This window comes from Armigeres subalbatus, chromosome 1 (genome assembly GCF_024139115.2).
Source record: "Armigeres subalbatus isolate Guangzhou_Male chromosome 1, GZ_Asu_2, whole genome shotgun sequence".
Classification (NCBI taxonomy): domain Eukaryota; kingdom Metazoa; phylum Arthropoda; class Insecta; order Diptera; family Culicidae; genus Armigeres; species Armigeres subalbatus.
The window spans coordinates 17370001-17658358 of NC_085139.1; the positions used below are offsets into that span (position 1 = coordinate 17370001).

Genomic DNA, 288358 nt, shown 5'->3' on the forward strand with positions numbered 1-288358 from the left:
GCGCGCCACAGCACATATCTAAGGGCAAGCCAGAGTAAACGCGACGAGCGATGCGACGCGACGTGACTCACGTAAAAGAATAACAATCATTATCAACAAGCTGTCAAATTGCACTGTCGCGTCGCATCGCACGTCGCGTTTATTCTGGCTTGCCCCTAAGGCCCTAAGCCACCTTTGATAACATGCGCACGTTTTTAATGACAATCAATTAATTCCAAAGTGCATAGCCCAACTCCCAATAGATCATCCAATACTTTATAAAAAAAACATTTAATCATCGTATAATGTTCTGTGGAATTGATTTTTAACATATCAACTGCCTTTGTTGCAATTTTGAGCTCAATCGAGCATACCGAACCAATTTTTGGAACGAAAGAGTGACGGAGGTGCATTTCCCTATGCATTTTTGCTAAAACCACCATATGAACTTCAAATGCACCAGCTTATGCAACAAGCGATTGAGCTGAAATTTTCAGAGATTGATTTTCTTATCCAATGGTACAATCCTGGGGGGTGCCCGAAGAATTCGACAACTTTTTTTCCCCCCATACAAGGCTGGGCCACTCTACTGTACATTGCATACAGCTACGTAGTTCAACGTCACCTTTGCGTACAACCCGATTGGACTGCACCTTTGAGTTTTTCAATCTGGAATGCGTTTAGGAAGTTCTGCATCCGATTCACGATTCATTGAAAATTGGTCATATGAATCGTCATAACGTTATCCAGTACATTCACGAGGTAACTACAAAACTAGTAAAATTCATTTCCTTAGAGTTGAATGGAAAGCAAATTTCGATTAAAGCAGATATTGCCTCACGAAAGGGTAGAATACTCGGAATCAATACACAATTTATCAAGCAAGGTCAAATTGTCGTTCGTACATTGGTTATGTGCGAAAGATTCGACAGGAACACGGCTGAGAACATCATGGAAGAAGTTTTGAAAGCGCTGTCTACATTCGGCGTCGAATTGGCCCGAGTGTATAGTATTACTACTGACAATGGCAGCAATATGCTGAAAGCATATAATAGCAAAGCATAACATATATATAACAAAGCATATAAAGCAAAACTTCTCCGGAACTGCCAGCAGCTTAACGATAACATCATGGATGAATGTGAGGATATCGATGCCAATCAAAGTTACTGGGATACTGTACAAGACGACATAACGGACATTGATGACGAACTCTCAGAAAGGTAAGTTTGAATATATTTGAATATATTGTAGAATATTTGTAGCGATGGTCTAATATATTTGACTTATTGCTTATACTTGAAAATTTAACGTAAACTCTTCAACTGATACATCCGATTCCGAGATGCACTGGAACGATGAATTTCAACTGCAAGAGATCCAAGATGAACTTCCAGTAATAGAAAAGGCAAGTCACTTAGGAATAAGGTGCGCGGCACATACAGTACAACTTTCAGTGTTAGATGTTTTGAGAAAGGATTCGCTTGCCAAATTCCTGAAGAAAATCCGGAAGCTTGTGACAATTTTGAAAGCCCAGCCGTATGGCAACTCATTCAAGCTTGACAAATCGAGGAAACTTCCGTTTCTTGATGGTGACACGCTCTGGGGCTCATCTCACTTGATGGTTGATTGTCTTCTACAGCAGCAGGATTTCATCAACAGCTTGCTTTCAGCGGATTGGAAAAAACAATATGGTACCTGTTTTTGGAAACGTGTGGACCAATTTGTCGATGCAACCACACCTCTGTATGTTTTGACTAAACACATTCAGGAAGAAACGCTCACATGTGGGTCATTCTATTTATATTGAAAAGAATGTTGTCTGGAGCTAGAAGAATCCACGGAAACCCTTGCGAAACAATTACTGGAAGCACTAATCCAACGTAAACCAATGTGGTTCAACAATGCTACTTTCTACGCTGCATTATATGTAGATCTCAGGTTGAATGAGTTTGATGCACCTGTTCTCACCGCAGAGCAAAAAGAAGAGGCAATTGTAAGTATTGATTGTTGTATTATTGTTCATAGATTTTTAAATATCTAAATACTTTGCAGAAGCATCTGTTGGCTACATGGCAATCGCTACAGGCTATTAATGGGAAGAAAACAATGTCCGAAGACCTTGATCCATCCAGTCCTTCAACCTCAAAAAGCGCACCTCTGAAACGTGTCCAACAACTTCTTTTAGTGAGCCGTCAGTCGAAGCCATCTGACATAACTGAAATGGAAAAAAAGATTAGAGGTATCTCGCTAGAACCGGCTTTGCCTCTGGATTGTGATGTCATTGAGTGGTGGGAGAAGCAGTATAACAAAGATGAGGGCCTTGTTCAGCTTGTACTGTACTGCAACTCCCGTGCACTCAAGTTTTTGTTGAGCGATCTTTCAACGGTTTGGGGCAAATTTTGTCAAAGTTCCGATTATCTATTGGATCGTTGTCATTGCAGCAGATTTTGTTCCTGAAAGCCTGAGATCTGAAAGCTAACAAGGATATGATTAAAACAGTTTACTTTGATTTTAAATATTTGTGACAAGCAAACTGTAGCAGTCGAATGCGATGTCATCTACCTATTTTCGATTTAAATATTGATTTCAATAAATAAATTTGAAAGCCTGATTATTTGGTGTTGCGAGTTTTTGCTAATTGGGAAAAAACAGCTTATGAAATTATATAATATAATACGTTAATGTAAGAGCCCAGCAGAATTGATACGTTTGCGTACCTTTTGGCAGTTTTCCCATGGGACGTACGCAAACGTATCTATTCCACTGAGCTCTGTACTCGGATTTCAATCAGTACAATACAACGCCAACTGCGTCCACCGCGTCTTCGCAAAAACAAATCATTTCAGTTTGTTTGAACAAAATCAGTTGTTGGTAGTTGTTGATAGAACTTTATTCTTGATGGGATCTTTGTAAACTGACGAAGCTTTTAACGCATTTTAGTTTTTTTTAACGATAGCCTTTGGATTGAATGAAATATTGAGTTAACCTTACAAGAATTCGATGAAAAATCGTATTTTGAAAGTTGTAGCAAAAGGAATTGACGGCATGTATCCGTGTAAAAAGCGACCCCACTTCAAGATTATATTGTGATATTCGGTTAGCCTTGCTGGAGACTGTATATTGAAAGTTATGCGACCACAAGACCGGCAAGTTTTTACCTTTGTCTGTTGAGCATATCATACTCACTAGTTGATGAATCTACGGCAACTGACGGAAGTTTAAGAAACCGTTTGATAAGATCGTATACTGGGGTCACTTTTTACGCGGGTTTATACGTGGATTTTAGGGTTTACGTGGTTTTTAGGAGCCGCGCGTTTCTAAAGATGTTTGCAATTCACGTCGTTTTTTGTACGGTTTTGATTCACGCGGGATAAATCCCCCGCGACAAAAAACAACTTCAGTGTACAATATTGCGTACGGGAGAATCGACTTACACGATCTTCCGATTTACTAAAGTATGGAACATAACGGTACAATATCGGTAACACGTACAATATCACTTCTTTTTCACATTTTCGACGCAAATTGTAGGTTTAAGGTCGGCAATCAAAGCCGAGAGTTTATCAATAAAAGCCGAGAACGAATAAACTGGTGATGCTATAATAAATTTCGCCCTATCGCTACCTTATTAGTTGTTCACGTTTCGATTCTTGATTGAATTCCCAGTTCCGGCAAGCTACTTATAATTAAATTACCATGATTTTCTAGAACTTTGAACATTTTCAATGACAGAAGTACCTATACCAATAATATTTGCATAGACTGCTGCGTTTTTACATGATCATCAAAACAAGAAAACACAAGCTTCCTTTTAGTTCATTTTTCACACTTGGTTCTTAGTACTCAAAACTCATTGAGGACCACAATAAGTATATGCCACTATTTTTCCTCAACGCTTTGTGCCAGCAACACGCATTTCTTGCTGAGTAAAAACACAGTGAGGACACATTGTGGAATAGAATGGAAGAAATGAGTAATAACCACAACACACTCTCTCAGGTCAATAATGAGGAGTGCGAGAGAGACACACATTTCATCTACACTGAGGAGTATTCCAGCCCTGTTTCGATAAGGTACCCCGGGGCAAGTGGGACCTAAAAAAACGCTAGTTCAGCTAAATCGCTAAAGCATACATAGAAAACAGGGTATTTCATGACATTAACCACGGATACATCATTATATGCTTCCGTTTTTGAAGTGTAGGCATGTTGTAAGCTATTTATTCAGTTACAAAAATATTGTTAGTGACTTAAATAAATTTACTTGTGGGAACCACTTACCCCTTCAAACGGGGCAAGTGGGACCTATTCTGCTCTATACTATCGAACGAAACTAATTTTAAGAATGTAGATATAATGTTCATGTAATTTCTGAGTCATAGTATTTCAGGTCATGGATGGAGGTTTATTGCTTGTCGGACTTTTGTTTTTGCGAAAAGAAAGGGATTACAATGTTAGCAAATATAAAAACAAGGCCGGTTTACTGTTTAATTGGCTATTCTCTGGCTTTCCATTAGCTTACTTTCTTGCCAAATGTTTTAGATGGAAGAGATGAGCAAATCTTTGTTCGAATGAATGTTTCTATGTTTAGAATACAAATTATTCCATAAATTAGAACTTCAAAAGGAACGTTTTGCTGTAAATTTGTAGTAGAACGAAATGGCCAATTTATGACTTAAGCACTTTATTTATCTAAAAATCTGATACACTGATGCGATGTTTAAAAATAACAAAACACAAGAAAAAACCTATTGATCTATTGTAGAATAAATAGATTGTTTGCACTGTAAACGGAAAATTTCGCATAATTATAACCATTTTTCCTCGTTTGTCGGGTGAAGATCACTGCGTCCAGATTTTAGGACTATTGTGATATACCCTTTTGCTGTGAAATACGCAAGTTATCTCAGTAACATGTTTGTCACTGAGATACCTTGGTATCGACTGAACTCAAGACCATCTATTATTGATGAATAGAGATCCTGAGTTACAGTATGTGACTCCCCCATTCTGGCGAGACTAGCTTTATGAAGCCAACCACGTCCTTGGGGGATAAGATCCATATGTCAGCAGGCCCTAAAAGGGCTTGCTGAGAACTTTGAACCTACGTTGGGTGAGTGCACTGCAATAGCAGAGGATGTGTTCTGATGTTTCTCTCTCCTCGTCACAGAAGCGGCAATTTGAGGTTTGGATTGCTCCGATCTTTTTTGTAGATGGTATCTGCAGGGTCAGTGTCCAGTTATTAGACCGGTGTAGATGTTGAGATCCCTTTGTTGAGACCTAATAGTTGTTGGGTTTTCTTGGGGTTAATCGTTACGAGCCTGTTGGATTGGTTCGTATGGGGAAGTGCATTCCAGTTTGATGTGATTTGACTGACCATATATTTGTTCAGTTCCATTTTTACAGAGCAGTCTGAGATCCCGCAGAAGGGCTCAGGGCCAATGAACCTTTCATTAGATCCATTCCTGGCTAGCTCATCAGCAATCTCGTTTCCCTCTAGACCCGTATGTCCTGGGATCCAATATAGGTAGACTCGATTGCGTATGGATAAGTTTTTCAAAGCCAGAATGTATTCCCACACTAGCTTTGAGTTACAAGTGAGCGATTCCAAGCAACAGCATCAAAATTTAAGAAAATTTTTAATTCATGATTTTCTATTGAGTTGAAACTTTGCACAGTTTTTCAATTTCATCTAAATCGTCATTTTTCGATATCAAATCTTCATATTGAGTCACGACTAACTTTTCAAAAGGGTGTATGTGAAAATGGTTCAAAAATATTTAAAAAGCTGCACAGCAAAAACGGAATGTTCGATTGTTATGATTTATCAGCAAAGTTAGACAACTAAATGGTTATTCTTCAGAAAATGCGGACAGTAAAAAAAAATTTTTCTTGCCTTTAAGAATATCATTTTTGTCACAAAACTCAAATATCTCAAAACCCTATCTTTTTCGAACGTAATTTTTTAGGAAAACGGTCCATTATATTAGCTATCTACCATAAAAATTTGGTGATGGTAAACTAATAAACAAAAAGTTATGACATTTCAAACATTTCACAATTTTCACATATAGTAAACAAAAAAAATTTCCGTGTATTTTTTTTTTCAAGAATCGCAGTTTGATGCTGATTTTATTGTTAAGGGCCTTGCGTGAGTTAAACAAGTTGTTTGTATGATATTCCATATTTATGTATTCATCGATATTATGTATATTATATGTATAAATATTATATGTATAAATAAATAAAAATGAATTAGTATTATCCTAAGTATTAAATTAAATGTGGCAGTTACACAATGTTGTTATAGAAACTCTAAGAGTTTTGGGTTTGAATTTTGGTATGGGTTATGATATCATGAAAACAGTTTATTAATACTTATTTTTTATTTATTTTTATTCAAATTTTTAAAATATCGAACACTTTTGAATTATTATCAGCACAGTTTGAGTATAGTTTTGCTTTAATTTTATTTTCCGACAATGGAATGAAACAGTGAAATTTTGGGTTCCTTGGATCGTTTTCGCGTTATTAAATTGCTCGCTGAGCTCTGAAGCCTTTATTTCGTACTCTTCAGTAGTAGTAAAACAAAATGATGATTTGGTTAAATCTTTTCTTTTCTACGATTTGCCCAATCAAAAAGTTCTTTCGCAGTTTTAATTGGATGCTCACGTTCTTTGGCTAAACTTGCTCTTGTGGCCATGCGCTTTATTGTTCCTCCAATAGCATCACAAGGATCTTTTTGACTTCTTTATGCTTATCAACGCGTAAAAAGTTAATCATTTTTTCAATGAACAAGTTTACGGATACTGAATCGTGTCTTAAATCTTCGGAAATTATAATAAAACTTAAGTGTTCAATTTGCGTACTTCCATTAAAATAAATAACGAATGGATGAATTGTAGCTTGTTATACGTTCCAGTGATGGGACTGCACTTCATCTTGCAATACAAAGCTGTAATTTTCAGAAAAATCACAAATGACTAAAAATTCACCATTTTGTAATGTATTTTTCGTATTTTTTAAAAAGCTGGATTGTTCTGTTTTAATGAAATCGTGAGGGATTAAACTTTCTAATTTCAAGCAAAAATATGACACAAACTCATCTAAAGGTTTTACAATAGTTTCTATGTCACACCTATCCGTGGTCACCCATTGCTCAAATGATAACTGATCAATATATTTTTCTTCAAACTCAGCGAATAAAGTATTTTCCAATGATGAAGAATCTGGACAATCCGAACAAGATCGTAGATAGCAATTTGATGTTGTATTTTCACACAAAAGACTACCAGTTAACATTTTAATATCCTTTGTTAAATTGATTCTTTTCAAACTATGTAAAATAAGATTAATATTCTCACACACACACATTATGTGTTCCTGAATTGGAAAGAAGCTTACATTGCCTTGGCCGAAGGCTTGCAAATGAGGAAAAACCTATTTTAATATTATCGTGAATTTCCTTGAAGCGTGTGTACGCTTCTTTCAAAGTCGTCATCATTAATCGTTTTTGGATTGCTTGACGCTTTCCATCTTTTTTTACTGATACATAATCTTTTTGACCAGGCATAGCTCGACTTACTTCATCATCTTCAAAATATTGAACTACTATTTCTTTTGTCTCATCTGTTAATGCAGTACTAGACCTAGTATTTTTGGTTGAAAGACAGTTATTCTTCAATTGTTTTGCCTCTTTTACTGTATTTCTATTGGTTTTGAACTCATCAATGGCATCCTGAATAGACCACGAACTTGGCAGCATCGACAAAATCAATAATTTTTCTTTCCTTGTCGTGGCTGCATTCGAGAACCTTTCCTTCATATTTATAATTACCTCATCGTAGTCTGTATTTTCCACATCATCAGGTCCTAATTCCTCAGTTGCTGTCGTTTTCGAACTTCCTGCGCTCTGCTCAACCGATGATATACAGATTGCTCTTTTGTCAACGTTTAGACGGCAGGACGTGCAAATGCGTAAATTTGTATTCAATGTGGACATTGGAGCATAACCAGTCGCTTTCAGTTTATCTATGGTGCTTTCGGTGAGATTTCGTAACTCTTTTGAACACTTTTTCCATCAAACGGCCTACAACAGCTGAGAAAGCGGCTACTCATGTTGTTCGTAATATTTCAATAAACAAAATCACTTTTAAGTTTTTACTGACTAGTTTGGTGTCATTTGCTTGACTGAAGAAAAATTACTATAAGATCTTTAACAACCTTAGTAGTAGTAATTTTTTGCTTTTTCGTGAGCATTGTCATGGTATGTACCTATCATGCATTTGTTGTTGTTGAAGATACCCGTTTCCTCCCGATCATAAAGTCTATTCTCTAAGAGGTATATTTTTTGCAGGTAAACTATAGACGTACACGTGTATATAAATCTTTGATTTTGCAGCTTTTGTCTTAAAAATAACATTTCTGATATGTTTCTATCAACGTTATTATCAACAGGTTTCAACACTATTAAAAGAATTTTTCGCCAGTCACGTGCAATGAAAATTATGACACTATCAATACTTTTGATCACAACACTGGATCGTGTCTAAGTTTCTTATAGATGCTATGAATAATTAAATCAAAATATCATGAAAACAACTTGTTTAAATCACGTCCCTTAACAATAAAATCTGCATCAAACTGCAATTCTCGAAATAACTTACAAAGAAAAAAAAAAAATTTTTTACTAGATGTGAAAATTGTGAAATGTTTGAAATGTCATAACTTTTTTGTTTATTAGTTTACCATCACCAAATTTTTATGGTAGATAGCTAATATAATGGACCGTTTTCCTAAAAAATTACGTTCGAAAAAGATAGGGTTTTGAGATATTTGAGTTTTGTGACAAAATGATATTTTTGAAGGCAAAAAATTTTTTTTACTGTGCACATTTTCTTAAGAATCACCATTTAGTTGTCTAACTTTGCTGAAAAAATCATAACAATCGAACATTCCGTTTTGCTGTGCAGCTTTTAAATATTTTGAACCATTTTCACATACACCCTTTTGAAAAGTTAGTCGTGACTCAATATGAAGATTTGATATCGAAAAATGACGATTTAGATGAAATTGAAAAACTGTGCAGAGTTTCAAATATTTTCGAAATGGTCGCTCAGGATCGATTGACATGCCCCCGTGGAATGCCTCAAGTGTAGTTATTAAGCGACTTAAGTGCCGCTTGGCTGTCAGAGAAAATACATATTTTTGCAAATCTATACTTTCTCCTCAGGCATAATAACACGCATTCTAATATTGCATATAGTTCCGCCTGAAATACTGTGGGCCACTGTCCTAAGTGGACAGAAATTTTTGTTGTAGGGCCATAGATTCCGGATCCTGTCAGATTATTCATTTTCGAACCATCTGTGAAGAAATTTATAGAGCCTGTTGGAACTCCTGGCGGGAAGGAATGAACACATCGTAAGGTAAGTCATAATTGACTACCGTTTCCATCCAGTCACTACAAATTCCTATTGCGGGATTTATGGCAAATTCATTTAATATGCTGAGGTGACCCGTAAGGTCTCCCGACAGCAGTGTTTTTGTTCTCTTTAACCTTAGAGCACTTTTTTCCGCTTCCAGCTTTATGAATTGATCTAACCGGGGCAGGTGAAGCATTGCGTCTAGGGCCAAAGTGGGTGTACTACGAACTGCACCAGTGATGGCTATGCAAGCGGTGCGTTGGATTTTGTTGAGCTTAGCCTGTTCAGTAGCCTCGTTAGTGTTAGGCCACCAGACAAGGGAAGCGTACGTTGTCCTGGGACGGACAATGGTTTTTTTTATCCACATGATCATACTTGGTTTTAGGCCCCATCTTTCACCAAGGGTTTTTGAACAAACCCAAAGTGTATTGAGACCTTTCTGCACAACTGATTGGAGATGAGAGTTCCAATTAAGCTTTGCGTCGAGTATGACACCTAGATATTTTACTTCACTTGAATAAACTAATTGTGTTTGATTCAAGAAAAAGGGTTTCAGTTGTACCTTTCTCCGTTTGGTGAAAGGGATAATGGAAGTTTTTGTAGGATTTATGCCTAGTTGATACTTTTGACACCAGGAAAAAGTGTGATTTAGGGCAGATTGCATTCTTTCCACTATAACACTTTCGAATTTGCCTCGTACAATAATGACAACGTCATCAGCATATCCAACCACTTCGAAGCCTCTTCTCTCTAAGCTGTCTAGAAGCTCATCCACCACCAGTGACCACAACAAAGGAGAAAGCACTCCGCCTTGCGGACAACCCTTGTTGCTTTAACAGTGATGTATGAACCGCTAAGCTCAGAGGAGATTTTCCGATTAGCTAGCATAGCATGTACCCAGGTAACAATGCATGGGTCGAATTTTCTCCTCAACATTGCTGACCCTATAGACGAATAAGAAGCGTTATCGAATGCGCCTCAATATCAAGAAATGCTACAAGAGCAATTTCTTTTGCATTAAGTGTTTTTCGATTTTTGAACTACCGTATGTAGTGCCGAGATCGTAGATTTTCCACTTTGATAAGCGAATTGTTTTTTGACAAAGGCATTGCTTTCATAAATTTGTGATTTATGTACTCGCATAGTACCTTTTCCATAATTTTGAGCATTACAGAGGATAAACTTATCGGCCTGAATGCTTTGGGGTTGGTTTTATCTCTCTTGCCTGCCTTCGGAATGAAGACAGCCCGGATTTGACGCCAATCGTTAGGTATGTGCCCCAAAATCAGACTCGCCTTAAAAATCTCAACCAAGGGTGGAACCAGTGTTTTCTCCTCTTTTTGGATCAACGCTGGAAATATTCCATCCATGCCAGGAGACTTAAATGGCTCGAAATATCTCACAGCCCTCTCAACCCTGGCCCGAGTGAAAGCTTCCTTTGCAACCTTTATTGCGTCTTTTTTAGACCCAGAAACCCATGATTGGATCTCTTGTGGATCTGAGACAGCAATTCCAGTGCCTTGGTCGCCGATGCTCGACTCAGGGATTGAATCAGGGAAGTGGATCTTTAACAATTCGCTCAGTGTATCGCTAGGCTCTACAGTGAGCGAACCATCCGTCTTTTTTTTGGAGTCTGGCCACTACGGGTGTATTCTCTATGCTTTCACACATTAGAATCCACGATTTCCGTTTGGCTGACCTTATTTCTTTGTTGTAGTTCGTCAGGGCCTTTCTGTATAGGCTCCAATCGCCGGTTCGCTTAGCACGATTGAACTCCCTACGCGCAGTTTTCCTAAGCTTCTCAAGAGTTTTATTCCACCATGGAACGTCTCTACTCGAACTAGTTGATTTAGTTGGACAGCTCTCTTGGTAGGCGTTAAGGATTTTGTTTTTAATGGATTTGGACGCATCTTCCAATTGTGTTATGGACTTGATGTGACTTTCTATGATGTACTCTTCGGATCGTAGGATAGCTGAGTAGGATTCCCAATCAGTTTTCTTAGGATCTTTAAACGTTTTTTCCATCGTTAGACCCCTTCCCATTCGAAGATGATGTGTTTATGGTCTGACATTGATATTTCTTCAGAAACATGCCAGTTTTTATTTTATCAGAGATAGACCGACTACATAGAGTCAAGTCCAAAACTTCCTGACGAATGGAGTTTTCAAACGTGGGCTTGTCACCAACATTACAAATGTCAATGTTCTTGGAAGAGAGAAACTGTAACAGGTACTCACCTCTGGTGTTTATATTGGTACTTCCCCATACGGTGTGATGTACATTTGCGTCGCACCCTATGGCGAAGGGGATGTTGTGTCGGTGGCTGTAGGCTACGAACGCAGCTATTTCTGGAGGTGGGATTTCGTCCACGTCACCTGGGAAGTATTCCGAGACCACCAAGATCTCTCTACTCCCTCTGGCGGAAGGTACCTCCATCCTGACCGCTACGATGTCCCTTTTTATGAATTCTGAAATTGGAAAGTATTTACAGTTGTTATGTAATAAAATAGCCGCTCTAGGAGAAAGCTGGCTGTCATCATATACCAACTTACATGAGTGTTGTGGAATACCTTGTATTCTGGATTTATTGACCCATGGCTCTTGAATGAGGGCCACGGTTAAATTCTCTTTGGTGAACCTCCGACATAGCACACCCGTGGCGCTCTCAGCATGGTGGAGGTTCACTTGCAGAACTTTAGTCGCCATTTCCGGGGTTCCCGCTTTTTTCCGGACGACGACTGTCCGGCTTTGGATGTTGCGGATCATCAGGATGTCGTTTGGTATTACAGTCTGGGTTTTCTCGCTTCCTGTAGCAACCTGGCCCGCCAGTTTCGCCTCTGTGGTCAAACTGTCGCTTTTTGCACCCCTTTGCCCTGTTTAGATACCTTTGGTTTGGTACCACTAGAGCAGGGGGTCGCATGTAAGCTTCGAGCTTTTCCTTTAGAGGCGGACAGACTAGCCTTTATGGTGCTTTTGGGGTGAGATTTACTAACCTCGCCCGAACCGGAGGCTTCCTCAGATTTCTCTTGGGTCGGCCTTCCAGTTAGCCGAACCTCGCTTGAACAGGAGGCCTCCTCAGATTGCTCTTGGGTCGGCCTTCCAGTCGGATTGGCGGTAGCGGCAGTCGGTTGATCTGTAATCTTCCTTAGTTGGATTTCACCATATCGGTAGTTGAGGTGTATTTGGACTTCTTCAACTTTTCCATCGACGCACCCTCTACTGTGAAGATCCATTCAACATGAATATCTTTCAGAATGGATCGTTTCACAATACGCCAATTAGTTGTTGTGATGTCATTTTGGCTTTCTATGAGAGCCTTTATTCGGTCGTCATCATAGCTGGAGCTTTGTGGGAAGAATGCTCGGATCATCTCTGGACGTGGAATCGCCACTTCGTCCATTGCCATCAGCTCTGCACCTTCCCAGGGTATCATGGATGGGGATATTCTCTTTAACCACTCAGCAGTCTCTTGATCCTTACAGATTAGAACCATGTAACCGGACTTGTAGATGAGGTTGTTGAATTTGGGTTTTATTGGCTCGTTTCGCTGTTGAACTACTCTGAGCAGGAGTGCTTCTTGTAGAAGGTCTAGCTGGGCTGTAGCGAGTTGGACGGTGGGAAAAACTTTGGGTATTAACCCGACCTTCACGCTTATGGCCCACATCACTGTAGCTGATACCAGCTGTTTTCCTCATGGGTGGGTTTTGTTGTCCAGACACGTTTTTCTGAGGCGCGCGGTTTGAGGACTGTTGGGCGCGCTCTCTCGGATCCAGATGGTGCTTCACCTTTTTTGTTTGGGGTCCTCTGTGGCGGATTTGTTCAGGTCGTTTCTCGAGCGTTTTGAGGAAGTGGGCTCGCTCTCCTTATTCAGGATTATGGACAAGGCCTCATTCCGGTCTTTTCCCTTCTCCCGGAGAGTTCTAAGCTGCTTCCTCTGCGAGCGTGTGAGTGTGGGGATTTTCTTTCTCGGAGCACCCTTGGCTTCCGTAGAACCCTTGTTATCTTCGGATCCTTTGCTACTTGCTAAAGATTTTTGGGGGTTGATGATGATCCTTATACCATCATCTTCGTTATCTTCCATGTCCAACAGGTTGGAGTCGGTCGATGAGGGGGGTTGTAGATCTGGATCAGCTTTGTCGAAACATGTGCTGCTCCGGGAGATAGGCGTTGAGGGGCAGGATATTTCCATCTTCTCCTGCGAACTACTGAGTAGCTGGTCTTCGGTAAGGCCAAGCTGACTCAGAGTATTCTCCACTTCGCTCTCACACGACTGAGAGAGGCAGTCGTCACCTTGAGGGTTGTTTGTAGAATTTGTACTCATTTTGGTCCCACGAGTAGTTAGGGAAATAAATGTCCGCTGCACCAGTGCCCCGCCGTAGTGCAGTAAGGGCTGCTTACTGGGGTGTTCGCCCTGGTGCACCCCAGGCTCCGTTCGCGGTTGAGCATGTTTAGAACCCCTCAACCATTCAGCCCTCGGCACGGGTCGCATGACACCTTGGCATTGGGGTTTATCCATTTTGCTTTACACGATGGCCATGAATAACAGCCATCGCAACCTTCCTCCTTTACCAGGGCTTAGGACCTGTAGCTCAAGTTCTCAATAGTTTCACAATCTTTCGGACATGCAACTACAGCGAACCATCATTGCTAGCGGAGTTAATCATAACCATTACTCTTTTCCATGAGGAAGATAATTTCCAGAAAGTAAAATACACTTTCGATAAATCAACTGTACACTACTTCTTAAAAACGAAACCAACGATATCTACTGCATTTGATTCAGATCCATATGTTAAATGAGTGTCGAAGTTATTTTTCACTAGACAACAATCTAAAGACAGGTAAAATGGCTCTGTCGAAAATGTTGTTCAAATATGTCCCACTTGCCCCATGTATGTTAAAAATCAAGGGAAAGTGAAAATTGCAGATTTTGGCTTTAATCAAAACTTTTGAATCGTTTTTGATGTCACACAATTATTTAATTGCTCATAATATTCACTACCCACATCAATGATGAATTTAGAAACGACTATTTTGTTGGAAATCCATTGAATTTAAATAAAAGTAATAGATTTTGCCAGTAGTTTAAAGTCATGATTAAACAATACCATTAGTATAGTGCCGGAAATGGTTTTGATTCCAAATTTTTTTGTGTCAGGCGAATTCGTTGATAATTCTGCTTCATCTTTCTAGAACATAGTTACCATTAGAAACGTTCACCGATTAATCGGCAGTCATAGTACCCACTTACCCCGTATTTTCACTTGCCCCGGGGTACCTTAATGTCTTTACATGATGGCCTAGTTTATAAGCTTAAACGGAATCTTCCTCCCAGCTATCAAGTTGAAATCATCCAATACTATCTGTCGATAAGGACATCCTAGGTTTCACTAGGTTCAGTAACTGAAAACTGAGAGCTAAGAGCTGAGAGAACATAGTGGAGAAACGATACTGAGGACCGAAACCATGTGTTTTTGAGGAGGAGAATATTTAGAGGAACTGTTCCGTTTTCCATCTTACTGAACATGTATTCATCTCATCGCAAAACTAAGAAAAAACAGCTCCAATCTCGTCGCTTCTTTTTGCTAACACGCATGCTCACTGCTGAAAAAAATCACAAAAATAAGAAACAAATCAAATTTCTTTCCATTTGTTTTTGATGAGATGGAAATGGGAGCTATGAGATGAAATGCCGAACAGTTCCCCTATGACAAATGCAAAAATATCCACTGCCTACCGGGGGAACCGAACCCACGCTTCCCAGTACGCTTGATGGCAGCTTGCTCTACCACTATGCTACGCTAGACTTAGTGCTACCCTCATTAAGTTACCCTAGCGGTAATGTGATAGATACGGTGCAACCCCCTATGGCAATTAGCAGATTAATCACACTCATCTATACTCTCTCTTTTCAAACAACCCCCATCCTGTGGGCCACAACAGTAGGCACGAATTATATGAGTGTGATTTGCACCGGGGGTTGCACTGTAACAGCAAGCGTTTTTCGGGCCAAGGGAGAATCTTTTTTTGTTGTTTATGTTGAGGATCATCTTTCACCCATCAATCTTTTCTCTAGAATAAGCCTTGGAAGATAAACGAAAGTCTTGCCTATTAGATGAAAATCCCTTTTCGTTTCATCACTTTTATCACTCACTCACTTTTCGCTAGAAATATCGCAGAACAATTACAAAATTGTATGGTCGCGCCGGGATTCGAACCCAGAATAGTAACAATAATAGCCGTAGGGATGCGCTTACTCTAGCCACACCACCACGCTATCTGTATGAAAGCATTAAGTTACTTGTTCCACATAAGCTACTACAATTTGCATTGATGATGCCACGAAAAGACTCGAATATGAAAGAAAAATAGCAAATCAACGATTGGCGGCAATCGAAGTGAGCGAAAAATGGTTATCACTCTCCAGGCTGCTTTTCTTTCCCGAAAAGCGATTTCTCCCCGAAAATTTTCGGAGCATCCTGTGCTCTTGAGATTGAGCGAGCATTATGAACCCTGGTACCTATCATATTACCGCTAGAGTAACTTAATGAGGGTAGCACTAAGTTTAGCATAGCATAGTGGTAGAGCACACGTCGAATGAACTCGGAGGTGTGGGTTCGATTCCCACCAGTAGGCAGTGAATATTTTTGCATATTTCATAATTATTCTCCTCTTCAAAAACACACGTTTTCGGTCCTCAGTATCGTCACTTCATATAGTAAAAAGTAGACGAAAGTCGATAATCAAAACTTGCGTTGAGATCTAAGAACTGAGAACTAAGAACTCCAAACTGCGAACTGGAACTTAAAACTAAGAATTAATGTGAAATAAGAGAAGCGAGAAATAAAAATTGTGAATTGAAAAGTGAGAAATTCTTATTTCTTCTTCCTTCTTCCTTTTCGTTCTTTTTTCTTCCAGCCTCCTTCCTCCTTCTTCCTTCTTTCTTCTTCCATCTTACTTCTTCTTTCTTCCTCTCTTCTCCTTCTTCCTTTTCTTTCTTCCTTTTCCTTCTTCCTTTCTTCCTCACCCTACTTGTGGCAGTACCACGAATATTTGAATTATTAATTATTTAAAGTTGTACAAATAGATTAAGTCGAATTGAACTACCCCTTGTTTAGAGACCACTCACGTTGAGGATCATTTTTGAATTCACTCACGTGGAAGATTAGAGTTCATAAGTTCATTAGTTCACTTGTTCATGATCTGCATCATGAAGTAAATGAGTTCACGATTTATTCCTGGCGCCAAAGGTAAAGTCGTTAGCCAAATCAACATGTGTGAGACCTGGGTTCAAGTGTCGTTGACTCCATCTCTGTAAAATAACATTCGGGTTGGGAAGCGAGATGACGGATCTGGCTCTAAAGGTGGGGACGAAATGGTTTTCTGAATAATGAAAGGATTTGTATTCGGTATGATGATTTTTGACCTTTCGCGAAAACAATCAACTTCGTTGTTTTCGCGTAATTTCTGGCGACGAACATCTGAGATCTCGCGCCTTGATCAGAGGATCTTAAAACTTCACTTCGTTCTGGTCTGTGAAAGAGGCGAGAGCGGTCCAAGTTAAGTCCCGCGCCGTGGTTGTAAAGTTCAGGTGTACTAGTGAAAGCGTGAAGAAACCTTTGAGTTTTACCTAATTAGATTTTCTTTCCTAATTTCCCTCAATTAGATAGGCAGAGTAGCTAAAGTGACTAAGTGCGTGCGTGCGACAGTTAAATTAGTGCGTGCGAGTACGTAGAATTGAGATGCGACAGGTAATACTGCTGATATGAGTGTGCTTAATGTGCCAGAGTTAATCCGTCTGTATGACGGCATTTTATATTCCGTGACAGATCTGTGGCAAGAATTCCGAGGCCCTTCACACCACTCTTTTCGTCAACGACCGTTCTCGACCCCGCAGTCCAGCTTCGAGGCATTTTCCCGGCGGTTCACGTGGCCGGCCGAAGAGGGCAGCGAACGTTATTTTCCGCGCCCTAGGCAGGGCTAGATCAACGAGCTGTGGACTAACCGAGAGGAAAAGCCAAGGTAGTCGTTAACCGGAAACAGCTGCAAAAAAAGTATTTCGGAGCCGGATTCGAACCGACGACCCCAGCGTGAAAGTGAGGCGACCGCCGTGACAACTACACACGACAGCTAGAAGTCCACCGATCCCCGCGCAGGAGGCTACGATGGCGTGAAGCACGACGGCAACGATTGAATAAGCGTTAATCGGAGTCCGCAGGAGTTAAACTGCCGCGTGTCGCACACGTGGAGACGGCCAACAGTGAACCGTGAGTACATGCATGTTTCAATAATTCCAAGCGCTTGGTGAAGTTTGACCCTAGCCTGAGTTAAACCGCCAGCGTGGCCACCGTTTCGACAGCCCTACCGCTCGTCTCGTTTATGCGTCGGTAGTCGGCAAAGTTAATTTGCACACCCCCAGTTACCAGTAGCACGAATTCATCGCACAAGCTAGCTAGATAGAGAGAATAAGTAGACTAGGCATATATGAATATTTAGTCGATAAAGAAGAGAAGAATAGAGGAAATGAAATGAAGGAGGAAATGGGTTTTTCTTTATGAATGGTCGATCTGCTTTCAATAAATGTTTAAACTGAAACTAGAAAGTGTTTGAATAGCTAGTCGAATGAGAGAAATCTGATGAGGTGAAGGGAGAAGGTTTTTTCACGTTTCGGTCGTTTTATTTTATTAGTTTAGATCCATTTACTGGGAAGGTTGACCCGATTCCAACCACCGACAGCTTCCCAGTCAACACAAAATCGTATATGATGCCATATAAGATGCTAAAGTGGAGGCGATATACGTACATTTTGTATGGGGAAGTACGTATATGGCCTCCAGTTTAGCATCTTATGTGACATCATATACGATCTTGTGTTGACTGGGTTTTCATTCGGACGAGGTCGTTCGAAGTGTTTTTGAGTCGAGCTCCGGTGATGATAACGGCCGTGAAGGCAATAATTTTGTCGTCGGCGGAAATCATTATTCCGAACACGGATTTTTTTATTAGACGGCTTACAGTCGTAAAGACCCCACGCTCCCCTGCCAGCCAACTCGTTTCCATCCCAGTTACCTGGGAAAACTTGAACCCTTCCATTAAGGGTCTCACTGGTCGGGCAACCCACAATCGCGGTGGATGGTCTCCTTTGGGAGTGGAGCTTAAGCCATTTTTACTTGAACCCGGGAACTTGTGAGGTTGACGGGTTGCATTCTTCCTTTTGGCTTCTTCCTTCTTCTTTCTTTTTCTTCTTAGCCGTGCGGTAAAATGCGCGGCTACAAAGCAAGACCATGCTGAGGGTGGCTGGGTTCGATTCCCAGTGCCGGTCTAGAAAATTTTCGGATTAGAAATTACCTCGACTTTCTTGGGTATAAAAGTATCATCGTGTTAGCCTCATGATATACGAATGCAGAAATGGTAACTTGGCTTTGAAACCTCGCAGTGTATAACTGTGGAAGTGCTAATTGAACACTAAGCTGTGAGGCGGCAATGTCCCAGTGGGGGATCCAATGCCAATGAAGAAAAAGAAAAAGATCTTTGAAAACAATAAATGTTTCTATGATGAAATTATCAATTTTAGGCGAGACGAAGTTCGTCGGGTCTGCTAGTAAATACATAAAAACTGTCAAAATAATTTGACATTGACAATAAAATGACTTAAGAAATATTACGGAACGACCTTTCTGACTGCCTGAAATGAACGTAGTTCCTGCTGAATTAGCTGCGACAGCGTCTTCTTGGACGACATGCTCCGTGTACGGTTGGCAAACTGCATCGAAAGGAATTTCGCAACGATGTCGTCAAAGGCCTGGTTTAGAAGTTTCAACTCTCTTAAGAGTCCCGCCAGCAAACCTAAAAAAATAATGATAATAACAAGCTTAGCAGTCGTTTCTGGTGTGAGTTCTTCCTTTCTGTTGCAATTACTTATCGTAATTGCTGAATGCTTTTTGGATGTTGTTCTTGAACCATTTTTTTTTTTTGACTGTGGATATACAACAGTAAAGCACATGTGAAGATTGGACAAATCAAGCATCCGAAAGATATTCAATTTGCAAAAAAGAGCCAACCGCAGTGGAGGTTGGTACTCGGATTCTGATGGCCTTTCCGCAAACGTGACCTTTAAGTGGTCTTGTTGTGTAGCGGTTATCACGCCTATCTAGAGAGTAGGAGGCTGAGGGCTCGAGTCCCTCCAAGACACGTGGATTTTATTTCGAAAATTTCATATCAATTAGTCCATTTCGAAACATGTGCTGTGCATATGCACAGCCAAGATTTTTAACAAAAAATGGTTTTCGTACGGCTGAGTTGCCGAATAATATGCAATTAATTGTTAATCATATTTTTTATGTTTTGCCTTTCTCGTATACAAAGTATACGTGAAGGCTATATGTTCGCTCCAAAAACAAAGTTTTAATAGAAGGCCCGGAGACCCATGGTGTTATATAAGTACCAACCAACTCAGTTCGACGAATTGAGGTGATGTCTTTGTGTGTGTATTTGTGTATGTATGTGTGTCTGTGTGTGCGTGCGTAAAAATTCTGGCCCATTTTGAAGCCACTTTTCCTCTACCAATTTACTCGCAACAAATTGCATTCGACGGGGAATCCTATCGCATTGTTATTAAAAATTGACCGGATCGGGCTCTGAAGTTATGGCCAAAATATTTTTTAAAGACAAAAACGAGCGTAAAAGTCTAGCTCATTAAGCACTTATCCTTCACAACAAATTGTATTCGACGAAGAATCCTGTCCCATTGTTTCCTATTAAAAATTGTTTGGATCAGACTATGGGCTTAGATGTTATGGCCAAAATACTATTTATTGGGAAAATATTGTGCAAAAAAGTCTACCTCACTTTTTCGGCACTTACCATCAACCAATTTGCTCGAGACAAGTTGCACTCGACACAGATTCCAGTTCCACTGTTTCTTATTGAAATTTTACCGGATCGTACTAGGGGCTCAGAAGTTATGGCTTAAATTCTTGTTTTAAGACAAAAACGAGCGGTAAAGTCTAGCTCATTTTGAAGCCATTATTCTCTACCGATTTACTCGCAACAAATTGCATTCAACGGGGAACCCTGTCCCATTGTTGCCTTTTGAAAATTTGTCGGATCAGAAGCTATGGCCAAAATACTTTTTGCCTCTCTCGTACTAAGTACGAGTAAAGGCTATATTAAGGTAGTTCAAAAAACACTTTTTCACATTTTTTGATGGGCCGCCCTCTTATTCGGTTCTATTCGATGCCCTGATGCTCTGGACAAAATTTCAGCAAAATCGGTCAACGTTTGGGCGGTGCTAAACTCGTTGGAAGTTTATATGCAAAAATGTATGCAGAAACATCCAAAAACAGTGATTTGCAGTTGGACGGCGCAATTTACGATCAAGAATCATGATACTCATTCAGTTCTTGTAGAATTAAAGACAGAATGTTATGCTGAAAACCGCTAGAAGATTAGAGTTTATTAGACAAAGATTTTAGCATTTTACTGGAGTGTTGTAGTGGTGAATTTATTTCTTTTCAAAGGTAAAAGAATCGAAATTTGCTCAAACCCCACTTCAGAGAAATGCTAATAACTTAGCTGGGCAGACTCTAATCCATAGCCGCTATATATTCGCTCCTAAACCAAACTTTTTATAGAAGGCCCTGAGACCCATAGTGTTATATACCAATCGACTTAGTTCGACGACTTAAGGTGACGTCTGTGTGTGTGTATGTGTGTGTATCTGTGCACATAATAGTCTAGCTCACTTTTTTGGCACTAACTTATCTTAATTATTTTGATTATTTTAATCATAACTCTTGTTCAGTTCGAATTCCGTGAACATAATTAAAGCTTTGAAATATTATTCCAACAGCCAGTCACTGCAAATTTTAAAAATCCAAAAATCCATAGCTCGGATGTTGAATTTTAAAACCGTTTGTAAGACAAGTTGTACATACATCGGTGTAAGCGATTTATAGTCGACTTTCTAGAAAAAAAATTGTGTGTGAGTTAGAAGATCTTCTTTAATCAGAACTATTAAAAGTTAGTGTCCGGCGTAATCCACTTCTATCTACCACTACCTTCTCATACGCATGATTAGAGCTAATTTGTAGTTTGAATTATCGTTAAACGAATAAATTCCATCAATAATGAGCATTTGAGGTTTTAAGGGAAATTTGTCAGGTAATCCAATTTTCTACTCTTTTATTCCGATGATGGTAAAGCAGACTCAAATAATAATTTATTAGGATGCAGTTTGTCAAAAATGCTTTCTTCATACGTTTAAACCAGTGATCCCCAAAGTGCGGCCCTTTAAGCCTTTTCCTGCGGCCCGCGAAGGATTTCTGAGAATACACTACATGTGGCCCATTGATAACTATTATACGACGGGAAAAACTTTTTATCATTCCCAATATCCCAATATTTCGTTGTACACGGGAACCTGTGAAGTTCTCATCATTATGATGTTGAAGCTTGATTTAGGTTATGTAGGTCGACAGCAAATATATTTCGATGTTATAACACCGGGTTATGAGAGTAGCAAATTGGTATTTAATCGCAGATTTAAAGGAACTAAATGTTTAACTACAGGTAAAAATAATGTCATACACTACTGTTCCTAATAATAATGTTTTCATTTTTCAAAATAGGAAAGGTTTTAGCAATATTGAATTGAAATATTGCTGGATTTTTACTTCTTGCAAACACATTGACTATGAATTCTGTTGAAAATATCATTCGAATTCTTTTCAGAATCGGAAACAGCTTTTGCTCAGAACCTTCAAACGGCTTCTGTTCATAATCCCAAACGGATACGGATACCAAAGGATACTGCTTCGAGTCCCGATCGGAATTCTGTCCAGAATCACGAATGGGTACTCTTTAGAATTCCAAACGGATTCTGTTTGAAATTCCTGTTTAGAATTGCAAACGAATTCTCTTCAAAATCTCGAACGAATTTTGCTGAGAATCTTGAGTGAATGCTTATTAGAATCTCGAGAGGATCCTGCCAAAAATCATATATGAGATTTTTCCAGAACCATCCGTTGTTACGACAAGTTCATTCATTCATTTATTTAGTCTACATCTAAACAGTTAACACTGAATCAACAATTTGACGCCACAATACACGGTTCGAGTCCGCATCTCTTCAAGTCGTTTTGCACCTGGTCTGCCCATCTCGCTTGCTGCGCTCCACGCCGTCTTGTACCTGCTGGATCGAAAGCGAGCACCATCTTTGCAGGGTTGCTGTCCGGCATTCTTGCAACTTATCCTGCCCATCGTACCCTTCCGGCTTTAGCTACCTTCTGGATACTGGGTTCGCCGTAGAGTTGGGCGAGCTCGTGGTTCATTCTTCACCGCCACACACCGTCTTCTTGCACACCGCCAAAGATGGTCCTTAGCACCCGTCTCTCGAATACTCCGAGTGCTTGCAAGTCCTCCTCGAGCATTGTTCATGTTTCATGTCCGTAGAGGACAACGGCAGCTAAATAAAATTTCCATTTAAAATTAGAAATTTTCCATAAACAATTAGGAAATTGCCAATTAAAAAATCAGGGTATAAGCAATAAATAATTATAAAATTTCCACAAATAAAACAAAATTTCCATAAACTATTAAGAACTTTCCACAAAACAAAAATAAATAAGCACTTTTAAAAGCAAAAATAGCCATTATAAAAGAAGAATTTTCCATAAAGAAATGAAAATGTTCCACGAAAAAAATACAAAATTTCCATAAATGAATCAATATTAGCAATAAACAATTACAAAATTTTCCACAAAAAAAAAATTTTTTTCCATAAAAAAATAAAAAATTTCCACAGAATAATCAATGAAGAGCAATAAAAAAATAAGAAAATTTCCATTAAAAAATACAAGAAAGCAATAAAGCTGATGAAATTTTACATGAACTTTAAATGCTTTTGAAGAAGGGGTCATCTATGGAAAAAAAAGCACAGTTTGATTGCTTTTTTATATTTCTTTATGGAAATTTTCTTATTTTTTTTATTGCTTTTTATTGATCATTTCGTGGAAAATTTTTATTTTGTTATGGAAAAAATATATTTATTTTGTGGAAAATTTTGTTATTTTTTATTGCTAATATTGATTTATTTATGGAAATTTTGTATTTTTTTTTCGTGGAACATTTAATTTTTTATGGAAAATTCTTCTTTTATAATTGCAATTTTTGCTTTTAAAAGTGCTTATTTATTTTTGTTTTGTGGAAAAATTTTAATTGTTTATGGAAATTTTGTTTTATTTGTGGAAATTTTATATTTATTTATTGCTCATACCCTGATTTCTTTATTGGCAATTTTCTATTTTCTTATGGGAATTTTCTAATTGTTTAGGGGGAGTATTTATTTTAGTCAGAGGACAACCGGTCTTATTAGCGTCTTGTACATGACACATTTGGTGCGGTCGCGAATCTTTTTTGACCGCAGTTTCCTCTGGAGCCCGTAGTAGGCCCGACATCCACAGATGATGCGCCTTCGTATTTCACGACTAACATTGTTATCAGCCGTTAGCAAGGATCCGAGGTAGACGAATTCCTCGACCACCTCGAAGGTATCCCCGTCTATCGTAACACTGCTTCCCAGGCAGGCCCTGTCGCGCTCGGTTGCGCCCACAAGCATGTACTTTGTCTTTGACGCATTCACCACCAGTCCAACTTTTGTTGCTTCACGTTTCAGGCGGGTGTACAGTTCTGCCACCTTTGCAAATGTTCGGCCGACAATGTCCATGTCATCCGCGAAACAAGTAAATTGACTGGATCTGTTGAAAATCGTACCCCGGCTGTTACACCCGGCTCTCCGCATGACACCTTCTAGCGCAATGTTGAACAACAGGCACGAAAGTCCATCACCTTGTCTTAGTCCTCGGCGCGATTCAAACGAACTGGAGTGTTCGCCCGAAATCTTCACACAGTTTTGCACACCATCCACCGTTGCTTTGATCAGTCTGGTAAGCTTCCCACATATGTAACACATATTGATATAATTGCGATATAATTTTGCTATAACTAACTGGTCGGGTAGATATAAATATTTACATATGCATATTAATATAATTTTTCCCAAGAACAACCCTACCCACCACTTAAGTGGAGACATTCAAATTAAATCGTTTTTCCAATTTTCTCTTCTCTCTTTCAAGCTTCTTTCTTCAACCACCCCCTGAGTATTCATCTCGCTCTCGCCTTTGTTCTGTTTCCCACTCATTATCCTTCTGTTCACAACCTCCCTCAGCGCTACACAAACCCAAAACAGCCGTCTCTCCCATAATTGTAACGATTTCTTGATTGCCCAAGCACCATACAATTTTCATTCAGGTTACCGCACACCCACACTGCCAGCCAAGCAGCGACGATGATGATGGAAATGCTTACTCGCTTGCCGGAGGAACTGCTCGCTCGACCGACCAGAGCCAGAGATACCATACCATACTGTATACGATCTACGCCAAGAAGCGAGGCACATCCTCGTTGACCACGTGCACCAAAGCGAGAAAGAGAAGGGAGAACAGGACCATTTAAACGAGCCGCTTGATGCTTGCTAATATATCCTCGTCTGCCCCAATTTCTTCCTGTTGCTGATGCCGACCCCTTTTTCCATGGATACGCACAGGGGCGTAGACGTCGTTTTTGTAGGGATAGCAACAAATTGTGGGAAATGCATTCTCAAAGCCCAAATTGTTAATTAGAGAGAATGTAAATAAATTTTGTAATAAACATGTTTCACACAAATGGCCAAGATACGGACTTTTGTGGGTCGTTTCAGTTATAGTGACACATGAAAGTTTCCATAATCAAATAGAAACTGACAAAAATCATCTCAATGCAGCAAATACAATGATGTGAAACTTGACCCAAGGATGTTTGAAACTCATCAAGTTATATGTAAGTAAGAAAACATATTTGGGAGTTTGGGACACATTGAGAATGACCCCCTTCCGACACACCCGTGGATACTTCTAGACCAACATTTGAAAAGGGCGTAACAGCCAAAATTTGATCTCTCCAATATTTTGTCTATGTATATAGCTATGTATGTAGATAAGGAATCCGCAGGAATAAATTTTGGCTGTTACGCCCTTTTCAAATGTTGGTCTAGACTTATCCCGAATCCGTATGAATTGTGTGTAGAGGTAATCACACTCTGTTGATGATGCTTATTCGAGAAATGCTACATGGCGGGGCGTCAATCGGGCAGAGCGAGAGCGCGCACAGCACACATAATAATAATAATAAAATCATGTGTTTGTAATTCTACGCTCCATTAGTGTCGCCGTTTTGTGTTGTTGCGGGAGTCGATTAACATTTAACTGTTTGTGATGAGTATTTGTTTCTCCTCGTTGCTGCTCTGAGTCTGCTGACTGACTCTTCTGACTCGGTCGGAGGGCACTCCGGTAACCGGCCGGGGAGTAGAGCGAAAATCAGAGACAAATGGTTTCAGTTGTAAATTGACATCACTCCGAGCAGTTCGAGCGAGCAGCTACTAAGCGTAGCAACGGGCAAAGCAGGCCGTTCGTTTTATCGTTCGTGATTTCGTGGCCTACTGGGTTTTGAACAGTGGAACACCGTAGCGTTGATACTGCGTTCAACCGTTAATAGCCGATAAATTGACATTGAGTGCTTTCTGGGGTCGTGGAATTGCTTCTGCAGCGTGGAACGAGGCCTCCCCCGTCGTCTCCTGCAAAGAGGCGGTGTGCAGTTGTTGGAATACTTAGCGTTGCTGAAAGTGTATCAAGGAGACGTTCTGTGTGCCATACAGCTTATTCCGAACTAAAGTGAGTGTGCAACGAAGACGACAACGACGAGAGATTCTAATACTGAATCGGTGTACTTTCTCTCCCGCCTGCTCCGTGGCTTCATGACCTAACCGCCCGGCCACACGGTGTGTTTATTTCAATTATATTTCTCGAGTTTTAAAGTTGTGTTATTCTTGTTCATCCTGTGCCGTGTCGTTGCTGCTGCTGCTGCTGCCAAATAGCCTGCTCCGCTACCGCCTACCACGTGCGGTGTTCTTCGCTTTGCTTCTGCTCGCGCGCTCACATCCCGACCAACCATTATCGTCGTCATCATTCTTGGCGTTGCACAGTGAGGTAGACAATTAAAATGCATGTCCAATTTAGTTATGTCAAATATTATAATATCTTTCTTACTGCGTATAGATGGCTCGTAGCCAAGTCGAATTAACCGAATTGTTTCCTTCATTCTTGAATTATGCTCCCATAAATTCAGCAACCAACTAAAGTCTACGATTAAGTTATTAAAAGACACAACCAAATGAGACTAATATTAAACATTAATCGAAAATCAATAAATAAAAAACAAAATATAGAAGTTAGCGATGCAATAAATAAATATAAAATTGTCTAAATCCATGAAACTTTCATAAACATATTTTTTTTTAAACCAAAAAGTATTACCAATTATTTAACTCGTATCGGCTTGAGTGAAGGAAAAGAAAATCAAAATGCTGCCATTTCATCATTTCCATGAATAAATCAATATTAGCATTGAACAATTACAAATCTTTCAACAAAATAAATATTTTTTTCCACGAAAAATAAAAAACTTTCCACAAAATAATCAACAAGGATAAAAAAAAATATAAAAAAGCAATAAAATTGATAAAATTTTCCATGAACTTAAAACGCTTTTAAAGAAGGGGTCATCTATGGAAAAATGCTCAGTTTTATTGCTTTTTTATATTTCTTTATGGAATATTTCTTGGAAAGTTTTTGATTTTTTGTGGAAAAAAATATTTATTTTGTGAAAAAATTTGTAATTGTTTAATACTAATATAGATTTTTTTTAATCTTTCGTTTATTTTGGAGGCTCAATTGCCGTGAAGCGTTACGGAGCCGAAATCAAGTTGAAAATTCATTTCTTAAATATTATACATAATGTTAGTTTTAGGGAACCGAAAGACTCGCGGTTTGGTCGAGGTTAGGTAATACAATAATATAGTAGGAAAGGAAGGGAATTTAGGGTGCTTAAGTAATTACGATACTGATGTTCACATAGTTGACATTCTTGGCGATTCTGCTCGCACGCTCACACGCCATGATCTATGTCCTGATAATCCTCGCCGCAAACACAGAGATTGCTTTCCGAGAGCCCCACTCTGAAAAGATGTGCATTTAAAGTGTAGTGATTGGACAATAGACACATGGTTCGAATGAAGTCTCTTCTTATATTCAATTTTTTAACCATGGACGCTTCGACACCTGCGGGCGAATTGAATACAGCCATCTACCCAACTCCCCATTTGTCCATTTCTGCTGCCAGGTGATCAAGGTTTCCTGACAAACTAATGAGAAAAATTCATCGAAGGTGACTTACCGATCGTAAATATCACCTTGTATCAACTACTGCGCAATCACATTGATGAACGCCGCCTACAAGGTACTCTCCCAAATTTTATGCCGTCGACTAGCACCAATTGCAAGGGAGTTCGTGGGGCAGTACCAGGCGGGTTTTATGGGCGAACGCTCTACCACGGATCAGGTGTTCGCCATTCGCCAAGTACTGCAGAAATGCCGCGAATACAACGTGCCCACACATTCATCGACTTCAAAGCCGCATATGATACAATCGATCGGAACCAGCTATGCCAGCTAATGCACGAACATGGATCTCCGGATAAACTGACACGGTTGATCAAAGCGATGATGGATTTTGAAGAGTTAATACGAAGAGCAGGGATTAACACGAGTGGTACAATTTTCAATAAGTTTGTCCAGCTATTTGGCTTCGCCGACGACATAGATATTATGGCACGTAACTTCGAGAAGATGGAGGAAGCCTACATAAGACTGAAGAGAGAAGCCAAGCGGATCGGACTAGTCATCAACACGTCGAAGACGAAGTACATGATAGGAAGAGGTTCAAAAGAAGACAATGTGAGCCACCCACCGCGAGATTGCATCGGTGGTGACGAAATCGAGGTGGTAGGAGTGAAACATATGCTTTCTGTTCGTTGCCACCAACAAAAGCTTATGCGCCACTCTCCTTAGAGAGGCTGCTGAGGCTTGTTTGTCTCGGCCCGGTTGAGACTCTTAAAACGGGCAAGTTGATACACCCAAAACAATTCTGTGTGACATTCTTTGTATTAAGTATTTTGTATCAAATCTCGCATTCAAACCGATCAGAGAATGTAGCTTATTGCTCATTGCCTTAAGTCGGTTTATTTGGTTCCGATCAATATATCCAAACGAAACTCGTTGGCTCCTCCTAGAACAAGTATATGAATCGTTTACAGCAATACAACTTTAACCCACGCAATCTTCCCGATTCCTTTTAGCTTGATAGCGGAAAAGGATACAAATATGCATGGTGCTTATTCCACTCGTATCACTCATTACTATCCCTGTTACCCTTCCACTTGTCACATCCGCATAGCATGAAACGTGGATTATGATTGCCTTTGGTCGCGTCGTTCCTCATCTGGTAAATAGTTCAGATGGTTAGCGCGTCAGTAAAATGTGCTAAGAGTGAAGGATCCGGGTTCAATTTCTGCCTTTGACCAATTTTTTTTGTATGGTTGCACAGGTTGTCGAAGTATACAGCATTTCACTCCTCGATGGGGGAGTGTAAAATTAGATTCAATGTAGACACTAACACATAACTAGTTCTTATTTTCTCGTGACCGGAGACCTAATGCAAGGGCCTGCCGTTTACTTAATACAATTTGTGCATATGTCGCAAATTATGGCAAACTGAACGCGAAACTAATGCGAGATTGCAATAAAATGTTGCAATCTCTGGTTGGGTGTAGAATTCAAACACACGATCTCACTTCGCTTTGTTCCAAATTTCCAACGTCAACCAAAGAATCGTTCCATAATCTAATCCAAGCACAATCAATGAAAAAATACTACCCGATAAAGGACGGATTCATAATTCGAAATAAATCTCATAAAAATTTCAATTACTTTCAACCAAAGGCAAAATGCTTACAGGCATGCTTGATTTATTGATGCATTCATTTTTTTTTAAATCATCTAATTCTTATGAGCGCTCATCGGATGCACATATAGACCTAATCATAACTATTCCCTTCTGAGCTTCACAAAACTTTAGCTTAATACTAGGTTACTAACCTTAGACTAACCTGATACTAGAGCTCGGGAGGTAGCGGCCATGAACGACGATTCGATGATACCCGTTCGACGATCGTCGCCTTTCTGGGAAACGTCCCTGGTTCGCCTATGCTTAGGCCAAGATGAATACACCACTAGGTGTTCCAATCTGCCAAATTCACGATTCAGCCATCTTGGATTTTAGTATGGGAGAGCCCAAGATGAATACACAGCTAGGTGTTGCAATGTGCTTAGTTTGTGGAAGAGAAGAAGGCGGGGGTGAAAAATTCATTTTCAGTACAAAACGACAACAAACCGGCTGGCTCTCCCATACTAAAATCCAAGATGGCTGAATCGTGAATTTGGCAGATTGGAACACCTAGTGGTGTATTCATCTTGGGAGAGCCAGCCGGTTTGTTTATGTTTTGCACCGAAAATGAATTTTTCACCCCCGCCTTCTTCTCGTCCATAAATTGGGCAGGTTGAAACACCTAGCTGTGTATTCATCTTGGCTTAGGCGTTCGGCGTGAAGTAATCGTCCGTCTTACTCTGGACTCCCCTTAAGCGTTTCGCTGACTGTATCGTGACCGATGGGTGCGGGTCACGACTATCGTGACGGTAGGCCGGTGTAACTTGGTAATGGCTTTGGTTACACTCCTGGCCACTTGGTGGCGTTCCGCTTGCTTTGCGTTTGTAACACTATGTATAATGATTGCGCAATGTGGTAACGGTAATGACGGTTATACCCACGGGATGGCGTAATGACGTGGTCACGCGTTGTGCGACAACTCACAATGTGGCACGCTTGTCTCGACACTTAGGGGAGAGTTGGGAGCTTGGACACCGACCGGACGACTTTCGAGGCGGTCGGAACGAGGGGTTGAACGATCCGTGAAACTGACTCGTCCCGCACAAGGGCCCACGATGAACAGTGGGAAGCTGTTCAATGACAAATTATTTAGTTCTATCAACTCCATCTTTGCGGCCTAGTTCTTACCTAACACGGAGGACACCAGCTTTCACCAGGTGTCGGAAACTCCACGTGTCGCGATTACGGATAACTATCCTTCAACTAGAGAAACAACCTAATTATAGTTTTAACATATCTTCCACTGATTATAGTTTTACCTACTTCGGTTTGTGTTATAAACTTTTACAATTACCGTAGTAAAACTCAAAATAAATTGCACTATTAATTAGGCTTCGCTTTGATTGTAGACCAATAACTATAAACACTCTGCTATGGACTAAAGCCACCGAGATAATGTGGAAATTTCGCATTTCTAAAACTTTAGTCGACCGGAATCCGCACAATAAATCAATATTTAAATATAAATAGGATTTGAGGGAACAGTATCGGTAGTGTTTTCTTATTCATTTTAACATTCGACTTCTCCAAACCTAGCTCACCACATTTACAGAAGGTAGCTATTGTATTTTTTATGCAAAAAAATCAATGTGAAATCGGCAAATGCGTTGTGCGCCTGTTTGAAGTGAGGTATGAGTTTTCTATAAGAAAAAAAGTTAAATGAGATCTAGCGTAACTCAAAGTTTGACCCTAAATGCGAAATCCTCAATAGTTTCATATATCAGAAACAGGTGGAAGATGACTTGCGGACCCTCCGTAGACTGCGTGATTGGCGACGTGTAGCCATGGACCGAGCCGAATGGAGAAGACTCTTATATACCGCACATAAATAATTATAAGTATACTCTGGCAGAGGAAAATAAAGTAGAGATAGCTGTAAAAAGTTCACGAAAAATGTCAAAAAAGACTGAAATGTGAAGATTTAATATTTTTTTACGTGCCTAAATATTACAAAATTATGAACACTACCTTTTTCTCGCTTCTAAACATTGCCCACTGATTGATATGATGTTTTTCACTTATTTTAATAAGCTCGGCCAATCTACCCCAGCCCTAGGCTACAGCTGCGGGTGTCGGGACAACATCGCCTGTGTTGATGGAGGCGCACGATCAGTGATGATGGTGGTGGGACTGTCGGAACAGATATTATCTGTTCGGTAATCCTAACATATACTTTTCTGACATTTCTTATCTGATTTTCTGTACGGGTTTCATGGAGAATTCCCAAACTAATTCCATCCACCGTACTAATTTATGACACAATATGCAGAGAAAATCCTGAATGAACTTCTGGATGACTTCTCAAACAATTTTCCAAAGTTATTTTTATACTTATTCTAGACAACAGTACCGGTTAAACTTCATTTAAAACTGCATACAAAATCCCCGTTTTCATTTACCCTTCTGCTTGTTTATTCCCAATGAGCTAGACTACTAATTGCGTTGCATAAGATCAGCGGGAGAGTAAAAGAGACAACTAGTGGCACGCTGTGCTGATCTGCGCCACCTTATGTCGAATTCGTTTTTAACCTTTTGTCTGTGCTCTAGGGTCAATATGACCCCAGGCCACTTTGAAAGGCTGCCATTTTTAAAGTTTTCAACCGATTATTCTAATTTTTGGTAGCTTGGTTAAACTCACCAAGATCTGTCCCCTAGGTGCAAATTCCCTTGAAAAATCTTGAAAACAAACGCTACAGTGTAGTTTTTAAAAAAAAAACTTACGTTGTCTGTGCTCTGGGGTCAAATTGACCCTAAATTGAAATTGTTATAACTTTTTCATTGTTTGGCCAATTCGGGATTTTTTGGGCTGTTTCGAAAAATAATTTAATCATCTTACAGGTTGACGGTTGACGGGTACCTCACGGGAGGGGTTTTCGTGAAAAGGGGACAAAAACAGTGATTTTTTATGCTTATTTTACTTATACACCCAGGTTTTTTTACACGGTTTGGTTTTGGCTGTTTAAGACCTTCAGCGTCAATAAAGCAATGAGTTAACCCCACGAAAAAATTCACAAAAAATCAAAGAAAAATCAGGCGGTATTTGAAAAGCTGTAAAAGTTCAGGTTAACTGAGTAATTAATGAATTCCAACCGCGTAAAAAAAACCTGGGTGTATCTGAAAATCCTACCCATTTTGAATTGCACCAGAAAAGCACGCGCCTTCCTGCATAACCTTTATGATAAGGTGCAGTTCAAAATGGATAGCATTTTCAATATAAGTAAAATAAGCATAAAAAATCACTGTTTTTGTACCCTTTTTCATGAAAACCCCTGCCCGCGAGGTACCCGCCCACCTATAATCAATTTTTGGTAACCTGAAAGATGATTAAATTATCTTTCGAAAGAGCCCAAAAAATCCAAAATTGGCCGAACAATAAAAAAGTTATAGCAATTTGGGGTCAATTTGACCCCAGAGCACAGACAACGTAAGTTTTTTTGAGCACAGACAGAGGGTTAAAAAGTTCCAACCTAGGTTGGAACCAGTTCCAACCTAAGTGCTGTCAAAGTGTTTTTTTTTATTCGCTGAGGTTGGAACTAGGTTCGCACTAGTTCCAACCCCAAAGCTGACGGGTTCGCACTGTGTTGTTTCACAGTTTCGCACCAGGTTCACCGATACAAACTGCAGTTCAAGTGTCAAAACCATATGGATGGAATAAACAAGCCGGAGGGAAACTGTTTGTGCATTTAATAAAGAATTCGCATCGAAATCCTTTTAACGGGGATTTTTTATTCCCCACGATATTTGTCTACATTTGCATTATATTTAAATTCCCTTAGGAATTTTTCATTAATCCCAGGAGAATTTGTTTAAACGGAAATATTATGGGCCTGCAATAATTCATGTGCAATTCGTTAGAAAATTCTCCCCTTTAATTATTTATTTAAGTAGTTCTTCAAAAAAATCATACGGAAATTTTTCAAAGAATTCTTATAATTCTTCCAGGTATTCCTCATTGAAGTCTTGTATGCATTCCATTGCGAATTCTTCCGGCATTCCTTCATATTTTTTTCAGAAATTCATCTTGAAATTCCCCCAAGAGTTCCTACGAAATTTCTTCCTAGAATTTCTCTAGTAGTTACTCTTTGAAGTTCCTCCATAAATTCCTCTGAAAATCCCTCAAGAGATTTCTCCGGAAATCCCTACACAAATTCCACCTGAAGTCTATCCAGGAATTATTCCGGTAGTCCCTTGAAGAATCCCTTCGGAAGTGGAATTTCTCCGAAAGTTCGTCCTAGAATTCCTCTGAAAGTTCTTCCAGAAATTCCTTCAGAAGTACCGGAATTCCTCCTAGTTCCTTCAGAAATTCCTCCGAAAACTTCTCCGGATTTTTCTCCAGAACTCCTGTAGAAGTTCTTTCAGAAAGAATTCCTGGAGAAACTTCCAGAAAAATTTCTGGAGGGACTTCCGAAGGTACTTCCGGAGGAACATCCGAAGGAATTCCTGGAGCAATTCCTGGAGGAACCTCTGGAATATTTCTTAGAAGAACTTCCGGAAAATTTGCTGGAGGAACTTCCGGAAGTATTCCTGGAGGAACATTCGTAGGATTTCTTGGAGGAACTTCCGGAGGAAGTTTGGAGGAACTTTCGGATTATTTCCTGGAGGAACTTTCGGAGGAATTCCTGGAGGAATTACCACAGGAACAGCCAGAGCAACTTCCGGAGGAATTCGTGGAGGAACTTTCGGACGAATTCCTGGAGGAACTTCCGGAGAAATTTCTGGAGGAGCTTCCAGAGGAATTTCTGAAGGAACTTTCAGAGGAAATTCTGGAGCTTTCGGAGGAATTCCTGATGGTACTTCTAGAGGAATTCCTGAAGGAATTTGAGTAGGGTTTCGTGAATGAATTTCCAAATGATTTACTGAAGGAACTTCCGGAAGAATTTTTGAAAGATTTTCGAGAGGAATTCCTGAAGAAATTTTCAAATGAATTCCTGAAGCAATGTTCCAAGGACTTTCTGAAGCAACTTCCGAAGGTATTTTTGAAGGAACTTCGGAACTTTCCTAACGAACTCCCGAGCTGCGAACGTTACTTCAGGAATAAGAAGAACTTTTGAATGGATTCCTGAAAGAACTTCCGGAGCAATTCCTGAAGAAATTTCCAAAGGAATACATGAAGAAACATCCGGGGGAATTCCGCAAAGCAAATTTGAGTGAATGCCTGCAAGAACTTGCGGAGGAATTCCAAAAGGAAACTTCGAGCAAAAGCATGAATGAACTAGTGAAGGAATTCTTGAATAAGCAGAAAGGAATAGAGAATCCGGGGTAGATATCCATCCAAAAGTAAATTTCGTAATTCGCGAAAACCAGAGCGCGTACTTGATCTAATTCAATGTGGCCCACAAACTGCTAGTGCACTGGTATGGTACTAGTCCGGTATGGTGATCATATGTTTCGAATCAAAACACGATGTCACGCACAAAACACGATGTCACACCATATCCAATGACAGATGGAACTGAAAACGTTTTTCTATTCAGGGTTTGGGTTGGCACTGACTCATGTTTAAAAACGAATTTGACATTAGTAAAGTCTAGCTCTTTGGTTTATTCCGCCCCGTTCTACCCATATGGTTTTGACAGTTGAAGTACAGTTGGTCGGGTCGGGGTTCAGCCAAATCCCACCAAGCGCCAATGAAAAATTACCCATTTTCTTGCACAAGTTTTCGTGTAGCAGATCCAATTGATCACAAATCGTATTGGATATCCTTCCACCCTATAACTGAGGATATCCAACAACAAATGTACGAATGAATTGATATGAAATAATTTACGTTTTCAATCAACGAACAAAGAACTACAAGTCAGTCAACAAGGTGTTTGGTGCGGTTTTGCTGAACCCCGACCAGTTGTATGGGGAAGTGCACCGAATGGACACAATGACGCTGTTTACAATTGATCTGACCCCTTTTCTTAAGCTTATTTAAGGTCAACTTCCCCGAAGAACCCATATTTTAAGCCTCTAAATATTTTAAAAATCGAAAACAACCGAAAAATTGCTGCACGTGTAAACCGGCCTGAAAAATTCACCCGATCTTTGTTCAAAATCGAGCAAATGTAAGGCCAATCTTGAAATACAAAACTTTTTTGATGTTTTTGTTTCAAATTTTTAAAATATTTAGAAGTGTTAAAAAATATGGGAAGAAGGCACGTTGCTGGAACGTCCACGAAAAAAGTTATAACGCTACGAAGATTGAGTGTTCAAACCATATGCAAAAAATCGTTTATTCTGCCAGCACTGCCGTATTACGTAAACCAATAATTTAACTGAGTGTTATTTCAAAATAATTGTACTTATAGGGCTTTAGAGCAAATGGGAGCTATTCGGAATCATTTCACAAAGAAAAAAAATCCGACAAGAAGGAAGATGGGTTTTGCCCTTTGATAACCATAGGTCGTCCGGTAGTGCTGGCAGAAACATTGATTTCTTGCATATGGTTTGAACAATCAATTTTTGAAACGTAATAACATTTTTTGTAGACCTTCCAGCTATGTACCTTCTTCGGCAAAGTCTTTCGGCATCTTCCAGACTATATGCTAACGTATTGAGTCACGTGATTGATGATAAATTGAAGCCGCTAATAAAGAAAATGTAAAAAAGTACGGATATGGATATGCGATTTAATGCAATTTTTGCCAAATATTGTCTGGAGGTTTTGAGCGCAAAATATTTCTATTTTTTAACCAGGCGACTGTATTGATGTTTTCCCTCTAGTCGAGGCTGCGAGAGTATTTGGAGCTACCGATAAAAAGAAATGAGGAGCGCGTAAAAAAATAGATGTTTGATGTGTTTCACTTGAAATTTACAAAAGCTTACATTTCTTATAATAATACTTACAGAGTTATATATGCCAAGATTTTATAGAATAATTGTAAAATAGGTTTTTGGGGGTACAAATGATTATAAGATACTAGTTTAAGATAAGTTTAAGATACTAATAAGCACCGCATCTGACGTGGTGCAAGCTATATGGGTGCATCAAATGTGAGGCGATCACCGAACTAAATGTCAATACTAAATATTTAACCATGTTTCTCCATTCTGGTACCACTGTGCGTCGCCGTCGTTGTACGTCTAATTGAGTGTGTTCTTTACTCTGCCCGCTTGTCGCACGGCTGTTGCTGCTGCCGTCCGCCCTGCTGCCCGTCACTCCTTTGCCGCATATCACTTCGAAACAAATAGATCACCGGTCTTGCAGTAGTCGCAGGAGTCGCAAGAGTGGCTAATGTGTTTGTCATGATGTGACCCAGTTGAGCCATTCGTTGCGCTGCGCTGCGTTCTGGTCACTGCCTCGGTGAGTGCGAGAAGGGGCCGGGCTGGGCTGCTGGTGCTGGTGAATAAGTAATGAGTTTAGGAAATGGATGATTCTCGTCACCGAAATGGGTTCTTGCCGCAAAGATGAACCCACCGCCGCTGCTGCCGTCTGCCGCCATCCGGGACGGGTCGGTATGATTCATCATCACTGCACTTCGCTGTGTGTTTTGATGGTGCTGATTTAATTTATGATGGGACGGAAAGTGTTCTCACCGCAATTTTGGATATTTAGATGAATGAGATTGCTTTGCAAGCTTATTCGCTGTAATTTTGCAATATTTTTTGCTTCAATCACTGTCAATGTTTCTACCAACTAATCCAAGCAAATTTTTCAGGTTTTCTATACTCATAATTGAAATAAATTATCTAATAATGCTTAATTGTTCCTCAAAATAGTCATTTGAAAAACTTTCGTAAAAAGATAAAAAAAAAGACTCGATTACATCTAGATGATTATTATTTCCATAGAAAATATTCCTCCTTACAAGATTTTACAGCGGAAATGCATTAAATGAAAAATTAAGAACCAATTTTCACTATCCAGCAGTCCAGCACTTTCCATATTGCATGGTGCCGTAATTATACAAAGGACTATCATACCAAACTCACGAAGGACTATCCTGCGTTTAACTACTTAACAACTTTAGCATTTCTAACCCCTCGTGAATCGGTGGCAGCCGGCAGGCAACAAGCAAACAAGCAATCATCGGGGATCGGACGGGGAACGTTTAGCGTTCATCCATCCGGCATCCAGTAAGCAAGCGAGCAAGCAAGCAAGCAGCGGTCCATTGATATAGATATTATTGCTGCTTATTATTGCCGTTCGCTGATGCTATTAGTAGCGATGCGATGATGATGGTGTGTGCCCGATATTGCCAGCTCTATTACCTTCCTCCTGCACTGCCTCGCTTATCGCATTGCTTTGCTTTGATGGATCAAGCCGAACCGAACAGGCGCGGTGGCGGGAGCAAGAGCAATATGAAGTGAAGCATTCGGCAGCATAGTTAACGACTTTGTGTGCACTCTCCGGGGCAAGTTAGGTTTATGGGTTTGGGTGGCTGCTGGCGGCGGAGGAGGAAGAGTCGATTTAGTATATTATGGTTATTTCTTGCCTTTCTTCACACATACACACGGTTTCGATAACGACGACGACGGCCGGCCCAGCCCGTCCCGGCAATGAAGGCGATGATTTTCGACGGTGGATTTTGAGTGATCTCTTTGTTGTTCGTTAGGCTGGTTCAGCAAGAGCCACAGTGTTGGCCTATTCGAACAATTCGAACCAACTCGTTTGATTTTTCTATTTTAGTTCATTTAATTTTCGAGATTTTCGGCCAACTGGCCTGTTATATCAAACAACACTCCGGCTATATGATCTGTTCGGCCAAAGGACATTTTTGGTCGCATACGCGTACGTTTAAATGAAATTTTTGTTCATATATTACCACTTGGACGATGGAAAATGAAAGGCTAGAGCTTTTTGCAGAAAGTGTAGGATAACAATGTTTTCGGTCAAATGACCTTTTCAGCCAAACGATATTTTCGACCAGTTCAAAGGCCTCTAGGCCGAAAATGTCATTTGGCCAAACTAACCATTAGGCCGAAAGCCATCTTTTTTTTTTCAACAAAAGAGAAGCCATTTACGCACAACCCAGTGCATGTGCTTAGTAGTTGCCAAATTACCACACGGGAGTGTACTAGAGTGTGGGACTCCCCCAGTAAATCGCAGGTCCGCCGTCGTTTCCCCCAGGAACTGGCTCCCAGCATTACTTTTGGGGGATAGGCAGTACTTACTGTACTATTCTCAGTCATTCGCATTCACACTGTGAGGCTCACTTGGATGCTTGCCTTGACACCCCCTCTGTCAAACCCTGACCCTCACTCTGACACACCATGTGAGGCTTACTTGGACGCTCACTCTGCACTCCTCTGCCATGCCTCTAGATGTTGATAGCGATAGGTACCAACAGTCCTACGCCATAACCCTCATAACTCGGCATTAGCATACTCACACCTATGCGCTCACTCTTCTACCATGCCTCGAGGTGGCGACTGCAGTTGCCACCCGCTCTGACACTCTTACCTCGGCATGTGCAGACAACTCATTCACTTCCCCGCGCAAGTTTTCTCGCTCAAACTAACCAATCACGACTGCTACTTGGAGCGCTAGATTCTCTGAAGGTTGCAGCCGAAACTGCGTTCCCCTTCCCTATACCGCTTGACACATCCTCTGTATAAGGGCATTGTTCTTCTTTCGACGTCGAAATGAGGACAAAGAAACAGTTTCGTCAACATCTGTTAGGTATCAGCACGTGGGTTCACCTACCTTTCAAAAAGTTATCCCACTCGCGCTGCCATCTGGTTACCGAAGCCACCCTGATACGCTCGCGGGCTCCTCTTTTGGCACGTAGCTCAAAGTATTCCTCGTTTTCCCAGATGAGCCACCATACCGGCTATCACGCAGGATGCATCGTGTGATATGCAGATATCACTCTTAGGTACATCAAGCGGTACGTGCTCTCCAGATTTCGTAGGTAACTAGTTACCTTCAGGCTGCGCTTTGATGTGGTCGCAACTTCACCTACATGAATCACTGCATGTTGAGCCGACTCTCTGGTTGTTGACGTAAATTTCCTCCGTCTTATGTTGAGCGAGCTCCAGGCCTTCAGCACTCATCCAATTTGCTGATCGTGCTGATCGTATGTGGTGCGGTAAGATTGACCTCTGTCGGCTGTTCGGCCACATTGAGAGTTGACGTAAAGTCAATGTCAACTTCTCTCCACGAACAGCCTAGATAGCCGTGTGGTGTCGGCAGCTGGTTATCTGGCTAAGAATAACATTACGTATTGCCTGTTCCAGTGGTAAAAGTCCACCATACAGGTGACCCCTAATTCTCGGTGTGATGCGGCTTTATGCTTACCGTGCCTACGAATGAATGTGTTCGCGCCAACGCGAAGTTTTTAACTACCCTTGTTTCACTTTCGACTAGTATTGATTCCCATTGAGAATTTCGCCTCCATCTCCACTACTACCAATCCATCTATTCCCTTACACACCACATCGTTCGGCTTGGTGTTGATGCCAACGAGCGATGGACACGTTAAATGACGCACACACGAAGAAAACCAAACGAGAACCTAGCCACGCCCCAACAGCATCCGATACACGCAAACCTGACGATTATGGCTACGCGTCACCTATAAAAGAGACTTGCATCAAAGATTCAGTTTCATTCAGTTTTCATACATTATATACCGCACAAGAGAAGAAAATATATCGTATAAGTATAGTTGAAAGCGCCTTTCACTCCACCGACAGAAGCCACTCAGCCCTTTTCAAGGCTATAGAGTTAATTACCCCCTACCGTCGAGCTACCGATCGTTCCCTGCCGATTCTTCTACCGAAGGATCCGGCTACCAACCCGGCAGAGGTGTCTGCCCATCGAGTTCGTGAGCAATCAGAATGGTTAGGGGGGTCTAATAAGAACCTAACCGCAAACGGAGCCTGTAAAGCACCAGGGCCCCCTTTACAGTATTTTAGCCCTCGCTGCGCTATCCGGAGCTATGGCGTAGTTGACTTTTTACTTCTCCGAGATAATCGGCTACTCTTATTCAACCTCATCGTGAGGTTAAATAAAATAAGAGTGGGGTTATGAATATGTGTTTTACTTAGTTTTCAACAAATTGTCACCTATATGGATTCGCATTATGCCATTTTTTACAATGTGCTTTGTGTATGTTACCTATATGGATTCGCATTATGCGTTTTTCACAGTGTACTCTGTGTCTCGTCTTTGACGTTCGGCTTTGGCTACTCTTGTTCAATCTCAACGTGAGTGTGGGGTTATGAATATGTGTTTCACTTAGTTTTTCAACATACTTCCACCTATATGGATTCGCATTATGCATTTTTTTTACAATGTACTTTGTGTATGTCACCTATATGGATTAGCATTATGCGCTTTTCACAGTGTACTCTGTGTTTCGTCTTTGACGTTCGGCTTCAGCTACTCTTGTTTAATCTCAACTTGAGGTTGAATAAAGGTGGGGTTATGAAAATGTGTTTTTACTTAGTTTTTTTCAACAAATTGTCACCTATATGGATTCGCATTATGCGTTTTTCACAGTGTACTCTGTGTCTCGTCCTTGACGTTCGGCTTCGGCTACTCTTGTTCAATCTCAACGTGAGGTTAAATAAGAGTGGGGTTATGAATATGTATTTTACGTAGTTTTCAACAAATTGTCACTTATATGGATTCGTATTATGCGTTTTTTTACAATGGACTTTGTGTAGGTCACCTATATGGATTCGCATTATGCGTTTTTTTACAATGTACTTTGTGTATGTTACCTATATGGATTCGCATTATGCGTTTTTCACAGTGTACTCTGTGTCTCGTCCTTGACGTTCGGCTTCGACTACTCTTGTTCAATCTCAACGTGAGGTTAAATAAGAGTGGGGTTATGAGTATGTATTTTACGTAGTTTTCAACAAATTGTCACCTATATGGATTCGCAGTATGCGTTTTTTACAATGTGCTTTGTGTATGTTACCTATATGGATTCGCATTATGCGTTTTTCACAGTGTACTCTATGTCTCGTCTTTGACGTTTGGCTTTGGCTACTTTAGTTCCATCTCAACGTGAGTGTGGGGTTATGAATATGTGTTTTACTTAGTTTTTCAACATACTTCCACCTATATGGATTCGCATTATGCATTTTTTTTTACAATGTACTTTGTGTTTGTCACCTATATGGATTCACATTAAGCGCTTTCACAGTGTACTCTGTGTTTTGTCTTTGACGTTCGGCTTCAGCTACTCTTGTTTAATCTCAACTTGAGGTTGAATAAGGGTGGGGTTATGAAAATGTTTTTTTTACTTAGTTTTTTTTTCAACAAATTGTCACCTATATGTATTCGCATTATGCGTTTTTCACAGTGTACTCTATGTCTCGTCCTTGACGTTCGGCTTCGGCTACTCTTGTTTAAACTCAACGTGAGGTTAAATAAGAGTGGGGTTATGAATATGTGTTTTACTTAGTTTTCAACAAATTGTCACCTATATGGATTCGCATTATGCGTTTTTTACAATGTACTTTGTGTATGTTACCTATATGGATTCGCATTATGCGTTTTTCACAGTGCACTCTGTATTGCGTCTTTGACGTTCGTCCATTGTTACGTGTTTTTGTGACACCTTTCTTTAGTCCCTAGCTGAATGCGTGTGAGTCTACATAATTGGCTTTCCTATAAATGGTTCTATTTTCCTTTCCAACTTCACTTCCTCTTCCTTTCCTCTTTTCACTTCCTTTTCCGTCAGGTAAATGATGAGAAAGGCCAGTAAAGGCGATGGCACAAATCTCCCAAATTGAGGGGAACGTGCCTCCTGAGCCGACGTTCTGATACCTGATACCTGATACCTTCAGGCTGCGCTTTGATGTGATCGCAACTTCACCTACATGAATCACTGCATGTTGAGCCGACTCTGTGGTTGTTGATGGCAATCATCTCCGTTTTATGTTGAGCGTGCTCCAGGCCTTCAGCCACCGTTCTGATCGTATGTGGTGCGGTCAGATTGACCTCTGGAATTGAACCTTCGTAGATCTCCAGCGTTACATCATGGGCGTAGTCGACGATATTGACACCAGGAAGGAACTTGAGTCTCAGAACCCCGCTATACATAAGGTACCATAATACCGGGCCCAGTATTGATCCTTGATGCTCTGACCGGCATCGGTCTCGCATAGTAGTACACGATTCTGGAAGTAGCTTTCCAAGGCCCGGTACAGGCCCACCGGCAGGCTAAGCCGACGTAACGAAAGCCATCTGGCCGAAGACATTCGACCAAATATGTCATAAGATCATTTGGCCGAAAATATAGTTAAGGCGAACAGGCCATTTGATCAAAAATGTTATTTAGCCAAACGTGTCATTTGACCGGAAAGGGTTTCTGTTCTGACAGAAAATGTGGGTTGAACGACCTTTTAATTCAAGGTGGCCTTTTCATTCAAGACCGTCCATCTTACATTAGTATTGTACTGCTGCCACTTTACCATAGAGTCCAGCCTCGCCGTCTTCGTCATATTTCATCCTCTGTTAAAGTTATGCAGATATGAAATGGTTCGGTACGTACTCGTGACTCGAATGGAGCTCCGAACCTCAGTATCGAGGATGATACTACCGCTCAGAAGACGCCTGCTGCTTCCTTTCGGACCACCGATGTAGAACTTGTGACACCTCTCGCACATAAGTTGATCCGCTTTCATGAAATAAAAATTTTTAGAAGAATTTTTTTTTTCGAAGAAAAAAATGTTCAGGAAACCCCCCCCAGACCAATTTTCTGGCTACGCCACTGGATCAACTAAGTGTAACTTCTGAGCCTCTTGACCGATTTGAATCAAATTTGGAATACTTATTCTCTGTCCTAAGGAAACAACTATAGTGATGGTGGGAGGGTCATTAGGAGATTGGAATGAGTATTGTTTAGTTTTTGATAAACTCAAAGTAACTCGTAAGCCCCAAGACCGATTTCAACCAAATTTAAATCAAACATTGTCTTTCGTAAGAAAACGATTTTACTGAAGGTCATTACACGGTCATTTGAAAAGGGGGAGGGTGCGAGGGAGTGGTACTTATAAGTTATTGATGAATTAAATGTAATTTCTTAACCAGTCTGAACACGTAATTCTCTATTCAAAGGAAACTATTATAGAGAGGTTGGAGGAACATTTGGAATGCGGGATGTTATTGAGGTTGATTATTGTTTAGAAAACGACGATTTCAGTAAAGCTTCTAAGCCCTTTAGTCATAATTTAAATTCCCTATTATTCAGTTCATCCGAGGTTTTATGAGAAAATCAATTGCTCAAATTCCTCAAAAATAGCAAATCCTCAACAATAATATTTTCCCGGAAATAACATTTCCCCAAAAACTACTTTAACGAAAATTATAGTTCCCGAAAATGATACTTCCCCGAAACATGAATATGACATTTCCCCAAAAATGACATATCCCTGAAGGAAGGGCCAATGGCGTATAGCCATTTAGCATAACGCGATTTGTCGTAAGGTTATTCGGCATAAAGGGCATTTGGAATAATTATGAACAGCATCAACAACTTGTGATCATTTGATTTTTTTGTGCTAACTTAATTTGGGAGAAGGGTCATTTGGCCGAAACCCACTCGGCCGAAAGCCATTTGGCCGAATGCCACTAGCCCGAACAAACCATTCGGCCGGAAGGGTCGTTTGGCCGAAATGTTCATTTGGCCGAAAGGGTCGTTTGGCCGAATGGGCCATTTAGCCGAAAGGGTCATTTAGCCGAAAGGGTCATTTAGTTGAAAGGGTCATTTGGCTGAAAGGGTCTTTTAGCCGAAAGGGTCGTTTGGCCGAAAAGGTCGTTTGGCCGAATGGGTCATTTGACCGAATAGGTTATTTAGCCGAATAGTGAAAACTGAGAAATTAGGAATGAGAAGAGAGACGTCTCACTTCTCACTTTTCATTTTTCTCTTCTCACTGTAAAATGTGAGAAGCGCGAAATAAGTAGTGAAAGGTCTCACTTCTCACTTCGCACTCCTCATTTCACACTTCTCACTATAAAAACATAGAAGCGCGAAGTGAGTAGTAAGACGTCTCACTACCCACTTCGCACTACTCACTTTACAATGAGAAGAGAATAATGAAGAGTGAGATGTGAGACGTCTCTCTTTTCATTCCTAATTTCTCACTTTTCAAATGAACTATTCGACCAAATGACCTTTTCGGCCAAATGACCTTTTCAGCCAAATGACTCTTCCGGAAAAACGACCCTTTGAGCCAAACGAACGACCCTTTCGGTCATATGACCCTTTCGGCTTAATGACCCTTTCGACCAAATGACCCTTTCGACCAAATGACCCTTTCGGCTAAATGACCCTTTCGACCAAATGACTTTCGGCCTAATGGTCTGTTCAGCCAAATGGAATATTCGGCCAAACAACTTTCGGCCTAGTGACATTCGGCCAAACGGCTTTCGCCCGAATGGGTTTCGCCCAAATGACCCTTCCCCAGAGCCGTAGCGTGGATTCCCGGCGCCCTTGGCGAAATCTTTGCTGGGCGCCCCTCTCTTACTAAGGAAAAATGTGCAATATTTCACATTTCAATAACATTTTGAATCCCACCTTAAAGTTTTATAAATTTTTATTAACGAGATTTTCTTCCCTATGTTGGCTCATCTTGTAAAAAAGTAATATTAAAGAGATTAGTGGATTGAAGATGCTTCATATCTTCTTCTCTTCTTCTATGGCTCTACATTTCAACTGGAGCTTGGCCTGCCTTTCAACTTAGTATTTCATTGCATGAGTATGTATCTTGTGTTGCAAGTACAATGGATACACTATGCCCAGGGTATCGAGAAAGTTTTCAACCCGAAAACATCCTAGGCCGGACCGAGAATCGAACTCGTCATCTCCGGATTGGCAATCCTACGCTTTTGCTCGCAAGGCTGCTGGAGACCCCTTGCTTCATTTAACAAGCCGTATATTAGGCGGTATGTCCCTGGAAAGTTTTCAAATGTTGTAATATTTTTAACTATTTGTAAAATATGGTAAGATATGTTAGGAACTTTGCAGAGTCGTGGGCATTTCTGGATCCTCGTATGGAATCTGTTGGAACATCCAGGCTGGAAGATCAATAAAATTGCTGAAAGTTATTTACTTACAGCTCATAGTATCCTAACGGCTGTTTCTTGCTCTCAATGGAAGTATCTGACGTACTTGCAAGTACATCGCAGGGAAAAGGGATTTGAAAATCGTGACAAATCATATACAAATGTCAAATGGTTGGAACGAGAAAATCCAACTCTAAAGTGGATCAATCGATGATCGAAATCGCTATCGGATTTCGGACCTAGAAAGATCCAACATAAGAATGGGTCTGTCAGTGGTTTGGTGGTACTGAGTCAATAAAATCCAACAACCTGCCTTATGTATTGCGGAAAAATTTTGCTTATCCACAAGAGCTTTGAGAAATGACAACTAAAGTAGTCAATTAAGCAAGGCACATTATCACTGCTTATCGTAATGTCATAATTTGACCATGATGATAGTTTTTCGGACTAAATGAAGTTTTTCTGAATGAAATGAGCAAATTTGTCTAAGCTACACCATGCTTACCCTTACACCTACCCGATATAAGTCATTAGAGCAAAAAGTCTTTTGCAATTTTGGTCAACACCTATGGCAGTAATTGTGCCCAAAAATGGAAACAATCCGATCCACAATTTTTAAATAACTTTTGAATATGAGTTCTCTAGACTTGTAATTCCCTTGTAGTCCCTTGTAACCGATTCCAAAAGGCTCAGAGAAACCGAAATGGCAGTCAAAGCTGAAACCAAATCATTCCAATGTATATTTGAGATAGAAGAAAGATTAGATTTCTTGAAATATCTCCGCCATAGACCTTTGGACTTTGTGGTCGGTTTGTTATTACTTGGTCATGCAACGAAAAAAAAAAGTTCTATTTCTCATACCGTGATTCTTGATTCTGGCGCCCCCTGATGGTGACGCCCTTGGCGGGGGACAAGCCGGCCAACCGCACACTACGGCGCTGGCATTCCCCCTTAGTTTGTTATTTTAATGAGTGGTGCTGGAATTAAGCCACAATGGTGAAATGACTCTGGTTGATAATACAATTAAAAACACATAAACCTTTCGTAGAAAGCATGCATTAGCTGGGTATAAAGCAATTTGCTCCGGTCGAAACAAGCGCGATCTTCAAAAGTTTACATTAGCTATCGGGCAAGTAAGTACAAAGTGCTACGCGTCCATTCGGTCGTCCAAAACGCGATTCTCCTCAGATTGTATATGCCAAAGGGCGTGCATGGTTTTACTTTATTTCCAAACCCATAGATCGCATCACTTACCAAAGTGAATCCATATAAATTATCCTTTGTAACTAAAATGATATCCTATTTCAAGACAATCGTGGAAATGCAGAGTTATACTCGGTCTCTAGTAGCAACGAGAGTCGGACTAACAATCCTTCCCTTCCTATATGGCCGTAAGGACGTGGCTGTTATTGACTTTAGATATTTGAGCTCCCAAAACGTGTGCATTGAGAATGGATAGCTAGTGACAAGCCCCATTTATTGTGTTCTCTCAATTTCGCATGTTCTAGTCAATCACGGAGTAGCAACTACGAATTGTGCGGTCATAATGCTCATACTCATGCTCATCAGTCAGTGGTTCCAAAAGTGAAATCTGGCTTCTTTTAATCTTAAGAAATCACAATTACCCTGATGTCCAATTGGTTTCATAATTTCCCGATTGTAAAAAAACTGCGAATCAAACTTGCAATTCCGAGCAAGGCCGGATACATATAGCTAGTACATAAATAAGTATAAAACTACCATATATAACGCGAAATTTTTATAAACAATTGAGAATCTACCAAGGGACAAAAATTTATCAGTTCTACGGAATTGCAGTTATTTGTAATTATGAAAAAATATTTTCCATAAAGAAATCAAAATTTACTATTAACTTTTAAATTTTGTAGTTATTTATTGCTAATATTGATTTATTTAATGAATCAATATTAGCAATAAATAACTTCTAAAAATTTTCCTCTCAAAATTTAAAACTTTCCTACAAAAACCAATAAAGAACAATATAAAAATTCCTTGGGAAGATATGAGAAAGCAATAAAACTGATCATTTTTTCATAGATTACTCTTCTTTTGAAACATTTATTGTTCATGGGAAATTTAAACAATTTTATTGCTTTTTGCTATTTTTCCCAATGAAAAATTTCTTAGTTTTGTTTGCTCTTCATTGATCTCTTGTAAAAAGTTTTGAGTTTTTTGTGAAAAAAAATTGTTTTGTGGAATATTTTGTAGTTTAATATTGACTTATTTATAGATTTTTTTTCGATGGAAATTTTTTGATTTCCTTAAGGAAAATTCTTCTTTTATAATTGTAATTTGTTCATTTAAAAGAGTTAATATATTTTTGGTTCCCGTAAAATTTTTAAATGTTTATGGAAATTTTATATTCATTTATTGCTTCTAACCTGATTAAATTGTGGGCAATTCCATAAGTTTTGTTAAATAACATATTTTATTATTTATGCAAATTTTATTTTCCAGCCACCGTAAATGTTGTATGCTGAACGAAATTTGTCGAAGAAATGAAAAGTGTTAAATGAAGAGCGGGAAGAAACGACATTTCTGAAAAAACAACTTTGTCGACCAAATAACCTGTTCATCCAAACGAAATACTCGGCCAAATGGCCTTTTCTATCAAACGACCATTTCGACCAAACGGTATTTGCGCCCAAATGACCTGTTTGGCCAACCGTTTTTTTTTTCGACAAAATAACCATTCGGGCTGAACGATATTTTCAACCAGATGGCATTTTTATCTGAATAATTTAAGGTAAAAATTGTTCAATTCCGCCAAATGGCTTTAAGTCGAATGATTTCACTATCTGCGTACGGATGAATAAGATACTGATCTGCAATGTTGCTTGATTGCCGCAAAATCGAAGATCGCTCCGCTGAAACTATGATCGATTCCGAGACTGTAATCACAAGGTTGCAATAAGGGCAATAGAAATTTGTCGAAGAAAACGTTCCACTTTTTTTTTGTGTTTCAATTCCAAAGATCATGAATCAAAGCTGATCCCAGAAACTACCGACAGTTTGCAGTCTTCAGAGTAAGTGAAATTCTAGAGAACACGAATTCGATCGAGATTGTTATACTATCCACTAACGCAGCAAACGCACATCAAAGCGAATAGCGTCATCCCATTATCCTTCCAAGGAACCATCATATAATGCTATTTCTAGTGCATCGGATCCATCGCCAATTTCGCCATTTCAATTCGAAGAATTTTCTTGGATTCCACGGGCCGTCTATCAAGAAGTCAACTACACTCTGTCCACGGAATCCTGTATTTCATGCGTACGGTGGTTCGTCTGTCGCTGAGTTGTTTATCTTATCTTTTCTTCTCAGATCGATTTAACGTAACGACGTTTCTACCTACATCACTTATTTATTGAAGAACCAGTTTTCCAATAATTTAATATCACTCTAATAAAGGAACAAATACATCACTTATTTGAAGTCAAATTCATTACTAACATTGCCCAAACTGCCTAAATATTTAACAGTAAAAGCACATTATCATTACTCTTCGACACAGCTGGTTCCATTTTTTCGACCAGTCTAACTCTAGCTCAAGCCCTCATAAAACCCATTTGATGCACTCGAGTCAATCAGCCAGTGTTTTTGTGTACACACATCGAGAACGTCGTCGCTAAATCCTCGGATCTGATAGATTGGGGGTGCGTTGCCATCGTTGTTGGTTGCGTTGTCGAAGACGGAGGAGGTGTAAGCGCGTGAAGCAGTGGCCCAGACGCGCGGAGGAGCGCGGCGGAGCACAAGTTTTCACATCGTTTGTCGTCGCGCGCGCTCTCCCGGAGTGGGTGATTTTATGATAAATTGGATAATATCTGGTGAACTCTGTTGTGTGTCGATTATCATCATCATCTGCATCAGCGGGCAGCAAGCAGAAGCGAACGCGCGAGCCGCACTGGTTCGGAACAAAACGGTCCATCATCAGTATCGAGCCAGTCAACGGCGAGTGGAGAGTGCTTCCCAAAATCGAGTGCCGTGCCGCCTCTTTCGAGTCGCGTTTTACGACGCCCAGTGATACTTCATTATTTGACCATAGCGGGGCAAGTAGGAAGCAATAATTGCCGAGGGTGTGTGCGGCCGGGGCCGGGCAGTGGTTATCGATTACGGTTATACCTTTTTTATATCACCCCTTGGACATGCGGCGTGGAGAGAAATATTAATTTCGCAACAGTCATTTTTACGTGAGTTTCATTCTTCGGCTTCGACAGGAATTTTATGACCCCAATCATAAACGTGTGTGGCAATTGGCAGAGTGACAACGCGTGGTGCGATATGAATAATTATTAATAACTGTTTCGAGTGAAATCGTGTGAAAACCCCCAAAGGACTACTCTGGCGGATGCTTCGGATTGGATAAATGCTTTCGGAATTTGCAGAGCCATAGACGGTGAAGAAAACGACGCGACGGCCGCTACATCGGGGAGGCACATGTAAGTAAACGACTTCACTCACTGTCGGCGAACCAATTACTTAATTGCCTTAATTAGGAGAACAGCATTTCTTCGGTGGATTTCCATGCGTAAGAGTAAACGGTCTTGAGCGCTGACGATCGCGATCAGGGATGCCAGGTCAACTACAGGCTTTGCACATTTAAAAGTTAAGTGATGATGTATTTTATGGAATTGAGGAATTGTCTGGAAAACCAACATGCCCAACTAATTACATTCATAAAAATATGTTTATGGACGAGAACGACTATAAGTAAGTTGCGCATGATTCGAAGAATGTCGTATAATTCTCGAACAGGACTCTTTGAAATTCTTGCACCCGCTAGCTGCGTGTTCTTTTCTACTTGATATCAATTTCTGACAATGATTATCTTTATGTTCGATACAATTTTAATTCATGTAGTTATCATGAATTGCGTGTCATAAGACCTTCCACTGGTTGTTTACAGTAAGGCTGTTGCCTTTCTAGATAATGTGGATTAGCTAATATATCAATCTGAAGTGCAGTAGTTTGATTGACAGGCAGCTCTTACCGTTTGCTGGCGACTTTTCTCCAAAACTGTTAGTCACGATTTGTAATAATGGTAGAGTATTTAATTTACCAAATGAGCAATCGCATTCTGTAAAACATTGTACTGGTGTTACAATGCTAATTTATTTTGAGTGATTTAGCACTGATCATTAATTACTAGGACGATGCTTTATTCTATAACGTTACGCGCAAAAGTGAATTAAAACGTGGTATTTCCCGGGCAGAAGCCGTGAACAGAATAACAAAACATGATATGGACTTGATTGATATAAGAGATAAAAGAACAGGCAACAATATCAAAAATTTGCACCGAAATATCATTTAGAGGAAGGGGGGGGCAATATGCCCTAGCTAAGCAAACACTGCTTTATTGTCTTATTTGTAACGCTATTCATGGGTATTTTCACATTGTGCAACAGTTAAACAAGATAGCTAGTTGATGCCATTTAAAAATTGTCAAAAATCTCAATCATATTGATAATATTAACATTTCAAAAAAGTGGTGATATTCTGTTGCCGGAAAACTTATGAGGCAAAACGCCTTTAAGCTGGCAGCTCCTAGGGAACAAAGCACCACGCGTCGGCGAATCAGCATTCTGGTATGGATAGTGCGTGGAGACGCAAGTACATTGTGGGTTAATTCTACTAGGGCGTTTTGCCTCGCCAAAATGTTAGATGTTTCTGCAAAATGTGGAAATTTTCGGTTTTTCCGACCTTCCCATACACTATTTTAAAACTTTTTTCGCCTAATCTACATAATTTTAGATCTAGTTTTATTACGGCCATCTTAACGACGGAAAATATGAGGAAAACCACAAAAGGCGTTTTGCATCGGGGGGGCGTTTTGGGGCCTCTTCCCTAAATATCAAGATATGTTATGGATAAGAACAAACTAATGGCGCTTGATATCGATCACTTATTTCAAATAACATAACTTGATATCCTTATGATATTTTAGTGCAAAATATTGATATAGTCGTCTGATCTTTTATATATTATATAAATCATATCCATATCACATTTGGCGATCTAATCAACATTTGATATTCTTGAGCTATTTTCGTCTACTCGGGTTGCGCACTGCAAAAAAAATTGAAGCATCCTTCTTGTGCAGGCCTAATTCTCTATAGGAACAACTAGTAAGGTCGAATTCCATGAGAGATTCTACAGAAATTCCTAAAAACATTTCACCCAAATTCTGGGAGGAATTCTACACGAGTTCTGGTATATCCTATACGAATTCTGGAAGCAGCTCTACATAAGCTGCGGCAAAAATCTACACGAATTCCGTAAGGTATTCAATTCGAATTCGGAGTGGAATTTTTCACCACCAAGTCTACACAAATTCCACGAGAGGTTCTACACAAATTCAGGGAAAAATTCTACACGAATTTAGTCTACACGAGTTCCGGCCAATAAACTACTCGAATTCTTGCAGAAAGCTACACCAATTCCGTGAGGAATTCTACTCGAATTCCGAGAGGAATTCCACACCATCTCCGAATTCCGCGAAGAATTTTAGACTAATTTTCAAATGAATTCTCCACGAACTCTTCCTGGAGGAACCAACGTGAATTATGAGAGGAATTCCAAACGAATTCCGGAAAGATTTTAACATTTATTCCGGGAGAAATTCAACTCTTATTCCAGAAGGAAGTTTACACGAATTCCACGAGGGATTATACAGATATTGCAAAAGAAATTCCGAGAGAAGTTGTTCACGAATTCGCACAGAAATTTACATCAATTCCGTTACTGACAAATTTACGACCGTCGTTTGCGATTATTGGGGATGTTTTTTGGCATTGTATCGGTCCACGGAATACTAATAAAATAGCCATTCTAGTCAAAGCCCAAACCTGATATTCATCGATCACTCCATCACGTGGAGAATCTCACACCGGCTCTTGCTAAAATTATAAAACGAAATTTTATAAATATTTCACTGGGCCTCAAATGCGTCAAAAACAATAGCTGCAGGAAAAAGCGTCACATTTAGACAGACGGAATGTGATTTATCGCATCCCGTGTGCTGATTGTGTTTGTTCGTAAATGGGCTTAACTACAAAATAACTTCAAAATCGTCTCTCTGACCATCACTCTCTTATTAATCGCTTAACTCACTTAAAATCTTCTAAACTAGACCCAAATGAGAGAGAAGATGAATTAAAAAAGACGGAATTAATTATGTGTACATGAGATTGAGAACGAAGACCAATTCGATTTTTATTAAACAAGAACAGAGACAATACCTAACCACTTCAAATACTCGAAATGTGTCACATTTTCAGTGACAATATGACGGATGATTTCATTACCGATTTTTAGTGGAGAATTCATAAATCATCAAAAATCACGTAAATAAAGAAAGAAAAAAAAATACAATTAAATAATACGATACAATTAAGTAATTTAAATGCAGTGTATACAGGTTTTTTGCACTTAATCTAGGATAAGTTGTGACAATCCGATTGTGACTGTCTTGTTGCTATTTCTAGTCAGTTGCTCTGACGAGGTGGTCGCCAGGGATGCCAATGATGAGCAATTTTCCAAATGTTGTTTTTATAAACGTAATATGTTCTCTTTCATTTATGTATTATTTATGACTAGCTTTATGTACCCGGCCTTGCTCGGAATTGCCAGATTGGTTTGCTATTTGATTTCACAATAGGAAAATGTTAAAACCAATTGATCAACAGGGTAATTGTGTTTACCTAATGATACTTCATCATTTTATTAAAAGAAAACTTTTGGAAACATTGACTGATTTCGAAGAAGGGATCAAACCCATTGCCTCATTCCGGGCAAACGCCTATTTCTAAAAAAGGAAAAACATCCATCGATGCCTTATTCCGGGCAAACGCATACTTTAAAAGAAGGGATCACACCCACCATTGCCTTATTCCGAGCGAATGCTAACTTTTAAAAAAGCAATCACATCCATCATCCAGAAGGAATCACATTAATCATTGCTTTTCACTGGGCAAACTATGATTCCGATGAAGGGTAACAATTGACCTTTCCCGTCGAAAATTGAATATCGTTTTATTGTCTCAGTCGATTCTTTGGCTAATTTGAGGTCAACTTTCCCAAAAAACTCACATTTTTTGAAGCATTCAACTATTTTAAAATCGAAAACAAAAACCAAAAAAAAGTGCTACACGTGTAAACCGGCCTAAAAATTCATCCGATGTTCGTTCAAAATCGGGCTAATCTAAAAAAAACAGTCTAGTATGGTCTTCCTTAGACAGAGAACATGGGTTCCAAATTTGGTGGACATCGGTAAATGGGTTCAGAAGTTATACTGAATTGATCGATAACTAAACAATACCTCTCTCTCAGCCCCCTCCTTCTTTTAAAATGACTTACCCACATCCACTAACATCGTTTTCTTAGGATAGACAATATTTGATACAAATTTGGTACATACCTCCCCGTTTTCCAAAGAACATCCCTAACCCCCCCATCGTCGTCTTCTTAAGAAAAAAAATGTGTGTTCCAAATTTGGTTGAAAACGGCCAAGGGGTGCAGAAAGTTCACTGGATTGATCGATAACTTAGCAATACCCCTCCCCACCACACCCTCCCCCTTTTGCAAAGAGCATCCCTAGCCCCCATCATCGTCTCTCTAAGTTAAAGAATGTGTGTTCCAAATTTGGTTGAAATCGGCCAAGGGGTTCAGAAGGTACACTGAGTTGATCGATAACTTAGCAATACCCCTCCCCCCCACACCCTCCCACTTTTCCAAAGAGCATCCCTAACCCCCCTATCGTCGTCTCCTTAAGATAAAAAATGTGTGTTCTAAATTTGGTTGAAATCGGCCAAGGCGTTCAGAAGTTATGCTGGAACATCCATACAAACATATAAACATTGAGTTTTATATATATAAATAAATAATAAATAAGAAGATAGAAGATATAGAAGATATAGAAGATAGATAGAAGATGGATAGATTCTCGTTTCATAGGACTAACAGGAAGAAGCTTATACTAAAGAAAACATGACATTCAGATACACAATTACAATGAAATAATTTATTATGCTCACAACCAACAGTTATGTCAACAGTCAACAGCAATGGCGGCGCCAGAGCTCTGGTAATGGTAGGGCAACAGCATTTTTGGTGTAATTGGTTATATTGATTGAGAGGAGTTGTTCTTTTTGTTCGATGCTAAGAGTATGGATGATATGATTTGCTCCGTCGCGGTTTTGTTTATCATAGGTCATTTCCCTTTGTCCAATTCGATGCCCTTTGGTCGTTTGTGGGAGTCAAGCTGCTAACCGGAGGTGATCTGCTCTTGTTCTTCTTCTTCTTCTTATTGGCATTACATCCCCACACTGGGACAGAGCCGCCTCGCAGCTTAGTGTTCATTAAGCACTTCCACAGTTATTAACTGCGAGGTTTCTAAGCCAGGTTACCATTTTTGCATTCGTATATCATGAGGCTAGCACGATGATATTTTTATGCCCAGGGAAGTCGAGATAATTTCCAATCCGAAAATTGCCTAGACCGGCACCGGGAATCGAACCCAGCCACCCTCAGCATGGTCTTGCTTTGAAGCCGCGCGTCTTACCACACGGCTAAGGAGGGCCCCATCTGCTCTTGTAAGATGTCCTTATAGATTCCTGCATTTTTCAAGAAACAAATGATTGCTGCTTCGCATGCCGGATCATTTGATAATGCATCCCCGATGCTACCGATATGGTGCAATGTTCTGGAAGCCGCATAGAGGGGGCACTCGCTTAGCACATGTTCACTATTTTTGCGTACATGACAGTTGTCGCACATCCGGTGGAACGGACCCTGGCCTGAGAAGTCCTTGCTTAGTTTGGACTGGCCTGTTCGAAGTCGGGACAATACGCGTTGTTCCCTCCAGTTCATTCGATCTTCTCATGCCCATGTCTCGCCTTTCATTTGCCGCAGAAAGTAGGAGCGCTTTCGCCTCCACTCCATTTCCCATGCTTCTTTTACGGTCTTGTTTATTTCGCTTTTGGCGTCGATTCCAGGAATGTTTAGGGTGAGATAAGTACTGCTCCTTCCCAGGTTTGCCAGCTTATCTACTTCCTCGTTGCCATATATCCCGACGTGTATGGGTACCCACAGAAAGTTGCTGTCAGTAACGAGGTCCTGTATGGTCTGGATCCACGGATGCGTTGCTCTGGAGGATTCCAGAGCCAAAAGAATGTTTTCCGAGTCTGACACGATCAGGATGGGCGCAGTGCTTGTTTCGGATGCTGCCTTGAACAAGGGCCGAGTAGACCGAACACTGGTCGTCCAGTCTGAGGTGCACTTGCAGATCTGGGCCGAAGACACCGACCCCAACCGAGCCATTGACTTAAGATCCATCAGAGTACCGGATTTCAGTGTTTTGGTATTTATGTTGAACCCTTTCGCTAAAGACCGCCTGGGCTCAAGTTGGGTTGGTACCTTTCCGCAATTGTGCCTTGTTTGACCAGTCAATTGTTAGAGTCTTGGCCTTCCAGCTTCGCGGCCCTTCTCGGTGGAGTTCAGCCATAGGGGAAGCTTATTACTGGCCACCGCGTTGAGGGCAATGTTTACTTGAGCCTGCATGAAGCAAGCTTGCCCTTCGTCATAACTACGCTCTAAGAAACCCACTGCTCTGCATCCAATTGTCCCCGTTAGTTTGAATCAGAATGGTAAAACAGCGCCTTCAGCACATGCAGCTAAAGCAGGAGTGGATGGAAGGAGCCCAGAGATGGTACGAAAGGCCGTGTTTTAGGCAGAAGAGAGAGTTTTCTCCATTTCTTTAAAAAGGCCTGCAAGTGATGTCTGGTCCATACAGTAGGTGACTATCAATAATGGCGTCCGCCACTTGTCTTCTTATATCCCGGTTACTCCTGGTCCTTTTGTGGGTTATCGCTCGTAGAAAGTTGATGCGGGTCTTACATGCCTCCTCCAAGCCTTACAAGCCTGGTTCTCTCGAAATGAGGTCGAAATGTTAGGTGCCAGTGTCAGTACCTGACTCGTTCGTCCATACAAAAAGTTCCGCAGAAATGCCAGCATGTTTCCAGTGATGCCCCATTTCTTAAGCTTTTTCAAGACCTCCGGAGTCCATGCCCGATTGTAGGCTTTCGCCAGGTCAAGGGATGCAAGCTCTATATGTTCATCATTTTTCAAGGCATCATCCAGGATCTGGCCAAGGGAAGCAAGGTATGTTCCAGTGCCGAAGCCTGGTCGGAAAGCGTGCTGTCTGGGATCCAATCGGTTATTCTCTATCAGGTAAAAATTCAGCGGAATTACGGGAGCCGATGATATGAAACTTCCTATGGAATATCTTGAAGAATTTCTGAAAGTATTGCTACAGGAATTCCTGAAGGAAATTCTTTTAAACTGATTCTTAGACAAATTTTCCAAAGAATTTTCGAAAGAAAATCCTTAAGGAATTTTTAAAGATATTTCTATATTTGTTTGCGTAAAATGTTTGAAGAAATTCCTTCAGGAGAGAGACGAAACTCACGATGGAATCCGAAGGAATGCTTGAAGGTATACCTGAAAGAATTTCTGTGTGATTAGCCGTATTAATAAATTAAAAAAATAACACCTGAATGGTTACTGAAGAAATTTTTCGAAGCAACTCATGAAGTAAATCCCTATAGAATTCTCGAGAATATCCGCATAAGTATGATGATGAATCGAGTGAAATCCCGATATTTTTGTTTTTTTTTGGTCTTAATTCCAGATTCAAAACAGGGTTTTGTTTTACTGCTGTCCGAACTTCCCAGAGAAATTCCTGACAAAATTCTCGAAAGAATTCCATCAGATGTTCCAGAAGAAACTCTAAAGCTATTTGAAAATTCCATTAGGAATTTGTTTGGAAATTCCATTGGAAATTCTTCCGAAGATTATTTTAATAATTCCTTAGGAAATTCTTTCGAAACTTTAGGAAACCTCCCGAAAGGCCTTTGTAAATTTCTCAAGGCATTTCAATGTAAGATTCCTTCCAAAATTCATGCAGGAATTATTCCGGAAATTTTGATGAAAAAATTCATACGGAAAGTTACAGAAGAATGAAATAGGAAATCCTAAAAGAATTTTTGGAGGAGTTTCTAAAGGAAATTTTAAGTGAATAACCTAAAAAATCACTATAATAAAGCAATAAAAAAATTAAGGAAGCTTTAAAGGATTTCCTGTAGATACTTCGTAAGGAATTTCTAAAGAATTTTCACAAGAATGAGCAAAGGAAATAAACGAAGGAATATGTACCTAAAATAATTTTCGAATAAAATTTTGGACGAAGTTCTGAAGAAATTCCTGAAGGAAATTTCGAAGGTATTTCAAGAATTTCTTCCTAGAGTTTCCAAAGGGATTTCTTGAGTCAGTGACAGTGTTCTTAAAATTTATTCCGAAGAAATTCCTAAAGGAATTTCCAAAGGTAATCCTAAATCAATTTCCATAGATGTTGTAGGTAAAATTTTCTAAAAGAAGTATATTTCGATTTTTTTCAATTCTTTCTTTAGATTTTGCAAGGAATACTATGAGGAATATCCAAAGAAATATCTGGATTTGTCTCCAATGCACTTCCGGTGGATTCTCAGAAGAAATCCCAAGACGTTCCAAAAGAGGAGGAATGTCCAAAGAAACTCTTGAAGAAATTTATGAATACAAGTTTGTTTCAAGAATTCCTTCAGAAATTCCACCGGAAAGATCCTTTCGAGAATTCCTTTGCCAATTCTTTTGAGAAATTTTCCGAAATTCTTTTAGAAATTCTCTTGATTATTCTTCTAGAAATTTGTAATTTTCGTTTGAATTTTGTTTGGAATTCCTACGGAAACCTCTTCAGAAATTCATTAAAGAATACATACGGAAATGATTTCAGGAATACCAGATTTTTTTTAGTTGCTCTATGAATTCCTTAGGAATTTGCTTTTGGGATTTCTGATGAAGGAACTCCTTCAATTTTTAAATGATTTTCATCAGCAATTATTCCAGTATCCTCAAACTCTTCCTCAAACAAATTCTTCCAGTAGTTCCTTATTCCTTTCGGGACGGATGGCTCATATATGTCCAGCGTTTTAGATTGGCTTGACTGTGTAAAATCAGTGCAAGAGCTCTGTGAGTATGTGTGTGTTTGCAATCTAACTCTGGCAGTGGTATTATGGATAGAATATTCGTGCAACCATTTTATTTTTATAATTGCAAGAATCTTAGATCCGGAAGCTAGAAGGTGATAGTACTATTGCAGCTCCTATGGCCCATTTCAAGAACGCATGCATTCCGAAGTTATATTCGTGTACAATAAGCCCCGCTTGATTACACCCACATATCAAAATGATATCTAAAGTGTATTCACACTTCCTGAATAAAAATTTAATTCTTTTGATTCTGGCGTGTACTTCTTCTTCTTCTTCTTATTGGCATTACATCCCTAAACTGGGACAGAGCCGCCTCGCAGCTTAGTGTTCATTAAGCACTTCCACAGTTATTAACTGCGAGGTTTCTTAGCCAAGTTACCATTTTGCATTCGTATATCATGAGGCTAACACGATGATACTTTTATGCTCAGGGAAGTCGAGGCAATTTCCAATCCGAAAATTGCCTAGATCGGCACCGGGAATCGAACCCAGCCACCCTCAGCATGGTCTTGCTTTGTAGCCGCGCGTCTTACCGCACGGCTAAGGAGGGCCCCTGGCGTATAATAAGTGATAAAAAGCATATGAGTGACATCACTAAAATTTAGCATGGTGATGTATAGAAAATTAAATTGAAAATTGAAAAAAAATTGTAAACCTTTAAAATTTAAAACTAATTAACTTTTGGTAGTAGAAATTTGATAATCTACTAAATAAGCACCTTTACATTAGACATTTTTGACGTAAACTACGTCTAAGGGGAAGACTCGGATACAGGGTGGCAAGTAAAAATTTCCAAATTCGAGACCGTCACGAAATCATGTAAGATTTCAAATGTTAATAGCTCCGTTATCTTTCAATGGATTTTCGAGATTTTATTATCAATCGAATCGGAAACTCTCCAGCAATTTTTTAAGTCCATTGGAACTATTGATAATCAACGTAAAAACATTGAAAATTCCAATTCTTTACCAACTCAGTCAAATTTCAGATTTTCGTTACGACCGCCGTATGGTGCCGTTGGTTCTTGCGCTCTACTTTTGTGCGGTGTTTCGCACAAAAAGTACAACAATAGAACCAGAGCAATGACCGCGGTCGGAGCAAAAAAGTAGTGTTTATGAAAAAGTGCTACAGATGCTGGACATGTTGATGTAAGCAAGAGGTGATCATTAAAATTGATTATTAGGCAGCACCCCTTTAAAATAACACTGCAAAAGTCACACAACAGACGGAAAAAGGAAAGGCATCATCACCACTGCGGAATAATAAATTTTAAAAAAAATTGTTATATCTAACCATCTTCTTATATATTGAGTTACGCTAATTTTGTTCGAAACACAAATGAATTGGTGTGCGATCAAACATGATTTGCGTAAAAACTACAAATTTCACGCGGCAAAACGTTTACCAAAACGAACCGCGCTGTCTCCTGACCCCATATATCCAACATCCCCAACGGCCGGCGCCGGTATTACTTAAATTTGGGTCACCCGTATGTACACAATGAAGGTAATATTATTCCTAAATATCATCTGTTGGTTCTCTTTGTAATTACATCTGGCCTGGCAGAAACAGAGTAACAACCGTGGCGTCAATCATGCTCATAAGAGTGGTTCAATTTTTGATTTTTTCGCTCCCCTATGCTTAAACGGTGGTATCAGTTGTCTTTATAGAACTTCTTTAATTTTTAGCAGATTTGTATGTAATTTGACTTAGGACGCGCGATTTGAAGTTTTGCAATGTTGCTCATTAATATATAAAAATATATGAGTACGTTGGCAACATAGGTAATTTAGCGAGTGTATAAATCGTTTTGTTGCGAAACAATTTGCTGCTTGCAAGAAAAATATTAAGGAAATATTAAATCGTGGGAAATTCAATTGAGCACGTAAAAGAACTTTATATCAATAATGAGCATTTTTGTACGAAAGTTCGATCAGTTCGCAACAACAACCGTCTTACAGATTAAGAAATATTCTTCGAAGTCTTCGGGTTGATTATATTTAGGGGGAGATCCTCCAGTGCCGGACATAAAAGCCATTTGACAAAAAACTCTAATCCGGATATATGTTTCCTTTTATACCTTTTACATAAAATATGGCCATTGATGATTCATACAAGCTATATTTGATCATTTGAACACGTTTAACGACGATGAATTTTGGAGAAAAATTTCACGGTTCAGAAAAATGTCTCCTAGTACCGGACACTATTGCATCAAATGTTCAAATATTGTTTAAATGTGACTAAGTTCCTGTTACATGAGTAAAGACATCATTCAGAATAATCATATTTTTCACGTGCTTCAAGCTGTAAATATAAAAATTGTTAGTAGAGCTTATTTGACTTTTCAGCTAAATTTTGTACATCCTAATCCAAATTCTCACCTTTTTGAATGTCCTCTTTGTTTCTGCTAATTTCTGTCCTTTCTCAGCAAGAAGAAACAATTGAATTGAAGTAAGTGTAACAAAACAGGTGTAAAAAATAGCTATGAAAAATCTCAATGTCCGAACACCACAATTACATGGCACATCTAACAAATCATCATCATTATTTAAAATATGGCTAATATGGACCATGTACACATAATCAGAATGCATTAGATTGATTTTAACATTGTTGGTTCAAACCTTCTTAAATAACGCGAAACATCGAAATTTTAAACATTTTTATTCAATTTCATATTTTGTACAAAGCTTACATGAAGATCTGATATCTCATGCCGTTAAAAGCCTTTTAAATAGCTTCCTTTTGTACCTAATAAGCTGAAGGAGGGAGCTCTGCAAGTATCGTTTTAAGAAGTGTCCGGTATTGGGAGGTGTCCTGCGCTGGGGGATCTCTCCCTAAATAGTTAATGAGCCGCCTCACGAAACGATCTTTCACATACGGGGCGATTTCCATACAAACTTCAAACTGCTCGTACTTAGTTAAATTACAACCAATTCGGTTGAAAATTAAGCAAATGTTATCGATCAAGCATAGGGGAGCGAAAAAGTCAAAATTTCAATCACTCTAAGCTCTAAGCAAATTAATTATTATCTTATGATCTGCTTTACGTAGTTTACGTCGAGCGGTCGTATCTTGTATATAACCCTTCTGATTTTTATTTTTAAATTATTCTGAAAAGTATAATCCAGTAAACCAAATAGTTTTCAATTAAATATAGTTTTGTATGTATGAGGTGAACCGGTCTAGGGCCGAAAACCTCATTAATAAAGACAATAAAAAGTTTTATATTTAAAAAATGCTTTTTAAATTCTATTTCCTATATATTCCATGTTGAATTTCCATTATCGTCACTCAAACTCTGAACTTTTTTCAGATGTCTCATTGGAGCTTCGACTTCCCGGATAGGCTGTTTCGATAATCGCGCGAACGTTCTACGTCTAACACAAAACACGAACAAACCTGCACTCGTTTTTATTTCGACCGCACAGCACAACAAAATCGATCCGCGTGAACTATCTGCTTACTGAGCAGAAACACGACAAAACAGGCACTCTGTTGTGTCATGTTGTTGTGGACTGTAAAACTTATGCTGGGTGCTCCGGACTAGGGCGCGAAAGCAAAGCAGTCTTCATGCAGCGTATCCGCCAAAGTCTCGTTCATCCGGATGTTGGCTTTACAGGAAAAAATGTCGGAGATCAAGTGTGACTATACCCTGAAGACCCAGATATTCGAAACCTTGGGAAGATTTCGCTTCTGAGAGCATGCAAATGAATCTGAGTTCTATACAACATTGTATAATAATTGTGAACACTCTATGAGGTTTAGTCATCATGAACGTCAAGCCAGTGATCAATTTTCAGAAATACGAAAAGTTCAAGGTACTCCAAAACGTTCTCGAGTTCAGCCCACAGTATCTACCAGATCAACCAAGTCTTTGGCAATATCCTCATAATCGGTATATACCCAATCCGGTTCAATCAACATTTTACTTGAATACAAGTTGTTCAAGGTACTCCAAAATAATCTTGAGTCCAGCCCACGGTACCTAACAGATCAATCAAGGCTTTTTCAATATCCTCATCAACGTCATATACCCAATCTGGTTCAAAACCGTCCACGGTTGCTACTCTGTTATTGCCAGGCCAGATGTAATTACACAGAGAAACAATAGATGAAGTTTGGGACTAACATAATCTTCAATGTGTAAGACCTGATGACCCAAAAGTAAGCAATACCAGCGCCGGCCGTGTCCGAATGCAGGTCAATTAAGGAATAGCTAGGAAATTGTTGACGTGGTACTCGCTTTAATAGAAGCCGACGAGTCATCTGCACTTCCACGAGAAATCACTGGGATGTTGGCTATATGAGGTAGATGGTGTGGCAGGGTTCGTTTTGGTAAACGATCTGCCGTGTATAGCGTGTAGTTTGATTTAAAACAAAAAAATCGTGAAACGCTAAGTATTTTAATTATCGGATGCGAACTAAACTTAACTTACTCACCCGCACAAAGCAGAACAAAATTTCGGTGACCGGCCGATCGTTTTGCTTTCTGCACAAAGCAAAACTAAATTTCGACGACCGGGTAAATGGCCTTACTGGGATGTTTAGCTATTAACAGATAATTTTTTCATGACTTGGTTGATTGAGTAGATCACATGTTATGAATTCCAGGACGTTTTTGAGAACCAAAAAGGACTTGTAATTGGTTGACGATGCATGGATACGTCATTGAGGACTTTGTTGATCGAGTAAATGACATGTTCGAGCTCCAGGACCTTTTCTGAGAACCATAAAAGGCCAGTAGTAGTTCGCAAAAGTTATGAGTGCAATTCTATTGGCTCAACAAACCTGCTGGGATGTTAACCGATGGACGGAGACATCGTTCAGGACTTGGTTGATCGATTTGATTTTTAGTTCTTTCTATGCTAGTTTTGACAGGATTCAGCGAAGAAACAAAATTTATGCGTTAAATCTACGTAAAAAAAATCGTCCTGAAAGGGTTTAGAAATCCCTTCCGAAACTCTACGAATTCCTCGAAATTCTTCTTAGGAATATTTTCATAATTTCACCAAGGAATTATTGAGAAAATTAATAAAAATTCCTCCAAAAATTTAAAAAGAAACTCCTTAAGGCTTTCGAATATCCCCTTAAAAATTCTTTTGGAAATCAGAAATTTATTCAGAAGTTCTTTTAGGAATCATTCAAAAATAACTTCAAGAGTTCCGTCAAAAATTTTATCTTGAAATTCTATTTACATTTCCGTTAGAAACTCTTCCGAAAATACCTTAAGGATTTTCTATTTCATTCTTTAATAAATTTCAGGACAAAACCTTACAACAAAATTTCCGGAATAAATCCTGCAGCAATTTTTAAACGAATTTTGTATGGTTTTAGGGAATATCCGGATGAATTTACAAAGCCCTCTTCAGATGATTTTCCGAAGAAATCCCTGGAGGAATGGCAAAAGCAGTTAATAATGCAATATTTTAAATTAAAATTTTTAAAAATGAAAGAATTTCTGGAGGATTTTCAAAAGAAATTATCGAAGAAAGTCTTGGAGAAATTTCAAACCTTGAAGATTTCGGAAATATTTTGCTAAAGGAGTCGCTAAAATGGTTTCCGAAGGCATTCTTACAGGAATTTTTGAAGGAATTTCCAATAAAATTTTGGAAGAAATACCTATCAGAATTTACAAAGAAATTCGAAGATTTACCAAAGAATTCTTTCTGAACTAACCCTGAAGAAAATCTATGAAATTTAGTTTTTTTTTTCAGAGCAATTTTGGCGTGTGTATATAATAAAATTCCAGGAAAAATATTCGATTTGTTGGGTCGCGTGCCCCATGTCGGAGCGTGTTTGGGGCCACTAAAAAAAGAACAGCCCCACTCAAGCCATAAGTGTCCCGCAAAAAAGAGGAAAGCGGAAGCATGGTACATTATGCTATAGAAATTCCTTCCTACAGGTGTTTCTATGGGTTTTCCGACAAGCTACTTTATAATTTGGTCATCGTTGCATAGGATAAATGATCCTATAGTGAGGAACTAAGCGCGTTCCAACACTATTATCTTCCCCAAAATAATAACAAATCTAATTTCACTTACCGTTGATATGTATCCGAAGGCTCTTCGCTTCTATTTAAATAAGAAAATGCTTTCGTTTGAAAAGAAATCGTAATTAAAAACTAAAATCATAACTCCAATTATTGTTCCAATTTCAATAGTGTTCCAATAGTTGCGTTATTTTTTAACCTTTGTTCCTATAGTTGCGAATCCCATGGTTTTCTTACTGGATATTAAGGTATTTTGAGGATATTTACCAATTTAAAAGAGCTAGCCAAGATGTTTTGTTCCGGTTCGGGTACTGACTGATAAACTAATTGATTTACAATGTGGGTTGCTACGATTGGTATGTTAATTTTGAGTATACCATAATATTGCAACTATAGGAACACCCAAGACTATCGGAGCTTGTACCCTTCCTACATATGATTTTTTTTATTTATGGCATGATCAATGATGAATAACTTCTACGAAGATCGAAAAGAAAAGTACGCAAGGTAGCACACCTCCGATATTACTTCGAGAAATCTGCTAGGGCCTTATGATCAACAATTAATTGATAAGTCAGCTTTCTTTTGTCAAACGTTTTTTGATACATTACCGCCTCGCAGCTGAGCAGGCTTCGGAATTCTCACTCATATGAATAAAACCCAGGATTGATCCAAATGGTGGAGTGAGTAAAATTTTTCCACTTTCTTCTGTGAGCAAGAATTCTCGCACAATATTTTATCCTAATAGAACGAGGGTTGATAAACTCGCAAGCACCGCGGTGCCCCGGCTTTCTGAATAATTTAATTGTTTTCCTCTTAATTATCCTTCTTGCCACTTCTTCAGATAATTTCTACAAGCATATTCACAAAAATGTAGAGCCGCAACGGGATCCGAACCCAGAGCATTTTTAAAATTATTAGAGCGCATCACCACACAAATTGATTGAAAGTGAATAGACGAACTGTTTTATACTCCATATACTTGTTATCGTGGCGAATCGCCAGATGCAGTCAGCTTGGAGCGGAAACTGAGCGGCATATGATTTTCGCGAAACACGCGAAAAAGGATAACTATTTTTTACAGCATCGTTTCTGTTGGAGTTTTTCGCACTGTAATTTCTCCATAAAGTGGATGGTGGAGAAATTTGTTGAGGTGTGGTTGAGTAAGAAATCCGAACCCTGCAGTTTAGTGTTCATCAAAGAACTTCCACAGTCATTAACTGCGAGGTTTCCAAGCAATGTTACCATTTTACAGTCGTATGTCATAAGGCTAACACGATGCTATTTTAATGCCCAGAGAAGTTGATAAAATTTCCAACCCGAAAATTTTCTAGATCGGACCGGGAATTGAAGCCAGTCACCTCCAGCAGGGTTTTTCTCTGTAGCCGTGCATCCTACCGCACGGCTAAGGAAGGCCCCATTCCAATTGTAGTAATGATTTTGATAGGATAGGGTTATAATAGAACGACAGTTTTTTGGGTCTCCCTGAATGTACCTAAATACGAAATTTGATTGAAACTATATATAAAACCCAGATTAATCCACCTAGCATTGGTGGTGCCTTTCTCGCATTTAGTTAAGACACCAACCTTATATGGGGTTTATATGGTCCGATGTACCATTTTCTTCATAACTTTTAAACGCAATGACCGATCGTTATAAAATTCAATAGTGATCAACAAGGCTTTGTCCCCTGTCGAATGAAACTTGTTGCGAGAAAATCGGTTAAGGATTACTATACGAAAAGTTGTCTAATGTTTGTTATAGCTTTTGTGCACACATATACACACACATATACACATACATACACACGGACAGACAGAAATGTGCTCAGTTCGTCAAGCTGAGTCGATTGGTATATAAGACTATGGGTCTCAGAGGCTTCTATAAAAAGTTCGTTTGCGGAGTGAAATGATAGCCTTTCGGTACAACTTTGTTGTACGAGAAAGGCAAAACCATCAGGGCACCCGATTGAAGCGATTTGGATAGGAAGAGTGGAATCGCCAACTTCCTATTGTTAACATCTCGTGGATAAAGGGCGGGCTCTTCTCCCCATCTATTGGGTCAATCTGAAAAACGAGGGCTAGATTGTATTAGTGTATGTACGAACTTTCTTCTGGAAGGAGATTCTTTATTCATCCCGTGGTTTTGCATGAGTGAATCTGCTTATGGAACCACCCCACCCATTTTTGGCCCTTCATACAGGAGTTTGATGAAATACAAACAATAGTATAATCATGATCAAATCGTTTATCAGATATGGCCAGTGCTATCGGCAGGTGCCTTGCTACAATAGATGGTAGTATCATCATCATCATCCCTGAATGTACCTAAATACGTCAACGACAAGTAATACTTGTTGAGTTTAATACACAAGCGTATGGCGCCTGACCCCCATAAAACTCGACCATGGTTTTGAGAGTAATGTGATAGAGAAGCTAAACAATAATGATATACGATGTTCTCATTCACACTCATCTTAACGTAAAGAGTTCTAGAATAACTTTAAATTGCAGATTATTTCCGAATGAATTGTTAGTTCTTTTGTGCGAAATGAATCAACGAAATAAATGATATTTTTTTTACTTATTAGGGTGGTTCAAAAACAGATTTTACTCCTCTAACATATTAAGCAAAGGCTATCAAACCTGAATTACCCTTACCGCGTATGCCAAACTAGATTTTTTCTCCTTGCGATTGACTGTTGATGTTGATGTTCAAAAATCAGAATTTCAGTGAAATATTTTGTTTAAAAACAGTGGTTTTGTGCTGATTGCCTTTCATGCATTTCTGCATACTTTTCCTCAGTAATATGCTTGGGGTTTGTATTGAAGATCAAACAAAAAAATGTATAATAAGCAGCACTGATCGCACCGGCAACCGTCGATGACGGCGACCGATGATCGTTCATTTCCACTTCGCCGCAAGCGTAGAAGACGATTCACCCTCGTATTGATGGGCGTGTGTCTTTCTCCCACCTTTACTCACGGGGATTCATTCGACTCACTCGCGAGCGGCGATCGGCAACCGATTTGCGCCGCGCACGCTTTAAGTACCCACAAACCTCTGCAGCGTCAATTTTCTCTTCTCTAGTATAGGGCAGGCGGGCGGAGCTTCTCAGCACTTTGCATGCCGAGTCTGCGCGATCATCATCGTCGTTCGTCGCCAACAACCAACGGTAGGCGCACCACACCGCGATCAATCTCCACCGACCGGTCGGTCTCAAATGGTGGTAGCAGAGAGGTGGAAAAACTCCACGGCTAATTAGCGCCGCTCGTCGAATGTCAGCCCGAGCCATTTGAACTTTGTCAAATCGTTCATGCATTCTATTAGTGTTGTCCACAAGTAGGTACTTACGGGAAGTGCATAATAGCGGCGCAGAGCCGGATTGTAATTTATCGTTCGTGGGGTGCACATTGAGTAGGACAAAAATAGAAGCTTCAAGGAGGAGAGAATTAGGCAGGTCAAAACGTTATTCCATCGTTTGTTATTCGTTGGCAATACCGAAAGCCACTGGAGCACCAGTTAGTCGAATCAATTTAGTGACAATTGATTGATTGTTTGCGGAAATTGGTATTTATGCTGGCTGGGGCGATATGAGCAGCACGTACATTGGCAGTAGCGCTCCTAAGTGGTTGTAATTTAATCAAACTAATTGAGCGCTGACAGATTGCGGGATGTTACCATAAGTTTTAGCTGCAAGAGAACATGATTTCGATTGCATATTTTTGATCTCTGACTGATGTATTATCAGCATAAATTAGTTTAGAAAACATGGTCACCATGCTTTGCATGTACGGTGAAGTGGTTAACTATGTATCCCATTCTCGATCCTGAATATATTTTAATTTGATATGATTTTAATTAAGGCGATTAATTAATTAGAGGCGATGTAATTATCAAGTAATAACTTCAAGACCATGATTTGCTCTGCTGGGGTGCTTCATTTAAAATCATAAAAATAACAATATTTTTGGGGTTTTGTAACCTGCTCTAACATTGTCTCAGGTTACTGTCGCCCTATTTGGACAGCAATTATTCCTCAACGAATATAACTTGTTGCACCAAAATTAGTTGACAATCAATGGATAATAAATGTTTAAAGTTGTTTCATATTTATTATGAACATGCAAACGAACTGACTGCCATTCAAGCATCACTTTTTTCCAACGTATTTAACAAGAGCAAGCAATCGAGGTCGATGTCGATCACACTATATAATTCTCATCCATTTAATTTGTTCTAAATTTTTAAATAAAAGTCAAAACCTTTCAAATAAACGAATTATTAAAAAAATATCTATAAATCTATAAATACCGTGAATCAATTGACGAATCGATTAACATAGAAATATTTTAGATTTACTATTAGATACATTGTAGAGGCTGATAAATTACAAATTACAATTGCAATTGCAATTTTATTAAATGCATTGTGTTGGATAATTAATTCATTTTCTTTGCGAACCACTGTATCAATACGCACTAGATGCGAATTGGTCAATGGCCAGTGGTTTGTTTCTCATCGTTGCCACACGATAGCCTCTCTCGACCAAAGGCCTACAGAGATGATGCTCGCAGCATCCCGGTAGTAGGTAGATGTAGGGAGTAGTTAGTTCTATCTCGACCGCCGGTGATACCGATCGTCGGCAGTGCGCCGCGTGTTATATCAATAATAAATACAGTCCACTCTAAAGCAATAAACGGTTGTAGTTTGTACGAAGTGCGTCAATAAATTTATTCATTTGTGACCGTATCACATCGGTGGTTTCGCGCTTGATCCGAAAGGTTGATTCGCGGGTGCTTTCGCTGAAGTGCGAACCGGGAGTATCCCACATTTTGGTCCTGGCGATCCGGATTTGCCAGACCCGTGAAGAACCTTTGTTCGGATAATCGCGCGTCGCTTGGGTTCGATAGGTCATCGAACAAGTGTATAATAGACCAGTGCGGTCTGATTGTTCGTCACTGTAATGGCGCAGTGAATAATAGGCGCAAGTTCAATCAATCGTTTTGACCGGCTTGGTAAACGCCGGATAATAAAGTGACTGGCTCGGGCTAGTGCTTCTCCGCGGATGAAAAGTGTTTCGGTTTCGGAAAGAACAACGACAATCCGTTGAATAATCGCGGGAGAAAACGATTAAACACACGCTGTGGGAAGTGCTTAGTGATTTGCTGGCGTAGTGAAGATTCCTGTTGGCAGGGTTTCGTTGCTGCACAAGTGGTGCAGTTACCAACGTTTGGTGCGTCGAAGGATTTCGGTCATCTGCTGTATGCGTCACCATCGAGTTTCGATTCCCTAGGACACCAGGAGTAGGTCATCGCCGGAAAGCAAGCTAAGTACAGTGTGTGTGTGAGAGAGAAATTGTGTGGTCGAGGTGGATTGGATCGGTTTGTGCATTGTGCCGGCCATTCCTGAAGCTCTACGAACGGTAGAGAAAAATTTCAGCTCTGATTGAGATTTATTTGCATTGTACTCATCAGTAGCATTCTGTGGAGAAGGTGTTTGAGATTCTCCGGTTTGTTGATTTATTGCCTTGGGTGCACTTTGAGATTGCATAAATTTGATTTTACAATTTGGCCTGTCAATTGTCAATCGTTCGGTCGCTTGAGGTCTCGGGAGTGAATAGTGGTTTGTGATCCACAGTGTTTGGTCAGTGATTCTGCAAAGATGCCGGTACCGGATCTGAGACAGCTGGTGAAGCAGGAGCGCCATGCTAGGATTTCGCTCGATAATATAGAGGAGTTTCTGTTGTCGTACCAAGAAGATCGTGATAGAGGTGCCGTGGATCTCAGAGTGAAAAGTTGGACGAAATTTATGAGAAATACTGTGAAGTGAGAGTTAGTATAGAGGTGTTAACCGATGACCTGGATGTTGGTGAAGGACCATCTGGCGACGGCGAAGAGGATGCTTCGAGACTATCTGCCATGGCCGAAGCTCGCCAAAGAGAGAATGAGGAGATTTTCAAAGAATTTGAAAACAAGTATTTTCGTCTGAAGCAGGCGCTTCTTTCGAAGGTTAGTATACCTACCGAAGTAGGTGTTGAGCGGAAACCGGAAGTGTCCCAGTCGTCACGGACACGATTTCCGGAATTGAAGCTTCCAACGTTCTCTGGAAGATTGTCGGAATGGATTAACTTTCGTGACAATTTCACTTCTTTGATTCACGACAACGCCCAACTCAGTACGATAGATAAGTTCAACTATCTGCGTGCTTCCCTGAAGGATGAGGCTCTTCTTCAGGTAAACCAGATCCAGGTCACTAGTTCCAACTACACTATCGCTTGGGGAGTTCTGGAGTCAAAGTTCGAGAATCACAAACTAATCGCACAGGAACATTTGAAAGCACTGTTCGCTGTTGCTCCGATGAAGGCTGAGAGTTTTCAAGCACTTAATCATATCTTGATGACGTTCAAGATAAATCTTCAACAGTTGGAGAAACTGGGTGAAGACACCGAGCAATGGAGTACACTGTTAGCTTTCATGCTATCCCAGAAGCTGGACGATGATACTCTTCGCCAATGGGAAACGCATCATAGCTCCAAGAATATTCCATCGTACAAGGCGATGGTGGAGTTCCTAGAGAACCATTGTGCTATTCTACAATCAACATCGTCACGTAAGAGTAGTGAGTTCAAGAAATCGTACAAAACCCCAGTTGTTCATGCTGCTGTATCGACTGGAAGTTGCATAGTGTGCAATGGTGGATCACATTCCGTGGAACAGTGTACGAGTTTCGGGAAAATGAAAGTTGTGGACAGAAAAATGCTTGCCAGGAAACTTGGATTGTGCCTGAATTGTTTACATTCCGGGCATTTCGTTGCGGAGTGTTCGAGGTCTACATGTCGTAAATACGGACAACGTCATCATACGATGCTCCATCCGTATGTCAACCTTGCAGGTCAAGGGCAGAATGTGAATCAGTCATCCTCCCAGAAGAACAACAGAGGACCTCAAGCCGCGAACAGTCAGTTTCAGCAATCGAATCAGGCCCAAACCCGGAACAACTCTCAACACCTACAGACTACACCAATCCCAAGTACATCTTCGCAAAATGCACGTCCGCCACCTCCCACCAATCCTTCCACTGTACACCACACTGCTACACCATCCAAAACACACCACCACTCAAAAACTGCACTACTGTCAACTGCTATTGTGAAGCTCGGTGATCGTCACGGAAATACCGTTCTTGCACGCGCTTTGTTGGACAGTGGGTCTCAAATATCTCTAATAACAGAGAACCTGTCTCAACGTTTAAATTTCCGTCGACTTCGTGAGAATTTGCCTGTTAAAGGAGTGGGTGGTTCTCTATCTGTTGCTAAACAATCAGTACTAGCAACAATACTGTCCTGCAACTCTGAGTATAAGTCTTGCGAGGTACAGTTCTATGTACTGTCGAAGATCAGGTCAAGCCTGCCGCAACAGCACATCGATACTTCGTCGTGGAATCTGCCTACAGGAGTTTGCCTGGTGGATCCGACTTCCAATGAGCCTGGAGCTATCAATGTCATCTTGGGTGTCACAGTTGCTTACGATCAGCTGCTAAGTGCACAGCTGAAGCTCTCCAACTCTGGACCGATTCTATGTGATACCGAACTTGGGTGGATTGTTGCAGGGGAGCTACCTGAAACCGCTTGCGTCAGCTACAGTACAGTAGCTTCAGTAGCTTCAGGACCGATTCTACGTGATACCGAACTTGGGTGGATTGTGGCAGGGAGAGCTACCTGAAACCGCTTGCGTCAGCTACAGTACAGTAGCTACAGTAGCTTCAGTAACGTCTTCAGTCGTCTTCAGTAACCACGGAGCAAGTTTTTGAAGAACTCTCGAAGTTTTGGGAATTGGAATCCTGTCCCACGAAGAGCTGCTCATCCATCGAGGAATCTGCTTGTGAAGCCATTTTCGAGGAAACAACTGCAAGAAGCCCTGATGGGAAGTTTCAAGTTCAGTTACAGAAGAAAAAACACGTTCTGGAGAAGTTGGAGAGCTCGAGGACGATAGCGAAAAAACGCTTCATCTCTATGGAGAGACGGCTGGATGCCAATTTGCAATTGAAAGCTATGTACACGGCATTCATGCATGAGTACGTTCAGATGGGACACATGAAAGAGGTACAGACGGACGACGAGGACTCGACTCCGGAATACTTCATTCCCCATCACTGTGTGCTGAAACCAGACAGCACCACAACCAAACTTAGGGTGGTTTTTGATGCATCTTGTCCAACGGATACGGGTGTGTCCTTGAACGATGTATTGATGGTTGGGCCGGTCGTTCAAGATGATCTGCGAAGCATCTTACTGCGGTTCCGGATGCATAGGTACGCGGTCGTTGGAGACGCAGAAAAAATGTACCGAATGGTATGGCAGCAAGCATCGGATCAGTTGCTGCACAAGATTTTCTGGAGGGATTCAAGTCAGGAGCCACTAAAAACGTATAAGCTCACCACAGTCACCTACGGCACATCATCTGCGCCTTATCTTGCTACTAGGTGCCTGAACAAGTGCGCGGACGAGGGTGCGGAGCGCTATCCTGCAGCTGCAGCTGTCGTTAAAAAGTGTTTTTATGTAGATGATATGCTGGCAGGATCACACACAATAGAAGAAGGGAAGCAGCTATGCAAAGACGTGCTAGAGCTTCTGAAAGAGTATGGGTTCAACCTCAGAAAGTGGAATACAAACAATCCTGCGATTTTGGCTGAAATTCCTCCCGATCTAAGAGACGAGCGCGAAGTTCTTGATCTGGACGAAAAGGCTACCGTGAAGACACTGGGTCTCACATGGGAACCGGCAGCAGATAAGTTTTGGATCAAGGTTCCCTACTGGAAGCCTGAAGGGCATGTTACCCATCGGATTGTGTTGTCCGAAATAGCACGCCTGTTCGACCCTTACGGACTAGTGGGCCCTGTAATAGTACAAGGAAAAATATTCCTACAAGATCTTTGAAATGCTAAATACACGAGGAAGGAACTGCTGGGCGACGATCTTCATTCACGTTGGTTAGAGTTTAGAATCAATCTATCGGATTTAGACACGGTGTCAGTTCCACGGTGGATTAGCTTTGGTAAAGACGTGATCACTTGTGGATTCCGCGGGTTCAGCGATGCTAGCGACAAGACCTACTGAGCTGTTGTCTACTTACGCTGCGTGAACTTGGACGGAAGAATAACGGCCAATTTGATGCTGGCCAAGTCAAAGTTCGGACCATTGGAAGACCTTAGCCGCAGGAAGAAAAAACAATCCACACCTCGCCTGGAATTGTCAGCTGCGTTACTGTTGGCTAATCTGTACGAGACGGCAAAGGCAGTTTGCAGATTTCAGCGCCTGCTTTCTTTTGGACGGATTCATCGATCGTCAAGTATTGGATCTCGTCACACCCATCGAGGTGGCAAGTCTTCGTAAGCAATCGTGTGTCGGAGATTCAGCATGCCACGAAAGGTGGCGTCTGGAATCACGTGCCGGGGATTGAAAATCCGGCCGATATCATATCGCGAGGAGCCACACCAGCGCAGCTAGTGAGTAATGCCCTATGGTGGCATGGACTGGATTGGCTTAGAAAGGATGTTAGCAATTGGCCTAAAAATATATTGGTCCCCGAGCAGCAGTTCGACTCGGTAACTCTGGAGGAGAGGCCACTTGTGTCCGCAGCTCTTCAAGCTCTTCCTCCAAGTAATGTATTTACACTTCGTTCTTCTTTGTAGAACCTTGTTCGACTGACCGCCTGGATACGTCGATTTTCTACCAATTGTCAACAAGGAAACAGCCAGCAACGGAGAACTGGATCACTGAGTGCTGATGAACACAACTCGGCGCTGCTAGCGTTAGTGAAGCTAGCCCAATCGGAATGCTTTCCCTTAGAATTGGCGGATATTGTAGCTAAAAATGAAGTAAGACCAACTTCAAAACTACACAAGCTTCACCCTGTTATGATTGATGGGATAATCTGTGTTGGTGGCCGGCTCGGAAATGCTCCGATCTCACCAGGTCGCAGACATCCAATGATCTTGGATAGCCATCACCCGTTAACTAAACTAATTCTGATTGATTATCATCATCGACTACTTCATGGAGGACCTCTATTGATGATAGCGTGCGTTCGTGAAAGATTTTGGCCGCTGAGTGTCCGGAATCTCGCCAGGAGGGTCCTACACGAGTGCATTAGGTGCTTCAGAGCAAGGCCACGCGTGCATGAGCAGTTGATGGGAGACCTTCCGCTCGAACGAGTGTCACCAGCGCCTGCATTCCAGCGAGTTGGCATAGATTATTGCGGTCCGTTCGAGCTTCAACCGGCAACTCGGAAAGGGGCACCGATCAAGTGCTACCTTTGTCTATTCGTATGTTTAGCCTGCAAGGCCGTGCATATAGAGGTCGTTATGGATCTCACCAGCGATGCTTTCATAGCCGCACTCAGGAGGTTCACCGCAAGACGCGGAAGGCCAGTCCTGATACTTTGCGACAACGCTACCAACTTTGTTGGAGCGCGAAGACAATTGTACGAGCTACACAACATTTTTCGGCAAGATCAGTTCCAGGATCGAGTTTCAACGGAAGCGGCTCTAGACTCAATTGAGTTTAAGTTCATTCCCGCCAGATCTCCCAATTTCGGCGGCTTGTGGGAAGCCGCAGTGAAGTCGGTGAAAGGACATATGCGGAGAGTGATCGGAAACAGAATGCTGAAGTGCGATGAAATGCAAACGGTTGTCGCACAGATTGAAGCTTGCCTTAATTCGAGGCCGTTAACTCCAATGAGCAACGATCCCACGGATTTGGAGGTTTTAACGCCGGGGCACTTCCTCATCCAGCGACCGCTCACTGCAGTGCCTGAACCAAATCTCAGTGAGCTTCCAGAGAATATGGTCAGCAGATGGCAACGGGTTCAGCAATACAGCCAGGTGATCTGGAAACGTTGGTCGACGGATTATTTATCAAGTCTACAGAGTCGTAATAGATGGACGAGAAGCAGGGACAACCTCACTGTTGGTACAATGGTACTGTTAAAAGAAGACAACGTTCCACCGCTGAAATGGAGGTTGGGACGAGTCACGGAGGTTCATCCAGGTGCTGACGGGAACGTGAGAGTCGTCACGGTCCGTACGAAAGATGGATCATATCGCAGAGCAGTGTCGAAGATTTGTATTCTTCCTATTCGAGATGGCCAACCGGCCGCAGAAGGACAGTAGGTCCTGAACAAATAAGTATGATCGCCCCCGTTGGGGCACTTTGGCATCTTGCGGTGTTACCCGCCGCTATCGCCAGGGGGCTAACCCCAAGTTACGTATATTCTCTTCTGTGTCGTTAGAAACAAACTGATCTGCTCTCCTTCGATAGTCGCTGTCTGCTGCACGTATGCTTGGACAACCCAACATTCATCCGTCTACAACAAACCAGAATAAGTATTTTCTGCCCTCATTTAGGGCAACCGTTGGCAATCTTGTGACTAGCTAGTCACCCCTGTCGAGGGGGCCGATAACTGAGTTACGTTTCTACATGTTAAAATGCATACACTAAAGTTTTTTTTAGTCGCTCCATGTACCGCGTAAAAAAAACCGCGCAAAAAAACCGCGTTATTTCAAAAAACGACGTAAAAAAACCGCGCTATTTTAAAAAACGACGTAAAAAACCTATTGGGGACTTAGAAAATTTTATATGTTGGTGCCTACTGGGGACTTAGAAGATTTTTTTATGCCGGTGCCTACTGGGGACTTAGAAAATTTTAAATTGGGACTTATAATGGACGGGGCTTCTTCCTATTTGTTTGCTAGGTGTTGTTTGTAGGTCATAGTACGCTAGTATGGATCGTTATATGGTACATGGTTTTTGAGATATGAAACCAAGAATGTGTTCCGATCTATGCTCAAGCACATCCAAGAATCTCCTGAGATAAGGCCTTGAGATCTATGAAATAAGGCCTTGAGATCTATAAAGATCTGTCCTCTTGTTTCAAATATGGTGCTTGCTCTGTGTGACTCAAAGAACAGATTGTGTTCAAAGCCTAAGTTATTGGTCATCCAAATAAATTCCGAAACAAGGCCTTTAGATCTACACGCGTAACCAAAGATCTGTCCGTCTGTTTCAAATATGGTACATGCTCTACGTGACTCATAGAATAGATTGTATTCAAAGCATAAGTTATGGTCATCCAAAAAAATTCCGAAGTAAGGCCTTTGGATCTATACGCGTAACCAAAGATCCGTCCGCCGGTTGCAAATATGGTACATGCTCTGTGTGACTCATAGAACAGATTGTGTTCAAAGCCAAAGTTATTGGTCATCCAAAAAAACCCGAAGCAAGGCCTTTAGATCTACTCGCGTAACCAAAGATCTGTTCGCCTGTTTCAAATATGGTACATGCTCTACGTGACTCATAGAATAGATTGTGTTCAAAGCCTAAGTTATTGATCATCAAAAAAAAAATCCGAAGTAAGGCCTTTAGATCTACACGCGTAACCAAAGATCTGTCCGCCTGTTTCAAATACGGTGCATGCTCTGTGTGACCCATAGAATAGATTGTGTTCAAAGCATAAGTTCTTGGTCATCCTGAAAATTTCCGAAGCAAGGCCTTTAGATCTACACGCGTAGTCAAAGATCTCTCCGACTGTTTCAAATATGGTGCATGCTCTGTGTGACCCATAGAATAGATTGTGTTCAAAGCATAAGTTCTTGGTCATCCTGAAAATTTCCGATGTAAGGCCTTTAGATCTACACATGTAACCAAAGATTTAACCACCTATTTCAAATATGCTACATGCTATATGTGACTCATAAGATAGATTGTAATCAAAGCATAAGTTCTTGGTCATCCAAGAGATCCTTGAAGTAAGGCCTTTAGATCTACATGCGTAACCAAAGATCTATCAGCCTGTTTTAAATATGGTACATGCTCTTCGTGGTTCATAAAATAGACTGTGTTCAAAGCATAAGTTCTTTATTATTATTATTATCTTTATTAATGAGGTTTTCGGCCCTGGACCGGTTCGCCTGGTATAAAGCATAAGTTCTTCTTCTTCTTCTTATTGGCATTACATCCCCACACTGGGACAGAGCCGCCTCGCAGCTTAGTGTTCATTAAGCACTTCCACAGTTATCAACTGCGAGGTTTCTAAGCCAAGTTACCATTTTTGCATTCGTATATCATGAGGCTAACACGATGATACTTTTATGCCCAGGGAAGTCGAGACAATTTCCAATCCGAAAATTGTCTAGACCGGCACCGGGAATCGAACCCAGCCGTGCGCGTCTTACCGCACAGCTAAGGAGGGCATAAGTTCTTGGTCGTCAAAAAACTTCCAAAGTAAGTCCTTTACATTTACACGAGTAACCAAAGATCTATCGGCTTCTTTCAAATATGGTACATGCTCTGTGTGGTTCATAGAATAGACTGTGTTCAAAGCATAAGTTATTGGCCATCCAATAAAGTACCGATGTAAGGCCTTGACATCTACATGCGTAACCAAAGATCTATCGGCATGTTTAATATATGGTACATGCTCTTAGTGGTGTAGTATTAGCTTTATTATTAGCATTAGCATTAGTATTGAGCAATTCGGACAAATTCGTAGGTGGTACAAGCCTGGACTATTGTATAGGAGTAGCACTTTCACATTCATCCGTTACCACATATATTGATTTGGGGCTAATCACTACCTCTTATATGGAAGCAATGCACTCTCCAATAGTCGAGATCTGTCTTGGCCACGTCCTTGCGAATGCTGAGGAAGGGGATGGATGGTATGTTGAACACCTACTTAAGAAAGATGCAGCGACGACCTCCCATGTGTGTCACTTGCGGTTTTTGGAATTGTTAATGTGGAAGATTATAACAGTAGGAATCGTTTTGGTAAAACGTGAAACACAGAAACAGCTAAGATAGAAATACAGTCGGAAACGAAAGAACCTGGAAATGCACCCATGTCGTCCTGCTTATAAGGCAGAAGCGGTAGCCACTAGGCCACTCGTCTTTTTGTGGTTCACAAAGTATTGTATGTACACAAAATCCTTCTACATTCAGTTCGGTCAGTAGATGCACGTCGCCAGCCTTACAGTTCACGGAGGGTCGTCAAATTATCTTCAACTGATCGATTTATCTTGCTCGCTGCGTACCTCGCCTTCTTGTCCCCATAGTGATAGGCGATATTCAAAGGCGCGATCTGGTGGTGACCGATTCATGAGAGAATGTGCAGGTTGAGGATCAAAGACCGGTTCTTCAGCTTAAGCATAATCACCGTTTAGCCTACACACCGGAATTCTGCCCATACCCTGAGGGAAGTTAAGGATGCCATCAGAAAGCTAAAGACCAATAAAGCAGCTGGTAAGGATGGTGTCGCAGCTGAGCTCATCAAAATGGGTTCCAGAATCCAGAGATCCAAAGGTCTTACTTCGGAAAATTTTGGATGACCAAGAACTTAGGCTTTGAACTCAATCTATTATATGAGTCGCGCAGAGCATGTACCATATTTGAAACAGGCTGATAGATCTTTGGTTACGCGTATATATCTAAAGGCCTTACTACAGGATTTTTTTTGATGACCCATGACTCTCGTACTTCGGAAAAGTTTGAATGACCAATAACTTAGGCTTTGAACACAATCTATTCTATGAGTCACACAGAGCATGTACCATATTTGCAACCGGCGGACGGATCTTTGTTTACGCGTATAGATCCAAAGGCATTACTTCGGATTTTTTATGGATGACCATGAACTTATGTTTTGAATACAATCTATTCTATGAGTCACGTAGAGCATGTACCATATTTGAAACAGGCTGATAGATCTTTGGTTACGCGTATAGATCTAAAGGCCTTACTTCGGAATTTTTTTGGATGACCCAGAACTTATGCTCTGAACACAATCTATTCTATGAGTCACGTAGAGCATGTACCATATTTGAAACAGGCGGACAGATCTTTGGTTACGCGTGTAGATCTAAAGGCCTTGCTTCGGGATTTATTTGGATGACCAATAACTTAGGCTTTGAACACAATCTGTTCTATGAGTCACACAGAGCATGTACCATATTTGCAACCGGCGGACGGATCTTTGGTTACGCGTATATATCCAAAGGCCTTGTTTCGGAATTTTTTTGTATGACCTTGAACTTATGCTTTGAACACAATCTATTCTATGAGTCACGTAGAGCATGTACCATATTTGAAACAGGCGGACAGATCTTTGGTTACGCGTGTAGATCTAAAGGCCTTGTTTCGGAATTTTTTTGGATGACCAAGAACTTAGGCTTTGAACACAATCTTTTCTATGAGTCACTCAGAGCATGTACCTTATTTGAAACAGGCGGACAGATCTTTGGTTACGCGTGTAGATCTAAAGGCCTTGTTTCGGAATTTTTTTGGATGACCAATAACTTAGGCTTTGAACACAATCTGTTCTATGAGTCACACAGAGCAAGCACCATATTTGAAACAAGAGGACAGATCTTTATAGATCTCAAGGCCTTATTTCATAGATCTCAAGGCCTTATTTCAGGAGATTCTTGGATGAGCTTGAGCATAGATAGGAACACATTCTTGGTTTCATATCTCAAAAACCATGTACCATATCACGATCCATACTAGCGTACTATGACCTACAAACAACACCTAGCAAACAAATAGGAAGAAGCCCCGTCCATTATAAGTCCCAATTTAAAATTTTCTAAGGCCCCAGTAGGCACCGGCATAAAAAAATCTTCTAAGTCTCCAGTAGGGACCAACATATAAAATTTTCTAAGTCCCCCAATAGGTTTTTTTTTACGTCGTTTTTTTTCAAATAGCGCGGTTTTTTTTTACGTCGTTTTTTTTAAATAACGCGGTTTTTTTTTACGTCGGTACCGCGTAAAAAAAAACCGCGCAAAAAAACCGCGTAAAAAAAACTTCAGTGTATTCCGGATCCAAAGCGTTGTTATTCTTCAACAGATTTGGATTCATCCGTAGTACACCGTTATGAAGTCATCATGATCAGTGAAGATCAACCCTAGCCGTCAACAGTCATCGTTCGTCTCCAAGAATCTACTGCACAAAATAAAGCTTAATGTGGCCCCATTAGGGGCAATAATTGGCAGCTGACGGCATTTTATGCCGCATTCGCCAGGGGCCGCACATAAAGTTATGTTCTCCAACACCCCATGGTTTTCCGGATCACAATCGATTTTTCTCTTTGGCAGAAAACTTCGTCGAAGACTTCAACGTTACTTTGCCGTACCACAGCCACTCCAGCACTGCGTTACATGCCCCCATCGGGGCAAACTTTGGCAGAATGGAGATCTCGGCCATTATCGCCAGGGGGCGATCGATAAGTTATGTCATTCCATTTGTTGTTATGTCTCGGATTCAAGTCGTCTCGTTCTTTGGCAGTATTCGAGTCAGGACCTTACGGTTGCAACACCACGGCAGGAGTATGAGTATCCAGAAGTCATCGAGAAGTAAGCGGTGATCATCTAGGAAACCGGACGGACAGAATTTGGATCCCAAGGAGATCGACGTCGACGAAAGTGTTGAAACTAATAGAATTAAGGTTTTGAAATGTTAGTTAGTAGAATTGAGTGAACTCAAGGTGGCCGGTATGTTGGATAATTAATTCATTTTCTTTGCGAACCACTGTATCAATACGCACTAGATGCGAATTGGTCAATGGCCAGTGGTTTGTTTCTCATCGTTTGCCACACGATAGCCTCTCTCGACCAAAGGCCTACAGAGATGATGCTCGCAGCATCCCGGTAGTAGGTAGATGTAGGGAGTATATTTTTAGTTCTATCTCGACCGCCGGTGATACCGATCGTCGGCAGTGCGCCGCGTGTTATATCAATAATAAATACAGTCCACTATAGAGCAATAAACGGTTGTAGTTTGTACGAAGTGCGTCAATAAATTTATTCATTTGTGACCGTATCACATCGGTGATTTCGCGCTTGATCTGAAAAGTTGATTTGCTGGTGCTTTCGCTGAAGTGCGAATCGGTAGTATCCACACATTGTTTTGACACAAAATTTTGTTCTGACAAATCACACCAAGCACCAACAAAAATTACCCATTTTCCGTCCAAGCTTTCATTAGGATGATTTGAATAATCGCGAATCGTATCGATTATCCCTTAACCGCATAACTGAAGATACCCTACAACAAATGTTCGAATGAATTGATATGAAATGGTTCCCGTTTTCCTTGTACCAACAAAATATCACAAGTGAGCAGAGATGCATCCTGAACAGAATATGAGCTGTTGCTCTTGAACAGTGTGCTGTGAGCGTTTTGAACGTTTTGAACACGAACAAGCCTTCTTGGGACCCCGGGAACGGGGACCCCGACCATAACGTTCGAATTTGTTTTCAGTCAAACAATTTTGGGTTTGGAATTGGAAGTTCAAGAATCTTAAGAATTGGCAGTTTACTTGAAATAAGATATTGTTTTGTTACTAAATCAGGGTACAGTGCCCAATAGTGGATCCACAACCAATAATGGACCCTCCAGCTATTTTTGCATTATTACAGCACAATGTAAAAATCATTCATTTTCAAACATCCCATCGGGAGAACATACCTCAAAGTCTTATGATTTGATTACATGCATTGGAGATGGTATTGAAACTAAAATTAGATATTTTTTTACAATTTTATGAAAAACTAAACACTTATAGGAATCTTTTGAGTAGTCCATAATAGGGAAGAAGAACGCTCTGAAACGGAACATGACAATGAAATAAAGTGTCGACTATAGGGAAGCAATTTCCTATTACGGACCCCCGGAATCCTATAGGGTGAATTCAGTTAGACTTTAAAACAGTAATTTGAACAAATAACAGTGTTTCAGGGTTTTATGTATCGTGGATAGGAGATGCAGACCTGGTTATTAGATATCAAGCAGAAATAATATCTTTGAAATTCCAACGTTCCACATCAAATGATGAAGAGCGAATTGAACAAACCGCCGTTGAACAGCTTCAATCCTGTTGACACCATGCAAACAATACTCAAATGATTTTTGGAGGAGAGGTAGCGAATGTACAGGAAAATGCCTTCGAAATTGTATTCCTGCTATTTCACTTTGTCTGCTAATTCACGTATTTCTAAAAGCTTTTAGGATTTGATTTCAGTGTTTTCTGAATGTGATTCGAGTGATACTTTCGGCTCATCTCCTCATAACGGTTGTCATTTTCTCGTTTCTACAATATCGCTTTTAGATTGCTTTTCGATCTTCAATTGTAGTAATGCTACAGTCGGTGCGGTAGCTTAGGTACATGGCGATCTATTGCGTAGTTCATGACGTTTAAGGATATTTGAACTGCAAGGTCGATTATGTCATTGTCGAGAACTCCGTTCCAGCAGAATGTCAGTAATATTGCTGTAGTCGGCTTCTATGAAGTTGTAGCTGAAGGTATCGGCGATGCATCGAAAATCCGTGGGTGTTGAAGGCTTGATTACGATGTGTGGTGCAGGATGGTGCGGGTTGGTTTTTACCAATGGAGTCGCCGTGTTTTTTTTAAAGATCTGACGTAAAAGGTTCGAATAACTGTACTTAATCTGAAGAAGTGACGTATGCACCATTTTACAACATGCATGTTTTCCATTTTTCTGTTAAAGAGCTCGATGAATACCACTCGTTAACACCATTTTTGGAAAATGGTTAAAACGTCACTTTTCCAGATTACGGCAGTGTAGCAGTCGAGCAGATTGTGGATTCTTACACGAAAGGATTACTTCAACGAATCTACATACCAAAATCCGTTTCAACAGTAGCGCTATTTTACGCCGGGAAGTTCGGGAAGATAGATTTCAAGTGGCGATTTACAAAACGTCTCTATCATAAAAATTGCTGAAAGTTTAAAAAAAATTGTTTGGAATTGCAAAAAATAAATATCAGAATTTCGACGTAAATTTTTCAAGTTTCAAGAAAATCCGCTTTCAACAAAATTCAGACAGACAATTTGTTGATTATTTTTAGGAATTTCTTCAGATTTCGACGGGATTTTTTTATATTGTCCAAAAGAAATTGTTGCCGCATTGCGTTTGGCCGAAAGTTTCGTCAGAAAACCATTTGGCCGAATGTCACTTTGCCAAATAACATGTAAAGCCATATAGTCGAATTCTATTTGGCCAAATTGAACATTAAGGCGAAAAGGTTATTTGAGCGGAAATAGTTTGGCGGAAAATACCATTTCTAGGATTTCTTTTCAAATAGGCGTAATTGCAATTGACCTCGATATTTTAAGCGGCTAATACTCTTTCTATTCAGCATATTTCGTTCTTCTGATGATACTACCAGATAGATTAGAATTCATTCTTTCTGTTGGGCACATTAATTTAGGAAATAGTTTGAATGAAGCGCACAATTCGTTCCAATAACCAAGGTCAAAATCAATTACGACCATTTAATCCCAGATTTGTCTGTCGCTTACGGCCGAAGGGATGAACAACCAAACTGGTAATTTGGTTGAAAAAGCTAATTGCCCTAACAGGTCGTTTGGACTAATAGGCAATGTGACCGAAAATGCCGTTTGACTGAAATGGTCGTTTGGCAGGGAATATGTACATACGTCCATTGTAGCCAAATATGTCCATTTTCGTATGTCCGTATGTCCATTTAAGCAAAACGGCATTTTCGGCCAAATGACCTATTCAACCAAAAGACATTTCCGGTCAATAGAGCAGTTGTGTTCGGGAAAATGACTTATTATGCCAAACTATTTTCGGTCTTGTGACCTTTGACCCTTTCCGTCGGTTTGCCGAACCTTTATTTGTGGAAATCATTGCTCGAATTTGTTCACTTGGACGAATAACACATATAGCCAGATTTCATATGTGCAAAACGGGTATTAGATCGAACATAGCTTAGCCGAAATTATCATTAGTCTGAATGCGACATACGACTCAACTGGTAATTAGGTATTTTGACGGCATTTCGATCAAATGAAATTTTTGGTCAAATAGATTCAGCCAACAACGTTCGGTCTTGTGGCCTTGAGTCAAATAATTTTCGGCCAAGCGGTCCTTCTTTGTTATTTTTTTTTTAGCAATATCATGTTTTTAAATTTTCCACAAAATTTTCATTTTCTGGAACGTGCGCTTAAATTCGTCAGAATTTTAAAGAATAACCCTGTCAAATTTTCAAGTAAATTTACTCGGGATTCCAAAGGGAGCATTTTAGGAATTTCTAAGGTGCAAAAGGCCGACTTGAAAGATCTCCATCCTGAGCGATGTCCAGCTATCGCTTTAACCTGTTGCCAGGTTAGATTTCGGCCAACTTCTTTTATTTCTTTATTGAGGCTTCGCCGCCATGAGCCTCTGGGTCTGCCTCTGGTGAAATGTCCCGCTAGGTTCCAGTCTAATACTTATTTATAGCTTTCGTTTCCACCTCTACGTAGAGTGTGGCCGACCCAGCCCCACTTCCGATCCCGAATTTCTGTTGCTATCGACCTCTGGTGACAACGACGATGGAGCTCGTTGTTTGAGATTCAGTTGTGAGGCCACCAGGCCTGAATTATGTACCACAGGCATCTGTTGATAAACACCCGCAGCCGTAGAGTGTTCTCCACTGATACACACCATGTTTCGCTAGCGTATAACAGCTAAGATTTCACGTTAGAGTTGAAAACTTGTATTGCGGTGCGTTTATTTATCTGCCAGTTTTTCCAGATATTTCTTAAACTCGCAAATACAACCCTTGGTTTCTTTCGGTTTGGTTCACGGTCAATCGCACCTACCAGAACCTCGTCGACTACGATGAGGAACAGTAACGGTGATTGAGACGATCGAAAGCTTTTTCTTAGTCCAGAATGATACGGAGCGTTACAATATGGTCCACACAGGATCTTCCGGCACGGAATCCCGCCTGCTGCCGCCGGAAAGTTGCATCGATCTTCTCCTGAATCCGGGCTAGGATAACTTTGCATAGAACTTTGAGAACGGCACTCAGCAACATAATGCCTCGCCAGTTATCGCATACAGCACCTTTCTCGTACCAATCTTCGGAAAAAGTTTTGCCGAATACTTGCCGCTTCTAACACAAACACCCTTTGATAAATAGTTAGTCAGGATAGACATTAAGTATTCTTCAATTGTAAAATTGTAATAGTCTTAAGAAATATTGTATCTGTTGGAAATTGTAATTTCTGTTGATATAAAAGAAGAAGAGCTTTGCGCCCGCTTGAGGAAGGGATTTTGCTCTACTCAAGCGGGCTTTTCCCTGCTCCAAATAAAGATTAAAGAATAAATACAGTCAGGTCACTCTTTTGGGTACCTTCACTAAGATACCTTGCATCCAGTCAACCGCTAAAGTTGCGGTGTCCCAGATGTTACGAAATAAACAATGCAGTAGTTGAGCGGATGTCATGGGGTCAGCTTTGAGTATCTAGTCTGATATGTGATCGACCCCTTTTTTTACAAGGGAGAATGCATTTATACACTAACCCAGCACACGAGTGTCGGACTCGACCGTACCGGTAATACCAACAAAACTCCCTTGGGCTCCGCCATTGTTTCCCCCAGGAACTACCTCCCAGTACTACTTCTGGAGGGATGCGATCGACCCCTGGGGCTTTATTCGAGTTCATATTTTGGATGGCTGTTTGAATCTCTAGCAGTGATGGAGCTTCGGTATTGACGCGTGTTATACATCGGATCCTAGGCAGGTCATGCCGAGGTGGTGGTGGCCTAGCTGACACTTGAAAAAGTTGTTATACTGGGCTCGAACCAGCGTTTCAGCTGGTCAGTTGGTTCGGTCAATAACTGACCATTCGCGTCTTTCACAGGCATCGTTGCATTCATCTTTACCCGCTTAAGCGTCATGAGATATCGTAGAGGAGGCGAATGTCCCCGGTTGCTGCGGCTCTCTCTTCTTCGTCGGCCAGAGAGTCCGCCCATGCTCGCTTGTCCCTTCGACATGAGCGTTTCACTGCCTTCTCCAGAGCCGAGTATCGTTGACGGGCTATGACTTTGGCTCCTCTGATTTTTGATCGCTCAATCGCGGCTTTGGCTTCTCTTCGCTCCTCTATTTTCCTCCAGGTCTCATCGGTGATTCATTGTTTCCTCTGGGTGCGCAGTTCGCCCAGATTATTCTCGCTAGTGGCGATGAAGGCATTCTTAATGACGGTCCATTGGTTTTCCACGCTTCCACCTTCCAGAATATCAGCACGTGCCTCCAATTCTTCAACGAAGGACCGTTTCACCGTGGCATCTTCCAGTCGGCGTGTGTTGAACCGTCGTCCAACTCTCTCCCCCTGCAGATGAATCCGCGCAATGCGCAGGCGTATTTCGTCGATGATGAGGTGATTATCAGACGCGATATCGGCACTACGTTTTTTCCATACATCAAGAAGGCTCCGTTTCCATTTTCGGCTGATGCAGATGTGGTCGATTTGATTTTCTGCGAACAGCTCTCCGCTTTTGCTCATTTCTACGTCCCATTATGCGTACATGGTTCGAGTTACGGATGCGATCATCGCATTGAAGTCGCCCATACAGATCTTGATCTAATAAGGTTGGTATGAAACGCAAATGAAACGCAATGAAATTTAATAGTGATCAACAAGGCTTTGTACACTATCGAATAAAACTTGTTGCGAGAAAATCCTTTAAAGATTACTATATGAAAAGTTGTCCAATGTTTTTCTTAGCTTTTGCGCACATACATATACACATATACACACGGGCTGCGTATTGGTTAGTTTAAATCTGGGAAGATGCGACATACACATCTCTGGTCCTCACAAGTTCATATCTCACGCTTCCACGGGTCTGCCGATGACAATCGACCGCCAGCTAAGGGTTTTGTACTTAGCTGGTAGTGCAGGCTGAGCACTGTTGTCTTTCTGACATCAGCTAGAGTGAGGGGGTGTGACCAAGGGGGACCAATAATCATCGTCCCTAACCCCTGTTATGCGACCCGTGCCGAGGGGATGCATGGCCAGGGGGGTGAAATAATGAGCTAGGCCTTTAACGGAGCCTGTGGGGTACCTGGGCACCCTCCACAGTAATTGTCCCTTACCGCGTCATGCTGGGATCTGGCGTGGTGGATCTCTTTTCCCGAGCAACTCGTGGGACCAAAATGGAAAACCAAGTCAATTCTTCAATTAGTGGTAGTAGTGTAGGCGACAACCCCTTCGCAAGAGGTGGGTTGTTCAGGTCTCCGCCTAGGAGGCCAGAGGCAATAGTCGGCAGCTCGGTGCGCAGCGCCAGTGTGGGTCACTTAACCTTCTTCTCGGCTACGCCGTTAAAGGTTATGGACGGCCCATGGCTTGTGGGGGTGATGAACCGCAAACGCGATGGGCTTTCGGCCTTCGAGGTGGCGACGGAACAGCTGGACGCCATCATCGACTTTGCGTCATCGAAGCATAATATCAGCAAGGAGTCCTTACTAAGGACCTCAAGAGGAGCTTGCTGAAACTTCGAAAGTCGATGCTGGACGCCAAGCTGAAGAGGGCGGTTGGAACGGCCAACTGTAAACCCATGAAATCTCTGGAGTCGTGGTCTACCCAGACTGAGGCCCAAGGATTCGCGGACTCAGGCAAGGTCGAATCGACCGAGGGCGTGCCAGCGAAGACGGTGGTGCCAAAGTCTACTCAGACTGAGGCTTAAGGGATGAGCTCCCTGGGGCTGCTCCAAAACGCGAAGGATACTACCCCGAATGAGGAGTGACGTTAAGCTCGGTGAACTCGGCGTACCCAACGTACCTGGATGGACGAGATGATCCTCGAGCTGAAGCTGGGCATCTCGCAAAAGGGCGCCGCCTACAAGAAGTTGGCGGAGGAAGTCCAGGTCAAGGTGAAGGCACTCACGACGGAAGTGAATCTAAGGGTTAAAGACCTGGACGAGATCACCGAAGTCGAAGAAATCGTCACGGCACTGTGGCGACAGTTTGAAGTGAAGATGCCCACCGCAGCCGTTTGGCTACGGAAAGGTCCAGCAGGGACGCAGGTAGCATTGGTTCGGCTATCTGCAGCGGACGTCTCCAAGGTAGTCAAGTTAGGGAGCGTCAAGGTGGAATGATCAGTGAGCCCTATGGAATGTACGAGCAACCCGAAGTTTGCTTCAAGTTCCTGGAACCGGGGCACAATCAATGGAACTGCAAAGGCCCTGACAGAAACAATCTCTGCCGACGCTGCGGATTGGAGGGACATAAGGCACAATGCTGCACGAACCCTCCTAATTGTTTGATTTGCTCCAGCAAAGCTGTTAACAGCAAGCACCCAATGGGGGGTTCGAAGTGTCCGGCGTTTAAGCGTGCTGCAAAATCACAGTGTAGGTAACGCAGCTGGCTTGCTCGGCCTTGCCTGAGTGTTTGGTGTGCGCAGGTTTAGAGGAAACGGTGGAACTCGTGTTGTTCGTGTGTCCACGTTTTCGCGCAATGCGTGATCACATCATGCTTGCCACATGTGGTCTGGACACTACCCTGGACAACCTAGTTCGGAGGATGTAAAGATGAAGTTGGCTGGAACGCTGTTTTATCGGTTATCGTCCAAATCGTCTCGGAGCTACACAGAAGATGGCGCGTGATCTCAAGGATGGCTAGTTCAGATGGCTAGCGAAGAACAACATGGTATCGTCGCTTTCGCCGAGTTTAGAGCCCGGCGGGTTCCGGAGCCCGAGGACGGAAAGGGGTCCTCGTCAAGGCTGAGGCAGATGTAGGCACCGCGTCGGCAAGTCCCTCTGCGTGTTGGCGAATAGACCCTATCGCAGAGAGGTCAATTTGGGGTGCACGCGGAATCATCATTCTTGATACCAGTCGTGCAGAGGGAAGCTGGCGCGAGTCGACCCTTCCCACCTTCCGAGAACATAGGGCGTGGTAAGGTCACCTGGAAAGCCGGCAATGCGCTGGCACGATACCATGGTGTTCTAAAAAAGCGAGTCACGATGTTCGATGCTGCAAGGACACGCAGCTAAACTCGAGGGTTTTGTTCTGCAATTGAATTTCAGATAAACATGAACATGAGCATGATTAATCACCCACGGTTGCCACTCTTTTGTTGCCATACCGATATACCAAAGTCTAACACATATTCAATGGAAGTAAACATGTGGATCATTGTACAAATTGGCTGGTTAAATCCAATAAAGAGTGCAATAAAAGTTCGGTTACTACAGAGATCGCTGTCTCAGAATTCATTCTTAGACAGGGCAATTGACGTCAGCGTTGTGCAGTTTGACAACAATTGTAGCTTGCTGCACCTTACGCCTTCGATCAAGGATTTCGAGACCAAGTAGTTGACATCTGTCGATATACGCTGGAAGGTTTGCGGGATTACGCCACGGTAGATGTTTGAGGGCAATCCGTGAGAACCATTTCAGGGCCCACTCAATTCGTAAGTTCCACGTTACATCGTTCGGCGCAAACCAACAAAAGCCGTTTCCAGAATTGGTCGCACGAGAGCACAATAAAGTGTTTTAAAACAGTGCGGATCCGTGAAATCCCTGGATATTCTTGAGATTAATCCAAGCTGCTGGTTTATTTAGAAATCATTGTGCCATAATGTGCATTGAAGGAGAGCTTAGGGTCCAAAATAACACCAAGTTCCGTCACCTGGTCCATTCTGTTCAGCACAGTATTCTTGATAAGATAGTTATACATTATCGGATTTGTGGAGCGGTGGGAAGTCATCACGTGACATTTTGTAATGCTGATAATTAGCTTATCCACGGCACACCAGTTAGTTGGTAAATGAGTTAAGCAGCTATTGATGTCTAATATAGTCAAAGCTAAGCTAAAGCTAAGCTATTGATGTGTAATACAGTCATCAATACTGCAAACAACAACATAGATCTTAAGATCATTGGCGTAAAACAGCTTGCGCTTAAAATCAAGCGAAGTGTCAACGTAGTTGAAAAATATGAGGAATAATATCGAGCCCAAGTTGCTTCCTTGCGGGACGCCAGAAGTGCTGATAAGCGGCGAGGAGACGTGTGATCCGTGTCTAAGACACATTGACCGGCCGTACAGATATGAGGAAAACCACGATACCACTCTGTTTGAAAATCCCAGACGAGACAGTTTTCGAAGCAGTATCTTGTGATCAATTTTGTCAAACGTTGTTGTTTCGAGGTGGTAGTGAACTCCAGGAAATTAGTGGTCACCGACCTACCGGGAAAAAAGCCGTGTTGATCCGTCGAAATGTGTTTTTTTGCAGCATGAAGGATATGATCGCTAACAATAATGTCAAAAACCTTAGAAGTAACAGGCATTTACCAGCATGCCACAATAATTTTTATCGTCTTTACGGTCACCAGATTTAAATACAGGAAACATGTGAGATAGTTTCCAACACTTGGGAAAGGCGCTCTATTCGTGCGATCTATTGAAAACAAAATCTAGAGGCTCAAATAATGCATTAGAACATCGATGAAATACAACAGCAGGAACGCCCTCATTCCCAGGTAAAAAAGAATCCTTCATCCTTTTGACACAACATTCAAAACCATCGCTGGCGTTATTTCGAACATATCAAAATCCACTGCATTCAGAGCAACATTTGAAGCCGCCAAATTAGCCTCGATGTCAGTAGATGATTCTGGTTCAAAAACGGATGCAAAATGCTTAGCGAAGAAGTCACACGCTTCTTTCGCGCTAGTTGACTCACTGTTATCAAAAACCACTTTATTCGGAACGGACGGGTTTTTTCTCTTACTGTTTACAAAGCTCCAGAAAGATTTCGGGTCCCGTCGTAAACCAAACTGGACTTTTGAGACATGCGCTTTGTAAAGTTGCTCGCTGCTCGCACGCTTAAAATTATTTTTCGTTTGAATGTTTCGAAGAATTCGCCAATGGCGCTGCCATTGACTACGTTTGCGTTTCAGATTTCGGAGAAGAGGAGTGCTCCCGGAGGGGAGGCGGGTCTTCTCTTCACAGGTACGTTCGAGTTCAGCCATAATACATATAATGATATCACAGAAGTTTGAAGCTATGTCATGGACATCCAAACCGTCGTAGACACAACGTAGACTCAAAAGGTACTCCAAAAGTCCGTCGAAATCAGATAAACGATAATTTAGCTCTTCAACATTTTGATTCGCCACCTGGATAGACCGAGGACACTCAATTGGAACGTTAATGTGAATGATTAGTGCTGGGTGGTGAAGATCGATTGGTAGAATTGGTTCCTCAGCTGAACAGCTCAGCGGTTGATCTCTGCTGTGAAAACCAAATCTAGGATTCTTCCTAAGTGATTTCTAAGTGATCACTGTGTCACCTGTTGAAGCAATATCGCAAAGTTCACGAGCTGTGGCGATGTGCTCTTCATACAAGTTTACGTCCCGGCTTTTATCCGGAGGAATGTAAACATTGCAAAGCAGCAATCGGCGGCCTTAGATATTGGCAGAAACACACACCTGCTCCAAGCGCTGCCCATAGCGTAGCATAGCTTTTTTTATATCGAAGACAAATACAAATACAAAATATCGAGATCTAGCATGTCGTTCAGCGACGGATATTAGCACACCACAAATTCCGTGGCTACTGGGTGAACCCAAACTTTTGACCGATGCATACCATGCAGTTAAGTATACATTTTAATTTTTAAAAGTAACGCTTTTTTTTCGCCGAAATTTCATCAATGCATCAATTAAAGATAATTAAAATTGAACTCCATTCCACTTTTTATTTCGAAATTTTGAAGGATCAATTTTGAGAATAATCAACAAATTTTGACAACATAAATTAAAAAAAAAATGTATATTTTAATGTAATATTTTAGAACATAAAAAATGAAAATTGTAAGTTTAAAATACCCACGATGCAAGATCTACTCAAATTCTTTGTATTGAGCTAACAATACCCGAAATATGTAAAATGGCGAAAATACGGCCAAAAACTTTTGCTTATATTTTCCGAGGGTGAACCCAAACTTTTGGCTGGGAGTGTATGTCACACTTTAAATCTCCCTCACGGAAGGTGGCAGATCATGAAAACGCAAGGGGCAACCAACTCTAAACTTTGCGAAAATATTACTCATTGTCCCGCAATAGTATTTCGTGGTATTTCTAGTATCCATGATTTTCGTCAAACAACGATACGGTTGCTAGTTCGGTTGTTATGGCGTTTGCTGGTTAGTCAACGAAACGCAGTGCTCCCCCGTTTTGAAAACACATGTTTTCTACCTCCTACAGATTCTAGAAAACATTCAAACCGCATTTTATATTTCTAATGCCATAAAACCAAAACAGGAGCCCTAAAGATCGTTCTAAAGCTATTGGTAAATAAATTGTTGATCAGGGATTTTTAGAATTTCAAAAGAGGCTAAAATTATGTGTTGCACAAAACGGGGTGGACTGTATTCACTGGGTGGCGTCGTTTTCATGCTTTCGTAACCAGGGCTCTTCGATCAATTTAACAATGATATGACGTAGTTTTTCACTAGTATTTGTTAGTATTTCTGGATACTGTCGAAAGTTTAGAGTTAGTTGCCCTCAGAAAACGTTTTTATTCCGCCACTCACTAAGGGAAGGGTCGTTTGGCCAAAACTCATTTGGCTGAATGCCACTCAGTGTTGGTAAAAACTCAAAATCTCAAAACTCATGGATGATTCAAATCAAGCGTGAGTTGAAACGCACCCAACTCAGCACCTAAAAACTCATGGATGAGTTGAATCATCCATTTGAATCATCGTAGGTTTTCTTTTGTTCTCCTTCGTTAAAAACAGTAAATTGACGTTTGTCGCATAAAATATTTGACACTCTTTTATGTATAAGCAATAAATTACCCCCAAATTGATTTCAAATGCGTTTTTAAACCAAAATGGTTTTTTGGCAAATGAGTGAAATGATGCGTGAAAAAATGAAAAATTCAAGCGTGATGCATTCCTTTGAATTCGCAGACGATTTCGTTCGCACGGGAGCGCACGTTGATTGAGATTTATGAGTTATTTTACCAACACTGAATGCCACTGGGCCGAACAAACGATTAGGCCGAAACCCATCTGACCGGACGGGTCGTTTGGCCGAATGGGTTATTTGGCCGAAAGGTCATTAGGCCATAACGGTCGTTAGGCCGAAAGGATCATTTGGCCGAAAGGGTCATTTGGCTGAAAGGGTCGTTTAGCCGAAAGGGTCATTTGGCCGAATAGGTGATTTAGCCAAATAGTTTGAAAAGTGAGAAATAAGGAATGAGAAGAGATACGTCTCACTTCTCACTCTTTATTTTTCTCTTCTCACTGTAAAAAGTGAGAAGCGTGATATGAGTAGTGAGTCGTCTCTCTACCCACTTCGCACTACTCAGACGCACTAGACGTCTCACTACTCACTCCGCACTCCTCATTTTTTTCACAGTGAGAAGTGAGAATGAGTAATAAGAATTGAGACGTCTCTCTCCTAAATCTTTTTTTTTTTTTTTTTTTTTTTTAACTAATTTTATTTGCTAATTATCTAATACATGCATTCATCTCTTAGACTAGGTGTTCCGTGTTTTCTTAACACTACCATCCTTATTTGCTATGTTACGCTTTTAGTTATTATTAATACATTTCAATTGCCTCTGACAGTTAGAATTTTTCCTCTGGTTGAATTGAGCCATGTAGGAATTACAATGATTTAAACTAAAAACTAAATTTTATACTATGGGTACATGGAGTTAATCGTTGCAATAGAAGATTGCAACGATTTTTGTCTAAAATTGGAAATTATTTTGTTGGACATTTGTTGCAATGTCTCAATATTAGAAATTCTATGAAGTTCATTGGTACTATACCACGGAGGCAACTTCAGAATCATTTTCAAAATTTTATTTTGAATCCTCTGGAGTGCCTTCTTTCTGGTATTGCAGCAACTAGCCCATATAGAAACATCATACAAATTGGCAGGTCTAAAAATTTGGATGTAATTCAAAAGTTTTTTATTAAGACAAAGTTTTGATTTTCTGTTTATAAGTCGATATAGGCACTTAATATATTTGTAACATTTGGCTCGAAGGCCTTCAATGTGATTTTTAAAAGTTAATTTTGATCTAGCAGAAGTCCTAAATATTGGAACCAATTAATTGGAACCCCATTCATAGTGACAATATGTCTGCTAGAAGGTTTCAAATAAGAAGCTCTCGGCTTATGTGGGAAAATTATAAGCTGAGTTTTGGAAGCATTCGGGGAAATTTTCCATTTTGCAAGTAAGTGGAGAAAACATCCAAACTTTTTGCAATCTACTACAAATGACACGAAGGCTTCGCCCTTTGGCTGAAAGGCCCGTGTCATCTGCAAACAAAAGATTTTTGACACCCTAGTGGTAAATCAGGTAAATCAGATGTAAAAATGTTATACACTATGGGCCCCAGTATGCTGTCTTTGGGGAACACCAGCCATTACATGTAATCTATCTGATTTAGTATTCTGATAGTTTACCTGCAGCGAGCGATCTGATAAATAATTTTGGATCAGTTTAATGATGTACAGAGGAAAATTAAAATTCATCAATTTTACAATCAAACCTTCATGCCAAACACTGTCAAATGCTTTCTCTATATCAAGAAGAGCAACTCCAGTCGAATATCCTTCAGATTTGTTGAGCCGAATTAAGTTCGTAACTCTTAATAACTGATGAGTGGTTGAATGCCCATGGCGAAAACCAAATTGCTCATCAGCAAAAATAGAATTGTCATTAATATGAACCATTCATTCTGTTTAAAATAATTTTTCAAACAGTTTGCTTATTGAAGAAAGCAAACTGATTAAGGATAACTAGAAGCCTCAGCTGGATTTTTGTCCGGCTTTAAAATTGGAACAACTTTGGCGTTTTTCCATTTATCTGGGAAGAATGCCAATTGAAAACATTTGTTAAATAAATTAACCAAAAGGATAAAGAGCTCTCAGGAAGTTTTTGATAAGTATGTAGAAAATACCATCATCACCCAGGGCTTTAATATTTTTAAATTTTCTAGTAATAGATCTCACTTCATCCAAATTGGTTTCCCAACGAAGGGTCAAAAACATTCTCTTGATTGAGAATGTCTTCGAAGCTCCGTGTAACCTGATCCTCAATTGGACTAGTGAGACCTAGACTAAAATTATGGGCACTCTCGAACTGCTGAGCAAGTTTTTGAGCCTTTTCGCCATTTGTTAATAAAATTTTATTTCCCTCTTTAAGCGCTGGAATTGGCTTTTGAGGTTTTTAAGAATTTTGTTAATTTCAAAAGGGGTTCGAACTGGGATCCAACTTGGAGACAGTATTCTCAAAGTTGGTATTTCTCAGAATAGCGAAACGTTTTTTAATTTCATTTTGCAAATCTCGCCAAATAACTTTCAACGCGGGATCGCGAGTTCTTTGGTATTGCCTTCTTCTCACATTTTTAAGACGGATCAGTAGCTGAAGATCGTCGTCAATAATAATGGAGTTGAATTTAACTTCACATTTCGGAATTGTAATGCCTCTGGCTTCGACAATTAAATTTGTCAAAGATACGAGAGCATTATCAATATCACTTTTGGTATCGAGAGGAATATCAACATCAAAATTCCCATCGATATACGTTTTAGAGAAATCCCAATCAGCTCTATGATAATTAAAATTAGAGCTGATTGGATTATAAATGGCTTCTTGTGAGATTTCAAATGTCACAGGAAGGTGATCAGAGTCAAAGTCAGCATGAGTTACCAATTGGCCACACAGCTGACTTGAATCCGTTAAAACTAAATCAATTGTAGAAGGATTTCGACTGGAAGAAAGAAAATTGGAATTGCTTTGAGCATTATTCCATGAACGGTGTTTGGCATTGAAGTCACCAATTACGAAGAATTTTGATTTGTTGCGAGTCAGAATTTGAAGATCAGCTTTCAACAAATTCTTTTGCTGCCCATTGCATTGAAAAGGCAAGTAGGCTGCAATGAAGGAAAATTGTCCAAAATTTGTTTCAACAGAAACTCCCAAGGTTTCAAAAACTTTGGTTTCAAACGAAGAAAATAATTTATGTTTGATACGTCTATTAATGACAATGGCGACCCCACCACAGGCGCTGTCAAGACGATCATTTCTGTAGATGAAATAGTTTGGATCTCTTTTAATGGAGAGTCCTGGTTTTAAATACGTTTCAGTTATAATGGCAATATGCACATTATGAACTGAAAGGAAGTTGAATAATTCATCTTCCTTACCCTTTAGAGAGCGGGCATTCCAATTTAGAACTTTCACACAATTATTTGGATCCATTGAAACGGAGTCCGATAACAATTTTTGTGTGTACTTTATACCAACCTGAACAGCTTCAGGAATGGTATTTGCTTTGAACATTGCATCAATCATGTGATGCAATTGTTCAGTTAAAAATCAAAATCGGAAGCAGTCATGCTACCTGAATCGGCAACATGACCGTTATTTTCCGTTGGGACATGGGTATAAACCTCATTTTGAGAAGAGAAATTTTGTCTACCAGCAGCGATGTTTGCATACGTAGGTACATTCGAAAAATTGGAATTTACTGAAGTGCTTGCTACCCGTTGACGAGCGGCAAAATTTGTTTGTGAATTGTGGTGGGTATGAATTGCTCGACCGGTAACCGGTTTCGAAATTTGAGCGTTTGAAAAATTTCTACCCGTCGAATCTGGGATCCGATTGGAATTTCCCGTCATCAATTTTGCACGGGAATTTAAAACTTTTTTGCGTGAAGGGCATTCCCAGAAATTGGATTTATGATTGCCCCCACAGTTTGCGCACTTAAATTTATTGGAATCTTCTCTCACAGGACATGCGTCCTTGGCGTGAGAGGTTCCACCACAAATCATGCATTTAGCATCCATGTGACAATGTTTGGTTCCATGACCCCACTTTTGGCACTTACGGCACTGGGTAGGGTTTTGGAAATTTCTCCCAGGCCTGCGGAAATGTTCCCATGTAACACGGACATGAGACATAATACAGGCCTTTTCCAAACTTTTCATATTATTTAGTTCACTTTTGTTAAAATGAACTAAATAAAATTCTTGAGAAATGCCCCTCTGAGAAGTACCAGAATGGGATTTCTTTTTCATCTTAATTACTTGGACTGGTGAAAATCCAAGTAATTGAGAAATTTCAATTTTAATCTCATCCAATGATTTATCATCACTGGGGAGACCTTTCAAGACGACTTTGAACAATCGCTCAGTTTTGTCGTCGTATGTGAAGAATTTATGGCGCTTCTCAGTTAAATACTGAAGAAGACGTTTGCGATCGTCAAAGGATCCCGGCAAAACGCGGCAGTCACCCTTCCTAGCAATCTGAAATGAAACCTTGATCCCCTGAAGGTTACTCAAAATCTCATTTCGGAAGCCAGAAAACTCGGCAACAGATACCACAATTGGCGGAATCCTTTGCTTTTTCGCATGAATCGAATCACCTGGGCTAGAGGTATATTCGATTTGCTCAATTTCATCATTAATCAAATCGAACTGATTGCTCAGTTCGATTGGAGAAGAATTATTTCCGATATTAGAGTTAGAAGGAATATCTGAATTCTCCAGCTTCCTTCTATTTTTTCCGCGCTTGGGCAGGACGGTCTTGAAACCTTGTTTCTTTGAAGGAAGTGGAGAACTCAGAGACTCCCCCTTCTTCTTGTTTTTGTTAATACTCATTGCTGAGCGTGGAGACGTGACCTTCTAAGAGGTTTTTTCCCAGAACGGTGTCCCTGCAGGATTACCACCGCTTGTCGGAATTTTACTTCCGCAAACGGGTCCAACGTAAAACGAAGGCACGGGTCCTTGCAGAGATCGTAACGGGATCAGTGGGTACAAATAGCGCTAAGAAGCACCGTTGAAATTAAAATAGCTTCAGGTAGTATTAAAACTTCCTTCCGCAAGAGAGAAAGAACCGCACAGCACGAAAGCACGATGCGGTCTGACTCCTAAATCTTAATTTCTAACTTTTCAAATTATCTATTCGGCCAACTGTCCTATTCGGCCAAAATGACCTTTTGGCCTAATTACCCTTTCGACCAAATGACCATTTCGGTTCAACGACCCTTTCGGCCAATTGACCCTTCCAGCCAAATGACCCTTTCGACTAAATGGCCCTTTTGGCCAAACGACCTTTAAAGCCAAACGACCCTTTCGGCCAAATGACCCTTTGGCTGAAGAGTCATTCAGGTCGGCCTAATGACTCCTTCGGCCAAGCAACCCTTTCGGGCAAATAACTTCGGCCAAATGGGTTTCGGCCAAACGACCCTTCCCCCTCACTAGTGCTGTCATTTCTTCTCATTTTCCTTAATAACTTATCATGCCTCCTAGGTTTAAATTAAAGCAACTCATTTAAAGTTGCTATGATTTGTCTCGGCAAGTTTAATCTCAATTTTGAATCGAAGTGGAACATTGTATTTTTGTGATGAAAATTAGATTTGGGTAACAATTATGTGGATGAACAATTTACATTTGTGGAATAGAATAAAATCAATTCTCAGCTTCCGCACATAACATTGAAATACAGCCAGCAATAAAATTCGAGTAAGCAGCTGTTATCTTCTTCATAGAGTGAACATCGTCAATGCCAATGGGTAATAAAGTTTCATATCATGAAATTCGCTCTAAAATAGAAAACCACCCTCATTTTATCTTTATATTTTTGGACCATTTACGCGTTTCAGAAACAAACTAATTGAGATGTTATCAATGCTAAAACGAGCTGATTGAATCAAAATCACCACCCGATAAGAGACAATGATCGTGCGCAAGATGGTTACTTCAGAATCAATTACAGATATGAAAGGTCGTCATTCTCCATCATCCGACGGCCTCCTCGTGGCACTGAAATCATAAATTTACAACTGAGCAGAACATTCACAATAAGCTGTATGACGACAACCGACGCAGTTATTTTCCTACATAATGTTCATTAATTAGCTGGTATGCACTTCGCTAAACTCTCGGCTCGTCTCGAATCCACTGACTGACTGCGCGCAGTCTGTGAGAAAAGGGCAAACAAGTACGGACAAATAAACTGTACGAGGAAAGTGCGCACTCACAGCCCGACACAGTCCAACCTACATAATTTAAATTTAATGAAATAAATGTAATAATCGTCACAGAAAATTGAGCACGTCGCGAGCTCGAAAAAGTCATACAGTGCACAGACACAAGCCCGAGTGGAAAAGCAAAATGTTAATTACGGTTAAATAGAATCATTGGGAATCTCGTGCTGGCTGGTTGATGATGGCGATGGTCTCGACGACAAGCACTCAAATTCAAATGGCGCGGTGGGGCGAAACAACTCTCGTAAATGCAGTCATTTAAACAGTTAGAGAGCACAAAACAGGAGCACGGCTCGGGCAGTTTGAAATCGAAAAGAGGCAGCCAGAACGAAACGATAAATGCGCCCGGCGAGGGCGAAAGATTGGGCAGAAGGAGCACACCGAGCAGCATCCAAATAAATGTTGACGGACGATGATGGATGGTGCGCGGACTGGTGTGGCAGCAGGAGAAGACGGGGTTCGGCTCAAATGAAACGAAGATTATAAAATGTGTGTTTTTAATTATTTTCACCCGGCCCCGCTCTGCCGGTTTCGCCTCATTGAATATCGCCAGCAGCTGAAATCCACCTTCATCCGAGCACTTCAAGAGTGTGTGGCTTGTTCCAAAAGGAGACCTCAGGCCGCTTTTTGACAGTGCGTGCGGGGGGAAGCGATGTCATCATCATGCACGGGAAGCGAGAGGTTCGAGAAATATTTTGCATGGGGATTTTGATGCTATGGAAACGATTTATTTATACATTCCACGTGAATGGTTCCAAACTGTAACTGACTTTGGATTCGTTTGTTGACTACCTACTGTCTGAATCGAGATTGTCGCACCGCAAATGTGCCTTGGCTGGGACCGTTGAGAACCGCTGCTTGTCATACCCCATTGGAGATTTAATTAGAGAGACGAGGTTGCTGAACTGAAAAAGCTGCACGCAGCACGGGACTCGGGTGGAAGACGACACATTCACAATGTCAAACGGCCCGAGGGGGTGTCTTGCGATTTTGGCCCGCGCTGATGTGCTCGCTGCTTGGATCAGATTCAGATCGCTGTCGTTGTATGGAAATTGGCAGGAATTTGACTGCCGTGTAAAGGGATCGATGTCAGGGGAGGATAAAAATGCACACAAAATTCTAAACTGCACCTGCGGCTGCTAGCAGATGGTTGGCTGCCGAAGCTCGCGTTGTTTGGAATGTTGCCATATTAGTCCGCGATTGCACGGAGGGGTTCATTTATGCATTGCAATGGAGACGCGTGGTAGTTCAGAAGGGAGCCCGAGCATGGGTATTCTGCTTGAGGCAGACCGTGGAAAATGCGAGGGAAGATTAATTATGCTGTGTAACTGTGTAGGTCGCTTTCCCGCTGGGCTAATTAATTTATTGATGTATGAGTTACTCCAAGCTGCGCCGTGTAATTCATAATTGACGGTGGCAGATTTTTTGAAATAATTGATAATTGGTTTACATTCAGCAATAATGCAGGAGAACAGTTGAATATAATATAGATTCGTTCTCTATCACAGTCAATGGCATCACAGATCGACTGTGGTTGATTCAGATTGGTTTTGATTTAATCAGGTTGATGTCGCCTTATCATTGCGACCTGTCTGACACTGAATGAGTATGCATATCAGACGAGTTTTGCGTAACTAGCCATAATATGGGAATGTAACTAAAAGTAGAAACTGGCGAGAAAAAATTGAAGCTGTTATTATCAACATGAGTCAGTAGTGAGTGAGAACGATTTAGAATTTGAGCGAATGTTGATTCATCGCATTATAAGCTGCTTGAAAGTAAAAGTAGATGTAAATGATTTATAATTGCCCACGCAGTTAAACAGTTGTTCGATAATTTCCACTCATTTTCACATGCTTCACATTCTGCTTTTGCCCATCCGGTTCTTCAGAAAATTCACTTAATTTCTACACGAAATGCTTAAGGATTTCAAGGGTAGTCCAAAGGAAATTCTTCTACATTTACACATTAGAGAGGTAAAAAACAGCACTTCAGGAGGATAGGTTTCATAATTTGTTTAACCTTTCTAGTTCAATATGAAAACTGCATTTTATTCACTTTGGAAGTCTTTATGGTTCATGAGTTAAAATATTTTCAAAGAGCAATTATTTCCTTCGAGAGAAGAAAGATTTTTAAATTTTGTTTGCGTGCGTCTTACCGCACGGCTAAGGAGGGCCCATAACTATGAGTACTGAATGATTTTATCATGCCAAACCTTGTCTCAAAAGCCAAACACGCATAAAAAAATTGTTTCATATTACGAACACTTTGATTCAAATTCCGAACATCCGGTTAAGGGCAATCCTCACGAAACAGAAGCCACGCACAACTGTCATTTTTATTATTCCAGCTTTCCTGCGTCGCAGCATGCGTGGAACAATATAAATGACAGTTGTGCGTGGTTCTGTTAGGAATGAGGTGCCCTTGAAAACGCTAGAGCAATTAGTTTTGGATTCCATAAGGATTGTCCTTAATGACAATCACGAATCAAAAAATGATTGCCGCTCTACCCTTCACATTACGTTTTTACGGTCACAAATCTCATTTAATTGAGAATAAGAAATCCTTCATTCTTTTTTTATTGCATGATGTAACGCAGCATATGTGGAAAACAGAAAAAAAAATATTTAAGCTCTTTTAGGGTAATCTCTTTAACCTTCCGGGACTCGCGCTTTTGTTAAAGTACAACATTTCCGAAAAAGCGCGCTTATCGTTCCCAAGACGAGCGGGACTGCAGGACCATGCGAGTCCCGGAAGGTTAACTGTCCAAGACGATTTTGGTACTTTCCATATAATTCCACTACGTTTTGGACAAAAAAGCTTGGAAAGCTTCTACGAGAAGCTTAGTAATCTTCTACGAGAAGCTTTGGAAGCTTCTACAAGAAGTTTTGGAAGCTTTATGGCTTAGAAAGCCTGAGAAGCTTAGAAACTTCTACGCAGAAGCTTAGGAAACTAAAGCTTCACGACGTGAAGCTTTAGAAAAACTTCTGCGACAGAAGCTGGTAGAAGCTTTCTAGAACTAGAAGCTCTATGTTTCCCCACGAGAAGCCAGAAGCTTCCCCCATGAGTTTAGACAGCTTTCTACGAGAAGCTTTATGAAAGCTTCTACGGAGAGTTTAGAAAGCTTCTACGAAGCAGAAGCTTTCAGGAAAGCTTCTGGCGGAAGCTTTAAAGAGCTTTTCTAGTCAAGCTTCTGGCGGGCAGAGAGCTTTGATAGGCAGCTCCACGAGGGAGCTCCCAGCTTCATGGAAAGTTTCCCAAAGTGGCTTAAAAGCCTGGGAGCCGCCACCATATTCAGCTCCTTAAGCCTGGAGCAGAAGCCTGCAGGCAAGGCTTCTCAGGTGCTCCAGGGCTTGCAGCTCTGTGGGCTCCCAGACTGGTGGGCCTTAGAAAGCCCACTTTGAGCCTGCTCCATGGAAGCCCCAGCAGCTCTGAAGGCTCCCAGCTGGCCAGGTTCCCTACGAGCAGTCCAGAAAGCTCCCCAGCTGAGCTCAGAAAGCTTCTGCTCCCAGCTTAGAAAGCCTGGAAAGAGCTCCCACAGCCTTCAGTGCTTCCCAGCAGCCCAGGAGCTCCCTAGAAGCGAGCCTGGCAGAGCTTCCCACGGAGGCCTTAGCGGAAGCCTGTGGCTACTCGAGCAGGCTCCATGAGCGCTCCAGAAAGCCCAGGTTCCAGAAGCGGAGCCTCAGAGTTCCCAGCGGGCCCTAGAGCTCCCAGCGAGCTCTGTGCTCTGCTTCCAGCGAGTTTGTGGCCAGCCAGCTAGCTATGGAGTTTGCTCCCAGAGCTCAAGCCTGCCCATGGTGCCCAGAGCCTGCTCCAGCGGAGCCCAGAGCTTCCCAGCAGCTTAGCCAGCTCCCCAGCTTTGTGCCTGCAGGCCCCCAGCCTGTGCCCTGCAGGCTTAGAGGCTTCAGGCAGTGAGCCCAGCTGCCCAGCTCCAGCTGGAGCTCCAGGAGCTCCCAGCTTGCTCTCCAGAAAGCTCCAGCTTGAGCTCTCAGGCTCCAGCCAGAAAGCCCCACAGGAGCTTCCAGATGCTTCCAGGCGGAGCTCTAGTGCCCCATGTGTAGCCTGCGCCTCCAGCGGAGCAGAAGCCTCCAGCTGGTGCCTGGCTTGTTTCCAGCAGAAGTCCAGCCCAGATAGCCCAGGTGCTCCAGCGAGCTCCAGGCCTTTCGGAGCCTAGAGCTTCCTGTTCCCAGCAGAGCTTCCCAGCAGTTTTAGAGTTTGCAGAAGCTTCAGCCAGAGCTTCAGAAAGCCTGGCAGTTTCAGAAAGCTTCCAGCGGAGAGCCCACGAGCTCAGCAAGCCTGGCAGGAGTTTCAGCAGCTAGCGAGGCTTTCAGCTCAGGCAGCAGCTCTGTGCCAGCCCAGCGGAGCTCTGGCAGAGCTTATAGCCTGACGGAGCAGCTCTCAGGCCTCAGCCACAGGCTCTGCCCCCCAGAGCTCCAGGAGGTTCCAGCAGCTTCCAGCTTCAGGCTCCAGCTCTCAGCTCCTGTTGCAGAAGCTCAGCAGGGCTTTCTCCAGAGGCTCCAGCAGAGGTTTCACCAGGCTTCCACAGCTCCCAGGCTCCAGCCAGCAGCCTCAGCCCAGGCCAAGCTCTGCAGCTTGGGCTCAGCTCAGCTCCAGCAGCCTGCACTGCAGAGTTTCTGTTACAGCCTGTGCTCCCAGCTCAAGCCAGCCTGGCAGCTTGGAAGCTTTGTTATAGAGCTTCCAGCCTCTGCTCCAGCCAGCTTCAGCAGCTCCCGCCAGCTCTGGCTCCTGCCAGAGCTTCTGTGGGCTCCGCCAGAGCTCTGGCCCTGTCAGAGCCAGTTTCTCTGCTCAGAAAACCTCTGGCTCTCGCTCCACAGAGCTTCCAGCCCGCCAGAGCTCTGCCTTCCACAGCTTCAGCCAGCAGCTCTGCCTTCCACACGGAGGCTTCCAAGGAAAACTCTGCTCAGAACCTCTGCTTCCTGCACAGAGCTCTGCTCTGCCAGAGTTTCCCCTGCTTCCTGCCAGAGGCTTCTGCTTCCCTGCCAGAAGAGCCTTGCTCAGCTAGCTTCTTGCTTCCTGGGTAGAGCTTCTGCTTCCTGCTGAGCCCTCTGCTTCCAAGCAGAAGCTTTTCCTGCTCTGCTGCAGGCTTTCTGGGCCTGCCAGGTTTCTGCTTCCCTCTGCCAGAGCTTCTGCTCTGCCAGGCTCTGCTTCCTAAGCCAGAGCTCTGCTTCTGGCCTGCAGCTTCTGCTCCTGGCTGGAAGCTTCCAAGCCCAAGCTCCGCCAGCCTTCTGCTTCCACAGGAGCCTGTGCCTCTGGAAGCTCAAGCTCCGAATTTCTAAGCTGGAAGCTTTCTGTTCCAGGCTTCTGCTCCGCCAGGCCCTGGGTCTAAGCCCAGAGTTTGGCTAAGCCCGCCAGAGTTTCTGCTTGCAACAGTTTCTGCCTCCTGGGCAGGCTTCCTGCTCCAGCTCTGCTCAGAGCTTGGCTTCACTGCTCTGGCCACTGCCTCGAAGCCCGCCAGGCGTTTCCCAAGCCTCCGCCAGCCTCTGCTCCGCCAGAGCTTTTGGCTCTGCCAGAGCTTTTCCTAAGCCCACAGCTTCTGTGCCCGCCAGAAGCTTCTGCTCCGCCAGAGCTTCTAAGCCCCGCCAGGCTGGAGCAGCTAGGCTCCACAGGCTTCCCCCAAGCCCGCCAGAAGCTGCAGCTCCGCCAGGAAGCTTTTCTAAGCTTCCGCCAGCTGGGCTCTAAGCTTCCGGCCAGAGTTTCTCTAAGCTTTCCAGCCCGCCAGCTTCCCCCAAGCCCAGCCGAAGTTCTGGGCTAAGCCCGCTGTATTTCTAAGCTTCCGGCCAGAAGCTCTAAGCTTCCGCTGGAGCTTCTCTAAGCCCACAGAACCTCACAGAGGCTTCTAAGCTCCGCCAGCTTCTAAGCCCGCCAGTTTCTAAGCCCGCTAGAAGCCAAGCCTGCCAGAGCTTTCTAAGCCTGGGCCTGCTAGAAGCTTTCTATGCTCTCCACAGAGCTGTAAGCCCACAGAAGCTTCTAAGCTCCACAGAGCTTCTGGAAGCTCATTAGCAGCTTTCTGGGCTCTCCAGAGCCAACAGCTTCTGCCTGCTCAGAAGCTTCTAAGCCCACAGAAGCTTCTGCCAGAGCTTCCGCTGAAGCTTTCTGGGCTTCCCGCCAGCCAAGCCAAGGCTCTCGCACAGAGCTTCTAAGCTCCACAGAGCTTCTAAGCCCGCCAGAAGTTTCTGCTTCCTCGCACAGAGCTTCTGCCTCCGCCAGAGTTTTCTGGAAGCCTCGCCAGAAGCTCTAAGCTCCCAGAAGCTTCTGAGCTCACCAGGCACAAGCTTTGGCTGGGGAGGCAGCCCACAGAGCTTCTGAAGCTTCCACAGAAGCTTCTCAAGCTCCGCTGAGAGCTCTGCTTCCGCCAGAAGCAAGCCCAAGAAGCTGCTTCTGCAGAAGCTTCTGCTTCCTAGAAGCCCAAGCATCTGCAGAAGCTTAGCTCGCAGAAGCTTCCTCTAGTCAAGCTCTCAGAAGCTTCTGCTTCGTGGACACAGCTTTTCTAAGCTTCTCGTAGCTTCTGGAAGCTTCACGTGCAGTTCTGGAAGCTCTCGTAGAAGGTTTTCTGGAAGCTCGAAGGGTTTCTGCTCTCAGCAGCTTAAGCCTTTCTGCTAGCTTCCAGTTTCCTGTAGAAGCTTCTCTTCCTTCTAAACCTTCTCGTAGAAGCTTCCAAAGCTTCTCGTAGAAGCTTTTTTCAAGTTTCTTTGTCTAAAACGTAGTGGAATTAAATGGAAAGTACCAAACTCGTCTTCGACAGTTAACCTTCCGGGACTCGCATGATCCTGGATTATTCATGCAGTTCCGATCGTCTTGGGAACAACAAGCGCGCTTTTTTCGGAAGTGTTGTACTTTAACAACGGCGCAAGTCCCGGAAGGTTAAAGACATTACACTAAAAGAGCTTAAATAATTTTTCTGTTTTCCATCTAAGCTGCGTTACATCATGCATTAAAAAAAGAATGCAGGATTTCTTATTCTCAATTAAATGAGATTTGTGACCGTAAAAACGCAATGTGAAGGGTAGAGCGGCAACCATTTTTTGACTCGTGATTGTCATTAAGGACAATCCTTATGGAATCCAAAACTAATTGCACTAAAGAGCATTTTCAAGGGCACCTCATTCCTAATGAGAACTGATTGCACAGCTGTCATTTATATTGTTCCACGTATGCTGCGATGGTGAAAGCTGAATAATAAAATGACAGAAACAAAGTGGCTTCTGTTTCGTGAGGATTGTGCTTTATGATGTTCGGAATTTGAATCAAAGTGTTCGTATTTAATATGAAACGGTTACCCTTTTTGTTATGTGTTTGGCTTGAGACATAAGGTTTGGCATGATAAAATCATTCAGTACTCATAGTTATGGGGTTCTCCTTGGCCGTGCGGTAACACGCACGCAAAAAATTTAAAATCTTTCACCTCTCGAAGGAAATAATTGTTCTTGAAAATATTTTAGCTCATGAACCATAAAGACCTCTAAAGTGAATAAAATGCAGTTTTCTATATTGAACTAGAACGGTTGAACAAATTATGAAAACCTATCTCCTGAAGTGCTGTTTTTAACTCTAATGTGTAAATGTAGAAGAATTTTTTGGACTACCTCAAAATCCTGTAAGCATTTCGTGTAGAAATTAAGTGAATTTTCTGAAGAACTGGATAAGAAAAGCAAAATGTGAAGCATGTGAAAATGAGTGGGAAATTATCGAACAACTGTTTAACTGCGTGGGCAATTATAAACCATTTACATCTACTTTTTACTTTCAAGCAGCTTATAATGCGATGAATCAATATCTGCTCAAATTCTAAATCGTTCTTTCACTCACTACTGACTCATGTTGATAATAACAGCTTCAATTTGTTCTCGCCAGTTTCTACTTTTAGTTACATCCCCCATATTATGGCTATGTTGCTGCAAAACTCGTCTGATATGCATACCATTCAGTGTCAGACAGGTCGCAATGATAAGGTATGACATCAACCTGATTAAATCAAAACTAATCTGAATCAACCACAGTCGATCTGTGATGCCATTGACTGTGATAGAGAACGAATCTATATTATATTCAACTGTTCTCCTGCACAATTGCTGAATGTAAACCAACTATCAATTATTTCAAAAATCTGCTACCTTCAATTATGAATTATGCACGGCGCAGCTTGGAGTAACTCATACATCAATAAATTAATTAGCCCATGGGAAAGCGACCACACAGTTACACAGCATAATTAATCTTCCCCTCGCATTTTCCACGGTCTGCCTCACAGAATACCCATGCTCGCCCCTTCTGAACTACCACATACGCGTCTCCATTGCAATGCATAAATGAACCCCCTCCGTGCAATCGCGGACTAATATGGCAACATTCCAAACAACGCGAAGCTTCGGCAGCCAACCATCTGCTAGCAGCCGCAGGCGTAGTTTAGAATTTTGTGTGCATTTTTATCCTCCCCTGACATCGATCCCTTTACACGGCAGTCAAATTCCCCAAGCACATACAACGACAGCGATCTGAATTCGATCCAAGCAGCGAACACATCCAGCGCGGACCAAAATCGCAAGACACCCTCGGCCGTTTGACATTGTGAATGTGTCGTCTTCCACCTGAGTCCCGATGCTGCCAGTGCCTTTTTTCAGTTCAGCAACCTTGTCCCTCTAATTAAATCTCCAATGGCATGACACAGCGGTTCTCAACCGTCCCAGCCAAAGGCATACATTTGCGGTGCGACAATCCTGATTCAGACAGTAGATAGTCAACAAACGAATCCAAAGTCAGTTACAGTTTGGAACCATTCACGGGAATGTATAACAACCGTTTCCATAGCATCAAAATCCCTACGCAAAATATTTCTCGAACCTCGAACGCTTCCTGCATGATGATGACATCGCTTCCTCTTACGCACGTAACCGTCAAAAAGCGGCCTTAATTTGAGGTCTCCCTTTTGGAACAGCCACACACTCTTGAAGTGCTTCCGGATGAAGGTGACTTTAGCTGCTGGCGATATTCAATGAGGCGAAACCGGCAGAGCGGGGCCGGGTGAAATAATTAAAACACATTTTATAATCTTCGTTTCATTTGAGCTGAACCCCGTCTTCTCCTGCACACCAGTCCGCGCACCATCCATCATCGTCCGTCAACATTTATTTGATGCTGCTCGGTGTGCTTCACTAATCTTTCAATCTTTCGCCGGGCGCATCTATCCATTCGTTCTGGCTGCCTCTTTTCGATTTCTTAAACTGCCGCCTGCTGCTCTGTTTTGTGCTCTAACCGTTTAAATGACTGCATTTACGAGAGTTGTTTCGCCCTACCGCGCCATTGAATTTGAGTGCCGTCGTCGAGACCATCGCCATCATCAACCAGCCAGCACGAGATTCCTAAATGATCTCTATTTAACCGTAATTAACATTTTGCTTTTCCACTCGGCCATTACGTGTCTGTGCACCGCATGAATTTTTCTGAGCTCGCGACGTGCCCAATTTTCTGTGACGATTATTACATTTATTTCATTAAATTTAAATTATGTAGGTTGACTGTGGTCGGGCTGTGGAGTGCGTACGCCTCTCGGTGCACTTGTTGTACAGTTTATTTGTCCGTACTTGTTTGCCCTTTTGTTCATCATCAGATACGCGCAGTCAGTCAGTGGATTCGAGACGAGCCGAGAGTTTAGCAGAAGTGCATACCAGCTAATTAATTTTAAAGAACATTATGGTGGAAAATAACCGCGTAGTCGGTTGTCGTCATACAGCTTATTGTGAATGTTCTCCTCAGTTGTAAATTTATGATTGCAGTGGAGGCTGTCGGATGATGGAGAATGAATGACCTTCAGCATCTGTAATTGATTCTGAAGTAACCATCTTGCGCACGATCATTGTCTCTTATCGGGTGGTGATTTTGATTCAATCAGCTCGTTTTAGCATTGATAACATCTCAATTAGTTTGTTTCTGAAAACGCGCAAATGGTCCAAAAATATAAAGATAAAATGAGGGTGGTTTCTATTTTAGAGCGAATTTCATGATATGAAACTTTATTACCCATTGGCATTGGATGATGTTCACTCTATGAAGAAGACAACAGCTGCTGTAACTCTGAATTTTATTGCTGGCTGTATTTCAATGTATTGCGGAAGCTGAGAATTGATTTCAGTTTATTCCACAAATGTAAATTGTTGTTATAATACACATAATTGTTACCCAAATCTAATTTTCATCTACAAAATACACGTTCCAATTTCGATTCAAAATTGAGATTAAACTGCTGAGAAGGCGCATATCATATAACTTTGAATGAGTTGCTTTAATTTAAAACCCTAGGAGGCCTTTAATAAAGAGGCTTGATAAGTTATTAAGGGAAATAGTAGCACTAGTGAGGAGAAGGGTCGTTTGGTCGAAACCCACGGCCGAAGTTATTTGCCCTTGAAAGTGGGGTTGCTTGGCCGAAGGAGAGTCATTAGGCCGACTCTGAATGACTCTTCAGCCAAAGGGTCCATCGGCCGAAAGGGTCGTTTGGCTTTGAAAAGGTTACAGCTGAAAGGTCGTTTGTGAAAGGGTCATTTGGTCGAAAGGGTCATTTGGCCGAAAGGGTCGTTCAACTGAAATGGTTATTTGGCCAAAGTAATTGTGAATTAGGCCAAAAAAAGGTCATTGTATTGGCCGAATAGACAGTTGGCCTGAATAGATCATTTGAAAGTGAGAATTAAGATTTAGAGTCAGACCGCATCGTGCCGTGCTGTAAAGTGGTTCTTTCCCTTTGGCGGAAGGAAGTTTTTAATATCCACTACCCTGAAGCTATTTTAATTTCAACGAGATTATTTTTAGCGCTATTTGTCGAAAACCTACTCGATCCCGTTACGATCTCACAGGACCTGTGCCTTCGTTTTGATGTTGGACCCGTTTGGTGGAAGTAAAATTCCGACAAGGTGGTAATCCTGCAGGGACTTCTAGCAGTAGAAGCTTAGAAAGCCTAGCAGGGCTTAGAAAGCTGTTGGCAAGAAGCAGTTGCTTCTAGCAGGTTGAAAGCCTTGCTTCCAGCAGAAGCTCAGCAGAAGCTTCCCAGAAAGCTTCAGCAGAAGCTTTTAGAAGCTTCTAGCAGCAGATTTGCTTTTGTGGGGAGCAGAAAGTTTCTAGCAGAAGCTAGAAAGCTTCTAGAGAAGCTCTGTGCCGCAGCTCTAGCAGAAGCTTCCTAGCTAGAGCCAGAAAGTTTCAGAGCTCTGTGCTTCCAGAAGCTTGTGGCTCCAGCAGAAGCTTGTAAAGCTCCTGTTAAAGCAGAAGCTTCTAGCAGAAGCTTTGTGGAAAGCCTAGTTCAAAAGCTCTGGTGCCCAGCAGAGCTCTGTGGAAAGCTTCAGCAGTCTCCCAGCTTGGGCTTCTGTGGAGCAGCTTCCCATAAGCTCCACAGCCCAGAGCTTCCAGCAGGAAGCCCCAGGAAATCCCAGCAGGGGCTCTGCTTCAGCAGCCCACAGCCCAGCTCAGGCTCTGGCCCACAGAGCTCTGCCAGGCTCCTGGCGGCAGAGCCTCTGGGCAAGCTCCAGCTACAGTTCGGAGCTTTGCCAGCTCTGTTAGCTCAGGTCTGCTCCCAGCTCCAGCAGGCTTTCCCAAAGCTCCCAGCAGCCCTGTGCCTGCAGCAGTATTTCAGCCTGTATGCCCCAGCAGCAGAGCTCCCAGCCATGCTTGCAGGCTCCAGCCAGCAGGCCTGCTGTTATGTTCTGTGGCTCCAGCTACAGGGGCTCTGTGGAGCCTCCCAGCAGCCTGGAGCTCCTGGCTCAGGCCTAGCAGAGAAGCCAGGCTCCAGCCAGCAGCTCCAGGAGCTCCCAGCCCAGAGCTCCAGCGCAGCCTTTTATGCTCCCAGCCGGAGCTCGGTGCTCCAGCGAGTGCTCCCAGCTGGCAGCCTCAGAGCCTCCAGAAGCTGCTAGCGGGAGAGCTCAGAAAGCTCCCAATGAGCCTGCAGAGCCCCATGGCAGTGGCAGGTGCCCAGCAGAAACTTCTGCCCCCAGCCTATGCTCCAGAGCTTCTGTGGGCAGCTCCCACAGCCTCTGTGGAAGCTCCAGCTGTAGGGCTTACAGAAACTGTGCTCCCATAGCCTGTGCAGCCCCAGGCAGCTCTGTTACAGCTCTGTGGAGCTCCACAGCCTGTGCTCCTGAGGCTCACAGTGCTCCAGCAGTTTGTGCTTCCCAGCAGGTTTCATAGGTTCTGCCAGCAGGCTCTCAAAGCTCCCTGTGAAGCCTGCTCCCAGCCAGCCTGTATGCTTCCCCCAGCAGTTTGTGCAAGCTCCAGCAGCTCAGAGTTCTGTGCTCAGCAGTTTGCTGGCAGAGCCAGCAGTTCAGACAGCCCAGCAGTTTCTTCTGCTTTCCCAGCATAGCTTCAAGCTCTGTGCTTCCAGCAGCTACAGGCTCAGGAAGGCATGCTCAGCAGCTTTAGAAGCTTCCCAGGCTTGGAAATCTGTTGCAGCTTCAAGTTTCCAGCAGCAGAAATTGTGCTCCAGCTCTGTGGCTCTGCAGCTTCTGTGAAGCTGTTAGCTCTGCCTGTTTCTGTGCCAGCTCTGTTGCAGCTCTGTGCTCCAGCAGCCTGCAGCTCCTGCAGCAGCTTCACAGCCCCAGCCTACAGCCTCCCCAGCAGCCCAGTGCTCCAGCAGCTCTAGGCCAGAGGCCTGCAGCAGCAGCCTGCAGCTCCAGTTTCCTGTGGGCAGGCCTGCAGTTTCCCAGCAGAGTTTTTTCCAGCAGCCTGTGGAGCTCTTTCAGCTTCCAGCAGAGTTTGCTCCCACAGCTAGCTCTGTTACAGCTCCCAGCAGAGCTTCCCAGCTTTTGCTTCCTCCAGCAGCCTCTGCTGCTTCCAGAAACAGCTCTCCAGCAGCTCAGGCTTGGAAAGCCTCCAGCAGGCTCCCAGCACCAGGTTTCCCAGCAGCCTGTGGCTTTCCAGCAGCTTCCAGAGCTCCAGGCGGGAGCTCAGGTGCGCTCCCAGCAAGCTTTGCCTCCAGCAGCCTGTTCTGTGGGAGCAGAGCTCTCTGGCAGCCTCAGGCTCTCCAGCCTCTGTGGAGCAGGTGTTCAAGCTCCAGCAGCCTCTGTGGAGCTCCCAGCAAGCAGGAGCTAGGCTCCTCCTCTAGCTTCTATAGAAGCTAGAGTTTCCCAGAAGCCTAGAAAGTTTCAGAAGCTCCAGCTTTCCCAGCAAGCCTTAGAAAGTTTGGAGAAAGCTTCTAGCAGAAGCTTAGAAAGCTTCTAGCAGAAGCTTAGAAAGCTTCTAGCAGAAGCTTAGAAAGCTTCTAGCAGAAGCGACTCTACGACACTACCCATAATTCCATTACCCATAATGCCATTAACCCGAAGGCCACTACCCCGAACGCTACAACCCCGAATGAGTAACTACCTCGAATGCCATTACCCCTAATGGGATACTTTACCTAATGGAATACTACCTAATGGGATACTACCCCGAATGAGCCAGTACCCCGAATTAGTCATTATTCAGTGAAAAAAAAATTTTACTCAATAAAAGTTTATTCAAATTTCATATGAATGAACAATAATTGGAACTGAAACTGTTTTAATGCAGTATGGAACTAAGTATTCTTACTCCGTAAGATCCCGTTCTACTTCGTATGGCACTCTTCAAGATTCCTGAATGGCAGGGGAGATTATGCAGCCCGTTTCCATGCACAATGCAGAGAGTTGGAGGCAATTGCGGTCCACGTCAGCATGGCTACTAGGGCAACAAGGTAGAAGTTGATCCTTGGTCGCTGTAGTAAAAGCAACGGATTCTGGATGAAGCGTGGTCTAAATCTCAAAATCGACGAGGGGGTGAATGGGTGAGTAAGAGTGAGTGAGTGATTTAGTGAGTGAGTAAGAGTGAGTGTGTGAGTGAGCGAGTAAGAGTTAGTGAGTGAGCGAGTAAGAGTAAACGAGTAAGAGTGAGTGAGTAACAGTGAGCGAGAAAGAAAGAGCGAATAATTGAAAGTAAATGAATGAGTAAAAGTGGATGAGTAAGTAAGAGTGGTTAAGTAAGTAAAAGTGGGTGAATGAATGAGAGTGGGTGAATGAGTAATAATTAGTGAAACAGAGTGAGTGGGAGTTTGTGTATGACAGTGAGAGAAAGGGAGATCTTGTTCGTCTTCGGGAAGCTGCGTTGACTTAAAGAAGGCATCATCTCGTTTCCCCTTCTATCGAGCAAACGTTCCTTTTAAAAAGGCAGTATTTCCTCTGTGTGCCTTATCGAGGTATAAGCACGTTAATTAAAAGGTGGTATCATCTCCTCTGTCTGCCTTATACCGGGCAAACCCGTCCATTTAAAAAGTAATCATCTCCTCTGTCTGCCTTATACCGGGCAAACGCGTTTATTTAAACAAGGCATAATTTCCTCTGTGTGCCTTATACCAGCAAGCCCGTCCATTTAAAAAAGGCATCATTTCCTCTGTCTGCCTTATACCGGGCAAACGCGTCCATTTAAAGAAGGCGTCATCTCCTCTGTCTGCCTTATACCGGCCAGACGCGTCCATTTAAAAAAGGCATCATTTTCTCTGTCTGCCTTATACCGGGCAAACGCGTCCATTTAAAGAAGGCATCATCTCCTCTGTATGCATTATACCGGGGAAACCCGTCCATTTAAACGAGGAATAATTTCCTCTGTATGCATTATACCGGGCAAACTCGTCCATTTCAAGAAGGCGTCATCTCCTCTGTCTGTTTTATACCAGGCAAACGCGTTCTTTAAACAAGGCATTCCTCGGTGTGCCTTATACCGGGCAAACCCGTCCATTTAAAGAAGGCATCAATGATGCCAGATGATATCATCTCCTCTGTTCGCCTTATACCGGGAAAACGCGTTCTGTTGGAAAAAAGGATCTCTTACTCCATTTCGTAGAATGGTACTTTTCCAGGTCATAAAGCCTGTCCACGTTAAATTTCGGACACCCATCGTATAGAACGATTTTTGAAAATTTTCACAAACCACTGAGACGATCAATTTACATGACAGCTGAATCTGTCTGATTTATGTGCTGCTTTCAGCATGTTTTAAACACGCCCAAATTGATGAAATGACGACAGATCGATTGGACATTAGCGAAGCGTCCGAAATTTAATGTGGACAGGCTTTAATGACAGGAAGGACAGTTAAAGCTAATTAGAAGAAAAATCAAAACCGTTGGTTAAAAACTGTTGTGATTCATCGATATCTGTTGGTGTTAAACATAATAATAGAATACTATAGATTCTAAATGTTTTCGGGGTAATTACCTTTCGGGGTAATGGATTTCGGGGCACTGTCCCATTCGGGGTAGTGGCCTTCGGGGTAATGGCATTCGGGGTACTGGGATTCGGGGTACTGGGGTGGAGCCAGCAGAAGCTTAGAAATCTTCTAGCAGAAGCTTAGAAAGCTTCTAGCAGAAGCTTAGGAAGCTTCTACAAAAGGTTTTCAAAGCTTCTACCAGAAGCTTAGAAAGCTTCTACCAGAAGCTTAGAAAGCTTCTACCAGAAGCTTAGAAAGCTTCTACCAGAAGCTTAGAAAGCTTCTACCAGAAGCTTAGAAAGCTTCTACCAGAAGCTTAGAAAGCTTCTACCAGAAGCTTAGAAAGCTTCTACCAGAAGCTTAGAAAGCCTATGTGGATTGTTTGTAGCGAGCAAAAATATTCGGAAATAATTGTTGAATGTACAAACAACAATAATTCAGTTCGATCCAATTAAAGAAGCTGAGATGCTGTCAAATTTCGCTTTCTTGATCCGTTGTTAACTTTAATTACGATGTAAGTAAATGAGCAATAGAATAAGGATCTAACAAAATTTTAATTATGTTTTTTCTTAGTTTTCTTTTCATTTTAATTGCGATATATACACGACACGAGCCAGCCTCGGGCTGAAAGTCTCGATAATAAAGACAAAAAAAAATTGCGATATAGGTGTAAAGTGAATTAATCTATTGATTGTTATAATTATCCAACGTGTGTTGATAACATTCTATAAGTGCGTACGTATAAGTGTATTTGTTACAAAACCCTCCATTTGTTGTCGCAGTGTAGTCAGTTACATATTTGCCAGTGATTAAACAAAATCCTACTCTCGTGACTTTATTACGCTGAAAATGCATTACGATGATAATGAGTCAACGCTCTTTGGGGGTGGATACTCAAAGCCCCTACCACCTTCACTCCGCCCCATCATTGCAGACAGTCTATTAACGGGCGCACACAAAGCCATGCATCGAAGCAAAGCAACAATAAACACCATTCACTCATCGTTTGCTCGTCAATTTCCCATCAACGGCATCAGCGGAAAGCCACTGCCTTTGCTGCTTCGTACAACGATTTATTTATTGCGATAATTACCAAATTAAATCAATAAAAGTCAAGTGGTTGTGCAACAACGCTCGGTCTGACTGGGGCCTGATGGCATGGCTCGGCACTACACTCACATGCTTTATTGCTCTCGGTCCGTGTAGCAGCAATCGACACAAAAGGATATCACACAATTGCCCGCTCGACCGTCCGGCCCAGCACCACCCCACCACCGACCGGTCGGACGGATCATCCTCGTACACTCATAGAGGCTACACATTCAGCCAATTACGTCCGAATATTCCGAGCAGTGGAATTCCTGGAACCGGAGCTCTCAGAACTTCTGCGAAATTGATAGACCGGCCCCACCGACAATCACAGCGGTAGAAAGAGGAGCGGAATCGTTTAACAAACCATTTATCGTTCGTTTGAATGCAAATTTTATTCAATTATTAATATCACAAAGTTCTTGGATGCTGGATGAGATGGGGTGAAGTGAAGGGTGAGCACGGCAGGCAGAGATGATGATGGCAATGATGATGATACATCACCTACTCCGCCTATTGTTGGGGCCGTATTCTCCGGGATAAATTGCAGCATATTGTTTGTATCGATTTGATTGTCGCTGTATGTATATTTAATTGAACCTCGTTGCACGCCCCTTCTCATTCCCCTGCATCAACCGCATGAGTGATCCTATTTCGGATTTCCCGTATCCTTCGACATGCCATAACTCCAACGAGCAGAACAGGAATATCGTCAGGAGCGCGCGTCAGAAGGGAATTTCGATCTACTACTCCCCCCGTTCTTGTTGGTTCGCTTCAATCCCAGTCCGCCCGGATCTCTGCGGAGTGCGCTATGATAGCGCACGGGGTTGTGGTTCAGTATTATTGCATCGTATTTGTGTTTATTATTATGTAGGAGAATATGAAGTCAGCAGTCACACAGGCAGAGCCTGACGACGTTCAGTGGCCGGAAGCTGTACCGAAGCTCGGAGGTCGGAATTCGTGCATACAGTTCGACGAATTGACATGTAAGCAAGTAAATGATGGATAGATTTAACAAACCAAAATTAGGCTTAAATTGCCAATCGTATTATTATGGACAACAAATGATAATTTACGGCTTATAGAATTTAACTAGATTTTTTGCAGGTATCTCCGGAAATTGTTTTAAAAATCTCTTCAAAAATACCTTAAGACATTTAATCAGGAATTTCTCCAGAATATGCTTCATATAATTCTAAAATGTTAGTGAACTTTTTTGATTATCTGCAGATATTAAAATCTAGCTCGCTACTGTGCGACAGCCGGGGCATCCAGAACGGATAGGTTGTTAGCGCAATTGGCGAGGAGATGGATGATGACATGTTTATGCTTTACATTATCAATCTCCGACCCAAAATCCAATGACCGACCGAGACGCTGCTGGCTGGCTGGCCCGTGGGTAAACCGTGCCATATGGCACCGACTTGCGCGGTACGGCGGCGTTGCGGTAAAGCAGGAATAACGAGGATGAGTGAGTGTGTGTGTGCGAGTAAGCATGCATTCCACTAATTGCTCCGCATCTAAGCGGGTAATTATCCACTCGTAAAAAAAATAATAATCCAACTAACATCGTACACAGTGCGCCGACCGACCGTGCCATGTGGTGGTCGTTGCAGCACAGCTAACTGGAGCGAGGGCGTCTGAGCGACCGTCGAACTGATACACCCTGCACCCTGTTAATTGATTGGTTTTCGAGTATTTACCCTCGCTTATAAACGTTTTACCACCCTTTCGCATCATCTTCTGTAGCAGCACAAGAGATGCAGCAATTTGCCACCCCGTATCATCGGCCCGCTGCTGTTGGTTGTGTATTGTGCTGTGCGGCTGTAGATACATTTTAGTTAGCTCTCGAATGCTCATCGTCAATGTCGTCGTTTATGGCGTTTATGCATAAATCTGCCTCATCAGCTACTGCTACATGGCATCCACTTTGCAGCTCGTGTTCTCTTCTTGGGAAATGGGATACCGGGGAATCGGGAGCGAAATGGAGCAATGCCATGAATGATTTAGGCTGAAGATACTATCCGGAACTCTGGATTATAGAAAACTGTGCCGTAGTTAATAGGTATTGCATTAAGGTCTGAGGGAAGCTTTCTCGCGGTAGAGTGCTATTTTCATACTAAAATGTCTATAACTCGGAATTGGGAACGTTCGCTTATCCTAACTGACAATATCTTTGGAATTTATCAAGGAATGTTCCTAGAAAATTTTGTGGACATACTATTTCTCTAATTTGAATTAAGCTCTTAATACTAAACTCTTGTACATCTAAAATTTTGGCTTCTCAGTGCCTCTCTCCAATGATTTGAGGCATAAAGGAACCGAATTTTGCAAAACCCAACTGAGAAAAGTTTTGAAATTTTTCAAAGAACATTTTGATGTAATAAAAAGGACCGCATTAATTTTGAAGGAAGCTCTTTTTACTTCAACCAAGTTTTCCAAATTCCATACAAAAATTATCATTTCGGGAGAGTAGTCAACACCATATTTTCATGTGGCGCACGGCAGGAAAGGAGCGATGAAAGCGATAGAAAGTCCATCAACTTTGTATGTAGCGTGACACTAGAAAAAAGCGTATTCCTGTTTGTAAACAGGGAGATACCAAATAAATAAATAGAAATCAAATGTAGGTATGGAATTCCCGGAGGAACTTCCGGAGGAATTCCCGGAGGATTTCCGGAGGAGTTCCTGCAGGAATTCCTGGAGGAACTTCTGGAGGAATTCCTGGAGGAACTTTACAAGTTATTCCTGGAGGAACTTTAGAAGTTATTCCTGGATGAACTTCTAAGGAATTATTGGAGGAACTTCCGAAGGAACTTCTGGAGAACTTCCAAAGGAACTACTGGAGGAACTTCCGAATGTATTCCTGGAGGAACTTTCGTAGGAACTGTTGAAGGAATTCCTGGAGGAACTTACTTGTTTTGTTATATTTTTTTCATTTGACTTATTTGTCTTATTTGTCTTATTTGTCTTATTTGTCTAATTTGTCTTAAGATGCGCGACTACAAAGCAAGACTGTGCTGAAGTTGTTTGGGTTTGATTCTCGGTGGTGTTAGCCTCATGCAGAGCGTTAATGAATAAAGCTTCCAATGAATGATTAAATTTGTTATTTTTAAATCATTCAACTCTATGATTGAAGATTATGATTGATTTATTCATCTTTGACAATGATTAATGATTATGATTACCGATTGAACTAATTTTTGACAATGATTAACGATTATGATTAATGAATAAAACGTTTGGAGTATGATTAACGATTACCGATCGTGATTAAATGTCGACACAATATGTGTATAATAAATGATTAACGATAGATATGATTAATGATTTATAATTATGAATAATTAAATTAAATGATTTGCATTGTGATCAATAATCAAGTAACCTTTCTACCAAATTGTGTTACTAAAAGGTATAAAAATGTTATGATTATGATTATTATTATTTATTTATTCAGACTAAGCCCGAAGTGGCCTGTGCGGTATATAAGAGTCTTCTCCATTCGGCTCGGTCCATGGCTACACGTCGCCAACCACGCAGTCTACGGAGGGTCCGCAAGTCATCTTCCACCTGATCGATCCACCTTGCCCGCTGCGCACCTCGCCTTCTTGTGCCCATCGGACCATTTTCACCGGGTTACTGTCCGACATTCTGGCTACGTGCCCGGCCCACCGCAGTCGTCCGATTTTCGCGGTGTGAACGATGGATGGTTCTCCCAACAGCTGATGCAATTCGTGGTTCATTCGCCTCCTCCACGTACCGTCCGCCATCTGCACCCCACCATACATGGTACGCAGCACTTTCCTTTCGAAAACTCCAAGTGCGCGTTGGTCCTCCACGAGCATCGTCCAGGTCTCGTGTCCGTAGAGGACTACCGGTCTAATTAGCGTTTTGTAGATTGTCAGTTTGATACGGCGGCGAACTCTATTCGATCGGAGCGTCTTGCGGAGTCCAAAGTACGTACGATTTCCAGCCAATATGCGTCTCCGAATTTCTCTGCTGGTGTCATTTTCGGCAGTCACCAGTGAGCCCAAGTACACAAATTCTTCTACAATCTCGATTTCGTCACCACCGATGCAAACTCGCGGTGGGTGGCTCACATTGTCTTCCCTTGAACCTCTTCCTATCATATACTTCGTCTTCGACGTGTTGATGACTAGTCCGATCCGCTTAGCTTCCCTCTTCAGTCTGATGTAGGCTTCCTCCATCTTCTCAAAGTTACGTGCCATAATATCTATGTCGTCGGCGAAACCAAATAGCTGGACGGACTTATTGAAAATTGTACCACTCGTGTTAATCCCTGCTCTTCGTATTACGCCTTCCAAAGCGATGTTGAATAGCAAACACGAAAGACCATCACCTTGCCGTAATCCTCTGCGGGTTTCGAAGGGACTCGATAATGCCCCTGAAACTCGAACTACGCACATCACCCGATCCATCGTCGCTTTGATCAACCGTGTCAGTTTATCCGGAAATCCGTTTTCGTGCATTAGCTGCCATAGCTGGTCCCGATCGATTGTATCATATGCGGCTTTGAAGTCGATGAATAGATGATATGTGGGCACGTTGTATTCGCGGCATTTCTGCAGTACTTGGCGAATGGCGAACACCTGGTCCGTGGTGGAGCGTTCGCCCATAAAACCCGCCTGGTACTGCTCCACGAACTCCCTTGCAGTTGGTGCTAGTCGACGGCATAAAATTTGGGAGAGTACCTTGTAGGCGGCGTTCAGCAATGTGATTGCGCGGTAGTTGCTACAATCCAGCTTATCGCCCTTTTTGTAGATGGGACACACGACACCTTCCATAATGATAATGACCCAGTGTAGCGCTCTAGCCAGTGCCTCACCACCGTGTTTAAATAGTTCTCCTGGTAGTTGGTCAACCCCAGGGGCTTTGTTGTTATTCAGCCGGCCAATCTCCTCCTGGATTTCCTGGAGATCCGGAGGCGGTACAATTATGTCCTGCGCGCGTTCTCCCAGGTCCATCACCATAGCGCCATCTTCGTCTGCCACATCGCCATTCAGATGTTCTTCGTAGTGCTGCCGCCACCTTTGGATCACCTCACGCTCGTTCGTAAGAAGGTTCCCGTTTATGTCCTTACACATATCAGGCTGTGGCACGTGGCCCTTACGTGAACGGTTTAACTTCTCATAGAACTTTCGTGTGTTATTAGCGCGGTACAGTTGCTCCATTTCTTCATGGTCTAAATCTTCCTGCTGGCGCTTTTTCCTCCGGAAAATCGAGTTTTGTCTATTCCGCGCCTGTTTATATCGTGCCTCGTTCGCCCTCGTGCGGTGTTGCAGCAATCTCGCCCATGCTGCATTCTTCTCTTCCACTAACTGCTCACATTCGCCGTCATACCAGTCGTTTCTCTGATCCGGGGGCACCGTGTCAAGTGCAGCGGTTGCGGTGCTACCAATGGCGGATCGAATATCTCTCCAGCCATCTTCAAGAGACGCTGCGCCTAGTTGCTCTTCCGTTGGAAGTGCCACTTCCAGCTGCTGCGCGTATTCTTGGGCTAGTCTACCGTCTTGTAGCCGCCCAATGTTAAGCCGCGGCGTCCGACTTCGACGCGTGTTGTACACCGTCGAGAGTTTTGAGCGCAGGCATACTGCAACGAGGTAGTGGTCGGATTCAATATTCGCACTGCGGTAAGTGCGGACGTTCGTGATGTCGGAGAAGAATTTACCGTCTATTAGAACGTGGTCGATTTGGTTTTCTGTTTCTTGGTTAGGTGATCTCCATGTGGCCTTGTGGATATTTTTGCGGGGAAAGAAGGTGCTTCGGACTACCATTCCGCGGGAGGCTGCTAAGTTTATGCATCGTTGGCCGTTGTCATTCGATACGGTGTGCTGACTATCCGGTCCGATGACCGGTCTATACATTTCCTCCCTTCCTACCTGTGCGTTCATGTCACCGATGACGATTTTAACGTCCCGCAGTGGGCATCCATCGTATGTCTGCCCCAGCTGCGCATAGAACGCTTCTTTCTCGTCGTCGGGTCTCCCTTCGTGTGGGCAGTGTACGTTGATGATGTTAAAGTTGAAGAAACGGCCTTCAATCCTCAGCTTGCACATCCTTGCGTTGATTGGCTGCCACCCAATCACACGATGGCGCATCTTACCCAGCACTACGAAGCCGGTTCCCAGCTCGTTGGTGGTGCCACAGCTTTGGTGGTAGCGCTCGATGCCCGCTTTTCCACACTTTCTGTCCTGTCCAGCAAATCTCCTGCAGCGCCACGACGTCGAAGTTGCGGGGATGTAATTCATCGTAGATCATCCTGTCGCAACCTGCGAAACCTAGCGACTTGCGATTCCATGTTCCAAGCTTCCAATCGTGATCCTGTATTCGTCGCCTAGGTCTTTGCCGATTATATCGAGTCGCATTATCTCTTATATTGTTCGTAATGATTGGTTTTCTAGGCGGCTTATTGGGCCTGCGCAAACCTCCTGTCTCATCGGAGGGCCGTCGTGTCAGGGCTGTTTGGCGTCCCACCTAACACTAGGACTTGGGCTTGTGCGCTTTGAGCGGCACACGGTCGCTTTGGTGGGGCCTACTTGCGGATACATGCAGCTTTTTATAGAGGTTTAACAGGGCCCACTGTCAAACCCCACCACATCCTAGGCAAGCCCCACAACTCGCAGATGGCCTGGGGAGATGACCAATTTACAACTAGGGTAACGGGATATAATGTTAGGCCTGGATGCAACGTTAGCTCATCACGCAAATTGATCAATATTTCAGCAATAATACATCGTTTTTGTGGAGGTCCCGTAGCGTAGTTGGCTACACGTTCGCCTTATAAGCGAATGGTCATGGGTTCGATTTCCAGCCCCTCCACCAAAACCCTCGTCAGTCGCCGGATGCGCAGCCTACGCGGTGGCGTATTGGGGTGCACGCCTCACCGTCACGGCTGATGACGACTGACAAATTGTTCTTCTCGGAGGCATTCCTCCAACGTTACCCGGATAAATGGCAACCGGACAATGCAACGATCATTGGATACACGACATGGACAAAACGAACACAATGGACTCACGACGAGATGGACCAGCAATGAATAATGGAAAAATCTAAAAATAGATTCTGTGTGGATTCTAGCTGCAGAACACCACAGTAGATCTCGGCACAGTAGCGGTTAAGTAACACAGAGTCCCTACCAAATGAATAAAGGAATAATAAAAAATACATCGTTTTGTACAGAGATATTTATCAATAGGGGTATTCACTCAAATCTGCGTAACAATTAGTTTTGCGTAGAAATATGCAATGAAATGTTTCAAGAAACATTTCTTCTCTTATCTTGACGTCTACTTCAAATGAGAATTTGAAAATCTAGTAACCACTTGTACAATTGCCATATCAACGTGTTCTTCAAACGTGTAGCTTCATTACTTCGTGACAGTTTAGAACGCGAATATGGAGGGTGTAAGTAATTAAAACCTTGTCTTGTGTTTAACATATTATTCCAAATAACAATTAACATTTGCAGCTGACACAGCAAAAAACAAAACGTCGTCGATTGAACCCAATTCATCGCTGGACAAGTGATGAAACCAGGGACATGCTTGAGACGGTTTTGGATGAAGTGAAAAATAATCCTGAATTATTCGAGGTATAATTCAATTTTTTTGAAGCTTTCATTGTTACTGATTATTTTTATTCATGTAGAAACCAACAGCCCAGATGTTCTATGCCAGAATAATGGAAAAAACCGCATGCGTACGCGCACTCAATTGGATTGTGCTAAAAAATAAAATGAGAAATCTAAAATCTTCATACATATCTGCATCTACATGGAAAAGCCAAACTGGTGCTGGACTTCTATCAGAAGGATTAGATAACAGCGTTACAGGTAGTAGTACATATAGTATTTGGCCTTCCACTGGATTCTAATATTCCTTCAATTTCAGAATACATACAAAGGGTGTGTCCCTTCTGGAATATTCTTGAACAAATTTTTGGCCAACGTAAGAATGTGAATCCAGCGATCATCATCGAAACATCACATTCTGGTTTTAATGAATCAGTGAGCTATGATCAACTTGAAGAGCCACTTACATTACCTGAAGAGCCAGCAAATGAAATATTCGATGGAGATGATGCAGCTTTCAATTTCGACGATGTGTCTGGAGAAAATCTAATTTGGGAAGATACCAGACCAGCATCCGATGCAGAAATTGAAACAAATTTTGATCCAGAAGTGATACATAATGAGCAGGAAGAAATCAACATCGAGTCGTCAGATACACCTACAACATCGACAAGAAACAGGAACTTGGAGACATTAAAAACTAAGTTGAAGCAGGGACAAAGAAAAACTAAGTGTTCCTTCAATTCAGGATCAATTTCAGCACTTGTTGCAATGCAGGACAAGAAATTGCTTTTTGAGGAAAAGAAGTGGGAGAGACAAAGGGAGTTCGATGAACAAAAGTTGGAAATTGAGAAAGAAAAGATCAATTTGGCCCGAATGCAAATAGAGCAGCAAACGACTATCCGAAAGTTAGAGATAGAACGTGATGAGCGCCTTGCCTTGGCCAACATGAAAATAGAAGCCGAAGTGCGGGAACGTGTTCAGAAATATGAATTAGAATTAAGGGCACGATACAATAACCATTAAGTTCAGTTTTAAATAAATTATTATACACACAAACTATTTATTCATTCATTTCTCTCAAGATCTCTAAAAGCGCTCGACGCTTCGTTACTCCTTCAATACTACAATCATCACCATTCTCGCTAACAAAATCTTCGATTTCATTTCTGTTCTCGATCGTCGGTTCAAAACTGTCCTCGTTTTTTGTTCTACTATGATGTTATGTAAAATAGAACAAACCAATATTCATCGGAAAGCATATTTAACGGAATCGTTATCTTTTAATTCAATTTTAAGTTCTTTCAAACCATTAAACCTTTCTTTTAATAGACCAAAAGTATGCTCAACTCAAATACGGTACTTGCTCAGTTTTCTGTTAAAATACGTTCGCTCTTTCAGACTTCTTTCTGTTGAATTGCATCTATATGGAGTAATAACTGTTTCTGTCAATTTGTACGCACTATCACCCACTATCCACTCATGTTCACTATAAAATTGAGACGGGTATTTTGATAAATCGCAATTATTGTAAATCCTGCTTGTCGTAGCCAAGCAAATCCGTCTTCCGATTTGCCTTTTACACACGAAAACAAGCGCGGAACACCGAAGGATAATTCGCATGTTCACGCCTCAAAAACATAACACTGAATGATCGTTTATGTTCACCGTTCGAATCATCTAGAATTCCTGTCAGCCTACTGAGATTGAATTTCAAATTTAACCATTAACTAAACCAATCTAACCCAAATCCCATCCACATTCTACACAAATCCAATCCAATCAAAATCCCATGCAAATCAAATCCAATCTAAATCCCATGCAAATACAATCAACATCCAATCCAAATCTAATCCGAATCCAATCCAAATCCAATCAAAATCCAATCCAATCCAAATCCAATCCAAATCCAATCCAAATGCAATCCAAATCCAATCCAAATCCAATCCAAATCCAATCCAAATCCAATCCAAATCCAATCCAAATCCAATCCAAATCCAATCCAAATCCAATCCAAATCCAATCCAAATCCAATCCAAACCAATCCAAACCAATCCAATCCAATCCAAATCCAATCCAAACCAATCCAAACCAAACCAATCCAAACCAATCCAAACCAATCCAAACCAATCCAAACCAATCCAAACCAATCCAAACCAATCCAAACCAATCCAAACCAATCCAAACCAACCAAACCAATCCAAACCAATCCAAACCAATCCAAACCAATCCAAACCAATCAAACCAATCCAAATCCAATCCAAACCAATCCAAATCAATCAAACCAATCCAAATCCAATCCAAACCAACCAAACCAATCCAAACCAATCCAAATCAATCCAACCAATCCAAATCCAACCAAACCAATCCAAACCAATCCAAACCAATCCAAATCCAACCAACCAATCCAATCCAAATCCAATCCAAACCAATCCAAATCAATCCAAACCAATCCAAACCAATCCAAACCAATCCAAACCAATCCAAACCAATCCAAATCAATCCAAACCAACCAAACCAATCCAAACCAATCCAAACCAATCCAAACCAATCCAAACCAATCCAAACCAATCCAAACCAATCCAAATCCAATCCAAACCAACCAAACCAACCAAACCAATCCAAACCAATCCAAACCAATCCAAACCAACCAAATCCAATCCAAACCAATCCAAACCAATCCAAACCAACCAAACCAATCCAAACCAATCCAAACCAATCCAAACCAATCCAAACCAACCAAACCAATCCAAACCAATCAAACCAACCAAACCAATCCAACCAATCCAAACCAATCCAAATCAATCAAATCCAATCCAACCAACCAACCAATCCAAACCAATCCAACCAATCCAATCCAATCCAATCCAATCCAAATCCAATCCAAATCCAATCCAATCCAAATCCAATCCAAATCCAATCCAAATCCAATCCAAATCCAATCCAAATCCAATCCAAATCCAATCCAAATCCAATCCAAATCCAATCCAAATCCAATCTAAATCCAATCCAAATCCATTCCAAATCCAATCCAATCCAAATCAAATCTATATCCAATCCAAATCCGATGTAATTTTTTTTATGACTTTTCTTTATTTTTTTGCCATTTTCTCGCGTTCTCTCTCTCTTTCTATATGCCCTTAGCATATCATGGCTTATCTTTTTTTTTTGCCGTTCTCTTTTCCAACTTAGGCTTACCATTATTTTTTTGCCTTTTGTATAGCATGGCTTACCATTATTTTTTGCCATTTTTTCAGACTGAGGCTTACCACTATTTTTTGCCATATCTCGTTTGGGGTTTACCTTTTTTTTACCCTTCACCAATCATAGCTTATCATTTTTTTTGCCATATTTTTCACGTCGGAGGCTTACCATATTTTTTGCCTCATTCAGCTTTTCTTCTACTGCTGACCTTTCTTACCTTGTAGGGAGCAACGACTACGTCATTGTCGTAGCCAAGCAAATCCGTCTTCCGATTTGCCTTTTTACCAACGAAAACAAGCGCGGAACACCGAAGGATAATTCGCATGTTCACGCCTCAAAAACATAACACTGAATGATCGTTTATTTTCACCGTTCGAATCATCTAGAATTCCTGTCAGCCTACTGATATTGAATTTCAAATTTCTTCTCATTAGCTTCTTAGTATGCTGGCATTTCAAATGCCAACTACGATTGACGATGTGAATAAATGTCTATTAATGTCATTTTTAAATATTTTAGTTTATTTCATTATTTTTATCATGAAATAAGAAATACGTTCCACTTTATCCATCAATGTAACCAACAAATGCGAATGCATTTTTCAGACTCACTTTATTCCCCATACTGCTATCATGAACACTTCCGGGATAACCCAAAACCAAATGTCGAATTTTATTCTCGTAGTCACATACAGCCTGAACTTTCAAGGAATAATCGTGTTTACGGGAAAAGTATGATTCAGGATCTTGAGAGGGTTTTTCAGATAATCTAATTTCTGTTCCGTCAACATATCCGATGCAGTGAGGTAGCTCATGAAATGTTTCCGACACTATTTTTGATCGTTCATCTGCATTTGGCCAATACAAAAATCTATTTTTTAAATTCAAAACAGCTTCAAAAACTCGATGTGTTGAAATCTGAATTGTTCCCCCGTCTCCGACACCGAATAAATAAGCTATCTTGGCAATGGTTGCCCCTTCTCCGGATGATCCTAATCTATATAAAACTATCATAAGCTGCATTTCAATGGGAAATTGATTACAAGATCTTGGTCCATTGAAAACTGGATCTTTTCGAATTAGGTTTAAAATTATGTTAAAATTACTCCAATTTACTCGCACTAATTTTCGAAATCTGTCTTCGTTGAGTTCAGGAAGAACGTGGAGCAGAAAGTGGTGTGATTTTGGGACCGAATTTAAAACAAAATCAAGTGCGTATCTGTAAAACTCGGCAACCACTGTGGAACAGATGAGTTCTTCTATAACTTCATCTTCTCTTGCTTTTCGAGTATCTGAGGAATACAAAGCTGTTTTGAAAATCACTTCAATAATCATGGAGTATCTTACCATTATCTTCGTTCGATAATTCCAAATGGATCAGATCATAAATTGCATGATCTTTTAAACGACGGAGCAATTTCCTTTTTTCACTGATTCTGGGCATGTTTGTTTACGCGGTAGTATGAACGGTTTAGATGTAAGACTTTCAAGGCATGCTAGGATTGATCTTTTCTACGTTTGGAGCTTATGGAAATATTTCATTTCTGGTTTACGCAGCTTGTGTCATAAATTTGGGATACGCAAAGAATCATCTCTTACGCAGTTAAGTGAATCCCCCTAATGCTTCTTTGAAAAAGCGTATAAAGTAGCGTATATATTACTCAAGATGCTTGCACTTCTTCAACTGATAAACGCAATAAACCTGCGTAAAAATTGCTTTGACTCGGTTTGTTAGCAACCACCTAAGTAGGCAGGCAGTGGAAGAGCATTTTGCAGCAGTAGTAGTAGTAACGGGTGGTCACTAAATAGCGGGAATAGATATAATGGCAGGAAAAAACTACAAATAAGTGCAGTTTAATCTGATATATGTTATACAAAGAGTTGTCCTTAGTCCAGACTTATTCTAATGAATACACCCAGGTTTTTTTTTACACGGTTTGGTTTTGGCCGTTTAAGACCTCCACTGTCAATGAAGCAATGAGTTAACCCCATCAAAAAATTCACAAAAAATCAAAGAAAATTCAGGGGATATTTGAAAAGCTGTAAAATCTTAGGTTCACCGAAAAATTAATGAATTCCAACCGCGTAAAAAAAAACCTGGGTGTATTAGCGTATGGTCCGTGATTCGCTGTGCGGCGTAGTTCAGTCCTGTTGGTATGACATGACCGCTGGACGGCTCTGCCGCATCGGTTTTCCGGATGAAGCTTCTGATCCTACTTATGAGTAACTTCGTGTCTTTGGCCTTATAATCACCATTTTATACAATGGAGCTTAGCACACCAAAAAATAGTTTGTTTGAAAAATTCCTAACGTGTAAATTTACGAGAAATGTTCAGCTTCTGATTTTTTAGAATTTAACAGTAAATCGCACATTAGCAATTATATGACTAAAATGTCTAGGAAAAAAAGACTAATAATAATATATTTAATTAGAATTAGAATTTTGAGAGAAACAGTGTTTTTAAGCAATTTGAAGCTTGAAATCATTTCAGCATGGACAAAACCTAAACGGAACGAGTCAAATTGTTTTCAAGCCTTTTAGAGCACACAGAAAGCTTCCATTTAGAGGTTGATGCTTCTCGGTGTTTAGGGTGAGACGCAGACGGTATAATGCACTCCACCTGGCCAAAACGCCCCTTCGTTGATTTCTAGAAAACTATAACTAACTATTGGGCAACAAAATAACTTTTCTCAGTGGTTAATATGATATTGAATTGCTTCGACGTAAAGTTTTTCGAAAATATGTTTCACTGGTCAAAACGCCCCACAGTGTAGGCAGGACGATATGCCTTTACCAACTTAACACAAGCGCAGCGATTCTGCAGCAGTTGCTTCCAAATGATATAGAAACTATTGAAATGTAATTCAAACCTGCTTAAATGGACTTATGTTGGTTTTTGAATGTCAAGTACATAGGGGTTTGTAACCTTTTTATTATGGAATAGATAAAATACTAATGAAAGACTATGAAACGTCTTTGGTTAAGGTGGGGCGTATTGCCCAGGTACTTTTTGAAATCTATTCTCGCACGACTCACAGGCAATGCATTTGCGACTTTTTGGACTTCCAAATTACACAAAGTTTGCATAAATTGCGTTGGAAAGAAAGAAGTTATCATAGGTATTGCCTACCGTCTAACCCTCTAAATTTTGTTAGATTTGTTTGAAATTTGAAAATAGCCCAAAAACACCAAACTGACCCACCTGGAAGTTTCATCAAAATTTGCTGAAAATTTGACTGAAGGCTTATTTTAGCATAAGAAATGTGATTCTGGGCTGACCGTTGAAGCATATTGTTTACTCTTCTCCCTCTTCGGGAATGTGAGATCGGTTTCATGGAAGGAAGAAAATAGAAAAATGCTACGAGACGAGCCAGCCTTGGACTGAAAGTCACGATAATAAAGACAATAAAAATAGAAAAATGAAAAAAAAAACATCACTTTCATCCAGTGCTGCCGAATATTTACAACCCTGCTCCAAGATATCTTTCAGTGAGGTATCAATGAATTTTATTAAAAATTCCTCCCTTGACTTTTCAGGATACTACAGAATTCTAAAATTTACCCAGTGAAATTCCTCTGAGTTGTTTTATTTACGGAAAACCACCCAGATTTCTTTTAAAAAAATATTTTAAAAATATTTCAGAAATCCCAGAAATCTCAGAAATTATAATTCGGCGTCAGCAGTAAAAACTATCTAATCAGTGGAGACGAAATACATATTAGGGAATATTAATTGAATTTTATCGTCCTGAAATTCTATAGTAATTAAGTGGAAACTTCCAGTTCCTGGAGCTCCATCTGAAGTTCATTCAGATTATTGAAGACAGATATTCCAGACATTTTTTCTTGTAGATAAGCTTAGAAATTAGGGAATCCCTAAACCCTTTGGAAAAATTATCCAGAAATTCTTTCAGGCATGCCTCCGAGTATTTCTCTGGGAACACTCCGCAAATAATACAGAAATTCTTTCAAAGAAGGAATTTTAGGAACCTCAAGAACTTTCTCCAGGAGTTTATTCGGGAATTTATTTAGGAGAACTTACGAAAAACACCTTTAAAAATTGTTCCAAAAATTCCTTCTGGAATCTCTTCAGAAATTCATTTAGAGATTCCTTTGGAAATTCCATTACGAATTACTTTGAAATATTTTCCTTTCTTGAACCAAATCCCTTTGGAAATTCTTTTTAGGGCTTCTTTGAATATTCTTTCAAATATTCCCTCATAAACTCTTTTATTAATTTCTTCAGAAATTCTTTTGAAATTCCTTCAAAAATACTTTAGGAATATCTTCGTTCTTCGGAAATTTATTTAAGAATTCCTTCAAAAATTGGTTAATGAATACCTTTCAATTTAAATTTTTTTTGAATCGGTAATGTTTCTCTTTACGAATTTCTTAAGCTATTTCTTTAGAAATTCCTTTGGCAATTCTCCTAGAAATTCCTTCAGAAATATTTATAATTTTTTAAGGTTCCCGTAGGAATTTATTCGTGATCTAACAACTCTTTTGGATGTTTTCCAAGAATTCATTCAAACATTTTATGATAGTTCTTTGTAAATGACAAAACAATGTTTTGCCCCTAATGTTATGCCCATAAAAGATCAAAACATTTTCAATTTTCAGCGGGGATCCACTTATGATCACTCGTGTGTTGAGCACAGGGCTAACTATCGAAAAAAGTTTAAGCACCGTTTGACGATTTAGGTGTTCAAAGTATGATCCACCTTGGAAAATTCCACCAGAAAGTATTTCGGATTTTTTTCCAGAAATCCTTTTGGAAGTTTTTCCAGGATTTATCAAAAATGGTAGTAAGAAATTTTGGGGAAGAGTCGTTTGGCCGAAAGCCATTTGGCCGAATCCCACTATGTAGGCCGAACAAACCATTAGGCCGAAACCCATCTGGCCGAAAGTTAATTAGCTGAATGATCTATTCGGTCAAATGACTTGTTCGACCAAATGATCTATGCGGCCAAATGAATTGTTCGGCCAAATGGCTTATTCGGCCAAATGCACTAGTCGGCCAAATGACATATTCGGGCAAATGATCTTTTCGGCGGTTTCGGTTAAATAACATGTTCGACCAAATGACCAATTCGGCCAAATGACCTATTCGACCAAATGATTTTCGGCCAGATGGGTTTCGACCAAATTTCCTATTCTGCCAAATGACCTATTCGGCCAAATGGCCTGTTCAGCCTAATGGTCTATTCTGCCAAATGACCTTCGGCCACATGATCTGTTCGGTGCGGTAAGACGCGCGGCTACAAAGCAAGACCATGATGAGGGTGGCTGGTTTCGATTCCCGGTGCCGGTCTAGGCAATTTTCGGATTGGAAATTGTCTCGACTTCCCTGGGCATAAAAGTATCATCGTGTTAGCCTCATGATATACAAATGCAAAAATGGTAACCTGGCTTAGAAACCTCGCAGTTAATAACTGTGGAAGTGCTTAATGAACACTAAGCTGCGAGGTGGCTCTGTCCCAGTGTAGGGATGTAATGTCAATAAGAAGAAGAAGAAGAAGATCTGTTCGGCCAAATGGTATATTCGGTTGACCAACTTTCGGTCTAGTGGCCGTCGGCCAAGTGACATTCGGCCGATTGGTTTTCAGCCAAACTGCCCTTCCCCCCTCCATCGTGACTTAGTTTAACTCCGCCAGTGATTAGAGCATTTGGAAAGTCAAAGAAATATTTTTTTTATTTTGAATAAAGGAAAATATTTCCAGAAATTTCTTAACAGATTCTTTCAGGGTCTCCTTCAGGTACCCATTCAGAGACTCATGGTGGAACTCATTCATGGACTTGGAATCTTCAAAAAATAATTACAGAAATTCAAAAATATTTTATTTTTATACGACTGCTCTCAGGTTCGACTATTAGGAATTGTTCTGATTTGGAAACATACCAGTTTGACCTTTCGATAGACTTGAAAGAACTTGAACATTTGCAGCTTGGAGAAAGATCAAGTCTCTCTAGTGCAGTGTGGAGATCCTGTCTCCAGCATGTTTAGAAAATGATATTTTTTTCAAATTTCGGAAAAATTTATAATTTATAACTTTCGTTAAAAAATAATTGAACTTGTGTGCATGATAAATCGAAAAATAGCCGAAACAAACATTGGGAATCATTAGTGCCCAGTATTTCCTAGTTTTTCACTAACAACCTGCGCAATGATGCTTATTCTTTATATGCTGCAAAATAATCCTCGGCAGTCTATCATAGCCCGATTGCCCTCCATGGAATTGCCGGGTCTCCTGCTGCACATGTGTTGAGCGCATACTGGAAAACGTTTAAAATGCGATACAAAACATAAATTCGAATAAACGTTCCACTGATGGTACACAGCATCAAACATCAGAGCGAATCCGCCGAAGTAACTGAAGGCATCCGGGGGGAGTGAGGCACGGCCCATGATTGAGTATTTAATATGTAATGAAAATCAATTCTGTTAATTGTTTCCATATTATATATGCTCGATCGAACGCACGAGTTAGTCCTCCTGCTTCCTCTCGACCCGCGCCATCGACGATGACGATGATGACGATAATAATTGTGAATGGGGCCGAAGGATGTAGTCGAAGGTATGTGTCGGTCGGCAGCCCGATAGGATGCGAGGAGGTCGGTGATGCAGGAAATATTTCGCTTAACATCATATCACAATAATGGAGTGCAAGCACACAAGTTGTTTGTTCCCTTGTTCTTCCCTTTCGTGAGCGGATGATCGTTAGGGGGAATCGAAATTCGAAAACGTGATGCAATTAAAGCTCTTGTGTAATTTATAGGGAAATGCTTCCAAGTTATCAATTTCTTCATTCTCCGAATTGAAAGTGATGAAATAAGTTTTGTCCCGAAAAAATCAAGCAAAGCTTGTGAATTTGAAACGTTGTTAAAACCACATTAAACATATCAAAATATGGACCACCCTAATGCTGATGGCACACACAGTTTCAGCGCGACATCAAGAAAGACGTCTCTTTTATGACAATTTATTCCAATAAAATATATAAACCTGTTTTATTATTGAGGCATTTTTTTTATTCATTTGTCGTCGCCCGTTTTCCTGAGTGGAGTCATCAATCCCCAAATATGATTTTATGACTGACGACGTCGATGGCGATGCGATGGGTGGCTAACGGAGGCGCTTTTTTCTACCGTTGAGCCTTCGCCTATCGCTCGCACAGTTTCGTTTTTGTTCATTTGATTGAAAATCGGGATACTTTAGGGAGAAAAAAATAAATCATTTTGGTTGAAATATAAAAAAAATGGGTTTCTCTGCCCAAAGGGGTACGGATTTTGATGGCCTTTAGCGGAGAAAAATTTGATCCAACCGCCGTCATCAAGCTAACTAATCGCTGTCAGTCGGTCTGTTTTGAATGGTGAATTATGAAATCTAGGTTTTGGATAAAATGTGTTTAAATTCTTCTTTTTGTGCTATGTGTCTATCGTTTCGTGTTTGTATGAAGCATATCGTTATTTGGACAGGGTCCGCCTGGGAAGCAGTGTTACGATAGACGGGGATACCTTCGAGGTGGTCGAGGAATTCGTCTACCTCGGATCCTTGCTAACGGCTGACAACAACGTTAGTCGTGAAATACGAAGGCGCATCATCTGTGGAAGTCGGGCCTACTACGGGCTCCAGAAGAAACTGCGGTCGAAAAAGATTCGCCACCGCACCAAATGTGTCATGTACAAGACGTTAATAAGACCGGTAGTCCTCTACGGACATGAAACATGGACAATGCTCGAGGAGGACTTAGACGGGTGCTTAGGACCATCTTTGGCGGTGTACAAGAAGACGGTGTGTGGCGGCGAAGAATGAACCATGAGCTCGCCCAGCTCTACGGCGAACCCAGTATCCAGAAGGTAGCTAAAGCCGGAAGGGTACGATGGGCAGGGCATGTTGCAAGAATGCCGGACAGCAACCCTGCAAAGATGGTGTTCGCTTCCGATCCGGCAGGTACGAGACGACGTGGAGCGCAGCGAGCGAGATGGGCAGACCAGGTGCAGAACGACTTGGCGAGCGTGGGGCGTATTCGAGGATGGAGAGATGCGGCCTCGAACCGTGTATTGTGGCGTCAAATTGTTGATTCAGTGTTATCTGTATAGATGTAGACTAAATAAATGAATGAATATCGTTATTTGGAAGGAGATATCGATCATTCAATTCCTTTGGGAATTGCACAGTACCAGTGCGTAATCATGTACATGACTGGTTGATCTATCTATCAAATCATGCTTTTCGATATGAATCGTTAAAAACTTTCATAATTTTGGCCGTGAAAAAATCGCGTCCGAGGTCAAAGTCGTTTTTCATTAATCCACAATTTGCCGGATCCAAAATCCGTTTAAAATTGAAATCTAGTTTTACAACTCTAAACTCGCACTAAACATGTTTATTTTCGTCGTACATCAGCTGCTATTTGATCATTTTGAATTTTTAATATTCACAATAAAATTAAACTCTGTTTTTTCTCTAATTCTTTTTCCAGATCCGTAGAATGCAACAATACACTCACCACCGACCAGCCATCTGACCACAGTAAACAATAGGTGACCAAAGAGTTCTCTCCGTGCGACAGCCGTGGCATCCGTTGAGCGACATGACACAGGCTGAGGAGGTACGCGAAGTCAACCAGGTATGCATTACCAACACTCCAGATCTCCACACCCAGGCGGCACAGGTGGCCGATCGAAAGTCACCCCCACAGCCGCCTCTTCCGCCATTTTCGGCCACCAACATTACCGACCAACATCCCCAGAATGGCGAGGACCCGCCATGGCACACGAGTACAAACTTAGGAGGCATCTTCACCACCAACTGCTTCAACAATGGCAAGTGGCATCCCCACGTTTACGCCAATCCACCGAAGCAACCGACCCCACACTCCATCATGGATATCCTTGGCTGGAAGGGACCAACGGGGAAGGTCACCGAGGCACCCGTAGTAAACAACAACCACATGGTGCCATACCTTTTGCAAAGTCTCGCCGCGACGAAGCCGATAACGAAAGCAGACAACGAAGATCAACCGCTGGATTTATGTATTTCTAAGCCGCCGGTCCAGGGACCGCTGGAAAGGATTATCGAGAGACATATTGAAGAAGGTAAATTGGCGTCTACCGAAAACTGGAAATATTCAAACTAAGTCGATTTTTTCCCAACAGATACCACTCAAGAATCGGTTCGCTCTATTAGTCGGGAACGGACCCATTCGACGGACGCAGAGTCGGAAATCTACGGGTCAAATGAGTCGCAGCACTCGTTGAAGGATTCATCCTCGGCGAGCGGGCAGAAGGTTCCCACGCTAGGGGGCGGGAAGAAAACCAGTCGAGCGGAAGTGCTCGATCTGGACGGGGATGGCGACGACAGTCAGCTGGATGGCGCCAGTCGACGGAAGAAGAAAGCCCGAACGACGTTCACCGGGCGGCAAATTTTCGAGCTGGAGAAGCAATTTGAAGTGAAGAAGTACCTCTCATCAAGCGAACGTACCGAGATGGCCAAACTGTTAAACGTTACGGAGACGCAAGTGAGTATATTGCATTGGGGATGTGATGATTTAATTGGCGCTTAGCCTTGTTTACTCTAAAGAACAGTCAATCAACGAAGCATTCCTTTCGAGCGAACTTAATCCGTTCCGTGCCATGCCAACCGAGTTTTAATATCTTGTTGTTGTTATTAATTCACCTCTCGAGCACGGCCGCCTTCGATCTTAATTCTGTGGAAGCACTTCATCAAACGAAAAATGAAAACGATTCCGAGCATCAATCAAATGTTGCTCATAAAACCCATCTCCTTTCGTCTGCGTGACGATCACGCAAGATCAGCTCGAAGTGGTTCTCTCCTTCTCGAGCGGTTCTTATTTCCTTCTGTTTTTATAATTTAGCCGGCTGCTTTCCATAATCCTTTATTTCGACTGGTGCTCACAAATGATGAGCTGACGCCTTCCGCACGAACTAAACTGTGATGTGCTCTAAGCAGCGTCTTTTTTACGATGCCATTTTCCATCACGTGTTGTGTCTGTCGAAAAAAAGAAAGATTTCCCAGCGAAACAGAGCTCAGCGAGCGTTTCCTGCGTCCGGGATGGTTTATAATACAGTTTGTCAAAAAATCAAACTGCGGTAAACATGAAACAACACTTAAATCATTTAGGAGTTCGCTTCATTAGCGTTAAGTCGTCACCTACTGGATGCTCCGAGGACGGATTAACGACAGTGAGGGCAGTTTGTCGGTTGTTTTGAGAGTTTCTTTGTCCCTAGAGAAGACAGAAAATAGTTAATGCGTTTTAACTGTAAATTTTTTGGGCAACTCATCTATTACAAAATTCCGTGCATCGGCGACAATTGACCTTTGAATCATTTGTGTTGAAAACTCGCCTCTAAATTCCAATATACGACATCACTGATGTGGTATTCGACCGATGTGTGGTGTGTCGAGGTCTATCAAGCAAATCGCTTCTAATTTGCTACCAAAGACGGTGCTTAGGACTTATTTTTGAATCGTTTCTACCCGCCGAAAGCGATTCCTGCCACCAAAATGTCTTGTTTGTTTGCAATCTTCCCAAAAAGTAAAAAAGTGCCTCTCCATCCAACAAATCGGTCGTCTTCTGACGAAGACGTATTAGACAGACGGAGGATATAAAATTAAAATTGAAATGTTTATTTTTTCGCTCTCGTTTCACGTGCGTCTCCCGATTTCCTCTGCGTATGCCACACATCCACGTTCTAGCCGTTTAAGCAGCTCTGCGAAAGACGCGCTCGGCACGGCTTCCAACAATCATAAAAACCGACAGATATAAAAAGATCTTAACAAAATATGCTATTTTTACCACTATTCATCATTTCGAATGGCTCATTTTCGTCGTTTCCTTTACAGTCTAAATCGCCCAAATTGGTGTGTCAAAGAATAAATTACTCAAAAGCTAATTTTCCCTGGCCTCCGCCGGTGCGGTGCGGTGGCTTGGCTCATCTCATGCGGCTCATCTCGGCTCGTCGCGTTGCACGCAGGAGCGCGCGGTCCGAAATGATGGCCAAAATTATTCGATATCTGAAAGTTCTGAATGAAAATTCGAAAACATTTTATTGTAAATTCAAATGATGCTTATGATTAGAGTGGAAGCGACAAATGAACACATTTTTATAAAAAAAAATTAGAAACTTAATAAAATTAAAATGAATGATGTAACAAAAATAACAAACATAAAAACAATTCTATGGGAAAAGGTGCATAATTTTACTTATATTCATGTTTTTTTTTAAAGATTTTCATCTGAACAATATTCTCAATTATATTTGTTCATAATCAAAAATATAAACTTTAACACATATTTAAAAGTGGTTTGTAACCTAATTTCAAAATTGTTTAACCTTTTCAATCCCAAGGTGTCTCACAATTTGATTTTGGTGGTTTTAAAGTTTTGAGTAGTGATATTCCACTAATATAGGACGTATTAATACAACGAGTTAAAAACTTAGGAAATCTAAAACATGATACCAATAATTGAAACATAATTTTTGTAAGGGGTCATTCATAAATCACGTATAGTCATACTTAGGAAGTCCTCGAATAACCATTCTGGATTTTTGTGACATAAGTTTAGTGATTATAACATATTTTATTGAATGGACCAGAAAAAAGGGGGGTTTTGGTTTTTGTGCAGCCAGAAGTATTTCGCATGTAGACGCTGGTTTTTGGTGGGAGTTGTTGGGCAACATATTAACCTTCAATATGATGATATAATACACTGACCAATATGCTTCCGTATACCAAAATGGAGATATTCCACCTAAAGTATCATATGTGACGGTCTACCTCTACCATAAATCTGTACCCCAAGGAGTTCTTAGAAGAACTGCAAACCTCGAAAATAATGATAAACCACCCAACGTGTTTCCATATAACACAATTCTGCTTGTAGCCACACATGCGACGTTCGTCGTTACGTTGATCTGTAGGTCTATACTGCAAGGAGTTTTTGGATGACCTCCAAACCTTGTGAATGATGATAAACCACCCAGCGTGTTTCTATGGACCAAATTGGAGCTATTTCGCTAAATGTCACAAATGAGAAGCACATCGTTACGCTGGTTGATCTGGTGGACTATTGTTCAAGGAGTTTGTTTTTTTTCAAGGAGGATGACCTTCAAACCTTGTGAATGATGATAAACCACCCAGCGTGTTTCTATGGACAAAATTGGAAATCATTTTACGGTTCCTAGCGTGTTTGTTCACATTAGAATGAGGCAATTTTACTAGAATTCACAGGTAAAAAGTGCAACGTTGACGTTGTTTGATCCGTAGGTCTGTTCTTCAAGGAGTTCTTAGACGACCAACAAACCTTAAAAATGATTATTAACCACACAGGGTGCTTCTATGGAGCAAAATTTGCCTATTCCTCTAGAAGTCACACATGCACAGTCAATCGTTGGGCTGGTTGATCTGTTGGTCTATTTTTAAAGAAGTTCTTGGATGGCCTACAAACCTTGAACATTATTATACAGCTCCCAGCGTGTTAATTCTAGGCATCAGAATGGGACTAGCTTGCTAGAATTCGCAGGTGAGAAGTCCATTGTTACGTTGGTTGATCCATAGGTCTGTTCTTCAAGAAGTTCTTGGAACACCTAAACTGCCAATAAGGCTGATCTGGCCCTCTAGGACGCAAACTCATGCAGATATGGAAACCGTATAACTATAGTTAATGATAAATAATTCTACATTTTTGTGAACCTAAATTATGCACAAGGGTAGTGATAACGCTTGAAATGATTCTAGTTGCGTTGTTTACCCTTGGAAATTCTGAGGTATCGATGGAAAGTCTTGCTGAAAACAGCAATTTTATTACTAGTAGGTAACTATTTTTCCGTTTACAAAGTGCAATGAAATTGAATTTGGTCAATATTGCATACAAATGATTTCAATGAAACGCGTCAAAAAAGATGATTTTGTTTATGTATTGGCGCCACCTGGTGAGTAAATTTCAAAACAAGACACCCTCCGATACAAACGTATCCAGGGAACCACTCAGTGAGAACCGATCTCAAAATATTGTGTCAATCCCGAGAAATCAGCATTGCAAGTACTGTCCTATATACAGAACGCTGGAACTTTAGAGTATCTATCCTATATTTAGGACGCTGGGATAACATGAGTTAAAACATTTAAAAATTGTTTATGTTTTGATCTTTCGTATTTTGTATTAGGGAGTGAAATATTTGTAGCTTAGTATTTTCTACAAATAACCTAATATAATTCAGGTATCAGGTATTTCTTTAATTTGATTATGGGAATATAGAAAATAAGTTCCAAGAAAGTGCACATTCTAATATTACTACATAGAATGGGATTTGTGTGGCATTGGACAGGCCTATTATCATAAACAGGCCTAGCAAGCAAGTGTCAAATAACAGATCCTGTTTGTTATCGTGAGTATACACATTCGCAGTCAGTCGATCCCATCTTTCTCGCGAGTGCAGGTAGTGCAAACATTAAGTGATTAATATGCGCGATGTTGAATTACACATTTGGCGATCTTGTCAGGAGAGTATAAAAATATTTCGCATGAAATCGCTCCAAAAACAAACTTTTTATAGAAGGCCCGAGACCCATAGTGTTATATACCAATCGACTCAGTTCGACGAATTGAGGTGATGTCTGTGTGTGTGTGTGTGTGTGTGTGTGTGTGTGTGTGTGTGTGTGTGTGTGTGTGTGTGTGTGTGTGTGTGTGTGTGTGTGTGTGTGTGCAAAACTACACAAAAATGTAACTCATTTTTCGGGCACTTACCCTCAACTGATTTGCTCGCAACAAGTTGCATTCGACGCAGAATCCTGTTCCATTGTTTCTATTTGGAATTGGCAAGATCGGACTATGGGATCAAAAGTTATGGCCAAAATACAAATTCATACGAAAAAACGTAAAAAAATTTCACTCATTTTTCGGGCACTTATCCTCAACTGATTTGCTTGCAACAAGTTGCATTCGACGCAGAATCCTGTCCCATTGTTTCCTATTTGGAGTTGGCCAGATCGAACTATGGGATCGAAAGTTATGGCCAAAATACAAATTCATACGAAAAATCGCGTAAAAATTTCACTCATTTTTCGGGCACATATCCTTAACTGATTTGCTCACAACAAGTTGCTTTCGACGTAGAATCCTGTCCCGTTGTTTCCTATTGAAAATTGGCCATATCGGACTATGGGATCGAAAATTATACCATTTTTATGGAAAAAATCGCTAAAAACACACTCATTTTTCAGGCACTTTTCCTCAATTGATTTGCTCGCATTAAATTGCATTCGACGCAGAATGTCTCATATTTTTTTATTGAAAATTGGTCAGATCGGACTATGGGCTTAGATGTTATGGTCAAATTACTATTTATTGTGAAAAAGTGTTCGAAAAGTCTAGCCCACCTTTTTAGCACTTGGACGGCATCTATTTACGCCCCCAACAGATTGCATTCGACGCAGAATCTTGTCCCATTGTTTTCTATTGAAAATTGGCTAGATCGGACTATGGGATCGGAATTTATGGCTGAAACACCATTTTTGCCTTTTTATACGAAAAGGCTGTATGTTCGCTCCAAAACCAAACTTTTACAGAAGGCCTGGAGACTCATAGTGTTATATACGTATAAGCTCGACGAACTGCGATGATGTCTGTGTGTGTGCGCGCACCAAAAGTGCGAAAAGTTTAGCTCACTTTTTTGGAACTTATCCTCAACCGATTTAATTCCAACAATAGATAGTAGAATATATAGATGAGCGAAAGCATGGCTGAGTCGATTTTTCTGCCCGTGCACACGCACATATGACGTCACAGCCCTTAACGTTTCCATTGAAATCGTGACGTCATGCTCGTTTGGAGACACATTTGACAGTTCGTTTGGATACAAAGGATTTAACTTCACTCATCTATATATTCCACTATCTATAATTCCAACAAGATTCATTCGACGCGGAATCCTGTCGTATTGTTTTCTATTGAAAATTTGGAAGATCGGACCATGGGCACAGAAATTATGGCCAAAATATACTATGTGTTATAAAAAAGCGAGTAAAAAAGTCTAGCTGACTTTTAATGGACTTACCCTCAACCGATTTACTCACAACAAATTGCATTAGATGCGGAATCCTGTTCTATTTAGAAAGTTGGCCAGATTGGACTATTACCTTAGAAATTATGGCCAAAATACTTTTTGCCTTTCTTGTGCAACAAAGTTGTACCGAAAGGCTATAATTTCTTTCCGAAAACGAACTATCGGATGCTTCCACACTGATACACTTCCCTCCCTCTTCATACGGGAGTTTGGCAGAAAGACGGTCATGAGATTTATATCATAACAAATATTGCCCTCCGCTCGCTTGATGGGAATGACATTTTCGTTTTCTTTTTTGTAGTCGGAGCTTCAGTTCAATTTCAGGCGTCCAAAAGTAATAACCTTAAAATATATGACTGGTTAAAATTAGAGTCCTATAAGAAGAGTAACGTCATGTGCCACGTTTGACAGGTCTCCTGCTCATTTGGAACGCGCTTTTGTATGGAACTGACAGACGATTCTGTTCCAATTCTGACACTTGACGACACTGTTATTATAGTCACTGTAGGTAAAATAAAACAGGGGTATGTATGTCAAAAAGATTGGAAAAGGAAACAAAAATGTCGAAATTCTTATTGGCATATTGTAGATCAAGCTGAAAACCGAACCGAGGTTTCGCGACAATCGCATTTTCTCGCATTTCCGGATGTTGCAACTGCATCGCGAGTAGTGCGCAACTGTGCCATAGTCGGGCACCACTCGCGATGCAGTCGCGACATCCGAGAATGGGACAAAATATGATTTTCGGTTTTCAACTGGATCTACAATATCTTTGCCATAAATAATCTGATTTTCATAGAACGGACAAAGAAATTAGTCTTTTTTCTCCTAGCTACTAGCTCATCTATTTTCAACCACACACATTTTACGAAGGTCGAGAAAGGCACCATCACTGCTAGGTGGATTAATCTGGGTTTTATATATACAAAAAACTACAGACTACAAAAAACTACAAAGGCATTTTCCTTAAAGAAAGTCCACCAATTACGTAACGTAAAATTTGGCTATTTAATCACCCCTCCCCCCCTATCTTACACTATTTGTATGAATCCTCTAAAAAATATATGAATCGTCACACATCTCGCAACCCCTCCAACCTCTCCCAGCTAAACGTTGCGTAATTTATGAATGTTTCTTTTGATTAAATGAAATTATCATTTAGATGAAATTGTGTTTTCGTACTATGTTTAGGTGTACAACAAGTCCTAATACAATTTCATTATTTTGCTTCAGTGCTTTGTTCGCTAAGTCCTTTCTAACACCGAATTACTTCCACATATCCTGAAACTTGCGATAATTTCAAATTCTGTCCCTTTTTTCTTAGTTGTGGATCTTTACGCTTTGGAAGGAGTCGTATTTCGGCCGGAGATACGGGTTTGACATCATAACATGAAGATTCTTATGCGTACTCTTGCCCCACCGGTTCCTGCGTACTTTTACCCCAAAGTCCCAAAAAATATTCAAGTAATGGTTTTGACTTCTTGGAAAACCAACCGGATTGGTGTTCTGTACCATAAAGTACTCTATACAATAGGTTATCGAAATGGTATAATGTTCACCTGATTGAACGTATATATGGTAATGAAATACTAGTTGCGGAGGTCCAATTATTTTAGCAAAATGACCAAAAAGTTATCTAACTCCATATCTCCCTTGTTGCTTATTCAAATCGTTTACAATTACACATGATAATAGTTGGCCAGGATGCCTGTCAAACTGATGCAGTGCTGCTAGTTTATCTTTGTTTATTACTTCAAAAAATCGAAAACGTACTCTTACCCCACGCGCACTCTTGCCCCACTCTACTCTATGCGTTGATTCGCTTTTCCGAATATATTCCTTTGGTTGAACTCTTATCTTTTAATACATTTTCCATTCAGTTTTCTTTTACATTTCTTTTTCGCTGTAAGCATTTCTGCAGCCACAGTGGTTGCCCATCCGGGTACGATGAATTTGTTGATGTCGATGCTCTACGATTGGACCGGCCAACGTTTCCAAGTGGGTAACCTCAAACGACATCACGCGCGGTAGTATTTGTTTGGATGGGGAATTTGAATAATTATGACCTGTGGGACGTCTTGCCCACAGTGCCAGCCATTGCCGAAACTACTACACGATTGCTTCCAGAACTACCGGCAACAGCCGGCACTGGGGAAAGGCTTTGTGTAGTGTCGTATCGTCAACTGCTTGCTGTTGCTTCGCTGTTCTCGTTCTTCCTCTATAGTTGGTTGTAGAGTACGGTTTAATGTAGGAAGTTCAGCATTCTGGATGTTTTCTGCTCGCTGTTACCCAAGGCATCGTGTAAACTGGTGGCGATGTTGTATTTGCTTCGTGTTTCAGAATACTTCCTGCAGTCGAGGATAAGGGGCCGGATGTCCAACATTATACCACAATATTCACAATTCGGCGGTGATTCCTTCTTCAACAAAAATGTGTGAGTTAGTCGTATGTGGCCGATCCTCAGACGTGTGAGTACACGCTGGTCACCTGCATTACCGCGTTCTGTCCACTTGTGTGTGTCGTATTTCACTTCCCTCAGCTTCGAATCCCTGCAAATGAACCACTGTTCTCCCCATTGCCGGCATATCATCTGTTTTACGGTTCTAACCGCATCCTCAGCAGGAATTGGAACGTTGTTGAACGGTTGTCTTCTCGTTGGCTAGCTGATCAGCTTCCCGGTGCCGGCGCGGCTTGTCCAGGAATCCAGCAGAATCGTATTTATTTATTCTGTATAATTTGTTCCACTTCTTGCAGCCAAGGATGTCGAGAATTTCCTTCCTCTAGGGCCATCAAACAGCTGGCCGAGTCGGATTACCAATTCATTTCCGTAATTCCGTATGGCGTGAGCATGGGCCTTAGCAGAGAATATACTACGTTCTTTTGGGAGACTGTAAGTTTGCGTGAGACCGTTGCTCGAAAAAACGGCATCTACTGTGGAACCGTCGGTATACACGATAGTCGACCGTTAAAATCGCGTTTCCAGGAGTTGTCGGACAACTGGTAGAACTTTCGCCGGTGGGTCACTTCTTTTCACGTCCCATACAATAGTCGGTTTCCGGGCATGCCATACACGATCACTTAGTCGAGCGAGCTGGCTGATTCTGGGAAGCGTTGAATTGGTCAGTTCTTGAAGGCGATCCGATGCCCGTTGAGTGAGAAGTACGGGTTCATTGTTTAGATTTTTTGACACTATTCGGATGGCAGTCAGAGCTGTGGCCTGTGCGGCAAGTAGTTCGAAGGGTAGTGTACCCGCTTCGGCCATTATCGAGTTCACAGGACTAGTCACAAAGGCCCCGGAGGCGTAGCGAACCATTTTGTTGTAGACAGACGCGAGTGTGTGCATAGAAGTTGGTCCTCCTCTGCTCAATAGTCCGATTCCATAGGTTAATTTTGCGGTAATCAGAGTTGGTTGGATCTGCAGCAGAGATGTTCGTCTGCCACGTGGAAGTTTAGCTCCGATCATCTGCATTATTCGTAGCCTGGGTTCGCAAGCTTCCTTTACCATTCGGCAATGGGGATTAAACGTCAAGGATTGATCCATGGTTACACCCAAAATTCTTAGTCGGTTAGTTTTTGGGATAGGGACTCGATCGATGGAGATTCGCGATGACGGTTCTCGGCGTGTATTTGGACTGCAGTAAAAGGTATAAGACTTCGACGCTGAAATTGGAAACCCAACGCTCTTTGCCCATTTGTTGATAGCCTTGACTGCGGCTTGTAGCTTTCGGGGTAATCCCTGGTTTCTCATACCCTATACTAGAATACTAGAATATCATCCGCGTACAGAAGTATGTTGACCATTCTCGGCACTACTTGGAAGATGGGCTGCATTGCAATCAGAAATAACGTTGTGTGGGTGTGGTAGAGCCCTTACATTCTGGTGTACATCGAGCTTAACATCCGCTTCTCACTATACTGCGTGCTCGGCACTCACCTCTACTACCATCGCAGCAGGCTCACCCTGGCAGCTAGTCAATCTGTCACTTTCAACTACACACTGGCGGACACTAAAGACGTGTGGCATCTTGATAGATGGTTCCTTTCCGATTTATTTCGGTTTCTCACGTCACGTCACAGATAGAACCGAACCTTGTGGTACGCCGTTTTACAATGTATATACACGAGACATATGTCTGCCTACATATACTTGGAATGTTCTATTCGAGCGGAAGCTTTGCAGTAAGTTCATCATATGCGGCCACGAATTCACCATGACTTCAAGGTACGCAGAATCCCATATTTCCATGTAGTGTCGTAGGCTTTTGATAGATCCAAGGAGGCTATCAAAGCATGTTCGTCCACGGTAGGTAGATGCGCCTCCAGCTCGGCAAAGTAGGAATCAACACCTCGCCCCGCTCGGAAAGCGTGTTGCCGTTTATCAAGGCGCCCCTTCGATTCAAGCTCGGTGACCAGTCGACGGTTGAAGATCGGCTCAAGTAGTTTTGCCATGCAGCTTGTGAGCGAGATTGGACAAAAAGCAGCAGGTCCGATATCACAGCAGTTGATTTTAGGGATGGGAATTCCGCCAACTGGAATCTGAAGAAGAATTATAGGGCCTGGCATTGCTATCTGTTCAATGATGGGTTGCGGTTTAGAACGATTGGTGCTTTGGTCTCTTCTGTATGACTTTTCATGTGCGGCGTCGCACATGCTGCCGTTGGAAAGTCGCATCGGTATTCTGCCAAATATGGGCTCGAAGAACTATGCATAGGACTTTGAGAACGGTACACATCATCATAATACCTCACCAATTACAGTCAGGACCTCATTTCAGGCACCTTCACTAAAATAGCCAGCATCCAGTCGATCGGCAAAGATGCGGTGTCCCAGATATTACGAAATAAATGATACAGTAGTTGAGCGGATGTCATGAGGTCAGCTTTGAGCATTTCGGCTGATATGCGATCGACCCCTGGGGCTTTGTTCGATTTCATGCTTTGGATGGCTGTTTGAATCTTTAGTAGTGATGGAGCCTCGGTATTGACGCGTATTATACGTCGGATCTTAGGCAGATCATGCCGATGTGGTGGTGGCCTTGCCGGTCAGGTGGGTCGGTCGGTCAATAGTTGACCACTTGCATCTTTCACCGGCATCGTTGTATTTATCTTTGACCCGCTTAACCCTTTATAAGGCAGTGGCAACTATATTGCCACCAACAAATAATATGTTTTCTATTTATTAACAAGAGCTCTACTTATTATTTCACATATAGTGACTTTTATTTGCTTCCTAGTAACACTCCAGATGAATTTGAGCCATAAAAAATTGAAATGTCAATTTGAGAACAGTTTTTTACGAACAGATCGTAAGTTTCGAGTGGAAGAAGGATTTTCAGTTATAATTCGTTAAAAAACGACAAAGATATATTTTTCCTGTTGATATCAATTATTTTGAATCTCCTGTGTTAGATTACTACGTGATTAGCGTGAAAAAAGCTTTGCCTTTCTGTATATTTGGTTTTTGGATTTTTGACGAAATTGGGAGAAAAAACGCGAAAATTTTTTTTTTTCACTTATAATGCGTTTTCTGACTAGGACTCTTCACCAAAAAATGTAACGTACCTTGATTTTACTGGTTCTACGTAAAACCAAATTTTTAAAAATCTTTTTTATATTTTGTTGTTACCGGTTTTCCTGCTTGCCGGTCAGTGGCAACTATATTGCTACCAATGTTGTCCCGCTTCGCGGGAAGTGTCAACTATATTGCCACCAATGTATTACCGAATGGCTGGCAGGGTCAACTATATGCCCACCAATTTTCAAATGTTTCTGATCTGTTTAATGTATAACAAACATACATTTGAGTTTAATACCATGTCAACATTGTGTCCTATTGTTGTTTTTGTTAATTTATTGTTTAGATTCGTCTGCCTTATAAAGGGTTAAACGTCGTGAGATATCGTAGAGGAAGCGAATATCCCCGTTTGCTGCGGCTCTCACTCCTTTGTCGACCAGAGAATCCGACCACGCTTGCTTGTCACGTCAACATGACCGTTTCACTTTCTTTTCCGAGTATAGTTGACAGACTAATACTTTGGCTCCTTCGATTTTCGTTCACTCTATCGCGGCTTTGGCGTTCCTTCGCTCCTCTATCTTCCGCCCAGGTCTTGTCGGTAATTCATTGTTTTCTACAAGTGGACAGTTCGCTCAGATTATTCTCGCTGGTGTCGATGAAGGCGTTTTTGATGACGTTACATTGAAGATCTACGCTGCCACATTCCGCGATATCGATTTTTAGCTAACGGTCCTAGACAAAGACTATAATTGTCTCTGAAAATGTTGTTCTTGTCATCATCTGCTGAAGACAAGAATAATATTATTATCTGGCATTTTGGTCATAAGAAGAATCGTCATTTATTGAAGGTTTGTGAGTGAAATGAATTTTGTCGTGAATCTTGTCTTAACTGTCGAGGATTGCGTTCAACAGATTGTGAATATTATTACCTAGTTTTCTTTTATTTAAATTAATCAATCCGTTACGATTTTCCATCTGAATTAGGGTCAGAGTCGTTATTTTCAATGATATCATCCACACTTTCATTATATTTTTCAAAATTTGTTCGAAGGCCCGCCACTGTGGTTGAGCCGAAGATGCGCGTCTCTGTTTTGGGACATTGGCGCGAGTGTGTGGATTTGTTTGACATTTTCAACACCCCACATCGTATTTATAATGTCTCCTCGCATCGCCCGGACCGACCGACCGTGGATGTTTCGTGTTATGTTTAACAGAAGGGGGCAGAGGGCGCGCTTCACTCTAATTTTCCTTCTCCATCAAACTCGGTAGGTATAACAAACAGCCATCGCGCGCCCCTTCCAACCCAGCGCGCGAGGTGACACGGACGACAACGACGACGGATGCGGATTGTTGCATTTTCGACATTTTTCACCGGCACCTTTTGTGGATGATGCGTCGAGGTTTCGGCTTTTGGAACTATTAGCTTAGCGAGCGTGATTTGTCTCATTTACAACAAACCGGCGGACAGGCATTCCATCCCAATTGGTTGGGCATGAGGGGTGGATTGATTTATTGGCGGGTCCTCCACACTGGGTATTTGTTACCGTTGAAAGTTTGGTTGAAGGAAAGATTATATAGTTTGATTGATTCTAGTGGAGTTTGCGTTTTATTCATTCGTGGAACCGGAAATTCTGACACGTCATTTAGGTGCCACTGGAATGCGGTTTGTCAAACGAATCAATTGCCGTAGGATCACATTCAATGTTTTGACAACCTGATGATAGGAAATGCTTGCTTTTAGAATGGCAAGTTATTGTGGACGGCAGTATATGCACAGGAGATTTGAAAGCACTCCTGAACATAAAAATAAAATTTATTTTATTTTTATTATGGATCCTGTACACCTCCGGTGGTGCAAAGGCCGACTTGAAAGATCTCCATCCTGAGCGATGCCCGGCTATCGCTTTAACCTGTTGCCAGGTTAGATTTCGGTCGACTTCTTTTATTTCTTTATTGAGGCTTCGCCGCCATGAGCCTCTGGGTCTGCCTCTGCTGCGATGTCCCGCTGGGTTCCAGTCTAATGCTTGCTTACAGATTTCGTTTCCGCCCTACGTAGAGTGTGGCCGACCCAGCCCCACTTCCGATCCCGAATTTCTGTTGTTATCGGCCTCTGGTGACAACGACGATGGAGCTCGTTGTTTGAGATCCAGTTGTAAGGCCACCAGGCCCTGAATGATATACCGCAGGCATCTGTTAATGAACACCTGCAGCCGTTGAGTGTTCTCCACTGATACACACCATGTTTCGCCAGCGTATAACAGCACAGATTTCACGTTAGAGTTGAAAATTCGTATTTTGGTGCGTTCACTTATCTGCCTGTTTTTCCAGATATTTCTTAAACTCGCAAAGGCAGCCCTTGCTTTCTTGATCCGTGCGCCTATGTCGATCTTGGTACCGCCGTCTGACGCCATTTGGCTACCAAGATATTGGAAGCTTTCAACATTCTCCACTGGTTGCCCGGCTACTGTGAAACTGGAAGGAGTCACCGTGTTTACATCCAGCGATTTGGTTTTGTTGACGTTGATGACTAAACCTGCCGAAGAGGAGCGCTCGGCAAGGTCGTTGAGCTTACTCTGCATATCAGAGCGCCGTTGCGCGAGGAGTGCAACGTCATCCGCCAATTCGAAGTCGTTTAGGCTCCATGGTTATAGGCTGCCATAACAGCCCGCGGTTTGGTTCACGGTCAATCGCATCTACCAGAATCACATCGATTACGATGAGGAACAGTAACGGTGATAGAATACATCCTTGCCTCACCAGCTACGACCTACGAAAATAAAATTGAAGAGCGTTACACAAATATTTTTTTTCGACATTTTATTTTTCCATTTAATCAAATTGTGAAAGATAGCTATACTAAATTCTTTACAATACAGTTACAAGACAGTTTCATAAGTGATGAATTTATGAATGCTTCATGTAGCGATTTTTAAATGTAAACTGTAAAAAATACAAAACAACCATTTCAATAAAGTAAATCAAGGAGTCAAATTTGCTATCATTCTATATGTAGGTATATGGAATTTGTACAAAGAACATCGAAGATAATAGATTTTGTTCTAAGTCCCTCGATAGTACATTTGTAACAATGACAAAATGAGAGTACGATCTTTTGGTTGTGTATTTTAGAGATGCTGATTTTTCAAAATATTGTTCTCACAGAGAGGCATAATTGATGCTAGTTTTAACACGAAACAAAAACTCTTTATCTGTCATAAGACGAGTTTGTACAATTCCATTTAATTCTACTACTTTATTGTACCTTTGACAGATACGTACTTCAACCTCAACAGTAAGGTCGTCTTCAGTGTCTCGTACTTGGCTCGAGTCGAGTCAAGTACGAGACACTGAAGACGGCCTTACTGTTGAGGTCGAAATACGTATCTGTTAAGATACAATTAAGTGGTGGAATTCAATGGGATTGTATAAACTCGTCTTATGACAAGTGAAGACATTCCACTAAAAAGCTCAAAATAATTTTCTTATTTCTTATTTATTTGTCATAAAACGAGTTTGTACAATTCCAGATACGTACTTCAACCTCAACAGTAAGGTCGTCTTCAGTGTCTCGTACTTGACTCGACTTGTCGACCTTACTGTTGAGGTCGAAATACGTATCTGTCAAAGGTACAATAAAGTAGTGGAATTAAATGGAATTGTACAAACTGGTCTTCTGACAAGTAGATACATTCCACTAAAAGCTTAAAATAATTTTCGTATCAAACTCTTTATGCTTTTAATGTCTCCCAAGGAGTTTTGCATATCTAATATTTATCTTTGCCTTTTCTCTTACAGGTAAAAATATGGTTCCAAAACCGTCGCACCAAATGGAAGAAACAAGATGGTGAATCAGCGGCTGGTTCCGCCACTCCGACAAAGGAACCGAAAACATCGAAAACTCCTTCTTCCTCTCCTTTAACCCTTTCGTCGCCCACCCCATCGTTCGCACCAACTTCCTCCTCTTCGGGATCCTCCGCCTACTCTCCTCATCCCGTTGCAGACCTCCCCGGGAGTCTCCAGCCCGTCAAACTTTCTACCAAGCATTTCTCCAAAAACAGTGCCAAAGTGCGTCGGTCCAAATCCGGCGAAACCATCGCTTCCGATCTCCCCCTCGAACCCCTAAATCCAAAACCCGCAAAAGAACCGAAGAAATTCCTCAGCCCGCTGGACGCATCCCTGCCTTCTCCGTTCGGTTCCATGCTCGACCGTACCGGAAGCCCTTGCAATGACGTCGAAGCACGAATTGCCGCATCCAAAATATCGCTGGACGCCATCTGCAACGCCACCAATTTCCTCATGAAACCATCTCCCCCACCGTGCACCTCTCTTCCACCACCGCCGCCGCCACTGCCCAGCGATCGACATCCTGCGCTGGACGCCATTGAGGACATGACCGACGTGGAGTAGTGTGACGGGTAGGGTGGTTCAAGCTCAACGATTCCTCTACAAGTTATATGCAATACTCATCATCGATTCCCCCCGCCCCGGTTGCAGTGTTTGTGTGCTTCCCCATCCTTCCGCTCCCCATCCGAGTCAGTTAAAAGCGAGTGAAGCTTCCACATCAAGTCATTTGAAGTACCAATCCAGATAGTATACGTAGGCTTAAGTCGTTTCGGATAGAGATAAAAATGATGATCATCAAACAAAAATAGAGAATAGAGAACTATCAAGTGAGAAATTGATAATAATAATAAATGAAAGTGATTTGAAAATTGATTGATTTCGTCTTCGCGTATTTTATTGTTATCACATTCACTCATCGTTATCACATAGCCTGGGTTTAAGCTCAGGCTTTGTTGACATTTCTTCAGATGAAACATACCCTAGCGTAGGAATTACAATAATATGCCAATAGAGAATAAATGCTTCCAAAATAAGCGGAAGATAGTTTCCCAAAAACAAAAACCTACAGGAAAAACCTAATTTGATAATATATAAAAATTGGACCATAACCAAATTATTTTAAGCTTTTAGTGGAATGTATTCACTTATCATAAGCCAGTGATGAACTTAAAATTAATTTTTATTAACTTAAAAAAAAGGGACCTGGCAAAAGCCGAGTTTGTATTATTCCATTTAATTGCACGACTTTACTGTACCTTTGACAGATGTATTTCGAGCTCAACAGTAAGACCGTCTTCAGTGACTCGTACTTGACTCGAAGTCTAAGTATGGTCCTTTGGAAAAATTAAGCGAGAATGCCTTGATTGCACGAGCTGTCGCGAAGAAATTCTGCTCATTATGTGAGCCTTGGAAAATGATTACAAACTTGCCATTATTTTATTGTAAGGCACTAAAGATGCAATACGCCATTGATGTTAACGAGTAGTACTCGTCGAGCTATTTAACAGAAAAATGGAAATCGTGTAGGTTGTTATTTGGCACATGCGTCACTTTGTCATATTACGGCAGCATAATATCGAATTCCCTTCCGGTTTTTTCCTCAAGTAAGGTTTTTTTTTACCGTAACTGTGAACTTCAGAGTGCTAGAGTGAAAATTATGCTATTTGTAACAAATATTGAACAAGCTTTAATTGTTTTTCGCAAAAACAGACTTTGTTTTGCCAAACTCATCGGCGTCCATCGTGCGAAGAGAAACATGTGGATGGCGCGTGCAAGACGCCACCGAAATGTGTCTATTGCAGCGATGGCCCTCCACATGATATTGAAGCTTGCCCGACGGTGAATCCACCAGAAGCGTTCTCGACGTAGCTACGCCGAATTGCTGAGAAAGGCCGCTTCACCAGTAGTTTCTGACACCATTTACTCGTCTCTTCCTTTGGACGATCAAGGTAGCTCTGACTCCGAGGTTGGAAATGGGGCCTTTGTTTACAAAGGTTCAACGAGGAAACGAGTAAAACAAAGCCAGCGTCCCTCGAAAAGGCCTAGAAAACAGCCTCAAAGTGAGCTCCATTCCAACATGTCGAAAAAAAACAGATGGAACTCGAAAACGTTCAACTTTTGTGATTTCATATCAGAGCTTCCACCGCTTTCGGAAACATCTAAAATCCCAGATGCCGATGCGATGCGATGTTTTTGCTTTATGAGAAAAATGGCTAACACCAGATGTAAACCTTCAGTTTCCCAATTTTAACATCATTCGCCGCGAACGGGCAAATCCATATGGAGGGGTGCTTTTAGGGATCAAAAAACAGCACTCCTTCTATAGGGTCGATTTTGCTCCGATGTCAGGCACCGAAGCTATCGCATGTCAGGTGACTATTCGAGGAAGAGACCTCAGTACCCCCTAGGGTGGTTGGTATTGGCCTTTTTTGACAAATACCGGTATTCGGTATTTGGTTAATTCAATACCGGTAATACCGGTGAAATACCGGTTTTGTGAAGATTTTAGATATTAAATGAAAAACTTTTGATTTGAACTTTTGGATGAAAAATAATATTTGTTGACCAACTTCAAATGATAAAATCATTGTTTGATGAGCTGGGTAAAGCAAAACTTAAGTAGACTGAACATACTGAGCGACTCATCTCCTAATCCACATTGGATTTTCTTGGCAATGTTGTCAACTACTGAGAACCCCCTCTTTGGTTCCACCGCCATTGGAAGTATGGTTCCAAGGCCTTCGAAAGTCACTGTCAAGTACTTAACCTTATTCCCTCCAGATGCATCATCTTCGTACCCATCGTCAGTAATGGTCGTTGTCTCAGTTTTAATGATCGCATCAGGAATACGCTTGCTGATCGACGCTTCAAGATCTCGTCTGCATGTTTAATCAAAGTAGCTCTGGATGTCTTGAAGAAAATCGTTTCTGATTACTTTCTTCTTCTTCTTCTTATTGGCATTACATCCCCACACTGGGACAGAGCAACCCCGTGAAACAAACACTAGTTCGTGTAGCCACCGTGTGTTGGTGTGGCGCTAGTGCCGTTCTTGAATTTAAAGCTCCGTTCATATTGTACCGTACATTTCGCGCGGGCATTTAATTATGTATCGTAAAATGATTTTTGACCTGAAAATTTTGAATTTCACTAACTTAAGTTATATTGTTCTGTTTTCGTCATTTATCCAGCATTTTACATGCGGTAATAGCTGCCACAATATAATTATCATCAAAATAAGCCGAAATTATCACCGAAAAACAATAAATAAATTTCGATAGCCGCCACAATTTAACATGTTCTGGTAAAGTGCAATCTATTTGACGTTTGTCTTGTGTCGTTTGTCATCGCAGCGATCATCATCATCTTCATGAATTTATCATTATTGGCGAATGAAGATTGCACAAAGAAGAAGAAGTCGAAGGGTAATATTTGAAAATAATTGCGCGGGGAAACATACGGGAAGTTTTTAAAACTCTTCTCAAAAATTTTAGGATCAATTTAATTGAAAACGGCTAGCAGTACGGGGCTAGACTTTCCTTCTACTGCATAATAAACGCAATTTTTGTTTTCAAATTTTATTTTGTGATATCACACTAGATACACAGAATGAGAAAAGTCCAACCCGTACCGTTTTTAATCAAATTACTTCTAGACATTCCACTAACAGAGCTTAAAATAAGCGGCCGTTAGCGCTAGTAAGATGTAGAGATGGTCGGGTTTCACATTTTGTAAACCCGAACCCGACCCGAACCCGATTTAGAAATTCCTTTCAAACCCGGACCCGACCCGAACCCGGAATGAAAAATCTTATCAAACCCGAACCCGACCCGTACCCGACAATTTTTGCTGTCTTAAACCCGAGCTGGACCCGAACTAATTTTTTGGCGGAAAACTCAAACAAGATATTTTATATTCTCTTTACACCCAAAAGGGTATAGGCCCAAACATCGAACAAGCCTTAAATTTACCAGAAACGAATAAAAAATATTCAATACTTTATTTCTCAAACCCGACCCAGACCCGACATTTTATCATCTCACAAACCCGTACCCGACCCGAACCCGACATTGTTCTAAATTTCCAAACCCGAACCCGACCCGAACCCGTCGGGTTCGGGTTCGGGTCGGGTTTCGGGTTTGAAAACCCGAAACCCGACCATCTCTAGTAAGATGCTGTACATAACCACATCAACTGGGTTAAGCAAATTTCGAGAGAAATTAAATGAATATATTGTAACTCTGTCAATCATCATCCGATTTTAACAATTAAGGGATGCCTGAACCGGAAATTTCATATAGTTTCACAGTATGTTTACAAGGCCGGCTAAGGTCCTTCGAGAAATAAGTTTATCAGAATTCGAATGAAAACAAATATCAAGGTCCATCTCATTTACCGAAAAATTAGGGTAACCAACTTGATTGGGATCCCTACATATTTTGGACCCCCCTGTCAACATTTTGTTCATATCTATTTTAGTTCAGATATCAAGAAAATGTTGCTGTTCCGCTTCTGAATCCCGCATGGTCTTTATGCTAATAAAATTGCTGCGAATGTGTTTTGAAATTTGAATGAAATGTTCATGAAATCAATATTTTCAAGAAGGCAAGCATTACAATGCATTACGCTTCAAGCATACGTCATTGAATATCTCAGAACGAACACAATCAGTTCATGTTGACATTGTAAATTTAAATAGCTGTAATCTTCACATTGATCCATATCAATCGAAAGATAAGACTTTGCTTTAGCTCAAATGGCCTGTGCTAATTAAAAATTCATTTTTGGGGTGTCCAAAATGTGTACATTTGGGGGTCCAAAATATGTTGAACTGTCCAAAACGAAGAATATTTTCATTTCAGATAGTTGAAAATCTTAGAGATTTATAAACATCCGATGCCTATTTCAAACTTCCTTCCCATAAATAAGACTTTCATATACGAAATTATGTGATTTTGACTTGTATCACACGTCTCATATGAAAGATATAAGCGGATATTGGATAAAAGTTTGCTTTAAACTGAACCATTTTAGCTGACGAGAAACCTAACCATACTGCTCATGTTGTAAATGTGTAACATTTGAATTTTTGTCGATTAATAGTTAATCTTAAGAATCCTTAAGAATCGACCTAAGAATTAAATCAGCTGATTTAATTCTTAGGTCGATTCTTAAGGATTCTTGAGATTAACTATTAAGTAGTGATTCAAATTGTTCTGCTGCATTTAATTTTAGTATAAATTTGAAGCAGCTGTCCTAGATTAATTTAAGTTAAGATTCAAAAGCTCAAAACTGTTGCCCAGCTTTGTTCTATTTTCTGCAGATTGAATCACGAGATTCAAATGTTGTTGTATGTTTTGGCGATTGAACGCGTTATTTTAACTACAGAATTCGAATCAATGTTCTTTGAAATTATTATTTTTTTATTCAAACAAACATGAACAGAGCTTTGCTAGAGATACCAGCGTTTTTGTTTCTTCAGATTCCAACGAGAATAGTGTTCTAAAATTTGAAGGAAAAATAAATCACTGCTGATCAATCAGTATATTGGTTTGCAGTCTTATTTTTGCTACTTTAAAAAATTGTTTTTTTAACAGAACGATGCATTAGATATTAAAGGCCCACTCTTTACCCAATGCCAACTATTTGTCAAATTCCTTTAGACTTCTATCAAACTGTTTAGATATCGACTCGGGTATCAGGCAGACTTGACAAATTTGTTATTATTAATAATTTGGTATTTGTTATTGTGACAAATGCAGTGCTGATAACTTTTGCGCTATAGCGAAACATGTGTATCTGAAATGAACGATTCAGCTATAGAGATAATTGTAATAAATTTATGAAACATATTTTAGATGGTGCGCTTTTTCTTTTAACAACAGCCTAAAACCGAGCTTAAAATAAAAAAAATACTGTTTATTTATTTTTATTCGAATTAAATCTCACCTCGAGCGATATTGTCGCATGCGTCACTGTGTTCCGTGTTTAACCGATTCAATACCGATTTTTTTTCGTCGTGTTTCAATAAACATTATTTGGTACAAACTGCTTCAAAAACGGATGCAAACAATGAAAAAGTAGAAATATGGGGGAAAATATTTTTTTGAGATCTTCTACGACTTCCCAACCTTCCTTGAGTTGAGATCTTGACGATCTACATAAACAACAAAGCTTTTTACGGGGCCTCAATCCTTATTTGAAGTTGGCATTGCTACTTGAGACATAATTAAACTATTTTTTTATCAAATCGCAGTGTTACCAAAACATAAACGGTACTCCAAACTATTCTTGAGTTCAGATCTTGGAGGTCTACAAGATCAACAGAGCAGTTCATAGGTTCCCGAGCTTGTGTAATAGTTGGAGGAGCCCCATGGAACATTATTACAGTAGTATATACAAAATACAAGACTCCCAGAATATCTACGGTACTCCAAACAATTCTTGAGTTCAGATCTTGGAGGCCTACAAGACCAACAGAATGATTGATAGGTTCCTGAGCTTGTGTGTTAGTTGTAAAAACCCCATGGGACGTGATTATGTCAATATATAAAAACATCCACATTCCCAGAATATCTACGGTACTCCAAACCTTTCTTGAGTTCAGATCTTGAAGTTCTACAACACCAACAGAGTGATTCATAGGGCCCTGAGCTTGTACGTTAGTTGGAGCCACCCCGTGGGACCCCATTACACCACAATATGCAAATCACAGCATTCCCAGAGTTCCTGGGGTAATCCAAGTCATTCTTGAGTTCAGATACATCATTGATTTCCGAGCTTGTGTGTTAGCTGGAGATGCCTCATGGAACATCATTACACCAGTATATACAAAATACAATATTCCCAGAGTATCTCCGGTACTCCAAATCATTCTTGAATTCATATCTTGGGGGTCTACAAGACCAACAGAGTGATTCAAAGGCAACTCAGCTTATGTGTTAGTTGTAAAAACCCCATGAGACATCATTACACCAGTATATGAAAATTGAAACATTCCAAGAATATCTACGGTACTCCAAACGGCGCCATACATGAGTTCAGATATTGGAGGTCTAAATACGAGCCCAACAGAGTGAATCATAGGATCTTGAGCGTGTGTGTCAGTTGTAGAAACCCCATGGGACATCAATATACCAGTATATACAAATAATAACATTCCCGGAATATTTACGGCGCCATACATGAGTTCAGATATTGGAGGTCTAAAAGACCAACATAGTGATTCATGGATTCTGAAGCTTGTTTGTTAGTTGGAGAACCATCATGGAACATCATTACACCACTATATAAAAATCATGTTAGTTGGAATTGCTCAAATGGACATCATTACGTACACAATACGTAAGTACGAAAAAAAACGTGTTATTGTGATCACACACATCGCATCCACAATTTTTTCGTTCCTTTTATCATCTATAGTGTGATAGAGGGCCCCTTTTTAGCCGTGCGGTAAGACGCGCGACTACAAAGCATGACCATGCTGAGGGTGGCTGGTGTGGTGATCTACCACTACATTGTCTCAAAGCATCTACCCGTCAAGGTAGATCAGGACAATGAAAACCAGGCAGCTCATCGATAGGTAAATAATTATGAATATTTACCTCTCGATAGTTACCTGATCATGTATATATATAGTATGTAAGTAGATAATAAAATTAGAGTTAAGGTAGAACCAAAGGCGTTTGGTAACTCTCCCAGATATCACATTCCCAGAGGACGACGACTTCACCTCACTGGGTCCCGAGTAGATGAGAATAGCTCATTAATATCAAATGTTGATAAGATAGCAAAATGAGATATGGACATGATTGATATAAGAGATAAAAGATCAGACGATAATATCAAAATTTTGCACTAAAATATCATGGGAAGATCAAGTTATGCTATTTGTAATAAGTGATCAATATCATGTGCCATTAGTTTGTTCTTATTCATAGCATATATTGATATTTAAATGATATTTCGGTGCAAATTTTTGATATTGTTGCCTGTTCTTTTATCTCTTATATCAATCAAGTCCATATCATGTTTTGTTATTCTGTTCATGGCTTCTGCCCGGGGTTCGATTCCCGGTGCCGGTCTAGGCAATTTTCGGATTGGAAATTGTCTCGACTTCCCTGGGCATAAAAGTATCATCGTGCTAGCCTCATGATATACGAATGCAAAAATGGTAACCTGGCTTAGAAACCTCGCAGTTAATACTTAACTGTGGAAGTGCTTAATGAACACTAAGCTGCGAGGCGGCTCTGTCCCAGTGTGGGGATGTAATGCCAATAAGAAGAATAAGAAGAAGAAGAAGAAGAAGTGTTATAGAATAAAGCTTGGTACCACGGCGTCTCTTCCCGAGCAGCACAAGTCAGACAAAAATGGTTACAGCAACTTGATTGTGACTGAATCTGGTCACATATCAGTTGCAGAAACCAATGAAGGACATGTGTGCTGCTAGGGTTGATGACCGGCTGGGCTATACATGTGAATTATTGCTACTCCATAATCGATCAGAATTAGAGTAAGTTGCACTCTGAAGGCGTTGGTAACAGGTCATTGTATTTTTTTTTCGAGAAATGCTCTCATTATTGATGAAATTTGTGTAAGGTGGTTATTCACCAAGTGCATGACGAATAATCAAAAAAAAAACTAGAGGTTCATTACAAGAAGTGGCGAAGGGAGAGGGGTGTTGAAAATAATAATTGTACGTACTATATCGATTTTCCTAGATGTCCTTCACCATACAATTTTTTGGCGGTATATAATGGTGTCACGAAACCCCGTGGAGCTATTCCAGCTCATAAAAATAGTGGGGACATCGAAGATCTTCATGTTGATCGATTTCAATATAAGGATCGGAGCTCAAAGACAGTTTGGAGTATCGTAGATATCGAACGAGTTCTGTGGTGTGTCTGTAATGGTGTTACGAGGTACCCTGAAGCTATTCCAACTCATATAACTAGTGGGGAAATCGAAGACCTGCATGTTGATCGATATGAACATAAGGATCTGTACTCAAGGAGAGTTTGCAGTGTCGTAGATGTCGAACGAATTATGTGTTGTATCTGTAATTATATTACGAGGTATCCTGGAGCTATTCCAACTCATAAAACTAGTGGGGACATCGAAGATCTGCATGTTGATCGATTTTAATATTAGGATCTGTACTCAAGGATAGTTTGGAGTGTCGCAGGTGTCGAACTAATTCTGTGGAGTGTCTGTTATGGTGTGACGAGGTATCCTGGAGCTATTCCAACTCATAAAACTAGTGGGGACATCAAATATCTGCATGTTGATCGATTTGAATATTAGGATCTGTGGCGGTGCGTGATCGGGTGGTGGCTGATCAACGAAAAAATGTGCAGGTTGAGGATCAAAGGCCGGTTCTTCAACTTCAGCATAATCAACGTCCATATCCCACACTCCGGAAGCACTGATGATGATAAGGACGCATTCTACGCGCAGCTGGAACGTGAGTACGACAGCTGCCCAAGCCACGAAAAATCATCATAGGAGATTTGAACGCTCAGGTTGACCAAGAGGAGGAGTTTAGACCGACTATTGGAAAGTTCAGCGCTCACCGGCTAACGAATGAAAACGGCCAACGACTAATTGATTTCGCCGCCTCAAAGAATATGGCCATTTGCAGCACCTACTTCCAACACAGCCTCCCGTATCGGTACACCTGGAGATCACCACTGCAGACAGAATCACAAATCGACCACGTTCTGATTGATGGACGGCACTTCTCCGACATTATCGACGTCAGGACATATCGTGGCGCTAACATCGACTATGACCACTATCTGGTGATGGTTAAACTGCTCCCAAAACTATCCATCATCAACAATGTTCGGTACCGACGACCGCCGCGGTACGACCTAGAGCGACTGAAGCAACCTGATGTCGCCACTGCATACGCGCAGCATCTCGAGGTAGCGTTGCCGGAAGAGGGTGAGCTCGATGGGGCCCCTCTTGAGGACTGCTGGAATACAGTCAAAGCAGCCATTAACGACGCAGCAGAGAACAACGTCGGGTATATGGGTCGAAGTCGACGGAACGATTGGTTCGACGAATAGTGCAGACAGATTCTGGAGGAGAAGGACGCAGCGCGGGCGGTCGCGCTGCAGCAAGGTACCCGGCAGAACGTGGAACGTTATAGACGGAAGCGGAGACAGCAGACCCGCCTTTTTCAGGAGAAGAAACGCCGCCTGGAAGAAGCGGAGTGCGAGGAGATGGAACAGCTATGCCGTTCTCAAGATACACGTAAGTTCTATCAGAAGCTCAACGCATCCCGCAAAGGCTTCGTGCCGCGAGCCGAAATGTGCCGGGATAAGGATGGGAGCATCTTGACGGACGAACGTGTGGTGATCGAAAGGTGGAAGCAGCACTACGAGGAACATCTGAATGGCGCTGAGAGTACAGACAGTGAAAGTCATAGCAGCGGAGGAGATGACTACGTCAGTTCAGCGGACGATGGAAGCCAACCAGCCCCCACCTTGAGGGAAGTTAAGGATGCCATTCAACAGCTAAAGACCAATAAAGCAGCTGGTAAGGATGGTATCGGAGCTGAGCTCATCAAGATGGCCCCGGAAAAGCTGCACAAACTGATAGTCAGAATCTGGGAAACCGATCAGCTACCGGAGGAGTGGAAGGAAGGGGTTATATGCCCCATCTACAAGAAAGGCGACAAACTGGAGTGTGAGAACTTTCGAGCGATCACCATCCTTAATGCCGCCTACAAAGTGATATCCCAGATCATCTTCCGTCGTCTGTCACCATTAGTGAACGAGTTCGTGGGAAGTTATCAAGCCGGCTTCGTTGATGGCCGCTCGACAACGGACCAGATCTTTATTGTACGGCAAATCCTTCAAAAATGCCGTGAATACCTGGTCCCAACGCACCATCTGTTCGTTGATTTCAACGCGGCATACGACAGTATAGACCGCGTAGAGCTATGGAAAATGATGGACGAGAACAGCTTTCCTGGGAAGCTTACCAGACTGATCAAAGCAACGGTGGATGGTGTGCAAAACTGTGTGAAGATTTCGGGCGAACACTCCAGTTCGTTCGAATCGCTCCGGGTGCTAAGATAAGGTGATGGACGTTCGTGCCTGTTGGCCAACATTGCCGTAGAAGGTGTCATGCGGAGAGCCGGGTGTAACAGCCGGGGTAGGATTTTCAACAGATCCAGTCAATTTATTTGCTTCGCGGATGACATGGACATTGTCGGCCGAACATTTGCAAAGGTGGCAGAACTGTACACCCGCCTGAAACGTGAAGCAACAAAAGTTGGACTGGTGGTGAATGCGTCAAAGACAAAGTACATGCTTGTGGGCGGAACCGAGCGCGACAGGACCCGCCTGGGAAGCAGTGTTACGGGGATACCTTCGAGGTGGTCGAGGAATTCGTCTACCTCAGATCCTTGCTAACGGCTGACAACAACGTTAGTCGTGAAACGCGAAGGCGCATCATCTGTGGAAGTCGGGCCTACTACGGGCTCCAGAAGAAACTGCGGTCGAAAAAGATTCGGCACCGCACCAAATGTGTCATGTACAAGACGCTTATAAGACCGGTTGTCCTCTACGGACATGAAACATGGACAATGCTCGAGAAGGACTTGCAAGCACTCGGAGTATTCGAGAGACGGGTGCTCAGGACCATCTTTGGCGGTGTGCAAGAAGACGGTGTGTGGCAGCGAAAAATGAACCATGAGCTCGCCCAATTCTACGGCGAACCCAGTATCCAGAAGGTAGCTAAAGCCGGAAGGGTACGATGGGCAGGACATGTTGCAAGAATGCCGGACAGTAACCCTGCAAAGATGGTGTTCGCTTCCGATCCGGCAGGTACGAGACGGCGTGGAGCGCAGCGAGCGAGATGGGCAGACCAGGTGCAAAACGACTTGGCGAGCGTGCGGCGTATCCGAGGATGGAGAGATGCGGCCTCGAACCGTGTATTGTGGCGTCAAATTGTTGATTCAGTGTTATCTGTTTAGATGTAAACTAAATAAATGAAATTAGGATCAGTACTCAAGGATAGTTTGTAGTGCCGTAGATGCCGAACGAATTCTGTGGTGTGTCTGTAATGGTGTAATGAAGAACCGTGGAGCTGTCCCAACTCATAAAAATAGTGGGGACATCGTAGATCTTTTTGTTGACCGATTTGAATATTAAGATCTGAGTTCAAGAACTGTTTGGAGTATCTTAGGTATTGAAAAAGATCTATTATACTGCAGGACAGGTGCAGGATATTATCATAAAGCATTTTAATTTCAATTATTTAATCAGAATGTGGTAAAAAATGGTGTTGATTCCTTAGAACATCAAAATTAGAACTCAAGGATAGTTTGGATGCTCTAGATCATCCTAGTGACCATAACCTGACATGGGCAATATTTTTCCTGGATGGAACAGTTAGTTTTGAACATTTTTGCTGAAGAAAGCAAGGCTCTATCTCTTAAAACTGATTTTCGAAAACTGATTTTCGTCTTGGGTCATATATGACCCATCCGTATTGAATCGGTTAAACATTGTAAACTTAACCTCGAGTCACCACGAATACGCTGGCTTCTACCCCTCTATTACTAACTTTATAAGATGATATTGATTGTACGTATCAATAACCATGGCTCCGTAAAGTGTTATACACGCCTGAGCCTACAAAATAAACGAACTTTGAAAAAAATTATCAAATTCCAATGATTTCTGATACCGTCGTTAAAAAACAATTCCTCAAATCATTTCTAAGGATATCCTGATTCTATAGTATAAAACATTAGAGCTGGCGTTTACGTCACTTATGACATGATCAATTGGAAATTGGTCAATTGTTGTAATAGAAACTGTTATCATCCCTCATATTTTTCGTAAAAAGATCCCGATTCTTTGAGGCATATCGTAAAATCTGGCGTTTACGGCATTTATGCAATTATCTATTCAACATAGGTCAATTACGCAAATATTAGTTTTTATCATAAGTGACAATTTTCCCAAATGGATCTCGATTATACGAATATATTATATGTTATGAAAATTGGCGTTTACTTGATCGATGGTGGAGTACATTTCGGCGATTTTAGATCGAACTGGCCACCTTCCAGGTTCTGGTTCTTTTGGAGAAACAGTCACTTTTCGTTCAATCTTGGGACCCATATTTCGAGATGTCAAAATAAGTACATTGAAGAATATTTCGACGGTTCTCGATCGAACTAGCCACCTTCCGGATGTTCCGAAATCTGGCTCCCCTGGAGAATCGGCCACCTTTAATTCAATCTTGGAACCCATCTTCCGAAATGTCAAACTTCTTGATTTAACAAAATACTTCAGCACACCTCCAACAAAGAATTTAAGCTAAATGAGCTAGCTTGTCATGAGACGAGTTTGACCAGTTCCATTCAATTCCACCACTTGATTGTACCTCTTGTACTTGACTCTCCATTGAAATCACGTACTCGGCCTTACTGTTGAGGTTGAAATACGTATCTGTCAAAAGTACAATCAAGTGGTGGAATTAAATGGAATTACACAAACTAGTCTTATGATGAACTTTGTCCTACTTAAAAATCACTTTAATAAAGAATCAAAAAAAAAAGTTCTTCCCATAATTCCTTTTTAAAAAAATCTTCAGGATTTTTCCGGGAATGTCGTCTAGAGATCCTCCAGCAATTCTTCCAAAAAAATCTCCTGGAATTAACCAAGCAATTTCCCCAGAGGAGCCCACAGTGATTCCTCATGGAGTTCTTCCACAATTGTCTGATGAAATTCCTCCAGGAATTTCTTCATCTAGAGATTTTCTAGAGTTCTTCCAGAAATTATTCCTGGAACTTCTCCAGTGATTCCTTCCTGAACTCCATCATATATTTCTTCTCGAGACTCTTTAGGATTTTTTCTGAAGCTCTTCTAGGAATCTATCCTGAAGTTCCACAAGCAAATCCTGTTTTATTTCCTCCACGCTGTTGTTGTTATAAATTTGATAAAACATTTACTCGAAACTTCTTCTTGAAGCAATACCAGAAATTTCTCTTGCAGTTCCACAAGGAATTCCTCTTAGAGATCCATCAGGAATTCCTCTTAGAGTTTCAATACGAATTCTTCCTGAAATTTTCTTCAGAAATTCCTTCAGGAGTTCCTTCGAGAATGTCTCCATAGATTTCTCCTGGCGTCTCTTCGGCAATTCTTTTTAGAGTTCCTACGGGACTTCATCTTAGAGTTCATCAAGAAATTCTTCCTGGAGTTTCTCCAGTAATTCTACCTGTGGTTCATCCAGGATAACTCTTTGGAGTTTCTCCAAAAAATCTTCTTGGAATTCCTCCAGAAATTACTTCTTCCTGGAGCTCCTCCAAAAAATAATCCTTAGATCCTCCAGCTGAAGTTGCTTCAGGAATTCCTCCTCATCTAGGAATCTTTCCTAGAGTTTCTACAAAAAATCAGAAATTACTCCTGAGTTTCCTCAAGAAATTGCTCCTGGAGTTCTTCCAAGAAATTCTCTCGGAGTTTTTTTTTTAAGAGCTCTTACAGGAATTTCTTCTAGAGTTCATTAAGGAATTCTTTTCAAAGTTTGTTCTGGAATTCCTCCTGGAGTTCCTCCAAGAATTACTCCTGGAGTTCTCGAAGTAATTCATACCGGAGTTTATCCAGTAATTCCTTCTAGACTTTCTGCAGGAGTTTCTTCAAAAAATTATCTTTGTGTCACTCCAGATGCTTATCTTGTAGTTAATCAAAGTGTTCATCCAGGAATTGTTTGAATAACACATGCTTGAGGGAATTCAGAATAAATTGCTATTGGAGTTCAGAGTGGATTTCTGGGGGAATTCAGAATGAGTTCTTGAAGGAATTCAAAACAAATTCCTAGGGAAATTTAGAACGAATTTCTGGGGGAATGAATCATTGACAGCGGCTGGTTTTCCACCCGCCGCTGCCAGCATCGAGGCGCTATCGTATATGTGCAAATAGCCAGCATGAGTTAACTGCCAGAAATTTGTATGGTGGAACACATCAAACGTGGGGTTTCTAGAAATGGGGAACTTTATCGGGAAAAATATTTGGTACCAGTTGTGTAGGAATGTATCTGCTACTACGCTTACCAAATACTTTTTCGATTAAGGTATTTAATTTCGAGAAAAGCAACTATTAGATGCCTTTCGCCATACTGATTTCAGAGAGTTAACTCCTAGTGTGCCGCTGTAAGCGCGCTCAAAGTGGGTAATTCGTTCGGAATAAATTCCTGGGGGAATTCAGACCGAATTCCTTGGGGTAATAATTCCTAGGGGAGTTCAGAATGAATTTCTGGGGAAGTTTAAGAATAAGAATAAGAATTCTGAATTTCCCCCGAGAATTTATTCTGAACTCCCCCAGCAAATCATTCTGAATTCCTCCAGGCGAGCATGTCGTCGGCGTAGACGAATAGATGGACGTTGGCCGGTAGTATGTCGAAGACCCCGTCCATTGCAATCAGGAAAAGGGTGACCGCAAGAACCGACCCTTGGGGGACCCCAGTTTCCTCGGCATACTCTCCGGATGCAGAGCTGCCAATGAGGACCGTGAAGGTCCTACCGGTCAAAAAGTTTTTGATAAAGGCAAGCATGTTGCCAGTGATGCCCCATTCTTGTAATTTGTTGAGGACCAGGGGTGTCCAAGTCCTGCTGAAGGCTTTGGCAATATCCAGCGAAACCAAGTCAACATGCTTGCCTTCATTATACGTTGGCAAAGTATGTGCTGGTGCCATACCCTGGGTGAAAGGCGTGCTGTTGGAAGCCGAATCTTTCGTCTGCTTCCAATCTTTCATGTAGCCGGCGGTTGACCATGCTCTCCATGGTATTTCAGGCACAGGAGGTGAGAGAAATTGGTCGAAACTTGGAGGGACCCGACCCACCGTGGGATTTTTGTGGATGGGGATCACGTGGCTTTTCCTCCACTCGTCGGGGAAAGTGCGGTTCTCCCAAATGACGTCGACGAGTTTAAGAAAATGGGTTTTGGAGGCGTCTGGAGGAAGCCGTTTCAGCATGGGATTCCCTAACTCATCCGACCCGGATGAGTTTCCATTGCACTTGGAGAGTGCATGGGCCACCTCACCTGCTGAAAAAGGGGATGGCTTGCTGAGCAGCATCAAGAATCATGTTGGTGAAATCGGAGAAGGACGAGGGAGGTTGGTCCGCGCAGGCGGTCGACATGGCGCGCTCGTACTTCTCCCAGTTTGCTTCATCGTATTTCCAGCGGGTAGTGCTTGCTACCGTACAGATCAGTGCCGGCTTTCCAGGAGAAGTGTGGCAGAATGGATCTGCTTACAGCGGAAATATCAATGGTAGTGGCAGAGTGCCCGTTGAAGAAGGTGGGAGCCCCGTCATTGAGGGTGACGAGATCGCTTTTCTGAAACGCTTCGGCTAGTGCGGAGAGTGTTGAATATACGGTTGACCTTTGGGAGAGCAATGGTCCAGGGTAAGCTGTGGTGCACCAGCAGCTCGTGGTTTGGAAGGTTGTTCCAAAAACCGTTGATGTTCCATTGGAGGCAAAACTTGACCCCCAGCGGAAGGGCCGGGGTTGGGAAAGGGGACGGTTGAGTACAAGGGGGGTTTCATACCGTACCTGATGCAGATCCTGGAGATATGCTGGGCAGGTCGGAGTCAATGGAGGATGGAGATCCACTGACTGACCCGGAGCTCGATGCATCGGAGGATGATGACGAGGAGGAACTGGAACCACTGAGCGTTACGTTGCGCGTTGCGAGCCGCCGGAAGTGGGAGAGGAGCCGTGGATATGGGACCTATTGCTCGGGTTGGAGTGCCCGGGGAGCCCAGGACGCTGAAACGGTTGGGACTTATGGCCCGGGTGGATGTCCCCGGGCTGACCGGAACGCGGCCTTGGTGAGAGGGAAAGTTTCTTACTAACTTGGAGATTTCTGCTTTGCGCTTGATCATTGCCTTGCTTGCTTGCTTGCATCCCACGTCGTCCGTTGGGGGAAAAAAGTTGCAAACCGAGAACGCCATCTGGTTTTTGCTTGCTTCCTACGAGGTCCACCGGAGAAACAGCGGCTTGATACTTTTCACTTGACAAGCCTGCAGGGGGATTATTCGTCCCTCTTCCGTCTATCCGATGGTGCTGGAAATTGTTCCCCAGTTCCGGGATGAGAAAGACGTCCGCACTGGGGGGCCCCGGCTACCATGGGATCTTGACAGGCTCTTCTTACATTCTTCGTCCACTGGATGCCGAGGTCGGTTCGGTCGTTCCGATTGGGTCTTGGCGTCGTCTTGGCACTTTGTTTCTTCGTCCTCAGTCTTTACCAGGTGCCGGGGTCGATCCAAAGGTTCCGGTAGGGGTATAGCTTCCGGTCCAGTGGTACCTGGGTCGGACGTTGGCTCACAGGTGTTGGTGTTGTTGGGTGTTTGAGGTACGTTGGAGGCTATGATTATCGGGTTGAAGCATATAACTATTTGGCGGAAGAAACGCCATTCTTAGACTTTAACCGCTGCGCCTTCGATGTATTTGGGAGACCAGTGACGGGATCAGGAGATGTACTGGCTATGCTACTTTTGCCAGCAACTCTGAAACCAGAGGTATGAAGGGAGACTTTAACCTTGGTGATGCTGGTTGGAGTTGAGTTTCCGGTTGAAACGGTGTTAACCGTCTGTTTGGGAATAGTATCTCCTGATGTTCTTCTCTCCCGGATAGGGAGAAGAGAGAGAAAGACAGGGTCGGGTGATACCCTTGTACTGGTTTGGGTGTCAGCTTTAGGCGAGGCCTGGGGGGTGGGTTCGGTAGTGGAGAAGGAGTTGCTTTGGCGGGGCTAGGCCCTTCTGGTTTTCCGATAGACGTCAGTGTGTCATCCATCGAATCTCGTTCTACAGTTCCGGTTGGCTGGGGAGTTGTTGCTGTTTGAAGGAGCTGGCTGCCAATGATTCTATCAAGCTTGTTCTGAAGCTCAGCGTTCCTTCGGAGGCTTTCCTCCATCATGGCTTCTAGTTTGGGAATTCTCTCGCCTCTTCCATCGAGGGCGGCAAGAATTGTAGCGGTTGTCGAAATTGAATTCAAATAAGCAAATATGATGATTCTGGCGGGTATGTGACATGGCCGAGTAAAACATTTCGTCAATCTTTCAATGCTGCTTGCGCGTCTCTTTTATTAACTATATCATAATAATCATCCATCGATTAGTAATGTAACATACTTTTGTTTTCGGTTTCTGTTTGAATACAACATTTTGTTTGATTTTTATCTTCTCTGTGGGGGAAAAATGAACATTTATTGGCACTGACTGACCATACAGCGAAGATCTCTGCGGAGATTACTTCTTCCATGTTTTTTTTTCTCTGCGGAGATTACTTCTTCCATGTTTTTTGTTTGCTTCCGGTTATTGACATTGGTCCCATAAGAATAACGGTTCTTGAGATTATTTGCTTCAGTTTGTTGCTTACTGTGTGTGTGTGTGTGTGTTTTTTTTTGTTCCTACGATATAAACTTTAACAATAATAACTATAAAATAAAAAAAACGTGATTTGTGTTATTAGTGTTGTGAAATTGGTTAAGTTGATTTGCTTGGACTAGTTTTAGTTTTGTGTTTACTTGCTCTTCTCCGTGCTACTCTCATAGTACTTTCTACTGTTCCCCAAAAGATGCTGGGGCTACTTCGCTTCAAAAATTATAAAACGAACTAAGAAAATATCATGGTTTAGGCACTTGGTAATCAAAAATTTGGAATGTTTGGAAACTTTTGATATATTCTCATTCTTATCATATCATTTTTGCTTTGTTGCTTAGTGGTGTGTGGGTTTGACTTTGTAATATGTATATTGATTTGCTTTTTAACTTTTTCATAACATGCTTCCTTGTTGCTTCATCTAGTGGTGCGAAGCAACGTGTTTATACTTTGCTCTCAGGTCCCTCGGTGTAATGTTCGAAAAACTTTTTGATTCTCGAAAGATATTGCTGGCAGATGTGGCCGTAGTTTTTGTTATACCAATCCGGTGTGCGACCCCTGAAATCAGAAAACGGTCAATGCTTGTTCTAAGTTAAAATTTAGGTACTTACTTCATATCGACACGGGAGAGATGCATCAGTTTGCATTTGCCACTACCGCAGGGTTCGATGAGGTACCGAGAAGCCAGAACGACACCTCGTACACCGCCCAGCAGCAGTTGAGCACCATTATGAGTAATTGAAACCTCGACGATGACGCAAGCGCCTCGTGATTGCTGTTTGTTCCACTGTCTGTAATTCAAATCCAAAGTTGGTTAAACTTACAACAGGAAGCCAACAATACTGGAATTTACCTTAAAACACAATAATCGGTAATGGGTTGCCCACAGACGTACTGGAACACATCCGTATCGGCATCGAGCCGCTCGACCGTCCTAGACTTGAGCAGGTGATCATCCCACAGGTGCCGCTCGTTCAGGATGTGGTTGATCACTTCGGTGGGTGGGGCCTCCACCTCGGTCACAGCCTTCCACAGCCGCAGTGGATGCCCGTCTCCGACCTTTTTGAAGTAAACCGTTACGCTCGGGTCCGATGTGTTGAGTGATACCCATCCACGTGGTCTGGAAAGTAGAAGAAATATCTGATTACAAACCCTGCTATATTTAGTGTGCTATAATTTATATAGAAGTGGAGAAATTCTAGTTTGTGTGTTATGGCGCATGAAAGGGTGTCCTTCACATACTGACGAGCTCGGTGGTCTAGTGGCTACCGCTTCTGCCTTATAAGCAGGAGGTCGTGGGTTCAATTCCAGGCTCGTCCCTTTCCTACTTTGTAATCAATCACGGAGTAGCAATAATTGTTATGTACAGTCAGTCTAAGCTAAGCTAAGCTATGGCGCATGAAAGGGTGTCCTTCACATACTATTTATTGATGTTGGAAGATAAAAATCACGTCCAATCATATACCAACTGTCGTTTACGAAATTGACGAGGCTAACGAATACATGTGCACGACTACCAGGAAGCAAAGACTCTGGTGATGTTCAACTCTCAATATCAAAATATGAATATCATTCCTTATTTTGCAGCATGGGTGTAATAATTTGAAGCCATATTATTAATGTGACCAGACGTCCCGCATTTTCACTATTTATCCCGCGCTGAAAAGCGTCCCGCGAGACGTCCCGCATTTAGCTTATTTCTAGATAATGTCTCTCGAAATAAAGAAAAATAGAATACATATTTAGCTTTTCTCAGTATTTTCAAAGGATTTTACTGAAGCAAACGTTTTGTAATGCAATCATATGGATCATAGAAGTCAAGATTACAATGTGCTTTTGTAGTAACTCAGACAAAATTATCTCTATAGTTTGTTTTTCTCAAGCATTGTAACAGTGTTGAGAAAAACTCAAATTCTCAAATCTCATCAAGGATTCAAATCAAGCGCGAGTAAAATACCACCCGACTCATGGCCCAGAGAATCGTTCATCGTTCATGTTCTACTCGCAATTGCATGATTTCAACGTGTTCTTTTCCAATGTGTTCATCAATTTAACATTCTTTGCTTGGTACAATGGATAGTAAAATTTAAGGTCGAATTAAGGTCTCCATGTAATCTGAAATTGCACCCCGTCCAATTGATATTCTGAGCTGAAATTTATATTCCTGGAGGCGGAAGCTTCAACCAGAATAGACTTTTAGATAATATGATCTTATTGATTCCTAATCACAGTATCTACTTTTGTTAGGTCATTCAGAAAATAATTTTCGATATTCGATACCATTCCTTATATCGCTACTTAAAAATAACATTCTAACAAAATTATACATACTAGACGTTCAACAGCTGAAGGTTATTTAACTGCAATTCAATAGTTGCAACAGTTTTGCAGTTATCGGACAGGGGTCCGCTAAACTTCAAAACGATGTGAAACTCACCGACAGCAACATTGCGCTGAATGTTCAACGTTTGAAGAAAGCTTTTGCTTCTAAAATGGGTTAACGTTTATCAAACAGTTAGAAAACTAAGCCTTGGTAATAAATAAGTTCTGAGCGTATTTCTTAAACATATTAAACTATGACCATTTTTTTGTCCCGCGTTCACACAAAATTTATCTGGTCACATTACATATTATTAAAACTTATGGATCTGCTTTATACTAAATAACAAAAATTTTCGGTAAGAATTTGCCCCAATTCAAAATATTCATTCGAGCGAGCGCCAAGCGATATTCATTTTTCACGCTTGAGTATCAATCGGCAATTTGTGTTCGGATATTTGACAGCATGCGGTTAGATTTTCGTGCCCTTCGCACAGTAGAAACATAAGTACTAGAACGCTAGTGGCGCTGTAGTCAGTTAAATTATTTTTCAAAATTATGCTTCAACAAACTTCAAATAGCCATAATTTATGCATCATGTTGTAGTGCATGTTTGGTTTCATCACCAACATCGGCTGCCAAGTCGAAGTTACCTAGATGTTAGTCACGCGAACGGGAACGACATTAGCAATCTTATACTTTTGAATCAACTCTTCGCGCTGCCTTCCAAGTGTCGATGTAAGTGATCGCATAAAGTCCGATTCGTGAGCGAATACTGTCTTAGTGCACTAAAAGTGCGCGGATCTTCTTGAAAAAAGACTAAGAGTTCTTCGTCGTTGCTGCACGTGCTTGTCACTAAAGCACGTCTCGCCCGTGTAGAGGCGAAGGGTCGTTTGTCCGAAACCCATTCGGCCGGAACCCATCTGATCGAAAGTCATTTGGCCGAGCAGGTTATTTGGAATAACAGGTCATTTGAAAAGTGAGAAATGAGGTGTGAAAAGTGAGACGTCTTACTTCTCACTTCTTATTTCCCACTTCTCATTGTAAAAAGTGAGTGAGAGTCAAAAGTATACATAAACAGTCACAGTGAGAAGGGAGATAAGAGGAGTGAAAAGTGAGACGTCTAACTTCACTTTTCTCATTTCTTACTTCTCACTGTAACAAGTGAGAAGTGCGAAGTGAGTAGTGAAATGTCTCACATCTCACTCCTTATTTCTCATATCTCACTGTGAAAATTGAGTAGCGTGACGTCTCACGTCTCACCTCACACTACTCACTTTTTGCCTTTTTCGTATACTAAGTATACGGTAAAGGCTATATGTGCGCGCCAAAAACAAACTTTTTATAGAAGGCCCGGAGACCCATAGTGTTATATACCGATCGACTCAGCGCGAGGAATTGAGGGGGTGTGTGTGTGTGTGTGTGTGTGTGTGTGTGTGTGTGTGTGTGTGTGTGTGTGTGTGTGTGTGTGTGTGTGTGTGTGTGTGTGTGTGTGTGTGTGTGTGTGTGTGTGTCTGTGCGCACCCATCCAAAAAAATGTCAATCATTTTTCAGGTACTTATCCTTGACTGATTTACTCGCAACAAGTTGCATTCGACGCAGAACACTCTGCCATTGTTTCCTATTGAAAATTTGTCCGATCGGACTATGGGCTCGGAAGTTATGGCCAAAATACCACTTTTTTATAGAAAAAAATGTCACTCATTTTTCAGGCACTTATTCTTAACCGATTTACTCGCAACAAGTTGCATTCGACGCAGGATACTCTACCATTGTTTCCTATTGAAAATTGGTCAGATCGGACTATGGGCTCGGAAGTTATGGCCAAAATACCACTTTTTTGCCTTTCTCGTATACTAAGTATACGGTAAAGGCTATATGATCGCTCCAAAAACAAACTTTTTATAGAAGGCCCGGAGACCCATAGTGTTATATACCTATCGACTCAGCTCGACGAATTGAGGTGATGTCTGTGTGTATGTGTGTGTGTGTGTGTGTGTGTGTGTGTGTGTGTGTGTGTGTGTGTGTGTGTGTGTGTGTGTGTGTGTGTGTGTGTGTGTGTGTGTGTGTGTGTGTGTGTGTGTGTGTGTGTGTGTGTGTGTGTGTGTGTGTGTGTGTCTGTACGCACCCACCCAGAAAGAAATGTCACTCATTTTTCAGGGACTTATCTTTAACCGATTTACAAGTTGCATTCGACGCAGAATACTCTCCCATTGTTTCCTATTGAAAATTGGCCAGATCGGACTATGGGATCGGAAGTTATGGCCAAAATACCCCTCTTTTATAGAAAAATTTATTTAAAAATGTCACTCATTTTCAAGCATTTATCCTTAACCGATTTGCTCGCAACAAGTTGTATTCGACGCAGAATCCTCGACACGCAGAATGTCTGTGCGCACCAACCCAAAAAATATGTCACTCATTTTTTAGGTACTTATCCTTAACCGATTTACTCGCAACAAGTTGCATTCGACGCAGGATACTCTACCATTGTTTCCTATTGAAAATTGGCCAGACCGGACTATGGGATCAAAAGTTATGACCAAAATACTTTTTTTTACGGAATAATCGCGTGAAAAAGTGTCACTCATTTTTCGGGCACTTATCCTTAACAGATTTACTCGCAACAAGTTGCATTCAACGCAGAATGATGTCCCATTGTTTCCTATTGAAAATTGGTCAGATCGGACTATGGGATCGGGAGTTATGGCCAAAATACTTTTTACGGAATATTCGCGTAAAAAATTGTCACTCATTTTTCGGGCACTTATCCTCAACCGATTTACTCGCAACAAGTTGCATTCGACGCAGAAAAGTTTCTCATTGTTTCCTATTGAAAATTGGCCAGACCGGACTATGGGATCGAAAGTTATGGCCAAAATACTTTTTTTACGGAATAATCGCGTAAAAAAGTGTCACTCATTTTTCGGGCACTTATCCTCAACCGATTTACTCGCAACAAGTTGCATTCGACGCAGAAAAGTGTCTCATTGTTTCCTATTGAAAATTGGTCAGATCGGACCATGGGATCGTAAGTTATGGCCAAAATACTTTTTTTACTGAATAATTGCGTAAAAAAGTGTCACTCGTTTTTCGGGCACTTATTCTCAAGTTGGTCGCAACAAGTTGCATTCGACGCAGAATCGTGTCCCATTATCTCCTATTGAAAATTGGTTAGATCGGACTATGGGATCGGAAGTTATGGCCAAAATACTTTTTTTTACTGAATAATCGCGTAAAAAAGTGTCACTCATTTTTCGGGCACTTATCCTCAACCGATTTACTCGCAACAAGTTGCATTCGACGCAGAAAAGTGTCTCATTGTTTCCTATTGAAAAATGGCCAGACCGGACTATGGGATCGGAAGTTATCGCCAAAATACTTTTTGCCTTTCTCGTATACTAAGTATACGGTAAAGGCTATATGATCGCTCCAAAAACAAACTTTTTATAGAAGGCCCGGAGACCCATAGTGTTATATACCGATCGACTCAGCTCGACGAATTGAGGTGATGTCTGTGTGTATGTGTGTGTGTGTATGTGTGTGTGTCTGTGCGCACCCACCAAAAAAAATGTCACTCATTTTTCAGGTACTTATCCTTAACCGATTTACTCGCAACAAGTTGCATTCGACGCAGGATACTCTCCCATTGTTTCCTATTGAAAATTGGTCAGATCGGCTCGGAAGTTATGGCCAAAATACCACATTTTTATAGAAAAATTTAGTAAAAAAATGTCACTCATTTTTCAGGCACTTATCCTTAACCGATTTACTCGCAACAAGTTGCATTCGACGAAGAATACTCTCCCATTGTTTCCTATTGAAAATTGGCTAGATCGGACTATGGGCTCAAGAGTAATGGCCAAAATACTATTTTTATAATGCACGAGAAATGCACCATCACTGCTAGGTGGATTAATCTGGGTTTTACAGTAAAAATTGAGTAATAAAGCTTTTCACTCTTTACAACGAGAAGTGAGAAATGGGGAGTGAGAAGTGAGCCGTCTAACTACTCACTTCTAATTTCTCACTGCTCACTGTAAAAAGTGAGAAGTGAGTTGTGAGACGTTTCATTTCTCATCTCGCACTACTCACTTTACACAGTAAGAAATGAGGTTTACACAAGTGAGAAATGAGGAGTGAAAATTGAGATGTTCCACTTTTCACTCCTCATTTCTCACTTCTCACCGTGAAAAATTAGTGAGAAGTGAGTCCTATTCGGATAAACGACTCGGCCAAATGTCCTATTCGGCCAAATGTCCTATTCGGGTGAATGTCCTATTCGGACAAAAGTACCATTCGACCAAATAACCTTTCCCCAGATTGTTTCTAGTCCCAATTCCTCGTTGTTAGTCCCATTTTCTGACGCAGGGTTTGGTTTTCCTCGTGGACGATCCTCCAAAAAGCGTTTTTTGTCAATGCATAGTAACTGGGGTTCATCATTTGTCAACAATTGCGAGAGTTAATAAATATGGCAGACATTGGCGAGAATATTTCACTGGATAGTTACTAAATTTGAACGGAGATTCTACTGGGGACTGGATGAAAGATATGGAACAGAAAAGTGACTATTTTAAAATTTATGTATGGTTGTTTCAAACCAAGAAATTAGTTATTTTCAATCATGTTACAGTCTACAGTTACAAAATCTAGCTTGCTAGTCACAATTCAATTCAAGCTAATTCAACTGTAATATTAGGTTGATACAAAGTAAATATGTCGTGGAAGTTGTTTTTGGATTACTGAATGCCAACCTTGAAAATAGTTCAAAACAAATTAAATTATCAGTTTGTTATGTAGATCAACCTGCATTCGGCTCATTTTTCATAAGTAGGGGAACTGCTCCATTTTCCATCCCACTGAACATATATTCATCTCAACGCGAAACGAAGAAATACGGCACCAATTTCGTCGTTTCTTTTTGGTAACAAGCGTGCTCACTGCTGAAAAAAATCACAAAAATAATAAACAAATCAAATACATTTTCTTTGCTTTGTTTTTCGTGGGATGAGTATCGGAGCTATGAGATGAAGTCCAGGAGCAGTAACCCTAGTTGTCGAACGGATATTTTGATTATTTTATTACCGTCATTTGATAGATTATTTGGGCTTCTGGTTGCCCTTCGGTCGATATATAAGGTAAGTTGAATTTAATTTGAATACTTTAAGGATTCTATTTCACGATTTCATACAGGTTTCATCAACTCTATCTAGCGTCAATAAATGGACGGAGGTCTCAAACAAGATCATGGAAAAGAAAGACGCGGCCATGATAAGCCTATTTTGATATAAATGATGCCGGATTAAAGAAGTGACGTTAATTTAATATTTTGCAGAATCAAATAAAATCGAAACCAGCATGCAAGGGGACCGGATTAGCGGAAGGATTTGCGATAACAACTAATCAACTAATGAATAACATTTCATTAAAAAGTAACAAACGCAGTTATTACTAAGAAAATAAAACAAAATCAAAAATGGAGCACCAAGCTAAATTTTTAATATTAATATTATGGAGAAAATAATTACTATAATAACTGCAAACAAATATGGATAGTTCAATTTTATTTCGATTGTTGTTCCAAGCCAATATTTTGTGCTTATTCTGCGTCTCGTGTGAGGTGAGGCGTTTCGAATGAACAAAATTTCTGTTCGACACTACAAATATTTCAGTTTTCTTGATCACCTGTCAAAATAAGACAAGCCTCGTTGAGATTGTTTCAAAAATCTATATTGAGAACGGCCAGGGTAGTTAACAATGATGGGCAGCAGGGACTATGTTCAAGGGCTTGACGATCCCTCCCCAGGCCATCTGCGAGTTGTGGCGCCTGCCTAGGATGTGGTGGGGTTTGACAATGGGCTCTGTTAAGCTTCTATAAAAAGCTGCTTGTATCCGCAAGTAGGCTCCGCCAAAGCGACCGTGTGCTGCTCAGAGCGCACAAGCCCAAGTCCTGGTGTTATGTGGGACGCTAAAAAGCCATGACACGACGGCCCTTCGACGAGACAGGAGGTTTGCGCAGGCCCAATAAGCATAGCATAGCATAGTTACGGTGTACTTCGTAGATTGGACACTAGTGATATTCATGTTTTTCTTTTGAAATCCTTATTCCGATTGCTATCAGAAATCAAGGTGGGTGTTGTCCTTGATTTCAATCTAGAATAAAAATCACAAAAGCATGAGGATTACTACTCCTGGCCACGCCCATCTTCACCGTAACTTGGGAGGGGAGGAAAGTGTTGATGTAGTACTTACTTAACGAGAGGCCCCCGACTCAGCGACACCCTCATAAGTACTACTGAGTTGGATATTGGGGAAGGTATTCGTTGGGTCAGGACTTGCCTGTAGCTGGCAATGTGACCGTGGTAGATCTTACACCGTAACACACCACGCAAAGGTGTCTACCCAGCGTTACGGAATATTTTGTACTTCTCAGTCATCACCCAAAACACTTCAGCATAATTTTCCACTCATTTCCTAAATTAAATTTTATGCTATTGTTCTTGAAGCAGATCCAAATATTTGAAAACACAATTAATTAATGGAAACTAGCTTGATGTGCGTATTAAACATTCAGTTCTTCATAGTGTGATTCACAGATTAAACACACTCTTCAGATGATGATATATACACTAGAGTGATTCAAATTTTGACTTTTTGCTCCCCCATGCTTAAATTATTGCATTTGCCTTTTTATTAGCCCACCTAAATGTTTAGCTTATTTGGATGTAAATTGAGTGAGCATGCGCGGTCTGAAGTTTGTATGAAAATTGCTATGAAAACAGTAACTTTCATTGAAAACCGTTCCCAACGCTTCCCTTTAAGCTCTAAAACATATGAGTACATCGGCAGCATAAGAAATTTTACAAGAAACAGGCCTTCTTTGTTGCGAAACGATTTGTTGTTCACAAGAAAAGTTATTAGGGAAATTCTGAATCGTGGGAAATTCAATTTAACACGTAAAAGAATAACATCAATATCAATAATGAGCATTTTTGTTTTCTTCATAACTTTGCTTCCAACGAGAAATCGCTTCGCAACAACAACTGCCTTTCAGCTTGAGAAGTATTCTGTTTAGGCAATGTATTGATTATATTTAAATAGTTCATGCGCCACCCCACGGAACGGTCTTCCACATAAGGGTCAGTTTTCACAGTAATTTCCATACAAACTTCAAATGACGTGTGCACAGTCAAATTACATCCAAAATTGCTAAAAATTTAGGAGGATTATTAAAATGGCAAATGCAATCGTTTAAGCATCGGCGAGCAAAAAAGTCAAAATTTGAATCACTCTAATATACACACACTCACAAAAACATACATACATTCTCTCACACATTTTGATGCGGTTAAAGAAGTAGTTTGGAAAATTGTGCCTATGTTTATGTCTTCTACCAATTGCAGTTATATCTGGTATTACAAGTTTTAATGGTCAGACAGTAAGTTTACTTCTGGTTTTGTCAAATATTTCGTTAGATGTCATTTTGTTTTATCTTGTTCATTTACCTGTCACATTGCCTCTCTTATTTTTTTTTGTGTTCTCTAAATAATTCAGTTTAAGTCGATACTCATTGTAGATTATGTTGCGTCGTTCCTTCATTTTATTTGTCTAATACTAATCTCCCAGGGTCGTTTCTGCATATATGGAAAACCTAGTTTCAAAGTTTGAAAGAGCATCGCTTTAAAGTTGAGCGAAGATAATGAAATTTGCCCTACCGTATCTAATCGTCTTAAATCCTTACAAGTAAAATAACTATCATTATCTAAGTCGTGGTCAGCTATAGGATTCACTTTTCGGTGGCAAAATAAAGCTTCATAATGCCTATTCCTATCTGTTAATAAAATTTATCGAGAATGAAGCCATTATTAGATTGTTAGTATACCATAGTTGTCAAGTGTGGTATTTTATATTATGGCTCTTTAATTTGGACATAACAAAATAAAAGAAGCGCCACGCTCCTAGTTTTGAAAAAACTTCTACTCAGTGAATCCTATTAATGTCAATTTCCTATTAATGTCGATAAAGTTGATTATAATTTCTCTATATATACCTATCTAGCTAGATTTAAGCGTAGCTACGACTCATCATCTTCAGGGAACACATCAGAAAAGTATTGCAAAAAAAGGAGGAGATCTCACTTCATTATTACTGAGTAAAGAAGCCCACCTCACTGCATCACTATTCCAGGCTCCAAGACACATGCACATCCGTAAAATCAGAGCGTCAATGCCAAATTGTGACGCGGCATTGAACAAAATAGTCAACATGTGATACCACCACGACAGGATATGTCTTAGGTTGCCATATCAGTACTAATGGCGTAAGACCACCCATCGCGGCAAGATCACATATCCGAGGGGAGGGAGGTTTGCGTAGGCCCAATAAACCACCTTTAAAAACAAGCATTACAGACGACATAGAAGAAAATACAACTCGATAAAATCGGCAACGACCTAGACGACGAGCATACGATCTCGATTGAAAGCTTGGAACATGGAACTGTATTTCGCTACCTTCTACCAAAGCTGTGGCACCAACGAGCTGGAAACCGGCTTTATAGTGCTGGGTAAGATGCGCCAACGCGTGATTGGGTGGCAGCCAATCATCGCAAGGATGTGTAAACTGAGGATGAAAGGCCGGTTCTTAAACTATAGCATGATCAACGTGAACAGATCACACGAAGGAAGACCCGCCGACGAGAAAGAAGCGTCCCATGCACAGCTGGAGCAGACATACGATGTATGCCCACTGCGGGACGTCAAAATCGTCATCGGTGACATGAACGCTCAGGTAGTAAGGGAGGAAATGTATAGACCGGTCATCGGACCGGATAGTCTGCACACCGTATCGAATGACAACGGCCAACGATGCATAAACTTCGCAGCCTCCCGCGGAATGGTAGTCCAGAAGCACCTTCTTTCCCCGTAAAAATATCCACAAGACCACATGCAGATCACCTAATCAAGTAACGGAAAACCAAATCGATCGCGTTCTAATCGACGGTAAATCCTTTTCCGACATCACGAACGTACGCACTTACCGCAGTGCGAACAATGAATCCGACCACTACCTCATTGCAGTATGTCAAAACTCTCGACAGTGTACAACACGCGTTGGAGGCGTCCGTCGCGGCTAAACATTGGGCAGAAGACGGTAGACTAGCCCAAGACTACGCGCAGCAGCTGGAAGAGGCATTCCCAACGGAAGATCAGCTAGGCGCAGCATCTCTTGAAGATGGCTGGTGAGATATTCGATCCGCCATTGGAAGCATCGCAGCCGCTGCACTAGAGAAAAGAGCGTCAGCAGGAAAATCGAGACCGTGAAGAAACGGAGCAACTGTACCGCGCTAATAACACACGAAAGTTCTATGAGAAGTTGAACCGTTCACGTAAGGGCCACGTGCCACAGCCCGATATGTGTAAGGACATAAACGGGAACCTTCTTACGAACGAGCGTGAGGTGATCCAAAGGTGGCGGCAGCACTACGAAGAGCACCTGAATGGCGATGTGGCAGACGAAGATGGCGGTATGGTGATGGACCTTGGGGAACGCGCGCAGGACATAATTCTACCGGCTCCGGATCTCCAAGAAATCCAGGAGGAGATTGGCCGGTTGAAGAACAACAAAGCCCCTGGGGTTGACCAACTACCAGGAGAGCTATTTAAACACGGTGGTGAGGCACTGGCTAGAGCGCTGCACTGGGTCATTACCAAGATTTGGGAGGAAGAAGTTTTGCCGCAGGAGTGGATGGAAGGTGTCGTGTGTCCCATCTACAAAAAGGGCGATAAGCTGGATTGCAGCAACTACCGCGCAATCACATTGCTGAACGCCGCCTACAAGGTACTCTCCCAAATTTTATGCCGTCGACTAGCACCAATTGCAAGGGAGTTCGTGGGGCAGTACCAGGCGGGTTTTATGGGCGAACGCTCCACCACGGACCAGGTGTTCGCCATTCGCCAAGTACTGCAGAAGTGCCGCGAATACAACGTGCCCACACATCATCTATTCATCGACTTCAAAGCCGCATATGATACAATCGATCGGGACCAGCTATGGCAACTTATGCACGAAAACGGATTTCCGGATAAACTGACACGGTTGATCAAAGCGACGATGGATCGGGTGATGTGCGTAGTTCGAGTTTCAGGGGCATTCTCGAGTCCCTTCGAAACCCGCAGAGGGTTACGGCAAGGTGATGGTCTTTCGTGTCTGCTATTCAACATCGCTTTGGAAGGGTAATACGAAGAGCAAGGATTAACACGAGTGGTACAATTTTCAATAAGTCCGTCCAGCTATTTGGCTTCGCCGACGACATAGATATTATGGCACGAAACTTTGAGAAGATGGAGGAAGCCTACATCAGACTGAAGAGGGAAGCCAAGCGGATCGGACTAGTCATCAACACGTCGAAGACGAAGTACATGATAGGAAGAGGTTCAAGAGAAGACAATGTGAGCCACCCACCGCGAGTTGGCATCGGTGGTGACGAAATCGAGGTGGTAGAAGAATTTGTGTACTTGGGCTCACTGGTGACTGCCGAAAATGATACCAGCAGAGAAATTCGGAGACGTATAGTGGCTGGAAATCGTACATACTTTGGACTCCGCAAGACGCTCCGATCGAATAGAGTTCGCCGCCGTACCAAACTGACAATCTACAAAACGCTCATTAGACCGGTAGTCCTCTACGGACACGAGACCTGGACGATGCTCGTGGAGGACCAACGCGCACTCGGAGTTTTCGAAAGGAAAGTGCTGCGTACCATCTATGGTGGGGTGCAGATGGCGGACGGTACGTGGAGGAGGCGAATGAACCACGAGTTGCATCAGCTGTTGGGAGAACCATCCATCGTTCACACCGCGAAAATCGGACGACTGCGGTGGGCCGGGCACGTAGCCAGAATGTCGGACAATAACCCGGTGAAAATGGTTCTCGACAACGATCCGACAGGTACAAGAAGGCGAGGTGCGCAGCGGGCAAGGTGGATCGATCAGGTGGAAGATGACTTGCGGACCCTCCGTAGACTGCGTGGTTGGCGACGTGTAGCCATGGACCGAGCCGAATGGAGAAGACTCTTATATACCGCACAGGCCACTTCGGCCTTAGTCTGAATAAATAAAATAATAATAGCCGCTGCACTAGGCACGGTGGCTCTAGATCGAATGTGAGCAGTTAGTTGAGGAGAAGAATGCAGCATGAGTGAGATGGCTACAACACAGCACGAGGGCGAACGATGCACGATACAAACGGGCGCGGAACAGACAAAACTCGAAAAGCGCCAGCAGGAAGATAAAGCGCTGCACTGGGTAATTACCAAGGTTTGGGAGGATGAGGTTTTGCCGCAGGAGTGGATGGAAGGGGTCGTGTGTCCCATCTACAAAAAGGGCGATAAGCTGGATTGTAGCAACTACCGCGCAATCACATTGCTGAACGCCGCCTACAAGGTACTCTCCCAAATTTTATGCCACCGACTAACACCAATTGCAAGAGAGTTCGTGGGGCAGTACCAGGCGGGATTTATAGGTGAACGCTCTACCACAGACCAGGTGTTCGCCGTATGTTAGGTATTGCAGAAATGCCGCGAATACAACGTGCCCACACATCATCTATTTATCGACTTCAAAACCGCATATGATACAATCGATCGGAACCAGCTATGGAAGCTAATGCACAAAAATGGATTTCCGGATAAACTGATACGGTTGATCAACGCGACGATGGATCGGGTGATGTGCGAAGTTCGAGTTTCAGGGTCATTCTCGAGTACCTTCGAAACGCGTAGAGGGTTACGGCAAGTTGATGATCTTTCGTGTCTGCTACTCAACATAGCTTTGGAGGGAGTAATACGAAGGGCAGGGATTGACACGAGTGGTACGATTTTCACGAAGTCCGTCCAGTTATTTGGTTTCGCCGACGACATTGATATCATGGCACGTAACTTTGAGAGGATGGAGGAAGCCTACATCAGACTGAAAAGCGAAGCTAAACGGATTGGACTAGTCATCAACACATCGAAGACGAAGTACATGATAGGAAGAGGCTCAAGAGAGGTCAATGTAAGCCACCCACCACGAGTTTCTATCGGTGGTGACGAAATCGAGGTGGTTGAAGAATTCGTGTACTTGGGCTCACTGCCCAAGTAACATTTTAAGTTTTATAACGCTCTTGAAGACCATAATTAATCCTACAAGAGTGTTATAAAACCAGTATAGAACAAAAATGTTACTAGGGTGGTGAACGCCGATAACGATACCAGCAGAGAAATTCGAAGACGCATAGTGGCTGGAAATCGTACGTACTTTGGACGATCGAATAGAGTTCGCCGCCGCACCAAACTGACTATCTACAAAACGCTTATAAGACCGGTAGTTCTCTACGGACACGAGACCTGGATGATGCTCGTGGAGGACCAACGCGCACTGTGAGTTTTCGAAAGGAAAGTGCTTCATACCATCTATGGAGGGGTGCAGATGGAGGACGGAACGTGGAGGAGGCGAATGAACCACGAGTTGCATCAGCTCCGCAGATTGCGTGGTTGGCGAAGTGCAGCCATGGACCGAGCTGAATGGAGAAGACTTTTGTGTATTGCACAGGCCACTCCAGCCTTAGTCTGGTAATAAATAAATAAATAAGGGTAGTTAACAAATATTCCCTCTGTTTTGCTTTTCTGTTCATAGAAATACTTTGTATACGAGAAAGGCTAAAACAACGGAGTAAAGACATGAATTATCCCAAATTGACAGAAAAATAAAAAAGCGATTTTAGTTTGTTCCGGCCATATGGATTAGACCTCTTCATGTTTTCAAAAAGTATCAAAAATTCAACCGGTCAGCCCCGAATCACAATTCTTATGCTAAAATAAGCCTCCTGTCAAATTTTCAGCTGATTCGGATAAAATTTCGAGATGGCTCAAGTCGATTTAGTGTTTTTAGGCTATTTTTAATTTTGAAAAAAAATCTAACAAGAGATATAAACGCCAAAACTTATCGCAACAACCTGTAAACGGAAGCTTCAAACAACTTGTTTGAAAAAATCCTAACGTGCAAATTTATGACACATGTTCAGCTTCTGATTTTTAAGAATTTAACGGTAAATTGCACATTGGCAATTATATTACTCAAATGTCCAGGAAAAAAGAGGAACAATAATATAATAATTTAGCAATTATTTGTCATAAATACAAGAATTTTGTGGAACAACCACTTTTAGGGGAAACAGTGTTTATATGCACCTAAAAGCCCGAACGTCACTTTAACATGGTCAAAACGTGAACGGAACGAATCGCAATGTTCACAAGACTTGTAGAGTACACCAGAAGCTTCCGTATAGAGGTTGTTGCGATAGTTTTCGGCGTTTATATCTCTTGTTAGATTTTTTTCAAAATTAAAAATAGCCTAAAAACACTAAATCGACTTGAGCCACCTCGAAATTTTATCCGAATTAGCTGAAAATTTGACAGGGGGCTTATTTTAGCATAAGAATTGTGATTCTGGGCTGACCGGTTGAATTTTTGATACTTTTTGAAAACATGAAGAGGTCTAATATGGATGGTCAAATAAAACTTAAATTTTGTTTAAGGGAAATCATTTTTCCCGCGTATCTATAAAAAGACGATAAGATGGATTATTATAAGGGAAGGTCCGTTAAGCCGAAAATAATTTAACCGAAAGACATTTAGCTAAAGACCATTAAGACGAAAGTTGTTTGACCTAATATACCATATAAACGAAAAAACCTGAGCCGTTAGGGAAAATGCCATTTTTGACCACCTGGCTTTTCCAATAGACCATTTCGGCCAAACGACATTTTTGGCCATTTGACCCATTCAACCAAATCACAGTTTTTTCCAAACGACAATGTTATTTTGCCAGTTTTGGCTATTCAACCAAACGATATTTTTGTGTCAAATGACTTGTTCGGCCGAAGGACATTTCCGGCCATATGATCCGTTCGCCCAAATGACCTTTCCTGCTAAACGACCATATCTGCCGAATGATCTTTTCGATCAGACGACATTTTCGGCCAATACCTATCCAGTATTTCGCGCTGGGTAATGGCGGCCAAGTGGGATGAATATTGGAGCAATGAGATGAAGTCCAGGAGCAGTAACCCTATTTATGCAACTTTATTTTTCAGCAAAAGAATTCGATAAGCATAGGCACTATTGATTGCTTCCTTATTGTATCTGTCCTCCCAGTTGTAGGGAAATGCAGGCGTCCTTGAAACTAGTGGAAAACGTTGAAAAGCAAATACTTGGAATATTGTTGAAGTTGGAGAGATTTTTTTTGTTATGTCTTCGCTGCATATGATCGCATATCAGTCCCATCTTTGCTAGATTTCCTATTCAACGGCAGCGGTTGCAACATCTGCCCACACCCTAGCATAATGACAAAATGATTTTATTTCGTAAGCACGGCTTTGACTACATGAGTGATTATTTTGGCCATTTCGGCTTGGCCAAACGACTTTTCGGCCAAATGATCCATCAAGCAAGTAAGTACAGTGCGTGTTTTAGTCGTCGCGAAAATTAAAAATATCTATTTGGTGTTCGGTGGACCGTGCGCTTGTATTGCGCTTTGTTCCGGTCGAGACAATCGCGATCATCCATAGTTTGCAGTAGCCAAACAAGGCAAGTTAGTACAGTACGTGTTCTAGTCGTAGCAAAATGGTTAAGACACCGAATTAGTCTTCGGTGAAATACGTTAGACACACGTTGCGTTTTCGTCTTTGTATCATCATGAATATGGCGTCGTTCAAAGAGACAATTAGTCGCTTACCAAAGTGATTTCCAATAGATTTCCTTGCTAACCAATGAACTATTATTTTCCAATTCGCTCATGGAGAAGCAGAGGATTGGTTTCTTGTAGCAATAAGTGTCGAACTAACTTTCCTCACCTTATCCTAATTGATTGTGAATACGTGGCAGGCGTCGTTATTGGTCTTCAATTAAAGAAACTCCAAAGTATGTACAGTGAGAAAAGCTTTCTAGTTCTGAGAAGAATATTCAATTAGTTAGCTGTGCATATTTGTTGTTTCTCGGCCTATCACGACTAGCAACTACGATGTGTACAGTCAATCAAGCTAAGCTAAGCTAAGTTAAGCGTATGACCCGTTACATGTATTTAGCATAAAAATGAATGTCTGTCTGTCTGAACCTTATAGACTCGGAAATTATTGAACCGATCAGCGTGAAAATTTGTATGCAGAGGTTTTTGGGGCCGGGGAAGGTTCTTAACATATTCTCCGATACATATCAAACAGCAATTTCTGCATAACTCAAGAACTATTTTGAGAATAAATCAATTTTAGGCAAAAGAAGTTCGTCGGGTCTGCTAGTAAATGAATAAAAATTACCCGTTAGACCAAACGATGATTTAGTTTGAATGCCCGATCATTTCGGCCAACCGGCATTTTTCAGCCGAAAACCGTATGTTCCTTTCGGATTCCATGAGGATTGTCCTTAACGTATGTACAGATTCCTGGTGCTATTGGAATATTGAAATATTGTTTTAATACAATCATATGAATCATTTTTATGCCTATACATGAGCATGAGCATATACTACTCCTTGGGGGCAGCAGGGACCATGTCCAAGGGCTTGACGACCCCTCCCCAGCTGTCTGTGAGTCAGGAGGTTCTGCCTAGGAGGTGGTGGGGTTAACAGGGGGCGCTGTTAATTCCCTCCCAAAAACCACATATTCGCAAGCAAACCCTATCAAGCGACCGTGTGCCGCTTAAAACATACAAGCCCCTAACCCCGAATCCCAAGGTGTCAGGCGACCCGTGCCGAAGGGATGAATGACCTGGGGGGGTGAAACAATTAGCCAGGTCATTAACGGAACCTGTGGAGGTTTCACAGATTTAGGGCTGCTTCGGCGGCAAGCGGGTGGCAGTGGGTAGTACCCACACACCCCCAAGTGTTACACAGGTGTTGCAAGCGAATTGGAGCTGGGGGTATTATTCGTAATACCCCCCACAGAGTGAGGGACCGAGTGTATGGGTGAGCACACAAGTAAGCCTCGCATGGTACGCATGGTCGGTAGTGTTAGAATGACTGAAGTCTGGTGAGGCCTGGCAGGAGTGTCGGGGGGCAGATACCTCTGCGGCACCTCAGAATTAGGGGACACGAAAGTCTCGTTGCGTCTGGCAGGAGTGTCAGGGGTTGATGCTTCTGCGGCACCTCAGAAATCGGAGACATGTAAGGTAAGTGGTGCGACCCCGTTCCAGGATGGGAGACCACCACATTGGCTGAGGACTACCTGGGCTTCTGAAATGTCAATGGGTGGGTGCTGCCAGCAAAGTACCTAACGGGGACCTATTGGCAGGATCAAAGCCTGGGTAGGTGAGTGTTAGGCACGCTTGACGTGCCGGGTGTTCCACGCCCAAACGATGCACAGGAGGTGCACAGAGTGGATAAAAATGGGAGATGGGGGTATTACAACCCCCACTGAGTGAGTGACTGAATGTCAAAGAGAGTGGTGCACAAGTGGTGCAAGCGATCGGGACTGAATGTATGAGCGAGCACACAAGTCAGACTCGCATGGTACGTATGGTCAGAGTGGCTGCTTAGGCAGTAGTGTGATCCGGCTGTCAGGGACGGAATGAGTGATGTCTCGCTAGGCCTGGCAGGAGTGTCGGGGGCAGATACCTCTGCGGCACCTCAGAAGTAGGGGACACGAAAGTCTCGCTATGACTGGCAGGAGTGTCGGGGGGTTGATGCTTCTGCGGCATCTCAGAAATAGGAGACATGAAAGGGTCTGCCTCGTAGCTGAGGTAGGAGCGGCATAGGAGCCACCAACCTAGGGTCGCCTCCGGCTTGGTAGACAAGTGGTGCCATCCTGTTGCAGGACGGGGTGAACACTATGAGGACACTGAATGAGGACTGTCTGTATTGTGAGATGGCGGCATTGGGGTACCCCTGCAGGGTACCTGGTCTTCCCTTGCAGTCATTCAAGCGGCATAGGCAGGTGAGTGTTGGGGCACATGTGGTGCCAGTATGTCTTAATGCAAATGTGTTGCATGGGGAGTGTCGAAGAGTTCAGGCGCATACGTGCACTTGTGTACGTCATGTAGGAGGCGCAATGACCCATAGTCAATCCCCGAAGTATTGCTTAATTGCGGGCCAGGGGAATGGCTGGAGAGGAAGGAGTTGGTTTTAATGGGTCGGGAGTGGTGATCCTATCCTCACACTACCTGGGTACGCCTCTCCAGGTGTCTGGTTGCAGATTTCCATTACCTTCGTTAAAAAAATATATATATATATACTACTCCTTGATTGACCAGAAAAATTGCAACTGCACAGGGCACCAATGTTCTCCATCCTCAATGTGCACAGTCTGAGAGCTCTAGTATTCTAAAAGGTTGATACCTGCGCTGGCCACGTCCTCAGAGTCTATTAGGGAAGGAACGAAATTGATGCAATTTATGCGAGTTCATGAGGAAAATCAGAATCTGGGGGTTAGGTAGAGGTTCGTCTTGGATAATGGGTTGCCAATGTGATAGTTATAAAAGGGTCGTATAAGTCTGAAAGGATGGCAAAACGAGCTTTTTCAGTATTTCGAATTCTAACAGTTACCTGCTAGAACAAGTCAAGTTGAAAAGATGGAAACATTTTGCAAGCCCATTCCTAGTTCTAGCAATTGCTGGAAAGATACAAAGTAGGAGGATGGAAATAGCCCTGTGAATGAGCCCACGACCTCATGCGGTGGTGGCAGAAGCAGTAACCATATGACCATCAAGCAAGGGGCAAGTAACTCTAAACTTTGCGATAATATCACTCATTGTCTCGCAATAGTATTTCGTGATATTTCTAGTATCCACGATTTTCGTCAAACAATGAAACGGTTGCTAGTTCGGTTGTTATGGCTTTTGTCAGTTAGTGGATGAAACACAGTGCTCTCCCGTATAGGAAACACCTGATTTCTACCTTCCACAGATTCAAGAAAACTTTCAAACCGCATTTTTTGTTTCTAATACCATCAAATCAAAACAAGGGCCCCAAAGGTGACTCAAAAAATAATAGTCATAGCAATAGTTGTTCAGTGATTTTTTTATGAATTTAAAGGAGACTGAAATCATGTGTTCCCTGAAGCTGGGTGGACTGTATCGACTGGGTGGCATTATGTTTTATGCTTTCCCAACCAGGGCTCTTTGATCAATTTACCGTAGTATTTGTTAGTATTTTTGGATACTGTCGGAAGTTTTTGAGTTAGTTGCCCCTTGCCATCAAGCCAGTTTTTATGTCTATGTAACTAAAACTCTATTTATGTGTTGTTCCAGGAGGTGCACGTTTTGTGTAAAGTTAATCCGTCTTTGTATAAACCAATTTTCCTCGGAAAGTCGATGCAGGAAAGACACATTATTCAAATTTGAAGTTTGTCCTCAATTTGACTTTAAGTATGAAGAGTATGTTACACCTTTTATTCCCATTTTGCCTTGTTGGTTCTATTTTCCGATTAGTCCAAGACTATTCTCCAAGTCTTCAGAATTTATTTATTTCGCACAATTTGTCCATTTTGTTTTAATTGTCTGAAACCTTAAATCTGTTTTATTTAATATATTACTTTTTTCGTTTATTTGTTTAGATCAAATGTCTCTGCCCAATTTTTCGAATATCTCCGAACAAGCTACTATGTTTGACTCTCCTTGTTGTTCAGCTACAATGGATGCTTCAGACCGATTCTCCCTGTCATAATATTAAATTATTGGTTCACCTACCTTTCTTTCCCTTCCCGGACACACTCCTTGATGCACTCCGACAGATAGCCACGCCAATTTTGCACATGCAGTTCCGCGCCAAGCGATTCCAACGGCACTGGCTTCGATTCTTCCATGTAGTTAAAGCTACACTTTCGCATACGATCGCTCGAGATGGTCCACAGCGTCCGGTAGTGCTGTATCAAAAACGCCAAACAGTCATGGGAAGCTCGAGTTTCCGATAGTTCTTTTTCATCCGGTTGACCCGTGGCACCCTTCTTTCGCCGTGGAGACGCCGTCGATGATCTACAATTGAAGATTCGGGAAGTTAAGCGATTTAAAAGATTTGAATAATCATCATCGACAAACCTGTTCCCTGAAATTGAGTAAAACAGCGAAGGAGCCAAACAAACGGCCAGGTTGTTTGCCGTCATTTGGTTTTGACTCGCGTTGGTGGTGACCTTCTCCAGGAAGGTAAGCAGGGTGTACAGTGCCTCCCGGTGCTCGTCCGGCAGTAGTAAAATTGCCGATTGCACTGCCTCCGATCGAACCTCAACTGGGAGATCTAAAACGAAATTATCAGTTAATAAGTGATGCGATAGTCATTGATAGCGAATCAACTTACACTGAAATATAGCTACAAAAGTCTCGGAAAGCTTCGCCGTCAACAGCGGATCTGGTAACTCTCTAAAGTATTGCTTTAACATGTCCGCAACATCATACGCGTGGTGATCGTCAAACACATCCATCCGGTTGGAAACATTGTTGCCCGACTCGATTGTGGACTTCAGCTTCGCTATCCGTGACTTGACCCCGGGTTTGCGAAACAATCCCACCTGGTCAAACGCATTCAACTCCAACCAGGTCAGCGCCATTTGAATGATCTCCGGTAGAGTATTGCCATATCTTTGCAAGTTGTGAACTAGCGGAATTCCAAACACTTTCTTATCTTTATAGTCAGGTGTTTTGATTCGTTTTATGAACTTTGGCAGATCCCAGTTCCAGCCGGAACGATGCGTCGGGCAGTAACGCTCCATGTACCCCGTAAGAGTGACCAGAGCCAACTTTCGTACCACGAGCAACTGTCCGCAAGACATTTCCACAATGCTGGTACCCTCGGAGTACTTTCCTTTATCCCTCACTCCGTCGTCCTTCAGATCAATAATGCCCATTCGACGTCCTTCCGATGTTTTTGGTTGCTGAAAGCTGTGCCATCTCGCAACTATCGGACGCTTTCGATCGTCTTCACTCTTCTCGCCGCTGGTCTTTGCCACCCTCATCGAGCGGTTATGGAATGCATCACGATAACGCTTGGAGTTCTTCCCCAAGTTCAACGATCCTCCACGGTTGAGTTTCGAAACCTGAAGTGTATTATTGCTAGTCTCCTTTAAATCACTAGATACCTTTGCTCGTCTTAACTTAGATTGATACTCCGAATCTGAGAGCGCTCCGGAGTCATCAGCGGTTACTTTGTTTCGCAGCAGCTTCTTCGCCTTCGGATATTTCTTGCTAGGAGTCTTCACAACCCTTCCGGCAAAGTAGCCGGTATTCATATCCTGGCTGTCTTCGCTACAGATGGATGATGAATCGTCACCTGATTTCGCTTCCTGCAGCTGGATAAAAAAGTGTAGAGGACTAGATCTGTTGGTGCTACGTTTGTGCTCCTTCTTATTGTTATCATCTACCATGTGCCCAAAAGGACTAAGAGTGTAAGGTGACAAAAGGTTCGAAACTATCTCATTGGTGCCAAGGTTGTTATCCCTTCGGTGATCGCCGTGCGCCGCCGAAGCTCGAGGGGATGAGGGATTGGAGAAAGACATCACATCGATATGTTTCAAGTCATCTATGTTGTGATGGCTAGGTGATAAGCCGGAGGAATGTGGTCCACAGATGATGAGCCCATCGCGGTTCTGCCGCTTCCTTCGACGGGATTTGATCGATTCGACCCGTCTTAGAAGGGCTTTTGCGCCATCCTTGAGCCTCTCGCTACCTGTTCTCCGTAGCCTGACGGGACCATCCTGCTGGTCGCTGTCGGACAATATACTCAATGTTACCCCATCGTCGCCCCAGTTCTCCCGATCGTCCGTGGTTGTAGTCTTCGACCCGCTCTTGGACGACTCTTCCGCCGAGTCGGTCTCGTTAACCGTACTGACGTCGCTCTGTTTGGAATGCTTTTGCTTGATCACACTCACCAACCCAGCGGCATCCTCCACCCGTGACCACCTTCTACTGTTGTGGGCGAATGTCCACGCTTCCGAAAGAGCACAGCTGTCATCGTCCGAGTCTTCGTTTTGCTTCGGAGGATGCGAGTGCTGGTGTGTATCAATGTGCATGTTAGCGCAACGATTTAGCGTCTGAAGTCGCCGGTAGAGGGACTGAAGGGGATCGTTTTCCAGGAATGGATGGTCCTTGGCGACGTCATTGATTTCGATTGGGAATTGGTGATCTGAAATTGACGGAACAAAAATCTTGTCAGTCAAGAATATTGGTCTTCAAGAAAATCAGAACAATGTATGAAAAATTTGCTCGTTATGTAATTGTGAAATTATGTAATGATCTTAATGTTTCTGCCATTCCCTTTAATGGCGTTATTTACAAAAAATTCTAAATGAATAAATATTAAGATATTTTTTGGAATGCGCAATCGTTAAGGAATTTAATGATGATCAACTACGCTTTACTCTCTGTCGAACGCAACTTGTTGAAAGAGAATCGGATGCGAATTACTATGTAAAAAATTGGCTAATATTTTTATACATATGTACATGCACACGAACAGACAGACATTCGTCCAGCTAAGTCGATTGGTATATAACACCATGGGTCTCTGAGCCTCTGGTGTAAAACGCTCCATCCAGCTTTTCCACATACAAAACCAAGCAAAGAAGATAGTGACCTTTGCAAGGATGTTAACAATCATTCAGTAATTTGCGTTCGATCATTTAGTAGTTTGTGAATAACACATTCCAGAAGCTGAATTTCAAAATATCTTGTATGGTGGACTTCTAGTGGTTTTTATACAACTCTGCCTAATGGTTCGTTGTTTGAATTCCACTAGTAACGGAGTTATAGATATAGTTTCAGTAACTTAGACTAAATGATAACAAAATTCCAATCATTTAGTTTGAGATACTGCAACTAGCGCTCTAACTCCGTTATTAGTTGAATTCTAATAAAGAACCATCAGGCAAAGTTGTAGAAAAACTTCGCACTAGAAGTCCACCATACAAATATATTTTGAAATTCAGCTTCTGAATGTGTTATTGACAAACTACTAAATGATCGAACGCAAATTACTGAATGATCGTTAACATCCTTGGACCTTTGTTGTGGTCCACTTGAGAAAATATTAAAAGAGTACTCCGAGTACTCGTGCGAGTTTTGCCAGGGGTGGTTCTATAACGTTTTTACCATTTTATGAAATCACTAGCGGTTTTCCGAAGCTTTTTATAATGCCGCCGAGTGGAAGTCCTTTGGTAGCACCATTCACACTACCTCACTAACGCATCCCCACTTCTCCAAGATCATTCTCGACGCCACTGGTCTATCCATCCCGTCGACTAGTTCGTTAGTGGTTGGACGAAACGTGTCGTGCTATTAAAACCATATGGAAAGCCCTCCGAGCGTTCAGGAGGCTTTCCTCTAGCCACCCAATGCACTCGAGGAATATTTTTCATAACTCACATCGGTAAGTGACTACCCAGCCGATTTTCAAAGCATAATAGGGACTAGGACACGACGTTGCTGAACGTTCGAGTGCAGCCCTATTCGTTCAGTGAGCTTTCTTTCGCTCTTTTTCTGTGCAGCCGGTGCTTCCGGGTCCTTATTGGCAACTTTACCTCCAGGACCTACCCAATGTAGTCTGGGGTCCCACAGGGATCTATTCTACTAGTGACCCCGTTTCTGGTAACCATAAACAGGTCCTCAATGGCCTCCTCAAAACATCAACATCTTTGTCTACGCGGAAGACATCCTGCTTGTGGACCCAAGCAGCGATTAGTGCAGTCATCGGTGAGCCTCGCCGGTCGGCTTCACCATGTCGAACGAAAAAGTATCCACGGGGATGTGTACAATGGTCAGTACCGTCTCTCCGACTCTAATCTCCAGATAATTGGGCAACTGACCCCAAACCGGAAACTCGACTAGGTCCTCGATATCTCCACCGACCGAGGACTGCTATTCAGCGCTTACTTCTGGGCGATCAAACCCTAGCAGCATAATCCAGGCCGATTTGGTTGTGACTATATTTAGTTGCTTATGGGTCACAGACACTTTTGTGCAGCATGTGTGCTGCCCGGGAAAGCCAAAAGTCGAAAACTTATCAAAACCGCATAGTACAAATAACAGGGCCATTCAGTATCGTATCAGCGTTGAATGACAGCAGACTGTTATACGGACTGGAGTTGACTTATGTAGCATGTCGGTAGTTTGTCAGCATACTCTCCCTAGTCTTCAACAAGTAGGAGGTACTTGTTGAAGACTAGGGAAAGTATGCTTACAAACTCCCGACATAGCTTCTTGTAGGAGGTACTTGTTGAAGACTAGGGAGAGAATGCTGACAAACTCCCGGCATAGCTTCCGGAGTTCTTCCCTACACACCTATTGAGGCTGCCTGCGATAAAGCAGGTGTCCTCCTGTGTCGCCATCGTGTACAGGCAGCTATATGCTCTTCTCCATGTTCAAGGGGATCGTAATCTGCTCACGATGTCGGTGTTAGATACCCCCAGTTGTGGCTACGGTCCAATGGCATGGAACGAGGAGCTAGCACTCCTCCATAGGAAACATAAACAGCTCCATTGCAAGACGCCTACAAAAAGGTACAAAACAGTATTTCCGCAGAGCGGTCACTGAGTTGCTTATCATCGAGCTTAGGAACTATGAGCACTGCTACACTGGTGGATCCCTTCCGAGAGAAGAGGTCGGTTTGGGCGATACAGGGAACAACAAAACGGCGTCAAATAGCTTTCCTGAACAATGCAGCGTCTTCTCGGCGGAAACCGCAGATTTGTTCTTTGCCGCCACTATTACTTACGACCAACCGGTGCTTGTCCTGTCTGATTCCGCCAGTGCTACCGCTGCGCTGCCGAAACACCATGGATCCAGGCCATTATTGCTTTCCTACAACAGTCACAACCTTCACCAGGATCCTCTGGCACAGTGGGGTGTCAGTGTCTATGTAAACATTTCTGCTGGGGTCGGTTACCAAGGTTGGCCATTCACGACACCCGTTTCTCCGGCTAACGTCAAAGCCTGGATTAAAAAGATCGTGAACCAGGATTGAGAGAACCAATGGGCAGATTCCAGGATGTAGCTACAGAAGGTCAAATGATCCACGGCACATTGGAAGTCTGGAACGGATTGCCCAGTCTCAAGAACCAGCAAGCCATCTTCCGATCTTCAGCTAAATTGACTTGTCAGATGTCTTCTAGCATACATATGGTAATAAGCGAAAACTGCCGGAAGCTGCTCACCATCAATACTCAACGATGACATGGGTACAATCGTCTTCCACCACAGCCGCAATCGAAGTTTTTCAGCAGCATGTAGACACGATGCTTGCTGGCCTCCCGAGCAGCACACATGTTGCACATAGATCACAGTAACTTATATGTAACCAGATTCAGTCACAATTAGGTTGCTGCAACCAGTTTCACTTGACTTGTGCTGCTTGGGCTCGAATGCACTTCGGGATAGATAACGTTTTAGTCGACGAAGTCAACGAAGAAGACCATAAGCAAAACCTTCAAGCAGTTCTTCGTCGCATCCAAGATTTCGCATTCTGCCGGTCTGCAAGACAAAGAGAACTTCTACAGCCAACTCAATACCGTTCTAGATAAAATTCCGAAGGGTGATATTAAGATTTGTATGGGCGACTTCAATGCGAAAATCGGATCCGACAACTCAAACCATGAGTGCATTATGGGACGCCATGGTCTCTGAGAAACAAGCGAAAACTGAGATATGTATTGCTGGCAGAATTCTGTTGTAATAATGACATGGTGATCGGAGGATCGTTCTTCCCTCATCGATCGGTTCACAAGGTCACGTGGGTCTCCCGAGACGGCTTGACAGAAAATCGAATCGACCACATCTGCATCAGTTGAAAATGGAGAGGGAGCCTTCTTGATGTCCGGATTAAACGTAGTGCCGATATCGCGTCTGACCATCACCTCCTCATCGGAAAAATACGGGCGGATTCGTCGGCAGGAGGAGAGAGTTGGACGATGGTTCAACACACGCCAACTGGTAGATGCCACGGTGAAACGGTCCTTCGTTTAAAACCTGGAGACGCGTGCTGCAGATATTCCGGAAGGGAAGCCGCCAGCGAGAATAATCTGGGTGAACTGCGTACCCAGAGAAAACAATGGATCACCGATGAGACCTGGAGGATGATAGAGGAGCGAAGAGTAGCCAAAGCCGCGATAGAACGAACATAAACCAGACGAGCCCGTCAACGATACTCGGCTCTGGTGAAGGAAGTGAAACCACGAGCAACACAATCAGACATAAATGATTGCAGTAACTTGGTTGTGACTAAATTTGGACACATATCAGTTGCTGTAACCTATGTGGAACAAGTGTGTTGCTAGGGGACGCTCATGTCGACGGGACAAGAGAGCGTGGGACTCTCTAGCCAAACAAAGGAGAGAGAGAGAGCCGAAGCAACCGACGACATTCGCCTCCTCTATGATATTTCACGACGCTTAAGCAGGGCGAAGATGAATGCCGGTGAAAGACGCGAATGATCAGTTATTGACCGACCCAAATGACGGGATGAATCGCTGGTTCGAGCACTTTGAACAACTTTTTCAAGTGCCAGCCAGGCCACCACCACCTCGGCATGATCTGCCTAGGATCCGATTATAACACGCGTCAGACCCAAGGCTCTATCACTGCTAGAGATTCAAACAACCATAGCATGGAATCGAATGAAGCCTCAGGGGTATCGCATCGAGATGCCAACTACTCGTTTCGTCTGTATCAGGCAGGGAGATGATAGGAATCACTGGACTACCATCACCAACATTGTTTGTTCCCTGGTAGCAACTTGTCAGCTACTCGTAGATGCACGATAGCAAATCACCTACTATTACCAGTCTTCATGTTTTTGGAGCATCTCCACCAGCTTGTCAGTTGTGCCAAGTAGAAAGATTTCCCTGTATGACAAAGGATCTCCCGGAGGTTTCCTTCTTAAAATTTACTAAATAAACAGATTATTGTGCCCTGCAGTAAAATGACAACTTTCGTGATCATTTTCCAAGGCTCTCATAGATGTGAACAATTTCTCCGCAGTACAAATAGCACGTGCTATCCAAGCATTCACCGCCGAAATGCACCACGTAGCGAACAAATTTTAAAAAATATCAAAGTAGCTTTTTTTCTGGAGGTATGTTTTTCTTAGCGACTATCTGGCGCGTACTTTTTGGTGCGACCAAAAATCAGCGAAAGAGTAGATTTTTTTATGAGCGTTACAGTACAATAAAATAGTTACTGAACTTCGGCTGGGATTTCCCTGGCTACTGCGACTAGGTCGTACAGGATCATCAGTGCGTGTTTAAAATATTTGTTGCAGTTATGGTGGTCCCAAAAACGGCATAAATACGTCCGTGACCATTAAAAGTGGATTCACTTATCGTTCCCCTCATCATCATTTTTAATTAGACATTATTTTGATCCCACGGAGAACGAGGTTCACAACTTCAGCGGCCTTATAACAGGATAAGGGACAGCGTACTGTAGGGGTTGTTTAGATGCTCAAAAGGCTCCGTTAAAGGCCTGCCGTTTTCATCAGCTTCTGGACCACAAACCGGGGTCTCCAGAAGCCTTTCGAGCGAAGGCTTAAGATTTACAATCTGGAGCCAATTGCCTCACAAGATATGGCAGGCATAGAAAACGTTCCAATTAATAACTGAAGAAATGCTAATTATGTTGAAAAAGCAGGTCAACTTCCAATTGGAATGTAGGACATAGAAAAAGAAGACGAAGACCACAAACCTTGGGATTGGGGACTAGTGGGTCATATTATCAGTTTCAGTACCACTGATTCTGTCGATATGATCAGATAATCTCCGTTATGCACCACGTCGGGTAGGGGTATCTCTATCTTTTCGTAACGTTTGAAAACCTGGAACGTAGAAGCTATCGAGTGGTCAACACTTTCAATGCCGTCTGCAAAGTCCAAAAGTCACCAAATCCCAGATCAGAATTTTAGATTTTGCGTGAAGCTTTGTCATATTTTGTCTAACGTCTAAAATAATCTTGATTTTTTTTTATTAAAAGTCAGATAAACTGTTTCACTTTTAGCACATAAAAACATAATAATGGAACGCACAGTGGAGAAATTTTAAGCAAAATGAGCATAAATCAAAAATTTGAACCGAACGGGGTGTTCAATACCTCTACCAACGCAGAATCTTACCAGCAATCGAATGCATGTAGTGGTTACTGATGATATCCGGTGCAAGTTGGTCTTTTTCACGATTTTGTATTTCGTATCTCAGGCAGCAGGGACTATGTCCAAGGGCTTGACGATCCCTCCCAGGCCATCTGCGGGTGTTGGCGCTTGCCTAGGATTGGGTGGGGTTTGACGGTGGGCCCTGTTAAACCTCTATATAAGCTGCATGTATCCGCAAGTAGGCCCCACCAAAGCGACCGTGTGCCGCTCACAGCGACCAAGCCCATGCCCTGGTGTTAGGTGGGACGCTAAACAGCCCTGACACGACGGCCCTCCGACGAGACAGGAGGTTTGCGTAGGCAAGTCGCTAGGTTTCGTAGGTTGCGACAGGATGATCTACGATGAATTACATCCCCGCAACTTCGACTTTGTGGCGTTGCAGGAGATTTGCTGGACAGGACAGAAAGTGTGGAAAAGCGGGCATCGGGCGGCTACCTTCTACCAAAGCTGTGGCACCACCAACGAGCTGGGAACCGGCTTCATAGTGCTGGGTAAGATGCGCCATCGTGTGATTGGGTGGCAGCCAATCAACGCAAGGATGTGCAAGCTGAGGATTAAAGGCCGTTTCTTCAACTATAGCATCATCAACGTGCACTGCCCACACGAAGGGAGACCCGACGACGAGAAAGAAGCGTTCTACGCACAGCTAGAGCAGACATACGATGGATGCCCACTGCGGGACGTCAAAATCGTCATCGGTGACATGAACGCACAGGTAGGAAGGGAGGAAATGTATAGACCGGTCATCGGACCGGATAGTCTGCACACCGTATCGAATGACAACGGCCAACGATGCATAAACTTCGCAGCCTCCCGCGGAATGGTAGTCCGAAGCACCTTCTTTCCCCGCAAAAATATCCACCATGAAACGATCACCTAACCATGGAACGGAAAACCAAATTGACCACGTTCTAATCGACGGTAAATTCTTCTCCGACATCACGAACGTCCGCACTTACCGCAGTGCGAATATTGAATCCGACCACTACCTCGTTGCAGTATGCCTGCGCTCAAAACTCTTGACGGTGTACAACACGCGTCGAAGTTGGACGCCGCGGCTTAACATTGGGCGGCTACAAGACGGTAGACTAGCCCAAGTATACGCGCAGCAGCCGGAAGTGGCACTCCCAACGGAAGAGCAGCTAGGCGCAGCATTTCTTGAAGATGGCTGGAGAGATATTTGATCCACCATTGGAAGCACCGCAACCACTGCACTAGGCACGGTGGCTCCGGATCAGAGAAACGACTGGTATGACGGTGAATGTGAGCAGTTAGTTGAGGAGAAGAATGCAGCATGGGCGAGATTGCAGCAACACCGCACGAGGGCGAACGAGGCACGATACAAACGGGCGCGGAACATACAAACCTCGAAAAAAAAGGGCCAGCAGGAAAATCGAGACCGTGAAGAGACGGAGCAACTGTACCGTGCTAATAACGTACGAAAGTTCTATGAGATGTTGAACCGTTCACGAAAGGGCCACGTGCCACAGCCCGATATGTGTAGGGACATAAACGGGAACCTTCTTACAAACGAGCGTGAGGTGATCCAAAGGTGGCGGCAGCACTACGAAGAGCACCTGAATGGCGATACGGCAGACAACGGTGGCGGTATGGTAATGAACCAAGGAGCACGCGCGCAGGACATGCGACTTCCGGCTCCGAATCTCCAGGAAATCCAGGAGAAGATCGGCCGGGTGAAAAACAACAAAGCCCCTGGAGTTGACCAACTACCGGGAGAGCTGTTTAAACACGGTGGTGAGGCACTGGCTAGAGCACTGCACTGGGTGATTACCAAGGCTTGGGAGGATGAGGCTCTGCAGCAGGGGTAAATGGAAGGTGTCCCATCTATAAAAAGGGCGATAAACTGGATTGTAGCAACTACCGCGCAATCACATTGCGCAAAGCCGCCTACAAGGTACTCTTCCAAATTTTATGCCGCCGACTAACACCAATTGCAAGAGAGTTCGTGGCGGGAGCAGTACCAGGTGGGTATTATGGGTGAACGCTCTACCACAGACCAGGTGTTCGCCGTACTTCAGGTATTGCAGAAATGCCGCGAATACAATGTGCCCACACATCATCTATTTATCGACTTCGAAGCTGCATATGATACAATCGTTCGGGACCAGCTATGGCAGCTAATGCACGAAAACGGATTTCCGGATAAACTGATACGGTTGATCAAGGCGACGATGGATCGGGTGATGTGCGTAGTTCGAGTTTCAGGGGCATTCTCGAGTCCCTTCAAAACGCGTAGAGGTTTACGGCAAGGTGATGGTCTTTCGTATCTGCTATTCAACATCGCTTTGGAGGGAGTAATACGAAGGGCAGGGATTGACACGAGTGGTACGATTTTCACGAAGTCCGTCCAGTTATTTGGTTTCGCTGACGACATTGATATCATGGCACGTAACTTTGAGAGGATGGAGGAAGCCTACATCAGACTGAAAAGCGAAGCTAAACGGATTGGACTAGTCATCAACACGTCGAAGACGAAGTACATGATAGGAAGAGGCTCAAGAGAGGTCAATGTAAGCCACCCACCACGAGTTTCTATCGGTGGTGACGAAAGGTGGTTGAAGAATTCGTGCACTTGAGTTCTCTGGTGACCGCCGATAACGATAGCAGCAGAGAAATTCGGAGGCGCATAGTGGCTGGAAATCGTACGTACTTTGGACTCCGCAAGACGCTCTGATCGAATAGAGTTCGCCGCCGTACCAAACTGACTATCTACAAAACTCTTATAAGACCGGTAGTGCTCAACGGACTCGAGACCTGGACGATGTTCGTGGAAGACCAACGCGCACTGGGAGTTTTTGAAAGGAAAGTGTTGCGTGCCATCTATGGTGTGGTGCAGGTGGCGGACGTGGTACGTGGAGAGGGCGAATGAATCACGAGTTGCATCAGCTGTTGGGAGAACCATCCAGCTGCTGGGAGACCCATCCATCGTTCACACCGCGAAAATCGGACGATTGCGGTGGGCCTGGCACGTAGCCAGAATGACGGACAGTAACCCGGTGAAAATGATTCTCGACAACGATCCGACGGGCACAAGAAGGCGAGGTGCGCATGGACCGGGCCGAATGAGAAGGCCTTAATCTGAATAAATAATAATAATAATAATAACAGGGACGCAGTTCTTCTTCTGTGGGAACCGTAAATTTCCTTCCTTTCGGCCAACCGGCTTCCAACAGTTGCAGAAAAGAAGGACCATTGAACCAGACGCTGTTATTTTTTAGGTCTGGACCATTTCCTCACTTCGTAGCAATGTCAGCCGGATTCTGTTTTTATGGTACCCACCGCCATCGCTTATCGTTAATAGCTCTCCTATTCTGCACGCAACAAACTGCTTGTATTTACGATGATCAGCTCGAATCCAAGACAGAACAGTTGCCGAATCATTCCTCATAACTTTCCTTGTAGGGGCCCTCCTTAGCCGTGCGGTAAGACGCGCGGCTACAAAGCAAGACCATGCTGAGGGTGGCTGGATTCGATTCCCGGTGCCGGTCTAGACAATTTTCGGATTGGAAATTGTCTCGACTCCCCTGGGCATAAAAGTATCATCGTGTTAGCCTCATGATATACGAATGCAAAAATGGTAACCTGGCTTAGAAACCTCGCAGTTAATAACTGTGGAAGTGCTTAATGAACACTAAGCTGCGAGGCGGCTCTGTCCCAGTTTATTTATTTTTTTTTTATTCTTTTTTAAGGGGTTTTTTTAATCTACAGACTAAGTTCAACACCGACTCTGTCCCAGTGTGGGGATGTAATGCCAATAAGAAGAAGCAGAAGAACTTTCCTTGTAACACGCACAGTGTGGTTTTCTTCATCAAATTGATATAAAAGAGCTCCAAGGTCTGCGGCCTGCAGCTCTAGTCGTGGAATAGATTGTGCCTTTAATGAAGCTACCTTTGTTTTCGCAGCCACAAGCACACATCCCGGCACTCCATCAGGGTCCAACGTCCGAAAATCAGCTGCCACGCAGTATGCAGACTCGCTCGCATCTACGAAAACGTATAACTGTAAATCCCTGTCTTTGACACCACCGAAGAAGTAGCAGTGCGGAATTTAAGGCTTTCGGACATCTTTAAACATACTTGTCCTATTTCGCCACCGTCGATGCAGCTCGTCACTCACCACTTCATCCCACTGCACTCCGGATCGCCACACATCTTGGAGGAGGATTTTCCCATGAACAACGAATAAGTTGAATTTGCAATGTTTCAGGTATGACTTTATATATTTTTGTAGTAAAATTGAAGTTTGATATGTTAAGCAATGTGCTCTACTTTTTCGATAATATAAAATTTTTCAAGATTCTTCCTGGAGGCTATATCTCACCGACCCTTTTCGGTAGCAGCAATGTTATACAATTTCTAAAAAGCTGTTAAAAATAGCTAACTTTTGAGGGTAAGCCTGATTGGTAATTGCATTAAGGTTTGGCATTATAATCAATTTTATGAAATTTGAAGAGCATTGTTCCCAAGATACGAAATACAAAATCGTGAAAAAAGATCAACTTGCACCGATACCATCAGTAACCACTAAATGCATTCGATTCCTGGTAAGATTCTGCATTGGTAGAGGTATAGAACTTCAAATTTTTGAATTATGCTCCTTTTTGCTGAAAATTTCTCCATTGTGGAACGTTTTGACTTTAATTTTCAATTAACATAAAAGTATGTAGATGCCTCAAGACAAACATTATTTCAGTTTTTTTTTCGCAAGTTAACAGTTTTTATCGATTGTTCGCATATCACTTGCTTTCAAATCTGGTATAATTGCTCGCTTAATTGATGTAGTATTTATTATAAGCTTCTTTATTTATGAATAATTTTGTCACATCTTTGAAAGCACTGCAAGGTTTTTGAAATACCAAAGTTGTCAATTCATTGCGAATACAATGAACAATGTAAAATAAGCCTACCAATCCTCGTACATGACTTACCTTCATACATTTGAGCATATTGAGGAAAGCCGGCAGCTCGGAGCCATCGACACGCTTCGATGGCTTCAATTTCTGAAACGAGAAACATAATAATCGTCATTTTGGGCCGTTTAATGATCACAATGTAAAATGAATTTTCTTTCGAAGCACAACGCGAATTAATCATCAAATTTGTTTTATTTAACTTTTTATCAAACATCATGGTACACATCTAAAATAACTCTAAGAAGCACCGAAGCTCATCCAAAACGCCTTATCCATGTTGTTCTCCGCCGCGGACACTGCTCGACCCCTCACCGACGCAGAAGCCGCATTCTCCGCATGTTCCGTGGCCGTCAAATTCGAATGGCTGCCCGACTTCGCACTCGTAAAACCGCCACCGCCGCCGCTACCATCGCCTGCAAGAGAGAAAAGCTTATCATCGTTTAGGCCACCAGCGTTGGGGCCGGCTTCCGGGTCGTCCGTGACGCTACGGGCCCGGCGGAACAGCCTCGCCGCAAAGTAGTGCTCAACGTTGAAGAAACCTCGCTGTTTCCGGGTCTGCAGCCGAGGGCTCAGAAGGATGTCAGTTTTGGCATACGTACTCTCTGGTTTCGAATCGGCGGCGGAGCGCGGTGGCTTCTCCCTGGGGCAGAGCTTTCTCGAACTGATAGGAGTCCCGGGCACGGAGATACTTCTTTGTGGCAGCTGCTTAGGCGAATCGTTTACTGGTGGTAATCCGTCAGTGGCGTTGGAGCGCGAAATTGGATTTTCGCTGCGATTGTTATCTTTCTGCTGGTGGTCAGATGATGTCGGTACGGTGGGAACAACGTCACGTGTAATATTTTTCACGTCTACTTCTTGGTAGACCTCGGAGAACTCTCTTCGGAATGCATTTTTTGCCGCCGACTGGTCAAAATATTTCCGAACAGATGGATCCTTGGCGTCGGTTGTGTACAGCGTTTGGGCAGCTTCAGAAAAAGTTCTAGCGTAGGACTTCTTGGCATCGGATGAAGACAAATAAGAGTTGACAGAGAAGTCATTTTGTACTACTTTCTCCCCCAGCTTGGGTGGAACGAACGTTCCGAATAGCTCTTCCAAAGAATCGTTTCGGACCACATGGTTTTCGGCCAACTTGGGCTGTTCAACCTGTTCGATAACTTGAATAGGTTTTTCCTGCTGCACAGTGGTTTCTTCACGCTTGATTTCCTGGTAAACCTCGGAAAAGTCACGTCGATACGTCTTCTTTGCATCAGATTGCTCGAAATAGTCTTTGATGGTTGGGTCTTTGACATCAGTTGAGTTCAACGTTTGCGCAGCTTGGGAAAATGTTCTTGAGTAACTGTTTTTCGACTCCGACGTGTTAAGATATTCATCGACTGAGAATTGATTTTCTCGTGGTTTGACGGTCTTGCTGAAATCCGGCTTTGTCGTTTTCAAAGCTTCCATTTCTTTGATGAATTTATTCAACGGATCAGACAGGCTCGTTTGGTCTCGATTGTCAACTGAATCACCCTCATCTTCGTCATCGGATGAATCGCTTATATAATTTCGTTTCTTATATTTATCCAGATGCTTTGAGCTGATAGGTGTCCCCGGTACTGATGACTTGTAACCTTTCGTTATCGATGCGGAATCAGCTTTGAAAGGATCATCCTCTACTTTAGCCGGATTTAGTTCATTGACCGCTTCGTTGAAATTTCTTGTATAGGTATGCTTTGCCGAAGACTCCTCAAAATATCTTTTCACAACCGGACTTTTGACTTCTGAACTGTGCAACGTTTGCACCGCTTCACTGAACGATCGGTGATATGCATTTTTCTCTTCGGATTCCTTAAAATATTGCTGGGCCGCATCTTCTTTTGTTTCTAACTCGTCCTCTGAGCTCGAGCTATCCAGATTGACCACCTCCGCGTGTTGTTGCTCCTCAAGTTTTGGCTCATCTCGACCAAGTCCCTTCATGTCCTTCAAAAATTTATCAATCACCAAACTGCTGACCACGATCTCATTCGGCATTGATACCGGTTCTTGTGGTTCAACCACTTCCTCTGATTGCGATTCGCGCCTCAACCGCAGATAGCGCGAGGAAATCGGTGTCCCCGGAACGGACAAATCGATTTTCGGCACAGAGGCAGTACTCTTGGCGGACTCCGACTGGAGCGATTCGACTGAGGTCTTCCGCTTGGCTTCGTAGAAGGTTTTCATTCCCTCGAGGAACCGCATCTTGGCACGGCGATTCCGATCGGCCACCGGGTAGCGCTGCTGCTGGTCGGTCATAATTCCCGTGGAGATTATTTCTACTGGTGCAGGCGAGATTGGTTTGAGCGAAAAATTGAATATCACATGACAAGCTTGATGAAACACTGCGGATTAGTGCTCGCGGAGCGTTTCCGTTTCGAACGGATTGGTGAGTATCAGCACGGTCGGTCGGATGGTCAAACAAAGACTGATATTGAACGTTCGTTACGTGAAAAACGGTAGCGATTTGTTTTGATTTTGTGGAACGATAAGATAAATTTAGACATTTCCTGAGATATCACTACTGATTGAATATGTTTCTTCGATATCAACGGCTTGCACGAGAAACGGCTTTGACGTTAACGCAATCTCCTCAACGTTTGCTGATTTTGTGGATTTATAACCTCTGATGCTCATTTAATTCCTAGCATATCTAATCGTTTTTGATGCTCAAGTAATCATGATGAAGATTGTTATGAATTTTTCACAGATTATTATTAAAAAAAATTACCATTCAATATTGATTTCAGATCTGAATAAATATTTTACAAACAGTTGTACAGTTGCTTTAGGTTAAAAGTCTAAACATCTTTGTGGCCACAAGTAGTTGAAAATTTATTGATCAATGCCATTAATTATGATTCTTAAGTCCAAGACAAACATTGCATTGTTTTAAACTAAAAGTAAAAAAATTGTTATAGCTGCTCATTTGAGTTGAATGAAATAGATTAATTATAGCGCAAAAATTCAAGGTCAAAATAAGTACACTGAGAAAATTCTTTATATTGAATATATTTGTCGCACACATAAATTTTTGCAATTTGGCGACCCAAATATATGCAATTTGTACCCACACATAAATTCAATAACTGCATATTAGAGACCACACATACATTTTATTTAATTATAGATTATATTTGTACTTCGCGTGGAGAGTGGTTATGTGTGCACTAATTAGAATCATGAATTAAATTAATGGATTTTTGCCAATAAAAATATGTGGAATTTTTGCAGTGTAGGCATGTGTCGTGTTTTCAAATCATCACATTGGACAGCAAAAAAATCAATAAATGCTTCACCGCAAAATAACGAAGTCGTCCAATATCCAATACGAAGTTTAAATCTCTTATCGATAATGAATCTCAATTGTTCTATTTTTTGCCCATGTCAAACATTGAATGAAATACATCAACCGTTCAGTATGTTTTCCCCATTCCCCAACAGAACTTATCTAGAGCAAAAGCTCACTCTCCGCCGCGCTCTCTTATACTGAGGAAAACAACAACAACAACCCCCATCATTGGAAAAGCAACAGTTTTCTGCTGCTCGGCTCCCACCACCAGTTGCTAATGGCAACGACTCACATCACCGCCGCGCGCTTGCTTTGCTTGCACTACACATCACTTATAGACGGGTCGACGAGTCGTAGGAATACTTATGCTGATTCCTCTCCATATGCCACTCCATACGGTTTGCAGCCTTTATTTTTTGCGTTCATCGTTTTGGATTCTATACACAACGCACATCACATCACAATAAAGCGATAGGAGTGCTCTGCCACCCACCCACCGCTGCTGCCACTTTGTGTAGGTATCTACTCTGCGACTAGGAATTACAACGAAGTAGACACTGCCACTGCGCGACGACGACGACGACGCACAGTGGCGGTCATTCACGCGAAAAATAAGGAAAATCTTGGAAATTTATGCTGGGGAATGACTTTTGCAATAATGCATTTTATGAGACAGATCGAATCAGCTGTTTTTCTCGCGTTTGTCTGCTTAGTGGGAGCCCGTTTGTTTGGTGATTCATCAATTCGACCTGTTTTACTTTTCGATAACCAGGGCTTTAGAACAAAGTTTTTCATATGAAACGTGTCGTTAGATTATTCATACCATTGCATTCCAATCATAAAATGCTGAAGATAACACTAATGAAAAGTAAAACGTTACTAACATTATTTTGTGTTCTTACCTAATGGAAAGTTCACGAAAAATCATACCAAAACAAAGCATTAAAAGTGAATAATCGGGCCACCGCGAAACGTCTCATAAAACACCGTACATGATCCGAACATAATTTGATGGTGTCACGGATGATGATTCCATTAAAGGAGACCCAAACGACCCAGCTACGGCCAGACATTGGTAAAACACCGAAGACAACTAATCCAAATATGGCAAGGAAAGTATTGAATCTGTTGAAGTGTCGACCGAATGTTTCGATCCTCAATGTTATACTGGTACGGAGATAACAATGTTTTTTTGTATCAAAGTAAAACACATAAGGTATTCCAAAGCGAGCTCAATTTGAAGAAAAAGTGGATAAAAGTATCAAAATAAGTCGGCCACTCCTTTGTACATATCTCATGTGAAGTCAAGGGCAAAGTGCGGGCATTCAGTTTTAAAGAGGACATCGAGTACAGTCTCTAACAAGATATGTGTCTTCATTGTTGGATGTCAAAGTTTAACTATAAACTGTTTCTTGCCCTTGCTTAGTTTGTTACTGATGCTTGTTTCAAGGTCGCTTCCTTTCTTGGTTATCCGAAACAAAACCTGGTTCCCTGTGTAGTGAATTGTACTCATCCACAGGTTATGGGCCCAGTTTTTGACTTAATGTGGCCGGCGATTTGCTCCAGTTCTCCAGTTCAATCGAGTTAACTGACAATACAGATTCACTTTTCAGTGAATTTCTGACTGCGACCAAAACGCTACCACCTCGTAATTGATGACTGGTTAAACCGTAGCGATCGCATCGGAAAATGTGTAATCGGAAGAAATTTCACTACGTTTGATATCTGCTCGTAAATTCCATGAAAACGAGTACGTCATAGTCACAACTGGATAACGCCAAACGAAGTTGACTAACTTTTGTGCGCAGCCCTCTCACATTCTGGTAGTACACAGATATCATGTGGTATAAAGAAAGCTGAGCGCTGATAGGTAAAACTGGCAGAGGCAGTGCATCGTAGTTTGGTAGCTTGCTGGCTGAGACGATATACGGAGCGGCCTGAAGTTCTTCAATCACACTTGCGGCTGGAGTCACGTGAGATGTCAGGAAGTGAACGTGATGAACTGATGAATGTAGACTGGAATGGCTTAACTGTGATGAACGGATAAGGGTCTTTCTCACGGCCAGAGGCAAGTTTGTCAGTTCGTGATCAGCGTAAAGCGTGGCGAAGTCAGATGTCAGGTTAACAGTTTCAACTGATTGCTATGTTGAAAAATCTATGCTCGTCAAGACTTGAGGCGCTTGGCAAAGATGGGACCAAGATTTTTATGTACAGGTTATCCGACTTGTCAATATCCCAAACTCAGCCATCTTGGATTTTTGTATGGAATTTATGTTCGTTTGATTACGTTTTGCATTGAAAATGTATGTACCCCCCCCCCCCCCCGCGCTGGTTATTCCCATCTACTGACGAAGTCGGATAACCTGTACAGAAAAAAATCTTGGATGGGACAGTCCAGGATGAGTGAATCGTATGGTTAGCTGCGACTAGTGTTCAGCAGATGGCAATTGATACATTTTACGAGATCAGAATCACATTCATTAACTTGATTGATGGCCCTCAGCACATTTCGGACAGCATGCGGTTTTCTTACAACAAACAGCTTTGTGTCCATATTCGGAACAATTGAAGCAACGCATGACATCAGTTACTTCGAGCACTGTTTTTAAGGTTCGGGTCCGCATTCATATCCTTAAAAATTACCGATTACCTCGATTTTTGGTCTTAACGGCTTTTGTATTGCAACGTCGTACTTTGTCTTGAATATTTCAAAGGCAGCGCTGGCTAGCATCAACGCGTGTTCCCTCGACCGAATGTTCCACTGGATCAAGTTTCGAGCAGTTATCAGCCTTTGTGGATACTGAGGGCTGCTCCGTTCTGGCTTGAAAATAACCATTTTTTCTATTTTCATAACTGTGTGTGAAATTTCCGACTAATTCAGCAGGCGGCGGAAGGACGGCGGTAGGCACTCTGTGTTACTTAACCGCTACTGTGCCGAGATCTACTGTTGTATTCTGCTACCAGAATCCACACAGAATCTTTTAGATTTTCCATTATTCATTGGTTGTGGATGCTGGTCTATCTCATCGTGAGTCCAATGTGTCCGTTTCTCCGTGTCGTAAATCCAACAATCGTTGCATTGTTCGGTTGCTATTAGTCCGGGTAACGTTGGAGGAATGCCTCCGAGAAGAATAAGTTGTCAGTCGTCTTCAGGCAGCCGTGACGGTAAGGCGCGTACCCCAAACACCACCGTATGGGCTGCGGACCCGGCGAGAGAGAGCTTTTGTGACAATTTTTGTTATTTTAATTACTAATGGTACACGTTTTATAACAACTGCTGTTATAAAAAACTGCTGTAACAGAATAACAAGTTCTGATATAAATCTGTTACTATCTACTGGTCGGGTTACACAATATTTTTTCAAAGTTTTTTGCCATTTCTGCAATATCCGTGAGACTTTCCAATTTATTGGCAATTTCGTCCAACCGTTTTTCACTGTGCCCATCGTCGTACTCGGCCAGGCTGAGACAAACATCACACACAAATATAGCGTTTTTTTATCTACTGCAGAAGTTGTATCTCCTTTGCTGACGCGCCCGGCAAGCGTCAACGTGAATAGATAACTTACATCGGCCGAAGCATTCGATGCAAGCGTTTTGATCCTCGATAGGCAAAGCACACTGAGCGCACGGTTGAAATCAGAAACGATTATCGCTCACTTCACCATCCATCCCCGCGGGCATCATGCCCGAACAAGAGCAGCTTATGCACAACAAAAATACAGACTATTGTTGGTTGGAACAAACACAAAATTCTTATGAAATCTGAAATCTGGAATTTGCGAGAAAGAATCCACGTGTCTTGGAGAAACTCGAACCCTTAACCTCCCACTAAGAGCCAGCCAAAAAATTTAACAAAAAATTGATTTTCGTAAGGCCAAGTTGCCGAATAATATGCAATTAGCATTGTGCAGTTAGATGCAGGTACAACAGGCAGTGAACGTGACAGTGCTGGAGGATTTTAAGCGAAGAATTGTGTGTTCTGGAGGAGTGGGCGGTGAAGTGGCTGTCATGAACGCGATGAAGAAAAATCGGGAAAGAATAGTACGGGAAAAACCTGCTACCAATGCGGAAAGGCCGATCATCTGCGGCGCGATTGCCGAGCCTGGCAATACGCGAAGCGGGGCATCGAAGTGAAACCGAGTGCGAAACAAGAAAACGAGGGCGGTGTCGATGTTTGCTCTATAGGGTAGTGAGCTAATTCCCGTCGTAGTAGGTAGTGCTTGGTTTTCAAATCTAATTTATACGCCAGCCCAACTACTTACTCTAACTAAATTGTATGCAACACGTATTTTAGAGTTCCTAGTTTTCATTGTGTACTATTAGCGCATTGAACAAATCATAGTTTATTGAGAATCGGCAATCAAAAATACCCTTCAAATTTTTCAAATTTGTCTTATGAAAATCTGATTACGTCCATGAGAATTTTCATTCGTCCAGTCTAAAACTTGATGGATTGCTGTCAAATAAATCTGTTGGTATTGGTGTTGCGATTTCTACAAGTACACCAAATTAGTTTTTTATGCGGTATCGTACCGTGTTAAATAAAAATAACATAAATTCAATTAATATTGGCCTGATCTGAATATGATATGTGTACATTGTGAAACATTGAATAGAATATGTGTACGTAGGATGTTCGCGGCTAACCAAGAAATACCTGAAGTGGAGGTCTTCAGATCTACACGCGTAATCAATGATCTACAGGCCTGTTTTGTAAATGTAATGTTTCCATTATAGTATATATAACAGAATCTGCGTATGGAAGACGTTCGCGGTTATCCAAGAAATACCGGAAGTGAAGGCCTTCAGATCTACACGCGTAACCAATGATCTACAGGCCTATTTTGTTAATGTAATGTACCCATTGTGGTACATGTAACAGAATCTGCGTATCGAAGACGTTCGCGGTTATCCAAGAAAAACCTGAAGTGGAGGTCTTCAGATCTACACGCGTATCCAATGATCTACAGGCCTGTTTTGTAAATGTAATATACCCATTGTGGTACATATAACAGAATCTGCGTATGGAAGATCTTCACGGTTATCCAAGAAATTCCTGAAGTGAAGGCCTTCAGGTCTACACGCGTAACCAATGATCTACAGGCCTGTTTTGTAAATGTAATATATCCATTGTGGTACATATGATAGAATCTGCGTATGGAAGATCTTCACGGTTATCCAAGAAATCCCTGAAGTGAAGGCCTTCAGGTCTACACGCGTAACCAATGATCTACAGGCCTGTTTTGTAAATGTAATATACCCATTGTGGTACATATAACAGAATCTGCGTATGGAAGATCTTCACGGTTATCCAAGAAATCCCTGAAGTGAAGGCCTTCAGGTCTACACGCGTAACCAATGATCTACAGGTCTGTTTTGTAAATGTAATGTACCCATTGTGGTACATGTAACAGAATCTGCGTATCGAAGACGTTCGCGGTTATCCAAGAAAAACCTGAAGTGGAGGTCTTCAGATCTACACGCGTATCCAATGATCTACAGGCCTGTTTTGTAAATGTAATATACCCATTGTGGTACATATAAAAGAATCTGCGTATGGAAGATCTTCACGGTTATCCAAGGAATTCCTGAAGTGAAGGCCTTCAGGTCTACACGCGTAACCAATGATCTACAGGCCTGTTTTGTTAATGTAATGAACCAATTGTGGTACATATAACAGAATCTGCGTATCGAAGGCGTTCGCGGTTATCCAAAAAATACCTGAAGTGGAGGTCTTCAGATCTACACGCGTATCCAATGATCTACAGGCCTGTTTTGTAAATGTAATATATCCATTGTGGTACATATGATAGAATCTGCGTATGGAAGATCTTCACGGTTATCCAAGAAATCCCTGAAGTGAAGGCCTTCAGGTCTACACGCGTAACCAATGATCTACAGGCCTGTTTTGTAAATGTAATATATCCATTGTGGTACATATGATAGAATCTGCGTATGGAAGATCTTCACGGTTATCCAAGAAATCCCTGAAGTGAAGGCCTTCAGGTCTACACGCGTAACCAATGATCTACAGGCCTGTTTTGTTAATGTAATGTACCAATTGTGGTACATATAACAGAATCTGCGTATCGAAGGCGTTCGCGGTTATCCAAGAAATACCTGAAGTGCAGGTCTTCAGATCTACACGCGTATCCAATGATCTACAGGCCTGTTTTGTAAATGTAATACACCCATTGTGGTACATATAACAGAATCGGCGTATGGAAGATCCTCACGGATATCCAAGAATTCCTTGAAGTGAAGGCCTTCAGGTCTACACGCGTAACCAATGATGTACAGGCCTGTTTTGTAAATGTAATATACCCATTGTAATACATATAACAGCATCTGCGTATGGAAGACGTTCGCGGTTAACCAAGAAATACCGGCAGTGAAGGCTTTCAGATCTACACGCGTAACCAATGATCTACAGGCCTATTTTGTTAATGTAATGTACCCATTGTGGAACATATAACAGAATCTGCGTATCGAAGACGTTCGCGGTTATCCAAGAAATACCTGAAGTGGAGGTCTTCAGATCTACACGCGTATCCAATGATCTACCGGCCTGTTTTGTAAATGTAATATACCCATTGTGGTACATATAACAGAATCTGCGTATGGAAGATATTCACGGTTATCCAAGAAATCCCTGAAGTGAAGGCCTTCAGGTCTACACGCGTAACCGATGATCTACAGGCCTGTTTTGTAAATGTAGTTTACCCATTGTGGTACATATAACAGAATCTGCGTATGGAAGACGTTCGCGGTTATCCAAGAAAAACCGGAAGTGCAGGCCTTCAGATCTACACGCGTAACCAATGATCTACAGGCCTATTTTGTTAATGTAATGTACCCATTGTGGTACATATAACAGAATCTGCGTATCGAAGACGTTCGCGGTTATCCAAGAAATACCTGAAGTGGAGGTCTTCAGATCTACACGCGTATCCAATGATCTACAGGCCTGTTTTGTAAATGCAATATACCCATTGTGGTACATATAACAGAATCTGCGCATGGAAGATCTTCACGGTTATCCAAGTAATCCCTGAAGTGAAGGCCTTCAGGTCTACACGCGTAACCAATGATCTACAGGCCTGTTTTGTAAATGTAATATATCCATAGTGGTACCTATGATAGAATCTGCGTATGGAAGATCTTCACGGTTATAAAAAAAAAAAACCTGAAGTGGAGGCCTTCAGATCTACACTCGTAACCAATGATCTTCAGGCCTGTTTTGTAAATGCAATATACCCATTGTGGTACATATAATAAAATCTGCGTATGGGAGATCTTCACGATTATCCACAAAATACCTGAAGTGAAGGCCTTCAGGTCTACACGCGTAACCAATGATCTACAGGCTTGTTTTTTCAATGTTATGTACCCATTGTAGTACATATAACAGAATCTGCGTATGGAAGACGTTCGCGGTTATCCAAGAAATACCTGAAGTGGAGGCCTTCAGATCTACATGCATAACCAATGATCTACAAGATGGTTTTGTAAATGTAAGGTCCCTTTAATATCGACTCATGGAGGTTTCACAGTAACAGAATCTGCGCATGAAAGCCGTTCGCGGATATCCAAGAAATACCTGAAGTGGATCATTTCAGATCGACACGCGTAAATAACGATATAAAGGCCTGTTTTGAATATATAATGTACCCATTATTTTTGCCTTTCTCATACAACAAAGTTGTACCGAAAGGCTATCATTTCACCTCAAGAACGAACTTTTTATAGAAGGCCCGGAGACCCATAGTGTTATATACCAATCTACTCGACTCAACGAACTGTATGCATGTGTGTATGTGTGTGTATTTTTTATTTTTTATTTTTCTACAAGGGTGAAAGGCCATCAAAATCTGCGCGACAGACACCTCGAGCATCCACACTATGCTCGAAGGCGAACAGGGATGGGCTCCTCCCGACCTGCTAAAATGTGCCTCCTTGATAAACCGGGTCCCTTATCCTCCTTGCCTCGATCCCCCCGGGACCACGGGATGCTGCGACTAATTCCGGGGGGGGGCTGTGCTCATGCACTTCTTCTAAAATTCCGGCCCCTAGCTTAGGCTAGTTCGCCGACTGGCTTGCTGAGATCCACTTCTACGTTGTCTCGATCCCTCGGCGGTCGTGCCGCAAATTTCCTCACTCGAATCCTCCTGACTTCCCCCGGCGTCGAGGGTGGTCCACCAGTTCCGGTGAAGGAAACTTCCGCACTGATGGTGCCCCGACTACCGGCGGCTATCGCAGGGGACGCTTTCGCGCATTGCGCCGTCTTTGTCTTCGGGTTGCAGAGGTGGTCCGACAGTTCCGGTCGTGTATGTTTGTGTATGTGTTTGTGTATGTGTGTGTATGTGTGTGTATGTGTGCACAAAAGCTAAGAAAAACATTAGACAACTTTTCTTATAGCAATCCTTAGCCGATTTTCTCGCAACAAGTTTTATTCGATAGAAGGCAACGCCTAGTTGATCGCGTTTGAAAGTTATTACGAAAATGGTACATTAAGCCGAGCCATATAAGCGACATATAAGGTTGGTGTCTTGACTAAATGCGAGAAAGGCAGTATCACTATTCGGTGAACTAAGTTGGGTTTTTTTTCTTTGAGGTCGTTCAACAATGATGTCACAGGTTTTAGGAGGGGAGGGGTTTGTAAGATTTTGTGACACTGCATATAAAAGGTATACAAAAAAGCGTGACAGAGGAGGGAGGGGGTCTAGAAATCTAAAAAAATAGTGGACGTCATATTTGAATCATCCCTTTATTTGTGTGTTTTTTAAGTTTAACATCAAGTTCAACACAAATGTATTCAATATGAAGAGAGCATAAACCATATTTAAAATCGGAACATTGATCTTCAGCTACGCGTGAAGATCAAATTGTATTCCAGGGATTTCTTGAATGACCAAGAACATATGCTGTGAGGGCATTCCGTTATTCGTACTACAGAGAGCATGTACCTTATTTGAAACCGGAGAATTGAGCATCAGCTACGCGTGTAGATCGAAAGGCCTTACTCCAAGGATTTCTTGGATGACCAAGAACATAAGCAGTGAACGCATTCTGTTCTTTGTGCTACAGAGAGCATGTACCATATTTGAAACCGGAAAAGTGATCTTCAGTTACGCGTGTAGATCGAAAGGCCTTACTCCAGGGATTTCTTGGATGACCAAGAACATATGCAGTGAACGCATTATGTTCTTTGTACTTCAGAGAGCATGTACCATATTTGAAACCGGAAATTTGATCTTCAGTTACGCGTGTACATCGGAAGGCCTTACTCCAGGGATTTCTTGGATGACCAAGAACATATGCAGTGAACGCATTCTGTTCTTTGTACTACAGAGAGCATGTACCATATTCGAAACCGGAAAATTGATCTTCAGTTACGCGTGTACATCGAAAGGCCTTACTCCAGGGATTTCTTGGATGAACAAGAACATATACAGTGAACGAACTCTGTTCTTTGTACTACAGAGAGCATGTACCCTATTTGAAACCGGAAAATTGATCTTCAGTTACGCGTGTAGATCAAAAGGCCTTACTCCAGGGATTTCTTGGATGACCAAGAACATATGCAGTGAACGCGTTCTGTTCTTTGTACTACAGAGAGCATGTACCATATTTGAAACCGGAAAATTGATCTTCAGTTACACGTGTAGATCGAAAGGCCTTACTCCAGGGATTTCTTGGATGACCAAGAACATATGCAGTGAACGCATTCTGTTCTTTGTACTACAGAGAGCATGTACCATATTTGAAACCGGAAAATTGATCTTCAGTTACGCGTGTAGATCGAAAGGCCTTACTCCAGGGATTTCTTGGATGACCAAGAACATATGCAGTGAACGCATTCTGTTCTTTGTACTACAGAGAGCATGTACCATATTTGAAACCGGAAAATTGATCTTCAGTTACACGTGTAGATCGAAAGGCCTTACTCCAGAGATTTCTTGGATGACCAAGAACATATGCAGTGAACGCGTTCTGTTCTTTGTACTACAGAGAGCATGTACCATATTTGAAACCGGAAAATTGATCTTCAGTTACGCGTGTAGATCGAAAGGCCTTACTTCAGGGATTTCTTGGATGACCAAGAACATATGCAGTGAACGCATTCTGTTCTTTGTACTACAGAGAGCATGTACCATATTTGAAACCGGAAAATTGATCTTCAGTTACGCGTGTAGATCGGAAGGTCTTACACTGGGGATTCTTGGATGACCAAGAACATATGCAGTGAACGCATTCTGTTCTTTGTACTACAGAGAGCATGTACCATATTTGAAACCGGAAAATTGATCTTCAGTTACGCGTGTAGATCGAAAGGCCTTACTTCAGGGAATTCTTGGATGACCAAGAACATATGCAGTGAACGCATTTTGTTCTTTGTACTACAGAGAGCATGTACCATATTTGAAACCGAAAAATTGATCTTCAGTTAAACGTGTAGATCGGAAGGCCTAATCTCCAGGGATTTCTTGGATGACCAAGAACATATGCAGTGAACGCATTCTGTTCTTTGTACTACAGAGAGCATGTACCATATTTGAAACCGGAAAATTGATCTTCAGTTACGCGTGTAGATCGGAAGGCCTTACTCCAGGGATTTCTTGGATGACCAAGAACATATGCAATGAACGAATTGTGTTCTTTGTACTACAGAGAGCATGTACCATATTTGAAACCGGAAAATTGATCTTCAGTTACGCGTGTAGAACGAAAGGCCTTACTCCAGGGATTTCTTGGATGACCAAGAACATATGCAGTGAACACATTCTGTTCTTTGTACTACAGAGAGCATGTACCATATTTGAAACCGGAAAATTGATCTTCAGTTACTCGTGTAGATCGGAAGGCCTTACTCCAGGGATTTCTTGGATGACCAAGAAAATATGCAATGAACGCATTGTGTTCTTTGTACTACAGAGAGCATGTACCATATTTGAAACCGGAAAATTGATCTTCAATTACGCGTGTAGATCGAAAGGCCTTACTCCAGGGATTTTTTGGATGACCAAGAACATATGCAGTGAACGCATTCTGTTCTTTGTACTACAGAGAGCATGTACCATATTTGAAACCGGAAAATTGATCTTCAGTTACACGTGTAGATCGAAAGGCCTTACTCGAGGGATTTCTTGGATGACCAAGAACATATGCAGTGAACGCATTCTGTTCTTTGTACTACAGAGAGCATGTACCATATTTGAAACCGGAAAATTGATCTTCAGTTACACGTGTAGATCGAAAGGCCTTACTCCAGGGATTTCTTGGATGACCAAGAACATATGCAGTGAACGCATTCTGTTCTTTGTACTACAGAGAGCATGTACCATATTTGAAACCGGAAAATTGATCATCTACGTATTCTTTCTCTGTACCACAAGGAGCATGTACCATACTTAAAACAGGACTGCAAATCTTTGTTCCTGAGCTCAAGCCATTTCTTGGATAACTGGACGACTTATCTGTGACTTTATGCAGAATAACGTTCGTTTCGGTCAATTTTGAAAGTCAAACTTAAAAGTTTACTTCGGTTCCAGTTAACAAAAATTTCCTATTGCAACCCCATTTCGACCGCATAAAAATGGTTTCGATTGTGCTGCCATTCAGTTAAATGCCTCAGTCTGTCAAACAACTAACACACATGCTTAACATGTACGTGGGTAGTGCTGCCAACTGATTTCTGTTATGAAATTATTTCTCCTGTTTCAAACTTTTGGAATAGTGGAAAATTTTGGTGTGAATGACGAGTGTGTATGAAAAATATTTATTTGGAAGACTTTTCTTTTATTACACTAGCGGAAAATAATTGAAAAACCCACTTTTATTGACTGCATGATGTATTATCAGATGTGTAACATAAGATTATTTCAGTTCAAACTGCCAGTTTGGCAACGCGTTTTTCGACTATAAACAAGGCGACGAAGAAAATAAATTTCAAACGCTCTAAAGTTTGAAAAAACAGATCATTTGAACGCCTTCCGGTAGTTATTTTTCAATTATTTTTCACTTGAGCAATAAACATTGCTTTTATTTAGTGCGCCGTGAGAAATTTATTTGAAAAGTGCGGTGAAAAGCAGTGAATTAAGTTGATTTTGGTGACGGTGTTGCGCGTCTTCTACAGCAGTGAACGAACTGGATTTTCCTTCGTCGCACGGGTAACGTAGGAAATTGTGAAAAGTCACTGCCGCAAAGTTAAATGTATCTGTATTTCAAGTAAGTAACACCGGAATGTAATTTAAATGAATGCAGATCGTAGTGTACACTTTTTCTATCTCGCCAGATGGTTAGTTCATTATTTTAGTTTACGATTCGCGAGTATTTAGTGATTTAGAATTTGATATGACGAATGCTAGCGCCATGGACGAATTAGCGCATAACCCTAGCTACCAAGGAAAAATGCGATTTATGGTACATCAATAGCGGCGCCTGCTACTAGCGGGAACCGATACTATTTCAGGAGGAAAGCGCTAGTCTGGAATGAGAGGCCTTGAAAGCCGCTATGGATAGTGGGATGGATTGAATGCCGCTCCCAAAATGCAAACAGCTAGTTGTTAGACGATGGATTTCCCAGCTGTATGGATCCAGCAAAATCGTGTGCCTCAAAGCGAGATTTGTGGTACGAGATTTTAAGGGCCCCATACACGGTTCGGCATGCTGTATAACTTTTACTCCGTCCAGGAAATTTGGTTCGGTCGGATTAAAGTCGGAGCGTCTGAGCGTTGTACTGTCCAACAGTCGTACGACTTGCCCACAGACTCTCTAACCGAAGACCACTTTCTGGTCTTCGCTTCAACTTTGATCAGATAGAACCAAATTTTTTTGAGCGGAGTCAAAGTTGAACAACATGTTGGGGCGTGTATGGATCCCCTTTACTCTCAGTGTTGACTTTGAAGAGGTGATACCCCCAGCAGCACAAGTTAGACAAAAATGGCTGCAGCAACTTGATTGTGACTGAATCCGATCACATATAAGATGCAGTAAACTATGTGGAACTAGAGGCCTGGAACGTCATTTGACATTATATGAGGGCAATGTTTACATGTTTTCATCCGAGTAAATTTCAATAAAGGCAATATTTACACATTTTTTATATGGAATTTTTGACCCGTGCAGTCGTATGTTTGTGTGCACGTTGCAGGGGAGGTATCAGACCATTAGGCAGAAGGTCATTAGGCCGAAAGGTCATTTCTTTATCCTTCTTCCATCTTCTTTCTTATTTCTTTTTTTTTCCTTCTTCTTTTTTCCTTCTTCCTTCTCCCTTCTTCATACTACAAATCTCATTCTCCACTTCACATTCGGCCTAATGGCCATTCAGCCTAATGACCATTCGGCCAAATTGCCTACGGCATAATGACCCAGTATCGCTGGGGAATATTTAATAAGTTGTATTTAACAATGAGCACTTTTTAATTGTTTACGTTGACGATTTTCTCGTCTCAAAGTGCACAAGAATAACAATGCCTACAGTGTGCTTCAATAGTCTACTTGGTTGCAAGAACGGGGTTCAATTTGATGGGAAAGAACGTTTCAACTGCCTTATATAAGATGCCCTTCGCTTTCGTTGGCCACGATGAACTCTTTAAAAATTCAAACCACCCTAAAACTGATGTCCGGAAGCAAAGAGCAGAAACAGACCGCGTCTCGGATATTCAAGACTTCCCGAGTAAATTATTCGATGGCATAAAATTCTAAATAAAGTTGAAATCAGATCTTGAATTTTTCAGATACTGGGATCTGTGAATTCATGCTTACAAAAGGAGAGCAGATCGGACTGCTTATGTATGGTTATATCGGATAGGGGCATCTTGATCATAATGACAGCTTGTTGAAATAGTTCTGAGACTAGACCGGGTGTACCTTGGTAACCGATCCTAGACAGAAGGTCCAACATGGCGTTCCCCGGCACCCCACAGTGCCTCTGGATCCAGGCTAAGTTTGTCTACTGGTGCTCGTTGGCTAGGACGCCATATATCCAGGGGTTATTTTTGGAGTTTCAGGTGGTCGCCATGGGAGAGTTGGCTGGGATGAGAATCGGTTCATTATAAGGTGGGGTGACGGCGTCCCTGAAGATCCTATTCTATATTCCACGGACGTTGGTGCGGTGAAGGTAGCGACTTTGCGGCATTGCCGCAAGCACATGTTGCGGATAGACATGATATATTAGTTGAAGGTCGATGACAGAATGTTTACCAAGTTTCAGTAGTCGAGTGAGCTAAGCTCCAGCCCATACAGAAGCCTGCCTATGATTGCTTCTGTAACCCATTAAAAAAGACCCCCTTTGTTGGGCCTGTGAGGCCTAGAGAGTGTCTGAATTAGATTGACTCTGGCGCAATAGGTAATCATATCAGACTGGAAGTAGGGCAGGATGGTTAGGCTTCGGTCATTCGACACCCCGGGGAACTGCACTGTCCTCCGATTGAGGATGTGTATTTCGTCTAGTTTGATACTTGGCCTTGACAGCTGATGTTTGCCTCTACAGACACGACCGCGGAAGCATTTGCTGCCTGTCAACGTAAATCCTTCCGAAGTAGCCCAATGGTGAACGGAACTCACTACACACACACCCTGGTGTTCCGCCGATGACTACTGACAAGATGTGGTCATGATGAATAGAGGTGTAGGGGAACTGTACCGGTTTTGTTCCTAATTTGGCCAATTTTGCGAGTAACTCCAAAAATAAACCAATTTGCAAGAGTTTTATTAGTTCCAACAAGAGATATATCCCTCACCCTTTAACGCTGCTTTCAACTGATCGATTATTTTGGAAAAATATGTATTTTTCAGGGATGGCCAAATTAGGCGCTAAGTTGGCCAAAACCGGTGCACTTCCCCTAGATGTTGATCGGCAGATGGCGAGAGGCTCCTTCCATGGCGACCAGAAAAGTGTAGCTCCCAGACACTCTCGTCTGTTTTCGCTGCCTATTAAGACCCGTGAGTTATTGAAACTCTTCCGCTGAGTTGCTTGAATATTAGGACGTCCTGATTTGCGACGACAAGTTCGGCATACATTTACTGCTTGAAGGCATCCTGGAGGACATCCCTTAGGCCAACGAAATAGGTGCTCGTCCCATATCCATGCCAGGATGCGTGTTGTCGGAATCCAAGCCAACTTTCCCCGTAGACAGCTATTTACCAACCTTTTCCTGACCTTACAATTACCGGAGGTCAGAGAGATCGGAACTCTGTCGCCATTCTTTCCGAAAAAGAGCAGTTTTGCCATGTTTTGTTTATCAGATCCAGAAGCAGGAATTTTGCTGATAGTGAAAGTTCCTTCGACATGGGGTACCCTATACCGTCTGGAATGAAAAAGTCCTTCACTTAGCATACCGTTTTCGGCTCACACTGACAGCAAGATTTCGGCTTGGCTTGGCACACACATTTTTCGTATCTGTTTCTCCCTCCCAGGGGTAGAGTATTTGACAAAGTGTTTACATACCGAAGCCAAAGAGGCAAGATTTTATAGTTTTTCTGGTTGAGAAGAATGGGGGAGACTTTCTTTTCCAACTAAGGCCGTCGTTATCTTTTTTTTCTTTTTTTCTGCAGACCCTTCAGGCCCTTTGGAGCACAAAAGATACGATCTCAGAAATCGCGAAACTCTTCTGAGTTCTAACACTTTGCTTCACGGAACTCAGGAAAATCCATTTCTGAAGGCAAAGCATTCCTCCACGGAACTCGGCCAATGTGCTCCTTGAAAACCGAATTTCGAACAGTTTGATTCTCGGATTTCAGATCATTAGCTTCCTGACGTGCGGATAGTTCTGTATAGGAAATCAAAACTCAGAAAAACTTTCCTCGAAGCTAGGGCAATTTGCTACATGGACTTGGACATGGAACTCGGAAATTTCGCTCCTCGGAACGAAGAGAACAATTTGCATCACGAAACTCAGACAAATTCTTTTTAGAAGGCGAAACACTTCTTCACGGAATTCTTACGATTTGCTTCTCGGGAATCACAAAATTTCTTCTCGAAAAGCAGAAAATTCCTGCCGTGAAGTCGAAGAATTTCTTTTCGGAACGCGAGGATTTCCTTCTCGGATTCCGGAGTAATTTTTCTTGAAACATCGTACAATTTTTCATCGGAAAGCGGCCCATTTTACTTGCCACACGAGATACATACTCATACAAGGCGGGCATAAAAAAGCTTTCAATAAATAACTGAGGAAATGTAAATAGAATACTAAGTTGAAAAGCAGGCCAAGTTTCAGTTGGAATGAAGAGCCATTGAAGAAGAAGAATTGCTTCTTAGAATGCGGAAATTTATTTATCGAAACATAAAAAAACTCCTTATCTTAACTAGAACAATTTGCTTCTCAGTAATCAAGGAACAGTTACAAAAAAGTTACTTCTTATCGGAACGAGTTAGTCCAATATCGTAACATGGAGTATGCCTTCTCGGGAATCGGACTATTTGCGAATGCGAAATGATTTACTCCAATTTCTTATCGGAGCATGAAAAAAATCATTCACGAGACTCGGAAATTTAGCATTTCGAAGCTCGAAGTATTCGCTTCTAGGAACCTGAACAATTCCCTTTCGGAATGTTTAGAATTCCTTCCCCGACTAGCACACATGTTGCAAGTTCTTTGCCGCAACTTACATGTGACAAAATTTAGGCACATTGAAGTTGCTGCAACCAAATCTGTTCGAAATGTGCAACTGGGGTCAAGAAATCATAGAATTTTGTCTCGTGCCGTGGAGAATCCTTCATTGGAACGCGAAGAAACCCCTTCTTGGTTTTCGGATAATAAGCTTCTCCGAGTTTGTTTCCTTATCGGGTCACAGATCGGGTCAAGAAAATTTCTTATGGGGTCACGGATGGTTCCTTATCAGACCTAGGAGAATTCTTTCTCGGAAAACGGAGAATTTCTCACCTGAACTTGTAAGATTTTCTACTCGGGCAATTTGAATCTTAAAAACTCAGAGTATTTCTTCCCGAAATGCGGAGAATGTCTTATCTGAGCGCGAAGAATTCCTAATTGGAACACAGATAATTTACATTTCGAACTTCACGGGTCATTTTAATTCTCATTCATCTCGCACAATTCAAATCTCGAAAATCCGAAAAATTGCCTCTCGAAATTTGCTTGATTTACCTCTTGGGACTCGGACTATTATCATTTTGGAACCAGGACGTTTTCCATTTCGGAACTCGGAACACTTGAATTTCGGATCGTAGGCAAATTTGCACTTAGGAACTCGGATAATATGCCTCCGGAATGACAAGATGTTCTAATCAAAATGCAATGATAATCCCTTTCGTATCGCGGAGTTCAGACAATTTTCATTTGAAATTTGGACAACTTGATTTTCGGTATTATGAAATTGTTCTTTACTACTAAGGGTATGCGATAACACACTTTTTCCTAACGAAACGAAACGAAATTTAGAATGTCTATGTTGATTCAAAACGAAACGAAATATAGATTTACTTTCGAGTCTTCGAAACGATACGAAATCAGGGTCCATTTAATTCGAGTTTTTTCGAAACGAAACGAAATATTATTTTTTTTTCGCGGAATTTTTATTAAATTGGTTTTATATTATGTACGGATTTTCGATTTTACTTTTCAAAGTTAAATAACTGTTTTGCGATAAATAGAGTTATAATAAGAGAAGAAGTAGTCTGTGATAAATCACCTCGTTCCCGTTTATATACAATTGGCAATAAGGCAATACCCCAGCATTTGTGCCGCTTTCAAAGCAATACATGGAGCGTGTTCTCCTGAATCTGATCAATCAGTTCAGTTTTATATTAGTAAGTATATGCACATATAGAAATTGTTAATTTCTTTTCGTTTCAAATTTCGTTAAAAATATAATTTCACCTGAATTTTCTTTATTTTTTTTTTATTTTTTTATAGGGTTAACTCAAAGTTTCATTGACGCTAAAGGTTGTAATCGAGTAAAAACCAACCGTGTAAAAAAGTACTGGGTGTAATCTACTCTGGATAAAAAAAAAGTTATTCACTTGCTTCGGAGTTTCCAATTCATGTCCAATAATGATGCCGGTCATATGCTTACAGTCAATTTATTTCTTAGGGCCTTCTTAACTCTTAAGCGATCTCCACGTGGTGCGATAGAGAAGGATTGAGTGTAAATCCTTCCAAACCACTATTGTGCCCTTCACGCGTTGGAAGAAGTTCTCACTGAACAACATGATATTGAAAGGTACACGATTTGAACTTTCGAATACAGTCAAATTTCTTGGCGTAGTTCTTGATAGCAAACTTAACTGGAACATGCATTTAGAACACGTCATTAATAAAGCGACAAGTGCTCTATGAATCAGTAAACGAACTTTTGGTAGGCAATGGGGACTTAAGCCAAAAATGATCCATTGGATATATTCAGCTATAGTAAAACCAAGAATTACTTATGGTTCGTTGGTCTGGTGGCCAAAGACGAAAGAGAAGAATGCTCAGAAGAAACTCGAAAAACTTCAACGATTAGCGACTATCTCAATTACAAATTCAATTACAAATCAAGTGCACTAAATGCTTTACTGTACATGCTTCCTCTGCATCAAATTGTACAATAAGAAGCTGAAAGATTGCCTTGAGGATCAGAAGATCCGAAAACCTCTTAGGAGGTGACCTTAAGGGTCATCTTAGCATTCTCAAAAACTTCAGTATAAACTCCCTAGTAATAAACAATGAAGACTGGATGGAGAAAAAGTACAATTTCAATAGACTGTTCAAAGTAATTGATCCCGGGCGCAAAACATGGTTGAATGGAGGACCAATACTTCGTTCAGGATCAATTACGTTTTATACTGACGGTTCAAAATTGAACAACCAAGTGGGAGCAGGAGTTACTGGCTCTGGGATAGACATATCGATTCCCATGGGAATATGCTGGCGAGACTCGGATCATCAAGTCGGTTTACAGGACCGGAACCTTTTTGCAGCTTACCAACTTCTTCTCTTCGTATGAAGGTATGGGAATCTATGAAAATAGAAACCAATTTTAGGAACGCAACTAATGCCAGGCAATCGAAACGCTTTATCACTCCAAATGTTTTCATGACTCGCTACATCTTAGAATTATCTAAAAGAGACCTAAGCACTTATACGGCTCTCATTACAGGTCATTGTTCGAGTCGATATCATTTGAAGCTTATAAGGAAACTTCAAAATGATCTATGTCGCTTCTGTGACATAGAAAAAGAATACTCGGAGCATACCCAAGCAGCACGCGCAACATCTTTCAAATAGGTATTTGTTCCTAATAAATTGCATTGAAGACACTGGCAATACATCGAGTCACATCAAAGCCACGTCCCAGTTTCATAAAATCACAATGTTTCATTTCCGTTAAAGTGGCGTCGCAATATTCTACCCATCTGACTTCTTGGGTGGTTTAAAACTCGATGTGTTTCATATCAGAAACAAAACAGATGAGTTGCAGAATTAATAACACTTCGGTTCATTGCTGTTACGACAATGTTTCTGATATGTTGCAAAACACTTTGAGCTCAGCTGAGCAGTATTTTATTTTTGACAGTCCCCTGCATGTTCCGTAAAAGGTACAATGAAGTTACAAATGACTTTGTTGTTTATGTAGTGCACTTGTAGCAGAATATCCAAATAGAATTGTTGGTGTGATGGTTATAGTAGAAGGTGGCAAATCTCAAGATCCATGGTTCCATTCCCGGTTGGTTTTTGTGTTTTTATTTTCATTATAGCCGCAAGATGTTGCAAATAGGCTCCACCTCTTGCGCTTTTTGTGTCACAAAGGAGTTCCAAATACGACGCGTTGTGCATAAGTCAGACCTTTAGTAAGTCACACCACAGTTGTTGTTACTCACTGAGAAACAAGAGGTGTTGCTATAACATATATGTTATGCCGTTGTCCGGCAATTTTTCGAATAAGACAAAAGTTCCAGTTGGAATGTAGAACCATTGAAGAAGAAGAAGTAAGCGTTAATAGAAAAAAATGTATAACATAAAGTTTTGAAAATAGTTTTATGATTTAGTTAAGCGGCGCAGCCAAAATTTCTGCTAATATAAAGTATGGTTTAAGTTTAAATTTGTTTCGAAATTCCGCGGAATTCCGTTAAATTTCGTGAAAAGCTGGTTTTTTCTTGCGAAATTTTTGTAATTTTACGAAACGAAACGAAATGAAGAAATCAGATTTCGCCATGCTCAAATTCCGCGAAATTCCGCGGAATTTCGTTTCGAACCACCTGAAACGAAATTTTTCGAAATACCGCATATGCTTATTTACTACTCATAACGCTGAGTATCCACTTTTTCGCGGTGTGGTTCGGGATAAGATCTACCATTGTAACATTGCCATTGCCATTGCTACAGGCAAATTTTGACCCAACAAAGACTTTCCCAAAATCAATCTTCGTTATACTGAGTGTTATTGAGTCGGTGACTTCCCGTTGAATAATTACTACATTAAAGCTTCCCCCTAGTTAAGTTAAAGATGGGTATGGATTGGAATAGAAATCCTTAGACTTTTATAATTCTGAACAAAGATTTAACTTGAGTATCATTAGTGTCTAATCTACGAAGTATTTCTTAACAATTCTTGGAGAAGTTCTCGCAGAAAATTATAAAAACGAGCTTGTTGAAGCGACTTCTAAAGGAATCAATAGAGGAATCCCCGAGGAAATCCTTATAGAAACTTCTTACAGAATTTTAGGAGGAATTCTTGAAGTAATTTCTGGAGGAACTCACTAGGAAACTTTTTGATGAATTTTCAAAGAAATCCAAGGAATTTTTGGCAGGAAATCTGGTGGGATGGGAACTTTCAGATGGAATTCTTGGAGGACTTCTTCAAGTTATTTCTGTGAGAACTCCCAGTAAGACAGTTCGACAAATCTTCGAAGGAATTCTTGTTAGACTTCCCGAAAAAATGCTTAGGAGAACTCTCGAAAAAAATACTTGAAAAAAAATCGAGAAGTTTTCGTAGAAATTCCCAAAGAGGCTCTTCGATAAATATTCGAATCAATACTTGGATGAACTCTGTACTTACACTTTTGGAGGAAGTACCGAAGGAATTCCTGAAGGAGCTCTCGGAAGAACTCTTGGAGGAGTTCATGAGAATTGATCTGCCTAGGGCTGAAAATCTCCTTAATAAAGATATAAAATATAAAAAAAAGATTTGTCGAACCATGAAAAGGCCTGTGGGATATTTGTTTCAATGTGAGCGAACCAACATATTCTTCATACACAAAGGATGTCAGTCATATGCTAATGGATTCAAATGCGTCATCCGCGGAAACAATCATAATTTTCCATTTAATTGTGGCATTGCATTGAATCTGGAACTGGAACATAACTGTCTTCTAGATATGTAGTTAATCAAGTTTCCTCGGTTATTGACTGCGAGAAGTTGAGATTGGGTTTGAAACTATTTTTCGACTTTGTTCTACTAGTGGCTTAAAAAATCATTCAATACTTTGAGTAGAAATGCTTGCTCCTTGAGAAGAAATGAAGATGAATAATTTAGCTTTTTCACCCGTGAACATACTACATCGAGTTCATTACCATTACCGCTAATTACCATACTTTTTGTAGAAATATTATTGTTCTTAAAAAACGAGATTTCGTTCGGCTTCCGGCCACTGCGCGACACTGCAGCTCCTACTGGCACTGCTGCTGTTGCATATAAATACACAGCACAACACACAACAAGGTGACGATGATGATGAATGAACAGTTTAATATGCTTCGTATGAATGCTAAATGAATTATGCTTTTCAAGCATGGAGCTCAGAATATTAATTAGGTTTGGGTTGGTACGTTTTGGTACGACTTGGCGACACACGCTGAGTCATACGTAGAAAGACCATATCGGGGTAGAAGTTCGGTCATAGACCAAGAGCACACACCACACCACTGGATCTAAGTGACTGACTTTACCTGCCAATTTCCGTTCCCGCATTCGCTTCCACAGGGATTCCGCCTTGCGGATATGCCAATTTTCGATCTTGGCCGAGAAGCTACGGAAAAACTTGTATTCGCGAAAGCTGGACATCCTGCGGTGCATTTTCTTCCGCCGTTCGTAGTCCGGAAGAAACTGCGACGGCGACGACGACGACGACGGGTCGTTGAATTTGATCCGCGGAGCACTTTTCACACGAGGGATGGGTGGATTTAGGAACGAAAAGCGATACGAAGCGAAACGGAAAAGAAAAAGCTTATAGCAATTTTGAATCCACGATTTGTTTCATTCACAGCACTTTGCGCGTAAATTTTGCGTACGACCAATTGGTTTTTGATTAATTGTTACATAACTTATATTGCGCCACTACAACAGCTACTGGAAACGGAAAAAAGGAAACGTAGAACAGGCAGCCTAAAAATGCCCTACAGCCTACAAACAAAGAAGCTCGCCAATTAACAATGCACAAACAGATTTTCACTTTCGAAGTGAGAGCATATTAGCATACATTGGCTCCGCGCTCGCGGGAGTATCGACCAGCAAAAGGACAACCAACAACAGCAAAAGCAACATCTCAACCGACAACATCGGAGTCGGATGCTGCATCTCGGGTGACGTTGCTGATGATGATGATGGTGGTGATAGCCCGACGACGAGCGGTCCATCGGACCAACAACAGCAGCCACCCCGTCAGAGATGGTATCCTTTCTGTGCTCCTCTTTTGCAGCCATGCGGCAGAGGAAATCTGGAAGGAAAATCGCTCTCCACAAGCTCTCACGGCTTTGACCAGCACCATATAGATCAGACCTGTGCTGTTTGCTGATGGGCACTGCTGTATTTACCGCGCTTCGGAAAATGGAGAAGATCCATATGGTTGATACAATATGTAGCTTTTGGGGCCGATTCATGGGGAATAGGGCAGTGCTTTTTGTGTAAACTTTCTACAATTGTTAAATTTTAACAGTTATATGACTAGTTAAGCACTGTCGGGGATGATCGACACTGATTGCCTTAGAACAAATCTTCCCACAGAAATAACAATAATTACCCCATAAATTCTGAGGACTTCCCCTGAAGGAATTTTCTCACAAAACAATGCTAAAGAACTTAAGCCTATCCTACCCGCTCAACACGATATTCCTTTTTCTTGAATTCTTATGAAATCTCCCCCATACATTCTGGAGAAAATCTGCTTATGGAAAGTCGTTTGTGGAATATTTTTGCTTCAGAATTTCTTCTTCAGTAACATTGTGAAATTTCTCCCTCAAGAATTCCTTCTACACAAATTCTCCGGAATACTTATTCAGGAATTTTGGGACATTCACCCTCCCACAGTTCAGGGCATTTCCCCAAACGAATTTTGAAAAACCCTTCTCCCAGAATGTAAGAGGAATTCCTCCTTCAAGAATTTGGACGAATTCCTTCTCCGAAAGAATCACTCACCTCAGCCCAGATATTCTAGATAAATCCTCTCTCTGACAACTCTGGGGAGTTTTTCCCTCACGAATTATAATGAAACCTTCTTCCATGTACTATAGGAATTTTCATCTCCTCGTATTCTGAGGAATTCCTTCGCCAAGACTTCTGGAAAGATCCTTCTACAAGAATTCCTGTGAAATCCTTGTCCAATAATTAGGGGGGTCTTTATTTTCCTAGCTCGCAATATTAATTCTTTCCATTCTTTTCCTGGAAAAATCACTGGTTTTTTTAGGTATCCTTAGTATCATCATAGTATTTCAAGTAATTTCCGGTAGAAGTTTGGCCACAGTTTTCGGAAGAATTTCTGCAGGCATTCCCGCAGTTTTTGGAAGATTTCTCGCAGAAATTTCTACAGATAATTATAGACTACTTTTCGCCAAAATTTCCGCATGAGTTCACGTAGGAGGTTAAGATGGAAGTCTCGAAGCTATTTCCAGTTATGGATGAATTTTGAAATCTTGATGATGTTGCTGATGACGGCCGTACGATTATTTACAGCAAACTGGATCTGCGGCAACCGCGATGCTGGGACCGCTCTCCGGAGAATCTCGAACTAACTGACTCGCACGCGCTGGATGCTAGTTGCGATGTTCTCAGCGAAATCTTGAAAAAAAAAAATGGCTCGCGCGTGGAGGAAAGCTGCTTTCTTGTATCTAATGAAGTAAGTAGCTCCGCCCCTTCGTTATTCGGATTGAGTGTGTTACCGACGATAACAATAACTAAAATAGTTATGTGGATATTCCGGCTTGACCGTGTACCCGACTAACGCCACTGGTTCACATCCCCAATGCGGCGATGGCGAAAAACAAACTTTGTTGTACGAGAAAGACAAAAAAGAAATACATCCGGAGCGAATTGACAACCGAAGAAGAAAAAACGTATGAGGAAACGGGAAAGGTTGAATGGGAATCGAATGAAGCAGCGAGGTCGACAGAAAAGCTCGAAAACTAGAGTCTTTCGTCGTGTATATTTCTCTAGATTCAAGATCACGATCTAGTCGCCGACGTATAACCAGAAAAAGGCGAGAACTTCGATTGTCACGGGCCGAAACAGGGGTCACCAAGCACGCGATGTAAAACAGCAAAGTTTTGAGGATTTTTGAGCCGGCTTGTGCCAGTAGTGGAGCTGTGTAAGACCGGAACTCTCCCCGCCGATCGGTCCTATGCCGACAAGTACCTGGTAGCAAGGGGAGTGTACCGCCCCAGCAGGAGTGCAAAAGAGCCCAAACGGTCCCCCTTGAAGCTAAAGGAAGCCACACGCCAACTTGTAGATCAAGTTGTGGCGCCCCGGGTAACCTTAAAGACAGTCATCAGCCAACACGAGGTCTTCCGCATCGCGACGCCAACTGTACACAACCAGGTCCAACTCTAGACCGCGCCATGCGCCGAGGATCGCTCTTACCTGTTGAAGAAGGGTGTTGAAGCAGGCTCGATACGCCCAAGCCAGAACATCAATCACCATCGAAACATCGTTCCAGCCCTGTGGCTAGGCTAGCTCCCACCGACTCGTAGAAGGAAAGACCCACAAGCGGAGGTAGCCTGAAGGCCCTAGTACCAACCCAGTGTCGCCATCCGGGTGACGTAGATCACCTTTCTTCACTGCATGACCTTCTGAACGGAGAGGCCTCTCCGGTCCTTCATGATCACCCCGCTCGATCCAGCACTTCAAAGGGTCCATAGCATAGCATAGCAAAGTTACGCTGTACTTCGTGGATTGGACCCTAGTGATACTCATGATTTTCTTTTGAAATCCTTATTCAGATTGCTATTAGAAATTAAGGTGGGTGTGGTCCTTGATTTCAATCTAGGATAAAAATAACAAAAGCATGAGGATTACTAATCTTGGCCACGCCCATCTTCACCGTAATTTGGGAGGGAAGGAAGTGTTGATGTAATACTTACTTAACGAGAGGCCCTGACTCAGCGACACCCTCAAAAAGTACCACGGAGTTGGATATTGTGAAGGTTTTCGTTGGGTCAGGATTTGCATGTAGATGACAATGTGACAATGGTAGATCTTACACCGTAACACACCATGCAAAGGTGTCTTCCCAGCGTTACAGGGTGATCCAGCACTTCAAAAGGTTCAGCTTCAAGAACTCCGACGATACCGAACAAACGCTTTGGCATTGTCCCGTTTCTGCCACAGAATCCACAGACTCCGGTAGTGACCACTCCCTTTCCCCACCCCAGAAAAGGTATGCTCGAACGCCTACTTACCCTACCTGTAGCATGCCACCCATGGGCCCACCTACACCTGTTGGCCGCAGCGTCACTAACATTAAACTCCAACCCATGATTTAACTTTAAATATAAATAAAATGAAATAGAATGTACCTATCTGTCCGTCTTTTCAATTACGGAAGCTATCCCTGTGCTATTTCTGAAGCTATTCTTCGTTGTTTCGCCTTCCTGGGAGGTTTGTGTGTCCCCCTACAAGGTGAGCTAGTTAGGGACGTCAGGACGTCCACTTCACAGACGTGAGTACGTCAAAGGAGTTTGTTGCAAGTGCACATAAAATTCTCTCCCATATCAACTAACAAAGGGGCGGGGCTAATGGGCTCACTTCATTGAGTACAAGAAAGCGCGTGAGCCATTTTGTTCGAGATTCCACGTAGAGCGGTCCCTCCATCAGCATCAGTGGCAGTTGTCGGAGTCTGTTGTGGCCACACCCAACCAGAGAATGCATTATTTTAAGACAATCTTGCATGAAATCCATGCACAGATTGTATTAAGCTGAGGCCCATTCACAGATTGGCACATTAAGTCAATATAGCAAGCCATTACATAAGGTCTCTAGTCTAGTGTCTACATAGAATATTTTTTTAAACATCCGCCGAGGAACGATTCTGTATATACTTCGTCAACCTTATTTGCTTACAAAAAGGTTTCGCCGCAGACGTGTCCTTGTCAGCCATCAAGTTGAACGGAGTCGGAATGATTGTGTGAGTCGAAGTTATACTCCTGTACACGATGCATATTCTTGTTGCTGGAGGAACCAACGCGAGTCGTTTGGATGTATTGATCGCAACCAAACTGAGCATGCGAGATTTGATACAAAACGCCTAATGCAAAGAATGTCACTTTTTGTTGATTTGGGTGTACTAGTTGACCAATCTTAGAAAAAGTTAATCAAATTTTTCGGGCATCTAAAAGAAGGGTTCAAATAAACTAACAGCCTTTAGTTTGGCTTTGCTTAGCATTGACTGACTGGCTGGGATTGTTCAAACATTCTCAATGTGCGAGTTTCAGTGACTCAAATTTCATGCCGGCAATGTACTTGTAGTCAGTTAGGAAGAGGGAAGGAATATTAGTAGGTGGTTTTTGTTATTTGAAGACCGTTTTCACCTCTGCGTCTCAACAGAAACCACAGGTGCGATTATCAGTCTGTAGGCATCATTGGATCTGGATTCACTCTGATAAGCGATACGACCGTGCCATTCTTTTCACACAATGATTTTAACTAACCATGATTCAGCCGCACAAAGCAGAACAAATTAACTACCTGCACACCGAGCAGGAACACGATCAAACGCATGGTTCAAATAAACAAACAGCCCTGTAGAACTACTACGGTTATCACAAAATGAATCACGACATAATTATAATTTGTCTGGAGGATCTGTGTGTGTATCTAACTCCGGCAGTGGTATTATGTGAAAAAGCTGTCTGTAATAAAGTCAGCTTTAGCCCGGGGGTTAGAAGTTACTGATGCAGATCCAGTGACCCATTTCAGACTGCCTGGTAACTCACGTCCAGTCCGAGGTCACTTTCACTTGCAATAAGCCCCGCCTGTTTATGCTAACATTATCAATTGGATAATGGATCCATAAACAAACTTCCGGATTTTTAAATCCAGCGCGTATTAAGTTTTGAAATCTTATTAAAACATATTGAAACAATCTTACCAAATTGATCCAATTCCGGATAAACGAACTGAGGAAGCGAAAATCTTTTCTAGTCTCCACGAATAATTCACTTCACTCTTCCAGAGCTATTCTGAGCAATCCATGTATTTCTGATATTATCACACAGCCACACATATTTAACAAAAGACATTCCCGATTTTGCACACTCAATAAAGAAAAACACTTTATTGAAGATAACCAAACGCGTACATTTCAAACTCCAGATCACTTTAACTTTTTTCTTCTAGTAGGGAAACTGGACACACATGATCCCCACTTTTTGTTTAGGATATTTCTCGATGTAACATGCACAGATTTGCACGCTTCTTGATGGACTTGATAAAGAATTTAATAAGCTATTCAAAAACGTCATTGGAAGCAATTATTTGTTCATGAAAGTTACCAAAAAATCGATTTTGCCGAAAGATAGAAAATTTGGCATTTTCAAAACTTGCGGGAGACTTGATCCCCATATAGGGGGAAATTGATCCCTTTATGAGCTGAACATGTTTAGGTTCTTCCAAGTCTAATGAAAGGTTGAATTGGTCTAGCCTCAAATCCTAATAATTCTTCATAGTCTGCCGTAATATCAGTCGTGCGAAAATTAAATATTGTTGGTATTAAGCAAGGCAAGTATTTTAGTTCTCGAATAGAGTAATAGTGACAGATAGAATGTCTGCTATAGCAACAAAATTGTCCATTTTCTCCACTAACTCCACTTTTCTTTCTAATCATTCGCTCCACTAAAAGACAGTGGTCATATCACGACAACCATGATGTTCCCAAGAGGATTTCTCTTTGCGATTGATACAGTTATGATACCAAAAATGGTTGATCGATACATAAATATGTCTTTGTAATTTTATAATCTAATTATTCTATTAAATCTCTGAAAATTGGCCACACTGCAAATACCGTGGCCATCCTTGAGTACCTGTTTTGGGACCAATAAAAAATACTGTGACACCGCCATCGGGGGTTACAATGGGTCTGGGGGTGAGAATGGGTCATCGTTCTCATCGGCAGTCTAGAGGTAGTAGAGCAAAATTGTCCAAAAATGTCTCTTATATTTTGGTCTTCTTGCCCTTAGATGCATTTAATCTATTCTACAAGCATTCTAAGTAGCTGAAACAGTGACCCAATCTCACCCCTATTTGACCCATTGCCTCCCCCGGCGACGGTACATCGAGATCGCCAGACTACTACCAATACCACAACCGTGATGATCATACCAGGATGATGACTTCATACATCAATATGGTACTATCACGCATCATCATTTTTGTAGTGCGTGTTATTATTACAAAAATGCGATTTCTCTTAAACGACTGACCAACAGATGTTGAATGAGCCTATTATTGAAAATTTTTAAGAAGATTTACAAATAAATGGTGATTGTAAGCAAACTTCTACTAGTTCAAACGGAAAAAAAATAATACCAGATCGAACAATACTGATTTTAAGCCCTGTGATTTGTTGAGTGTTTTCAAAGCTTAATTTACACCCTTTTTCATTGAAAATAATGTTTAAATGCATTTAATAAAACTAATCAAAACTAAGTATGTTCAGCTACACTTTGTTCTGGTTTATGAAATAAGGCTATTGAGAAATTCAAATTGCGCATGTATTGTCTGATTGACAAAATTAAAGAGAAACAAAATTTATTTATACTTTTTAACTAGAAAAGAACAGATCAATTAGTTACAGACAATATAATAATATGCGACGGTATACATTAGACGCCTCAATATATGCAATATCGGGATCAAGTGTGTACAAACTGTGGGGGATCAAGTGTGTCCATGTTGAGTATTCATCTTCTTTTGTTTTTTGTATTCAATGGAAAATAAGCAATAGTTAATTGAATGAATTTATTCCATTCTACAATAATAAAACTTTGTCCAGTAAATATTTGGTACGTTTTGGTTGGACATATTCAAAGTTATTAAACTTTTCCTTTGAAGAAAAAAAGGATTGAGAATGCTTAAATATTAAAACCTCTCTAAAACCCATATACATAAAGTAACTAGTATCAAATGTTACTCAGATTTAAAAATTTATCTAACGGATTCGTTTGCACATACCACTGGTATGAAAATGTGATCAGTTTTCGAGAAAACAGGGGGATCTTGTGTCCCCGGGGATCATGTGTGTCCAGTTTCCCCTACATATGCAAAATATAAACATCAGCCGAATCTATTTCTTGCGGGAACGAACAAAAACGTGACAGCTAATTCAAAAGCAACCATCCGCGTGCATGGCTTGCTGCGATCTCCATATAATTTGTCTAGAGGATCTATATTAAAAATAAGCTAGAACAAACGTAATCTGGTTTTAGGTCAAACCATCAACCAAAACGATCAAGTCTCCCATGAGATAACATGTCCTCACCTTTCCCTACTGTTTCTTCACGCAAATAAATAATCAAAGTGTGGTGGAAAGAATGAATAGGGTAGTTAATAAACGAGACTGGGTAAACTTGATCCCCTTTTCCGTTTCCGATGTATTACAGCAAAAAAAACTTACGCGGGTTTCGCACAGACTTAGAGTATAATTAAACTTTACTGATGAGTGACAGTCTGTGAAATGTTGTTGTTATTGAAACACAATCGATTTTTTTGAATGCTGTCAAGAATCTACCTAAAAATATTTTGGGGCAATCCCTTGCAAAAACTTGCTTTGATAAAAGTAGTAGTAGAAAGATGGTTCTTAAATTTTCAAATATTTTTCCTCCAAAATACGCAGAATTTTTGACTTGTTGTTGACTTTTCATGCCCCACACAAGTCATTCAGGTTTATGGTAAATAATATGGTGGTTAGTCCACCCTTATTTTCAAGGTGTGCATGATCCAGCCTTTTAAGATCACACTTGGTCTTGTCTTGCTACAAGAAACACGATGATGATGGTGGCTATAGGTTCGATTCCCAGTCCGGTAAGATTATCTCTAACCTCTCCTTGGTATAGAGTATCATTGGTTAGCCTTATTCATGGGCAAAGTTTACCGAAATGCCCTCCTCATTATCGTCTGGGGAAACACATTATTATCAAGCACTGCAGGTCATCCAAAAACTCTTTTGATTTGTAGAAACATGATGTCTATCTAAAAAAATATGTTATTAAAAGTCATCCAACTCGGTGGGATCATTTATTTCTACAGAATGCTGCATATTAAATCTATGAGGAATGTTATCAACTGACCCAAAACAAAAAAACAGAACTTGGTCATGGGTCAAAGGTAGTATATCTGTGTCAGAATATATTCAAGATTTGATCAGGGTAGAGAAGAACCCACCTTACAGTCCTATGATTTGATTACATGCATTGGAAACGCTATGGAAAGTAAAATTAGATGATTTTTTATAATTCTATATAAAACTAGCTGACCCGGCGAACTATGTCTCGCCAAAAATTGGTAAATTTTCTAATACAATTTTTTGCGTCCACAATTTATCTAGATAACAAATCGGTTCTTCAGAATGATCTCTCATTTTTTTACAACTTTGTTTATTATATATAGAGATGATCAAAATTTTAAAATTCCATGCAAATTGTACGAAAAACCATTTCATCGAAAATATTGAGTTTTAATTTTCAAAGCATTTCCATTTCATCATAACGTTTTTCCTCGTAAAGAGAAAAAGAAAACGAATATAAATTAGCAAAAATTGGGCTGTCTATTCCTGTATGATGCGCGGTCGTACAAATGCCAACTTTCTTTTATATATATAAGAAGAAGAAGAAGAAGAAGAAGAGAAGTGTGTGACAGCGAAATAGCACTTGCTGTTTACTATATGAAGCAAATATAGGGGAACTGGGGGTAGGACGCTCACGTTAAGGAAAATGCCATTTTATCAATGAAAACCACCATTTCAGCCAGTTTTCATCAGCGCATACTGAAGAACAGCATATCTGCGACTGACTACCGATAACAGATATCTAATTGTCCATTTTATTGCACAGAAATTTGATTTTCAAAAAGCACCCGAAAAAATGAATTTGAAACCATGCGGGGTGAGATGCGCCAGTGGATGGGTTAAAACGCGCATGTGCTTATCGTACTGATTTTCATTTTAATTGCCTACATTAAGGCAATTAACCGAATGTTTCAGCTGTTTCGGTCATACGAAATGAGCATGGGCGTAATGCCCCACACCGACCTCAGAAGTTTGAAGGCCCATAAAATCGTTTTAAACGAAGAACACGAGTAAGCAGCATGGCTCATGGCTCAATTATTAATTTATCAATGTATAACAGCGACAGAAAGACTAAATTCCACCGAGCTAGAATTGCATCAAAACACGCAAAAATCGTTTTTTCGAGTTTTTCATGTATAACTAGAGAAAATCATGAAATATATGTATATGCAATATTTTTCATTGCTTTATCGTATAGACTATTGAAAATAATCAAAATGGGGATATTTAACCTCATTCAGGGGTGGCGCGTTTTAACCCCTATGGGCGTGCTACCCCACTTCTCCTAAACTGAGAATAAACTGATCAAATTTTTAAAACTTCATGCAAATTGTGCAAGTAAAGGTGGAAAAAGAGCTCCGTGTCAGCTTCCGTCAAATTTCAGTTTTCGTATGCCTTTGATTCTTTTATTTAGACTATTCAGGTGTTCTTTTGTAGGACTGGTAACTCAGGCCGGATGTTTTTGTGTTCTGTGGAAGGATTAGTGCCGCGGCGATTTTTTTTTTTCTTGAAATTCAGATGGAATCTCCGGTGAGTTTGTTCCAATCTACACTTTATTTAACTTTATGGTGTATGTAATTTATGGGAGGAGAAATAGTTTTCCATTTTCTTACGCTAAATACAGGACAAGATATCATTTGTATGACTAAATGGGGGAATGGGACCGAAAAACACAGTTTAATCCATGCAGTTAATGTTCCGTCTCAACATATTTTTACAGTGATCGTATGTAGGTAGATTCATAGCAATCGGTTCTGAAAAGTCCACTTTCTCAAAACTATTTTGTTTTTTACTTATCCCGTTAAATAAATTTATTTGCAGCGTGCGAATGCTGCTCTGAATCCGCGCCGAGGCGACATTTACGTTTTCTGCACTAGTAGATTTTATTTCGAAGGCATATAGGCACTTAGAATGTGTATCGACAATAATCAGGAACTCCTGTGATTTGGAATTGACAGCTGATTGTCGAATAATACGAAATGACAGGATTTTTTTTCCTACTAAATTAAATTAGTTTCAGGAGTGCCTAATTAAAACAGCATATATTTATGTGCAGTTATAAGTTCTACAAGTACATCGAGATTATTGACTGGGAACTGATCCTGTTTCAGTGCCGGTTCTCAATCTATATTCCACTCAGTTCTTAGTTCTATATGTGCATGAAGTGGATAATATTCATTTATCTATTTTTTATAACAAATAACTTTTTTTTTGTTCCGAAAGTGTATTTTTTAATATGCGTCATCATGTCCATATGCTTGTGAGATATTGGTGTGTGTTTGGACACGGATGGACCTATGCATTGGTTCTACATAAGATTTTTTCAAATTTGGGAACACAGCTGTCCTGTCATGGCAGTGACTAGGGATACAATTAAATAATTTATTGAAGTATGAATGACGGGTAAATATACATTCATATGACTGTTTAAGTTTATGCCATTATTATACTTATACTATGGCCTCGCTCATGCTAATAGTATGTTATGATGAGACTAGATAACATTGAAATTCAAATTTAATCTTTGAGATAAATCGATGCATCACAGAGTATGTCTTCTTTTTATTTTGTGAATAATGAGAACATTTTTGAGCGAGACGAAGTTCGCCGGACCAGCTACTTTTTCCATTACTTTGTGGTTACTTAATTTAAAGATATGCATCTAACACAATTTGCTTCGATGCAAGATATGTTTCAGAGTGACTTAGAATTACATTAGTTGCACAATATTATAATTATTATGATTTTTATGTTTGTTATACTTATTAAATTCATTATAATACAATAATGGAATCCATAAGAGCGAACAGTATGTGAAACACTAAATAAAAACATTAAGCCACACAAAAGAAAGTAATGCAAAATTAACGCCATATTAAATAAACGTAAATTAATAAACTATGCCTGGCTGTGCATTCTTATTAAACCTCAAATTGAGATAAAATAAGGGTTGCTGGTTGACATTAGCTTTCCGATTACTATCAATGTGGTTGAACAGCGGAGAATATATCCTTATTTTCGATTTCAATCCCGCTTCTTTTCTACTTTCTTTACGTTAAAGAAATGATGACGCAGGCGCTCAATCCAAAATTCAAATGATCAATCGCGAAGAATGACAAATAAACAAAATAAGGTAATGCTAATACTGTAGAAGTTACATAGGTCACATCACTTTCCATGGTGAATCTCGATCTATGTTACTGATTACCCCATCCATCTAACACAACTCCCTTCCCGTGGTAATTGTGGAGATGCAGAGGTATTCTCGGCCTCTAGTAGCAACAATGACCACACACTAACAGTCCCTCCCTTTCCCAACTGACTGTACGGACTTGGCTGGTGCGGTTAATGGTCAACATTTGCGAGCTGCTGAAACGTGCTTTTCGAGAATATATGGTAAATCTCAATCACTATTCACTTGGATCGAATTGCTATTTGTACCAGTCAATCACGGAGTAGCAATCATTGATATGTACAGTCAGTCTAAGCTAAGCTAAGTAAAAAGAAGAAGAATACTGTGTGATGCGCGGTCGTACAAATGCCAACTTTCTTTTATATATATAGAAGAAGATAACACAAGAGTGTCCATTAGAGTGATTCAAATTTTGACTTTTTTGCCCCCCGATGCTTAAACGATTGCATTTGCCATTTTAATAATCCCCCCAAATTTTTAGCAATTTTGGATGTAATTTGACTGTGCACACGTCATTTGAAGTCTGTATGGAAATTACTGTGAAAACTGACCCTTATGTGGAAGAACGTTCCGTGTGTGGCCCATGAACTATTTAAATATAATCAACACATTGTCTACACAGAATACTTCTCAAGCTGAAAGGCAGTTGTTGTTGCGAAGCAATTTTTCGTTTGGAAGCAAAGTTATGAAGAAATCAAAAATGCTCATTATTGATATTGATGTTATTCTTTTACGTGTTAAATTGAATTTCCCACGATTCAGTATTTCCTTAATAACTTTTATTGCGAGCATCAAATCGTTTCGTAACAAAGACGGCCTCTTTCCTTGTAAAATTTCTTATGTTGCTGATGTACTCATATATTTTTAAAGCTTAAAGGGAAGCGTTGGGGAACGGTTTTCCATGAAAGTTACTGTTTTCATAGTAATTTTTATACAAACTTCAAACCGCGCGTTCTCACTCAATTTACATCCAAATTAGCTAAAAATTTGGGTGGGTTAATAAAAAGGCAAATGCAATCGTTTAAGCATCGGGGAGCAAAAAAGTCAAAAATTGGATCACTCTAGTGTCCATTATAGGAATATTTGGAGGGTCCATAATAGGGAAGCAGAAAATCCTGAAACGGAACATGAAAATCAAGTGAAGTGTCGACTATAGGGAAGCAATTTCTTATTATGAACCCCCAGGGGGTCTATTATAAAGCAAATTCAGTCAGACTTTAAAATTTCTATTTTAACGAATAACGTCGTGCATTTGAGTGCTTTATGTATGTATCGCGAAGAGGAGATGCAGAACTTGTTTTTAGATATCAAGCCGAATTATTATGTTGAAAATTTCTACTCCTTTTGACAGGAAGAGCAAAATTCTGCTACGGGGTCCACTATTTACTCTATGTGAAATATTGTATTATTATTGCATAAATAAACGAATTTTCTCAGCTGGTGTACAGATCAAGGATGTTATAATTATCCATCAATGATATAACGTTGAAATTTTCCATTTTAGTATATTTAAGGACGAACTCTACTGAATCCAATACTGTCATCTTTTCATTCAACACTTGCTGCGACGCAGCAAAGCCAAAATAAAAAGATGACAATCATTCGTTGCTTCTTTGTTGAGATTGACTGGTGCCTCTGAAATGCGAGGTATTTTTTTTATTCTGGACAGTTTGTCTAACAGAGTGACCGTTACGATTTGGGCGTAAACAAACATTGGAAAGTAAATTCCTGCTAAATCAAGGAGGAATGCATCCGATAAAAAAAGATTCCCCGTATCAGATAGAAATTTCACGGAATTGATAAAACATTGTTTGTTTACAAAAACGATGTTCGCCCAAATCGGAAGGCAGTCCCGATATAGCATTATGGTTCTCTAGTTTACGAGAAAGTTAAAATGCTTGATCATGATCAAATTTTTACTTGATTGCTCGATTTGTATTTAAAAATAATCAAATCAGCGAATAATAATTAAACTTATGAACTATCAAACTATTGAAAATGTGCTATAAACATAGAAGATACTTTTATACTTGCATACTATTTAATTTAATTCATTTGAATACAGGTCATTGAATTTCAACCGGTGTAGTTCGATGAATTCAGTATATTCTCAAACCATGTTCATAAATGTAGTACAAGTTCATAGTGTTTCTATCGGTGCGACCAATGAGGTTAAATTTGAACTGCTGCCCTACATTGTAGCACAATGTACTCGGAATCATTAAAGAATCATAAAATAATGCCGCAACCAGTAAACTAGGTCAAACTGAGCATTTGAACCGAACCAATCATCTTGATCAAGAATATATGTCGTAATGGACGTTCTTTCAAAACTGAAATGCTAAAGGCTAAGTTAAATAGTCTCCGATCACAACTCAGTTTAGTATCAACCATGTTGGCCTCTCTTCTAGTAATTGCAATTTTCCTGATCAATGTGGACTTCTGCAGTGCTGTTGTTCCAACCAATCAAACGGCCATTTCTTCGAAGGTAGTAAACTATACGCTCACCTTGATCGAATACCTTTCGGGGCATCACTTTGGCCGATTCGATTGCATTTTTCTCGACTTGGGAAGTAACTTGTTCGAAGATAACGGTTTCCAGGAACTGATTAGCTCTCCTCGCCTGAATCACGTCACCAAATATATTATCAACGACTCCTTCGTCGTGACCGCGGACAGCAGTTTCCCACGAGAGCCGTCGCTTATGGTGGTGAATGTCCACCGACACGGATTTGCCATGCATACCGATGAGTTTGCGGATATTGTTTTTAGGATTAATCCCAACACGAGAATTTTGGTTCTGTTTGAAAAATCTTATTCCGACGCGACAGTTGCATTCGTGTTTTGGTTCTTCTTAGGTATCCAATTCACCCAAATTGTTTGCATTGAATCGAGACACATGGCATTCATTCCGATTGGCTACGATGGCATGTTCATCGATGTTCTGGAATATGTAGAGGTTGACGCACTGTTCAAAAACCTTCTCTACGACATGGAGGGGAAAAGTATCAGATACAGTGGAATTATGACTCCATCGTATAGCAACAAATATTGGATTAACGAAACCGCTATGTATCTGAACGGAACTTCGGAATATTTTCGCAGCCCATGTCACTACTCGCTAGGGTGGTTGAGTGATTGCTACTCGGACTTTATTTCCTCTCTAGGAATTGTCATCTCGATGGATTGTGTTCGAATTAAGATTCTCGATCCGCTGTTGTATCGTTCGTTGTTCAAAATTACACCCAGCATAAATGTATTCGCAGTTCCCACCCCGAGGAGTCTCAACGTTTGGGAGATCTTTTGTTGGCCATTCTCCATGGGGGTGTGGCTTCTGCTTGCATTAATCATTATTTCGATGGAGCTCCTCCACATTTTCAACCCCAAATTATTAAGCAACGACCCTTTCTTGCAAATCGTATGTGGATTCGAACGTTTGAGTTTACACAGAGCTGGCGTAAGAGAGCGGATGACCATCATCCCAGTAATTATATTCTTCTTCGTGATAAAAAGTGCGTATGAAACCAGAGTTATTTCGTATATGGTGGATAAGCCATCAATTGGGAAAATCGAAACCATACAGCAACTGGTTGATTCGGGTTTGCAGCTCGCGGCCGACAAAGCTGTCGTTCCGGCCTTGTTCAACGATAGCCGATTCAGCGGAATGTTGCTGGACACCACAAACACGTCCTCAATGTATTTCGACCGAAGGAGCGCATATTACGGCCGAAGGGATGTAATAGATGAGTGTGTTCGAATTCCAATAAATTATGATTTCGCCCATAAGCGACCGGCATACTACATTCTGGATGAAGTCCATAGTATGGTCATTTGCTTTTATTGGATGCCTGAACGCGACGCCTTACTGGAGATGTTCGAGTATACTCAGCGGGCTTTCTTCGAGTCGGGACTGCTCACTAAGTGGGAACAGGATGAATTTCTCGAGTCCTACATGCTGCTTCTGTATACGTATAAGGACTGGGGCTACGAAAATCGCCAGAACACACTCAGCATCAAAGATATGCTCCCGGCCGGAATTGCTCTAGCAGTAGGGTATTGCTCGAGCTTGTTGGTGTTTTTGGGGGAATTAGCCACGAGATTGCATTAAAAGGATATTGTCAAATAAACGCTTTTTGATATCTCATCGACAAATAGTAAGAAAACAAAATAATTGAAACATGATGGATAGAGACTAGCTCGTCTCTTAGATATGAAATTGATTTTCACATAAATCTAATTGTTTTAAATCTTTATTTGAATTAAGGTAAATAAAAACATTTTTCAACCTTATCTTGGTTTCATGATGTGAATGCAAATCGTCATTGCCATTCGCATAAACAAGTACGCTATATTGATTCGTGTCATCAGCTGCACCCTAATTCTCAGCTTCACATGCTTATGAACGAATGGCTTACACAGAATCCCGATCCCAATTCCGTTGATGAATCAACTCCCACATCAACCGCACTCCTTCCGTAAACCGCAAAGATTTTCTCTTTAATTGATTTTTCCCAATTTGAGCATTTCCCTAAGCACACGATCAAACCCTTCTGTCGGTATCGGGAAATGTAGCCAACCTTCACACATCCGAGAACGAGCATCCGACGGCGATGGAGTCCACTCTCTCGCTCACCTTCTCACGGTGCCGACTCTCATCCCGTATATCTGTATTATTTATCGAATTTTATAACATTTTACAACTCAACTTTTTATTTCTTTAATGCATCCATATTTCTCCACTTCAATCCGGGTCGGGATGATATCGGACGTCTGCGTGGTGGAGGCAGCACCGAATGTGTACATACTACAGGCAACAGCCAGCGCGCGAGCAACAGGAGCGGCTGTCCTTGTACCCTTTTCAAGCGCGCTCAACTGCGCTTTCGGTCGGTCGCTCCCTCGCTCGGTCAGTCCACTGCCAGCGGAGATATATGACGTCGGCGATACAGAAGTAAAGGTTTTTTTTCGGTCAAAAATGATCATTTATAGAAACGACTAACCCACCGAACTCGTTGTGGTTGTTTTATTGTTTTTGAATTGAGCGAACTGATTTTGAGCGGTTCGAAATGGAATGCGGTATGGGGGCTGGAGGACTTCGCTGACTGGGATTTGAGTTTTGAACAATAAGAAGGGAATGCCTAATTTTTCCCGGAATTTTATCGACCAGTTTGATTAATGGAAGGGATCCATTTCTTGTTGGGGTCGTTTCTGTTCAACAAATTGTTGAGAATCTTGAGATTGTGGAGAAATCTGATACGAAGAATTAATTGGGTACGAAAGACTGTGAAATATCTCTAATTTTCAAAATTTTGATAAACAGTCAAATATTGATTTATTGTGTTACTGGTAGAAAGACGAAGCTTACACAAACCAACCTGGCATAGGTACTGATACTTTCAAAGTTTGGACACATAAAAAAGAATAAATATATGAAAATGCGGTAAGAGACTCAAAATCTGTAATTAAATGGTGAAGTGGAGCAAAAGCATGGGAATTGTGTATTCCTGACGAGGGATTGCTCATAATAGGGGTACGATATTGTAGCTATGTATATGTGTTGGCTGGACTCATGCAACCAGAGTTTTTTTTTGCGGATTGATTTTGTTAATAAATGCGTACGCAGAGGTTAAAGCATAAGAATGTTTTATTTAACATGCATATTTGCATATATAACACAAGCTAATTAAAGACATAAATCGATCCATCACATAAATTAGTCTGAAAATTATATGCACCTGAAAAACTCATAATTTAAAAAAAAATCCATAATATGAATTATCTTTAACCCTTCAGTTACAAACCTTTGGTCTGAACAAAACTTCGACTTTCCTAATGAATGCTTGGCGCTTTCGAAGGTGAACAATACAAGCTTTTCAAAATAAAATTTCGGTGGAAGAAATATTATTTGCTTCATATGGTCCATATTACCCACACCAGAATGTGTCCGTTTACCCCACCTTGATCCAATTTCCTAAAACCAGAGTGTAAAATAATCGAACATGTTTGGTGAAGTATATTTTTCTTCATTTGTTAGTTCACTTCCGACACATTCATAGTCGGCTCTGGACAGTCAATATTCAGTTGAATATTAGTCATTGAATATTGATGCACATGTTACAAATTGATAAATTATCTGAAATCTGAACACGTTCCAAATGAGTAAAGTGATTTATCACACAGAACTGAATCCGATTTTCATCCGCGAGGCACTTTCAACGGTAAACATCAACATAAACAATGCTAATTATGTTTTTTTCTGCACACAGTAAACACACTCAGTGACAGTCGAATGAATGAATTTGTGGAGTATTCGTCTGACTATGTCATTCTATGTTTTGAATATTCATGCGATGTTTGTCAAAATTCGGACCGAAGTTGCTTCATGAAGATGAATATTTTAAGCTCTGCCTAAAACAATTCTCTAAAAATAAAACTTTGAGATAAATCATCATTTCAACCAGTACTTCTTCTTCACTGGCATTACATCCCCCACTGGACATTGCCGCCTCGCAGCTTGGTGTTCATTAAGCACTTTCACAGTTATTAACTGCGAGGTTTCTAAGCTAAGCTACCATTTTTGCATTCGTATATAATGAGGCTAACACGATGATACTTTTATGCCCAGGGAAGTCGAGAAAATATCCAGGCCGGGAATCGAATCCAGCCACCCTCATCATGGTCTTGCTTTGTAAGCGCGCAACTCACCGCACGGCTATTAAGGAGGGCCTTAACCCCAACCGTTGAATGAACTAAGTTTGAGATCCTCGAGGATTATGCGGATTAGTTTTGCCGATTTCTGTTTTAAAAGCTCAAATACTGTACATCAAAAATTACATCTCCATGGTATTCAAGCCATAGTTTACATTAAATCATTAATAAAAAGAAAAGTTTTCGTTATTTGAATGTGATAAAACATGTAGTACTCATAATTTGGCACAAGTAATAAAATCTACTTGATAGCCAATTTGTAAGGTTTAGCTCAAACGAGATCCCCGGTTGTTTTACCCACCCTGTCCATTTTACCCCCACCCTTCTAAGGCACTACTAGTAAGAACAGCCTATGATTAACAGAATGAAAACTCCAATCTCTGTCCATTTGACAATCTGTTTTGTCGACTTTTTGTCTTTTCGATCTTTTGTCCTTTCGACCTTTGATTCAGTTTTTTTCATTCTTCTTTTCCTTCAACCATTTGTAATTTTTCGACCTTCTTTTCCTTCGACCCATTGTCCTCTTGACTTTTTGCCATTTTGAGCTTTTGTCATTTCGACCTTTTGTCCTTTCGACCTTTTGTCGTTTCGACCTTTTGTCTTTTCGACATTTTGTCTTTTCAACCTTTTGTGCTTTAGACATTTTGTCCTATCGACCTTTTGTTCTTCGACCTTTTGTCCTTTCGACCTATTGTCCTGTAAGCCTTTTGTCATTTCGACCTTTTGTCCTTTTGACCTTTTGCCGTTTCGACCTTTTGTTTTTTCGACATTTTGTCTTTTCGACCTTTTGTGCTTTAGACATTTTGTCCTATCGACCTTTTGTTCTTCGACCTTTTGTCCTTTCGACCTATTGTCCTTTAAACCTTTTGTCATTTCGACCTTTTGTCCTTTTGACCTTTTGCCCTATCGACCTCTTATCCATCGCCCTTTTGTCCATTCGACCGATTTGCCCTTTCGACCTTTTGCCCTTTCAACCTTTTGTCCATTAGAACTTTTGCCCTTCGACCTTCTGACACAGATTTGTGTTATGTGTGAATCAAGCCAATGATTTCTCGCTTAATTTTTCAAAAGGACCTAAGTAACATTTTTTTCATAAATTAAGCTGAATACTGCAATGAAAAAAAAAATCAATATGAAAGCTTTTGATAGCATAACTCAAATTCAGGGATTGAACTTATCATTTCATTATCACAGGGTCCGTAATGCTCACTCAATCTCAGGAGAACATGATTTTCCCTCACGAAAGATTTCGGGGAGAAATCGCTTTTCGGGAAAGAAAAACAGCCTGGAGAGTGATAACAATTTTTCGCTCACTTCGATTGCCGCTAAACGTTGGTTTGCTCTTTTTCTTTCATATTCTAGTCTTTTCGTGGCATCGTAAATGCAAATTGTAGTAGCTTATGTGGAACAAATAATCTAATGCTTTCATACAGATAGCGTGGTGGTGTGGCTAGAGTGAGCGCATCCCCACAGCTATTATTGTTACACTATTCTGGGTTCGAATCCCGTTGCGGCCATACAATTTTGTAATTGTTCTGCGATAATTCTCGCGAAAAGTGAGTGTGAGGTAAAAGTAATGAAACGAAAAAGGATTTTCATCTAATAGGCAAGATTTTCGTTTATCTTCCAATGCTAATTCTAGAGAAAAGATTGATGGGTGAAAGATGATCCTCAACATAAACAACGAAACAAGATGTTCCCTTGGCCCAAAAAACGCTTGCTTTGGTCTCATTGAAATGAAAAGTCGAAACCCTGCATTATCATTTAGTATTCAACCAATAACTCATTCCAGAGGTGTAATTCCGAAAAGTGTTGTACGGCGGACTTCTAGCGCTATTTCCCCTCTACAATTTTGCTTAAGGCTACATTCCTCTATGTCTCATATTTACAGCTTGAGACGCTAGTATCATTTAACATACTAAATGATAATAACACTTATTATCATTTAGTATATTAAGTGATACTAGCGTTTAACGATGCAAATATGAGACATAGAGCAATGTACCCTTAGACAAAGTTGTAGAGGGGAAATAGCGCTAGAAGTCCGCCATACAACACTTTTCGGAATTCCACCTCTGGAATGAGTTATTGGCTGAATACTAAATGATAATGAAATGATAAGTTCAATCCCTGCTCAAATTAATTCATGAAATTATATTTGCTCTCATGCAAATATATTTGCGCAAATGTTTTGGATTCGGCAGGTTTCACCTTAGAAAAAGTCAAACGAAAAGCCTGGCAGTGCGCATTCGCGAAAAAGGAATCTTGAGTCACTTGTCATAAGACGAGTTTATACAATCCCATTGAATTCCACCACTTAATTGTATCTTGACAGATACGTATTTCGACCTCAGCAGTAAGGCCGTCTTCAGTGTCTCGTACTTGACTCGACTTGAGTAATATTGTTTCTCTTTGTTCTGTATAAATTTGACTTGAAAAAAAAAACATTATTCAAATTTTAATAAACATTCTTATTTGACTATTTTTTTTTATCGTAACACCCCTAAATAAATAATCATGTTTTCCTCTTAACCATAAAAAAATAGAAAGTTAGGAGGTTTGGTGTCAGGCCCTGCAAGCCAGCCTTTAAAAAAACATAAGCAACGAATAATAAACAAGAGAGTACGGACCGGAACCATCGGCGAAGACCACCGCGACGGAAAGGGACCAGCGATTGGAAACTCGATTCGTGGAACTGCAAATCTCTCGACTTCATCGGGAGCACAATGATGATAAGGACGCTTTCTACGCGCAGCTGGAACGTGAGTACGATAGCTGTCCAAGCCATAGGAGATTTGAACGCTCAGGTTGGCCAAGAGGAGGAGTTTAGACCGACTATTGGAAAGTTCAGCGCTCACCGGCTGACGAACGAAAACAGCCTACGACTAATTGATTTCGCCGCCTCCAAGAATATGGCCATTCGCAGCACCTGCTTCCAACCCAGCCTCCCGTATCGGTACACCTGGAGATCACCACTGCAGACAGAATCACAAATCGACCACGTTCTGATTGATGGACGGCACTTCTCCGACATTATCAACGTCAGGACATATCGTGGCGCTAACATCGACTCTGACCACTATCTGGTGATGGTAAAACTGCGCCCATAACTATCCGTCGTCAACAATGTTCGGTACCGACGACCGCCGCGGTACGACCTAGAGTGACTGAAGCAACCGGATGTCGCCACTGCATACGCGCAGTATCTCGAGGCAGCGTTGCCGGAAGAGGGTGAGCTCGATGGGGCCCCTCTTGAGGACTGCTGGAAAACAGTTCTTCATCTTCATATTGGCATTACATCCCCACACTGGGACAGAGCCGCCTCATAGCTTAGTGTTCATTAAGCACTTCCACAGTTATTAACTGCGAGGTTTCTAAGCCAAGTCACCATTTTTGCATTCGTATATCATAAGGCTAACACGATGATACTTTTATGCCCAGGGAAGTCGAGACAATTTTCAATCCGAAAATTGCCTAGACCGGCAACGGGAATCGAACCCAGCCACCCTCAGCATGGTCTTGCTTTGTAGCCGCGCGTCTTACCGCACGGCTAAGGAGGGCCCTAAGAGGGCTGGAATACAGTTAAAGCAGCTGTGGCATCTGCATCACAGATGTCATCGATTCTCGTTCGACTAAAGCAGATCGCAATTGTTGCGTCCTGCTGAGTCAAAATTCTACATGTCCCATATTTCTTCATTGCACCACTCCGGGTCAGAATTGTTCAACCTCGTCAGTCATCGACCGTGCCATAATGGTCGATGTACTGCATAATAAATTTCCAACGAAAGGATCAATTTACCAAGTCAATGTTCTACGCCTGTTTCCAACCGGCGCTGTTCCCATGCCACATGAGCGTGCTAACGCTGCAATGTGCATTCTCTTTTAATCATGTCTCTCCTTGTCGTTCTATGTATTGATCACTGATTGGCTACAAAATATATAATGACTTCAAATACCTCCAGGTCACAAGAGTTTAGCTTAAGTCAAAATGGTTAAATAAAATCAATCATGGATGTAAAGTCATCAAGTGTAGTTCATTGGAAAAGAACTCCCTAAATTATAAACGTATATTACACAGCCATTAACGACGCAGCGGAGAAAACGTCGGGTATGTGGAACGAAGTCGACGGAACGAATAGTTCGACGAAGAGTGCAGACTGATTCTGGAAGAGAAGGACGCAGCGAGGGCGGTCGCGCTGCAGCAAGGTACCCGGTAGAACGTGGAACGTCATACACGGAAACGGAGACAGCAAACCCGCCTTTTTCAGGAGAAGAAACGCCGCCTGGAAGAAGCGGGAGTGCGAGGAGATGGAACAGCTGTGCCGTTCTAAAGAAACACGCAAGTTCTACCAGAAGCTCAACGCATCCCGCAAAGGCTTCGTGCCGCGAGCCAAAATGTGCCGGGATAATGATGGGAGCATCTTGACGGACGAACGTGTGGTGATCGAAAGGTGAAAGCAGCACTACGAGGAACATTTGAATGGCGCTGAGAGTACAGGCAGTGAAAGTCAAGGCAGCGGAGAAGATGACTACGTCAGTTTAACGGACGATGGAAGCCAACCAGCCCCCACCTTGAGGGAAGTTAAGGATGCCATTCAACAGCTAAAGACCAATAAAGCAGCTGGTAAAAATGGTATCGGAGCTGAGCTCATCAAGATGGGCACGGAAAAGTTAGTTACTTGCCTACACAAATTGATAGTCAGAATCTGGGAAACCGAACAACTACCGGAGGAGTGGAAGGAAGGGGTTATATGCCCCATCTACAAGAAAGGCGACAAGCTAGAGTGTGAGAACTTTCGAGCGATCACCATCCTTAATGCCGCCCAGATCATCTTCCGTCGTCTGTCACCATTAGTGAATGAGTTCGTGGGAAGTTATCAAGCCGGCTTCGTTGTCGGCCGCTCGACAACGGATCAGATCTTTACTGTAAGGCAAATCCTTTAAAAATGCCGTGAATACCAGGTTCCAACGCACCATCTGTTCGTTGATTTCAAGGCGGCACACGACAGTATAGACCGCGTAGAGCTATTGAAAATTATGGACGAGAACAGCTTCCCTGGGAAGCTTACCAGACTGATCAAAGCAACGGTGAATGGTGTGCAAAACTGTGTGAAGATTTCGGGCGAACACTCCAGTTCGTTCGAATCGCGCCGGGGACTAAGACAAGGTGATGGACTTTCGTGCCTGTTGTTCAACATTGCACTAGAAGGTGTCATGCAGAGAGCCGGGTGTAACAGCCGGGGTACGATTTTCAACAAATCCAGTCAATTTATTTGTTTCGCGGATGACATGGACATTGTCGGCCGAACATTTGCAAAGGTGGCAGAACTGTACACACGCCTGAAACGTGTAGCAACAAAAGTTGGACTGGTGGTGAATGCGTCAAAGACAAAGTACATGCTTGTGGGCGGAACCGAGCGCGACAGGGCCCGCCTGGGAAGCAGTGTTACGATAGACGGGGATACCTTCGAGGTGGTCGAAGAATTTATCTACCTCAGATCCTTGCTAACGGCTGACAACAATGTTAGTCGTGAAATACGAAGGCGCATCATCTGTGGAAGTCAGGCCTACTACGGGCTCCAGAAGAAACTGCGGTAGTCCTCTACGGACATGAAACATGGGCAATGCTCGAGGAGGACTTGCAAGCACTCGGAGTATTCGAGACGGGTACTTAGGACCATCTTTGGCGGTGTGCAAGAAGACGGTGTGTGGCGGCGAAGAATGAACCATGAGCTCGCCCAACTCTACGGCGAACCCAGTATCCAGAAGGTAGCTAAAGCCGGAAGGGTACGATGGGCAGGGCATGTTGCAAGAATGCCGGACAGCAACCCTGCAAAGATAATGTTCGCTTTCGATCCGGCAGGTACAAGACGGCGTGGAGCGCAGCGAGCGAGATGGGCAAACCAGGTCCAAAACGACTTGGCGAGCGTGGGGCACATCCGAGGATGGAGAGATGCGCCTCGAACCGTGTATTGTGGCGTCAAATTGTTGATTCAGTGTTATCTGTTTAGATGCAGACTGAATAAATAATAATAATAATGTATGAACAACTCTTATCTAGAATGAAAGCAGTTAATAGTAATTGTTGATCTTCATTATCCGCTTGCAAAATTTGAGCACCGATTGTGAAATCAATACCTATGCGTCGAGTATTGGAAATAATCCAACAATATCATGTCCTGTTACGTAAAAAGAAAAAGAAAATAAGCACACAAAAAAGATTCATCAAACGCAATAATATCGTGATTAGTTTTTCTTTAAAAAAAATTTAGACTTATTTATAAAAACTTACTTACTGCATGTTACACATGTCACAATGTTTCGTATGACATTGTCACCAGAAGGCGCTGATGCTGGAGTGAAATGTCGAACAGATTACGACGCTAGCGCCTTCAGTTGTGAAACGCGCAATCAATCAAATTTAAATTGACCTTTGAAGTCATGGTCGATGGTAATTTATCTAGTTTGTCTGTGTCTGAAGCATTAACCCCTCATTCTACTGCCATGACCGCCATAGAACACCGCGGAACACGTAACCGATGCCGTCATTGTTATTTAGTCATTCTGGTCCTGCGTATGATAAGCGGAGAACGAGGCTTTCGAATATCGACCGTAGGCAAGTACTTTACGCGTTTGAACAATTCTTCAACTGAACTGACAATTTGAGAGCTTCTTCGATATGCTCTGAATAGCATCAAGGAAGCCGTCTACCCGATCATCGCAGTCGAGCCTCAGACCGTCATCGTTCTTCAGCCGCCTTGGACCTATTTGAAGAGGACTTCCGAACAGTTCACCACGTGATACATCTGCATTTTTCAGCCGCCGCTATTCAATGGAAGCTATGGACATTCTGAGAACTATTAGGCTTGTGTTAGTGTTCACGAAGCTGAGACAGTTCAAAGCATACATCCTTCCCGTTCGTCATTACGAGTATATTACCAGAATGTGAGGGGGTTCAGAACAAAAATTTCTTCCTCACGGCTGTGGACTCGAACTATGATGTTATCGTATTAACAGAAGCTTGGTCGGATGATTCAGTTTTATCCACTCTACTTTTAGGGAGTTCCTTCACTGTATTCAGACTGGATCGTAATTCCATGAACAGTTGCAAAACTAAAGGAGGTGGAGTATTGCTAGCAGTAGCGTCAAATTTTAGCTCCGAAGAGCAACAAGTTGGAGCAGATTTGGGTTAAAATCAAACTGCAAAGCAATTTCGACAGTATTGAAGACATTCTTTGCAGTTTGAATTCCTTTACATTGCACAGCCTTATACAGCAACACATTGAGTCTATACATTATGCTGTATCTAATTTGAATCAGTCTGATATTGTCCTCCAGTTCGACGATTACAATCACCCTGAATTACATTGAACTCGCTCTGAAGAAGGAAGCTTCAAATTAGATGCTTCTCATTCACGATTGACCACAGCAGGTAGTTTATTGTTCGATGGCTTTTGTTTTCATGGATTAACCCAGATGAACCCAGTGCTGAACTGCAACTCAAGAATACTGGATTTGGTCATGGTGAATGGCCAGACTCTATTAACTTCAGTCTTCGAAACCATTGAGTCGTAAGTTCAAGTCGATTCTCATCAACCTGCTCTTGTGATCGCTGTACCCGTGCGAGCTATGCGAGCCTTCGTTAGATATCACTCGGTACGATCGTACTGATTGAGATCTGGACGTTATGGTGCATCTGTTTAGCGATATAATGCAACGAAGTCTACGAACATGTTTCAAAAGGCTTGGAATTTTGTCCGCACTAAGCGGAAGGAAGATGGACTAACAACATTAATGAACCTGCATCACAAGTTTCAGCCTCCCAAATAGACGCTGCAACACAAGACGCTTCAGCTAATAGTTTTGATTTCCATCTAGATGTAAAGCCTGTCCACGTTAAATTTCGGACACTGAGATAATGTCCAAATGTTTTTCAGCCATTTTATCAATATTTATCAATATTTTCATCAAGCGGATAGATTCAGCTATGCGAAAATTGATCTTCTCTGCGGTTTGCATTGGAAGATGGGTGTCCAAAATTTAACGTGGACAGGCTTTAATATCTGTTGCGTTGTGATACTCCGTATCATCTGGGCTAGACTGGATACCATCCTCTTTGTGAAAAAGGAGCTCAATGTCGCCCATCACCTTGCTTGTAAACTTTTTCAACATTTCACTATGACTAGGAGTAATTCCGACTAACTGGAAAGTATTTTTGATGTCTCCAATCCCAAGGAAGGCGATAAATGTAGCATTGCCAACTGCGAGGAATCACATCACCGTGTGAATGCTTTAAAGTGTTCGAAATTGTCGTAAGCATTGGCGTAACTAACGAAAAATTTTAGGGGGGGGGCTAATTTTTTACGTAGGAATACGTCCTTTGCGAAGATAGGGAGGTAATTCCGCATATAAAAATTTGAGACCTTCATGAAAAGTACCGATTTAGGAGATTTTGGTATCAATCGATCGACGAACTCTTTAAGATTTTCCCCAACTATCAAAACAATGGATAAGAATGCGCTGACCGTCGCCGAAAGTAGCAGTACTCAAGAGAAATATCCACGCAATGCTCAGACTATCGTTTCGCTTCTATAAGTGATTAGAAAAAAGCTTTGTGAAAAAAAATCTGTTCTTCTTAGGCGTCGATTGCAGTCTCGGTATATCAGTGGCGGTGCTGAACTTTTATTCTTAGCGTCTTAGCAACTGCAGCAGTAAATTTTTTAACGCAAGGTTCGGATTAACGTTTGATTGCTGTGAGTGATTCGAAAGAAGCATTGTGGATTGAAAATCGACTCTTTTCAGGACCAGCATTTTATGAAAAGAAAGGGTTGATAGCAAACAATGGCTTCGGTTCCATTCCCACGGTACTAAGGAAGTTTCCGTCAGTATCAGAATCACAAACGCTCGTTGGAGAGCAACGCTGCAGAAAAGTTGGCGTCAGTAGCCGTCAAGTGACATTTTCTTTCAAAATTCAGATTTTATTTCGGTTTGTAATTGGAAAGGAACATTATTGAAAACAAATCAGCTTTGTCTCAGATACACTATAGAGGAGGTTGTGCCGAGACGAACATACTTCAAAGTGCAAATCATAATCGCTTGGCGACACTGCAGACATTTTTCCTCCATGGATGGCAAATCATCTGACGTTGATGTCAGCGCAGAGTAGACAAAAAAAAATCTTTCAAAATTCTGATTTTGCTTGGGGATTGGAAAGGCACATTGTCGGTTCGTCTCAGAACCATCATTCCACAGGAGTGTGAGTGACGAATTTTCTGTCGTCAGATTGCAGAAAAACAGCTTACCCAACAAACATTGGAGGCCGATAAAGAGCTTATTTCGCCACAATTGGGCTTGTTCAGCTAAAAAACTAGCTTATTCAACTTAAACTGTTTGCTGGGTAGTGGCCAGTGGAATTTTATCCATCCGAAAGAATTTCAATTGCTTTCTCATTTAAATTTTTGTTACCTCTTCTTGAAAACTCAAGATTTTGCCTTTCTGGAATCTCTTAATTGGAAACAGCAGAAAAATCCCCCAAATTACCATTCAAAGCTACAGACAGAAATGCTTTCAAAATATCTGGATCGATACAGACATATGATACGTAGTATTTGGCTCTCACTTTTTCGGAAGGATTCATTTGATAATTCTCTCAGAAAGGCCATGCATCTTTAAGAACTACGAACAGGCTAGGTTTAAATGAATATACTCGAAAAACTCTGTAAAAACTTTAAAATATTTAAAGATTAAATACTGCTGAGAATAGTAGTTTGTGCAACTAGTTGCAAAAAGATGATTTTTTCAGCACGAGTTGTACGTTTATCTAACGAGGCTTGCCGAGTTGGATAAATACTACGAGTGCTAAAAAAATCCAGTTTTGCAACGAGTTGCACACGCTATTTTTTGCAATGACGAAAAATGGGCCTAAATATGATAAATCTGTACCAAAATGGTACAATTTTATTCACTTAGCATGACCAATCTTGCTAAAACATCATGTTGCTGCAGAAAACAAACAGATTCAATGTTATCGTGTCCCATTGTGTGCTCGACAGACCATAAGGCGATAGATAAACCTGCCTTTGGAGAATTTGATGTCATGTCCGACAAATTATTTAATTTATTACGTGACACAGAGAATACACTATTTGAACACTCACCCAAGACAATTTAGCTAAATGTGGTCATGTAACTATTGTTCCAATGCTGGTTTTCCATTATAGCACCCAAATGAATGCTTTAATGGATGTTATGCAACTCATTTGAGTTGCATAATGTTCATTAAAGCACCCATGTCATTGGTATGGAAAAGTAGGCCGTTTTATCGCTCAAACGCCAACTGTAAATCAGGTATTATGATCTGGAATTGCAAAAAACCAATTTTAAATCAGAAATTGTATTTGTTTTCTTAGTCTGTTGCTTCTATCATTTATTCAATCAGCATTGCATCAGCATGGAACCACTGTTCTTAAACCACTTTTCTAAAGTAATGATATCTGGCGCAGGAGAATCAAGGGAGCGAACTATTTTTCGTGTTTAACATTCCTATCGTAAGATATAACAATTGTTCGAAGTTCGAAAATTTGTTAAAATAGATTTAATGTTTCGTAGAGAGAAGGATGTGAATGAAGAGAACTCATTTCTGGCATTACGTCTATATATGCTTAGCGAGCCAGATAAGTACAATATACCGCCGGAAATAAGTATAAAGACAAGCATGTTTTTCATACATTTTCATCATGTTTGAGAATCGAAATCTCGACTCGTAGCGATTCGATTTGGCTAAAATTTTACTAGGCACCTGTTTTCCACTAGAACTTTCGATCTTTGAGTGAATTGTTTACATCTCTAATGATTTTGACCTCCGAATCTGGAAATAATTATAAAGACACCACTTTTTTATATGGGGCTCCATACAACAGACCTGTCTTTATAATTATTTCCAGCAGAAACGCGTATAAGTAGAATATATGCATAAATGTAACTTTCATTCAATAAAAATTCAAGTCATTTTAGGCCTGCTGGCAAAAAATCAGCCCAATCGAATCGCTAAGAATCGAGATATTGACCTCCCAACATGGCCATTTTGTATGGAAACCGAGCTTGTCTTTATACATATCCACCAGTGTATTCATGCAAAGTGGCAAAAATTCTAGGGAGGGCTAATTGAGTTCTAGGTGGGGCTATAGCCCCCCCTAGGCCCCCTGTAGTTACGCCAATGGTCGTAAGCAATGCACTCTCCGAGTCCTGAGTCCATATTTCTAGTGCACAACACGGATTCTATCCGAGACGATCCATCAATACAAACCTGGTTGAGTACTTCTCTATTTGAATTTGTTCCATGGACGCCGGCTTGCAAGTCGATGCTATATATTAACGCATTTGTCCAAAAGTACACGCGGCGCTTCCCACAGAAAACGACGCACCGCGCTTTTTGCTGCCCGTATACTCGATTCTTATGGGGAGATACCATTGCGGCATTTCCTGAGGTGCGGTTGTTCCTTTCAAATGTGGAACGCTGCGTGGAATCTTGTGCTTTTGGAAACATTACAACAGCCGCGCTGTGTGTCGTATTGACAGCACCCTACAATATAAAGACGTAAAGGCTGCTTTTGATCATGTCATTGATGAAATTCTTGTAAACAAGCTCGAGAGGTTAGGAGTATCTTCCGCGATCGTTCGCAGTTTGAGATCTTATCGATCCGGAAAGTTCTTGAATGTAATGCTGGTTTCGTCGTTCCCTCTGGTGTTTCTCAGGGTAGTGATTCTTAATGACACTTGATTTTGTTGAGTTTCAGGATCATATTGTTCATCGAACTGCTGGATTAGCCTGGCTGATCCAAGCACATTGTTTCTTCGTCGCAAAAGCGTTTTGTGATGGAGAGTATTTTTGCGTAACGACGATCTCTTCATTTTGGAATGAGGTGCAATCTCACACCAAACACGTGGACTGTTCCCACCACTTCACTATATACACTGTACTATCTCGTCGTTTGAGGTTAGTACCTATCACCGTCGGATTGACGGTTACTCGACACAATGGCCACAGAGACGCTCAACGTGGTGGTTCACACAAACACTCTTATGGGATTTCCTCCCGGGTTTCGATTTGTAAGTTGACGTGGTGTGATTCGCGACAACAAGGTGGACAATCCCCCGAACACTCAACCGTCGAAGAAAGGGGCAAAAACTGGCAATTTCGGATTGCGATTCAATGCGGAGTACGCGCTAGGTTCGAATTTCGTGGACCAGTGATCTATTCCAACTAAACTTTGATCCGTCCGTATATAGATATCTGATTTCATTGTGATGGTGTGAATTGGGTCTTTAGAGAGAAAAGAGCTACTCAGTTTCTCGTTAGGGTTTACAAAACATGATAAATTCGCAAATTCTTTAAGTACAATTTTAAAATTAACAGATTTACGTAATAGTTCAAATTTAGACTAAATTAAGTAATTTTATCAATAATAATAAATTCATCTCCAAACACTTCCTATAATTACCCCCAAAGTAAAATGGTAGAATTGCAATATCATTGGAGCGCAACGAACAAAATTATTGAAAAAAAAAATTGGCACAGCGCTAAAGAGTCATTATCGTCATTCAAGTTCTACGATGAACTTTAAGATACGATAAAAAATAATAAACGAATTTGTAACTTCCTTCGAAAATCAAAATTGGATTTACTCCTCTTGCTTTGTTGAAATTCTTTCTATTATATCTGAAAATTATAATAATATAATTAATCAGGTACATATCTTGGCAATATTTATATTGGTTAATAATGCTTAGATAGTCGCGGCAAGTTTACCATTCTCGGCACAGGCCAATGAAAGAAACATATTTTTTTGCCAAATTCCATCCTTTGTGCTTACTTTAGAATTAACAATGCAGCTGAATAATTGAAACTGAAATAGATGGTGATATAGCTGTGAGTATTGTGCCGAAACATCGTAACATAAAATTATTTGAGAAGTGCCAACCCAGCCCGCCAATTGAACACGAAATAACTCACCTGCCAGATGCCTGTCACTTTGCGATCGTGAGTATCTCAAATTCTGAAACGAGCAAACAAAAAGAAACGAAAAATCATATCTCACAATGAGCCAATTATTTCCGCCAAAGCAACCAAACAACTCACCCGCCGTTCGCCGATCTCCGGCTCCTCGTTCTTCATCAGCAAAGGCGCCGAACTGCTCTTGGTGCCCAGGTCCTCCAGTATCAGGTGATTGTACCCACTGTGCAGCGAGGTGCTGCTCGGCGACGGCAGCTCGGTGATGTTGGTCTTGACTGGCTGGAATGGTTCCTGCTCCAGCGGCAGGAAAAACTGTCGTCTTTTGGCATCGATTACGTTCTGGTGGTTCCTAAACTTACTGTGTAGATTATAATTGCGGCTAGTGGAGGGAAGGGAATTTGTACTGGTTTTCAGCTTGTCGGCGTGCTGCAGGCGGTTCTGCGACGCCGGCTGGGACGATCTTCCTTGGTGATGGTTCTGTGGAAGCATTGCATGATGCCTCGGGGATGACGTTTCCGCTTCCTTGCTGTCGGAGCAATCCTCATCGTGCTCGTGACTATCGTACACGCTGAGTTCCTCCAGCAGACTCATGTCGTCGGAGAAGCTGTCCTGCAGCTCCCGACTACTGCTGTAGGTGTTATTTTCATAATCCGACGATTGACTGTTGTCGGTAGCACCCACCGTGAGCAAGCGGCCATTGGAGGATGAGTTATGAACGAACCGCTGGGAACGTTTCTCCAACTCTGACGGCGGCTTATCGTGGTCGTGATCTTCGTCGATCTTCAACACCAACTCATGATGTCGATGCTGATGATGATGAGGATCGCTGCCAGCGTTGATGATGAACGTGGGATCACCGGCACCGACGAGCCGGCCCGTCGCCGCTGCCGACGACTCAAAAGCACCATTGTTGTTCCGCTCTCGCGAGCTGGGATGGTTTTGCTGCGGCGGCGATGAGACAGACTGGCGGAATAAATTGAATTAGGAAATGTGTTCTTAATGAGGCTTGGGCTGCTTTTTTGCTTGTGCCGCCTTGTGAGCCGGCTGAATGGTGTAATTAGTTTGCGCGTATATATTCTACAACATGTTGAAATTAATTCTACGTACGTGTATATGTCATTGCCCGCAATAGTAATATATGCCAGCAGTTACGATTGAGTGGTGTGTTTGCCGTTTCCATTTGCTGGCCCCCGAGGGGAAGCTTTCAATAATTGTAGGAGAATGTATTGTTGGTTAGAGTAATGGTATGACTAATTTAGCATCTCTGGAAGCAGTTTATTTTTTATGATTTTTTACTTTGCTGATCTGACGTTAATGTAGCTGTTCTGTGAGTGTTATATCATTTCATTGGCATGTAATCAAAATCTTGTTTGAAGAACGAGATACTGTACATTACCTCACATGCCAAAAATAAACATTTGCACCTTTTATTCCATGTTGGTGATCACATGGTGGAATTATCTATATTGAATGAATTGGATAGAGTAATGCGTCATATCACAAACCTGTTTTCCTTTTTCATTAAACTATGTAACGATATGCAAAGTTTTTACTTGATTCGCAGAAAAAAATATATTAAATAGGGTCATGCGCTAATTCGTCCATGGCGCTAGTTCCCGTCATACCAAATTCTAATTCACTAAATACTCGCGATTGATCATTTAAATCAATGAAATTATCACCTGGCAAGATAGAAAAAAGTGTACACTATCATCTAAACTCATTCCAGCCACATTCCGGTGTTACTTTCATTAAAAAAACTCTTCAAACAAACTTCACGATTCAGTATATTTGCAACATTACTTACCTTTTCCGTGCAACGAAGGAAAATTCAATCGCTTCCACTGCAAGTAAAGCCGCGTAACATCGTCATGAAAATCGATGTTTTTCAAAAACTTCCACTGCCCTTTTTCACTTTTTTTCTCCGCTATGCACTAAATTATAGGAATATCTTTCACTGAATTGTGAAATTATTCGAAAACACACTCCCGAAAGGCGTTAAAAGATATTTTTTTCCAAACTTTGGAGACTTTAAATTATTTTTCTTTCGTCACCTTGTTTACAGGCTGAGAACGCGTTGCCAAACTGACGATTTGAACTGGAATAATCTTATATTACATATCTCATAAAACACAATGCAGTCAATATATTTCGTTTGTTGGCTTATTTTCCGCTAGCGTAATAAAAGTAAAGTCTTCCAAATACACTTTTTTCATCCAAACTCATCATGTACATCAAAATTTGCTACTATTCAAAAGTATTGAAAACTGGGAAATATATACATAGTAGAAAATTGATGGCAACACTACCCACGTACATGCCCCGCTCTTGTGTTAGTTGTTTGATAGACTGATGCATTTTCCTGAATAGAAGTACAACCAAACCACAGATAACAGACATTGATGCTAGAACAAATTTTATTGAAAATCCTGTGTAAACTTTTGAATTGATATACGTTGGCCCACTACTGCCATCTACTCAACTGATTGCGGCAGTACCTAAGGATGCAGCTGAATTACAACCGTCGAACGCAGCCAATGCATTTGACAGCCGCAATCGGGCTGCGTTTTCAACGTTTTCAATAACAATGATCCTTGCGCCATCTCCAATCGATTGCCAAACGCGGTCCCAATTTAAAATACATTTGAATTAACGGTTGCGGATGTTTACACACGTATGGGATGCCAGCCTCAACATCTGTTATCTGTGACCTAACCTTTTTTATGCGAATTAAATGGGATTGTACTGGGAAATTTTTTGAACTGAAACAAAAAGCAAATTTGTTTAGACTTTAGAAATTGACGGACAAGATAGTTATTATGCAAGAAGTCGCAAATAGTTCATCCAGTTATTCAAGAATTTTCTGGAATAAAATGCTTGGGTACTACACTCGTGAACAAAGATTTGTAGTGCTGATTTAAATATGGTACCCGCTCTTGTGGGGCCCTCCTTAGCCGTGCGGTAAGACGCGCGGCTACAAAGCAAGACCATGCTGAGGGTGGCTGGGTTCGATTCCCGGTGCCGGTCTAGACAATTTTCGGATTGGAAATTGTCTCGACTTCCCTGGGCATAAAAGTATCATCGTGTTAGCCTCATGATATACGAATGCAAAAATGGTAACTTGGCTTAGAAACCTCGCAGTTAATAACTGTGGAAGTGCTTAATGAACACTAAGCTGCGAGGCGGCTCTGTCCCAGTGTGGGGATGTAATGCCAATAAGAAGAAGAAGAAGAAGACCCGCTCTTGTGGTACAGAGAAAATATATTGTAGACAGTATAAGTTCTAGTCTTCCTAGGAATCCACGGAGTAAGGCCTTTCGATCTTGGAGTAAGGCATATGATCTTGGTCATTCAAGAAATTCCTGAAGTATGGCCTTCCGATCTACACGCGTAATCAAAGATCAATTTACTCAATTGAAAAATGGTGTCGTACAAAGAATAGAATGCGTTCACAATATATGCTCTTGATTATCCAAGAAATTCCTGGTGTAAGGCCTTCCGATCTACACGCGTAACCAAAGATCAATTTACTCAATTGAATAATGGTACATGCTCTCTGTTGTATAAAGAATGGAATGCGTTCACAACATATGCTCTTGGTTATCCAAGAAATTCCTGGAGTAAGGCCTTCCGATCTACACGCGTAACCAAAGATTAATTTACTCAATTGAAAAATTGTACATGCTCTCTGTAGTTCAAAGAATGGAATACGTTCACAACATATGCTCTTGGTTATCCAAGAAATTCCTGGAGATCAGAAGGCCCTAATTTCAGGGGTTTCGTGGATAACCGCGAACATTTTTCATACGCATATTCGATCATATGTACCACAATGCACATATTACATATTCAAAACAGGCCTGTCGATTATTTGTTTCGCGTGTAGATCTGGAGGCCTTCACTCAAGGGGTTTCTTGGAAAACCGCGAATATCTTTCTTACACATATTCTATCATATGTACCACAATTAGCATATTACATATTCAAAACAGTAGATCATTGGTTACTCGTGTAGATCTGGAGGCCTTAACTTCAAGGGCTTCTTGGATAACCGTGAACATCTTCCATACGCATATTCGATCATATGTACCACAATGGGTATATTACATATTCAAAACAGGCCTGTAGATTATTTGTTACGCGAGTAGATCTGCAGGCCTTCACTTCAGGGGTCTCTTGGATAACCGCGAACATCTTATCTACGCATATTCTATCAAATGTACCACAATGAGCATATTACATATTCAAAACAGGCCTGTAGATTATTTGTTACGCGTGTAGATCTGGAGGCCTTAACTTCAGGGGTTTCTTGGATAATCGCAAACATCTTCCCTACGCATATTCTAACATATGTACCACATTGAGCATATAACATATTCAAAACAGGGCTGTAGATTATTTGTTACGAGTGTAGATCTGCAGGCCTTCACTTCAGGGGTTTCTTGGATAACCGCGAATATCTTCCATACGCATATTCGATCATATGTTCCATAATGAGCATATTACATATTCAAAACAGACCTGTAGATCATTGGTTACGCGTGCAGATCTAAAGCAGGCCTGCCCAACCTTTGCAAGCCACGGGCCAGTTTTCAAAATGGCCACTTGCTGGCGGGCCAGGGAATATTTGGTACATATTTTTAATACATTTTCAAAATCATCAAAATAAAATACTTTTTTTTCAGAATGACTTAAATTATTTTGAAGCAAAACTAAGCAAGATTCAATTGCGTTTTAACATTTTTTGTGTGTGCTTATTTTCTTTTTCTTTTTACGTAACAGGACATGGAATTGTTGGAGTTCAGTGCGTGATTTCTCTTGTTTCGGACTGCAGAGCGATGACGCGATCGGCCGAAATATTTGTTCTGCATTTCGCGGCCGGTAATAAGAGTAGCTATTAGAGTGGGGCGTCATGGTCATTTTTTCATATCAATGGTTTTTCGAAGCCATTCTGGGTCCTGAACAACTGTGCAGAATTTGGGACCGATTGGTTGCTTCCTCGCTTTCCGCATCGCGTTTGAAGTTTGTATGGAAATTATTATGAGAGAACGTACATTTTTGCATTTCTACGATGAGAGAACATTAGAACATTGAGTGTTCAAACTATATGCAAAAAATCGTTTATTCTGCCAGCACTGCCGTACTACGTAGACCAATAATTTAATTGAGTGTTATTTCAAAATAATTGATATTATAGGGCTTTAGAGCTAATGGGAGCTATCCGGATTCATTTCACAAAGAAAAAAATCCGACGAGAAGGAAGATGGGTTTTGTCCTTCGAGAACCATAGGTTGTCCGGTAGTGCTGGCAGAAACATTGATTTCTTGCATATGGTTTACCCAATCAATTTTCGAAACGTAATAACATTTTTTGTAGACCTTCCAGCTACGTACCTTCTTCGGCAAAGTCTTTCAGCATCTTTCAGACTAGATGCTAACGTATTGAGTCACGTGATTGATGATAAATTGAAGCCGCTAAGAGCAAAAATGTAAAAAAGTACGTTTTCCCATACTAATCTCCATGGAAATTTAAAACGCGATGCGGCATGCGAGGTCGCAACCAATCGAGCTCATATTTTGAACAGTTGATTGGGACCCCAAAACGATTCAGTAAAACCTTGATCTCACTTGATCGGACGAAGTTTGCGTTTTTCCATACAACCGCGCCCCACTCTAGTAGCTATCGAACAAGTAAGTGCAGTGCGTGTTTTAGTCGTCGGGAAAGAAATAAAGTATTTTGTGTTCGGTGGCTCATGCGCATGTCGCGCGCGGTCGAAAAAAGCGAGTTCTTCAATAGTTTGCTGTAGCCATCGAACAAGTGAGTACAGAGTGCTGCGCTTCCGTGCGGTCGTCCAAAACGCGAATCTCCTTAGCTTTCATATGCCACCGGGCGTGCATGTTTTTTAACTCGTATTAGTGTCATTTCCCATCCCATAGATCGCATCGCTTACCAAAGTGAATCCAGATAAATTATCCTTTGTAACTAAGACGATATCCTATCCCAAGACAATCGTGGAGATGCAGAGGTATACTCGGTCTCTAGTAGCAACGAGAGTCGGACTAACAATCCTTCCATTCCTATATGACCGTAAGGACGTGGCCGGCGCCGTTATTGACTTTAAATATTTGAGCTCCCGAAACGTGTACATTGAGAATGGGTAGCTAATCCCAAGCCCCATTCATTGTGTTCTCTGTACAATTTCGCAAGTTCAGTCAATCACGGAGTAGCAACTACGAATTGTGCGGTCATAATGCTCATAATGCTCATGCTCATCAGGACATGGGATTGTTGGCTTCCTTCCAATACTCGACGCATTTTGATTTCGCAATCGGTTATCGAATTTCGCAAGCGAATAATAAAGATCAACAATTACTTTTTCAGCTTTCATTGTTGATGCGAGTTGTTCAAAGGATATGTACATATGAGAAGAGAAAATATCTTACGAAAGATGTGTCTTTCTGAAATTTTAATTAAAACAAGCACGCAAAAAAAAGCTTTCATGAATTCGTGAACTAACGAGTTCACGGTGTATTTTTTTGAGAACAACAGTCACGGATTCGGGAATACAGTAACGTTTTCTGGAACGTTCTGGAAAACGTGACGTCAATAAACGATGTTGAGGAACCGTGTTCTCAAAAATTAGCGAATAGGCTTGAATATTTATGTTGAAAGGCTTCGACTGTTTTCTACAGGATTGAAGAAATGAATCATTTATGGACAATCAATTGTGGGAAATTGTTGCAATTTTGTTTTAATAGTTAACATGTTGGATAATAAAGTTCGAAGTGATGATCCCTAATTTGCAGCTTTATGTTAAAATCATTGAGATGTTTGGTGACAGCTACTATAAAGACCAAGCCACTCACCCATTCCGAATCATGCAGCCTGGGCATTGGTGTTATGCTTCAATTTTCGTCAACATAATGTAGAGGATTTTTTGGCTTTCTCAGTCTCATGTGCTCAAAACGATGAGTTTTGTTTTGCCCGACGTTTCAGCCTTTTATTTTGACCTTTTTCAAGGTTTCGGCTTCGGGCAAAACAAAACTCATCGTTTTGAATACATAAGACTGAAAAAGCGAGAAAAAAATATTCCAGAACAAATCTACCAGTCGATCTTTTTTAATATTTCGGATGTTAAGTTGTTTTTTTGTCGTTACATCACGAATATTGATCGTTTTTGCACATAGATCTTTTTTTGTGATAAATGCAGATATTATGTGCAGAGAAATAACACAAATTTATTCAGTCACAAAACCCTTTTGTGACTGATTAACAATCGATTAACAGATAAACAAAAATTCCTTGATTTTCAGTTGTCACAACGGCTGTGTTCTTTCGCGTCATTGCCGAAGCTCTGTCAGTTGTTAGGCCTTCAGTTTTCCAAGAAGATTTTCAGGTCTCAACAACTTTCCTCAGGTCTATATCTGTGGTAGTCGTTTCATCGTTTAGTATTTTCATCGACAGGCAGATTCAGAAGCAGGTGGCTTTTTCACGGAACGTAGTTTTCAAGCCTTTTGTGAAAACTCTAATTCTTCGCCGTGCTTTACGACAAATTAATACTACTGAATGAGGCTTTTTTAAGAGCACACCATATCAACAACAGCCCATATGCATGCCCTAACAAGTTTTCCGTCCTGGAAAGGTTTAATTTATATTGCCAAAATATCATAAACAGCAAAACTTTCCCGTGCTACATCATTCGACTTCGTGCTAGCCCAGATTTATTTTTATTAAATTAGTAATAACCAACATTATCATTATAATTATTATTTTCAATAAATAATATGAAGGAGCTTCCCGAGCCAGACAGAAAAACTTTCGGGCCAGTTATGAAGTATTTTTTCTCACACGCCGCGGGCCACAGAAAATGGAGCCAAGGGCCGCATCCGGCCCGCGGGCCGTACGTTGGCGTTGGTACGTTGGATCTAAAGGCCTTCACTTCAGAGTTTTCTTGGATAACCAAAAACATCGTACATTCACATATTCTATTCTGTTTTCCACAATGGATACAAAACATATTCAGAACAAGCTAATATTAAATAAATTTATGTCATTTTGTTTTAACACGGTGCACCGCATAAAAAACTAGTTTGGTGTACTTGTTAAAATCGCACACCAATACCAACAGATTCATTTGACAGCAATCCATCGAATATTGGTTTGGACGAATGAATACTATCATGGGCGTGAACAGATTTTCGTAAGACAAAATTGAAAAAAATGAAGGGTATTTTTGATTACCGATTCCTAATAAACCATTATTTGTTCATTGTGCTAATAGTATGCAATGGAAAGTAGGAACTCTAAAATACATGTTACATATAAATAAATAATTAGAGTCAGTAGTTGGGTTAGCGTTTAAATTGGATTTGAAAACTATGCAGTACATACTACGACGGGAATTAGCTCACTACCCTAATTGTTTTCCAATAGATGAAATAAAACAAATCTCTCCACTACCTAGTTAGGGGAACTAGGTTTAAAATGCGCCAGTCAGCTAATACGAGCCATTTCATTTTCTGGGTTAATTGGCTAAATTAAGTCACAAAACCGATGGCAGCTAAAAATTGTAGTCAAGACATCTATAATAAAATTTAAAAAAATAAATTTGTTTTTTCCGCCTTTTGATAAAATTTAAGCTTCCACTAGATAAAAACATTTTTTCAATAATCTTTGCACATGTCTGGAAAAACAAATTAGTAAAGATTGTGCCAAGTTACTAAAAAGTTAACTTTGCTACATTTTTCATAGAAAAACACACATTTTATTAAAACCTCTGCATGCAGGATAAAACGCGCCCATCTAATGTGCTTGACTATTGATGTCATAGTTTGAGAAGGGCGTGTGCCGATAATAATTTATTTTTAAAATATTATCAATTAAAAAGTAAAAAAGTAAAAATTGAAAAGTCATAAAATAAAAGTGAAAAGTGATGAGTGAGAAGTTATGAGTGATGAGAAGTGAGAAGTGAGAAACAACAAGTGAGAAGTAGGAATTCAGAATTCGACTAAAAAGCCCTAAATAGTTTTAAAATCAATCGTGAATTGTAAGCTGGATTTGGGATATGAGAACTGAGGAGTGAGGTGGGAGAAGCAAGAAAAAAGAATGAGAATTGAGAAGTGAGAAGCGAAAGGCAAGCAGTAAAAAGTGCGAAATAAGATGTGATCAGTGAAAGCGAGAAGCAAGTAGTAGAAGGGGAGAAGTAGTAAGCGAGATACTTTGTGTGAGAAATGAGTAAAAAAGCATGAAGAGGAATATGACAATTGATAAATGGGATGTGAGAAGTGAGAAACGAGACGTGAGAGGTGCAAGGTACAAGGAGTGAAATTGAAGAATAGAGAAAAAAAAGCAAGAATAGATGCGAAGGGGGAGAAGTAAATAGTGTGGAGACAACTCAGAATAGAGTTTTTTTCAGTAAAGATTTTTGGGCATCAAATAAATCCTTTTGGATGTGTAAATGTAGAATATTATAAGTCAACGGCAGAGGTTTTCGGTCATCCAAGAAATCCATGGAGTTAGGTCCTCAGATCTACAAGCGTAACTAAAGATCAATCGGACTGTTTTGAATGTGGTACATGCCCTTTTGGATGTGAAGAATAGAATAAGTCAACGGCAAAGGTTTTCGGTCACCCAAGAAATCCCTGGAGTTCGGTCCTCTGATCTACACGCGTAACTAAAGTTCTTTTGTACTGTTTAAATTATGGCACATGTCCTTTTGGATGGTTAGAATAGAATGAACCATCGTAAGAGATTCTGGGTCATTCAAGAAACCCCTGGAGTTAAGCCTTAAGATCTACACCCGTCACTTTAAGATTTATCGGACTATTTCAAATCTAGTACTGCAAAACCTCTTTTTGCGCCCAAAACGGGGGAGCGTAAATGGAATCAGAGCGTAAAAAGAGGGAGTGTTATTTCGAATTTAGGGCGTAAAAAGAGGGAGCGTTATTTGTAATTTTGAGCGTAAAAGGAGGGAGCGCTATTTGGAATTTGGAGCGTAAAAAAAGTTTGCAATCTTTAAGGTAAGCAAAGTTTGATATTTAACACACTTTTAGTCTCAAGATGTGTCTTTTACCTATTTCGGTATTAGGGTCGTCCAAATTGTTTTCGTTATCATGGTCGTCCCATTGTTTGAGTGCTGAGGCCTTAAGACGTTCTTGGTACGCCAAGAATCAAGAAGTCATAAGTGGTAAAGATCCTTGATGACGCACAGTAAGACGTTCATTATCATTTTCAAGGCTTTAAAGTTTTTCGAGAACCTCCTGGAGCTTTGACCTTTGTTTTGTGATACATTGGATAGAATGCAACCATTGCATATATTGATGGTCATCCAAGAAAACTTTGGAAAAGGCCTTAAGATCTACACGCGTAACCAGAGCTCTTTCGGCTTGTTTCAAAAGTGGTACAACCCCTTTGTGGTACATAGAATAGAATGCGTCCATTGCATAGGTTCACGGTGTTCCAAGAAAACTCTGAAAAAGGCCTTAAGATCTACACGCGTAACCAGAGATCTTTCGTCTTGTGTAGAAAGTGGTACAACCCCTTTGTGGTACATAGAATGAAATGCGTCCATTGCATAGGTTCATAGTCATCCAAGAAAACCCTGGAATAGGCCTTAAGAGCTACACGCGTAACCAGAGCTCTTTCGGCTTGTTTCAATATTGGTACAACCCCTTTGTGGTACATAGAATGGAATGCGTCCATTGCATAAGTTCATGGTCATCCAAGAAAACCCTGGAATAGGCCTTAAAAGCTACACGCGTAACCAGATCTCTTTCGGCTTGTTTCAAAAGTCATACAACTCCTTTGTGGTACATATAATAGAATGTGTCCATTGCATAGATTCGCGGTGATTCAAGAAAACTCTGGAATAGGCCTCAAGATCTACACGCGTAACCAGAGACCTTTCGTCTTGTGTAGAAAGTGGTACAACCCCTTTGTGGTACATAGAATGGAATGCGTCCATTGCATAGGTTCATAGTCATCCAAGAAAACCCTGGAATAGGCCTTAAGAGCTACACGCGTAACCAGAGCTCTTTCGGCTTGATTCAATATTGGTACAACCCCTTTGTGGCACATGGAATAGGATGCGTCCATTGCATAGGTTCATAGTGATCCAAGAAAACTTTGGAATACGCCTTAAGATCTACACGCGTAACCAGAGATCTTTCGGCTTGTTTCAAAATTGGTACAACCCCTTTGTGGTACAAATAATAGAATGCGTCCATTGCATAGGTTCATGGTCATCCAAGAAAACCCTGGAATTGGCCTTAAGACCTACACGCGTAACCATACCTCTTTCGGCTTGTTTCAAAAGTGATACAACTCCTTTGTGGTACATAGAATGAATGCGTCTATTGCATAGGGTTACGGTGATCCAAGAAAACTCTGGAATAGACACTAAGATCTACACGCGTAACCAGAGCTCTTTCGGCTTGTTTCAAAATTGGTACAACCCCTTTGTGGCACATAGAATAGAATGCGTCCATTGCATAGGTTCATAGTCACCCAAGAAAACTTTGGAATAGGCCTTGAGATTTACACGCGTAACCAGAGATCTTTCGACTTGTTTCAAAAATGGTACAACCCCTTTGTGGCACATAGAAAAGAATGCGTCCATTGCATAGGTTCATGGTCATCTAAGAAAACCCTGGAATAGGCCTTAAAATCTACACACGTAACCAGAGCTCTTTCGGCTTATTTCAAAAGTGGTACAACTCCTTTGTGGTACATATAATGAATGCGTCCATTGCATAGGTTCACGGTGATCCAAGAAAACTCTGGAATAGACCCTAAGATCTACACGCGTAACTAGAGCTCTTTCGGCTTGTTTCAAAAGTGGTATAACCCCTTTGTGGTACATAGAATAGAATGCGTCCATTGCATAGGTTCATAGTCATCCAAGAAAACCCTGGAATAGGCCTTAAGAGCTACACGCGTAACCAGAGATCTTTCGGCTTGTTTCAAAATTGGTACAACCCCTTTGTGGTACAAATAATAGAATGCGTCCATTGCATAGGTTCATGGTCATCCAAGAAAACCCTGGAATAGGCCTTAAGATCTACACGCGTAACCAGACCTCTTTCGGCTTGTTTCAAAAGTGATACAACTCCTTTGTGGTACATAGAATAGAATGCGTCCATTGCATAGGTTTACGGTGATCCAAGAAAACTCTGGAATAGACACTAAGATCTACACGCGTAACCAGAGCTCTTTCGGCTTGTTTCAAAATTGGTACAACCCCTTTGTGGCACATAGAATAGAATGCGTCCATTGCATAGGTTCATAGTCACCCAAGAAAACTTTGGAATAGGCCTTGAGATTTACCCGCGTAACCAGAGATCTTTCGACTTGTTTCAAAATTGGTACAACCCCTTTGTGGTACAAATAATAGAATGCGTCCATTGCATAGGTTCATGGTCATCTAAGAAAAACCCTGGAATAGGCCTTAAGATCTACACGCGTAACCAGATCTCTTTCGGCTTGTTTCAAAGTGGTACAACTCCTTTGTGGTACATAGAATGAATGCGTCCATTGCATAGGTTCACGGTGATCCAAGCAAACTCTGGAATAGACCCTAAGATCTACACGCGTAACCAGAGCTCTTTCGGCTTGTTTCAAAATTGGTACAACCCCTTTGTGGCACATAGAATAGAATGCGTCCATTGCATAGGTTCATAGTCATCCAAGAAAACTTTGGAATACGCCTTAAGATCTACACGCGTAACCAGAGCTCTTTCGACTTGTTTCAAAAGTGGTACAACCCCTTTGTGGTACAAATAATAGATTGCGTCCATTGCAGAGGTTCACGGTCATCCAAGAAAGCCCTGGAATAGGCCTTAAGATCTACATGCTTAACCAGACCTCTTTCGGCCTGTTTCAAAAGTGGTATATGCCCTTTGTGGTACATAGAATAGAATGCGTCCATTGCATAGGTTTATGGTCATCCAAGAAAACTCTGGAATAGGCCTCAAGATCTACATGCGTAACCAGAGCTCTTTCGGCTTGTTTCAAAATTGGTAAAACCCCTTTGTGGCACAAAGAATAGAATGCGTCCATTGCATAGGTTCATAGTCACCCAAGAAAACTTTGGAATAGGCCTTGAGATTTACACGCGTAACCAGAGATCTTTCGACTTGTTTCAAAAGCGGTACAACCCTTTTGTGGTACGTAGAATGGAATGCGTCCATTGCATAGGTTCACGGTGATCCAAGAAAACTCTGGAATAGACCTTTAGATCTACACGCGTAACCAGAGCTCTTTCGGCTTGTTTCAAAAGTGGTACAACTCCTTTGTGGTGCATAGAATAAATGCGTCCATTGTATAGGTTCACGGTGATCCAAGCAAACTCTGGAATAGACCCTAAGATCTACACGCGTAACCAGAGCTCTTTCGGCCTGTTTTAAAATTGGTACAACTCCTTTGTGGCACATAGAATAGAATGCGTCCATTGCATAGGTTCATAGTCATCCAAGAAAACTTTGGAATACGCCTTAAGATCTACACGCGTAACCAGAGATCTTTCGACTTGTTTCAAAAGTGGTACAACCCCTTTGTGGTACAAATAATAGAATGCGTCCATTGCATAGGTTCATAGTGATCCAAGAAAACTCTGGAATACGTCTTAAGATCTACACGCTTAACCAGAGCTTTTTCGGTTTGTTTTAAAAGTGGTACAACCCCTTTGTGGCACGTAGAACAGAATACGTCCATTGCATAGGTTCATAGTCTCCCAAAAAAAACTCTGGAATAGACTGTAAGATCTACACGCGTAACCAGAGATCTTCCGACTTGTTTCAACAGTGGTACAACTCCTTTCTGGTACATAGAATAGAATGCGTTCATTGCATAGATTCATGGTCATCCAAGAAAATTCGGGAATATGTCTTTAGATCTACACGCGTGACCAGAGATCTTTCGGATTGCTCAACAAGTGGAAGGGGCTCTCCTTAGCCGTGAGGTAAGACGCGCGGCTACAAAGCAAGACCATGCTGAGGGTGGCTGGGTTCGATTTCCGGTGCTGGTCTACGCAGTTTTCGTATTGGAAATTGTCTCGACTTCCCTGGGCATTAAAGTATCATCGTGTTAGCCTCATTGATATACGAATGCAAATATGGTAACTTGGCTTAGAAACCTCGCAGTTAATAACTGTGGAAGTCCTGTCTCGTCAGAGGGCCATCGTGTCAGGGCTGTTTAGCGTCCCACCTAACACCAGGACTTGGGCTTGTGCGCTTTGAGCGGCACACGGTCGCTTTGACGGAGCCTACTTGCGGATTCATGCAGCTTTTTATAGAGGTTTAACAGGGCCCACTGTCAAACCCCACCACATCCTAGGCAGGCGCCACAACTCGCAGATGGCCTGGGGAGGGACCTGGGGGGAGGGCCTTTTAGATCTACACGCGTAATCAGAGATCTTTTGGCTTGTTTCAAAAACGGTAAATGCTCTTTGTGGTATACAGAATAAAAAGCGTCCATTGCATAGATTGATGGTCATCCAAGAAAACCCTGGGAAAGACCTGCACGCTTAACTAGAGATCTTTTGGTCTGTTTGAAAAGTTGAACATGCCCTTTATGGTACGTAGAATAGAATGCGTTATTTCAAATTTTCATGGTCATCCAGGAAAACCCGGAAGTAAGACGTTAGAATCTACATTAGAGTAAGGCGCAGTTGTATGGAAAAACGCAAACTTCGTCCGATCAAGTGAGATCAAGGTTTTTCTGAATCGTTTTGGGACCCCAATCAACAGTGCAAAATATGGGCTCGATTGGTTGCAGCCTCGCATGCCGCATCGCGTTTTAAATTTACATGGAGATTAGTATGGAAAAACGTACTTTTTTACATTTTTGCTCCTAGCGGTTTCAATTTATCATCAATCACGTGACTCAATACGATAGCATATAGTCTGGAAGATGCCGAAAGACTTTGCCGAAGAAGGTACGTAGCTGAAAGGTCTACAAAAAATGTTATTACGTTTAGAAAATTGATTGTTCAAACCATATGCAAGAAATCAATGTTTCTGCCAGCACTACCGGACAACCTATGGTTATCAAAGAGCAAAACCCATCTTCCTTCTTGTCGGATTTTTTTCTTTGTGAAATAATTCCGGATAGCTCCCATTAGCTCTAAAGCCCTATAAGATCAATTATTTTGAAATAACACTCAGTTAAATTATTGGTGTACGTAGTACGGCAGTGTTGGCATAATAAACGATTTTTTTCATATCGTTTGAACACTCAATGTTCGAAGCGTTATAACTTTTTTCGTGGATGTTCCAGCAACGTGCCTTCTTCAGCAAAGTTTTTCGGCATACTTTGGGTTATACTTTAACGCAATGTGCCACTTGGTTTACGATGAACTGAAACCTCTAGTAGTAGAAATGCAAAAATATACGTTCTCCCATACTAATTTCCATACAAACTTCAAACGCGATGCGGAAAGCGAAGAAGCAACCAATCAGTCCCAAATTCTGCACAGTTGTTCAGGACCCAGAATGGCTTCGAAAAAACATTGATTTGAAAAAATGGCCATGACGCCCCACTCTAATATACATGCTTAACGAGAGATATATCAACCTGTTTTAAATGTGGTACTTTTCCTTTGTGGTCCATAGAATAAAATGCGTTCATGGCATATGCTAATGGCCATCCTAGAAATTTATGGAGTAAGGCTTCTAGGCTTACACGAATATCTATAATAACACGGTACATGATCTAATAAAGCGCCGTTTTTTCCTAGTTTCCTCTTCTCGTTCCAATTTATTCATATTTTGAATTTCCAAGGAATAAACAGTTTCGTACGTGATATGAATGAAGTTAGTATACTACCTGGAACCCATGACAACAAGAACTACTTGGAATGCGAATATATCAAAATGAGGTTGCACACCTTGTCAATAACTGCCTAGAGCTAATGACAACAACTTGAACTATTTGGAATGCAAACATATACCAACAGCCTCCCGTTCGGGGTTAATCTGCAAATCATAACTGTATCGAGTTCATACATAGTTCCTACTACCATGGAAACAACTAAAGCTACTTGGAATGCATACATTCACTCAGATGAGGTTGCACAGCTTGTTATTTTTTCGATAAATGGCTTCATCACGGAGGTTAATCAGCAGGCCCTGACTCTACGGATTTCGTAGATTACTTCGAACCCATGACAATAACATGCACCACATGGAATGCGAACATATACAGAATTTACCCGATTTTGTCATTCTCCGACTTTGTCTACCCTGATTTTGTCGACCCCGATTTTACCACGTTTTCGACCCGATTTTATCACCCCAAAAATTTTTAATTTTTTTTGTCGTTTCTATTGTTTTCAAATAATACCGAAAACAACAATAAATTTCATGAAATAATTTTCACCGCCTGTGGTTTATTATGGATCATTACAGAGAATCTGTCAAGAATTTTGTAAGCCTGTTCGACAAGAAATTACGGGTTCCTTTCACGTATTTTGCCTTTTTCTATTTCATCCCCCCAAAATTTACTGGGATTGAAAAAATCGGGATATTACTGTACCAAGAAGGGGTCACAAAAAGTGTTTCATGCTCAATAACTACGTCTATTACGGAGCCCACGACAACAAAAAGTAGTTCTTAAAGTAGTTAAAGTAGTTAAAGACAAACATATATCAAGAAGGGGCCATACAACTTATTTGTTTTCAAATAACTGCCTCCATTAAAGAGGTTGATCCACCGACATTGATTCTATGGAGTAGACTACCTGGAACTCACGACAACAACAAGAACTACTCAAAATACAAACATATATCAGGAAGAAGTCACACAATTTATTTATTCGTCAATAACTGCCTCCGTTTCGGAAGGTGATCCACAGACCTTGACTCTATGGAGTTTCAAGACTACCTGGAGCAACAAGAACTACTTGGAATACTAACATTTACCAAGAAGGGGTTACACAACTTGTTTATTTTTCAATAAATAACAATAAATAACTGCCTCCGTTACGGAGGTTGATCCACAGCCTTGACTCAATGAAATTCGTAGACTACCTGGCACCAATGACAAAAACAAGATCTACTTGTAGTACAAACATATACCAAAAAGGGGTCACACAACTTGTTCATTCTCCAATAGCTGCCTCAATTACGGAGGATGACCCATGGACCTTGATTCTATGGAGTTCGTAGACTACCTAAAGCCCACGACAATATCAAGAACTACTTGGAATACAAACATATACCAATAAGGGGTCACACAACTTGTTTATTTTTCAATAACTGCCTCCATTACGGAGGTTGATAAACAGGCCTTGACTCTATGGAGTTCGTAGACTACCTGGCACCAATGACAACAACAAAAACTACTTGGAGTACAAACATATACCAAAAAGGGGTCACACAACTTGTTCATTCTCCAATAGCTGCCTCCATTACGGAGGTTGACCCATGGACCTTGATTCTATGGAGTTCGTAGACTACCTGAAGCCCACGACGACATCAAGAACTACTTGGAATACAAACATATACCAAAAAAGGGTCACACAACATGTTTATTCTTTAATAGCTGCCTCCATTACGGAGGTTGATCTACAGACCTTGACTCTATGGAGTTCGTAGACTACCTGGAGCAAATGACAACAACAAAAACTACTTATAATACAATCATATACCAAGAAGGGGACACACAACTTGTTTATTCTCCAACACCTGCCGCCATTTCGGAGATTGATCTACAAACCTTGACTCTATGGAGTTCGTACACTACCTGGAGCCCACGACAACAACAAGAACTACTCGGAATAAAAACATATACTAACTAGGCGTCACACAACTTGTTTATTCTTCAATAGCTGCCTCCAATACGAAGGTTGATCCACGGACCTTGAAACTATGGAGTTCGTAGACTACCTGGAGCCCACGACAACAACAAGAACTACTTGGAATACAAACATATACCAAGAAGAGGGCACACAACTTGTTTATTCTCCGATAATTACCTACATTACGTAGGTTGAGCCATAGACCTTTACTTTCTGGAGTTCGTAGACTACCTGGCACCAATGACAAAAGCAAAAACTTACTCAGAATACAAACATATACCAAGAAGGGGTCACACAACTTGTTTATTCTCCAATAGCTGCCTTCATTACGGAGATTGATGCACTGGCCATGACTCTATGGAGTTCGTCGACTACCTGGCACTAATGACAACAACAAGAACTACTTGGAATACAAACATATACCTAGAAGGGGTCACACAACTTGTTTATTCTCCAATAGCTGCCTCCATTACGGAGGTTGATCAGCATACCTTGACTCTATGGAGCTCGTAGACTACCTGGAGCCCACGACAACAACAAGAGCTACTTGGAATACTAACATATACCATGGAGGTGTCACATAACTTGTTTATTTTTCAATAACTGCCTCCATTATGTAGGTTGATCCCCAGGCCTTGAATATATGGTGTTCGTAGACTACCTGGCATCAGTGACAACATCAAGAACTACTTGGAATACAAACATATACCAAGAAGGGGTCACACAACTTGTTTATTCTTCAATATCTGCCTCCATTACGGAGGTTGATCAGCATACCTTGAATGTATGGAGTTCGTGGACTACCTACAACCCATGACAACAGGTAATACCACTTCGCATCCAAGTAATCTTTGATTCGCATGTAGACCTAAAGGCCTGTTCCAGGGATTTCTTGGATGGCCAAAAACTCATACTTTGATCACATTATATTCTGTGCATCACAAAGGGCAAGTCCCATATTTGAAACAATCTAAGAAATCTTTGGTTCCGCGTGTAGACCGAAAGGCCTATTCCAGGGATTTCTTGGATGACCAAGAACCTATGCTGGGTACGCATTCTATTCTATGTGTCATAAAGGGCATGTACCATGTTTAAAACCGTCCGATCGATTTTTTGTTGCTTCTATAGACTTTATAGCCTTAATCCAGAGATTTCTTGGACTATCAAGAACCTATGATGTAAACACATTCTATTCTACGTATCACAAAGGGCATATATCACATTCTAAGCAGTCCGATAAATAGTTGGTTACTCATGTAGACCGTAAGATCTCACTTCTTGGAAGTGTGATACATGTGCCATGCACAGAAAATAGTGATTTGGCTCCGTAATGCACAAGGTCACATGCGCCCACCAAATAAATTAAAGAATAAACATATCTTGTATGCACACATCAACTAGTTACACGAAAATTTAGCAAAAAAAAATTAATTAACATTTCATTGCAGTGGAAACGAGAATAGGACTTTTCATAAATTGATACTTGATTCTTCTGTCAGTTCACTGCTGTTTGTTTACATTTTTAGGCTGGCGCGTTTTAGCCTCGGGGTGGCGCGTTTCAACCCGCATGGTTTGAAATTGCACGAAAATGCAGCGCTTCAAAATAAAATCGTTTTCTCGGAATATAATTGGTTTTTCGTCCAAATTTTTATTCCATATCATAGATGGTAAGTTAAATTAGTGGTTAACACATTGGAAGTACATAATTTCGACCATTATCATCGTTAAATTCGAAGATTTGCTTAGGGGGCGCATATTGAACGTCTCTCCCTATTAGTTTATGCCTATGTGCTTTCATTGGTATGCAAATATCACCACAATGTACAGTTGGATGAAATTTATGGACCATAAATAATAGGGTTGCCGACAACCGACCACCTTGCCCTACTCTAAGCGTTTTCCCTCGAAAAAGACTCAAAAACCGCGTTATTTTTTTTAATCCCCATAAAAAAACGCGTCAATCCCAAAATCCGCGTTAAAAGTGACCTCAGTGTAATATCTGAACAAAAAAAAAACGAGCAATGGGTAATGTTTTGAACATAACCGCGAGTAGACGTAGGACTTGTATAAACGTAATATATTTACATTCAATTTTTGAATTTCTGGGGTTTGATAATAGGTATTGATTTTTTAAAAAACCTCAACAAACATTCACTAGTTTAACTAGCATCAGTGTGATGATTCAGTTCAGCACTGTGATGAATTATGTCTGTACTATTTCTTATCGCAACTTCTGTTCAGGCATTGTTCACACAATTTTGGAGAAGTTATACAGCTACAACATCTTATTTTGAAAAACAACTTTATTACCTAATTCGATAAACCTTTAATAAGTATTTTACTGAGCCTTAATTCAGCTGCATGTAAATTCTTCGAAAATGATAACGAAATAATAATTGAGAGTAACATCATCAAGATCTCCATTAAACGTATTGCAATTGCTATTTTCATATAATCATTTTAAAATTTTCCTAAATCGGGTCTCGAACTGCTGACATTTGATCATCCGCCGGTAACGTTGCTTAGATGCTTATTTGTAGCTTGTCGTTGTTTGTTGGGACAAGCTGTGTAGAATTATTAGCAATTTGTGTATTCAAAACTTCAAGAAATAAAACTAATAAATAAAAACATAATCAGATATCAGAATAGTCGTGAACGCCGAGCGATGCGATGGGCGATCGCATCAATCGCAACCGACACCACTGCATCCGACCATCATCAAGCATAGAATGACAAAAAATGTCCACTTCTTTCATGCATATTCTCCTGCTGACGACTGCATGCTGTGTACGTAAACACAGCGAACGAATAAGAAAAAATAATACTGGCAGACCCACCGACCGGCAGGGCAGCCCGCTGGCGACTGTACGCAAACACAGCGAACGAACAAAAAAAATGGACCTGAAGGCCCGTGGGATACTGCATTCTGATGTCCGTGTTAGGAATGCACGGGATTGGTTATATATGAAATTGTTATTGGCTTTGACAAAAATTGAAAATTTCAATAGCTAATCGTTTCAATGAAATTGACAAATTGCTGGAGAGTGTCCGATTCGATTGATACATAAATCTTCAAAATCCACCGAAAGATAAAGGCGCTAGTAACGTTCGAAATCTTCCCTTCCAGCGTAACGCTCTCGATTTCAAAAAATCTATATGACACCCAGTATAGTAAAGAAAGACGTAAGTCTTACGTCAAAACTTCCATTCATTGTACGGTTGCCTCTTCACATCTCGATATTATAAAAAGACAGAATCACCGTCTTCGACCAGAGGTCGTACAGACTGAACATTTAACACCTATCATTAGACAACAGGACACCCAATGGACCAGTGGAGAATTTTTCGAATTTTTCGAACCCGCACACCACAGCACATGCGTCTAGACGACTGACGTCGCAAACCGCACGAAGCCCACAAATCGATCCGGACCGGATACCGTGGGGCATCGAAATCCGTACACTTAAGCACCTTAGTATATGAAAAAGTCATTAGAAAATAGGAATCGAATGTAAATAAAACGTTTGTCATTGACAGAGGCGCATGATGGCTTCTAGTTTTGAAGTATTTCACATTTACTCATTAAAAACTACGAAAAACATGATAAAAAATGAATTAAATCAACTACTGCTGACTCGAAATCCGTCCACCGTGGACGGATTTCGAATCAAATGATCAAAATCCGTACAGTTATTTTCTGACTAAATATTTAAATTGAAACAGTCTGACTAAACTACCACTGTAAATAGATATGCACCTTGAGAAGCGATCCCTTCGATTTGTATTGCGATTATCTTATGTAATGATTTGCAATTAGCAATTAAAACACAGTTACTTTTGGTGCCATTATGCTCTACCCGAAAATAAAATGACCGCCCAAACTCCGCGTTTGGTGGGTGGAGATTTGTTTTTGCTTTTTGTAGTTTTAATTTCAAAGCCTTCTTTCCAATTCTATGCCCTTAAGGCTTACTGTCAAGTATCTGATTTATTCATTTATTTATCATCAGACTAAGGCCGGAGTGGCCTGTGCTGCACATAAAAGACTTCTCCATTCAGCTCGGTTCATGGCTGCACTTCGCCAACCACGCAGTCTGCGGAGGGTCCGCAAGTCGTCCTCCACCTGATCGATCCACCTTGCTGCTGTGCACCTCGCCTTCTTGTTCCCGTCGGATCGTTGTCGAGAACCATTTTCACCGGATTACTGTCCGACATTCTGGCTACGTGCCCGGCCCACCGCAGTCTTCCGATTTTCGCGGTGTGAACGATGGATGGTTCTCCCAACAGCTGATGCAACTCGTGGTTCATTCGCCTCCTCCACGTACCGTCCGCCATCTGCAACCCACCATAGATGGTTCGCAACACTTTCCTTTCGAAAACTCCCAGTGGGCGTTGGTCCTCCACGAGCATCGTCCAGGTCTCGTGTCCGTAGAGAACTACCGGTCTTTTAAGCGTTTTGTAGATAGTCAGTTTGGTACGGCGGCGAACTCTATTCGATCGAAGCGTCTTGCGGAGTCCAAAGTACGTACGATTTCCAGCCACTATGCGTCTCCGAATTTCTCTGCTGGTATCGTATGATTTCCTGCCATGATGCGTCTCCGAATTTCTCTGCTGGTATCGTTATCGGCGGTCACCAGTGAATCCAAGTACACGAATTCTTCAGCCACCTCGATTTCGTCACCACCGATAGAAACTCGTGGTGAGTGGTTTACATTGACCTCTCTTGAGCCTCTTCTTATCATGTACTTCGTCTTCGACGTGTTGATGACTAGTCCAATCCGTTAAGCTTCGCTTTTCAGTCTGATGTAGGCTCCCTCAATCCTCTCAAAGTTACGTGCCATGATATCAATGTCGTCGGCGAAACCAAATAACTGGACGGACTTCGTGAAAATCGTACCACTCGTGTCAATCTCTGCCCTTCGTATTACTCCCTCCAAAGCGATGTTGAATAGCAGACACGAAAGACCATCACCTTGTCGTAACCCTCTACGGGTTTCGAAGGGACTCGAGAATGCCCCTGAAACTCGAACTACGCACATCACCCGATCCATCATCGCCTTGATCAACCGTATCAGTTTATCCGGAAATCCGTTTTCGTGCATTAGCTGCCATAGCTGGTCCCGATCGATTGTATCATATGCGGCTTTGAAGTCAAGTATCTGAACAGGATAAGATTAATTATTCCTACATTAATTACCTTTAACCTCCTTTAATTTATTGATATCTCATGAGGAGGACGGATTTCGGTCCCGCACGGTATTGAAACGACCATCGAGATAAGGAAAGATCGTGGAATAGAAGGAAAATAAAATGGGTACTAGATCGGAAAAAGCTCGTTTACATGAAAAACGACTCCCGAACATATGCCATATCTTGTTTTTAATGTGTTTGTAATAACAAGTAGCATACAAACAATAGTCCAAAGATAATTTAGTAGCCTACAAATTAAAATATACCGATAAAAGTAGAGCAAATACGATCAGAATACATCTAGATAGAGAGGTTATAAAGAGATAAGGAGGTTATCGAGATGCCTTCTTCTTCTTCTTCTTCTTTAGCTCTATATTCAAACTGGAACTTGGCCGGCTTTTCAATTAAGTATTCTATCAGCATTTCCTCAGTTATTAATTGAAAGCTTCCCTATGCCCGCCATTGCATGAGTATGTATCTTTTGTGCCAAGTGCAATGGATACACTATGCCCAGGGAGTCGAGAATGTTTCCCACCCGAAAACATCCTAGACCGGACCGAGAAATCAAACTCGCCATCTCCGGATTGCCAATCCTACGCCTTTGCTCGCAAGGCTACTGCAGACTGCAGACTCGAGATGTAGAAAGCCCAAATGTGTGCAGATTGAAGGAACCGAGAAAACCATCGGCATAAGGAGAGGTATCGAGATGTGGAGAGTTGGCTGTATTAATATTACATGTACAGACTTCTGCATATATGCTAAGATTTCATATGATAATAAGTATGGACTTAATTTCAATCACGTTGCTTTGATATCGAATATGTATTGGAGGGATGCATGTATCATGTATCTAGAGACTGTTGAATGATCCATAGAATAGAACAAAACAGAATACTTTTATTACGTTTTCGACTCGATTTTGTCAACACTTCACAGCCACCACCAGTATGTTAAAATCAATTCCTAGTTCAGCCGATGTTAAGAAACTTAGAACTATCCCACATTTAAATACGGTAAACATGTAAATGCATTCATCCCCGCATAGTGTGCATTTCCATTGTAGACAACCATATGAATAACATACCCCCATACGAGCGGAATCCCCAAGCGCAAACTAATTCCAATCCATCATACGGGAGACACCCACCTGTTGCTGCTGCTGCTGCTGCCGGGGAAGCGTGGCGGCGATTTCCCACAGCAGCCGCTCGGTCGCCTCCAGTCCGGCACAGTCCACGGTGTCGCCGATGCAGGCCACATTTTGGCAAACGCTGGCTTTGGTGTTGTAATTGCTGTCACGGACGCCGCTGCTGGTGCCATTATTGACGGTGGGAGCTGCCATCCTTCGGCCGGTCCGGTCACCATCGGTAACCGCAGCCGAAGTCGGGTTACCGTTCCCCAGGTTGACCGTGGTGGAACCATTGCCGTCCCGTTTGGACACCTCCAGTTGCGCAAATACCTCGGAGATTTCAGCCTACGAAGAAACCAGATAAAAAAAATGCTTTGGTAAGTGGCTCTGTTTGTTTTACGTTTCACAATGCGACACATGTATGTTGGTAATGTGATTATGTTGGGTTGGCGTCATGATGCAGCACCGGTCAAATCCCATTGTAAAAAGGTGGGTAAATCGGACTTTGCTGGGGCCACTGCCACATACAGGAATGTAATTATGGTATCAAGTGTGATTTGCGTCCTTTTTCTGGCGTTTTGTTCAGAAAATTGGATCCTGCAGTTTGGGGACCAGTCTGTCTCTATTTAAAAGGAAACTGTTGGGACCGGAAGCATCGTAGTCCAACTTCATCAGCAGTACGAAAAAGATGCTCACGTTGAGCAAGAATCGAGCTTTCTAGGATAAGTTTGAGGTTAAGTTTGTTGAGACATTCTCAACTAGTGGCAACAGGAATATGAAGCCTATTATATCGCTTGGGGTTTGCGTGTTGTCCAGCTTGGTGGCACTGTTCGCTGTTGAAGCGTTTCCGTTTGAAACTCCCCGCGACAAACACTCGGCTGCGCCCAAAAATTACCAGGACACAGTGAAACCAGTCGGAACAAAAAGTGCAGAACAAGTTCCTGAGTATGTTCCCAGTGATCTGGCAGGAGCAAACGAACATCAGCATGAGAAGAGGTGAGGGGACTAATATTTTTAAGTTGGGCAAACAACATCTGAGTTTATTTGTTCTAAGTAAATATAAGAACGCGAGATGGCGTTCAGACAGTTGTTTTATATTGAAACTAGTGAGCAAATTGTTTTTCTCTGGTAACTTGAAGTTAGATACATCCCTCTGTGTTTCAATTTTCTTTGGACAGACTAAATTGCAAGTATGGATATAACTAAGCGAGGAACTTGCCGCGTCGTTCTATGGTGAACGGTCAAAATGCAACGTCGTTTTGTATTGAAGCTGACATCCTGAAGCCAAGTAAACTGGCCTTGATAAGGGAATGCTTTCGTTTTCCACGCGACATAAATTCTTCGTAGAACTAACTAAGTTGTATGATCCTTTATATGGTGCCGCAAGTTTGAATTTTGTTAGAAAAATGTGCAACACTACGATCATTTCCGGCAAAATCCATCTATCACAAATGTATTTATTGCAGTCACAATAACAGTCACATCAAATGAATACAATCGAATAACAGTGATTTGTGAGCGATAAAGATTTTTTAGCTTCATGTATTCCAATGTAATATGAGCATACCCGAGCAAGAGAAAATAACTCAATAATACTTAATTCTGTTATTGATACCTTACTCTGCTATGAACTTGGTGTGCGTAAGAGTTAAAATACCAAAGAAATAATACCAAAAGTAATATGCAAAAAACTTCTGGCACAACATACTCTGTTTTTACAATACCAAATGCATAGCAAATTATTTTTCGTTTATTATTAGAATACCTAAGCATGTTATGGCTGAAGTATTTTGCATATTATTTTTGGTATTATTTTATGGTATTTTACCAACTAAGGCACATTTAGTTCATACCAACTTCTGTTATCGAGAACGCCGCTTTTGCTCGGGTAACTCAATGAAAGTTCTTCATGAGAGATGTGCGTGCCGTTCCATAGTCGGTTTATAAGCTCAATGCTTTGACGCGTGCGTGAGGTTATCAACGTGCTACAAACCAGCTCGAAAAATGATTCCAGTGAAACATCAAATGGTTAGTTTCAATTTAGAAATTATACATTTTTTCACAAATGCTTGTTCATTGAAGCATGGATCGCTGTTAAAGGCTGACGAAAAAAGCCTAATCGATTCTAATCAGCACCTGACCCGCGTTCGAAAAACCGTTATGCGTATGACTTTTTAATGTCTCCGGTTTGAGTGCGATCACTTTACGGTACCCGTAAGTAAGGGTATGCGATAACACACTTTTTCCTAACGAAACGAAACGAAACGAAATTTAAAATGTCTATGTTGATTCGGATAGAAACGAAACGAAATAAAGATTTCTTTCGATACTTCGAAACGATACGAAATCAAGGTTCATTTAATTCGAAATTTTTCGAAACGAAACGAAATTTTAATTTTTTTTCCGCGGAATTTTTATTAAATTGTTTTTACATTATGTACGCAATTCTGATTTCACTTTTTCGAAGTCGCATAACTGTTTTGCGACCAAAAGAGTTACAATAACAGAAAAGGCAATCTGTGATAAATCGCCACATTCTCGCCGCATATACCATTGGCAATAAGACAATACCCCAGCATTTGTGCCGCTTCCAAAGAAATTCATTAGTCAAAATTAGAAAATGAATGCTTAGATTTATTTTTTATTTAGTAGGATACTCAATTATGTATCCACATCTGCCAGGCGTATACGCAGATAGAGAATTGATATTACTAGACCAACATTTGAAAGAGCGTATCAGCCAAAATGTATTCCTTCTTATTCTTCGTCTACATATATAGCATACATTTGCTCACTAGAAGAATCCTGTGCACCTTTCTAAAATGTACGAAGATATGTATTTCCGATTGAATTTAACAGACCCATAGTCTTATATACAATCAGCTCGACAAACTGAGCTATTGTCTGTGTTCTTTTTTTTTAATCTTTATTAACGTGATTTCTATTGTCTGTGTGTCCTTGACATATGAGAACAGCTGTTATGGTCAGTATTAAAGACACTATATAGTTTATAGTGTCTTTAGTCAGTATCAATCTTGAGTAAAGAGCTGCCAGCAATGTTAATGATCTTTCAACCCGTTCTGGATTTTATTTTTGCAAATTCCATGCGAAGATCAAGAAATGCCCACAAATCTGCAATGTTCCTTACATACAGCGCCGTAGCGTGCGGTTGGCCAGGTTGGCCTCCGCCAAGGCGCCAGTCTTTAGGGTGCGCCGAAATTAAGGATTACGCTATAAGCAAAAGGCGAATTTATTTAGTTTAGGGTTGGTACAATGGTAGAGATATGTCTTATGACAAATGAGAGATATGTGAAATAGTCTAGAGCAAGCCAAAAATATTGCCTTTTTTCCACATCAACATGTTATATGGATTTGTTTTAGTTTTGACTGCTAATCCGATTTCTCAAGGACTTTCGAAACCGGTTACAAGAGGTCAGTAGAAAAGAGAAAAACAAAAATATAATATTTAACAAGTTATTTGACAATCATGGATTTTGATAATCAACATTGTGTGAATCGGATTATTTAAAATTTTAGCTATTACATATTAGGGCCACCGAGGGATTTCCAGAGCCATAATGTTTGATAGCAGTGACTATTCGTGAAATGTAGAACTTATTGAAGCAGTGCAGCATACATTCAAGAGTTTTTTGTATAGAAAATTCTATTACCCTTATGAACCACATCAGAGAAGAAGAAGTCGCATGCAGATCACATCATTAACTGATCGTCGGCGCGTCCTTGATATGTCTATGCTTCATCGACTTGTACATGGTTCTATTCACTGCAGCATTACTAGTGACCTCCAGTTTTGGTTTCCCACGCATGGTCTACGTCAGTTGGATCATTTCTACATCCCTAGATCAAGGACAAACCTGGGAAAAGCTGCACCTCTTTCTCGTTTATGCCAGAC

General features: G+C 41.6%; 8 protein-coding genes and 1 pseudogene across 19 annotated transcripts in view; 6 read left to right on the forward strand and 3 right to left on the reverse strand.

Moving 5' to 3' along the window:
• LOC134205984 (uncharacterized) overlaps positions 1-2507 on the forward strand; it is a 5317-nt pseudogene extending 2810 nt beyond the window's left edge.
• A 21647-nt stretch (positions 2508-24154) lies between these two features.
• On the forward strand, positions 24155-25113 carry LOC134208139 (uncharacterized). The gene is made up of 2 exons (XM_062684208.1): positions 24155-24352; positions 24720-25113. Exons 1-2 carry the CDS (start codon positions 24206-24208, stop codon positions 24921-24923), a joined length of 351 nt encoding a protein of 116 aa, XP_062540192.1. The 5' UTR covers positions 24155-24205; the 3' UTR covers positions 24924-25113.
• A 578-nt stretch (positions 25114-25691) lies between these two features.
• LOC134222255 (homeobox protein B-H2) lies at positions 25692-151704 on the forward strand. 5 transcript variants are annotated; one of them, XM_062701417.1, is made up of 5 exons: positions 25692-25713; positions 49537-49758; positions 134868-135483; positions 135544-135905; positions 150784-151704. In XM_062701417.1, exons 3-5 carry the CDS (start codon positions 134979-134981, stop codon positions 151393-151395), a joined length of 1479 nt encoding a protein of 492 aa, XP_062557401.1. In that variant the 5' UTR covers positions 25692-25713; positions 49537-49758; positions 134868-134978; the 3' UTR covers positions 151396-151704. The 5 variants fall into 5 exon arrangements, with proteins under 5 accessions (XP_062557401.1, XP_062557406.1, XP_062557395.1 ...); XM_062701422.1 differs by lacking the exons at positions 25692-25713; positions 49537-49758 and adding exons at positions 25789-26283; positions 26380-26491; XM_062701411.1 differs by lacking the exon at positions 25692-25713 and adding an exon at positions 25790-26283.
• Positions 70064-72123, forward strand: LOC134205986 (uncharacterized). The gene is made up of 2 exons (XM_062681678.1): positions 70064-70172; positions 70229-72123. Exons 1-2 carry the CDS (start codon positions 70064-70066, stop codon positions 72121-72123), a joined length of 2004 nt encoding a protein of 667 aa, XP_062537662.1.
• LOC134205987 (uncharacterized) lies at positions 122821-124206 on the forward strand. Its single transcript, XM_062681679.1, has 4 exons — positions 122821-123014; positions 123079-123201; positions 123258-123441; positions 123500-124206. The coding sequence occupies exons 1-4, from the start codon at positions 123006-123008 to the stop codon at positions 124204-124206; spliced, it is 1023 nt and encodes a 340-aa protein (XP_062537663.1). The 5' UTR covers positions 122821-123005.
• Positions 151705-167899: 16195 nt separating the features above from the next.
• LOC134205988 (mucin-2-like) lies at positions 167900-168761 on the reverse strand. The gene is made up of 3 exons (XM_062681681.1): positions 168525-168761; positions 168330-168471; positions 167900-168240 (listed from the first exon to the last, which is right to left on the reverse strand). The coding sequence occupies exons 1-3, from the start codon at positions 168759-168761 to the stop codon at positions 167900-167902; spliced, it is 720 nt and encodes a 239-aa protein (XP_062537665.1).
• Positions 168762-168893: 132 nt separating this feature from the next.
• LOC134222299 (stAR-related lipid transfer protein 13) overlaps positions 168894-288358 on the reverse strand; it is a 433861-nt gene continuing 314396 nt past the window's right edge. For 7 of the 8 annotated variants that reach the window (XM_062701465.1, XM_062701461.1, XM_062701453.1 and 4 more), the window contains exons 4-13: positions 284467-284790; positions 260468-261304; positions 260342-260384; positions 203647-203718; positions 190869-192689; positions 190613-190808; positions 190265-190549; positions 170081-170347; positions 169839-170018; positions 168894-169785 (exon numbers count right to left, since the gene is read on the reverse strand). In XM_062701465.1, the coding sequence (XP_062557449.1) occupies positions 169671-169785; positions 169839-170018; positions 170081-170347; positions 190265-190549; positions 190613-190808; positions 190869-192689; positions 203647-203718; positions 260342-260384; positions 260468-261304; positions 284467-284790 (4140 nt within the window). In that variant the 3' untranslated portion in view covers positions 168894-169670. Of the gene's footprint in view, positions 169786-169838; positions 170019-170080; positions 170348-190264; positions 190550-190612; positions 190809-190868; positions 192690-203646; positions 203719-228828; positions 229272-260341; positions 260385-260467; positions 261305-284466; positions 284791-288358 lie in introns of those variants that run through there. The other variant, XM_062701477.1, reaches the window with a different exon arrangement.
• On the reverse strand, positions 203826-206251 carry LOC134208141 (uncharacterized). Its single transcript, XM_062684209.1, has 2 exons — positions 204231-206251; positions 203826-204044 (listed from the first exon to the last, which is right to left on the reverse strand). Exons 1-2 carry the CDS (start codon positions 205900-205902, stop codon positions 203869-203871), a joined length of 1848 nt encoding a protein of 615 aa, XP_062540193.1. The 5' UTR covers positions 205903-206251; the 3' UTR covers positions 203826-203868.
• LOC134208142 (uncharacterized) overlaps positions 285118-288358 on the forward strand; it is a 19931-nt gene continuing 16690 nt past the window's right edge. Inside the window, exon 1 of the mRNA XM_062684210.1 lies at positions 285118-285441. Within this exon, the coding sequence (XP_062540194.1) occupies positions 285221-285441 (221 nt within the window). The 5' untranslated portion in view covers positions 285118-285220. The remainder of the gene's footprint in view (positions 285442-288358) is intronic.

What these genes read in the sequence shown, in the direction of transcription:
- LOC134222255 (XM_062701417.1), top strand. Translation starts at nt 134,979, where the DNA reads ATGACACAGGCTGAGGAGGTACGCGAAGTCAACCAGGTATGCATTACC. An exon ending in CGAGAGACATATTGAAGAAG is followed by an intron (nt 135,484 to 135,543) that starts GTAAATTGGCGT and finishes TTTTCCCAACAG; the next exon opens with ATACCACTCAAGAATCGGTT. An exon ending in TAAACGTTACGGAGACGCAA is followed by an intron (nt 135,906 to 150,783) that starts GTGAGTATATTG and finishes TTTCTCTTACAG; the next exon opens with GTAAAAATATGGTTCCAAAA.
- LOC134205987 (XM_062681679.1), top strand. An exon ending in ATAATCCTGAATTATTCGAG is followed by an intron (nt 123,202 to 123,257) that starts GTATAATTCAAT and finishes TTATTCATGTAG; the next exon opens with AAACCAACAGCCCAGATGTT. An exon ending in ATTAGATAACAGCGTTACAG is followed by an intron (nt 123,442 to 123,499) that starts GTAGTAGTACAT and finishes CTTCAATTTCAG; the next exon opens with AATACATACAAAGGGTGTGT.
- LOC134205986 (XM_062681678.1), top strand. Translation starts at nt 70,064, where the DNA reads ATGCCGGTACCGGATCTGAGACAGCTGGTGAAGCAGGAGCGCCATGCT. An exon ending in CCAAGAAGATCGTGATAGAG is followed by an intron (nt 70,173 to 70,228) that starts GTGCCGTGGATC and finishes AATACTGTGAAG; the next exon opens with TGAGAGTTAGTATAGAGGTG.
- LOC134205988 (XM_062681681.1), bottom strand. Translation starts at nt 168,761, where the DNA reads ATGGAGGAAAGCCTCCGAAGGAACGCTGAGCTTCAGAACAAGCTTGAT. An exon ending in TAAAGCTGACACCCAAACCA is followed by an intron (nt 168,472 to 168,524) that starts GTACAAGGGTAT and finishes CCTATCCGGGAG; the next exon opens with AGAAGAACATCAGGAGATAC. An exon ending in TGGCAAAAGTAGCATAGCCA is followed by an intron (nt 168,241 to 168,329) that starts GTACATCTCCTG and finishes TCCGCCAAATAG; the next exon opens with TTATATGCTTCAACCCGATA.
- LOC134208141 (XM_062684209.1), bottom strand. Translation starts at nt 205,902, where the DNA reads ATGACCGACCAGCAGCAGCGCTACCCGGTGGCCGATCGGAATCGCCGT. An exon ending in CGCCGATTCGAAACCAGAGA is followed by an intron (nt 204,045 to 204,230) that starts GTACGTATGCCA and finishes TCTCTCTTGCAG; the next exon opens with GCGATGGTAGCGGCGGCGGT.
- LOC134208139 (XM_062684208.1), top strand. Translation starts at nt 24,206, where the DNA reads ATGACACCTTCTAGCGCAATGTTGAACAACAGGCACGAAAGTCCATCA. An exon ending in CCGTTGCTTTGATCAGTCTG is followed by an intron (nt 24,353 to 24,719) that starts GTAAGCTTCCCA and finishes ATTTTCATTCAG; the next exon opens with GTTACCGCACACCCACACTG.